Source organism: Meriones unguiculatus, chromosome X (genome assembly GCF_030254825.1).
Source record: "Meriones unguiculatus strain TT.TT164.6M chromosome X, Bangor_MerUng_6.1, whole genome shotgun sequence".
Classification (NCBI taxonomy): domain Eukaryota; kingdom Metazoa; phylum Chordata; class Mammalia; order Rodentia; family Muridae; genus Meriones; species Meriones unguiculatus.
The window spans coordinates 117,750,580-118,038,937 of NC_083369.1; the positions used below are offsets into that span (position 1 = coordinate 117,750,580).

Below are 288,358 nucleotides of genomic sequence, written 5' to 3' on the forward strand. Positions count from 1 at the left end.
ATCATAAAAAAATATCCATTTCATTTAGATTTTCAAATTTTATGGTGTATAGGCTTTTGAAGTAAGGCCTTATGTTTGTTTGGATTTCCTCAGTCTCTGTTGTTTTATCTCCCTTTTCATTTCTGATTTTGTTGATTTGGATAGAGTATCTCTGCCTTTCAGTTATTTTCCCTAAGGGTTTGTCTATCTTGTTGATTTTCTTAAAGAACCAGCTCTCTGTTTTCTTGAGTCTTGAGTTGTTTTATTTGTTTCTATTTTATTGATTTCAGCCCTGAATTTGATTATTTCCAGCTGTCTACTTTTTTTGGGTGTGTCTGCTTCTTTTTCCCCCTAGGGCTTTCAGGTGAGCCATTAAGTTGTTTGAATGAGATGTTTCAAATTTCTGCTTAAAGAACATAGTGCTATGCATTCTCTTCTTAGCACTGCTATCACTGTGTCCCATAAAATGGGTATATTGTGCCTTTATTTTCATTGAATTATAGGAAGCCTTTAATTTTGCCCTTTATTTCTTTCCTGACCTACCTGTCATTGAATAGTGAGTAAGCTTTTGGTATTTCTATTGCTGAAAAGGTCCAGCTTTAATCCATGGTGGTCAGATAGGATACGTGGGATTATTGCAGTCTTCTTGTATGTGTTGAGGCTTGCTTTGTCCCAATATATGTTCTATTTTGGAGAAGGTTGCATGAGGTGCTGAGAAGAAAGTAAATTCTTTTGTGTTTAAGTGAAAGGTTCTGTAGATGTCTGTTAGGTCCATTTGATTCATGAACCTGTGTCAGAGTCAATGTTTCTTTGTTTAACTTATGTTTTGTTAACCTGTTCTTTGTTGAGAGTGGGATATTGAAGTCTCCCACTATTAATATGTGGGATTCTATGTGTGGCTTCAAATTTATTAATGTTTCCTTTCCAAATGTCTGTGCCCTTGTACTTGGGGCATAAATGTTCAGAATTGTGATGTCTTCTTGGTGGAAATTTCCTTTGATGGGTATGAAGTGTCCTTCCACATCTCTTTTGATGAATTTTGGTTGAAAATCTGTTTTATTCAATGTGAGAATGGCTATTCCTGCTTGCTTCATTTGGTCCATTTTGATTGGAAAACTGTCTTCAAGCCCTTTACTCTCAGGTAATGTCTATCTTTGTGACTTAGGTATGTTTCTTGTATGCAACAGATTGTTGGGTCTTGTTTACATAATCATTTTGTTAGTGTGTGCCTTTTTATTGGAGAATTGAGTCCATTGATGTTGAGAGAAGTTCATGACCAGTGACTCTTTGAGGCTTTCATTTTGCTGTTGTTTGTGGTAGTTTGTGTGCTTGGCTACTATCCATTTTGCTGTAGTGAGGTTATTTTTTTCCTTTGTTTTTTTCTGAATGTAGTTAGCTTTCTTGGCTTGTATTTTTATTCTAGTAACTTCTGTAATGCTGTATTGGTGTAAAGAAAAGTTTAAATTTGTTTTTGTCATTGAATATCTTATTTCTTTCATATCTATGAAGAGTAAGAGTTTTTCTTGGTAGAGTAGCCTGGGCTGACATCTGTGTTCTCTTAGGTTCTGCATGATATCTGTCCAGGCCCTTCTCACTTTCTTAGTCTCTGTTGAGAAGTAAGGTGTGATTCTGATTGGTTTTCCATATGATACTTGGTGTTTCCCCTTGTAGCTTTTAGTATTTTTTTCTTTGTTCTGTTTACTTACTGTTTTGATTATTATGTATTGGGAGGATTTTCTTTTCTGGCCTAATTTTTTAAGTATTCTGTAGGACTCTTCTATTCTTATAAGCTCCTCCTTTAAATTTGGGAAATTTTCTTCTCTGCTTTTCTCATAGACAACCAAGTGGCATAGTAAGTTAGCTCAGACATTGATAGGCACAGCTAAGGGAACTACTTAACCTCAGCTCAACATCTTCATTTCTTTTCACCACACCTATGCAGGACTGTTCCTCATGTAGCCCTTATAGGTGGCTGCCCATTTATGGGGTAGGGTGCCCAACATGTACACGTGGAAGAAGCACAAAGTGATGTCACCCCACATCTTCTTCATCTCTGCCAACACTGACAAAGAAATGCCCTGGGCTGCATGATGGTTGGTCTTCTGGGCCTGAATGACATTTCAAGTCCATGATCTTTACTCTTTATGTTCCTTTAGAAATAAGTAGCTGAGAAGTTCTTTGTATATAACATTGGGTGAGTGGTCACAGATCCCAACAGATCATGGAGGTATGCCTCCCAAGTGCAGTCTGAGCTACCATGGGCTACGTCTAAGCAGGGGTTCTAGGTTATTTCCATGCCTGATTCCTGTTTTGAGAATCAGTATCAGAATAGACACCTGTGCCCAGATATATTTGGTCCTTGTGAAGCTCCTGTCCTCTCCAGGTCTTACTAACATCTCCTTCTTTCATATGATTCCCTGCACTCTGTCCAAGGTTTGGTTATGAGTCTCAGCACCTGCTTTGATACCCTGCTAGGTAAAGTCTTTCATATACCTCCCTATTGTAGGCTGCTCTCCTGTTAATTGTTTTCTCCTACTTCAAATGTCCATCACATTTGTCTTTCTAAGTGAGGATTGATCACCAGGACTTCCTTCTTATTTAGATTCTTTAGGTGTACAGATTTTAGTATGTTTATCCTATCTGAAATATTTAGTATCCATAAGTGAGTATATACCATGTGTGTCTTTTCTGTTTCTGGAATACCTTCTTCACGATGATCTTTTCCAGATTCTACCATTTGCCAGCAAATTTCATGATTTCCTTGTTTTTAATTGTTGTGTAGTATTCCGTGGATTTTCCTAGTAAGGGGAACAGGGACTGTCCTTGACATGAACTCAGTGGAGGGCTCATGAACACAGAGGAGGACATTGCAGCCATTCCTGATGAGACCTCATAAATTAGGGTCAGATTGAAGGGTAGGAGGATCTCCCTTAGCAGTGGACTTAGAGAGGGGCAGGGAGGAGATGAGGGATGCAGGGTGGGATTGGGAAGGAAAGAAGGAGGTGGCTAAAGCTGGCATACAAAGTAAATAACCTGTATTTAATATAAAAAATAATAGTTAAAAAAAAGAAAACTGCTTCTGAAGTTGAGTGGTATATACAAAAGTGCTGACTGCTCATGGGAGGGGGCATTCAAATGCTTAATTTCAAACATTTCCTAATTAGGTCTTTTCATGCTTTTTTTTCTTCCCCACAGATTGTGAAAATCAGTTTATGTTAGTCAAGTGTCTCTTCCATCTCTCTCTCTCTCTCTCTATCTATCTATCTATCTATCTATCTATCTATATCTATATCTATATATATATATATATATATGACTTATCCATGTAATTAAGACGTGTATCCATGTAATTAAGTAATTAGAGTCTCACAACAGTTTGATGCAGCCATATTCATTCAGGCCTTTACAGCCATTGAAGCAGGACATTCTCCCCAAGCATGGTTGGATACCATAAAAAGCTAAAATGATACGCTCAGGATGCGAGGATAAGCAATGCACTCAGGGTCAGCCGCTTTGGACCCAGAGAAGAGCATGTCTGATTGCATGCGGGTTGATGCCCCAGGTCCCGCCTCTGAGAAAAAGGTATCAGACGGGTCTGATGCTCTTTGGGTGGATGACACCTAAATGAACATCGGTAGAAAGTCCCAATTTATTTCTAATATCAGAGATCAGACCTCTACTCTTGCCTGATCCTTTTAAAACAAAAACGGGGAACTGTAGAGAGCTGCAGAATGCTATGCCTTAAAGATGGAGCTGGTTTCCGCCTTCCACCTTCTCGATGGTGAGTGCTCTCTGTCACGAACAATTCCACATTTGGCTAAGGCTGAGGATCTGGCTTGCTTCCATGTATGTGGACCTATCTGCATTGCCCACGTGGCACGCCTGGGTTGGTTACCCAGAGGCTATTTAAGCTGTGGGCTGGCTTTCCCCAGGGTCCGAGGATTTTTCAAGGTTCCTGAATAAACTGCATTGAAAAAAAAAAAGTAATAGTTTGGATGCATATGAGAGAAGAAAAATCTGTAACTACTTACAGCATGAAAAATTGCCATTACAGTAAAAATTTTAAACTCTTCATGAGAACTAAAATGAAATGTACAAACTAAAATAATTAAATTATAATGAGCTTAGATGCATTTGATTAAAGTAATATCCCATGAATATTATTTTCAGATATGTTAAATATTAGCACACACAAGATGAATGAAAATAAAAACAATATATCTCTCTAATATAAGAAAAAACAAAAAAAATAATTAAAAAAAGAAAACTGATTCTGAAGTTGAGTGGTATATACAAAAGGGTTTACTGCTCATTGGGGGGGGGCATTCAAATGCTTAATTTCAAACATTTCCTAATTAGGTCTTTTCATGCTTGTTTTCTACCCCACAGATTGTGAAAATCAGTTTATGTTAGTCAAGTGTCTCTTCCATCTCTCTCTCTCTCTCTCTCTCTCTCTCTCTATCTATCTATCTATCTATCTCTTTCTCTCTCTCTATATATATATATATATATGTGTGTGTGTGTGTGTGTGTGTGTGTGTGTGTGTGTGTGTTATCCATGTAATTAAGCCGGCTTGGAATTAATTGGGAGGACTTTGAACAGAACTCTTCAGGCATTGACAAGAATTCCATCTAAACAGAAAAGGACCAGAGAGGGTCAAGGCGGCTCAGTGTAGCCAGCAGTGCAGGTTATGCCGAGGAAGGCCACAGCCTCACAGGCGAAAGTTGCCTGGTGTGATTATTTGGCTAGACAGAAACAACCAATGCTCTCAGTTCAGTGGCAGTTAAACACCTATATACATACCTTGTGTCTAGAATGCCTGACTCTCTGGTTGATTTGAATTTTGGGACAGTCTTGCTTTGTAGGCAAGGCTGTCCTGGAACTCAGGATCCATAGGCCTGTATAGAAGACCCTATCTCCAAACAACAACATAAAGTAAAGGGACTATTCAATGTTATAAACCAAAGAAAAGAACCATACAGAATCAAAGTTGGTATGGTGCAGCTCAAGAGCTGGCCCCAGTTCTCATATTCATTAGAAAGGCTGTCCCTGCCCTTTGCTGGCTGTGGCAACTAAGGATATCTAGCTCTGCCATTTGTCTGCTTGCCATGGCATGGCCACAGGAGAGATGGCCCCCTCACTGCTGTAACAGGTGGGAGAGCTGGCCCCACCCCGGGCCAACTGCAGCAGTCAACAGAGTGGGTCCTGTACCTCCCCTTAGCAGCAAGGTAGAACTGGCCCTGGTGGTGTGGGCAAGAATGAGCTGACCCCAGGGTATGAGAGTGAGAGATTCGGCCTTGTCCCTCAGCTGGGCAAAGCAGGAGAGCTGGCCCTGATAGCAGGACAGCAGGAGTGATGGTAGGCTCTCCAACTCAGCTTCCACCCATGCTGAGATCCAAGGCTGTGACTTGGGCCACTCCAAGATCTACAGCATGTACAATATGATGAAGCACATGAAGGAGCTGGTCCTACAGATCCAAAGCAGTAGTTTCTTCATGACACAGGGCAAATACAGAATATCTGAGAGGAGACCAGGTGAGGATCCTGAATATTGCACATCACAGAGGCAAAAGAAGCCCTGGGTGCCTCGTGAATTGACACTTTTGGTACTTTGAGAGTTCTGCATCTACCACAGGGCTAACCTGTGCAGGCTTTGAGAGCCTTTGAGTCTTTGATTACAGAAATTTACAAGATGGCTTAGTAGGTAAAGGGCTTACTGCCAAGCCCAATAAGTTAGTTTGATTTCTACCACTCACATTGTGGAAGAAGAGAACCAACTTCACAAGTTGTCCTCTGGCATCCATAGGCACACCATGGTAAAGACTTCCACACACAAACTTTTTTCCATACACAGACTTCCTCTAAGTCTATCTCACTCTCAATCAAGGTGACACAGATCTCAACAACAGTTCATGGAGGTGAAGAACATATGAAGTTGGGAAACAAGGCCTATCTTGATATCGTTTACTGTGCAGGGCACAAACCAGAAAAAGTCAGGTACTGTGGGGGATGCAGTGGTAAACATACAGCCATGGGGCTAATTAAATGGCAGTGTGGTGATGCTCCATATCAAGCATTCAGATCTTGGCAATAACTCTGTTCTGATCAACCACTTATATGTGTTCACCACTACACCTAGCTTTAGAGCTCTCTCTCTCTCTCTACCTATCTATCTCTCTATATATGAATATGTGTGTGTGTTTGTGTATGAAAACAGGTGCTCAAGAAGGACAGAGGCTTTTAAACTTTTGGAGCTGGAGTTGCAGGTAATTGTGAGTGATGTGGATTCTGGGAATGAAATTTATGTCTTAGCAGAAGAAGTTAATTCTAATGAGCCATCGCTTTAGCCCTTAGAATTTTTGTTTGTTTGGTTGGTTGCTTTTGAAATCATCCTCAGTTACTAGAACCTTTCATCAGTTACAAATACTTGTTCTAGAGAATGACTGCACAAATCACTCAGACACCATTCTCAGTTAGATATGGGTGGTTTATTAAACACACCCCCCAAGACTAATCATGATGTGAGACACAGAATGAACTCAGTAGACAAACTGTGATATTAATCTCTTCTTGGGGCAGTCTTATTATAGGAAAATCAAGTTCAGAAGACAAGGGGGAGCACTAATACATTATAATTCATTTTGACTAACTAGGCTAAGTATTATCAGCTAGCCTTTAAACTGTTTGTTTTCAAGTGAGGTAAATAAGTTAGTAGTTATCTATGACTCAAGCTATTTTTGTTAACAAGATAAGCAGTTTTAACATATTTAAAACAGTACAACTATGAATAAAAATTCCAGGCAACAATCAGTCCAATTGCAGGTGCACAATAAAGCCTAAAGTGTATCTACAAAGAAACTCATTTGAAAAATACATGTGATCATGAGGTTGGGTTATGTAGCTAATAGGCTTAGAATTCAGTGTGGTCTCTGAACAATAGCTTAGAGGTCAGCTGGTTATAAAGTACATAGGGCATTTCTAGTGATCTGGGGGTGTAAGGACCTTTGTGCCCTCAGCATCGGGTTGCCTGTTAAAGAGTGGAACTCTCCTTCAAGTGGGAGAATTATCCTCAGGCAAGGATTAGCTTCCTAACTGATTATTGAGCCCACTGTGGTCAGTCCTGAAAACATATTCACACAACCAACAAAAAAGAACTTCACAAGATTTTTAAAAGATCTATCTATCTATCTATCTATCTATCTATCTATCTATCTATCTATTCATTTTGTATACAGTATTCTGCCTCCATGTGTCCCTGCAGGCCAGAAGAGGGTACCAGATCTCACTATAGAAAGTTATGAGCCTACGTGTGGTTGTTGTGAATTGAACTCAGGACCTTTCAAAGAACAGCCAGTCCTCTTAATCTCTGAGCCATCTCTACAGTCCCAACAATTTTTCTTAATATTTTTAGCATACTTACTCAAACATACTTAATATGGAAGAAATTGCCTTGGAAGAATAAGGAGTGATAGAGAGAGGAGAAGAAAGGGGGAAAGCAATGTAATATATTCTAATTAAAATGAATAAAAATAAATTTTAAATTAAAAAGGAGCTAGAGAGATAGCTCAGCAGTTAGTAGCGATGGATGTTGCTACTGAAGGCATAGGTTCCATCTCCATTAACCACATGGTAGCTAGCCATTTACTGTCATTCCAATTACAAACATCTCTGCCCTCTGTTGTTACTGCACACAGAAACATGTTGGCATACACCTTTATAGATAAAATAAAAATAAATTTTTAAAATGTTATCTCTACAATAATGGCATAGCCCCGAGACAGGCAGCAACTAGGGCTAGTTAAAATGCACTCCTTTTGGTCCTGTTTGGAAGCAGCTGTGGCCTTCCTCTGAGACAGCCTCATCAGAGGCAAAAACAGCCTCAGCATGATGTTAGAATAGCTCAGCAAAGCTATTCCTCTAAGAACAGTGTCCACAGAGCTAAGAACTGACTTCTTTGGTGTTTTCTAAAATTCTGTTCTCTGTCCTTTGTATATGTGAGAATTGTGGCATTAATGCATTTATTTGTAACATCAAGCATCATGACTGACAGGTAGCATTGGCTTCTTAGAAATCACAGTGTCTTTTACAAATTGTCAGCTATGACCTTATAGTACAAGATGAGCATTCCAGAGGCATTTCTGTCCGTCATTTTTATAATTTACATATGTTTCTGTGTGACATTGTCCTAAGAGTACCCTTAAATATCTCTGCTTTTACAAAGTGACCACTTTCAGAAGAGGATTTTACTTAGCATGCTTAAGAGTAGGCAAACCTATATGTAAAGATATCCAGACTCCCTAAGTAAAATCCCAATGATTCCTTGGTTGAAGAACATCATTTCTTTGGAAATAACTCCCATTTTCTTCTTGCCCACCACAGGGGGAAAATATCTTTCTCAGGTCTTCTGTATTGGCTGTCGTGATGGTTATTCTTGGTAGTCAAATTAGCTACGTCTAGAATTAACTAAAACACTAACAGTTGGGAATTGTGGGGGATTTATCTTGATTATAACTTTTGAAGGGAAAACCCCTTCTTTAATCTAGATCTTTTGAGGTGATAAGATTCACCTTTAATCTAGGTGCCACAGTTTTTTGTTGTTGTTGTTGTTGTTGTTGTTGTTGTTGTTTTAATTCTGGCATATAAAGCCACTTGAAACATCCAGACACATGGATTAAAAAATTACTGGATTGGTTGTATTTAAGAAAAATCCATAAATTCAGGTTTACCAATAAAGACTCAGGAGCCAGACGCTGAATGAAAGTCTACTAGCTCAGAGAGGCAGAGAAAGCACCCAGGTGACCTTTCTACTCAGCCAAAGTCCTGTGGAGGGGGAGTGTTCTGGGTGCCTTGCTGCAGTTTCAGTGCTGTCGCTGAGCAGGTCTGAATGATTCCTTGTGGTGTTCTCTGCATGCTGCTGCTGGGTACTGTGAGGGGAACTCAGGCAAGCTCTGAAGCTGCAACATGGTGAGCCCAGGGTCACTGCCCACAACAGGGAGGAGCATGTGGTTGAACAACAGGAGATGGTATGGTGGGTCATCCCTGGGGCTGGGTAGTAAGGTCCCTTTTAATCCTAGTCAGTCCCTGGATCTGGAAGGCTCTGCATAACTAAACTTTGGGGGCTGGATCTAAGCAAAGCATTTGAAGCAGGAGTTTGTGTGTAGAAACATCCTTGGCAGAAAGCCAAACTCAGAGAACCCTAGTATTTCTACTATCTTCTACAGATTCTACCCTTAGCATTCATTTAACATTTATGTGTAAGACACATTTGGAGTTAATTCTCTGGAGGCTGTGAAAGGAATCTCATGTGTTAGGTAGCACTCCATTATTAAGCTGTGATGTACAAGACTAGACTAGATGACAAAAAGGATTTAGCAATGCTTAGGAAATAGTGACACCAAGTAGAATTTTGCTGAGGGAAGACTGCCTCTAAAACATCCCACAGATAAGTAGTATGCTAACCAGGACTGTTAGAGATTAGAATGCTTAGATACACATTTGGTCACCAGGATTGTCCAGACATTTGGCTCCAAACCAAAAAAAGGGGGACACTGATTTAAAAATATCCACTAGGCACATCCTCATATCAAAGGACAGGCCTCTAACAAGGTGCCCAATGGTCCATTACACCTTCACAACTGACACTAAGGCCTGGTGTGCCATATAGGTGTTGAAGTAACTTTTATTCTCCTGATGTAATTTTCCTTTCACAGGCTTTCTGCCTCCATCTGAGAACCTAGGCCAAGTCCTGGAAACTTCTAGACTCTATCCAATCTAACCCAGGCCTAGAATGTTTTCAGCTTCTGAGACTTACTGATGAATAAGCTCACCCTTTCTGCTCCTATCTGAACTCTTGCTGGCTAGTTCACATCTGCTGTTCTGGCTCAAACTGTTCTCCAAGCTGACTGATTAAATACGTTTTTGTTTTTGTTTTCTCAGTTTCTGACTAAATTGGTCTGCTTAGCCTCATACTAATTCTGGCAATATGTTCTAAGCTTCTGGCTCTTTCTCATTCTCTGGCTTGTTCTGTCTTTACGTGTATCTAGTTTGTTCTCTTTTCAACCTGTCTCTGTAAAACTCTCCCAGTGAAATTGCCTCTGTATTTCACAAACTCAGCTCCACTGCACTGCCTCTCAACTCACTGACTCATCTGAACTGCTTGAACAGAACTGACTAGAACTGTAAGGTCTGCATACCCTTGCCTCCTGAGTGCTAGAATTAAAGGCATATACTACCACGCCTGGATCTAAGGTTTTCTTTACCTGAAACTTGCTTTCTTCCAGGCTGGCCTTGAACTCAGAAATCTGTTTGCCTCTGTTTTCTGGGATTAAAGAGGTGTCTGTATTCTAGTTAGACCACACAGACCTACAAAGTGCTTGGATGTGGTTTCTTGCCATAGCAGCCATGTTTTGAATTAAAATTCCTCTACACAGAGTTTCAGTTTGCTTTTTGAGAAAAGCACAATTTTGCCCTATGGGCAAGTCTAAACTGGTTGACAATGCTTTGAAAAGGAAAAACACTGTTGTGTTGAGAGCTGGCCTGATCAAGAAAGGTCATCACAGCAGAAGTGGGTGATTACTTTAGGCCCACACTATGTCAAGCAAAAGGTGATGAGCGTATGGAAAAGAGCAACTAGAAACTGTCACTAATTGAATGCAGACTCTCCTAGATATCAGTGTTAAATAATACAGGGGGGCTACAAATATCCACATAGCAATCCTAGGCCATAGAGGCCAGAAGGCAAAACTCTGTGATCATGAAGGTAGGCCAACAACTCAGTTGTGCTGCACGAGCATGAAAAGGGATGGTGTTGTTCTCTACCACATCTCTGGTTCACCATCATCTCTGGTGTGAGAGCAGATGAGAAACAAAGTTCAACTAAGGTCAGGTGACTGAGAAAGAAGTACATATATAGATAGTGTACTTACTATACTATACTAACATAGTGAGAGTGGTAGAAACTTTAGGCAGTGGGATGTAGTGGAAGGAAGTGAGGTGACTAGGCACACCAGCTTCCTTAAAGTGTTTTTAACTGACTATGCTTCCCAGCCACCAACAAATAAGAGCGTTTCATTTTAAGACACTCTCAGCATGTATACTGGGTTAGAAACAACTGGACCAAAACTGAATGAAGAATAAAACCTGAGACTTTGAGCAAAAATAAAACTTTCTTTCTTATAAACTCATTATCCCAGGTATTTTGCCACAATAATGGAAGCTAACAAAAAGCTGTAAACCAAGTAAGAGCAAAGACAAAAGATACTTGTTTTGTCCTGAGTTGGATTCCCAGGACTTGCTTGATGGAAGAAGGAAACTTGACACTTTCATATTTTCTTCTGACCACAGTGCGTGAGCCCACATACATGTACACAAACACATACACACTTACAAACAAATAAATAAATAAAAGAAGCTTTTAAAAATTGCTATGGCTGTCAGGCATGGTGGTGTACTCCTTTAATCCCAGTACATGGGAGGGATAGGCAGGTGGATCTCTTTGAGTTGGAGGAAATCCTGATCTACAAAGTGAGTCCAGGACAGCCAAGGCTACACAGAGAAACACTGTCAAAAAAAATTAAACCCCCCAAACCTAAACCTTACATTTATGTATTATGTTTATGTTTATGTGAAAGATATGAGCTATATTAATATAATTACTGAGGAATAAACATAAGTAAAAGAGTAATTATTACCTAAATAATTTGACTATTATCCTAAATCAATTTTTACTACTATTTCAAAGGTACTATATTATCAAATGCATTCTGTCTGAGTTTTCTTATGTGTTAAAAAAAATCTTTGACTAAATCATTTCTGAGTTTTTGTGCTGGGGTTGAACCCAAGGCCATGGGAGTGACAGGCATGTATTCTGCTGTTGTGTTACATCCTTGGCCCTGATGTCTGGTCGACTACTCACTGTTTGCAGTGCACAAAAAAGTCTTCTATTTTATTAAGTGGTATAGTCTGAAACTCAGAACGTTCTTCATCAGGAGAATTGTAGCCAGAAAGGAAGAAAGAAAGACAAAGAAGAAAGAAAAAAGGAAAGGAAAGAAAGAGAGAAGGAAAAAAAATCCCCTTAGCATATTCTATAGCTTATTATGGATGGGATGAAAATCTGGAAAACCAGTTAGTAAGCATCAATATTTTAATAACAGCTGGGCCTGGTGGCTCATACATGTCAATTTCAGTACTTGGGAGGCCGAGACAAAAGGACTACTGACAGTTGTGAGGACAGCATTTAGTCAACTCCAGGAAAGCATGGGCTATACAGAGTGTGATTTTATCTTAAAAGCAAAACCAAAGCAAATAACAAATCCAAGATGGAAAAAACATTGCCCCTCCTCACCTCCAAAGCCATTAGTTTCTCTAGGCAGGATTTGGCATATGGCTTAAATTCTCTTGTGTTTAGGTGATGTTTACATATGCTAGTAATATCCATTGCTGACTACAGGCTCCCTTCATGGAAAGAAATGGATTCAGCTTATTTCTCTAGTACTTGTCAAGCTGCAAAGGTCACACAAGCATTTCTCTTTTTTTAATTTTAATTTTTCTTTTTAGTTACATTTTGTTAACTCTGTGTCCCAGCTGTATCTCGCTCCCTCATTCCCTCCCCAACCCCACACTCCCTCCCTGGTCTCCTCCCTGCCCCTCTCCAAGTCTACTGATAAGGGAGGACCTCCTCCTCTTTCATTTGAGCCTGTTTTATCAGGTATGTTCAGGGCTGGCTGCACAGGCCTCCTCTGTGGGCTAACAGGACTGCTCCTCCCCTGGGGGGGGAGGTCAAAGAGCCTACCCTTGAGATCCTGTTAGAAATAGTCCTTGTTCCCCTTACTTTGGAAAACTACTTGGTTACTGAGCTACCATGGGCCACATCCGAGCAGAAGTTCTAGGTTATATCCATGGACGGTCCTTGTTTGAGTGTCAGTCTCAGAAAAGACCCTGTGCCCGGATAAAACCCTTTGTCTGCCAAGATTAATATTTAACAACTATGTTATCTTTTTATTTGAACTGTGGCAGTTTGCAATTTTGTATTTGAAAAGTTTTCTACACTAAAAAAATATCAAACAGGATGCACATATAGCTTGTCTCTATCCCTTAGAACTTTAAAAAAAAGATTGTATGAAAATATGAGAAGCTAAATTTGGATCCCAAAACCCACACAAAGAAGGGCTAGTTAATACTTATAGTCGGGGGAGCTGGAGACAGATTCCACAGAAGCCAGCTGTATAAGCCTGGTAGTTGGTAGCTCATTTGCAGTGAAAACTAAAAGAACCTGCCTCAAACAAAGAGGAAGGAGAAGACTGGCACCCAAGGCTGTCTTCTGACCTGCACACCAGTGCTTGTACTCATGAACACATGCCACTCCTGTGGTGACTCACATCTCTACTCCCAGTGCTTCACAGGTAAGTAATTTCATGGCTAGTATAAACTACCTGAGACTGTGAATGTCCTGCTTATCTTCTCCATCCAAATTACCTTTGGATATGTCCAAAGGGTATCAAGATTCACTTTTCCTGCAGATATTGTTCTGGTTGGGTTAATCTAGAAGAGATATATGCTTAATATTGGTCAACATAAACCATATGTTCTAGTGAGTCAAGATCAGAAACCCAAAACAAGCAAGTAAATATAGCACTATATATTTGTAAACTAAACTAGCAAACCATCTGAAAAAGATAACCAAAATAACCAGAAAAGTTCAATAAAATGGGAATATTCAGTTATTTTACAGATTACATTTACTTAACATATCATCAAAGAGTATTTATTATTATTATTTAAGCTGTGCATGCTACTCAACAAGGACATATTTTTGAAACAAACAAATCAACTGAGAATCTTCCCTCCCTTACCGAAATACTTTAATAGATGAACAACTATTAGTTTCCTCCTAATAAAATCCAGATTGCATCTAAAGCACCCTGGACATAGAAGAAGACAGGTTCTAGCCATTTCTGCTTCTCCAATTCAAACCACCCTAATTAAGTGCCTATGCAGAGCAAAGAAGATGACATGGGTTCTATGATTTAACTTCATATCACAGGAGTGAAGTGTGAGGTGCAAGAGGGTTAAGACACCAGAGCTTAAGCCTTTATCAGAGTGTTTTAATTTTTCAGTATTCTTTCTTTAGCAAATCTTTCTGAACAACTTAAAACACACACACACACACACACACACACACACATAAAACAAGCTTGGTGTGGTGGTATATGGCATTAACCTGAGCACTCAGGCAGACGCTGTCTGGGAGTTCAAGGACAGCCTGGTCAACATATCCAGTTCTAGGATAGACAGAGCTACATAACAGAGAGACTCTGTGCCAAAAACAGTAACAAAACAAAACAAAATTAAATCCATACAAAACTTATATAGGTTGGAGGGATAGCTCAGAAGTTAAGGGTAGTTGCTGCTCTGGCAGAAGGACATGGGTTTGGTTCCCAGGACTCACATCTAACTCCAATTCCAGGGTATCCCACTGCTACTTCTGGACCCTACAGGCACCAAGCACATGTGTGGTGCACAAAGATGACGTACAAACACTCATAAAGATACAAATTTTTAAATATTTACTGAAGCTAGAGGACTGAGGATATAGCTTCATGGTAGAGAGAACTCTTAAATAGCATATGAAACCCTGACACCATAATACAAAAAGTAAAATGAAACAAAAAGAAAGTGGAGCCACTAGGATGGTCCTATGGGTAAAAGTGCCTACTGTCAAGCCTGAGGACCTGAATTTGGTCCCTGAGACCGACATGGTGGAGGGAGAGAATGGACCTCAAAAAGCTGTCTTCTCACCTACGTACATGGGTCATAGCATGTGTAAGTCTCTCCCCCAGCTCCTGATACAAACGTACAAGAAGGAAGACAAACAAAAAAAATTAAAACTGAAATAACAAAATGCTAAAAAAATGTGGTACTCTACACTTATAGTCCTAGTATGCTAAGGAGAATAATAGGAGAATCAGGAGTTCAATTTCAGGAGGTAATGACCAACATGAAACCCTCATTCATTCATTCGCTTATTTATTTTTACCTTATGTATGAATCCTTGAATATATGTCTTATCTCGTGTCCTTGGAGATCAGAGAAAGGCTTCAGATACCCTGGATCTAGGTTGTAAGCCTTCATATGGGTGATAAGAATCAAACTAGAGTTCTTTAGTTCTTTGTTAAAGCAGAGACACTTTTTGTTTTGTTTTGTTTTTTTAATGCACGTACCACCACTGCCATGAATGGTTACTGGGAGTGCAAGTTAAGCATCTGCCTACTAAAATCAATCCCAGAGAGCCAAGTGCTTTAACCTGGGTAGCTCTGGTATAAGCTAATTGCATTTTCAAGGTGGCCACCTTAATACATGAAAGAAAAAGCTTGCTTGAGGTGTGGTAGAATCTCAGATATTGTCATTTACAGGTTTTATGAAGCACTGTGGTCTAGTAGCAGTGTGAAGCACATGCTTCTTTGAAGCTAAAGAATTTCTGAAAAGACACACATGCATGCAGTGTAAAATTATCAAGGTACCAGATCAAGGCTATCCACTCTCTTTCTGTACCTTTTCCCTCATCTATCTCTTTCTCAGCCCAGACATTATCACTAACATCTGATATACCTTCATAGGAATATGCTGTAGATTATAAAACATATCTGCACATAGATGCATATCACATACAACATACTTAAAAAATTGAACAAAAAAATCTTGATCTTGTTCTGTGTAAGTATATAAGTAACTTAAGGAAGAAAAATAGCCTAGTCCATTAGATTTCACCTCACACTCATCAGAATGGCTAAGATAAAAAGCTTAAGGAAGGATGCATGCTGGAGAGGATATGGAGAAAGTGGAACCCTCCTCCACTGTTGGTGGGAATGTAACCTAGTATAATCACTTTGGAAATCAATCTGGTGCTTCTGCCAAAATTTAGGAATAATGGTACCTCAAGATCCAGCTATACCACTCCTAGGCATATATCCAAAAGATACTCCACCACTCACTATCGACATTTGCTCAACCACGTTTGTAGCAGCTCTATTCGTAATAGCCAGAATCTGGAAACAACCTAGATGTCTCTCATGAAGTAATGGATGCCGAAATTGTGGTACATTTACACAATGGAACAGTACTCAGTAATTCAAACAAGGAAATCATACAATTTGCAGGCTAATGATGGGAACGAGGAAAGATCATCCCGACTGAGATAACCCAGAAGCAGAAAGACAGAAATGTTATATACTCACTTATAAGCGGATATTAACCATATAATATAGGATAAACATACTAAATCTATAGCCCTCAAGAAGCTTAACAACAAGGATGACCCTAGGGAAGATGCTTAATGCACATTCAGAAGGGCAAACAGTATTGATTTGAAAGTAGTAGAAGGAACAAGACAGGAGGTCCACAAGGGACCTCGGATAGACTCTACCTACCTGGATATTGAAGGAGAAACTTAAACTCATAGCCAAATTTTGGGAAGAGTGGCAGAATTATTAAGAAAAAGAGATAGAAAGAAGAGGGAGATAGAAAAACCTGGAGGGGACAGGAACTCCACAAGGAGGAAAACATTGCCAAAATTCCTTGGCTGAGTGGGGACTGTAGAGACCTATACTCCAACTATGGGCCATTCATAGAGAGGACCTAGAACCCCTGTTTAGAGAAAGCCAATCGGCTGCTCAGTATACAAGTGGGTTCCCTAGCAAGGGGTGCAGGGGCTGTCTCTGACATTAACACAGTGGCAGGCTCTCTGATCACATTCCCTTGGTGGGTGGAGCCTTGCCAGGCAACAGAGGAAGATGATGCAGTCAGCCTTGATGAGACCTGATACTCTAGGGTCAGTTAGAATGGGAGAAGTTACTCCCCTATCAGGTGAGTAGGGAAAGGACATAGAAGGAGATGAGGGAAGGTTGGTGGGACTGGGACAAGAGAGGGGGCTGCAGCTGGGATACAAAGTGAATAAATTGTAATAAATAAATAAATAAAATAACTTTGAAAAAATTAGATTCACTCTACTCAGGAATAGTTAATTCCTAAATTTCTTCTTTTTTTTTCCAGTGTTGAGGGATTCTGGAGATATTGAACTCTGGGCTCATGAATGCCAAACCTACATATTTTTTTTTCAATTTGAAACACAACTGACACTGACTATGAAAATTTAATTGAGAAGGACTCCTTCCTCCAACCTAGTACTATAAACCTCACAATATTTTTAATACTTTACATGAAAATTATTCAATTTTAATTGTAAATTTTAATGTGAAAAGGACAGTTTTAAGCTCAGAAACCCAAAAGTCATCTTGAGACTCTTAAGAGTTACTAAGTTCTAAGAAACCATATTTTTACCTGTTTGTCATTTTCTGTGTTTGCAGCCATTTCCTCATATGTGGCAGCCTGAGAATTTATTTTGGTTTCAGTGACCTCTACAGACAAAACAAAACTGCCCATGATGATCATGGTCCCACTGTCCTCTTTACCAAGCACCAAGCCCATCACTTCCAGGTTGCCTCCTGATCTGGCATGCATCACGATTTTCAGTAGAGCCAATGTTGAGATTTTGCACTATTTAAAGTAATGCTGACTATAAAACAAAATCACAGTACAATCAAGGTTCTTACATAATATACAATTTCAAAAGATTTTTTATGAAAATAAATAAATACTGAAGGGATCTGTAGTGATGGAAGAGGACTGTAGAATGGGGGGCTGGGGGGGAATAAAACAGCAACTACAAGCACTGGGAAATAGCTTCACGAGTCATCATCATCTCTGGCCCCCAGGGAAAGTGAAGATTACGAAGTAAACTTTAATATCCTGTTGAAGTGAAGGAATAATATGATCAACTCGATAGGTCTTTTTATCTCCATTAACATGTAATCATCATAGCTTTGATTATGTTCTCAGTTCTAACTTTATGACCTAAATTTATTGATTTATTAATTAAATTGCAACCACAAGCTGAAAGAACAGAGACCATCTTGGAAATCAAAACATAAGTTAAAAATTTGTCTCCTCTGTTTACAGGGAAAAGAGAGAAAGATAATCACTACTATGGCTCATTGCATATGGCTCATCTAGAAGCTTTAAATAAATTACCACATCTATTCTTCATAACATCATCAATAGCTAGATTTACTTTTATCTTACAGGTAGGTAAGTTTAGATACTTCAGTTTCCTAATGCCAGTCAACAGTTTAACTGTTCAGAGGTGATTTTCAGTTTTGTGCTCCTGAGTTCATTACTGTAGTATGATAATGAGGTGAATTTCTCAATGCATTTGTTTATTTCCCTATTTACAGAAAAGGAATGAAAGTACAGTACTGGACTGCCATGATTATTAAACAACATGAAAATCTTTAATCCAGTGCTAGGCCACGGTAAGTACTCAATAAATACTTTGAAAATTGAATAATGCCAATTAAAGCCAGCTTTGCTACCAAAACAAAACACCTGAAAATAGTGAGACAGTTTAGACAGCATCCATTAGGGACTTTTCTTTACTCTCCTTAACACAAGCAGCTCCATGGAAAATCTTTTGACTTGTATTCAGTCCAAAAGATACATGGATTTGTGGGATTTGTGTAGGAGGTCTTTAAGCTCTATTTTAAAATTCCTGACTTCTGTGAATTGTTGTAGTGGTATTTTAGAAAACTAGTACGACTTGGTGTACAGTTTCATGAAAAAAAAAAGTGATTTAAAAAAGTGCTTATGGAGTGCCTTCTTTCCCTTCATTTTTTTTTAAATCACTGGCTTGTAAATCTGATTTCTGAAAACAGCTGTGCTCCTCAGTTTGGAAGTCACTTATAGCTGCAACAAGGTGCATGTAGTCACCAGGTTCAAGGCAGAATTATGAAATTTATGAAAATAATCATGTTGAGAACATGACATCGTAAGTCATCCCTTACACTCCCTGGAGAGACAATTCAGTTAAAGAAAATTTCTAAGAGGGGAATGGAAGCAGGCTCTAGAAAAGGGGTTAGGCTCTGCTGATTCAGAAAATGCAAACTAAAAACATATAAATACATTTTTTCACTAACTTAAAAGTGGATATTAGACTTAGAATATAGGATAAACATACTAAAATCTGTACACCCAAAGAAGCTAAGCAAGAAGGAGGACCCTGGAAAAAATCATTAATAATCACTCAGAAAGGCAAACAAGATAGATGTCAGAAGAGGGAGAGTGTAGGGAACAGGACAGGAGCCTACCACAGGGGACCTCTGAAGGACTCTACCCAGCAGGGTATCAAAGCAGATGCTGAGACTGCTGGCCAAACTTTGGGCAGAGTGCAGAGTGTCTTGTGAAAGAAGGGGGAGATGAAGGACCTCGGTGGTAGGAGGGGACAGAAACTCCACAAAGAGAGCAGCAGAACTGAAGGATCTGGGCAAAAGGGTCTTTTCCAAGACTGATGCTCCAACCTGGGCCCATGCATGGAGATAACCTAGAACTCCTGCAGATATGTAATCCATGGAACCTCATTATTCAAGTGGTTCCCTAGTAATTGGAACAGGGACTGTCTCTGACATGAACTCACCCGGCTCTTCCCTTGAGTGGGGAGCAGCCTTACTATGCCACAGAGGAAGACAATGCAGCCACTCCTGATGAGACCTGATATGCTAGGGTCAGATGGAAGGGGAGGATGCTTTCCACTATCAGTGAACTTGTGGAGGGGAATGGGAGGAGATGAGGGAAGGAGGGTGGGATTAGACGAGGACAAAGTAGGGGCTGCAGCTGGGATACAAAGTGAATAAACTGTAATTAATTAAAAATAAATTAATTAAAAAATTTAAAAAATTAAAAATAACATTGTATAGAGTATATTTTTATCTTTGGGTTACTTCACTCAAGATGATCTTTTATAGTTCCCACCATTTGCCTGAAAATTTCATGATTTCCTTATTTTTAATAGATGTGTAGTATTCCATTGTGCAAATGTACCACAATTTCTGTATCTATTCCTCCATTGAGGGACACCTACGTCATTTCCAGATTGTGGCTATTATGAATAGAGCTTCTAGGAACATTGTTGAGCAAATGTTCTTGTTTTATAGTTGAGTGTATTTTGGATTCAAGCCTTGGAGTGGTATGGATGGATCTTGAGGAAGAGTTATTCCTAGTTGTCTGAGAATGTGCCAGATTGAATTTCCAGAGAGGTTGTACAGGTTTACATTCCCAATGGAAGTGGAGGAGGGTTCCCCTTTCTTCACAGTCTCTCCAGCATGTGTTGTCACTTGAATTTATGGTCTTGGCCATTCTGATGGGTGTAGGTGAAATCTCAGGGTCATTTTGATTTGCATTTCCCTGATGGATAATGAGGCTGAGGATTTCTTTAAGTGTTTCTCTGCCATTCGATATTCCTCTACAGAGAATTCTCTGTTTAGCTTTGAAATCCATTTTTTTAAATTGGATCATTTGATGTGCTGGTGTTTAACTTCTTGTTTTCTAAGTTTCTTTTTTGAATTTTATTATTTTTTAAAATTTTTAAATTTTTTATATTAATCACAGGTTATTTACTTTGTATTCCAGCCGTAGACCCCGTCCTTATTCCCTCCCATTCCCACCCCCCTGCCCTCATCTCCTCCATGCCCTTTTCCAAATCCACTGATAGGGGAGGACCTCCTCCCCTTCCACCTGACCCTAGTTTATCAGGTCTCTTCAGGACTGGCTGCAATGTCCCCTACTGTGACCTAGCAAGGTTGCTGCTCCCTTGCGGGTGTGTGTGTTTGTGTGTGTGTGTGTGAAGAGCTCACCATTGAGTTCATGTCAGAAATAGCCCCTGTTCCCCTTAATATAGAATCCACTTGGATACTGAGCTACCATGAGCTATATCTGAACTGGGGTTCTAGGTTATATCCATACGTGGTTCTTGGTTGGAGAAACAGTCTCATGAAAGACCCCTGTGCCCAAATATATATGGTCCTTGTGGAGTTCCTGTCCTCTCCAGGTCTTACTAACTCCCCCTAATTTCATATGATTCCCTGCACTCTGCCCAAATTTTAGTTATGGGTCTTAATATCTGCTTTGATACACTGCTAGGTAGAGTGTTTCAGAGGCCCTCTGTGGTAGGCTCCTGTCCTGTTACTTGTTGTCTCCTACATCCAAGGTCCATCCCATTTGTCTTTCTAAGTGAGGATTGATCATCTAACCCTTGGTCTTCTTTCTTGTTTATCTTCTTTAGGTGTAAAGATTTCAGTATATTTATCCTATCTTATAGGTCTATATAAGTGAGTATCTACCATGTGTGTCTTTCTGCTTTTGGGATACCTCGCTCAGGATGATCATTTCTAGGAACCAAAATTTGCCTGCAAATTTCATAATTTCTTTGTTTTTAATTGTTGAGTAGGATTGTTTTTAATTGCTGAGTTGAAACCTAAGAATAATAGGAATAGATGAAAAAGAAGACTCCAGGCTCCAAGGACTGGAAAATATTTTTAAGAAAATAATAGAAGAAAAATTTCCCAACTTAAAGAAAGAGATGTCCATAAACATACAAGAAGCCTACAGAACACCAAATAGACTACACCAGAAAAGAAATACTTCCTGTCACATCATAGTCAAAACACTAAACCTACAAAACAAAGGGAGAAAGGCCAAGTGACATATGAAGGTAGACCAATCAGAATCACACCAGACTTCTCATCAGAAACTATGAAAGCCAGAAGGGTCTGGACAGAAATCATGCAGTCTTTAAGGGAACACAGATGTCAACTCAGACTAATATACCCAGCAAAGCTTTCAATCAACTTAGATGGAGAAATCAAAATATTCCATGATAAATCTAAATTGAAGCAATATCTACACAGCTACCCAGCCCTACAGAAGATATTAGAAGGAAAACTCCAATCCAATGAAAACAACTACACTAAAGAAAAAATAGTGTACAGATAATTTCCCAAAAAAAATAAAAGAAAAAAACCCCGCAATGAATCATAGTAAGACCACCAACTCTACAATAATATCGGTCATTAGTCACTATTACCTATCAACATCAATGGACTCAACTCGCCAATAAAAAGACACAGACTAACAGAACAGTTGTGCAAACAGGATCCAGAATTCTGCTGCATCCAAGAAACACACCTATGCAAAAAAGATAAACACTACCTCAGAGTAAAAGGCTGGAAAAATGTTTATCAAGCAAATGGACCCAGAAAACAAGCTGACGGAGCGATCCCAATATCTAATAAAATAGACTTTCAACCAAAATTAATCAAAAAAGATGAGGAGGGGCACTTCCTTCTCATCAGGGAAAATTCCAACAGGAGAACATCACAGTTTTGAACATCTAAGCCCCAAATAAAAGACCACCTACATCTGTAAAAGAAACATTATTAAAGCTGAAATCACACATTGATTGGAAGCCTTAATAGTGGGAGACTTCAACGCTCTGCTCTCACCAAGGGACAGGTCATCTGTTCACAAGTAAAACAGGAAAAAAAGGGCACTTACAGAGGCCCTAAATCAAATGGACCTAATAGATGTCTACAGAACTTTGCACCCAAAACCAAGAGTATACCTTTTCAGCACCTCATGGAACATTCTCCAAAATAGACCATGTAGTTTGTCACAAAGCAAGCTTCAGCAGATACAAGAAGATTGAAATAATCCTTTGTATCATATCTGACCATCATGGTCTAAAGCTGGACCTCACCAACAAGAGAAACAGCAAAAAGCCTGTACATAAATGGAAACTGAACAACTTGCTACTCAATGACAGCTTGGGGGTTGCTGGTGGGGCCATGGTGTCTTGATTTTTGTTGGGTGAGTTCTTACTCCTACCTTTGTACATTTGCTTATATGTGATCTTCACTGTCTTTTCCTTGAGTCTGAACTTCAGACTGGAACTGTCTTTCTCTGGTGTCTGGAATATTCTTCAGGAAGATCAGGGAAGTCCAGTGTTTTGAGAGTGTGTGTTGTTGCTTCAGTTGTACCCTAGAGAGGAAAAGCTGCTGGCACAGATTCGTTATTGCGGGGGAGTAAGTGTGTGTGTGTGTGTGTGTGTGTGTGTGTGTGTGTGTGTGTGTGTGCGTGCGTGCTCCCACGCATGTCTAAGTGTGTCTTGATGGGTTGTGCTAGAGAGTGTAATTTGGATATGGGGGTTGGGAGGAAGCACAGGAGGGGATGTGGATGCTAATGGTGTTAGCAAGCACAGATTGTGGACACAAAGCGCCTGTGCAGGTTTCCTGAATAGCCAGTGGTCTCCAATCTTTGGAAGGCTCTGCAGGCTGGACTATGAGGTCTGTGGCTGACACTGCAGGTTGGACAAGTACTCTGTTGTGGGCTCTGTGTGCCCAGCCCTCTGCTCTGTGCTAGAAGCTGTGAGCACAGCAGGCTGTGCTGTGCTCTCTGATTTGGGAAGCGCTATGTGCTTCCTCTGCCTCCTCCCCCTCAGGCAAGGCTGGTGATCAGAGTTCCTGGGGAAAATGCCAGGGGTTTGAGTGTTCTCAGTCTCAAATCTCAAGGAGGAGGATTTGTGCTTGGAACAGGTAGCACTGTGTTTAGGCAAGCTGTTTGCACTGCGGGGTGCTTCCTCTGCTTCAGCTGCTAGTTGTGGTGCCTCCACTGCTGCCTCCATGTTTGCTGCGGTACCTCCGCTGCTTCCTCTGCTGCACGCTTGGCTACCTCCACTTCTGCTTCCACCCATTATAGGGAAGTGCCTGGGAATCGATTCCCCAGGTGAAGTCCACGGAGATGTTCGCTGACGACCTGTATCCTATTGGACTCAGATCAGGGTTTGTCTCCCTTCTCTCCAGACTCTTCTACCATTGTTTTGTGTTTTACAGCCCCTAGACTCACCAATTCAGAGTTTCAGCTCCTCTGAATATGGTGCATGCTGGTCGCCCCAATCTTGGATTCTCCCGGTGTTTAACTTCTTAAGTTCTTTATATATTCTGGATATTAGCCCTCTGTCAGATAGAGGGTTGGTTAAGATCCTTCCCAATCTGTAGGCTGTTGTTTTGTTCTGATGACAGTGTTCTTTGCTTTACAGAACCTTTTCAGTTTCATGAGGTCCAATTTATTAACTGTTGATCTTAGAGCCTGTGTTGTTGATGTTGTGTTTAAGAGTTGACTCCTATGTCAATGAGTTCAAGGATCTTCCCCACTTGATCTTCTTACAGATTTAGTGTGTCTGGTTTTATGTTGAGGTCTTTGATGCACTGGGACTTTAGTTTTGGGCAGGGTCATAAGTATGGATCTATTTACATTTTTCTACATGTAGATATCTAGTTAAGCCAGAACCATTTGTTGAAGATGCTATCAATATTCCATCGTATGGTTTTGGATTTTTGTCAAAAATCAAATATCCGTAGGTGTGTGGGTTTATTTCTGGGTCTTCTATTTGATTGTGTTGATCCTCCAGACTGTTTCTCTGCCAGTACCATGCAGTTTTTATTACTGTTGTTCTATAGTACAGATTGAGATCAAGGATAGAGATAACTCCAGATGATCTGTTGTTGTACAGGATTTTTTTTTTTAAACAACTCTGGGTTTTTTATTTACCATATGAAATTGAGAATTTTTCTTTCAAGTTCTGTAAAGAATTATGTTGGTATTTTGATGGGAATTACCTTGAATCTGTAGACTACTTTTAGCAGGATGGCCATTTTCATTATGTTTATCCTATCAATCCATGAGCATGGGATATCTTTCCTTTTTCTGATATTTTCTTATGGGCCTCTAATAACTGGAAAAGCACACACTTGAGATCATTCTCCTGTGCTTCTGATGTTATTAAAATATCCATTGATATTTGGGGTTGGTGATGAAGGCACGTTGTCCTGATTTTTTTGGATGTGTTCTTATGCCAATCTTTAGCCATTGCTTATCAGTGGCTTTGGCTGTTTTTTCCTCTAGTCTGTACTTCCAAACTGGGTCTGTTTGTCTCTGGTATCTGGAGTATACTTCAGGAAGATGAGAGAAGTCCACCACTTTGAGAGCAGATGGTGGTGTTTTAGCTGTAGCTAAGGCAGGAAAGATGCAGGTACATACACAAAATCATGGGAGTGTGTGGAAGTGTGCCTTGAAGGACAGTGTGCCTGAGTGTTTAGATGCCTGGAATGGTGGAGCATAAGTGCAGGATTGGGTGCGGGTGCAGTTCATGGGCACAATGTGCCTGCATGGGTGCTCTAAATGCATATAGGCCTGTGGTACTGTCCTCCCATTATTCAGATCTGTCTGGGATCTAGGATTTTTTTGCCTGGACTCCACTAGGAAACCCACAGAACACGGGCTTCAATGTTGAGAACACTGTCCCAATGATGTCTATGTTGCCTACAGTGTGGATGTGGTTGGGAGGGATCTGATATCTGCCTGCTAGCAAACAGGGACCTAGGATCTGGGGCAAAACCAACCAGAATTAACTTAATATGGTTTAAATTTTGGCATACTTTACAGTTTATTTTTTCTTGTATTTCCAGGTATACAACCAAAGCAAATAAAGTTCATATGCCCTCTGGCTTCTTGTAACTTTTTACATACTCTGGCCTTTTATAAATTTTTATATACTTTGACATTTTACAATATTTTATACATGTTTAGGTTATGATTTTTTTCTAGCTCTGATTTTTAGGTTTAAGAAAATATTTTGGGGGGGCCAAGATGGCGGCGCCAGGAGAACACTGTGTCTGAGAAACAGGAAAAAACTCTCCGTGCAGCGACCAGGAGGCTGAACTCTGGGCCCTTAAACTACAACGATCATGTTTCCTAGGTGAGGGGAGGCTCCCACAGCATGGGAATTGGTCGGGTCCACTCTCAGGCCACACAGCTAGAACCCAGAAGAGATCCCAGCTAATGCGGGCTTTGGATCTCCGGGCTGGAGCCGCACGCCTGCGTGTCCTGATCACTTTCCCAGGCTGATTGGTGGGCACAAGGGTGCCAGAGACTGAGAGTTCCAGTTCCAAGAAAACCCTACGGGAAACGAAGGTTGAGAGACTGATCATGGGTTACCCAGTCTTTCCCTGGAAGGTGTCACTGACCATGGGTACCCGCCACCTTCACAGCTGAGCTCCACTGTGCAGAGAGCTGCTACGCGCCCAGCTCAAAATCCCCACTTCCTCTTCGGAGGAGGCAGGGGGCATCCAGCAGAATCTGCCACAGACCACATTGTCTGTACCCCAACCCGAGATCAGGGCTGAGAAAACCCAATCCTTTCGGGCACTCCCGCAAATGCCTCCATAACCCTGCCATGGTGGAGAGGAAGGATAAAGAGGTGCACAGCAGCTTCACAGTGCTGGGACCCCAGTGCTGCCAGAGGCTCCTAGCAAACAAACTTCAGCTCAGGATCTGGGACTGTGGTCATTCAACACATCCTGAGAATCTCCTGCATCCTGCACAATAAGGTCTAGCACCAAGTTCTATCACCGGCAGCCCCCTGACACCTGGCAGAGAAACCCTGGCTCAGGATCGGGACTGAGAAGTCCCAACCCCTTCTGGCAATCCCCTGAGAGCACCGCCATAAGCTTGCCCTGGCGGAGGGGAAGGTCAGAGGGGAAGGACAGAGAGGCAGCCTGCCAGAGGACACAGCACCCCCTCTTCAGCTCACCCAGCGGCCCCTGGCAGAGAAACCCAAGCTCTGAATCTGAGGACACTCAACCCTACCTGGTACTCTCTCGGCGTCAGCAAACATAGGTTCTACCGCCAGGCTGCTTCTGGCAGAGAGATCTAGGCCCGGGATCTTGGATTGAGAACACTCAACCTAACTCTTTCCCACGCTACCCTGGAACCAGTCATCATAATCCTTCCTGGTAGAGGGAAAGGACAGAGAGGCAGCACACAGGAATGGTGGACACCGAGTCGTGTGGCCATAGTGTCACAGAGCTGACTGTTAGCCTACCCGTGCATTTTCTGCAGCAGGACCAAATCAGAGAGTAGAGAGCAAGGGGAACCCCTGTGCATTCCAACTGGTCCTGCAAGAGAGTGAGTGAGCATTCTAGGGAGAGTTTGCCCCAGACCCAGGGCCTCGCCGCAGAAGCAACCAGAGGAGATCCCTGCCACCCACACCCCTAGTGTGGGCATCATAGGGATTCTTGGGATAGCGACCCCAATGTTGCAGCCTCTGCCTTGTGGGTCCACCAGTGTAATCCAGGCAAACAATCCCTGGATCTCAGACAGAAATGCATAATAGTGGCCTACAGGCCACTGCAATAGTCAAAGAATCCGCACATGCACACTGTGCCACATTCCTTACTTAGGCAAAACTGAAACCACAGTGCACACTCCAAAACCACTGAACCTCTCTCATCTTCCTGAAAAAAAAAAAAAAAAAAAAAAAAAAGGTCCAGAAAACAGAAGGAGACAATCATAGCCTGAGCTATAAACCAAGGAACAAACAGTGAGGGTTATAGATAACCAGATGGCTAGAGGCAGACATAAGAACACACCCAACAAAAATCAGGACATAATGACCTCACCAGCAACCCCACAAATCAATGGACACTTCAATTCACTAGATAGACAATAAAAGGACCTCAAAACTATGCTTCTCCAGCTATTAGAGGCCCATAAAGATGAAATGAACAAAGCCCTCAGAAAAATAGCCAAGGAAATCGAGACGAACAAAGAGGAAACAAATAGAACTCTCAGAGAAATGACCATGAGAATTGAGGGAAACAAAGAAGAAATGAACAAAGCTTTCAAAGAAATGTCCACACAAATGAAGGCAAATAAAGAAGAAATAAACAAAGCTCCCATAGAAATACAGGCAATTATAGCCAAAAAAGTAGAGGCACAATTAGTGATACATAGAGAGGAAACGGACAAAAAAATAGAAGCGGTCATTGAAAAGCAGGACTCCACATTCAAACAGATGAAGGAAATTGTACAAGACATGAAAACAGAATTAGAATCAATAAAGAAAACACAAATAGAGAAAAACCAGGAGCTGGAGAACATAGAGAAAAGATCGGGAACTACAAAGGTAAGCATCACCAACAGAATACAAGAGATGGAAGAAAGAATCTCAGGAGACAAAGATACACTTGCAGAAATTGACACGTCTCTCAAAGAAAAAATAAAATCAAAAAAGTTCCAAACACAAAACATCCAAGAAATCAAGGACACCATGAAAAGACAAAATCTAAGAATAATAGGAGTAGAAGAAAAAGAAGACATCAGGCTCAAAGGTCCAGAAAATATTTTCAAGAAAATTATAGAAGAAAACTTTCCCAACTTAAAGAAGGAGATGGCCATAAACATACAAGAGTCCTACAGAATACCAAGTAGACTAGACCAGAAAAGAAATTCTTCACGTCACATCACAGTCAAAACACTGAACCTACAGAACAAAGAAAAAATTATAAAAGCAGCAAGGGAAAAAGCCAAGTAACGTATGAAGGTAGACCTATCATAATCACAGAAGATTTCTCAACAGAAACTATGAAAGCCAGAAGGGCCTGGACAGAAATCATACAGTCCTTAAGGGACCACAGATTCCAACCCAGACTACTATACCCAGCAAAACTTTCAATCAACATAGACGGAGAATTCAAAATATTCCATGACAAAACCAAATTTAAACAATATCTACATAGTACCCCAGTTCTACAGAAGAAGACCATTTATGGATATAACATAGAACCTCTGCTCAGATGTAACCTGTGGTAGCTCAGTAACCAATTGGTTTCCCATAGTGATGGGAACAAGGATTATTTCTAACAGGAACTCAATGACTGGCTCTTTGACCTCTCCACCCCCCCAAGTTATGAGTAGTCCTGTTAGGCCACAGAGGAGGGCTTTGCAGCCAATTCTGAAGATACCTGGTAAAACATGATCAGATGAATTGGGAGGAGCCCCCCACATCAGTGGACTTGGAAAGGGGCAGGGTGTAGATGAGGGAGTGAGGGTGGGATTGGGAGCAAATGAGGGAGCGGGATATGGCTGGGATACAGAGTTAATAAAATGTTACTGATAAGAAAAAAAATAAAATAAAAAAAGAGAACATTTTTACTTTAGACAAGCTTTTTTTTTTCCATCCCAGTCTCTTGCTTTTTTTGTTTTGTTTTGTTTTGTTTTATAGACAACATAAAAATTTCCTTTAAAATCCTTTTCATTTTTTTTTTTTTTACTCACTCATCCCATGGGTTTTTACCATCCTGAAATGATACATTTTAAAAACTCTAGTTTCTTCAATTGCCTCAAACAGTATGGCTTGGTTTAATTTGGTAAAATTAATAAAATAAATAACAAGGCCTTTTTACCTCCCTGAAAGCACTGAGAAACTGTTCCAATTTCCTTGTTAGGTTGCAGAGGGTCATTATTTTTAAATACCTGAAAAATTTTAAAATGTTTTATAGCCTTAAACATTCAAACATTCTTCAAAATCTGCTTTTGCAATATTAAAATGCCCAGAGTGAAGTCATAGAGCATAACCATAGTTTTTAGAAGTCAAAACCAAATTTTATCAGTGTTAAAAATTCAGACAATTCAGTGTCTTTAAAATCAATACCAAATGTATTATTTTGATGTTACAAATTTTGACTGCCAACAAGAAAAGTTCTGGTATACAGACACATGGAGGTGTAGCTCTAATATCTCATACAAACAAAGTTTTAAAACTTTTTTTATGATCTTTGTTTTTAAGACAGGACAGAAATTATGTAAAATCTTATACAAATTTATATTACCTTTGGAGACTTCTTTTTAGTGAGCTCATGCCATTTGTTATTTAGAATGGCTCCAATCCTAAGTTTTAAGTTAACTTTACGTTACAGATTTTAAACATACCCAATAACCATTAACCTATAATCAAGACTTATATAACATTGAAAACTTATACAAACAATATTCTTTGTACTTTTAATCTGTTATTTCAAAGGAGGAGCATCTTGCTACCTGTTGAATCCAATTTCTTATGAGCACAGAGGCTTTGTAGCGGAATTAAACATTAGATTTCTTATGGAGAAACTGAGAAGCCACTGGTGCCCTTTCAAGAGCAGGCTGAACATGCCATAAGTGGCTGGCTGCCAGCTTAACCCAGACTGGAGACTCTCAGCTGCAAAAATGCAGACCGTCAAGGACAGAGTCAGTATTATCAGTATTTGTCAAATGAGTTGCTTTTTTATTTTTATTTATTCAGTTTTTTGACTAAAGAAGCTGTTTTTTTGTTTTGTTTTGTTTTTTTCTGAAAATTTTTGAAACAAGCTAAACCAAGTTAAGGGGTAAACAGATGGCCAACAGATAATGTTTGGTTCATGATTACTACATATTAATCCAGAAGAGTCCAAAATGAGCCAATGACAAACATAACACAAATAACATGTACAAGTAAATACTCCCAGGAGACAAACAAAACATCAGACCAGCATCTCCTGACTTTTATATCTGTGCATGAGAGGCAAAGAGGCTCTATGCAGGTTCAAAAACTAAATGAAAGACATCAGACTCTCACTGGGAGTTTTGAGCACCAGGCCCTCTCAGAACTTGCTGAGAGTCTCATAGAATCTCTCTGGGATCTTGGAGCATCATCCAGCATCCTTTTGTGACTTCTGCGATTGTATGGAAAGAGACTTTACCACACTAGTCAACATTCCTTATATTTAAAATCATTTTTTATTAATTGCATTTATTCATTTTGTATGCCACCTGTATCCCCTTCCCTCATTCCATCCCAATCCCACCATCCCTCCCTCATTTCTTTGCATGCCCTTCCCCAAGTCCACTGATAGGGGTGGTCTTCCTCTCCTTCCTTCTAATCCTAGTCTATCAGGTCTCATCAGGACTGGTTGCATTGTCTTCCTCTGTGGCCTGGTAAGACTGTTTCCTGCTCAGGGAGAGGTAATCAAAGATCCAGCCACTGAGTTCATGTCTGAGACAGTCCCTCTTCCCCTTACTAGGTAACCCACTTGGAGACTGAGCTGCCATAGGATATTTCTCTGGGGCGGTTCTAGGTTATCACCATGCATGGTCCTTGTTTGGAATATCAGTCTCAAAGAAGACCCCATGTGTACAGAAGTTTTGCTTCTGCTGCTCTACTTGTGTACCACCTGGCCTGTCCAGGTCTCTCTATCTCCCCCTTCTTTCATAAGATTCGATGCACTCTGTTGAAAATTTGGCTATGTGTTTCAGCATCTGCTTTGATACCCTGCTGGACAGGGTCTTTTAGTGGCCCTCTGTGGTAAGCTCCTGTCCTGTTCCCTGCTTTCTCCTTCTTCTGACATCCATCCTGTTCACCTTTCTGAGTGACAATAGATCATATTACCCAGGGTACTCCTTCTTGTTTAGCTTCTTCAGGTATACAGATTTTAGTATGCTTATCCTATATTATATGTATAATATCCACTTCTAAGTGAGTATATACAATGTGTGGCTTTCTTCTTCTGGGATACCTCACTCAGGATGATCTTTTCTAGGTCCCACCATTAGCCTGCACATTCCATGATTTCTTTGATTCCAGTTGCTGAATAGTATTCCATTGTGTGAATGTAACACAATTATTGTATCCTTTCCTTAACTGAGGGACATCTGGGTTTTTTTTTTTTTTTTTTCAGATTTGGGCTCTTACAGATAATGCTGATGGGAACATGTTTGAGCATGTCCTTGTGGTGTACTTGGGCATATTTTGGATATGTGCCTAGTAGCTGCATTTTGAGTTAGAACAATCCCCAACTGAGAACACACCAGATTTCTTTCCAAAGAGGTTGTATATGTTTACATTCTCAGCAAGCAACAAAGGAAGGTTCCCCTTTCTCCACATCATCTCCTGTATGTCTTGTCACTTGAGTTGTTTCTCTTAGCCATTCTGATGGGTGTAAGGTGAATCTCAGGGTCATTTTGATATGCAGTTCCCTGATGACTAAGGATGTTGAGCATTTCTTTAAATGTTTCTCTGCAATTTGATATTCCTCTATTGAGAATTCTCTGTTTAGCTCCGTCCCCCATTTTTAAATTGGATTACTTCATTTGTTGCTTTTTAACTTATTGAGTTCTTTATATATTCTGGATATTAACTCTCTCTCAGATACAGAGTTGGTGAAGATCTTTTCCCAGACTGCAGTCTGTCCCTTGGTTCTGATGACAGTGTCTTTTATTTTACAGGAGCTTTTCACTTTCATGAGGACCCAATTATTGATTGGTTTTTATTTTTATTTTTATTTTTATATTAATTACAGTTTTTTCACTTGTATGCCAGCTGTAGCTCCCTCCCTCATTCCCTTCCAATCCCACCATCCCTCATTCATCTCCTCCCATGCCCCTTCCCAAGTACACTGATAGGGGAGATCTTCCTCTCCTTCCATCTGAACCTAGCCTATAAAGTCTCATCATGACTGGCTGCGTTGTCTTCCTCTTTGCCTGGTAAAGCTGTTTCCCAATCAGGGGGAGGTGATAAAACAGCCACCTACTGAGTTCATGTCACAGACAGTCTCTGTTCCCCTATTGCAAAATCCACTTGGATACTGAGCTGCCATGAACTACATCTGTGCAGGGGTTCTAAGTTTTCTCCATGAATGGCCCTTGTTTGGAGTATCAGTCTCAAAAAAGACCCCTGGGCCCTGATTTTTTGGTTGTGTTGATATCATTGTGGAGCTCCTGTCTCTTCCAGGTCTTTCTATGTCTCCTTTTATTCATAATTTTTCTGGCACTCTGCCCAAAGTTGTTTATGAACCTCAGCATCTGCTTTGATACACTGCTGGGTAGAGTCTTTCAGAGGCCTTCTTTATTTGGCTCCTGTCCTGTTTCCTGTTTTCTCCTTCCAATGTCTCTACTATTTACTTGTCTTTCTGAGTGAGGATTAATCACCTTACCCAGAACCTTCTTCTTCCTTAGTTTCTTCAGGTATACAGATTATAGTACGTTTTTCGTATATTGTTTGTCTAATATCCACTTATATATACCAAGTGTGTCTTTCTGCTTCTGGGATTCCTCACTCGGGATAATCTTTTCTCTATCCCAACATTTGCCTGCAAATTTAAAGATTTACTTGTTTTTAATTGCTGAGTAGTAGTCCATTGTGTAAATGTACCATGATATTTCTGTATCCATTTCTCAATTGAGGGACATCTGGGTCATTTTCTGGTTCTTCCTATTACAAATATAGCTGCTTTCAACATGGTTGAACAAATGTCCTTGTTGTGTACTTGAGCATATTTTGGATATATGCCTAGGCCACTTATTGATTGTTGATCTTAGAGCCTGTGCTGTTGGTGTTCTGATCAGGAAGTTGTCTCATGTGTCAATGAGTTCTGGACTCTTCCCATTTCTAATATATTTTTTTGTCTGGTTTTATGTTGAGGTCTTTGATCCACTTGGAATTTAGTTTTGTGCAAGATGATAAAAATGTAAGTACTTGCATTTTTTTTTTTTTACATGTTGACTTCTATTTAGACAAGCACCACTTTTTGAAAATGCTGTCTTTTTGATAATGTAAGGTTTATGATGTTTTGTCAATAATCAAATATCCATAGGTGTTTGTTTTTATTTCCGGGTCATTTATTCTATGCCATTGATCCACCATTCTGTTTTTAGGCCAGTACCATGCAGGTTTTATTACTATTGCTCTGTAGTGCAGCTTGAGATCAGGGATGGATATACCTTCAGATGACCTGCTGTTGTGCTGCATTATTTTCACAATTCTGTTTTTTTATTTCTTCCCTTTGAAGTTGAGACTTGTTCCATCAAGTTGTGAAAATAATTGTGTTGGCATTTTGAGGAGAACTGCAATTAATCTGTAGATTGCTTTTTCTAAGATGGCCATTTTTACCATCTTTATCCTGTCAGCCCATGAGCACGGGAGATCATTTCATCTTTTGATACATTTTTTTTATTTCTTTCTTCAGAGACTCGGAGTTTTTGGTTTTTTTTTCATAAAAGTCTTTGAATTGCTTGGTTAGAGTTACACCAATGTACTTTGTGGTTATTGTGAATGTTGTAGTTTCCCTAATTTCTTTCTCAGCCCATTTGTCCTTTGTATACATGAGGTCTACTGTATTTTTTTTTGAGTTAATTTTGTATCCAGCAACTTTGCTGAATTTGTTTATCAGCTGTAGGAGTTCCCTGGTTGAATTTTTGGAGTCACTCATATATACTATTAAATCATCTGCAGTAGTGGTACTTTGACGTCTTCCTTTCTGATTTTTATTCCCTTGCTCTCCAATAGTTGTCTTAATTCAATTGTTATGTTGAAGAGATGCAGAGAGAGTGGACAGCCTTTCCTTGTCACTGGTTTCATCAAGACTGATTTAAGTTTCTCTACATGTAGTTTGATGTTTGCTATAGGCTTGCTGTATATTGTTTTTACTATGTTTACATATGTGCCTTGTATCCCTGATTTCACCAAGTCTTCGATCATGAATAGGTGTTGGATTTTGTCAAATGATTTGTCAACATCTAAGGAGATGATGCTGTGGTATTTCTCCTTCATTTGTTTATATGATGGATTACATTGATATATTTCCACCCCTGCATGCCTGGGATGAAGCCTACTTGGTCATGGTGGATGAGAACTTTTATATGTTTTTGGATGTGGTTTGCAAGTACTACATTGAGTATTTTGGCAGAAATGTACATAACAGTGATAGGTCTGAAGGTCTCTTTTTTGATTGGTCTTTCTCTGGTTTAGTTATCAAGGTGACTGTGGCTTCATAGAATGAATTTGGTAATGTTCCTTCTGTTTCTATTTTGTGGAATAGTTTGAAGAGAATTAGAGATAGCATTTCTTTGAAGGTCTGGTAGAATTCTTCACTGAATCCATCTGGCCCAGGGCTTTTTTTGAAAGGGAGACTTTTGATGACTGCATCTATTAACTTGTGGGATATAGGACTATGTAATATATGTGTCTGATCTTGATTTAATTTTGTTTAAATTGAATCTATGAAGAAAATTGTCCATTTGACTTAAATTTTCAAATTTTGTTTTGCATAGGCTTCTGTAGTAAAACCTAATATTTGTTTGTATTTCCTCAGTGCCTATTGTTATGTCCCCTTTTCATTTTTTATTTTGCTAATTTGGATAATTTCTCTCTGCCTTTTAATTAGTTTGGCTAAGGGTTTGTCTGTCTTGTTGATTTTCTCAAAGAACCAGCTCTTGGTCTCATTGATTCTTTGAATTGTTTTCTTTACTTCTAATTCATTGATTTCAGCTCTGAGTGTGATTATTTCCAGTTATCTATTCCTCCTCTTGGGTGAGTCTTTTTCTTCTTCTTCTTCTTCTTCTTCTTCTTCTTCTTCTTCTTCTTCTTCTTCTTCTTCTTCTTCTTCTTCTTCTTCTTCCTCTTCTTCTTCTTCTTCTTCTTCTTCTTCTTCTTCTTCTTCTTCTTCTTCTTCTTCTTCTTCTTTTCTTCTTTGGCTTTTAGGTGTGCTTTATGTTGTTTGTAAGAAATGTCTCAAACTTCTTTCTGGAGGCACTTAATGGTATGAAATTTCCTGATAGCACTGCTTTCATTATGTCCCATGAGTTTGGGTAAGTTGTACCTGCATTTTCATTGAATTTTAGGAAATATCTAATTTCTTTTTTCATTTCTTCCCTGACCAAGCTGTCAGTGGGTTGAGAGGTGTTCAATTTCCATATGTATGTAGGCTTTTAAAAAATTTCTGTTGTTGTTGAGGTGTAGTTTTAGGCCATGGTGGTCTGATAGGATACAAGAGATTATTTATATATTCTTGTATCATTGAGGCTTGCTTTGTGCCAAATATATGGCCAATTTTTGAGAAGGTTCTATGAGGTGCTGAAAAGAAGGTCTACGCTTTTGTGCTTGGGTGAAAATTTCAGTAGACAGCTATTATTTCCATTTGATTTAGGACCTCTGTAACTGTTATTATTTCGCTATTTAGCTTCTGTCTAGAACATCTGTGCCTTGGTAGGAGAGGAGAGTTGGACTATCCCACTATTAAGGTGTTGGGATCTATTTGTGATTTAAACTTTAATAATGTTTCATTTACAAATGCAGTTGCTCTTGTATTTGGGTCATATATGTTCAGGACTATGATGACCTCCTGATGGATGTTTCCTTTCATGAGAATGAAATGCCCTTCCTCATGTTTTTTAATTAATTTTGGTTGAAAGGCTATTTTTTTAGATATTATGATAAATTCTACAGCTTATTATCTGGGTCTATTTGCTTGAAAAACATTTTTCCAGCTGTATCCCACTCCCTCATTCCCTCCCAAATCCTCCCTTCTTCCCTCATCTCCTTCCTGCACCTTTCCAAGTCCACTGATTGGGGAAGACCTCCTCCCCTTTCATCTGACCTTGTTTTATCAGGTATCTTCCAGACTGGCTGCAAAGTCCTCCTCTGTGGCCTAGCAAGACTGCTCCTACCTTGGGGGTTGGGGAGGTCAAAAACCCTGCCATTGAGTTCCTGACAGAAATAGTCCCTGTTCCCCTTACTATAGAAATCCAGTGGGTTACTGAGCTACCACAGGTTTCATCTGAGCAGAGGTATTGGTTATATCGATACATGGTCTTTGGTGGAGTGTCCGTCTCAGAAAAGACCCCTGTGCCCAGATATATTTGGTCCTTGTGGAGCTCCTATTCTTTCCATGTCATACAAACTCCCCCTTTTTCCTATGATTTCCTGCACTCTGCTGAAAGTTTGGATATGAATCTTAGTATCTGCTTTGATACACTGCTAGGTAGAGTCTTTCAGAGGCCCTCTGTGGAAGGCTCCTATCCTATTACTTGTTTTCTTCTACCTCCAAGGTCCATCACATTGTCTTTCTGAGTGAGGATTGATAATCTTAACCAGGGTACTCTTTCTTGTTTATCTTCTTTAGGTGTATAGATTTCACTATGTTTATCCTATCTTATAGGTCTGTATAAGTGAGTACATACCATGTGTGTCTTTCTATTTTTGGGATACCTCACTCAGGATGATCCTTTCTAGGTCCCACCATTTGCCTGAAAATTTCATGATTTCCTCATTTTTAATTGCTGAGTAGTATTCCATTGTGTAAAAGTGCCACAATTTCTGTATCCATTCCTCAACTGAGGGACATCTGGGTTGTTTTCAGGTTCTGGTTATTACAAATAAAGCTGCTATAAACATGGTTGAGCAAATGTCTTCATTGTGTACTTAAGCAAATTTTCGATATAGGCCTAGGAGTGGTATAGCTGGATCTTAAGGAAGCACTATTCCTAATTGTCTGAGAAAGTGCCAGATTGACTTCCAAAGTGGTTGTACAAGTTTACATTCCCACCAGCAATGGAGGAGAGTTCCCCTTTCTCCACAACCTCTCCAGCATGTGTTCTCACTTGAGTTTTTGATCTTAGTCCTTCTGATGGGTGTCAGGTGAAATCTCAGGGTTGTTTTGATTTGCATCTCCCTGATGGCTGAGCATGTTTATCATGTCTTTCAGTGTTTCTCTCCAACTCTACAATCCTCTAGAGAAAATTCTCTGTTTAGATGTATACCCCATATTTTAATTGGATTACTTGATTTATTGCTTTTTAACTTCTTTAGTTTTTTATATATGCAGGATATCAGCCCTCTGTCAGATATAGGGTTGGTGAAGATACTTTCACAGTCTGTAGGCTGTCAATTTGTTCTGATGACAGTGTCTTTTGCTTTACAGAAGCTTTTCAGTTTCACGATGTCCCATTTATCGATTGTTGCTCTTAGAGCCTGTGCTTTGGTTGTTCTTTTCAGGAAGTTGTCTCCTGTGCCAATGAGTTCTGGGGTATTCCCTACTTCTTCTTCTAACAGATCTAGTGTGTCAGGTTTTATGTTGAGGTCTTTGATCCACTTGGACTTTAGTTTTGTGCAGGGTGATAGATATGGAGTTATTTTCTTTTTTTCTTTCTCTTTATTTACTTATTCATTTTTTTTTTGCGTGTAGATATGGAGTTATTTTCTTTCTTTCTTTCTTTCTTTCTTTCTTTCTTTCTTTTTTTTTTTTTTTTTTTTTTTTTTTTTTGCATGTAGACATCCAGTTGGCTGAGCACAATTTGTTGAAGATGCTGTCTTTTTTCCATTGAATGGTTTTGGTTTCTTTGTCAAAGATCAAGTATTCATAGGTGTGTGTGGGTTTATTTCTGGGTCTTCTATTCAGTTTCACTGATCTTCTTCTGTTTCTATGCCAATAACATGCAGTTTTTATTACTATTACTCTGTAGTACAGCTTGAGATGGGGGATGAAGATACCTCAAGGTTATCTGTTGTTGTGCAGGATTGATTCTCGTTTTTTTGTTTCTCCATAAGAAGCTGAGAATTTTTCTTTCACAGTCTGTAAAGAACTGAGTTGGTATTTTGATGGAAATTGCGTTGAATGTGTAGATTGCTTTTGGCAGGATGGCCATTTTCACTATGTTAATCCTACCAATCCATGAGCATGGGAGATCTTTCCATCTTATATCTTCTTCAATTTCTTTCTTCAGAAATTTAAAGTTTTTTTCTCTTTTTTTTTCAAACAGGTCTTTCACTTGCTTGGTTAGTCACCCCAAGGTATTTTATGTTATTAGTTGCTATTGTGAAGGGTGTTTTTTCCCTGATTTCTTTCTTGGCCCTTTTGTCTTTGGTATAAAGGAGAGCTTCTTATTATTTTGAGTTGACTTTGTATCCTGCCACTTTGCTGAAGGTGTTTATCAGCTGATGGAGTTCTCTGTTTGAATTTTGGGGGTCGCTCATGCAGACTATCATTATCTTCGAATAGTGACACTTTGACCTCTTCCTTCCTAATTTGTATCCTCTTGATCTCCTTTAGTTGCCTTATTGCTTTAGCTAGGACTTCAAGTAGTATGTTGAAGATATATGGAGAGAGTGAGCAGCCTTGCCTTGTCCCTGATTTCAGTGGGATTGATTTAAGTTTCTCTCCATTGAGTTTGTTGTTGGCTATAGGCTTGGTGTATATTGCCTTTACTATGTTTAGGTATGTGTCTTGTATCTCTGATCTCTCCACGACTTTAAACATGAACGGGTGTGGGACTTTGTCAAATGCTTTTTCGGCATCTAAGGAGATGATCATGTGGTTTTCTCCTTCAGTTTGTTAATGTGGTGGATTACATTGATGTATTTCTGTATGTTGAACCACCCTTGCATGCCTGGGTTGAAGCCTACTTGGTCACGGTAGATGGATGATATCTTTGATGTGTTCTTGGATTCCATTTGGAAGTAATTTATTGAGTATTTCTGCATCAATGTTCATAAGAGAGATAGGTCTGAAGTTCTCTATTTTTGTTGGGTCTTTGTGTGGTTTAGGTATCAGTGTGACTGTGGCTTCATAGAATGAGTGTGGTAATGTTCCTTCTGTTTCTATTTTGTGGAATAGTTTGGAGAGAATTGGAGTTAACACTTCTTTGAATATTGGTAGAATTCTGCACTAAATCCATCTGGCCCAGGCCTTTTTTTGGAAGGGAGAGTGTTGATGACTGCTTCTATTTCCTTCGGGGATATAGGACTATTTAGTCTTTCTCCCTGATCTTGACTTAATTTTGGTAGATGGACTCTATCTAGAAAATTCTCCATTTCTTTTAAATTTTCCAATTTGTGGCATATAGGCTTTTGTAGTAAGATCTAATGATTGCTTGGATTTTTTTCAGTGTCTGTAGTTATGTCCCCCTTTTCATTTCTGATTTTGCTGATTTGGATAGTTTCTCTCTGTCTTTTAGTTAATTTGGCTAAAGGTTTGTCTATCTTGTTGATTTTCTCAAAGAGTCAGCTCTGGCTTTCATTGATTCTTTGAATAGTTTTATTTGTTTCTAATTGATTGATTTCTGCCCTGAGTTTCATTATTTACAGCCGTCTGCTCCTCTTAGGTGCATTTGCTTCTTCTTTTTTTTTTTTTTTTTTTTTTTTTCTAGGACTTTCAGTTGGGCCATTAAGTTGCTTGTATGAGATGTCACAAATTTCTTCTTGAAGGCACTTAGTGCTATGAATTTTCCTCTGAGCACTGCTTTCATTGTGTCCCATAAATTAGGGTATGTTGTACCTTCGTTTTCATTGAATTCTAGGAAGTCTTTATTTCCTTCCTTTATTTCTTCCTTAACCCACCTGTCATTGAGCAGCAAGTTGTTCAGTTTCCATGTGCTTGTAGTCTTTTTCCTAATCCCATTGTTGTTGTGGCACAGCTTTAGTTCATGGTCGTCCAATAGAATACAGGGAATTATTTCAATCTTCTTGTATCTGTTTAGGCTTGCTTTGTGACCAACTATATGTTCTATTTTGGAGAAGGTTCCATGCGATTCTGAAAAGAATGTATACTCTTTTGAGTTTGGGTAGAAAGTTCTGTAGACATCTCCTAGGTCCATTTGATTTAGGACCCCTGTAAGTGCCTTTATTTCTTTATTAGGCTTCTGTCTAGATGATCTGTCCCTTGGTGAAAGTGGAGTGTTGAAGTCTCCCACTATTAAGGCGTTGGGATCCGTGTGCGATTTGAGTTTTAATAATGTTTCCTTTATGAATGTATGTGCTCTTGTATTTGGGGCATAGATGTTCAGAGTTGAGATGTCTGCTTGGTGGATTTTTCTTTTGATGAGAATGTAGTGCCCCTCCACATCTTTTTCGATTAAAGTTTGGTTGAAAATCTATTTTATTAGATATTAAGATAACTACCCAAGCCTGTTTTCTGGGTTCGTTTGCTTGAAAGACATTTTTCCAGCCCTTTACTCTGAGGTAGTGTTCGTCTTTGTTGCAGAGGTGTGTTTCTTGGATGCAGCAGAATGTTGGATCCTGTTTCCACAACCATTCTGTTGGTCTGTATCTTCTTATTCTAAAGTTCAGTAATTGATGTTGATAGAAATTAGTGACCAATGAGTGTTATTTCCTTTATTGTGATTTGGTGGTGTTACAGTGTTTCAATTCTTGTTTTGTTTTAATTCTTTGTTGTGAATTTATCTATATACTGTGCTTTCTTAGGTGTAGTTGTTTTCGCTGCATTGGAGTTTTCCTTCTAGTATTTCTGTAGTGCCTCAGCCCTACAATACCTGTGTAGATATTGTTTAAATATAGTTTGTCATGGAATATTTTGTTTTCTCCATCAATTTTGATTGAAATCTTTTAAGAATATGGTAGTTGGGATTGGCATCTGTAGTCCCTTAGAGTCTGCATGACATCTGCCCAGGCCCTTGTAGCCCACCAAACTTTTTGTTGAGAAATCTTGTGTGATTTTGATAGGTAGTTATATGTTACTTGGCTTCTTTCCCTTGCTGCTTTTAATAGTTTTTCTTTGTTCTGTAGATTTAGTGTTTTGACTATTATGTGACATGAGGAGTTTCTTTTCTGGTCCAGTCTCTTTGGTATTCTGTTGGCCTCTCGTATGTTTATGGACATTTCAGTCTTTAAGTTGGGAGAATTTTCTCCTATTTTTTTTTCTGGAAAATATTTCCTGCACTTTGGAACCCAGAATCTACTTTGTATCTATTCATAATATTCTTAGATTTCGTTCTTTCATCGCATCCTTGATTTCTTGGATAATTTGTGTTTGGGTCTTTTTCAATTTTACTATTTCTTTGAAAGATGTATTAATTTCTGCAATTGTATCTTCAGCGCCTGAGATTATCTATTCCATGTCTCGTAGCCTGTTGGTAATGTTTACCTTTGTGGATCCTGACCGATTTTCTAAGTTCCTCAGCTCCTGGGTTTTCTTTGTTTGTATTTTCTTTATTGATTCTAATTCTGTTTTAGTGTCTTGCACCATTTCTTTCATGTGTTTGAATGTGGATTCCTGTCTTTCTATGATGGCCTCTATTTTGGTGTTGTCGTTGTTCATTTCCTCTCAATATGCCACCCCTTGTGCCTTTACATGTATCTCTATTTTTATGGCTGTATTTGCTTGTATTTCTTTGAGACCTTTATTCATTTCCTCTTTATGTGCCTCTAATAAATGAGTAAGAATAAATTTGAGATAATTTTCCTGTGATTCCAATGAATTAGTGTATATCTTGATATTTGGGGTTGTTGGTGGAGCCATGGTGTCCTGATTTTTATTGGATGTGTTTTTATATGAACCTTTAGCCATCTGCTTATCTTAATTTTGATGTTTATTTCTTGAGTCTACACTTCAAACAGGGTCCAACTGTCTCTGGTGTCTGGGCTATTCTTCAGGAGGATCAGAGAGATCCACTGTTTTGACGGTGTGAGCTGGTGTTTCAGCTGTAGCCAAGGAAGGAAGTTTTCAGGCACATACGTGTAAGTAAGGGGGTATGTGTGGAATTATACTGGAAGGACAGGGTGTTAGAGCATGTAGATGCCTCATAATGTAGAGCTTTACTGTACGAGTGTGTGCTGGCATTATTCATGTGCAATGTACATTCACAGCTGTCCTGAATACCTCCGTGATCTACAGGCCTGTTATACTATACTCCTGGTGTTCAGATATTTCTGTGCTCCAGCAATTGTTTTCCTGGACTCCACTGGTAGACCAACAGAACAGGTGCTTCAATTTTAAGAATGCTCTCCTAAGAATCCCTATGTTGCCCACCGTGAGGGTGTGGATGAAAAGGAACTGATGTCTGGCTGCTACTGTAGAGGGATCTTGGATCTAGGGCTCTGCATGCACTCACTTGGAGGTGCACTCACTAGCTTATAGGCCTAATAAGGAAGGACATGGGTTCCTCCTGTTCTCTTTTCTCAGATATCATCCCTCAGGAGAAAATGAGAGTGTAGGAAATCTGTTAGCTCAGTGGTGTCCACTGTTTGGTCGGTGGGTGGGGATAACAGATCTTGGGGTAGTTGCCTCTATTGTCTCAATCACTGAGCAGAGAGAATCCTGTTTGGAGCAGCAGCCTCTGCCTTCTTAGTCACTTGGCATGGAGGCTCCTGCTTGGCCTAGCTGTCTCCTCCAACCCCTCACAGCTGCAGACCAGAGAGGCTTGTATTACTGTTTCATTCACTGAGCACAGAGGTTCATCCTTGGGGCAACCACTGCCACCCCCAATAAGTATGGATGCCTGTGTTTGAGGCAGCTGCCACTGCATGCTGCCTGGATCCAGATGAGCAGGGATGCCTATTCTTGGGGTAAGGGGAAGTGCAGGGGGGTTGAATGATGGCTACTCTCCTTCTCGCGAGACATCCAAGGGTGATATGGATCCAAATTTTCTAAGCTTATGGGTTTTCTCCTCTTTCCCACGAAGCCTCAATGTTGATGTTCTTGCTTCAGCTGCCTCTCCACTCACCAATTTCAGCATTTTGGTTCCTATGCCCCTCAGACATGGAGAGTGCTTTTTACAGTCATCTTGGCCTCACCAGTCAACTTTCATATCTGCTTTTTGTATTCATCTTTTTCAACACACTCGGCTACATTCATAGTTAAAAGTGTGTGGGTGGGTGTGGGGTTTCCTTACTATGATATTTAGATGCCTCTTCTTACAACTCCTCTAAATCCTCTGGGTCAAGAGGATCATCCATTTATATCAATAGTAATTTATCTGTTAGTTTTGTTTTATAAAGATGTTCTGCCAGCGCAGAAAGTTTCATTTTCTTCTCCATCATTTGTGAAAGTAGCTGCAACTTTTTCTAGATTTGGAACCTTTTCTCTTTCATGTGGAGGGTCCTCTAACTAAGGCCCAAGAAGTAAATGTGTTTACAGGAACCTTTTCATGTCCCAAACCATCAAAATGATCTTGCAACTTAGCCCCCATCTTTTTCCCAGTTGGGTAAATTCACTGTCCCCTCTTTGGGAAACCATGGACACACTTCTTCAATAAATTGCAAAAATTTCAACAACTGTTGCTGACTAACACTTGCTTCTCAGGATTTTAACCTATTTATCAACATTTGCACAAATATTTTTATACTATTCCCCTGTTCCATGTTAAAAATAACAAACAAACAAAAAACAAAAACAAAAAACCTCACTGCTTCTCTTCTCTCTTTCAAACTCTCTTTTAGTATCCAGTGGTGTCGCTTACAATACTCTCCATTCTCAGGCTCCTATATAGGGTGCCAACTATGACCACGCCCTCTTGGTCATGCAACAGGGAATACAAGAGGAGGTGTGGGGAGTAAAAGAGAAAAGTTAGACCAGTGAATCTCAGGACTTCAGAAAGTGAAAGAATCAGACTAACCCTATAACTTATATTTCTTTTAATTGTCATGAAACTTATAATTTTAAATTGTAGGCCCATGTCAAACTAAAGTTTGATATCCCCCAGATGTCTGGGACAGACCTGACCTGGTTCCCCAAATAGACCTTATATATACTACCATGCTGTGAGACCTGTAACCCCCTCTATCCCTACAGTGTTTCCTTTAAAAACCTGAGGCTTTCCTAACTTGGTGCTGACACTAGCCTGATTGCAGAGCTAGCCCCCTGACTTGGTGCTGACTCTAGCCTGATTGTAGAGCTAGCCCCATCATGCAATGGCTTGAATAAACCTCTTGCATTTGCATCAGTTGAGTCTTCTCAGATCCCCTCAACTGTCTCCCCAGAAATTAGGCTCTTGCTGGGCCTAACAAAAGAACTGAGGCAAGTTAGTTTTTCCTCTTCCTTATTAATACACCACAAAATCTTTTACTTGGCAACCTTCGGTTCATAATAATTAATCACTACTTCTAGACAGGAGACAGGCTGTCTGTACAAATAGATACTGATGCCATGGAAACAGGAGTAAGGTCAGGTCTCTATGCACTGTTCTGCTGAGCATAAGAGGATAACCTTACTTTCTTGAGAAAAATTTTTCTAGCAGGGCAAGCTCATCCAGAGTAATAAGATGGAACACAAAAGGCTGAAAGAATCATGGCACATTTCCACAGGAAATCAATTTTCCACTTTCTCAGAAAATTGGGAATAATCCTACCTCAAGATCCAGCTATTACACTGCTAGGCATATACCCAAAATATGCCCCAACATTTAATAAGGATATTTGCTCAACTATGTTCATAGCAGCCTTCTTCATAATAGCCAGAATTTGAAAACCACCCAGATGCCCCTCAATGGAAGAATGGATACAGAAAGTGTGGTATACTTACACAATGAAATACTACTCAGAAATTAAAAACAAAAAAATCATGAATGTTGCAGGCAAATGGTTGGAAATAGAAAAGATCATCCTGAGTGAGGTATCCTAGAAGCAGAAAGACAAATATGATCTATTGTCAGTTATAAGTGTATATTAGGCATATAACATAGGATAAAAATTCTAAAATCTATATATCTTAAGAAGCTAAACAGCAAGGAGGACCTTAGGAAAGATGCTAAATCCTCATTCAAAAAAGCAAACAGGATATACATTTTTGATATCAGGATAATTATTGTCTCAAAAATGAATTGGACTATATTAGGCAAGGTCAACAAAACAAATTAAATGAAGAAAAAAATGACTCTAACAGAGGTCATGAATAAAGTGGACCAGCAGACATCTACAGAACCTTTCACCCAAAGAAAATAATTTACTTTCTTCTCAGCACCTCATGGAACCTTCTCCAAAATAGACCATATAGTTGGTCACAAAGCATGCCTGAACAGATACAAGAAGATTGAAATAATGCCTTGTATCCTATTTGTTCACCCTGGACTAAAGCTTGACCTGAACAGCAACAGAAATAGCAAAAGCTTGCACACATATGGAAATTGAACAACTCTCTACTCAATGACAGCTGCATCAGGGAAGAAATACAGAATTTAAAGACTTCTTAGAATCCAGTGAAAATGAAGGCACATTACCAAACTTATGGAACACAATGACATCAGTGATAAGAGGTAAGTGAATATCACTAAGTGCCTCCTGAAAGAAATTGGAGACATCTCATACAAGCAACTTAACAGTTCACCTGAAAGCCCTAGGGAACAAAAACAGAAGCAGACACACCAAGGGTAGTAGATGGCTGGAAATTATCAAACGTGGGGCTGAAATGAATAAATTAGAGACAGATAAAACAATCCAAAGACTCAATGAAACCAAGAGCTAGGTTTTTGAGAAAATCAACAAGATAGACAAACTCTTAGCCAAGCTAATAAAAAAGGTAAAGAGACACTATCCAAATCAACAAAGTCAGAAATGAAAAGGGGAAATTACAGCAGACACTGAGGAAATCCAAACAATCATTAGGTCTTAATTCAAAACCTATACACCACAAAATTTGAAATCTAAATGAAATTGAATATTTTCTTGATTGATTCGATTTACCAAAGCTGAATCAAGACCAGGTAAATAGATTAAATATTCCTATATACCCTAAGGAAATAGAAATGGTCATCAAAATCTCCCAGCAAATAAAGCCCAGGACCAGATGGTTTCAGTGCAGAATTCTACCAAAACTTCAAAGAAGAGCTAACACCAATACTCTTCAAACTATTTCACAAAATATAAACAAAAGGAACATTACCAAATTCATTCAGTGAAGACATAGTCACCTTGATACCTAAACCTCACAAAGACCCAACAAAAAACTAAAATTTCAGGCCAATCTCCCTTATGAACATTGATGCAAAAATACTCAACAAAATCTTTGCAAACCAAATCCAAGAAGACATCAAAGATATCATCCACTAGGCAAACTTCACCCCGGGGATTGTGAAATATATGGAAATCCACCAATGTAATCTACCATATAAACAAACTGAAAGGAATAAAAGAACACATGATAATCTCCTTAGATGCTAAAAACATATGATAAAATCCAGCACCCATTCATGTTTAATGTCCTGGAGAGATCATAGAAGTCAACATACAGCAAGCCTATAGCCAACACTAAACTAAACAGAGGGAAATTCAAATCAATCCCATGGAAATCAGGAAAAAGGTAAGGCTACCTTCTCTCTCTATATCTCTTCAAAGTAGTTTTGAAGTCCTTGCTGGATCAATAAAGAAAGTTAAGAAGATCAAGGAGATTCCATTTGGAAGGGAAGAAATCAAAGTATCACTATTTGCAGATAATATGATAGTATACATAGTGACCATAAACATTTTATCAGGGAACTGCTAAGCTGATAAAGACATTTAGCAAATTGGCTGGATACTAAATTAACTCAAAAAATTCAGTAGCCCTATTGCATATAAAAGACAAATGGTCTGAGAAAGAAGTTAGGGAACAACACCCTTCACAATAGGGACAAAGAACATAAGAAACCTTGGTGTAACTCTAACAAAGCAAGTCAAAGACTTCTATGAAAAAAAAAACTTCTAGTCTCTGAAGAGAGGAATAAAATATCAGAAGATGGAAATATCTCCATGCTCATGGCTTGGCAGTGCAAACGAAGTGAAAGTGACCATCTTACCAAAATCAATCTATAGATTCTATGAAATTCCTATCAAATTATTAACACAGTTCTTTACAGACCTTGAAAGAGAAATTCTGCACTTCATAAGGAATAAAAAGAAACGCAGAATGTCTAAAACAATCTTCTACAATAAAAAAAATCTTGTGGAGGTATATCCATACCTGATCTCAAGTTGCACTACAGAGCAACAGTAATAAAAACTGCATGGTACTGGCATAGAAACAGGCTGGTGGATCAATGGAATCAAATAAAAGCCCCAGAAAGAAACCCACACATTTATGGATACCCAATTTTTGATAAAGATGTTAAAATCGTACAATGAAAAAATGATATCATCTTAAACAAATCGTGTTAGTCAAACTGGATATCTACATATAGAAAAATGCAAATAGATCCATATTTATCACCCTGCAAAAAACTAAAGTACAAGTGGATCAAAGACCTTAATATAAAACTAGACGAACTAAACCTGTTAGAAGAAAAAGTCGGGAGGAGCCTTGAACTCATTGGTACAAGAGCCAACCTCTTTTACAGAATTTAAACAGCACAGGCTCTAAGACCAAGAATCAATAAATGGGATCTCAGGAATCTGAAAACCTTCTATAATGCAAAGGATACTGTCATCAGAACAAAATGACTGCCACAGCCTAGGAAAGGAGCTTCACCAATCCTATATCTGACAGAATGTCCTGACCCATGGGACTTTAACGGGGTTCCTAAAGTAGGAGAATGGAAGGAATGGGTGGGAAAGGACGAGAAACACAGGAATGAAGGCTAAGTCCGTTTGTCTGATCAAAGCCTTGTTTATTAGAGATTTTTACCCAACTTATATAGGGAGAAGGCAGGAAAGAGGGAAGGTTAATTTACTGTTGGAGGAGATAGGAAGAGGGCTTTCATGGGTTAAATATTGTACCTGCAAGATACCATAATGATGTTTTCTTAAGATATCTTACAGATGCTCTAACAATCTATCACCCATGATTTAGGGTCTTAGATAACTCTTTCACTAAATAGCTTTAGGTCTCCACTAAATGACCTTTGCTCACTACTTGGCTTTGGCTTCAGTAAATACCTTTGTCTCCACTAGATAGCTTTGGCTCGCTAATTGACTTTGGTTTCAGTTGATGCCTTTGCCTCCACTAGATAGCTTATGCTCACTAATTGACTTTTGCTTCAGTAGTTAGCTTTGGCTACTGGCAACAGAATGCTAATAACCAGAATATATAAAGAACACAAGAAGTTAAAAAGCAAGAAACCAACTAATCCAATTATAAAATGGGGTACAGAGCTAAACAGAGAAGTCTCAATAGAGGAATATTGACAGTAGGGAAACACTTAAACAAATGCTCAACATCCTAAATCATCAAGGAAATGAAAATCAAATCGACCATGAGATTGCATTTTATTTTATTTTATTTATTTTTATTTTTTTTTCAATGCAGTTTATTCAGGAACCTTGAACAATCATCTGACCCTGGGGAAAGCCAGCCCACAGCTTAAATAGCCTCTGGGTAGCCAACCCCAGCGTGCCACGTGGGCAATGCAGATAGGTCCACATACATGGAAGCAAGCCAGATCCTCAGCCTTAGCCAAATGTGGAATTGTTCCTGACAAAGTGCACTCACCATCGGGAAGGTGGAAGGCAGAAACCAGCTCCATCTTTAAGGCACAGCATTCCGCAGCTCTCTACAGTTCCCCCTTTTTGTTTTAGACGCATCAGGCAAGAGTAGAGGTGTGATCTCTGATATTAGAAATGAATTGGGACTTTGTACCGATGTCCATTTAGGTGTCATCAACCCAAAGAGCATCAGACCCGTCCGATACCTTTTTCTCAGAGGCGGGACCTGGGGCATCAACCCGCATGCAATCAGACTTGCTCTTCTCTGGGTCCAAAGCAGCTGACCCTGAGTGCAGTGCTTAGCCTGGCATCCTGAGCGTAACATTTTAGCTTTTTATGGTAGCCAACCATGCTTGGGGAGACTGTCTTGCTTCAATGGCTGTAAAGGCCTGAATGGTCATGGCTGCATTACGCTGTTGTGAGACTCTAATCTTGCATATATACCACAGGCAAACCAAGGAGACCAACACCAGAAGGCCTGCTAACGCTCCCATGCCCGCCAATTCCTTCGGATGATTCATGGCTGCAGCAATCCATGATGATAATCCTGTGGCTAGTCCTGTGTCCACTCTGGTAGAATTTACTGTGATAATGGCCACTCTCAGCTGCTCCATCGTAGTATCGAATTCTCCAGTCCAATTACCTAAAATATAGCTCGACAATTGTTTAGACAGATTTGCAGCACAGGAAAAATTCTCATGTTATATGCTAGTGACTCAAAGTCCAGCATATTTTCATTGACACCCAAGTTGAGCAATTTGCCATAGGGTTTCAATGTGCTCCTGCACGAGGTCAATCCTCTGATTGAACACCATCAAGCCTCCTTTTAGTTGAACATTAATTCCTTTTTGTACAACTAAGGCATGAGCTACATTAGCTAAATGATTATTCAGGCTCTGAGCAGTCTGCCCAGTAGGACTCATGGCTAATGCCCCGGTGGTAGCTCCCACAGCCGCCAATGAGATGGCAGTAACAATGGTGGCTGTAGTTCCAAGATCCCTTTTCTGTCTGAAGAGAGTCATAGCGTGAGGGGCATCAACGGGCACAGGCACCCAGCGAGGCATACGAGTAACCAGGGCATACCTAAATTTACTAGCATTCCAGCATTGGGCAAAAAAGCAAGTATCATTACCACAATTACTTGGCTCTATCTGGCTAATAATGAATAAAAATGGGGGATATAAACAAACAGGTGTGGGCTTATAGGAAATATTATGAGAAGCCTTAACCCCCTCGTTGGAACATCCTGCATCAGTTCTAGAACTAGCAGTGGTGGTGTCCGAGGTCTGAGTAGGTTCAGGAGACCATTGCCCCCAGGGGCAAGACATTATCCATGCTAATTGACTAACTCCATGTTTTCCTCCACTTTTGAAAGTCATTTAAGGTTCTTAAATTATTTTTTCCCTTTTTTTAAAAAAAATTTTCATCAATTACACTTTATTCATTCTGCATCCCCCCATTAGCCCCTCCCTCCTCCCCTCCCAATCCCACCCTCCCTCCTCCCTCTGCATGCATGCCACTCCCCAAGTCCCCTGATAGGGGAGGTTCTCCTCTCCTTTCTGATCTTAGTCTATCAGTTCACATCAAAAGTGGCTGCATTGTCCTCTACTATGGCCTGGTAAGGCTGCTCCCCCCAGAGGGAGGTGATCAAAGAGCAGGCCAATCAGATCATGTCAGAGGCAGTCCCTCTTCCCATTACTATGTAACCCAATGGGACTCTGAACTGCCCTGGGCTACATCTGTGCAGGGGTTCTGGGTTATCTCCATGAATAGTCCTTGGTTGGAAATGCAAATCAAATCGACCATGAGATTCCATTTTTAACCCATCAAAATGACTAGAAATAAAACTCCAATGGCAACATATGCTGGAGAGGCTGTGGAGAAATTGGAAAACTCCTCCATTGCTGGTGGGAATGTAACCTTGTACAACCACTTTTGAAAGCAATCTGGTACTTTGTCTGACAGTTAGGAACAGTTACCTCAAGATTCAGCTACAACACTCCTGAGCATATATACAAAATATGCTCAAGTAATCCACATAGAGATTTGCTCAATCATGTTTGTAGCAGATATCTGAAGAGGGGGAAAACAGGAAACAGGACAGGATCCTACTACAGAAGGTTTCTGAAAGAGTCTACCCAGGAGGAGACTCCAAGATGGTGGCGAGCAGAGCACACCATTTTGGAGAGGCAGAAGAGATGAATCTCCAGAATTGGTGAGTGGAGAGTCACTCAAGCTAGAATTTGGACTTTTGGACTTTCTAAAGGACAGGGGCCACCACAGAAGCATGGAGTGCCTGTAGATTTAGATCGGGCACAGACTTCTCCGGGAAGGAAATAGGGATCTTCCCTTGTCCAGGCCTCCTGTGGGGAAACCAGCACACAGCACCAGGTAGCTGAGCACAAAGCTCACATCCAGGAGATCAAGGCAGCAGAGACAGTGCTCCGGGCCCCTTACAGCAGTGGTCTGCTGTAACCACCCTTTGAACACCTGTCCCCTCCTTGGACACACGTCCCAATCAGGGCCCTCCAGATTAACGGAGCATCCCCTCCCCCATCCCTCTGAGGAGATCCCAAGCTAGACTGCAGCAAGAAGTGCAGCTGAGCACACATCCCAAGCGGCCAGAGCGCAATAACCCCAGAAACCTCCTCACAGGAGGAGCACAGGCCCAATCACAGAGCTTCAACCACTGAGCGCTAACCACAAATACTCAGATCCACAATACAATTCTTCCTGGATACCAAAGCAGCAAAGCTCAGTGTCTGGGACCCAAGACAGGTGGAAGCAGGGAGGCAGGGCTCTAGACCCCACTGCCACAGCGGAGAGTAAGAATGACCTGCTGAATGCCACCTCTCAGAGGAGAACACACCCAACCTAGGGCCCTCTCGCCGAACTCTTGACCCACTGAACACACTCCCCACTACCAACACCACCCTGCTCTGCAGGAGTGCACACACCATTGAAACTCCACCCCGCCAGAGCATACGCCCAATACAGTGCTAGCCACAGAGACTCAGACACACAGTACAACCCTTCTCAGGCCCCAAGACTGCTAGTGGCAGCATGGACTACACAGGGCAGCCCAGCCAGTGATTGTATGGGCCATCCAACCCCTCAGTGACAGAAAACCAGCTGAATAGACACCAAAGACCAGCAGACTTGTAAAATCAATACACACGTGCATTCAACAGCGTTTGCGATCCCTTAGCGCCTGCAACAACCTCAGTGCCTGCAAAGCACCCCTCTCACACACTGAAGGCCTCTTCATTCACCAACACAATGTCCCTTAGAAATACCCACAATCACAAGCTCAAACACACACTAAACGAATTTGTCCTTCTGAGCCTGCAAACTGTCCTTCTACAGGTATAGCTGAATAACCAACGCACACACTGAAACCACTAGACCTCACTAGACCTTCATTTTCCTGAAGAATTCTCCAGATACCAGAGAAAAACCAGTCTGACCTACAGAATCCAGGAACAGACAGTGAACACAAGAGATAACCAAATGGCCAGAGATCAGAGAAAGAACACAACCAACCCAAATCAAGATATCATGGCTTCACCAGCAACCTCCAAAATTATTGGACACTCCAACTGAGAAGAAACAGACAAAGAAAATGATTATAAAGCTATGATTATCCAGTTATTTGAGGCACATAAAGAGGAAACTGTTTGAATCTCTATGACTATTAGAGATTCAAACAGTTAAAGTCTAATAGTCATAGAGATTCAAACAGTTAAAGAGAATACAAAAAAAATTCCTTAAAGATTTGGCCTCCATGCACTCTGCCGAAGGTTTGGTTTTGAGTCTTAGTATCTATTTTGGAACATTGCTAGGTAGAGTCTTTCAGATGCTTTCTGCGGTAGACTCCTGTCATACGTTCAATGCATATCCCATTTGTCTTTCTAAATGAGGATAGATCATCATACCCCGTGTCTGCTTTCTTGATTATCTTCTTTATGTGTATAGATTTCATTATGTTTATACTATCTTTTAGGTCTATATAAGCGAGTATATTCCATGTTTGTCTTTCTCCTTCTGGGATACTTCACTCAGAATGATCTTTTCTAGATCCCACCATTTGCCTGCAAATTTCATGATTTCCTCCTTTTTGATTGCTGAGTAGTATTCCATTGTGTAAAAATACCACAATTTCTGTATCCATTCCTCCGTTGATGGACATCTGGGTTATTTCCAGGTTCTGGCTATTACAAATAAAGCTGCTACAAACATGGTTGAGCAAATGTCCTTATTGTGTACTTGAGCAAATTTGGGGTATATGCCTAGCAGTGGTATAGAGTGCAGGGAATCATATGAAAGAAGGGGAATTTGATGTGGAAAGGATAGGAGTTCCACAAGGACCAAATGTATCTGGGCACAGGGTCTTTTCTGAGATGGACACTCAACCAAAGTCCATGAGAGGATAAAACATAGAACCTCTGCTTAAATGTGACCCGTGATAGCTCAGTAATCAATTGGTTGCCCATAGTAAGGGGAACAAGGACTATTTCTAACAGGAACTCAATGACTGGCTCTTTGACCTCCCCATCTCCCAAGTGATGAGTAGTACTGTTAGGCCACAGAGGACGACTTTGCAGCCAGTCTTGAAAATACCTGACAAAAGGGAATCATATGAAAGGGGAGGAGGTCCTCCCCTATTAGTGGACTTGGAACGGGGCCGGGAGGAGATGAGGGAGGGAGGGTGGGATTGGGGAGGGAATGAGGGATACAGCTGGGATACAGAATTAACAAAATGTAACTAATGAGAAAAATAAAATTATGGAAAAAAAAAGATTTGGCCTCCCAAAGAGAAACAAAGAAAAACGAAGTGAACGAAGAAGCTCTTAAAGAAACACATGCAAATATAGCTAAACAATTGGAGGCAGAAGCAGAGGCCCTAAGAGAGGAAACAAACAAAAAAATAGAGACCATCTTAGAGACACAGGAATCCACACTCAAACAGATGAAGGAAATTTTGCAAGACATGAAAACAGAATTAGAATCAATAAAGAAAACACAAACCGAGAAAACCAGAGAACTGAAGAACTTAGAGAAAAGAGAAGGAATCACAAAGTTAAGCATCACTAATAGAATACAAGAGATGGAAGAGAGGATCTCAGGTGCTGAAGATACCCTCACAGAAATTGGTACTTCTCTCAAAGCAAAAATAAAATCAGAAAAATCCCAAACACAAACCATCCAAGAAATCAAAGAGGCCATGAAAAGGCAAAATCTAAGAATAATAGGAATTGAAGAAGAAGAGGAGTCCAGGTTACAAGGTCCAGAAAATATTTTCAAGAAAATCATAGAAGAAAATTTTCCCAACCTAAAGAAAGAGATTTCCACTAGCATACAACAGGCCAACAGAACACCAAATAGACTAGACCAGAGAAGAAACTCCTCACTCCACATCATAGTCAAAACACTTAATCTACAGAACAAAGAAAAGATACTAAAAGCAGCAAGGGAAAAAGGCCAAGTAACATATAAAGGCAAACCTAACAGAATCACCCCGGACTTCTCATCAGAAACTATGAAAGCCAGAAGGGCCTGGGGAGATATCATGCAGGCCCTAAGGGACCACAGATGCCAACCTAGACTACTTTACCCAGCAAAGCTTTCAATCAACATAGATGGAGAAAATGAAATATTCCACGACAAAACTAAATTTAAGCAATATTTGAACAGAAACCCAGCCCTACAAAAGATACTAGAAGGAAAATTCCTATCCAATGAAAACAAATACACCCAAGAAAACATACGTTAAAGATAATTTCGAACAAAAATCAAAAGCAAACAAGCAACGATTCACAGTAAGATCGTCAACTCCACAATAATAGGAAATAACATTCAATGGTCATTATTATCTATCAACATCAATAGACTCAACTATTCAATAAAAAGAGACACACTAACAGAATGGGTGCGGAAACAGAAACCAACATTCTGCTGCATCCAAGAGACACCTACGTAACAAAGATAAACATTACCTCAGAGTAAAAGGCTGGCAAACAGTTTTTCAAGCCAATGGACCCAAAAAACAAGCAGGAGTGGCTATCCTAATATCTAATAAAATAGATTTTCAACCAAAACTAATCAAAAAAGACATAGAGGAGAACTACATTTTCATCAAAGGAAAAATTCACCAAGAAGACATCACAATTCTAAACATCTATGCCCCATATACAAGAGCACTCACATTCATAAATGAAACATTATTAAAGCTTAAACCACACATTGATCACAATACCCTAATAATGGGTGTCTTTAACACCCCACTCTCACCAAGGGAGAGATCAACTAGACAGGAACCAAATAGGGAAATAAAAGCTCTTACAGAGTCCCTAATCAAATGGACCTAATAGATGTCTACAGATCTTTTCACCCAAACTCAAAGGAGTATAACTTCTTTTCAGCAAATCATGGAGCCTTCTCCAAAATAGACCATACAGTTGGTCACAAAGCAAGCGTCAAAAGATATAAAAAGATTGAGATAATCCCTTGTATTCTATCAGATGACCATGAACTAAAGCTGGACATCAACAACAACACAAATAACAAAAAGCCTACATGCACATAGAAACTGAACAACTTACTACTCAATGACAGCTGGGCTAAGGAAGAAATAAATAAAGAAATTAAAGACTTCCTAGAATTCAATGAAAATGAAGTCACAACATACCCAAATTTATGGGACACATTGAAAGCAGTGCTCAGAGGAAAATTTATAACATTAAGCGCCTTCAAGAAGAAATTTGTAACATCATATACAAGTAATTTTATGGCCCAACTGAAAACACTAGAAAAAAAAAGAAGCAGATACATCCAAGAGGAGCAGAAGGCTGGAAATAATCAAACTCGGGCTGAAATCAATCAATTATTCAAAGAATCAATGAAACAAGATAATAAAATCAACAAGATAGACAAACCCTTAGCCAAGCTAACTAAAAAGCAGAGAGAATCTATCCAAATCATCAAAATCAGGAATGAAAAGGGGGACATAACTAAAGACACTGAAGAAATCCAAACAGTCATTAGATCATGCTACAATAGCCTATACGCCACAAAATTTGAAAATTTAAACGAAACGGATACTTTTCTTGATAGATTCCATCTACCAACATTAAGTCAAGAGCAGATAAAAGACTGAATAGCCCTATATCCCCCAAGGAAATTGAAGCAGTCATTAACAGTCTCCCCACCAAAAAAAACCCTGGGCCCGATGATTTCAGTGCAGAATTCTACCAGACCTTCAAAGAAGCACTAATGCCATTTCTCCTCAAACTATTCCACAAAATAGAAACAGAAGGAACATTACCAAACTCATTCTATAAAGCGACAGTCACCTTGATACCCAAACCAAACAAAGACCCAACAAAAAAAGAGAACTCCAGACCTATCTCTCTTATGAATATTTATGCAAAAATACTCAATAAAATACTTGCAAAGCGAATCCAAGAACACATCAAAAATATCATCCAACATGACCAAGCAGGCTTCATTCCAGGCATGCAAAGGGGGTTCAACATAAGGAAATCCATCAATGTAATCCACCACATAAACAAACTGAAGGAGAAAAACCACATGATCATGTCCTTGGTCTCAGAAAAGCATTTGACAAAGTCCAACACCCATTCATGTTTAACGTATTGGAGAGATCAGGGATACAAGGCACATACTTAAACATAGTGAAGGCAATATACAACAAGCCTACAGCCAACATCAAACTCAATGGAGAGAAACTTAAATAAATCCCACTGAAATCAGGAATAAGACAAGGCTGCAAACTCTCTCCATATCTCTTCAACATAGTACTTGAAGTCCTAGCCAGAGCAATAAGACAACTAAAGGAGATCAAGGGGATACAATTTGTAAAGGAAGAGGTCAAAGTGTCACTATTCACAGATGATATGATAGTATACATGAGTGACCCCAAAAATTCAACCAGAGAACTCTTTCAGCTGATAAACACTGTAAGCAATGTGGCAGGATACAAAATCAACTCAAAAAACTCAGAAACTCTCTTGTACACAAAAAAAAAAGGGTTGAGAAAGAAATTAAGGAAACAACACCCTTCACAATAGCCACTAATAACATAACGTACCTTGGGGTGACATTAACCAAACAAATGAAAGACCTGTATGTGAAAACTTCAAGTCTCTGAAGAAAGAAACTGAAGAAGATCTCAGAAGATGGAAATATCTCCCTTGCTCATGGATTGGTAGGATTAACATTGTGAAAATGGCCACCCTGCCAAAAGCAATCTACAGATTCAATGCAATTCCAATCAAAATACTAACTCAATTCTTTTCAGACCTTGAAAAAAAAAGATTCTAAGCTTCATATGGAGAAACAAATAACCTAGAATCTCCAAAACAACCCTGCACAACAACAGATCATCTGGAGGTATCTCCATCCCTGATCTCAAGTTGTACTACAGAGCAATAGTAATAAAAACTGCATGGTATTTTCATAGAAACAGAAAGGAGGATCAATGGAACCGAATAGAAGACCCAGAAATAAACCTATGTACCAATGAATACTCGATTTTTGACAAAGCAGCCCAAACCATTCAATGGAAAAAAGACAGCATTTTCAACAGATGGTGCTGGTGTAATTGGATGTCTACATGCAGAAAAATGAAAATATATCCACATTTATCACCCTGCACAAAACTAAAGTCTAAGTGGATCAAAGAACTCAACATAAAACCAGATATGCTAAATCTGTTAGTAGACAAAGTGGGGAACAGCCTAGAACTCATTGGCACAGGAGACAACTTCCTGAATAGTACTCCAACAGCACAGGATTTAAGAGCAACAATCAATAAATGGGACCTCATGAAACTGAAAAGCTTCTGTAAAGCAAAGGACACTGTCATCAAAATAAAACGACTGCCTACAGATTGGAAAGAATCTTCACCAACCCTTTATCTGACAGAGGGCTAATATCCAGTATATATAAAGAACTAAAGAAGCTGAAAAGCAGCAAACCAAGTAATCCACTTAAAAAATGGGGAACAGAGCTAAACAGAGAATTCTCTGTAGAGGAATATTGAATGGCAGAGAAGCACTTAAAGAAATGCTCAATCTCATTAGCCATTAGGGAAATGCAAATGAAAAGGACCCTGAGATTTCACCTTACACCCATCAGAATGGCCAAGATGAAAAACTCAAATGACAACACATGTTGGAGAGGTTGTGGAGAAAGGGGAACACTCCTCCATTGCTGGTGGGAATGTAAACTGGTACAACCACTTTGGAAGTAAATCTGGTGCTTTCTCAGACAATTAAGAATAGTGGTTCCTCAAGACCTAGCTATACCTCTGCTAGGCATATACCCAAAATTTGCTCAAGTGTACAATAAGGACATTTGCTCAACCATGTTTGTAGCAGCTTTATTTGTAATAGCCAGAACCTGGAAACAACCCAGATGTCCATCAACGGAGGAATGGGTACAGAAATTGTGGTATTTTTACACAATGGAATACTACTCAGCAATCAAAAAGGAGGAAATCATGAAATTTGCAGGCAAATGGTAGGATCTAGAAAAGATCATTCTGAGTGAAGTATCCCAGAAGGAGAAAGACAAACATGGAATATACTCGCTTATATAGGCCTAAAAGATATGATAAACATAATGAAATCTATACACCTAAAGAAGATAATCAAGAAAGCAGACACGGGCTATGATGATCTATCCTCATTTAGAAAGACAAAGGGGATATGCATTGAATGTATGACAGGAGTCTACCCCAGAAATCAACTGAAAGACTCTACCTAGCAGTGTTCCAAAGTAGATACTAAGACTCATAACCAAACCTTCGGCAGAGTGCAGGGAATCATATGAAAGAAGGGGAGTTTGATGTTGAAAGGATAGGCGCTCCACAAGGACCAAACATATCTGGGCACAGGGTCTTTTCTGAGATGGACACTCAACCAAAGACCATGAGAGGATAAAACCTAGTACCTCTGCTCCGATGTGACCCGTGATAGCTCAGTAATCAGTTGGTTTCCTATAGTAAGGGGAACAAGGACTATTTCTAACAGGAACTCAATGACTGGCTCTTTGACCTCCCCATCTCCCAAGTGAGGAGCAGTACTGTTAGGCCACAGAGGAGGACTTTGCAGCCAGTCCTGAAAATACCTGACAAAAGGGAGTCATATGAAATTGGAGGAGGTCTTCCCCCATCAGGGGACTTGGAAAGGGGCAGGGAGGCGATGAGGGAGGGAGGGTGGGATTGGGGACGGAACGAGGGATACAGCTGGGATACAGAATTAACAAAATGTAACTAATGAGAAAAATAAAATTAAAAAAAAAACTATTAAAATAAAAGAGTCTACCCTGCAGGGTGTCAAAGCGGATGGTGAGGGTCATAGCCGAACCTTGGGGAGAGTGCAGGGAATCTTTTGAAAAGACGGGGAGATAGAAAGACCTGCAGGGGACAGGAGCTTCACAAGGAGAGCATCGGAACCAAGCAATACGGGCACAGGGCTATTTTCTGAGACTGATACTCCAACCAAGGTCCATGTATCAAAGTTAACTTGGAAACCTTGCACAGATGTAGCCCATGGCAGTTCAGTGTCCAAGTGTGTTCCCTAGTAATTGGAACAGGACTGTTTCTGACATGAACTCACTGGCTACCTCTTTGATCATCTCCTCTTGAGAGGGGAACAGCCTTTCCAGTCCACAGAGGAAGATAATTCAGACAGTTCTATTGAGACCTGATAGGCTGGGTCAAATGGAAAGGGAGGAGGATCTCCCCTATCAGTAAACTTGGATGAGGTCATGGGAGAAGATGAGGGAGGAAATGTGGTATTGGGAGGGAATGAGTCAGGGGGTTACAGCTGAGGTAAATGTGAATAAACTATAATTGATATAAAAAATAAAAAAATAAAATTAAAAAATGAGTAAAAGAAGAAAATTGAAAAAAAATAAAAACAGTGATACACACACACACACACACACATTATATATAAAGAGTTACACTTTAGTTCCTTAGATCCAATAGAAATGAAAGATAATATAAGGGAAGAATATAAACAGCTCAACACTATACTGAAGGATTGATAATGTCATGTTTGAGATTGCAGTAAACAATGGCACAATTGGTTTTACACATTAAATGAATTCTTTAAAAAGGAAAGAAAATGTACGTAGTTAAAATAAGACCCATAGAAGAAAATTTCCCAACTTAAAGTAAAAGATGTCTGTAAATATACAAGAGGCCTACAGAACACCAAATAGACTAGACCAGAAAAGAAACTCCTTATGTCACATCATAGTTGAAACACTAAATCTAAAGAACAAAGAAAAGATATTAAAGGAAGCAAGGAAAAAGGCCAAGTAACATATGAAGGAAGACCTATCAGAATCACACCAGACTTCTCATGAGAAACTATGAAAGCCAGAAAGGCCTGCACAGATATCATGCAGACTTTAAGGGACCACAGATATCAACCCAGACTACTATACCCAGCAAAGCTTTTAACCTACATAGATGGAGAAAACAAAATACACCATGACAAAACTAAATTTAAGCAATATCTGCTCAGTAACACACCCCTATAGAAGTTACTAGAAGGAAAACTCCAATGCATTGAAAACAAATACACCCAAGAAAACACAGGATATACATAATCTCTCAAGAGAAATTGCAAGAAAACAACCAATGAACAACAGTAATATCACTAACTCCACAGTAAAAGGAACTAACAGCCATTGATCACTATTATCTATCAATATCAATAGACTCAACTCTCCAATAAAAAGGCACAGATTAACAGAATTGTTGTGGAAACAGGATCCAACATTCTGCTGCATCCAAGAAACACAACTATGCAGCAAAGATAAACACTACCTCAGAAAAAGGGCTGGAAAAATGTCTTTCAAGAAAATGGACCCAGAAAACAAAATCGAGTAGCTATCCTAATATCTAATAAAATAGACTTTCAACCAACATTAATCAAAAATGATGAGGAGGGGCACTTCATTCTCATCAAAAGAAAAATCCACTAGGAGAACATCACAATTCTGAACATATGCCTCAAATTCAAGAGCATCTACGTTTGTAAATTAACTATTAGTAAAGCTGAAATTATACATTGATCACAACACCTTAATAGTGGGGGACTTCAACACTCCACTCACAGAAATGGACAGAAAATCCATACAGAAGCTAAACAGGGAAATAAGAGCACTTACAGATTCCCTAAATGAAATGGACTTAATAGACGTCTACAGATCTTTTTACCCAAACTCGAACGATTATACCTTCTTTTAAGCACCTCATGGAACCTTTTCCAAAATAGACCATATAGTTGGTCATAAAGCAAGCCTCAGAAGATAGAAGAAGATTGAAATAATCCCTTGTAATCTGTCTGACCACCATGGACTAAGCTCGACTTCAACAACAACAGAAATAGCAAAAAGCCTACATATAAGCACATGGAAATTGGAAAACTTGCTACTCAACGGCAGGTGAGTTAGGGAGGAAATAAAGGAAGAAATAAAAGACTCCCTAGAATTCAATGAAAATGAAGGCACAACATACCTAAACTTATGCGACACAATGAAAGCAGTACTGAGGGGAAAGTTCATAAGTGCCTTCAAGGAGAAATTTGAAACACTGAATACAAGCAACTTAATAGCTCATCTGAAAGCCCAAGAAAGAAAAGAAGCAGGCACACACAAGAGGAGTAGATGGCTCAAAATACTCAAGCTCAGGGCAGAAATCAATAAATGAAAAACAAATAAAACAATTCAAAGAATCGATAAAACCATGTGCTGGTTCTTCGAGAAAATAAAAAAGATAGACAAATCCTTAGCCAAACTAAATAGAAGCCTCAGAGAAACTGTCCAAATCAGCAAAATCAGAAATGAAAAAAGGGACATAACAATAGACACGAAGGGAATTCAAACAATCAATAGGTCCTACTACAAAAGCCTATACACCACAAAATTTGAAACTCTAAATAAAATGGACAATTTTCTTGATAGATTCCATTTAACAAAATTAAATCAAGAACAGGAAAATCAATTAAACAGTCCTCTATCCCCCAAGGAAAGAGAAGTAGTCATCAAAAGTCTCCTTTAAAAAGAGAAAGCCCAGGGCCAGATGGTTTCAGTGCAAAATTCTACCAGACCTTCAGAAAAGAGCTAATGCTAAATCTCTTCAAACTATTCCACAAAATAGAAACAGAAGGAACATTACCATACTCATTCTATGAAGGCACCTTGATATCTAAAACACACAAATACCTAACCAATAAAGAGAACTTCACACCTATCTCTCTTATGAATATTAAAGCAAAAATACTCAAAAAAATACTTGCAAACTGAATTCAAGAACACATAAAGGATATCATCCATCATTAACAAGTAGGCTTCATCCCAGGCATGCAAGTGTGGTTGAATATATGGAAATACGGAATGGGGCGGAACCAAGATGGCGACTAGCACACACAGTTTCTGAGTGGTGGGATACCTGAACTTCTGAGTTGGTGAATGGAAGGACCCCTAACCCAGGAAAACCACGGTGAGGCTTTCTGAACAACAGGGAACATCGCAGGAAGTGAAACCTTTGGTCTCCAGTCACCCGGGGACTTGTTTGGGGAAGGAGAGAAACGATCCTTTGATCTTGCGGCACTCCCTTCCCCCAGACCTGCTTCCTCCTGGGCACAGCAGCACAGCGGACTCATCTTTCTCAGCGCAGACCTAACTGCCTGGGATATACAGCCACTGAGATGGAGCCCCAAGCACTTTAGTGGCAGACAAAAGGCAGCAGTACGTGTCCTGGAGTCCCAGATTCACTTAGCAGCTGCACCATCCTCCCAGGGCCTGAGTCTGCTAGACGCCAAACTGAACTGGCAGCACTGAACTGGCAGGGCACCACAGCACTCCAGTTTATGACTAACCAGGGCCAAACCAGAGAACAGAGAGCCTGGTTACCCCATCCCTGCTGAAGTGACCACCCTGAAATCTCCAGGTGCAGCAAGACCTCAGAACCTGGCAGTGACAGCAGCACAGAACTGGCAGAGCACATCAAAGAAGCAGGGCCAAACCAGAGAGCAGAGAGCCCCAGATACCACGATCTCTGCCAAAAGACCTGCCTGTAAGTGAGTGCACCCTTGAGAATCTGCAGTTCCCCAGATCCTGGGCCCTTCTAAATCAGAAGCCAAGCATCGAACCCCCCTCCCACCCACATACCCACTTTGGGAAACAGAGGGGCACTAGAGACATCGAAGTTCCTGCCCTGTGGGCCTAATTGAGGAGTCAAGGCAGTTAATGCCAGAAATTGCACTGCGATCATCATTAGCGCCTGCGACATATACAATGCAGAGCCCCTCGCACACACTCAAGGGTTCAACATTAGCCATCACTCTGTCCCTCGAGACACACGTCCACGCACACTTACACACACATGCGCGCGCACACACACACGTGCATCTGCCACTTTTGCGCCTGCATACTTTCCTCCCACAGGTACAGCTAGTCCTCAGCACGCACTGCGAGTGCTCAGCTTCCTGAAGAACTCTCCAGACACCAGAGAGAGACAGCACCAGTCTGATCTGCAGAATCCAAAAAAAAACAGGGAAGGTTTCATATAAACTAATGGCCAGGGGTAGGCGAAAGAACACTTCCAACATAAATCAGGACATGATGACTTCACCAGCAAACCCCAAAATCGATGGATACCCCAATTCAGCAGAAGCACAGGAAAATGATTTTAAAGCCATGCTTGCCCAATTATTTGAGGCTCAAAAGGAGGAAATGAACAAGTCTTTCAAAGAGATGGCCAGTCAATTGGAGGCAAAGAAAGAAGAAATAGACAATATCCTTAAAGAAACACAGGCAAACATAGCCAAATAAATAGATACACAAGTAGAGGAAATATTAGTGGCATATAAAAAGGAAATGAAAAAAGAAATAGAGGCCATCGTAGAGAGACAGGAATCCAAATTCAAACACATGAAAGAAATGGTGCAAGGCATGAAAATAGAATTAGAATCAATAAAGAAAACACAAAATGAGAAAACCCTTGAGCTGGAGAACTTGGAGAAAAGATCAGGAACCACAAAAGTAAGCATCACCAACAGAATACAAGAGATGGAAGAGAGAATCTCTGGAGCTGAAGACACACTTGCAGAAATGGATACTTCTCTCAAAGAAAAAGTAAAATCAGAAAAGTTCTAATCACAAAATATCCAAGAAATCAAAGATGCTATGAAAAGACAAAATCTAAGAATAAAAGGAATTCATGAAAAAGAAGACTCCAGGCTCCAAGGTCCAGAAAATATTTTCAAGAAAATCATAGAAGAAAATTTTCCCAACTTAAAGAAAGAGATGTCCATAAATATACAAGAGGCCTACAGAACTCCAAATAGACTAGACGAGAAAAGAAACACATCACGTCACATCATAGTCAAAACACTACATCTAAAGAACAAAGAAAAGATATTAAAAGCAGCAAGGGATACTTGCTTTTTTTGCCCAATGCTGGAATGCTAGTAAATGTAGGTATGCCCTGGTTACTCACATGCCTCACTGGGTGCCTGTGCCCGTTGATGCCCCTCACGCTATGACTCTCTTCAGACAGAAAAGGGATCTTGGAACTACAGCCACCATTGTTACTACCATCTCATTGGCGGCTATTGGAGCTACCACCGGGGCATTAGCCATGAGTCATACTGGGCCGACTGCTCAGACCCTGAATAATCATTTAGCCAATGTAGCTCATGCCTTAGTTGTACATAAAGGAATTAATGCTCAACTAAAAGGAAGCTTGATGGTGTTCAATCAGAGGATTGACCTCGTGCAGGAGCACATTGATACCCTATGGCAAATCGCTCAACTTGGCTGTCAATGAAAATATGCTGGACTTTGAGTCACTAGCATATAACATGAGAATTTTTCCTGTGCTGCAAATCTGTCTAAACAATTGTCTAGCTATATTTTAGGTAATTGGACTGGAGAATTTGATACTACGATGGAGCAGCTGAGAGTGGCCATTGTCACAGTAAATTCTACCAGAGTGGACACAGGACTAGCCACAGGATTATCATCATGGATTGCTGCAGCCATGAATCATCTGAAGGAATGGGCGGACATGGGAGTGTTAGCAGGCCTTCTGGTGTTGGTCTCCATGGTTTGCCTGTGGTATATATGCAAGATTAGAGTCTCACCACAGTGTGATGCAGCCATGATCATTCAGGCCTTTACAGCCATTGAAGCAGGACATTCTCCCCAAGCATGGTTGGATACCATAAAAAGCTAAAATGTTATGCTCAGGATGCGAGGCTAAGCATTGCACTCAGGGTCAGCTGCTTTGGACCCAGAGAAGAGCATGTCTGATTGCATGCGGGTTGATACCCCAGGTCCCGCCTCTGAGAAAAAGGTATCGGACAGGTCTGATGCTCTTTGGGTGGATGACACCTAAATGAACATCTGTACAAAGTCCCAATTTATTTCTAATATCAGAGATCAGACCTCTACTCTTGCCTGATGCGTCTAAAACAAAAAGGGGGAACTGTAGAGAGCTGCAGAATGCTGTGCCTTAAAGATGGAGCTGGTTTCCACCTTCCACATTCCCGATGGTGAGTGCTCTCTGTCACGAACAATTCCACATTTGGCTAAGGCTGAGGATCTGGCTTGCTTCCATGTATGTGGACCTATCTGCATTGCCCACGTGGCACGCCTGGGTTGGCTACCCAGAGGCTATTTAAGCTGTGGGCTGGCTTTCCCCAGGGTCAGATAATTGTTCAAGGTTCCTGAATAAACTGCATTGAAAAAATAAAAAAGCAGCAAGGGAAAAAGGCCAAGTAACATATGAAGGTAGACCTATCAGAATCACACCGGACTTCTCATCAGAAACTATGAAAGCCAGAAGGGCCTGGGCAAGTATCATGGAGACTCTAAGAGATCACAAATGTCAACCCAGACTACTATACCCTGCAAAGCTTTCAATCAACATAGATGGAGAAAACAAAATATTCCATGACAAAATTAAATTTACACAATATCTACACAGGAAACCATCCCTACAGAAGATACTAGAAGGAAAACTACAATCCAATGAAAACAAATTCACCCAAGAAAACAGGGCATACAGATAATATCCCAACAAAAACGAAAAGAAAACAAGCAATGAATCAGGGTTAGATCATCGACTCCATTACAAAAGGAACTAACATGCATTGGTCACTATTATCTATCAATATCAATGGACTCAACTCACCAATAAAAAGACACAGGCTAACAGAATGGTTGCGGAAACAGGATCCAACATTCTGTTGCATCCAAGAAACACACCTGTGCAACAAAGATAAACACTATCTCAGAGTAAAGGGCTGGAAAACTGTTTTTCAAGCAAATGGTTCCAGAAAACAAGCTGGAGTAGCCATCCTAATATCTAATAAAATAGACTTTCAACCCAAGTTAATCAAAAAAGATAAGGAGGGCCACTATATTTTCATCAAAGGAAAAATCCACCAAGAGGACATCACAATCTTGAATATCTATGCCCCAAATACAAGAGCACCAACATTCGTAAATGAAACATTATTAAAGCTTAAATCATACATTGATCCTAATACCTTAATAGTGGGAGACTTCAACACTCCACTCTCACCAAGGGACAGATCAACTAGACACCAAATAGGGAAATAAAAGCACTTACATAATCCCTAAATCAAATGGACCTAATAGACGTCTACAGATCATTTCACCCAAACTCAAAAGAGTACACCTTCTTTTCAGCACACATGGAACCTTTTCCAAAATAGACCATATAGTGGGTCACAAAGCAAGCCTCCGCAGATACAAAAGGATTGAAATAATCCCTTGTATACTATCTGACCACCATGGACTAAAGCTATACATCAACAACAGAAATAACAAAAAGCTGACACACACATGGAAACTGAACAACTTACTACTCAATGACAACTGGGTTAAGGAAGAAATAAAGAAAGAAATCAAAAACTTCCTAGAATTCAATGAAAATGAAGGCACAACATACCCAAATTTATAGGACACATTGAAAGCAGTGCTCAGAGGAAAATTTATAGCACTAAGTGCCTGCAAGAAGAAATTCGTAACATCACATATAAACAACTCAATGGCCCAACTGAAAACCCTAGAAAAAAAAGAAGCAGATACACCAAGAGGAGCAGACAGCTGGATATAATCAAACTAAGGGCTGAAATCAATCAACTAGAAACAAATAAAACTATCCAAAGAATCAATGAAACAAAAAGCTGGTTCTTTGAGAAAATCAACAAGATAGACAAACCCTTAGCCAAACTAACTAAAAAGCAGAGAGAATCTATCCAGATCAGCAAAATCAGAAATGAAAATGGGGACATAACAACAGACAATGAGGAAATCCAAACAATTATTAGATCATACTACAAAAGCCTATATGCCACAAAATTTGAAAATCTAAATGAAATGGATAATTTTCTTGAAAGATTCCATCTACCAAAACTAAGTCAAGATCAGGTAGAAAGACTGAATAGCCCTATATCTCCCAAGGAAATCAAAGCAGTCATTAAGAGTCTCCCCTTCAAAAAAAGCCCTGGGCCAGATGGCTTCAGCGCATAATTCTACAAGACCTTCAAAGAAGTGCTAACCCCAATTCTCCTCAAGCTATTCCACAAAATAGAAACAGAAGGAACACTACCAAACTCATTCTATGAAGCCACAGTCACCTTAATACCTAAACCACACAAAGACCCAACAAAAAAAGAGAACTTCAGGCCTATCTCTCTTATGAACATTGACGCAAAAATACTCAATAAAATACTTGCAAACCGAATCCAAGAACATATCAAAGATATCATCCCTCATGACCAAGTAGGCTTCATCCCAGGCATGCAAGGGCGGTTCAACATACGGAAATCCATCAGTGCAATCAACTACATAAACAAACTGAAGGAGAAAAACCACATGATCATCTCCTTAGATGCCGAAAAAGTATTTGACAAAGTCCAACACCCATTCATGTTTAAAGTCTTGGAGAGATCAGGGATACAAGGCACATACCTAAACATAGTAAAGGCAATATACAGCAAGCCTATAGCTAACATCTAACTCAATGGAGAGAAACTTAAATCAATCCCACTGAAATCAGGGACAAGACAAGGCTGTCCATTGTCCCCATATCTCTTCAACATAGTACTTGAATTCCTAGCCAGAGCAATAAGACAACTAATGGAGATCAAGGGGATACAAATCTGAAAGGAAGTGGTCAAAGTGTCACTATTTGCAGATGATATGATAGTATACATGAGCAACCTCAAAAATTCAACCAGAGAACTCCTTCAACAAAGTGGCAGAATACAAAATCAACTCAAAAAAATCAGAAGCCCTCCTATATACCAAAGACAAAAAGGCTGAGAAAGAAATTAGGGAAACAACGCCCTTCACAATAGCCACTAATAACATAAAGTACCTTGGTGTGACTCTAACCAAGCAAGTGAAAGACCTGTTTGAGAAAAACTTCAAGTCTCTGAAGAAAGAAATTGAAGAAGATATCAGAAGATGGAAAGATCTCCCGTGCTCATGGATTGGTAGGAATAACATTGTGAAAATGGCCATACTGCCAAAAGCAATCTACAGATTCAATGCAATTCCCATCAAAATACCAACTCAATTCTGTACAGACCTTGAAAAAAAGATTCTCAGCTTTATATGGAGAAACAAAAAACCCAGAATCTCCACAACGATCCTGTGCAACAACAAATCATCTGGAGGTATCTCCATCCCTGAACTCAAGCTGTACTACAGGGCAACAGTAATAAAAACTGCATGGTATTGGCATAGAAACAGAAAGGAAGATCAATGGAACCGCATAGAAGACCCAGAAATAAATCCACACACCTATGAATACTCGATATTTGACAAAGAAGCCAAATCCATTCAATGGAAAAAAGACAGCATCTTCAACAAATGTTGCTGGACCAACTGGATGTCTACATGCAGAAAAATGAAAATCGATCCATATTTATCACCCTACACAAAACTAAAGTCAAAGTGGATCAAGGACCTCAACATAAAACCAGATACCCTAAATCAATTGGAAAAAAAGTGGGGAACAGCCTAGAACTCATTGGCACAGGAGACAACTTCCTGAACAGAAAACCAACAGCACTGGCTCTAAGAGCAACAATCAATAAATGGGACCTCATGAAACGAAAATTTTCTGTAAAGCAAAGGATACCGTCTTCAAAATAAAACGACTGCCTACAGATTGGGAAAGAATCTTCACTAACCCTTTATCTGACAGAGGACTAATATCCAGTATATACAAAGAACTAAAGAAGCTGAAAAGCAGCAAACCAAGTAATCCAATTAAAAAATGGGGAACAGAGCTAAACAGAGAATTCTCGACAGAGGAATATAGAATGGCAGAAAAACACTTAAAGAAATGTTCAACCTCATTAGCCATCAGGGAACTGAAAATCAAAACGACCCTGAGATATCACCTTACACCCATCAGAATGGCCAAGATGAAAAACTCAAGTGATAATACATGCTGGAGAGGTTGTGAATAAAGGGGAACCCTCCTCCACTGCTGGTGGGAATGTAAACTGATAAAACCACTCTGGAAAATTATCTGGCGCTTTCTAAGACAATTAGAAATAGTGCTTCCTAAAGACCCAGCTATACCACTGCTAGGTATATACCCAAAGTTCGTTTAAGTACACAAAAGGGATACTTGCTCAACCATGTTATAACAGCTTTATTTGTAATAGCCAGAACCTGGAAACAACCCAGATGTCCATCAACGGAGGAATGGGTACAGAAATTGTGGTATTTTTACACAATGGAATACTACTCAGCAATCAAAAAGTAGGAAATCATGAAATTTGCAGAAAAATGGTGGGATCTAGAAAAGATCATTCTGAGTGAAATATCCCAGAAGGAGAAAGATAAACATGGGATATACTCACTTATATAGACCTATAAGATTTGATAAACATAGTGAAATCTATACACCTAAAAAAGATAATCAATTGAGCGGACATGGGGTAAGATGATCAATCCTCGTTTAGAAAGACAGATAGGATGTGGATTGAACGTATGACAGGAGTCTACTGAGCACATCTGGAAGACTCTAACTAGCAGTGTTTTCAAAGCAAAGAGTACAGGGAATCATAAGAAAGAAGGGGAGTTAGTCTGATGGGGAAAGGATAGGAGCTCCACAAGGACCAAATATATCTGGGCACAGGGTCTTTTCTGAGACTGATATTCAACCAAGGATCATGTATGGATATAACCTAGAACCTCCACTCAGATGTAGCCTGTGGTAGCTCAGTAACCAATTGGTTTCCCAAAGTGAGGGGAACAAGGACTATTTCTAACAGGAACTCAATGACTGGTTCTTTGGTCTCCCCACCCCCGAAGGGAGGAGCAGTCCTGTTAGGCCACAGAGGAGGGCTTTGCAGCCAGTCCTGAAGATACCTGATAAAACAGGATCAGATGAATGGGGCGGAGGTCCCCCCTATCAGTGGACTTGGAAAGGGGCACAGTGGAGATGAGGGAGGGAGGGAGTGACTGGAAGGGAATGAGGGATCGGGACACGGCTGGGATACAGAGTTAATAAAATGTAACTGATAAAAAAATAATAATAAAATTTAAAAAAAGAATTAGATCAGAGTAAACTGCATGACTCAATGAGTAAGACTGCCTATATTAAAAAAAATAAATAAATTGATATCATTAAAAGTATTTTAACTGGATATCTTAAATGCTCACTTCAGAAAATCTGTTACAATAAAATAAAACTGAAGTGCATATATCATAATCTTTTTGTCATCATTTAGTTATTTATGATTGCTTGATATTTGTCCAGGCACTCATATGCAATCTTTTTTGCTCTGTGTATTTTGCACATTTTCCCAGGTTATGTACTAAGAAATGATTCAGAAGTTTTTACTTTTTGTCAATTTGTGACAAGCTTAGAAATAAATATCTGGGATTTGAGCACATTCCATGAAAGAAGCAGGAGATACTGAGCTTCACTGCTGAAGACACATTTTGAATAGTAACCTCACATAGATCACCAACTGTAAGAAGCACCATAGTGCAGCCTGAAAAGAAATCTACATGAGGATTTGTGTTTTATGTGTATGATGCCTCCAGTGTGTGTCTGCAATGCTGGTATTGTAATGTGATCATTTTTTTGCAAACTTTATTGTACTTCATGAATCTTTGAATTTGTTCAAATGCAATGGAAAATAATCCTTCAAAGAATCTCAAAAAAAAAAGAATATATGGAAATACATCATGTAAATAAACTGAAGGAGATAAACCACATGATCTTCTCCTTAGATTCTAAAAAAGCATTTGACAAAATCTAACACCCATTCAGGTTTAAGTCTTGGAGAGATCAGGGATACAAGTCACATGTCTAAACATCATAAAAGCAATATCCAGCAAGCCTGTAGCTAACATCAAACTCAACTGAGAGAAATTTAAAGCTATCCCAGTGATATCAGGAATAAGGCAAGGCTGCTCACTCTCTCCATTTCTCTTCCACATATTACTTGAAGTCATAGCTAGATCAATAAGAAAACTAAAAGAAATCAAGTGGATACAAATTGGAATGGAAGAGATCAAAATTCACTACTCGCATATGATATGATAGTATATATCAGAGACCCCAAAAATTCAACCAGAGAACTCTTTCAGTTGATAAACACCTTCAGCAATTTGGCCAGATACAAAATTAATTCAAAAATAACCAGAAGCCCTCCTGCATGATATTGGCATAGAAACAGAAGGGTGGATTGATTGAACGGAGTAGAGGACCCAGAAATAAACCCACGTACCTATGGATACTTGATTTTTGACAAAGAAGTCAAAACCATTCAGTGGAAAAAAGGCAGCATCTTCAACAAATTTTGCATTCCAACTGGATGTCTACATGCAGAAAAATGAAAATAGATCCATATTTATTACAATTCACAAAACTAAAGTCCAAGTGGATCAAAGACCTCAACATAAAACCAGAAACACTAAATGGGTTTGAAGGATAAGTGGAAAAGATCCTAGAACTCATTGGTACAGGAGACTATTTCCTGAACAGAACACCATCAGCTCAGGCTCTAAGAGCAACAAACAATAAATTGAACCTAATGGAACTGAAAAGCTTCTGTAAAGCAAAAGACACTGTCCTCAGAAGAAATTGACAGCCTACAGACTGGGAAAGGATCTTCACCAACCCTATATCTGACTGAGGACTGATATCCAGAATATATAAAGAACTAAAGAAGTTAAAACGCAATGAATCAAGTAATCCAATTAAAAAATGGGGTACGGAGCTAAGCAGAGAATTCTCTGTAGAGTAATATAGAATGGAGGAAAAACGCTAAAAGAAATGTTCAACATCCTTAGCCATCAGGGAGATACAAATCAAAATGACCATGAGATTTCACCTTACACCCATCAGAATAGCCAAGATCAAAAATTCAAGTGACAACACAGGCTGGATAGGTCGTGGAAAAGGGGGAGCCCTCCTCCATTGCTGCTGGGAGTGGATAGTTGTACAACCACTTTGGAAATCAATCTGGAATTTTCTCAGACAATTTGGAATAGCACTTCCTCAAGATCCAGCTATACCATTCCTAGGCATACATCCAAAATATGCTCAAGTACACAAGGACATTTGGTCAATCATGTTCGTAGCAGCTTTATTCATAATAGGTAGAATCTGGAAACAACCCAGATGTCCCTCACCTGAGGAATGGATACAGAAATTCTGTTACATTTACACAATGGAATACTACTCAGCAATAAAAATGAGGAAATCATGAAATTTGCAGGCAAATGGTGGGATTTAGAAAAGATCACCCTGAGTGAGGTATCCTAGAAGCAGAAAAACACACATTATATACTCACTTATAAGTGGAAACTAGATCTATAGGATAGGATAAACATATAAAAACCTCTGCAATCTAAAGAAGAAGGAGGACCGATGGTAAGAAGATCAATCCTCTCTTAGAAAGACAAAGGGAAAGGATATTGGAAGTAGGGGACAAGAAACAGGACAGGAGCCTACCACTGAGGGCCTCTGAAAGACTCTACCTAATAGTGTATCAAAGCAGATGCTGAGACTCATAAACAAATTTTGGGCAGAGTGCAGGGACTCATGTGAAAGAAGATGTAGTTTGTAAGACCTGGAGAGTACAGGAGCGCCACAAAGAGAGCAACAGAACCAAAATATCTGGGTTCAGGGGTATTTTCTTAGACTGATCCTCCAACCAAGTACATTCATGGATATAACCTAGAACCCCTGCTCAGATGTAGCTCATAGCAGCTCAGTATTCAAGTAGGTTCCCCAGTAATGGGAACAAGGAATGTCTGTGTAATGAACTCAGAGCCTGGCTCTTTGGCCACTGCCTCTGAGGGGCGGGGAGCCTTGCCAGGCCACAGAGGAGGACACTGGATCCAGTCCTGATGAGTTCTGACAAGCTAGGGTCGATTAGAAGGACAGGTGGACCTCCCCTATCAGATTACTTGGAGCGGGGCATGGGTGGAGATGAGGGAAGGAGGGTGGGATTGGGAGGGAATGAGAGAGGGTGCTACAGCTGAGATATAAAGCAAATAAAATTTAATTATTACAAAAATTAATAAAATAAAAGAAGACCCAATATTATATGGCTAATATTCCCCTATGAGTGTGTATATATCATGCTGTCTTTCTTCATCTGGGTTATGATTTTTTCCTAGTTCTAACCATTTGCCTGCAAATTTCAAAATTTCCTTGTTTTTAATAGCTGAGTAATATTCCCTTTTGTAAATGGATAAACATACTAAAATCTACAGTTCTAAAGAAACTTATCAACGAGGAGGATACTAACAAATATGCTTAATTCTCATTCAGAAGGGAAATCAGGACACCTAAAGTGGTAGAAGAGTGAGAACAGGACAGGCATCTATCAAAGATCTCCTCTGTTGTAGTAAATTTAAAAAGACAATTATTGGGCTATGCGTTATTCATTATTAGTCCTCAGATTATCATAGCAGTATTATTTAACCCACTATCACAAATAAAAAAAAAAACACCTGTTAGATTTTATAGTTGCCTCATTTACCTTGGGCTAGCAGATATTGCAACCTACACTGTCAGAATCCCTTCATCATCCATCTCTCAGCCACCATCCCATGCAATTTTCCTTATCTATCCTATTTTCCATCCATAATCTAATAAATTTTGCTTTTATTCTTCCTCAGGGTCCTTTCATGCCATTATTAGAGTCCTTCTCCAGGCTAATCCATCGTTAAGTCCTCCTTCCTTCTCTCTTCCTATCCATCTCCTTTGCTTGATTCTCTGTCTTCTCAAAGCCCAGGAAACTTACCCACACCTATCCTATTCTGCCTTGCCCAGGTATAGGCCATTTAATTAGCCAAGCAGGTAGGTTTACACAACACATATAGGTGTTCCTAGATCTTGAGTACAAGTAACATGCATCAGACCAACCTCTAATACTCCAATAGAAGACTCCACCCAGGAGAGGATTGAAGCAGATGCAGAGACTCACAGCCAAACTTTGGACAGAGCATAGGTAGTCTTATAGAAGAAAGGGGAAATAAAAGAATATGGAGGGGAAAAGAGCTCCAGGAGGAGACAATCAAAGCAAAAAATAAAATAAAATAAAATAAAAAATAAAAAAACCCGAAAACTAAACTGGGTCCAGGCAAGACTATAGAAACGGATGCATCAACTAAAGACCCTATATAGAAAGGACATAGACCCTCTACTCAGAGGTAGCCGATAGACAGTTCAGTGGTTTCCCAAAAAAGAGGAATAGAGACAGTTTCCAAAATGAACTAGATTGCCTGCTCCTTGATTACTTCACACAGAGGAAAATGGTCCAGCAGACCTGTTAGGACCAGATAGGCTTGGGTCAGACAGTAGGGTAAGAAGACTTCCCCTATCTTTGTACTAAGTAAGAGGGATAGGGGAGGAAAAGGGAGGGAATGTGGGACCAGGAGGAGATGAGGGAGGGGGCTTTGACTAAGATACAAAGTGAACAAATTTTAAATAATGATAATAATAATAATGAAAAAATAAGACTCATCAAGCATTTCCTTACTTAAAATTTTTTGGTATTATACAAAATAATGAGTTTTAGGTGCTGGTGTGATGCCACTGCTTTCAAGATTGAAGAGCAATGATTCCCAGGACCAAAGTAATAGGGGAGAACCTATTCCTGCAAATTGGACACTGACCTTCACTCTCCTGTTGTGCCTGCCTTCACTTTATGCCACTCTAGAATAAATTAATCAAATATAATTAAAATTAATTAATGATATTTATTATGACATTCACACATGCACACATGTATGTATGCATGTTTCATTGTACCTTGATCATATTTACTCCACCATTATTCTTTCATCACACCCTCTGACCTCTCTCCCCTTTCTGTCTCATTATCTATCTATCTATCTATCTATCTATCTATCTATCTATCTATCTATCTGTCTGTCTGTCTGTCTGTCTGTCAACACTTGGTTTTGTGTACAGAGATATGCTGACAATGTTTGGTATTTTATTTTTCTTCCAACTGTAACTCTATTTTGTTCCTTTTGAGTCTTCGTATACATAGTTCCTTTCTAGACAGATAAATAAACAATCGATAGATAATAGATAGGTGTATATACACATATATGTGTGTGTGTGTGTGTGTGTGTGTGTGTGTGTGTGCATAGATAGGTAGATAGACAGACAGATATCTACTTAGATATGCATCATTAGAGATGAAATGTGATTGTTTTCCCTCTGTTTCGCTCATTTTTTATAATGATATCCAGCTTCATTCATGTTCGTGCAAATTACAGAATTTCATCCTTTTATGTTTAAAATTTTAGGTTGTTATGCAAGAGAAGTGAAAGTGTATGTGTACATGAATTGAACATAAATATTCACAGAAGCATTGTTTATTATAGCTGTAGGCTGGGAATACAAATATCCAAATATCCACAAAGGAATGGTGACAAAATAGAATACCATCTGGTGAAAAATAAGAACAACTCACCAATAATGCAATTACATGGTAAACTTCAAAAACATTAGGCTACAATTATAACATAGACACATAAAATTGTATCATCTTATTCCAGAAACTTTGTTTTATCTTTATTTTTAATTTTCTTTATTCTTATTTGTCATTGAGATTTTTTTTTATAACAGGTTTTAAAATTTTATTCAATTTGGGGATTTTTTTTCTTTTTGCTTTTTTTAAAAAAATTTATTTTTCTTATTAGTTACATTTTGTTAACTCTGTGTCCCAGCTGTATCCTGTTCCCTCATTCCCTCCCCAACCAAACACTCCCTCCCTGATCTCCTCCCTGCCCCTTTCCAAGTCCACTGATAGGGGAGGACCTCCTTCCCTTTCATTTGGCCCTGTTTTATCAGGTATCTTCAGGGCTGGCTGCGAAGTCCTCCTCTGTGGCCTAACAGGATTACTCCTCCCCTGGGTGGGGGGGGTCAAAGAGCCTACCCTAATGAAGCTTGGATAATCAACTGTCTATGGGTACATTTGCTCATAAGTTTAGGGGTGAATTAGTTAGCTGCAACACAGCTCAGTTTAGCTCCACGTCTGTCTTCCACCTGCAGGCTTCTTTATTGTTGTTATCATTGTCATTGTTTGTTTGTTTGCTATTTAATCTGAGATAGGGTCTCACTAAGTCACTATACCTGGACTGAAACTTTCTGTGTAAAGCAGGCTGGCCTTTAACTCATAGAGAAACTCATGGCTCAGTCTACCAAGTGCTAAAATTAAAAGCGTGCACAATAATGTTAGGCCAAACACTTTAAGAGTGAATATTTCTCTAGTTATTTTTTTACATGTAGCTTTCCAATTTTACTATAAAGACAGCAATTAAAACCTAGAAAATGAGATGAATCAGGTAATGTAATTCAGTACAGTAAACACATTATTTAGCATATGAATCAATGTACATTACTTACTTAAGTAATCAAGTTATAATGAAAACATTACTTCTGTCTTCCCATTTTTTCTAGATTATAGTCATGAACTGAGAATTGTTTAAGTTTTAAATTTAAAATATTTATTTAGTTTTAAATTCAATAAGCACTAGAATTTAAAGTTCAATTTAAGCCTGCAATTTTATTTTGACCATGGAAAAAGATTCTGGGAATACATTTGCTCCAAGGTCATTACCATTTTATTTTCTCTCCTTAACTAGACTACATAAGAAGTAAAAGAAGAAGGACAAAACGACATGGCATATTTCAGCAGATGAGATGATGCTTAACACAAAAGACACAGTTCTGCCACCCTGTATTTGGGAGACCAAGGCTTCTCTGGTATTGGTTATACCAAAGAGATAGTGATTTCTGCACTATCTAAGGAGAAGCTAAAAAACGATGTGAGTCCAAACCCATTTGAAAAATGTTCCATTGATCCACCATTCAGTTTCTATGCCAGTACCATGCAGTTTTTAAAACTGTTGCTCTAAAGTACAACTTAAGATCAGGGGTGGAGACACCTCCAGAAGATCTTTTATTGTAGAGGACTGTTTTAGCAATTCTGGGTTTCTTGTTATTCCATATGAAGTTGAGAATTTTTCTTTCCAGGTCTGTAAAGAATTGTGTTGGTAATTTGATGGGCATTGCATTGAATCTATAGATTGCTTTTGGTAAGATGGCCATTTTTACTATGTTAATCCTGCCAAGCCATGAGCATGGGAGATCTTTCCATCTTCTCATATCTTCTTCTAGTTCTTTCTTCAGAGATTTGAAATTTTTTTCATACAAGTCTTTGACTTCCTCGGTTAGGGTTACTCCGAGGTACCTTATGTCATTTGTGGCTATTGTGAAGGGTGTTGTTTCCCTAATTTCATTCTCAGCCCTTTTGTCTTTTGTATACAGGAGGGCTACTGATTTTTTTGAGTTAATTTTGTATCGGGCCACTTTGCTGAAGGTGTTTATCAGCTGTAGGAGTTCCCTGGTAGAGTTTTTGGGATCACTCACGTATACTATCATATCATCTGCAAATAGTGATAATTTGACTTCTTCCTCTCCAATTTGTATCCCTTGTTCTCCTTCAACTGTCTTATTGCTCTAGCAAAGACTTCCAGCACTATGTTGAAGAGATATAGAGAGAGTGGGCAGCCTTGTCTTGTCCCTGATTTCAGTGGGATTGCTTTAAGTTTCTCTCCGTTCAGTTTGATGTTGGCTATAGGTTTGCTGTATATCGCCTTTACTATGTTTAGATATGTGCCTTGTATCCCTGATATCTCCAATATTTTAAACATGAATGGATGTTGGATTTTGTCAAAGGCTTTTTCAGCATCTAGGGAGATTATCATGTTTTTTTTTTTTCTTTCAATTTGTTAATATGGTGGATCACATTGATGGATTTCCATATATTGAACCACCCCTGCATACCTGGGATGAAGCCTACTTGGTCATGGTGGATGATATTTTTGATGTGTTTTGTATTCGGTTTGCGAGTATTTTGTTGAGTATTTTTGCATCAATGTTCATAAGGGAGATTGGCCTGAAATTCTCTTTCTTTGTTGAGTCTTTGTGAGGTTTAGTTACCAAGGTGACTGTGGCTTCATAGAATGAGTTTGGTAATGTTCCTTCTGTTTCTATTTTGTGGAATAATTTGAAGAGAATTGGAGTTAACTCTTCTTTGAAGGTCTGGTAGAATTCTGCGCTGAAGCCATCAGGTCCTGGGCTTTTTTTGGATGGGAGACTTTCGATGACTGCTTCTATTTCCTTGGGGGAATAGGATTATTTAATTGATTTAATTTATTTAATTGACCTGGTCCTGATTTAGCTTTGGTAAGTGGAATCGATCAAGAAAATTGTCCATTTCATTTAAATTTTCAAATTTTGTTCCGTATAGACTTTTGAAGTAAGTCCTAATGATTGCTTGGATTTCCTCAGTGTCTGTAGTTATGTCCCCCTTTTCATTTCTGATTTTGTTGATTTGGATGGTTTCTCGCTGCCTTTTAGTTAGCTTGGCTAAGGGTTTGTCTATCTTGTTGATTTTCTCAAAGAACCAGCTCTTAGTTTCATTGATTCTTTGAATTGTTTTATTTGTTTCTAATTGATTGATTTCACTTCTGAGTTTGATTATTTCCAGCCGTCTGCTCCTTCTTGGTGTGTCTGCTTCTTCTTTTTCTAGGGTTTTTAAGTGAGCCATTAAGTTGCTTGAATGCACTGTCTCAAATTTCTTCTTGAAGGCACTTAGTGCTATGAACTTTCCTCTTAGCACTGCTTTCATTGTGTCCCACAATTTTGGGTATGTTGTGTCTTCATTTTCATTGAGTTCTAGAAAGACTTTAATTTCTTTCTTTATTTCTTCCCTGACCCAGCTGTCATTTAGTAACAAGTTGTTCAGTTTCCATGTGTGTGTAGGGTTTTTGTTATTTCTGTTATTGTTGAGGTCCAGCTTTATTCCATGGTGATCAGACAGGATACAAGGGATTATTTCAATCTTCCTGTATTTGTTGAGGCTTGCTTTGTGACCAACTATGTGGTCTATTTTGGAGAAGGTTCCATGAGGTGCTGAGAAGAAGGTAAATTCTTTTGTGTTTGGGTGTAAGGTTCTGTAAATGTCTGTTAGGTCCATTTGATTCATGACCTCTGTTAGAGATATTGTTTCTTTGTTTAATTTCTGTTTTGTTGACCTGTCCTTTGTTGAGAGTGGGGTGTTGAAGTCTCCCACTATTAGTGTGTGGGGATCTATATGTGGTTTAAGTTTTATCAATGTTTCTTTCACAAATGTGGTTGCCCTTGTATTTGGGGCATAGATGTTCAGGATTGTGATGTCTTCTTGGTGGAATTTTCCCTCGATGAGTATGAAGTGTCCTTCCCCAACTCTTTTGATTAATTTTGGTTGAAAGATTATTTTATCAGATATTAGAATGGCTACTCCTGCTTGCTTCTTGCGTCCATTTGCTTGAAAAGCCGTCTTCCAACCCTATACCCTCAGGTAATGTCTATCTTTGTGACTTAGGTGTGTTTCTTGTATACAACAGATTGCTGGGTTTTGTTTACGCATCCATTCTGTTAGTCTGTGCCTTTTTATTGGAGAATTAAGTCCATTGATAATGAGAGAGAGTAATGACTAGTGGCTGTTAGATCCTTTGAATTTGATGTTGGCTGTGGTCATATGGTTGTGTGCTTGGTTGCTTTTTGTTTTACTGTAGTGGGGTTATTTATTTCCTGTGTTTTCTTGAATGTAGCTAGCTTTCTTGGGTTGTATTTTCCCTTCCAGTGTCTTCTGTAATGCTGGATTTGTTTGTAGGTATTGTTGAAATTTGTTTTTGTCATTGAATATCTTGTTTTCTCCGTCTATGAGGACTGAGAGTTTCGCAGGGTACAGTAGCCTGGGCTGACATCTGTGTTCTCTTAGGGTCTGCATGATATCTGTCCAGGCCCTTCTGGCTTTCATAGTCTCTGTTGAAAAGTCAGGTGTGATTCTAATGGGTTTGCCATTATATGTTACTTGGCCTTTTTCTCTTGCAGCTTTTAGTATTTTTTCTTTGTTCTGTATACTTACAGTTCAGTCTCCTGGTCTCTGCACAGAAAGTGCTGCCCTGCTCCTCAGACGTGCTGTTTTCCCCGGCGCCGCCATCTTGGCTCCCCCGACAGTTTTATTTTCTACATAGCATTTACACACTCTTGTACCTATGTCAAGCCGGTTTAAGGATGGTGATAAAACTGTCTCCATGAGTCCTAAATGGTCACACTTAACGGCACATCACTTCAAATTTAATAACTGAAACAATTTCAGATTGTTTTCACTATTTATTCATTATATTTTGATTATTTCAAAACAATTCTATTATCCTGTTAGAAAACATTTGATTACTATGAAAAGCACAACATAATCATTTTAAAATATGTCTCTTATGAATGCAATTTATAGACAGCAATACATGGCAACAGGCAGTTACCTGAGGTGGCATCATACATTCTACATGTAGTCAAGAAAATTTTGTCTGTGTGTCAGAAAGAAAAAGGGCTGAGGTATTTGTAAACCAACTGGGTAACTTGTGTAGCATGAGGAAATGAGTGACATATTGCATTTTTGTTGTTATAAAGAGGTAAACAGATGAATCAAGAGCCCATAACAATCTTGAGTTTATATTTTAATTTATATTTTGATTATTTCAAAACAATTCTATTATCCTGCCAGAAAATATTTGGTTACTATGAAGAGCACAACCATAAGAATTTTAAATGTCAATTTGTCCTGGTCATTAATTTGAAAAAAAGAAAAAAGAAAATTTTCATATACTCTTAAAAACATACATTAAGTACAGATGAGTTGCCAAGGCTACTAGAAGCATAAAATGAAACTTTTTAAGCATTATACTTTTTTTTCCTATGATGTCACCTAGGATCATTAAAAAGATGGGTCTTCAGATTCACTCTTTAATAAAGTTGCACCTGTTAATGTCAGACTCTGCCTGAAAATTCCTTCAGTTTGAAGAGAAGTTTTCAAAGGTTGTATTAGGAGTCCCTAATAGAAATTATTTTCTTTTTTTTTCTTTTTTTTTATTTATTTATTTATTTATTTATTTATTTATTATCAGTTATATTTTATTAACTCTGTATCCCAGCTGTGTCCCGATCCCTCATTCCCTCCCAGTCCCTCCCTCCGTCCCTCATCTCCACCGTGCCCCTTTCCAAGTCCACTGATAGGGGGGACCTCCTCCCCAGTCATCTGATCCTGTTTTATCAGGTATCTTCAGGCTTTGCTGCAATGTCTTCTTCTGTGGCCTAGCAAGGCTGCTCCTCCCTTGGGGAGGGGGCGTCGAAGAGCTCTCTATTGAGTTCACGTCAGGAATAATCCTTGTTCCTCTTACTAGAGAATACATTTGGACACTGAGCTACCATGGGTTATATCCGAGCAGGGGTTCTAGGTTATATCCATACATGGATCTTGTTTGGAGAAACAGTCTCATGAAAGACCCCTGTGCCCTGATATATTTGGTCATTGTGGCATTCTTGTACTCTCCAGGTCTTACTAACTCCCCCTTCTTTCATATGATTTCCTGCAGTCTGTGAAAGCTTTGGTTATGAGTCTTAATATCTGCTTTGATACACTTCTAGGTAAAGTCTTTCAGAGGCCCTGTGCTGTAGGCTCCTGTCCTGTTACTTGTTTTCTCCTACATCCAATGTCCAAACCATTTGTCTTTCTAAGTGATGATTGGGTATGTTACCCCGAGTCCTCTTTCCTGTTTATTTTCTTTAGGTGTATAGATTTCACTATATTTATCATATCTTATAGGTCTATATAAGTGAATATATACCATTTGTGTCTTTCTGCTTTTGGGATACCTCTCTCAGGATGATCGATTCTTGGTCCCACCATTTGCCTGCAAATTTTATGATTTCCTCATTTTCATTTGCTGAGTAGTATTCCATTGTGTAAAAATACCACAATTTCTGTATCCATTCCTCAACTGAGGGACATCTGAGTTGTTTCCAGGTGCTGGCTATTACGAATAAGTATGCCTTATAAACATAGTTGAGCAAATTAGAAAAACCACATGATCATCTCCTTAGAATCCAAAAAAGCATTTGACAAAGTTCAACACCCATTCATGTTTAAAGTCTTGGAGCGATCTCGAATACAAGGCACATACCTAAACATAGTAAAGGCAATATACAGCAAGCCTGTAGCCAACATCAAACTCAATGAGGAGAAACTTAAATCAATCCCACTGAAATCAAGGACAAGAAAAGGCTAACCACTCTCTCCGTATCTACTGAACATAGTACTTGAACTCCTAGTTAAAGCAATAAGACAACTAAAGGAGATCAAGAGGATACAAACTGGAAAGGAAGAGTTCAAAGTGTCAGTATTCGCAGATGATATGACAGTCTACATGAGCAACCCCAGATTATATTTTTATAAAAAGAATAGTAATAATAATTGTTTTCGAACATTTACTCATAATCAAAACAAATATAACTGTAACTGACAGTGAATCAAATCAGGGTCAAACCTGAATAGGGTCATAATAAAAAAGAAATTGTACAACCTTACTCTCTTCAGGTTTAAAACAATACCGTGTTGAGAAGCAATGGAATACTCTTTTATATTCTTGTCCCAAGCTAATTAATAAAAGGTCCTACTGAGACTAGAATAGCATTGTGCTGGTTGGTCCATTTTAAGGTTTTGATCATTTTTCCCAGTCTGTAGGCTGTCATTTTGTTCTAATGACAGTGTCCTTCGTTTTACAGAAGCTTTTCTGCTTCATGAGGTACCATTTATTGATTGAAAGACAAAAGGGCTGAGAAAAAAATGGACAAACTACATCCTTCACAATAGCCACTAAAGGAGGGGAGGAAGGAGGGGTTTATGGGGGATACAACGTGAACAAAGTGTAACTAATAAAAAAACATTGGAATAAAAAGAAACCTAACAAGAGAAGGAGATGCATCTTGATGCTGACACCAATAAATTTCATTATTTCTGCACATAAAAGACCAAGAGAGGATTTATTATCTGATCATAACAGAGAAGCTGAAACTACAGCAGAGGGCTGCCTGCAAGGAGCTCTTGTCCTAGGCTGGGTTATTTATCAACTTTGGTGATAATAGGGAGGGAGTTGGTAAAGTGAATACCTGAAACTCACATGTCCCTTCCTCTCTCCAGTCTTTTGCCAGCCTTCCTATTGGCCAAATTCAACTGGTAGCCAGAGGAAGAGGAATCCTTGAATGCAGTGGTCAGCTTCTTCTTGCCTGGATCTAGTGGAAAAGGTTGAAGGTTTGCAAGGAAATCAGAACAAATCTAGATCATAGAGGCATTACTGAGAAAATAGTTTCTCGGTAACAGCAAAAACTGTCTCTACATCTTTTAAACTGCTTCTTTTCCTAATTATGTTAAGGAGAAGTTACCGACACACACATATGTATATACACACACACACAAATATAACATTACTAATACAATTGCAATTGCATTTTGGTAGATTACATTGTGAGTTATAAAATTGTAATATATTATGAATAATTAATAATACTTAGGTATGTCCACACCTTACCACTCTTATTACCCCTCTTCCCTCCTAAATATTTAAACCTCTGCTATCTGCCAACCCAGGGCCTCATATATGCTAGCCAGAAGCTTTATAACTGAGCTTTATATCATTATCCCTTTTTTGCTAATTATTAATTTTTGAACTTCTGCTTTAGGTTCCTGAGTCATTAACTGTGCTTTTTTAATTTTAATTTTTATTAATAACACTTTATTCACTTTGTATCCCCCATAAGCCCCTCCCTCCACCCCTCCTAATCCCACCTTAGCTCCCTCTTCTCCACACATGCCCCTCCCCTAATCCACTGATAGTGGAGTTAGTTCTCTCTTCTGATCTTAGTCTATCAGTTCTCATAAGGAGTGGCTGAATTGTCTTCCTCTGTGGCCTGGTAAAGCTACTCCCCCCTAAGGGGGAGGTGATCAAAGAGCAGGCTGATCAGATTATGTCAGAGGCAGTCCCTCTTCCCATTACTATGGAACCTACTTGGACACTAAACTGCCATGGGCTACATGTGTGCAGGGGTTTTGGTTATCTTCATGCATGGTACTTGGTTGGAGTATGAGTCTCTGGAAAGACCCCTGTGTTAAAAATTTTGCTTCTATTGCTCTCCTTGTGGAGCTCCTGTCTTCTCCAGTTCTTACTATTTCCCATTTCTTTCATAAAATTCCATGCACTCTGACCAAGAGTTGGCCATAAGTCTTAACATCTGCTTTGATAATCTGCAGGGCAGATCCTTTCAGAGGCCCTCTGTGGCAGGTTCTTAACTTGCTTGCTGTTTTCTTCTTCTGATTTCCATTCTCTTTGCCTTTTGGGATGGAGACGGAGCATTTTAGCCAGAATCCTTCCTCTTGATTAGTTTATTTAAGTGTACAGATTTTAGTAGGTTTATCTTATATTATATGTCTATATATATGAGTGAGTATATACCAAGCATGTCTTTCTGCTTCTGGGATAGCTCACTCAGGATGATCCTTTCCAGGCCCCACCATTTCCCTGCAAATTTCATGATTCCCTTGTTTTTCATTGCTGAGTAATATTCCATTGTGTAAATGTATGACAATTTCTTTATCCATTCCCCAACTGAGGGACATCTGGTTTGTTTCCAGGTTTTGGCTATTACAAATAAAGCTGCTACAAACATGGATGAGCAAATGTCTTTTTGTGTACTTGAGCATCTTTGGCTATAAGCCTAGGAGTGGTATACCTGGATCATGAGGAAGCATTATTCCTAGTTTTCTGAGAAAATGCCATATTGATTTCCAAAGTGGTTGTACATGTTTACATTCCCAACAGCAATGGAGTAGGGTTCCTCTTTCTCCACAACCTCTCCAGCATGTGTTGTCATTTGAGTTTTTGATCTTAGCCATTCTGACAGGTATTAGGTGAAATCTCAGGGTAGTTTTGATTTGCATATCTCTGATGGCTAAGGATATTGAGCATTTGTTTAAGTCTCCTGTCAAAAAAAAAGCCTTCAAAGTATTCCACAAAATAGAAACAGAAGGAACATTACCAGACTCATTCTATGAAGCCAAAATCACCTTGATACTTAAACCACACAAAGACCCAACAAAAAAGAGAACTTCAGACCTATCACTCTAAAGAACACTGATGCAAAATAATCAATAAAATACTAGCAAACCGAACCCTAGAACACATCAAAGATATCATCCACCATGACCTAGTAGTTTTCATCCCAGGCATGCAAGGGTGGTTACTGCATGGAAATCCATCAATGTAATCCACCATATAAACAAACTGAAGGAGAAAAACCACATGAACCTCTCCTTAGATGCCAAAAAAGCATTTGACAAAATCCAACACCCATTCATGTTTAAAGTCTTGGAGAGATTAGGGATAAAAAGCCCATACATAGATATAGTAAAGGCAAAATACAGCAATCTTATAGCCAACATCAAACTCAATGAATAGAAACTCAAACCAATCCCACTGAAATAAGGAACAAGGCAAGGCTGCCCACCCTCTCCATATCTATTCAACATATTACTGGAAGTCCTAGCTAGAGCAATAATACCAGAAATGGAGATCAAGGGGATACAAATAGGAAAGGAAGAGGTCAAAGTTTCACTATTCACAGATGATATGATAGTATATATGAGTGACCCCAAAAATTCAACCAGAGAACACCTTCACCTGATAAACACCTTCAGCAAAGTGGCTGGATACAAAATTAATTGAAAAAATTCAGAAAGCCCTCCTGTTTACCCAAGAAAAAAAGGCCAAGAAAGAAATCATAGAAATGACACCCTTCACAATAGCCAGCAACAACAGAAAGAACTTTGGTGTGACTCTAACCAAGTAAGTGAAAGACCTGTTTGAGAAAAACTTCAAGTCTCTGAAGAAAGAAATTGAAGAAGATATCAGAAGATGGAGAGATCTCCCATGCTCATGAAATGGCAGGGTTAACATCGTGAAAATGGTCATCCTGCAAAAACAATCTACAGATTCAATGCAATTCCCATGAAAACACCAATACAATTATTTATAGACCTTGAGAGAAAAATTCTCAACTTCATATGGAGAAAGAAAAAAAAAAAGCAGGATTAGCAAAACAATCCTGTGCAACAACAGATCTTCTGGAGGCAGCTCCATCCCTGATCTCAAGCTGTACTACAGTGCAATAGTAATAAAAACTGCATGGTATTGGAATAGAAACACAATGGTGGATCAATCGAACCGAATAGAAGGCCCCGAAATAAACCCACACACTTATGTGGACTTGATTTTTGACAAAGAATCCAAAGCATTCAAAGGAAAAAAAGATAGCATCTTCAACAAATGGTGCTGGTCCAACTGGATGTCTACATGCAGAAAAATGAAAATAGATCCATATTTATCACCCTGCACAAAACTCCAAAAGTGCAAGTGGATCAAAGTCCTCAACATAAAACCAGATACTCTAAATCGCTTAGAAGAAAAAGTGGAAAAGAGCCTAGAACTCACTCATTGAATTGCTTTAGTTTTAACCTTTATGCAAGTGGTTCAATTATGAATCTTAAAAACTTGGAAAACATAAGGACTGTAAATGTCCGAGCTATTGAGATAATATTCTCTTTTGTTCCACTTTGTCTTTTCTTTTTTTCTTAATTTTTATTTTTAATATTAATTACAGTTTGTTAACTTTATATCCCTGCTTTATCCCACTTCCTCTTTTCCTCCCAATTCCAACCTCTCTCCCTCGGTAGGGGGTGTGGGAGGTCAAAGAGCCCACCATTGAGTTCATATCAGAAACAGTCCCTGTTCCCCTTATTAGGGTACCCACTTGGATACTGAGGTACCAAGGGCTACATCTGAGCAGAGGTTCTTGGTTGAATCGATACATGGTCCTTGTTTGGAGAAATAGTCTCATAAAAGACCCCCTTGCCCTGATATATTTGGTCCTCGTGAAACTCCTGTCTGCTCCAGCTCACATTAACTCCCCCACCCTTTTTTATGATTCCTTGCACTCTGCCAAAGGTTTGGTTATGAGTCTTAATATCTGCTTTGATAAACTGCTAGGTAGAGTCTTTTAGAGGCCTTCTGTGGTTGGCTCCTGTCCTGTTACTTGTCTGCTCCTACATCCAATGTCCATTTATTTGTCTTTCTAAGTAAGGATTGATCATCATATCCTGGAACCTCTTTCTTCTTTATCTTCTCTAGGTGTATAGATTTCATTGTGTTTATGCTATCTTATAAGTCTATATACGTGAGCATATACCATGTGTCTTTCTGCTTTTGGGATACCTCACTCAGGATAATCTTTTCTAGATCCCACCATTTCCCTGCAAATTTCATGATTTCCTCATTTTTAATTGTTGAGTAGTATTCCATTGTGTAAAAGTACCACAATTACTGTATACATTCCTCAACTGAGGGACATCTGGGTTGTTTCCAGGTTCTGGTTATTATGAATAAAGCTGCTACAAACATGGTTGAGTAAATGTCCTTGTTGTGTACTTGAGAGTCTTTTGGATATATGCCTAGCAGAGGTATAGCTGGATCTTGAGGAAGCGTTATTCCTAATTGTCTGAGAAAGCACCAGGTTAATTTCCAAAGTAGTTGTACAAGTTTACATGCCCACCAGCAACGGAGTAGGGTTCCCCTTTCTCCACAAGTTCTCCAGCATGTGTTGTCACCTGAGTTTTTGATCTTAGCCATTCTGCTGGGTGGAAGTTGAAATCTGAGGGTCATTTTGATTTGCATATCTCTGATGGCTTAGGACATTGAGCATTTCTTTAAGTGTTTCTCTGCCATTCTGTATTCCTCTACAGAGAATTATCTGTTTAGTTCTGTATCCCATTTTTTAATCAGATTGCTTGATTTGCTGCTTTTTAACTTCTTGAGTACTTTATATATACTGGATATCAGCCCTCTGTCAGATATAGGGTCGGTGAAGATCCTTTCCCAGTCTGTAGGCTGTTGTTTTGTTTTGATGAATATGTCCTTTGCTTTACAAAAGATTTTCAGTTTCATGAGGTCCCATTTATTGATTGTTGCTCTTAGAGCCTGTGCTGTTGGTGTTCTGTTCAGGAAGTAATCTCCTGTGCCAATGAGTTCTAGTTTCTTCCCCACTTTTTCTTCTAAGCGATTTAGAGTATCTGGTTTTATGTTGAGGTTTTTGATCCACTTGGACTTTAGTTTTGTGAAGGATGATAAATATTGATCTATTTTCATTTTTCTGCATGTAGACATCCAGTTTTACCAGCACCATTTGTTGTAGATGATGTCTTTTTTCCATTGAATGGTTTTGGGTTCTTTATAAAAAATCAAGTATTCATAGGTGTGTGGGTTTATTTCTGGGTCTTCTATTTGGTTCCATTGATCTTTTTTTCTATTTCTATGCCAATACCATGCAATTTTTATTACTATTGCTCTGTAGTAATGCTTGAGATCAGGGATGGAGATACCTCCAGGTTATCTGTTGTTGTACAAGATCTTTTTGGAAATCCTGTGTTTTTGTTTTACCATATGAAGTTAAAATTTTTCTCTTAAGATCTATGAAAAATTTTGTTGGTTTTTTTTATTGGAATTGCATTTAATACATAGATTGCTTTTGGCAGAATAGCCATTATCACTATGTTAATCGTGCCATTGCATGAGCATGGGAGATCTTTCCATCTTCTGATATCTTCTTCAATTTCTTTCTTCAGAGACTTGAAGTTTTTCTCATACAGGTCTTTCACTTGTTTGGTTAGAGTCTATTCCAAGGTACTTTTTGATATTAGTGGTCATTGTGAAGGGTATTGTTTCCCAAATTTCTTTCTCGGCCCTTTTGTCTTTGGTATACAGGAGGGCTTCTGAGTTTTTTTTTTTTTTTTTTTTTTTGGTATACAGGAGGGCTTCTGAATTTTTGAGTTAATTTTGTATCCTGCTACATTGCTGAAGGTGTTTATCAGGTGAAGGAGTTCTCTGTTTGAATTTTTGGGGTCCCTCATGTATAGTATCATATCATCTGTGAATAGTAAAACTTTGACCTAATCGATTCCAATTTGTATCCCTTGATCTCCTTTAGATGTCTTATTGCTCTAGCTAGGACTTCAAGCACTAAACTGAAGAGATATGGAAAGAGTGGACAGCCTTGCCTTGTTCCTGATTTCAGTGGGATTTCTTTGAGTTTCTCTCCATTGAGTTTGATGTTGGCTATAGGCTTGCTGTATGCTGTCTTTACTATCTTTAGGCATGTGCTTTGTATCCCTGAACTCTCCAAGACATTAAACATGAATGGGTGTTGGGTTTTTTCAAATGCTTTTTCAGTATCGAAGGAGATTATCATGTGGTTTTTCTCCTTCAGTTTGTTTATATGGTGGATTAAATTGATGGATTTCAGTATGTTGAACCACCCTTGCATGACTGGCATGAAACTGACTTGGTCATGGTGAATGATATCTTTTAAGTGTTCATGGATTCTCTTAGCCAGTATTTTATTGAGTACTTTTGAATCAATGTTCATAAAAGAGATAGGTCTGTTTCCAAATAAAGCTATTACAAATAAAACTGCCACAAACATGGTTGAGGAAATTTCCTTATTGTGTACTTGAGCCTCTTTGGGATATATACCTAGGAGTGGTATGGCTGGATCTTGAGGAAGTGCTATTCCTAGTTATCTGAGAAAGTGCATGAATGATTTCCAAAGTGGTTGTAAAAGTTTACATTTCCACCAGCAGTGGAAGAGGGATCCCCTTTCTCCACAACCTCTTCAGCATGTGTTGTCACTTGAGTTTTTCATTTTGGCCATTCTGGTGGGTGTAAGGTGAAATCTCAGGGTCGTTTTCATTTGCATTTCCCTAATGGCTAATGACCTTGAGCATTTCTTTAAGTGTTTCTCTGCCATTCAATATTCCTCTACAGAGAATTCTCTGTTTAGCACTGTTCCCATTTTTTAATTGGATTACTTAGTTTGCTACTTTTCAGGTTCTTTAGTTCTTTATATGTACTGGATATTAGCCCTCTGTCAGATAAAGGGTTGGTGAAGATTCTTTCCCAATCTGTAGGAAGTTGTTTTGTTTTTATGATGGTGTCCTTTCCTTTATAGCAGCTTTTCAGTTTCATGAGGTCCCTTTTATTGATTGTTTCTCTTAGGGCTTATGCTGTTGGTGTTCTGTTCAGGAAGTTGTCTCCTGTACCAATGAGTTCTAGGGTATTCCCCACTTTTTCTTCTAACCAATTTAATGTGTCTCGTTTTATGTTGAGGTCTTTGATCCACTTGGCCTTTAGTTTTGTGCAGGGTCATAATTATGGATCTATTTGCATTTTTCTATATGTAGACATCCAGTTGGACCAGCACCATTTGTTGAAGATGTTATGTTTTTTCCATTATATGGTTTTGGCATATGCCCCTCAACTGAAGAATGGATGCAAAAACTGTGGTACATCTTCACAAAGGAATATTACTCAGCAATGAAAAATAAGGAAATCATGAAATTTGCAGGTAAATTGTGGGACCTGGAAAGGATCATCCTGAGTGAGCTGTCCCAGAAGCAGAAAGACACACACTGTATAAACTCACTCATATAGATATGTACTATAAGATAAACCTACCAAAATCTGTCCATCTAAGTAAACTAATCGAGAGAGGAGCCTGAGTAAAATGCTCAATCCCTATCCTGAAAGGCAAAGAAGAAGGACATCAGAAGAAGAAGAAAACAGAAAACAACCTAGGAACCTGCCACAGAGGGCCTCTGAAAAGCTCTGCCCTGCAGGCTATCAAAGCAGACTCTGAGACTTATAGCCAACTTTTGGGCAGTACTCATTGAATCTTATGTAGTAAGTGGGAAATAGTAAGATCTGGGGAGGACAGGAGCTCCACAAGGAGAGCAAGAGAACCAGAAAATTTGAACATAGGTGTCTTCCCAGAGACTCATACTCCAACCAAGTACCATGCATGGAGATAACCTAGAACCCCTGCACAGATGTAGCCCATGGCAGTTTAGTGTCCACGTGGATTCCATAGTAATGAGAAGAGGGACTGCCTCTAACACAAACTGATTGGCCTGCTCTTTGATCACCTGCCCCTAAAGGGGAAGGAGCCTTACCAGGCCACAGAAGATAACAGTGCAGCCACTTCTGATGAGATCTGATACACTAAGATCTGAAGGAAGGAGAGAAGGAGCTCCACTATCAGTGGACTTGGGGAAGGGCATGCATGAAGAAGGGGAGGGAAAGTGGGATCGAGATGGGAGGAGGGAGAGGCTTATGGGGGGTATAAAGTGTAATTAATAAAAAGGAAGAAAAGAAAAAAATTAACAACAACAACAAAAATAAGTCTGAAGTTCTCTTTTTTTGTTGGGTCTTTGTGTGGTTTAAGTATGAAGGTGACTATGGCTTCATAGAATGAGTTTCAATGAGTATCCTTTTGTTTCTATATTGTAGAATAGTTTGAGCAGTATTGGTGTTAGCACTTCCTTGTAAGTCTGGTAGAATTCTGAGCTGAGACCATCTGGCACAGGGCTTTTTTTTTTTTTTTTTTTTGAGGGGAGACTGTTAATGGCTGCTTCAATTTCAATTTCCTTTGGGGATATAGGGCTACTCAATCTTTCTACATGATCTTGACTCAATGTTGGTAGATGGATTCTATCAAGAAAATTGTCCATTTCATTTAGATTTTCAAATTTTGTGCCATATATCCTTTTATAGTATGACCTAATGATTGTTTGGATTTCATCAGTGTCTGTAGTTATGTCACCATTTTCATTTCTGATTTTGCTGATTTGGATAGATTCTCTCTACCTTTTAGTTAGAGTGGCTAAGGTGCCAAAGATACACTTGCAGAAATGAAATCAGGAATGTGCATTTGCAGAGAAAAATGTGAATGTTTAGGTCAGAATTCCAGCTCATTGTTGGACAGTTATTCCCCCAAGACAAAGTAGCAGTAGTTGGAATATACATTTGCCCCTTCTTTTTAAAATATTACATCTAAATTAGGTGTAAATATGTATGCCTGTATGGGTATGTGAATTTGTGTGTTCAGGTGCCCACAGAGTTCAGAAGAGGTCATCTGGTTTCCTGGAGCTAGAATTGCAGGTGCTTGTGAGCTGCCAATGTGGGTGCTAGGAAAGGAACTCAGGTCCTCTTCTAAGAGCACTCTTTTTTTAATTAAATTTTATTTTTTTTTACATTAATAACATTTTATTAGCTTGGTATCCAAGTTGTAGCCCAATCCTACCTTACCTCCCTTATCTCCTTCCATGCCCCTATCTAAGTCCAATGATAGGGGAGTTCTTCCTCCCCTTCCATCTGACACTAGCTTATCAGGCCTCATCTGGACTGGCTGCGATATCCTCCTCTGTGGTCTAGCAGTGCTGCTTCTTCCTGGGGGTGTCAAAGAGCAAGCCACTGAGTTCATGTCAGAGACAGTCCCTGTTCTCCTTACTAGGGAACCCACTTGGATATTGAGTTGCTACGGGCTACATGAGATCGGGGGAGGGGGGGGAGGGGGCGGAGCCAAGATGGCGACTAGCACACACAGTTTCTGAGCAGTGGGATACCTGATCTTCTGAGTTGGAGAATGGAAGGACCCCCAACCCAGGAAAACCACAGCGAGGCTTTCTGAACACCAGCGAACATCGCAGGAGGTGAAAACTTTGGCCTCTGGTCACCCGGAGACTTGCTTGGGGAGGGAGAGAAAAGATCCTTTGTTCTTGCTGCACTCCCTTCCCCCAGACCTCCTTCCTCCTCGGCACAGCTGCACAGCGGACTCATCTTTCTCAGCGCAGACCTAACTGCCTGGGGTATACAACCGCTGAGACGGAGCCCCAACCACTTTAGCGGCAGACAAAAGCCAGCAGTACGTACCCCGGAGTCCCAGATTCGCGCAGCGGCTGCACCATCCTCCCAGGGCGCGAATCTGCTAGAAACCATACTAGCTCCGCAGGATCGCCATCACTGACTTACGACCCGCCCAATCCCACAGTGACAGAGAATACGCTATATACTCACCGAAACCAGGCAGAAACGTCATACAACCTGGACACACCAGGCACTGGGCCTCCCAAGCTTGGAGAGCACAACGAAGAGATCCCAGGACTTCCCAGAAAGCATTGGGACTAGTAAGCCAGTCTCCAGTTACAGCAGGACGTGGCAGCAGAGCAGTATTGAACTGGCGGGGCACCACAGCCCTCCAGTTTAAGACTAACCAGGGCCAAACCAGAGAACAGAGAGCCTGATTACCCCATCCCTGCTGAAGTGACCACCCTGAAATCTCCAGCTGCAGCAAGACCTCAGAACCTGGCAGTGACAGCAGCACAGAACTGGCGGGACAAATCAAAGAAGCAGGGCCAAACCAGAGAGCAGAGAGCCCCGGATACCACGACCTGCCTGTAAGTGAGTGCACCCTTGAGAATCTGCAGTTCCCCAGATCCTGGGTCCTTCTAAATCAGAAGCCAGGCATCGAACCCCCCTCCCACCCACATACCCACTTTGGGAAACAGAGGGGCACTAGGGACATTGAAGTTCCTGCCCTGTGGGCCTGATTGAGGAGCTAAGACAGTTAATACCAGAAATTGCGCTGCGATCATCATTAGCGCCTGCGACATATACAGTACAGAGCCCCTCCCACACACTCAAGGGTTCAACATTAGCCATCACTCTGTCCCTCGAGAAACTCATCCACGCACACTTACACACACAGACACACGCGCGCGCGCACACACACGCTTGCATTTGCCCCGTTTGCGCCTGCGTACTTTCCTCCCACAGGTACAGCTAGTCCTCAGCACACGCTGAGAGTGCTCAGCTTCCTGAAGAACTCTCCAGACACCAGAGAGAGACAGCACCAGTCTGATCTGCAGAATACAAAAACAAACAGGGAAGGTTTCAGATAAGCCAATGGCCAGAGGTAGGCGAAAGAACACTTCCAACATAAATCAGGACATCATGACTTCAACAGCAAACCCCAAAATTGATGGAAACACCAATTCAGCAGAAGCACAGGAAAATGATTATAAAGCCATGCTTGCCCAATTATTTGAGGCTCATAAGGAGGAAAAGAACAAGTCTTTCAAAGAGATGGCCAGTCAATTGGAGGCAAAGAAAGAAGAAATAGACAATATCCTTAAAGAAACACAGGCAAACATAGCCAAACAAATAGATACACAAGTAGAGGAAAAATTAGTGGCATATAAGAAGGAAATGAAAAAAGAAATAGAGGCCATCGTAGAGAGACAGGAATCCAAATTCAAACACATGAAAGAAATGGTGCAAGGCATGAAAACAGAATTAGAATCAATAAAGAAAACACAAAATGAGAAAACCCTTGAGCTGGAGAACTTGGAGAAAAGATCAGGAACCACAAAAGTAAGCATCACCAACAGAATACAAGAGATGGAAGAGAGAATCTCTGGAGCTGAAGACACACTTGCAGAAATGGATACTTCTCTCAAAGAAAAAGTAAAATCAGAAAAGTTCCAATCACAAAATATCCAAGAAATCAAGGATGCTATGAAAAGACAAAATCTAAGAATAATAGGATTTCACGAAAAAGAAGACTCCAGACTCCAAGGTCCAGAAAATATTTTCAAGAAAATCATAGAAGAAAATTTTCCCAACTTAAAGAAAGAGATGTCCATAAATATACAAGAGGCCTACAGAACTCCAAATAGACTAGACCAGAAAAGAAACACATCACGTCACATCATAGTCAAAACACTAAATCTACAGAACAAAGAAAAGATATTAAAAGCAGCAAGGGAAAAAGGCCAAGTAACATATGAAGGTAGACCTATCAGAATCACACCGGACTTCTCATCAGAAACTATGAAAGCCAGAAGGGCCTGGGCAAGTATCATGGAGACTCTAAGAGATCACAAATGTCAACCCAGACTACTATACCCTGCAAAGCTTTCAATCAACATAGATGGAGAAAACAAAATATTCCATGACAAAACTAAATTTATACAATATCTACACAGCAAACCATCCCTACAGAAGATACTAGAAGGAAAACTACAATCCAATGAAAACAAATTCACCCAAGAAAACAGGGCATACAGATAATATCCCAACAAAAACGAAAAGAAAACAAGCAATGAATCAGGGTTAGATCATCGACTCCATTACAAAAGGAACTAACATGCATTGGTCACTATTATCAATCAATATCAATGGACTCAACTCACCAATAAAAAGACACAGGCTAACAGAATGGATAAGGAAACAGGATCCAACATTCTGTTGCATCCAAGAAACAAACCTATGCAACAAAGACAAACACTACCTCAGAGTAAAGGGCTGGAAAACTGTTTTTCAAGCAAACGGTTCCAGAAAACAAGCTGGAGTAGCCATCCTAATATCTAATAAAATAGACTTTCAACCCAAGTTAATCAAAAAAGATAAGGAGGGCCACTATATTCTCATCAAAGGAAAAATCCACCAATAGGACATCACAATCTTGAATATCTATGCCCCAAATACAAGAGCACCAACATTCGTAAATGAAACATTATTAAAGCTTAAATCATACATTGATCCTAATACCTTAATAGTGGGAGACTTCAACACTCCACTCTCACCAAGGGACAGATCAACTAGACAGACACCAAATAGGGAAATAAAAGCACTCACAGAATCCCTAAATCAAATGGACCTAATAGACGTCTACAGATCATTTCACCCAAACTCAAAAGAGTACACCTTCTTTTCAGCACCCCATGGAACCTTTTCCAAAATAGACCATATAGTGGGCCACAAAGCAAGCCTCAACAGGTACAAAAGGATTGAAATAATCCCTTGTATAATATCTGACCACCATGGACTAAAGCTCGACCTCAACAACAACAGAAACAACAAAAAGCCGACACGCACATGGAAACTAAACAACTTACTACTCAATGACAGCTGGGTTAAGGAAGAAATAAAGAAAGAAATTAAAGACTTCCTAGAATTCAATGAAAAGGAAGGCACAACATACCCAAATTTATGGGACACACTGAAAGCAGTGCTCAGAGGAAAATTTATAGCACTAAGTGCCTGCAAGAAGAAATTCGTAACATCACATACAAACAACTTAATGGCCCAACTGAAAACCCTAGAACAAAAAGAAGCAGATACACCCAAAAGGAGCAGACAGCTGGAAATAATCAAACTAAGGGCTGAAATCAATCAACTAGAAACAAATAAAACTATCCAAAGAATCAATGAAACAAAAAGCTGGTTCTTTGAGAAAATCAACAAGATAGACAAACCCTTAGCCAAACTAACTAAAAAGCAGAGAGAAACTATCCAGATCAGCAAAATCAGAAATGAAAATGGGGACATAACCACAGACACTGAGGAAATCCAAACAATTATCAGGTCATACTACAAAAGCCTATATGCCACAAAATTTGAGAATCTAAATGAAATGGATAATTTTCTTGAAAGATTCCATCTACCAAAACTAAGTCAAGATCAGGTAGAAAGACTGAATAGCCCTATATCTCCCAAGGAAATCGAAGCAGTCATTAACAGTCTCCCCTCCAAAAAAAGCCCTGGACCAGATGGCTTCAGCGCAGAATTCTACAAGACCTTCAAAGAAGTGCTAACTCCAATTCTCCTCAAGCTATTCCACAAAATAGAAACAAAAGGAACACTACCAAACTCATTCTATGAAGCCACAGTCACCTTAATACCTAAACCACACAAAGACCCAACAAAAAAAGAGAACTTTAGGCCTATCTCTCTTATGAACATTGACGCAAAAATACTCAATAAAATACTTGCAAACCGAATCCAAGAACACATCAAAGATATCATCCACCATGACCAAGTAGGCTTCATCCCAGGCATGCAAGGGTGGTTCAACATACGGAAATCCATCAATGTAATCCACTACATAAACAAACTGAAGGAGAAAAACCACATGATCATCTCCTTAGACGCCGAAAAAGCATTTGACAAAGTCCAACATCCATTCATGTTTAAAGTCTTGGAGACATCAGGGATACAAGGCACATACCTAAACATAGTAAAGGCAATATATAGCAAGCCTATAGCTAACATCAAACTCAATGGAGAGAAACTTAAATCAATCCCACTGAAATCAGGGACAAGACAAGGCTGTCCATTGTCCCCATATCTCTTCAACATAGTACTTGAAGTCCTAGCCAGAGCAATAAGACAAATAAAGGAGATCAAGGGGATACAAATCAGAAAGGAAGAGGTCAAAGTGTCACTATTTGCAGATGATATGATAGTATACATGAGCGACCCCAAAAATTCAACCAGAGAACTCCTTCAGCTGATAAACACCTTCAGCAAAGTGGCAGGATACAAAATCAACTCAAAAAAATCAGAAGCCCTCCTATATACCAAAGACAAAAAGGCTGAGAAAGAAATTAGGGAAACAACACCCTTCACAATAGCCACTAATAACATAAAGTACCTTGGTGTGACCCTAACCAAGCAAGTGAAAGACCTGTTTGAGAAAAACTTCAAGTCTCTGAAGAAAGAAATTGAAGAAGATATCAGAAGATGGAAAGATCTCCCGTGCTCATGGATTGGTAGGATTAACATTGTGAAAATGGCCATACTGCCAAAAGCAATCTACAGATTCAATGCAATTCCCATCAAAATACCAACTCAATTCTTTACAGACCTCGAAAAAAAGATTCTCAGCTTCATATGGAGAAACAAAAAACCCAGAATCTCCAAAACGATCCTGTACAACAACAAATCATCTGGAGGTATCTCCATCCCTGATCTCAAGCTGTACTACAGGGCAACAGTAATAAAAACTGCATGGTACTGGCATAGAAACAGAAAGGAGGATCAATGGAACCACATAGAAGACCCAGAAATAAATCCACACACCTACGAATACTCGATATTCGACAAAGAAGCCAATTCCATTCAATGGAAAAAAGACAGTATCTTCAACAAATGTTGCTGGACCAACTGGATGTCTACATGCAGAAAAATGAAAATAGATCCATATTTATCACCCTACACAAAACTAAAGTCAAAGTGGATCAAGGACCTCAACATAAAACCAGATACCCTAAATCAATTGGAAAAAAAAGTGGGAAACAGCCTAGAACTCATTGGCATAGGAGACAACTTCCTGAACAGAACACCAACAGCACAGGCTCTAAGAGCGACAATCAATAAATGGGACCTCATGAAACTGAAAAGTTTCTGTAAAGCAAAGGATACTGTCATCAAAACAAAACGACTGCCTACAGATTGGGAAAGAATCTTCACTAACCCTTTATCTGACAGAGGACTAATATCCAGTATATACAAAGAACTAAAGAAGCTGAAAAGCAGCAATCCAAGTCATCCAATTAAAAAATGGGGAACAGAGCTAAACAGAGAATTCTCGACAGAGGAATATCGAATGGCAGAAAAACACTTAAAGAAATGCTCATCCTCATTAGCCATCAGGGAAATGCAAATCAAAACGACCCTGAGATATCACCTTACACCCATCAGAATGGCCAAGATGAAAAACTCAAGCGATAACACATGCTGGAGAGGTTGTGGAGAAAGGCGAACCCTGCTCCACTGCTGGTGGGAATGTAAACTGGTACAACCACTCTGGAAAGCTATCTGGCACTTTCTAAGACAAATAGGAATAGTGCTTCCTCCAGACCCAGCTATACCACTGCTAGGTATATACCCAAAGTTCGTTTAAGTACACAAAAAGGACACTTGCTCAACCATGTTTATAGCAGCTCTATTTGTAATAGCCAGAACCTGGAAACAACCCAGATGTCCATCAACGGTGGAATGGGTACAGAAATTGTGGTATTTTTATACAATGGAATACTACTCAGCAATCAAAAAGGAGGAAATCATGAAATTTGCAGGCAAATGGTGGGATCTAGAAAAGATCATTCTGAGTGAAATATCCCAGAAGGAGAAAGACAAACATGGGATATACTCACTTATATAGACCTATAAGATATGATAAACACAATGAAATCTATACACCTAAAAAAGATAATCAATTGAGCGGACATGGGGTAAGATGATCAATCCTCGTTTAGAAAGACAGATGGGATATGCATTGAACGTATGACAGGAGTCTACTGAGCGCATCTGAAAGACTCTAACTAGCAGTGTTTTCAAAGCAAAGACTCATGACCAAACCTTTGGCAGAGTACAGGGAATCACAAGAAAGAAGGGGAGTTAGTCTGATGGGGAAAGGATAGGAGCTCCACAAGGACCAAATATATCTGGGCACAGGGTCTTTTCTGAGACTGACATTCAACCAAGGACCATGTATGGATATAACCTAGAACCTCCACTCAGATGTAGCCTGTGGTAGCTCAGTAACCAATTGGTTTCCCAAAGTGAGGGAAACAGGGACTATTTCTAACAGGAACTCGATGACTGGCTCTTTGGTCTCCCCACCCCCGAAGGGAGGAGCAGTCCTGTTAGGCCACAGAGGAGGGCTTTGCAGCCAATCCTGAAGATACCTGATAAAACAGGATCAGATGAATGGGGAGGAGGTCCCCCCCGTCAGCGGACTTGGAAAGGGGCACGGTGGAGATGAGGGAGGGAGGGAGGGAGGGTCTGGGAGGGAATGAGGGATCGGGACACGGCTGGGATACAGAGTTAATAAAATGTAACTGATAAAAAAAAAATAAAATTAAAAAAAAATAAATAAAAAAAATAAAAATATTTTTCTTGGTCAAAAAAAAAAAAAAAAGAGAGATCAGGGGTTCCAGGTTATATCCCTAAATGGACCTTCGTTGGAGTACGAGTCTCAGAAAAGTCCCCTGTGCCCAGATATTTTGGTTCTGTTACTCTCCTTTTGCATCTCCTATCCTATCCAGGTCTTAAAAACTCCCCCTTCTTTCATATGATTCCCTACACTCTGCCCAAACTTTGTGATGAGTCTCATCATCTGCTTTGATACACTGATAGGTAGAGTCTTGAAGAGGTCCTCTGTGGTAGGCATCTTCAACAAAGGGTGCTGTACTAACTAGACGTCTACACGCAGAAAAATGAAAATAGATCCATATTCATCATCCTGCAGGAAACTAAAGTCCAAGTGGATCAAAGACCTCCACATAAAACCAGATACACTAGATAGGTTAGAAGAAAAAGTGGGCAAGAGCCTAGAACTTATTGGCACAGGAGACTACTTCCTGAACAGAAAACAAACAGCGCAGGCTCTAAAAGCAACAATCAATAAATGGGATCTCATGAAACTGAAAAACTGTAAAGCAAAAGACACTGTCGTCAGAACGAAACAACAGCCTACAGATGGGGAAAGGATCTTCACCGACCCTATATCTGACAGAGAGCTGATATCCAGCATATATAAAGAACTAAAGAAGTTAGAAAGCAATGAATCAAGTAACCCAATTAAAAACCTGGGAATGGAGCTAAATAGAGAATTCTCTGTAGAGGAATATAGAATGGCAGAGAAACACTTAAAGAGATGCTCAACATCCTTAGCCATCAGGGAGACACAAATCAAAATGACCCTGAGATTTCACCGTATACCCATCAGAATGGCTGAGATGAATAATTCAAGTGACAACACATTCTGGAGAGGTTGTGGAGAAAGAGGAACAATCCTCCATTGCTGGTGGGAATGTAAACTGGTACAACCACATTGGAAGTTAATCTGGTGCTTTCCTATAGCACTGCTAGGCATATACCCAAAATTTGCTCAAGTACACAACAAGAACATTTGCTCAACCATGTTTGTAGCAGCTTTATTTGTAATAGCCAGAACCTGGAAAGAACCCAGATGTCCCTCAGCAGAAGAATGGGTACAGAAATTGTGGTATTTTTACACAATGGAATACTAATCAGCAATCAAAAATGAGGAAATCATGAAATTGCAGACAAATGGTGGGATCTAGAAAAGATCATTCTGAGTGAGGTACCCCAGAAGGAGAAAGACACACATGGTATATACTCACTCATATATCATAAGATATGATAAACATAATGAAATCTATATACCTAAAGAAGATAAACAAGAAAGAAGACCCGGGGGAAGATGATCAATCCTCACTTAGAAAGACAAATAGGATGTACATTGGACTTAAGAGAAAACAAGTAACAGGACAAGAACCTACTGTAGAGGGTCTCTGAAAGACTCTACCTAGCAGTGTATCAAAGCAGATACTAAGACTCATAACCAAACCTTCGGCAAAGTGCAGGGAATCATAGGAAAAGAAGGGGGAGTTAGTATGATGTGGAAAGGATAAGAGCTCAAGGACCAAATATATCTGGGCACAGGGGACTTTCCTGAGACCGACACTCTGCCAAGGACCATGTATAGATATAACCTAGAACCTCGGCTCAGATGAAGCCCATGGTAGCTCATTAGCCAACTGGTTTCACATAAGAACAGGAACAGGGACTATTTCTGACAGGAACTCAATGTCAGGCTCTTTGACCTCCCCACCCCCCCCCCAAGGGAGGAGCAGTCCTGCTAGGACACATAGCAGGACTTTGCAGCCAGTCTGGAAGATACCTGATAAAACAGGGTCAGATGAAAGGGGAGGAGGTCCTCCCCATCAGTGGACTTGGAAAGGGGCAGGGAGGAGATGAGGGACGGAGGGTTTGGGAGGGAATGAGGGATAGGGATACAGCTGGGATACAGAGTTAATAAAATGTAACTAATAATAAAAAATTAAATTAAATTAAAAATAAAAAAGTACTGAACTCAGAAAAGGAGTGGCTTTGGGCTAAGCAGTTATGCAGACTGGGACCGACTCTTAGGTTTATATAGTACAGTAACAGCTACAGAAAATCTTTCCTGTTCCTTGGCTTATCTAACACTTTATCCCAAATCACACTTAACAGCAGTACCCATGGTAAGCTGTTTTGTGATTGGAGGGGAGTCCACATAGCCTATGCACCTGCTTATCACAAGTGGCCTGTGCTCAGAGGAATCTCTGGTACCTTCTGTTTGGATTAACACAAAGGGTGAAAGTTTTCCAAAGGAGGCCCTAGTTTCCTTCTCAAAACTGCCTTCTCTATGGTAGACCCTTAGAATTTCCTTTGATTTATGAAGGAACTGCTTTAGGACAGTCTCTCATATCATCCCTTCTTCTAAGGGTGAACATGAATTACAGAGCAGTACAATCGCATGATGCTAGTGATATTAGTGAAGTTAATGATATTGGGAAAGATCTTTCCTCACATCATAAGCACTGTAAAAGAGTGGAGCTGTAAGAGGTATGAGGTCCAGGGCCTGGAATCAGCCCTCTGATTCTCTTCTAGAACCAGTTCCCTTCCAGAGCCCAAAATTGTTCCAAGAGTAAGGAAGATAATTTGTGCTATTACGTATACACATTCCTGAAAATTTGTCCACTCTTATTTGCAAGTCACATGAGTGACGCAATGGACTTTCTGATAGTTGTTCTGTCAGGGATTCCTGTAAGCTGTTTGCCATTTCCTTCCTTCAATGTATCCAGTAAAACTGGCAGCATGTCTTTGTGCTTGTAAGCCCTGAGCATCAGTGCACTTATTCCATATTTTCGGGCATAACTCCTAAACTAAGGCTTTTCCTCCTACCCTTGAAAGGAGAAAACAGAGGTCCTAGCAGCTCTCTTACCTCAAAATGTAAGGTGAGCATTGAACTGAGTCAAAGACTGAGATCTATACCTACTACTGCAAGCTTAAAGAAGCTATTTTTAGCAAAGTAATGGCATTGGGTGGGGAATTCCTAAACATTCTTGGACATAAGATACTTTGTAATTCTGGGAACTGGGTCAGATAATAAACTACAGTAGGGTTCCTGTCTCATGGGTGTGTGCCTAATGATTTAGATTTGTTTCTGTAAAGCTCCCTGGGAGCTCAGATGAGGGAGGAATTATCAGGTCACCCATGCGGTTTTCTCTCAACTTGGAGGAAGTCTGTGGGATCCAAATATCACTGCTTGTAAGAAGAATGAGAAGATGGTTGAAGTGAATTTTACAACCAATCAAGTTGGAAATACATACACGGTTCTCATTCAAAGGAACCTGTTGTTGGGTTTTTCTAGAGTGTTGGAGGTACTCTCCCCTTCATTCCCTTCATCACTGCTACATCCCCAATCTCTAGCTATGATATCTTGAAGGAAAATACAATTTTGGATACTTTAAATAGGTTGTCTTTCAAGATATCCCAAAGCTAACTGCTGTCTCAACATGCTAGGCTATCTTTATCACTGTAGCAGAAAAAAGGACCTGTACACATGCTGGGTACAATAAGTCTAGGATCAACTAAAGGCAGAAACTCTAGGCTTCTGAAGGGAGTCCTATTTCACACAGTCTGATGCATCTGAAGTCAGTCAAGAAGACTGACAGGTTTCCTCACTGATAGTCTGGCTACTCACTTGGACCTTATAGCTCTTGACTTTGTTTCACTTATTCACACCAGAATAAACTGACATGGATATCTGTAGCCATTTTGGTGGATGAGGAAAGTGAAGGTGCTGTCACTCAGGTGATTTACAGTGATCTGGGAAGGGAAGGACAGTAGAAAATTAGTTGTTCCAGCCTGGATGCTTTCTGAATGTGAATGTGTGGTGGAATGCTAGGGACTGAACCTAGGACTTCTTGAGTTCTAAGTAAGCATTCAACAACTGATACATACTAACCCTCTGATTCATCTTTTAAACGATGGCAAGTCTTTTACCAATAGTCCTAGTCAAGCGTGCTATCAGGGATACCTTATTAGTCTTTACAGTGGTAAGATCAGGAGGCTGATTCTGCTGCTTTGGTGTCTTTTCTTGCACTAGTGACTGCTAACTTGTCAAAGTGCTTTTGCTTCTATTTTCTACCACAGATCCTCAGAGTAATTCTGAGATAGGACAGCCATTTTATTTCTCCAAAGCCTCAGTTTTAATTTAAAAGAGAATCTTCAAAGGTTTGCTGCTGGAAGGCTGGAGTGCAGGTCAATACCTGAACTCTGGAGAGCAATTGTTTGCCTTCTGGGGGCCTCAGGTGGCCCATGTAGAAACAGGAAGTGAGGCCCTTGTAGGATTCGGAGGGTCACAGAGCAACACAGCCACACACAAGTCATTCTCCATGCCCTCTAACATGAAGAGCTCAGGGTGGCCAAGAAAGCAGACACTGGCAACACTGTAACTGCACGTTTTAGGATGTCATAGACCTTTCTAGTGCCAGGGAACTCACCTACTATTGTCTAGGGGGAATATTTCTATATTGATTAGGATGTAGCCTCCTTTTTAGATAAGGAAAACACCATGTCATTACCATGCAAAAAGTTCAAAGGCATTGTAGATATTTTCGTCTTGGGTCACCAGGTTGGATTTGTGGACTAAAGAACTTTAACCAAGTGAAAAATTGTTGACCATGCCAAGAGGTGAAAACAAGCAAACAGAAAAGAGGGGGGAATTTGTGTTAGAAATGTGGACAATGCAGAATGTCTCCTGGGCACTTTCTGACCTTGCCTTTTCCTTAGTTGACCCTGTATTTACGCACCTGTGGCAATGACTGCATGCAATGTGAAGGAACGTTTGTGTTATGCTCAGAGACAAGTGCTCCCTTCCCTCCCGATAACAGTAAGTACCTGTCATTACCACAGGATGGTCAGAGTGTCAAGACACACAAATCCCCTTTGATAATAACAGGTTATACCATGTCTGTGAGGAGCATTAGGGGGTCCCTGCCAGTGTACTCTGATCTGATGTAACAAACCAATGTCTATGCTACCCCAGAGATCTCATAACTAAGTAAAAAGAAAGGCTTTTCAAACAGAAAATACAGAAAGGGAAAAAAGAACAAAATGGTTGTTGAAAGTATCACAATGCTATGGAATGGGAGTCAAAGTCTGGTATGAGAACAGGGACTCGGTCCATGAGGGAGTATACCTTTCAAGGCATTCCAATTCTATCTGAATCCTATTTGATTAACAAATCAGGAATATTGGCAAGAAAAGATACCTCACTGATACCAGCATGTTCTGAAAAATGTCTCTGGATTTAGAGATATGTCAGTTCTTTTGACTAACAATGGACTGACACTATGTTCTGAAACTAGCCCCAGGGGTGGGACCAAACGATGAGCTTTAGATAACATTAGATCCCTTACAAGCTTTAGATAACTATCCCTATACCTTGACTTTTATGTGGGCACACAGCTTTGTGTGCATTATGTATCTATGTTCATCCCGAGGAACAAAAATTATTCAATCAACAAAAAAGCAGCATTCATATTCTAGTTGCCACGGTGAAAATGCTTTTATGCTTAAGGAATAGAAACCTGAGTTTAGAGAATGGCCCCTAATTCAGTGCCTAAAATCGCTTGCTATCTGGATCTTGCAACCTAGATCCCATGGTGATAGAAGAGAACAAATGCCCTAAAGTTGTCCTCTGACCTCCACACATACACTATGGCACATGTGTGTCTGAATTTATATACATTTTTTGTTATTGTTGTTGTGAGCCTACCTATAATGAATGAACCATCACTCCAGCCCAGAGTAATAAATTTTAAGTAACTTGGATATTGGGAACCCTTAACAGGAGACCCTGAAAGGCCTTTAAGCACTTGGTTTGAAAAGGTTTAAATTTCTGAGAAGTGGAGTAAAAAAATCAATTTACAAAAGAGGGCAAACATAGCTTTGTTTGTTAGGGTGACTGAGCTGTTTCCTGAAGAGAGAAGCATGCTGGGAGGCTGGCTGCCTCTCCTCTTGGCACTGCTGGTGGCTACATGGGTGCTGGCAGTTTGGATCTACCTAACTTGTAGGCAAGGTAAGGATGGTGACTTTGAAAACACATAATGAGATCCTCCCCACCTGCATGTGTGGGAAAAAGACATTGTTGGATGTGGCAGCAGAAACCTGTACTTTAAACCCTTGAGAAAAACAGGTTCAAGAACATCATCAATTACCATTGAAGGCTAGCATGAGCTACACAATGACTTCTTTCAACAAAACCAAAAAGGAGCTCTTAGTGTACCTTGTGAGTTAATCCTATGTCACAGCAGAAGATTAACTTCACAGTTTAAGCTAAGCCACCTGAACTTTCACCTCAAGAATACTTGTGGGGAAAGGATGATGGCACCTACCAGCATGCACCATACAGTCTGAGTGGCACAGGATTCCAAACCCCGAAATTAGTGAGTGAAGGGGCAGGTGAAGCAAGAACATAACATTGAGGCTTCCTGGGTGAGAGGCTACTACCTGGGGGCTGTGACAGTTAAGCTCCAAGTCACCCTTGGACATCTCCAGGGACTGAGAGTGGTAAATATTCAATCAACCTTCACCTCCCCTTGCCCCAAGCATAGACCTCTCAGTGAATGAGACAGCAGAGGCAGGCATCCCAGGTCTGGATCCTCCGTACTCACTGACTGAGACTGCAGAGGTGGCTACCACAAGTATGGGTCTCCCTATGCTGCCTGGAAGCCAAACAGAGGACACCACTGAGCTCACAGATCTCCTACACTCTCATTTGCCCCTGCGGGCCCAAATATGAGAGTAGAGAACAGGGGGAACCCCTGTGACTTCTGATTAGTCCTAGGAGCAAGTGAGTGTTCCTTCAAGTGAGTGCATGCAGATCCAAGGTCCCTCTACACTAACAGCCAGATATCAGATGCCTCCTACCCACATCCTCACAGTTGGCAAAATAGGGTTCCTTGAGACAGTGTTCCCAACATTGAAGCCCCTGTTCTGTGAGTCTACCAGTGGAGTCCAGGCAAACAATTCCTGGAGCCCAGAAAATCAGAATACGAGGTGGACAGTACTAGAGGCCTGTAGGCCATTGATGTATTCATGGCACCTACACATCTACATTGTGCCTGCAAAAAGCACTAGGACCTGTACCCACTCCTACACTTAAGCTCCACATTACAGGCTCTAGCACCCACTCATTAAAGGCACTCTTCCATGCACACTGCCATGCTTGTGCACATGTGCCAGCAACCTTCTACGTTTAGTTACAGTTGAAACACAAAGATCAATGCTCAAACTGGTGGACCTCTCTAAACATCCTAAAGAGTACTCCAGAAACCAGAGACAGATGGGCCCAGTATGAAGTGCAGACACCAGGAACAAATAGCTAAGGTTATGGATAAGAAGATGGTTAGAGGTTGGTTTAAGAACACATCCAACAAAATCAAGGCATCATGGCCACCATTTTATCAGAGGAGAAAGCAGATGGTGGGTGTGCATATACAAATAAGCATGGGACAAAGAACAAAATCACAACTGCAGTGTGGGACCCACAGGTGGAGAGAGTTTTCCATTGCCCTTTACAACTGTAGGCTTTCAGAGAGCACAGGATGACACCATAGGATACAAGCAAATTAGAAAAGATTATTATGCAGTTAGACCCACTCTCGCCAACCACCAAAAGGCTGAAGCTATGCGTATCAGTGCAGGCAAGTACTTGTAATGGGAACAAATCACAAATAAAATGATCAAAAACATTGAGTGCAAAGAAGGGTAACTGCAAAGCAAAAATTATTTGTATGATAGAACACAAGAATCCTCCTGTTTATAATACCCCCATCAGTGTGCCACAGGCCTTCCAGTTCATGATGGAAGGGTAGTGCAAGGGCTTACAAATTGCTACCTAGTGGCCATAGGCCCTGGTTGTCAGCACAATCACTTTTACTGCTTTAAGGAAGTGTTCAGCAAAGAGCTGCATCATGCATCCTTCAAAGGAGATAGTTTTTTTCTCATATAGGTAGTACACAAGCTTTGGTGTGGTTATCGAAGAGAAGAATGCATCCAATAGGGACAAAAATGCCAAGAAGGAATATACAGAACAGTCTGTATGTTCTGGGCTACAAATAGTGGTCACCACAATTATCATGTTGCCCCCAACAGTTGCAATGTAGACAAATGAAAATACAATAAAAACTATTTTCTGGACTTTAGGGTTCTGTGAAAGTCTGAGGAATATAAACTCTGTTAGAAAACTTTGCTTTTGCATAATTTTAAGGAGGATGAAGAAGTAACTGTGTTTATATAATCTGTAATTATTAGAGAAAAATGCTTCAAATAAGTATACATTATCATGAAGAAGTTGGGTAGTAAACAATTTTATCTTCAGTGGGAATTGGATAAAACATGCTTTTCCCAAGACATGTTAATACAATGAACACTAATTGAATTGTGTTTGTGAGTATGTCTTTATGCAGTAATAGAGAGACTAATGTGTAAACAGATAGATGATAGGAATATACATAGGCAGATATATAGATATATAGATTGATTGATAGATAGATAGATAGATAGATTTACTAATAAGTAGAGTTCATAAATTATAGAGAGGATTACAGTATGAGTCAGAAGGGGGAGGGATGTAAGGGAAGGAATTAGGTTTAAAAAAGATATACATGTATAAATTTGTTTTTAACAAAAAAAAATCATTTTCTGTAACCAGTATAAAGAAATCATGTATAATTAAAATGCTGGCTATTTTTACTCCACAAAGCATCCACATGTTTTTTCACAGTGAATTGCTGATTTTTTTTCTCTAGTGGCGTCCTGAAGTGGAATAACAAAAAAGCATTGTGAAACTATTTACATATTACACATGTAGAGAAAACACTTTGTGTTAACCATTTTTCTAATCTGCTTGGAACAAGGTACAGATAAATAGTTTACAATGTCTGATCAGAACTCTTACTTACCAACAGAAAAAAGACAAAATGTACTGTAGAATGCAATTGAAAACCGTCTTCATATTTCAGATTGTCGTGAAGATCCTGAGATTAATTGGAATGTCACATGAGTTAATTTATTCTTAAAAACTATAAAGACCTACAGGAAATGTTTGTCTCTGTTTGTAATGTATATGTTCCATTTGTTGAGATTTCCTTTTAATTCATCAATTTAAATTGTTACCAGAACAGAATATAATGCCTGTTGTCATAGTAAGTGAAAGACAACAAGTTAAGCAGCTGCTTAGAAGTTAGGTAACAAGGAACAATGTCTGTATTATATTATATCTATTTTCTTGGTGAACATTTTAGTAAGAGGTGTTAACTTTAAGCTAACAAAAGATGCTTAACCTGCTATTTTAACACAGACTCTCTGGTTCAAACATACAGGAGCTTTCCTTTGGGATGAACAGAGAAGAAAAGAATTTCATCTTTTTAGACAAGAAGTAAAGAGGAGTGGTGGCCTTTTCACACTCTACGTCCAGATATAAAAGTCAAAACATTTTTATTACTTTGCTGATTTGTGTCTGAGCTTTGTTGACCATGCTAACAGAAGAAATGGTTGAGAATTAAAAGTCAGTGTTCCATTCAGCCTCAGATACAAATTAACAGCAGTCACATAAAGAAGTGTAACTCTAAGTTGAAAAAGATTTAGTGTCTTGAAACATTATAAGTATCAATGATTTATTCATTGTTTCCCATGTTGATACAAGCCAAATTCCTCAAGGTATATGATTTGAAATTCATAAGACTTTTCTGTAAAAATGATGTTTATAAATAGCTTGCCTGCTCAAAGGCGAGGTTTCTGGAAAAACATCAAATGTGAACACTACCTATGCTAAAACGTCCTTAACAATTCTAGTTATAATTCATCCCTTTAAAATCACAGATAGTTTTTCCATAAGAGCACCAGATAAGTATTTCAGCTCTTGAATTCATTTTGTACAGACACATACTCAACCAACTGTTTCTGGTTCCTCTTTTGTGTGGACAATTGAAATACTATTGGTACCTGCCATCTCTTGTCTTGCCTTCTCCCAGAGCCTCTGTGCTTAAAGACCCTGTACCCTGGAGTGATAGAAACATCTTCTGTAGTGTGTGCATGGTTACTTTCTTTCATGCCTGAAGCTACAGGGGTCTGGCTGGGGGGAACTAGGTGACAGAGGTGTAAGTGAACAGTACTTCCTGGTTTCCACAAAGAATTGGCTACTTGCAGAAAACTTTTTCTATGACACTGTGGTTGCCATGACAACAAGGACAAGCCATTCTTTCCTGGTTACAGATGTATTTCTGAAGGATACTCACAGACTGAAGAGGTGAGATCAGTAGACAACCACAGGAAGCATGTAGGTAGGTGCCTTCAGCCAACCTGAGTGACTCTGTGAGCTGACCCTCTGAGTGTGCCCTGGGAGCCTGTGTGCTTGTTCATGGGACAGGAGTTGTTGTCACTACTACTGTTTGAAGTGAAGCCCAAAGGACCCTGCCTTGTCTCTTTGTCCTCAGGTGACAACCCTTTGGTGCCAGCTTTATCATTTCAGGCCATGAAAGCATAGTTCCCCAACACATGTGAATGGATACCTTTTCTCTCTTTGGCGATGATTGTCACTTGTGTGCTTGACAGAATGACTGCATCTATATGGCAGCACCTTAATGCCTAGATAGTTGTGGCGTTTGTTGTCTTAGAGAGAAGCTGGAAGGCATTTAAGGCAGAGGTGTATCTGGGCCTCCCTTTGTGGCTGGGGTGGAGGTTTATGAGTGGGAGGTGGGTGCTGACCTGCAGGCTATTTTTGGAAGATTGTTTATAGGAAGTGGTGATACTCTCCGGGCCTGGATATCTGCCACGGGCCTACAAAAAGATACCTGCCTCTAATACTGGCCACTAATGGCAGTTGTGTATACTGAAGTAAAACACCTGGTGTCATGAATACCCGAGGAGAGAGGAGAGGCCAGACTTTGTTCCCCCAACAGGCATTAGTATGTGTCTGTGTCTGAGACTTTACAGTGCTCTGAATTGGGTTAAGAACCAGCTGGGAATTAGAGAGTGTGCAGCCATGGATTCCCCATAACCCACCAACACATCAGGATCCCTCTGTGTGTCTCTGCTCCTCTGTGTGACCAATATACACTATACCCTTCTTGTACCTTCTCATCAGACTTCCTTTAACCCATGTGTCTGTCTTGCACACAGGAAAGGAAGCTATTGTTCCCATCTGCAGAAAATGTGAATAGACTTCACACACAGCAATTGTGCGCAAGTTCTTGATAAAAGGCCTTTGGTCCCAGGGCTGAAGCATGTACTGAGACAGGGATTTCAGTATTCTACTTCTTCTCTTTGTGCCTCTGGAAAAGAGAGCACTGTTTTTGCCAGAAAGGTAACTATCACAGAAATTTCAGCAAAGCATTGGTTGAAAGTAGTGGTCTGGAGGCAGGTGATGCCTGAAACAGTGGAGGCAGGTGGCAATACCGATAACATTTAAGTAGTCTGTAGGAAGGGCAAGGACTTTCATATGCCCTGGAGCAACAGGCATACAAAGACAGAATACCCAAAGGGGGTGTGGGTGGCGGAGTGTGGACTGATATGAGTGCATGCACATCTCTCTATGTCTGGGTTACAGATGATGCCTGAATAGCATGGTTTGTGGGCTTGAACACACACTTTGTATTCCCAGATATGATTTCTAAGTGAAGTATGTGAGTCTGAGAACGTACTGCCCGAGGGAAGCTGAACATTGTGCAGACCTGTGCAGCGTAAAAAGGGTGCATTTTGTAAGTATAACTCACATATCTGAGGTTTCTAAGGGTACCCTGTGAGGCATGGTGTCTGGATGGTGGTGATGTGGTTGGGCCTGATGGTGCTCATTCATCCTTGCTGGAGGGCCAGTTCAAGGAAGATCCAGAAGAAGACAGCCTAAGGTACCTGAGGGGGTTATAGTTTCCTCTGTGTTCTCAGGAGACACCTGTGTCCCAACGTCTAGGACTCCAAGGGAGCTGCATCAGAGGGAGCCAGCTAACCATGTTAGATGATATAGCCTCATCAGAGGAAGGGTTCCTGTTGGTGATCACTAAAATGAACTCCATACTTCCAACATACGCATTTAGTGCTGCATCATCCAGCAGATGTGGCCTGAGACACACCTAGCCTCCTTTATGTAGATAGCCACTTTATGCATTGTGAGATCAGATTTGAAGTCAGTAATGCTTGGAAGGGAATGCAACAGGAGAGACACTGCACATTTGCATTGTGAATAGGGGGCTACCGTGTACCACCAGTAGTTTATGGATACAGGGTTTCAGAAGGAAAGGACTGAGGAATTGAGGAGAATGTCATTGCTCTCCACCCCCTACTTCTGTAAGGTTAGGAATTCCTAGGATAAGATCTGGGGTCTCTATGCTCGGTATGGCCACACTCACAGAGGAGACCTCTTGTAATGGGAGTTCCCAAGATGATTTGTGTCACAGGAGCCCCCAGTTCACAGTGCTCTGTTTCACTATGGCTCATGGTGCCCTGGTAATGTCAAGAATCAAATTTGCATCCTAGCATGAATAGTGAACATGGGTGGCATGTGGGTCTTTCTTGGTTCTTCCTCTGTGTTGTAGTTCTTCTCAGCAAGCACAGCCTCTTGAGGATCAGACAGATGAGTTTTCCTTCAGGTGACATGCACACTGCTGATAGGAAACTGGCCGGCTCAAGGAAGAAGCAGTCAAGAGCAGATTAGCTACCACCATAAACACACACACACAGAGGGAGAGACAGAGAGAGACAAACAGACAGATGGACAGAGAGGAGAAGAAAGGGTTGAAATTACACTGAGATGGTTAAGGGGAGGACTATGTTGAGAGGGACAGTATGGAGGAACATGAAGAGGAGAGCTGCAATACAGATGAGATTGAATATCACGAGACCTAGGGATGGGCACATGACCATCCATATCATCAAGTAGCTACTTTAATTTCCTGTCTAAGACTTTATGGATTAACATTAGGGCACAGAGGTTGGAGACAGGAGAGGTCAGTGATCTGTAATCTCTTGGATGAATAGTGCTCATCACAGGCAGATATGGGTGTGCAGGGTCTACCATAGGCTTGACATTGCAGCAGGAGGGTGCACAGTTCCAACAGAGACACTTGTCTCCCTGTCATGTCACATAACCCTGTTGCTTGCCATCTGAAATCACTGAGTCTTCCAATTAATTAATAAGCATGTCTGTTTAGTAAAGAAGTAGCTTCTCTTTGGGGATCTCGCCAAGTGTGCCCTGTAGACACTTGATGCCATAGTGAGGTCCACAATGGAAACAGAACTAAGCTGAAAGATTGGTGGTGGGCTGGTGGGGTAGCCAGAAGCTATGAAAGCAGCCATCTTCTCTTACCATGTTATGCGAATCACCATGAAGAGTTCCCCACCTCCTTGCTGCTCAACTTAGAATCACACAAGTATGGAAGGCTCATGCACTAGGTTGTCCATAGGCATCCTGGGGTTGGCAGAGCAGGACTAGCTCCCTAGGAAAGAGAACAATGAGGTTTCCTTGCAAAAGAATCCCAGGGAGCCCTAAGGTACTGACTGGTGGGCAAGAAAATGCACAGCCTTTGTAATGACATCCACCTCTCTGGGATGAAGTTAAACACTCCAGACTTGGGGTGGGGAACAACATTATTACAACTGTTTCCCATCTGCTCTGGACCTTTTGCATATCTTCTCCCACATCTGTATAACAGGCTTTGTGAGCTCCCTTGATTACCCTTGCCTCACCTGACCGCATTGATGAGTCCATGCTGGCTAAAGCCTATTTATTTCCTTCCTAATGCAACTCTGCTTCCTTCTCCCACCATGCAGGGGAAGCCCACATAACCCTGAGGGAAGTCAGCTCCAGCTCCTCCACCAGAATCTGGAAGGAGGCCAGTAGCACAGGCAGGAGAGCCTGGCCAGAGACAACTGCCAGGCAGTCACATTGCCCACCAAAACCAAAGTGCTCACGCTGTAGTGATCAGCACAGCCCCAGAGTACTGTCACCATGAACTCTGCAGAGTATGTGCTGTGTGGCTGGAAGGGTCAGCTGTGGCCTGCAAGGGTGTTGTCCAGACCCAGGACATCAGCCCATAGTAAGAGGAGAGGGGCACCTTTCCTGGAGGTGCAAATCTTGCCTATGGGGGAGAAGACAAGAGTGAGGAGCACCAAAGCAAGGCCACTATCCAAGTCTGAAATTGTGAGCCTTGCCTCCATGGCAGGGAAGGAGTCACAGGGCAATGGCTCACCAAAGCAGACCAGAGCATACAGAAGAGCCCTCAAGGTGGCTCTCGATATCCTGGGGGAGGGAGGCTGTTTGCAAGGTGGAAGGACAGGTGGCCAAAGAACCAGCACAAGAACAAGTCCTCAAAAGGTTCCAAAAGAGCAGGCCAACTCCAAACCACGTCCTCGCTTTCGCCTGCGCGTGCGTCTGTGCTTCCAAAAGCACAACCAGAAAGGCCAAGAGCTCTCCCAGAGGAGTCCTGGAAAGCAGCACCGTCAGGGTCCTGTGTTGCCAGTGGGCTCACAGAAAGTGCCCACAGTGCGAGGTGGAAAAGCCCAGGCACACACCACTGTTGGGCCTCCACACTTTGAGATGAAACAGAATGTCCTAAGAGGCATCAGAGTACGGCCATGTCACACAACACTGGAAGGAAATTCTGGTCGTAATGCATGCATGAAAAAGCTAAACACATCCAAACCCAAGTCTTTGACTGCCTCAGCCTCCAGGCAGAGTGTACGGGCTAAGAAAGAGCAGCAGGCTGCTTCTGGGCCACTGAGGTGCATCTGGTCTTCGCCCAAAGCCCTCAAGCAACAAGCACGTTTTGCTGACCTACACACCAGGGCTACTGGAGGCCAAAGGAAGAATGCCTTCCATGAGAGCAAGGAGGACCACGGCCCGGGCACCCTGAAGCCAGCTGCAAACTCGGCCTCAGCAGCTTGCATGCCTCCAATCCTGAGGCTGCGAAGATCCCTCCGCATTGCTAACAGGAAAAGGAAGATCCACGTGCTGTGTCCACATTGCAGGGTGCCAGAACTGGAACCGTGTGCTCACTCAAAGGTGACGAAGACCAGGTTCAAGAGGAGGCGTTCCACCATTCAAAAAGCACGCCAAGCTGCCAAGGTGGCTTCTGCCCAGCTACAGAATACCATTGAACGAGGAATGCTGGTCTGGTTCAAATTTCAGGACCTTCCATTCTGGCCAGCGGTGGTAAAAAGTGTCAGCCAAAATGACAAGATGGCGAGGGTGTTGTTGATGGAAGCTAACATGCAGTTTGAGCACAAGGGTGTCCGTGCCCCTCTACACAAGTTGAAACATCTGGACTGTGGAGAAAAAATATCACTCATAAGAAGAGCCAGCAGAGTGTACAGCCAGGGCATCAGCTGGTGCCTCACAGTGATCGACCACTACAGAGAGGGCCTGGCCTGTGGCGCCTACCTGGGCTCCTTTATGGGCTATTACACTGCCCAAGTCAGTTACCCGCTAAGGAGGGCCATCCAGGAAGGAGACCTGCACATTGATTTCCCTAAGGTGAGCTATGTGGACCTGGAAGATTGGGAGGAGGAGAATGCCCCAGGTGGGAAAGGCCCCCGCAAGAAAGTTCTGCCTGACCGTATGAGGGCTGCTTGGGACAGAGCCAACCAGAAGCTCGTGGACTTCATAGTGAAGAGAAAGGGGGCCGACCAGCACCTGCGGGAGATTGTGCAGGGCAGAAAACCGTCCAGGTGGGTGGACAATCTTTGGAAATCAAGGGGGGAAGACTTCTGTATTGAGACCTACCTGGAGGATGACGACCAGTTGCATCTTGTGGCCAGGCATTTGCAAGAAATATGCAAGGAAGCAGATGAGGCTCTGCTCTCCCTGACTAGAGGAGATAAAGTGCAGTTTACCATGGACGTTCTTCTTCCAGAAGCAATCATCTGCTCCATCGCTGCCCTCTATGAGCTCAGCTACAAGGAGGCAGAAGAGAAGTACCTGCATGGCCCACCAGTGCACTACCGTGAGAAAGAGCTCTTTGAAAAGAACCTCTTAAAGGCAGCCCGGAAGAGGTCAGCAGTCAGAATTGGGGCTGCCAGGGCCCCTCATGCACCCATTCCTTAGAAGGGTGCTCACTGCTATCAGCCATCACCCCTGCAACTCCCAAGAGAGGAGACAGGAAGGAACTCCAAAAAGGAACATCTGGGAGACTGTGGGGTGTACTTTGGGCACTGGGACAACTGCTCGCTGAGTGTTTCTTTCCCCACCTCGAAATAAATATTTTCTTTCCTGATTGACAGTGCAGATGTCTACATGGGCTCTACAGACAGACAGATTCTGTTAGCTTCAGGCCAGACCAGCCCTCTCTGGCCTGTGCCTAGGTGTGCACAAGTCCTGTGGGTGCACTTCCCTGGAACCTTGCCAGCCCTGAGTGGAGCATTGGCTATCTTGGCATAGCCTTGCCCTCTCTGCAGTTTCCCAACATACCCAGCCAGCACATCAGGTTAATGATGACACCTGTCTCTGACTTCCCCACACTTCCTGTCCTCTTTTCTCTAAGGTGCTATGGATGGAGCCAGCTTAGCTTCCACAATTTTCTTTCTCCATTACCTCCTTCTTCACTCACTCACAATGAAGAAGAGGAACAGATATGTGTATTGAGGCAGTTGGTTAAAGCCAGAGAAAGGAAGTGAATGTACTCCCGGAGTTAGTCTGATTTCAAAGATCATGATGTATTGCGTTTTACAACCTCTCACTCTCTCTCTCCTTCCCTTCCTTTATTCTTCCCTCTCTACTCTCTCTCATCTTTCTGCACCTTCCTCCCTCCATCTCCCTCTTTCCCTCCCTGCCTCCCTCCCTTTCTCTCTGTATGTGTGCACAAACGTGAGGATGTCATAGGTCAAAATCTGGTGTCTCTTCACTTATTTTTTCTGCTTTCTGAGACAGGATCTCTGATGGAACGTGTTGCTCACTGATTGTGCTAGAAGAGGTATCCAGGCAGCTCTTTCCATCCTCCTGTCTCTGTCACCCCAGTGCACAGATTAAACATGCCTGTCCATATACTTTTCTTTTAAATGAGTACTGGATGGTGAACTCATGTTTTCACCCCATGCAGGAAACACTTTATATTCTCAGCCATTCTCCAGTCCCCCAGAGACTACATTCTCTTAATGAGAAAGGTCTGCCAATCTCATGGGCTGACTGTCTGCAGCAGCAGACAATAGTATCTCTGCTTTTCTCACATTTCTGAGATCAAAACTTCTAGACTTCTGGTGTTGGCCAGAAGAGGGAGAGCGGCCTTTCATTCCTTGGAGTCACTGACACCTTGGGTGTACTGATGAGAAGCAAGCTTGCCATACCTCCCAGACTGGCCTGTTTTCCCCTCTTGAATCACAGTCCTTTATGTGTTTTGGAGATACACATGAATCGGTGCCTCTGTGGACCCTGAAGTACAACTTTATAAGCAGCTGTCCCCTTGGTTTCTGCCAAATCCCTGTAAATATGCATTTGTACTCCAGCCTATGTCCCTGGATACATGATACCTTTTCCCTTCCTGTTGCACTGGAGAATGGTGAGCATTAGCCCTTGATACTAATTAGTGCCTTTCCTTTGTGTATCCAGTGGGCTCTTACCTGTGAAAAAGGGCAAGAATGACACAGGTGCTTGTATTCTCGGTAGTGGGGGCACAAAGACAAAAACACTGAGGCTTGCCAACCAGCCAGTATAGGTGCATTGGCAAGCATCTTGTTCTGTGAGAGACCCTGTCAAAAAAAGAACAAAAGAAAAACAAATATACTAATTTGGAGTGTAAATGAGGGAGACACCTGATATCAACTTCTGGCCTTCAAGTTCAGGTGCACACAAAAATTATCATGTACACACACCAAAAATATATGAATGAAGAAGACTTTTTAAATGTAATCATATTTTTCCCTCTGCTATGAGCCATCTCTCTGTAAAAGACACCGACACTGTATAACTCAATCCTCCTTGCTTTTGAAAAGTTTATAAATCATAGTCATCTCCTTTAGTCCTGCTTTTGACTCCATCTAGGATAGGAATGAATAACTCCAATCTGTTAATGGATTTTCCAGGAGAAGCTCAAATCTAAATTCTCTGTGTTCTACATACCCAAGCACCATGCCAGTGCAGGTCTCAGAGGCTTCATGTCAGACATAGTCTCACCTGCATAGTCAGCCTCTACTATGACTTTAACTGACACTGCCCCCTTTTGCATTATGTTCTGACAACAAAACCCTCTGTCCTCACCTTCTACCATTCATGTCCCCTAACAGCACCACCTACCCTGCCTGTAGCATCCTCTTTCAGAGCTAAAACTCTTTTCTTCCTTCTCAACTTTCAAGTGAATTTTGTGCCATTTCTACTACTTACTTTGAGCACTGACATGGAACAAGAGAACACATGATTGCCCTACTGCTACACTAATCTGCCCACATTCCTGTTATCTCCTTGTCTCCTGGTTCTTATCTTTCCTACCAGTAATTCTGTCTTGGTTTCTTGAGACTCTGGGGTCCTCAAAGTTCCCTATTCATTTGGGAATAGATGTGAATTGAGTTTTCCACCTTTTCTTTTGCTTAACTTTTAGATCTGCAATCTCTGACACCCACTCTCATGGTCACATTTTCACTACCTATTATCCACAGCTAATGCTAAAGATCATGATCTCTCTCTCAGTTTGGGTTTTACAGCTGTGAAGAGACACCATGCCCATAGCACTCTGAGAAATATAAACATTTAGTTTGCTTTGGTTTACAGTTTCAGAGTATGTTGTTGGCTATAGGCTTGCTGTATATTGCCTTTACTATGTTTAGGTATGTGCCTTGTATCCCCGATCTCTCCAAGACTTTAAACATGAATGGGTGTTGGACTTTGTCAAATGCTTTATTAACATCTAAGGAGATGATCATGTGGTTTTTCTCCTTCAGTTTGTTAATGTGGTGGATTACATTGATGGAATTCCGTATGTTGAACCATTCTTGCATGCCTGGGAAGAAGCCTACTTGGTCATGGTGGGTGATATCTTTGATGTGTTCTTGAGTTCGGTTTGCAAGGATTTTATTGAGTATATTTGTATCAATGTTCACTGAGTTCAGTTCTTTATCTGTCTGAGGATAGATGAAGCATCGTTGGTCCCAGTAAGGAATATCGCCAAATGAAAAAAAAAAAAAAAAGCTACATCTACTTACAGGCCTCAATGCATTGCTTCTTATATTTTATTACATGATTTAGGTAGCCTCGGTGTTTGAATGAAAGTTGTTACATTTGAGTGAAAGGTATCTATATTATAAACCCTTGCCTGGTACACACAGAAACACACACTTCTGTTGTAAGAGAGACAGCAGATCTAAACAGGACACTATGATTAACATTTTAATGTTAATCATTAAAATCCCATGGAAGCTGTAAGTACTCTAATATAAGTACAACCTTTATCAAAACAGTCTCTATGGGGTGATTTGGAAACCAAAAATTGAGAGCTGATAATACCTATAAACTCTGCTTCTCACACACGTGAAGCTGTATGTAGAGTGTACCTAAAGGCTTAGTAGGCATGACCATCACTGACATCATCACACACCCCAGAGAGGACATAAAGAGGAGGATTCAATACCTTCTATGGGAGTTGTACCTAAACCTCATATTTATGGCCTACATATGAAACAAGCATCAGACAATTTCAAATTGGAGACATTCTAGGTGTTTGACAAGTTCATGCAAACAATGGCCAGAGGAGGCAGAATTTGCAAGAGGGACTAAATACCTGAACCAGTAATCACTGTGCTGTGTCCTTTAGCACACCCTAACCCTAAGCTGTACAAAAAGTAGTTAATTCACCTTAGGCATAATTACGACCTGGTCGTAATTATATATATATATATATATATATATATATATATATATATATAATTATTTTGCCTTGTACTTAGAATAGTTACTTATATCATGTTTAGGCATTATTATGACCTGGTTAATGTTTACATTTGGAAATTAATTATGGCATAAATATGACTGTGTGTCAAGTCAACACAGGTTGCAGTTGTGATGGGTTTTCTTGGTTGTCAACTTTATTACACTAGAATTAACTAAAACCCTAAAATGGATGGATACCCCCAAGAGGATTTTTTTTTCTTGATTTGAAGTTAGAATATCTACACATAATCTAGAATTTGAGGTAGGAAGGCATGTCTTTAACTTGGACCATGATGGAGGAAGATACACCTTAATACAGTGTTTTGAGCAAGAAAACCCCACCTCTAGTCTGGGCCACACCTTCTTCTAGAAGCCTATATAAGGTCGTAGAAGAAGCTTTTTTTTCTTTAGCTGCTTACTATCACTTTTTAAGCAAGCCCATTCCTTCACTACTTCTTTGAGATTCCAACCTAGACTAAAGATAACCTGAGACATCCAGCCTTATGGACTGGCAACTACTTGGTTCAAGAACTTTGTCATCATAGATGGCCATAGTTCAAATGACTGGACCACAACCTCTAAGTCATTAAAAAAAAAAAGAAACTTTCTGTATAGAGAGGATGATTCTTTAGGTTCTGTTATTCAATATGGAACACATTAATATAATTATATGTGTGCGCAAGATAGAGAGGTTCCCACTTAAATGAAGAATGAAAATCCAAATGCCTTGCTTCCGTGGGCCAAGACCTGAAACTCAACCCATATGAAGAGTAGAAGACAGAACTTTTTACCTTTGATTTGACCACACTAATCTTGAGACTCAAAGAGTTACTTCCTACACACTGTCAGTGCCAGAAGTCAGATCTGTTCCACATATCTTCACAAGAATAAAGCAGTCAAGCGGAAGAAACATTTCCTCAATATACTCTGAGATCTGCTATGGTAAAAGAGCAGCATCAACTATCTCTCTCTTCCTAGCCTTGCACATACACACTCTCCAGCAGATGCATGTGGACCCTGATGCAGGCTCCATATTCTCCAGCTAGTTTTAAGGCTCCTCCTAATGTTGCTTACCTCAACCATCTAGAGGGATTCCTTACCTCATCTCTACACTGAGGATAGTTTTATCAATTCAGCATTTCATCAGACCATCAGGCAGGCCTAATCTTCATTGTCATTCTTCCTGAGAGGTAACAAATATGTTCCAATCTGACAATCAGTGATATTGTGGCAGGATCCATAGCCCAGGTTGGCTTCAAACTCACTGTAAAGAATGGCCTTGAATTTCTGATCCTCTCTCCCTTCCCTCCTCAATTATAAGTCTTTAGACAGATAGCACCATGCTTGGTTTGTGCGATCTTGGTGATGGAACCCTGGGGTTCATGCATGCAACTTAGCCCAAACTACTCTACTCTTATTTTATATTTATGAGACAAGGCCTTGCTATGTACCCCTAAATGGCCTGGAACTGACTTAATAGAGAAGGCTGGTTTTGAATTCAAGGTGTTTTTCTCATGCCTTATCTTCTAAATGCTGCATCTTCTAAGCATGCATCACCATGCCTGGTTTTCTTTTTGTTTCATTTTTGTGTATGTGTGTTAGTTTATGCATGTACTGGCAGAAACAAGAAGTCAATGTTGACTGTCTTTTTAATCTCTCTCTCTCTTGAGATGGTATCTCTTACTGAAGCAGGAGCTCATTGATTTGAATGGAACATCTGGCTAGCAAATTCTGAGGATCAATCTGTCTCTACTGACCTAGAGACAGATTTCAAGCAAGCAACACAAAACTGGCTGGAAATCAAAATTGGTCCTCATAAGTATTCCACATCCAAAGTTGTTGTTTGAGACAGGGTCCTCTCAGAGACTCCAGGCTGACCTCAAATTATGGTCTTGAATTCCCTTTCCTCCTGTCTCCACCTCCCAAGTGTTAGGATTACCTCCTTGCACCACTGCAGGCTTATCTTTGATCCAGAAGCCATTAAGTTGTGAGTCTGTAGAACCTGAGATCAGAAGACATTCCTATGCAGCAACCCTCTTTAGTTTGTGCTGCATTATCAGGTTCCGCCTCATTCTCAGTCTCTGACCATGATTTTGCAAGGAGAAAAAGTATGGGTTGAGAGAGACAGAGAGAGAGAGAGAGAGAGAGAGAGAGAACGAATGACCACAACAGTCTGGGAAGATGACTCAGTCTGTAAAGCAGTTACAAGATAACTCAGTCTGTAAAGCAATGAACAAGAATGAGAAACTGACTGACTCTGAGATCCCTTCCAAAAACCTGGGCATGGTAGATGCAGAGACAGTTGGATCCCTAAGGCTCACTGTCCATGGAGTTTAGCATAAATTTGGCGCCAAAAGAGAGGATGCACAACTCCTGATGAACAGTTGTCCTCTGGCCGCCATATGTATTTTCACCTGTGCACACAAACACATATGCTCACACATAACACGTATCTGAAAATGCATGTATGAATACACCTGCACACATACACTAGCATTCTTAAAATTGAACTGAGACTCAATGGGCCAGTTTTGCACATGCTGCTGCAAATTCCTTAAAAGAGATGAGAAGTAGAAAGGTAAAGATTACACAGAGAGAGTGCTCCAGCACTGACTTAGGCCAAGAGTTATAGTGGACTATACCAGGTCTATAGAATCAGTTTCAGTACAGCCAAGGCTAGAGAGAGAAACCCTGTTTCAATAATCTTTTATTTTTTATATTTTATATTATATTAAAAACTATTTATTATAATTTTTTCACTTTGTATCCCAGCTATAGCTCCCTCCCTCATCCCTTCCTAATCCTGTGGTCCCTCCTTTTTCTCCTCTCATTCCCCTTCCCCAATCCAAAGACAGGGGAGGACATCTACCACTTCCATCTGATCCCAGCTTTTCAGGTCTCATCAGGACTGGCTACATTGTCTTCCTCTGTGGCCTGGTAGGGATGCTACCCCGCAGTGGAGATGGTCAAAGAGCCAGCCAATGAGATCATGTCAGAGATATTCCCTGTTGCCAAGGGAACCCACTTGGACACTGAACTGCCATGGGCTGTATCTGAGTGGGGGTTCTAGGTTAACTCCATGCGTGGTCCTTGGTTGGAGTATCCATCTCAGAAAAGACCTCTGTGCCCAGATTTCTTGGTTCAGTTGCTATCCTTGTGGATTTCAAGTCACCTCCAGGGCTTTCTATCTCCCTCTTCATTCATAAGATTCCCTGAGCTCTGCCCAAAGTTTAACTATGAGTCTCAGCATTTGCTTTAATACCCTGCTTGGTAGGGTCTTTCAGAGGTCCTCTCTAAGTAGGCTAGTGTCTTTTTCCTTGATTTCACACTCTTCCAATGTCTATTCCATTTGCCTTTGTGAATAAGGATTGAGCATCTTACACCAGGTCCTCCTTGATTAGCTTCTTTAGATGTGCAGATTTTAGTATGATTATCCTATATTATATGTCTAATACACACTTATAAGTGAGTATATACCATGTGCATCTTACTGCTTCTTGGATACCTCACTCAGGAAGATCACCATTTGCCTGGAAATTTCATGATTTACTTATTTTTATTTGCCAAGTAGTAATCTATTGTGTAAATGTACCAGCATTTTTGTATCCATTCTTCAGTTAAGGGACAGACATCTGGCTATTAGGAATAAAAGTGCTACAAACATGCGTGAGCAAATGTCCTAGTTATATACTTGAGCGACTTATAGATATAGGCCTAGGAGTGGTACAGCTGGATCTGGAGGTAGCACAATTCCTAATTGTCTGAGAAACTGCCAGAATGATTTCCAAACTTGTTTTACAAGTTTACATTCCTGCCAGCAGTGAACGTAGGTTCCTCTTTCTCCACATCATCTCCAGCATGTGTGGTTACTTGAGTTTTTGATCTTCGCCATTCTGGTGGTTGTAAGTTGAAATCTCAGGGTCATTTTGATATGCATTTTCCTGATAACTAAAGATATTGAGCATTTCTTTTAGCGTTTCTCTGCCATTCGATACTCCTCTTGAGAATTCTTTGCTTAGCTCTGTACTATATATTTTTTTTTTTGGATTACTTGATTTGTTGCTTTTTAACTTATTCTGTTTCTTTGCCAGTACCATGCAGTTTTTATTACTAATGCTGTGTAGTACAGCTTGAGATCAGGATGTAGAAACCTCCAGAAGGTCTTTCATTTTATAGGATAGGTTTAGTGATTCTGGATTTCTTGTTGTTCCATATAAAATGGAGAATTTTTCTTTCAAGGTCTGCAAAGAATTGTGTTGGTATTTTGATGGGAATTGCATAGACTCTGTAGATTACTTTTGGCAGGATGGCCATTTTCACTATGTTAATCCTACTCTATTCATCTTCCGGTATCGTATACTATTTCTATCTTCAGAGACTTCAAATTTTGTTTTGTTTTGTTTTGTTTTGTTTTGTTTCATAGAAGCCTTTGACTTGCTTCGTTATAGTTACACCAAGGTACTTTATTTTCTTTGTGGCTATTGTGAAAGGTGATGTTTCCCTAATTTCTTTCTCAGCCCAATTGTCTTTTGTATACAGGAGAGCTATAGATTATTTTTGTGTTAATTTTGTATCCAGCCACTTGCTGAAGTTGTTTATCAGCTATAGAAATTCCTTGGCAGAATTTTTGGAGTCACTTATGTATACTATAATATCATCTGCAAATACAGATAATTTGACTTCTTCCTTCAAGTATGCTTCATGCCAGGCATGCAGGGGTGGTTCAATATACGGAAATCCATCAATGTGATCCACCACATAAACAAAATGAAGGAGAAAAACCACATGATCATCTCTTTAGATGCTGAAAAGGCATTTGACAAAATCCAATATCCATTCATGTTTAAACTATTGGACAGATCAGGTATACAAGGCACATACCTGAACATAGTAAAGGCGATATACAGCAAGCTTATAGCCAACATCAAACTCAATGGAGAGAAACTTAAATCATTCCCACTGAAATCAGGGACAAGGCAAAGCTGTCCAATCTCTCCATATCTCTTCAACATTGTTCTTGAAGTCCTAGCCAGAGCGATAAGACAATTGAAGGAGATCAAGGGAATACAAATTGGAAAGAAGGAAGTAGTCAAAGTATCACTGTTTGCAGATGATATGATAGTATACCTGAGTAAACCCAAAAACTCTACCAGGGAACTCCTACAGCTGATTAACACCGTCATCAAAGTGGCTGGATACAAAATTAACTCAAAAAAAGTCAGTAGCCTTCCTGTATACAAAGGACAAAAGGGCTGAGAAAGAAATTAGGGAAACAACACACTTCACAATAGCCACAAAGGACATAAAGTACCTTGGTGTGAACCTAACCAAGCAAGTCAAAGACTTGTATGAAAAAAAATTTCGAGTCTCTGAAGAAAGAATTAGAAGATGATATCAGAAGATGGAAAGATCTCCCATGTTCATGGTTTGGCAGGATCAATATAGTAAAATTGGCCACCTTACCAAAAGCAATCTACAGATTCAATGCAATTCCCATTAAATTACCAACACAATTCTTTACAGACTTTGAAAGAAAAATTCTCACCTTCATATGGAACAACAAGAAACCCAGAATTGCTAAAACAATTCTCTACAGTAAAACATCTTCAGGAGGTATCTCCATCCCTGATATCAAGCTGTACTATAGAGCAACAATACTAAAAACTGCATGGTATTGGCATAGAAACTGACTCATGGATCAGTGGAATCGAATAGAAGACCCTGACATAAATCCTTTCCAAACTGAATCCCTTTGATCTCTTTTAATTGTCTTATTGCTCTAGCAAGGACTTAAGGAGCTTTGTTGAAGAGATATGGAGAGAGTGAACATCATTGCCTTCTCCCTGATTTCAGTGGGATTGATTTAAATTTCTCTCCTTTTAGTTTGATGTTGGCTATACGTTTGCTATATATTGCCTATAATATGTTTAGGTAAGTACCCGTGTACCTGATCTCTCCATGACTTTAAACAAACGAATGTTGGATTTTATCAAATGCTTTTTCAGCATCTAAGGAGATGATCATGTTTTTTTTTTTCTTTCAGTATGTTTATATGGTGATTAAATGGATGGATTTCTGTATATGGAATCACCCCTGCATACCTTGGAGGTAGCCTACTTGGTTATAGTGGATGATATCTTTAATGTGCTTTGGATTCAGTTTTTGAGTATTTTGTTGACTATTTTTTGCATCAATTTCCATAAGGAAGATTTGCCTGAAATTCTCTTTCTTTGTTTGGTCTGTGAGAGGCTTCGTTATCAAGGTGACTCTGGCTTCATAGATTGAGTTTGATACTGTTCTTCTGTTTCGGTTTTATATAAAAGATTTGAAGAGTATTGGTTGCTAGCTCTTCTTTGCAGGTCCAGTAGAATTCTGCCCTGAAACCTTCTAACACAGTTGTTTTTTTTTTTTTTTTTTTTTTTTTTTTTTTTTTTTTTTTTTATGGGAGACTTTTGATGACAGCATCTATTTCCTTAGGGGATATAGGACTATTTTTTTGGTTTACCTTGACTTGATTCGGCTTTGCTAAGTGGAATTGATCATAAAAAAATATCCATTTCATTTAGATTTTCAAATTTTATGGTGTATAGGCTTTTGAAGTAAGGCCTTATGTTTGTTTGGATTTCCTCAGTCTCTGCTGTTATATCTCCCTTTTCATTTCTGATTTTGTTGATTTGGATAGAGTATCTCTGCCTTTCAGTTATTTTCGCTAAGGGTTTGTCTATCTTGTTGATTTTCTTAAAGAACCAGCTCTCTGTTTTCTTGAGTCTTGAGTTGTTTTATTTGTTTCTATTTTATTGATTTCAGCCCTGAATTTGATTATTTCCAGCTGTCTACTTTTTTTGGGTGTGTCTGCTTCTTTTTCCCCCTAGGGCTTTCAGGTGAGCCATTAAGTTGTTTGAATGAGATGTTTCAAATTTCTGCTTAAAGGAACATAGTGCTATGCATTCTCTTCTTAGCACTGCTTTCACTGTGTCCCATAAAATGGGTATATTGTGCCTTTATTTTCATTGAATTATAGGAAGCCTTTAATTTTGCCCTTTATTTCTTTCCTGACCTACCTGTCATTGAATAGTGAGTAAGCTTTTGGTATTTCTATTGCTGTAAAGGTCCAGCTTTAATCCATGGTGGTCAGATAGGATACGTGGGATTATTGCGGTCTTCTTGTATGTGTTGAGGCTTGCTTTGTCCCAATATATGTTCTATTTTGGAGAAGGTTGCATGAGGTGCTGAGAAGAAAGTAAATTCTTTTGTGTTTAAGTGAAAGGTTCTGTAGATGTCTGTTAGGTCCATTTGATTCATGAACCTGTGTCAGAGTCAATGTTTCTTTGTTTAACTTATGTTTTGTTAACCTGTTCTTTGTTGAGAGTGGGATATTGAAGTCTCCCACTATTAATATGTGGGATTCTATGTGTGGCTTCAAATTTATTAATGTTTCCTTTCCAAATGTCTGTGCCCTTGTACTTGGGGCATAAATGTTCAGAATTGTGATGTCTTCTTGGTGGAATTTTCCTTTGATGGGTATGAAGTGTCCTTCCACATCTCTTTTGATGAATTTTGGTTGAAAATCTGTTTTATTCAATGTGAGAATGGCTATTCCTGCTTGCTTCATTTGGTCCATTTTGATTGGAAAACTGTCTTCAAGCCCTTTACTCTCAGGTAATGTCTATCTTTGTGACTTAGGTATGTTTCTTGTATGCAACAGATTGTTGGGTCTTGTTTACATAATCATTTTGTTAGTGTGTGCCTTTTTATTGGAGAATTGAGTCCATTGATGTTGAGAGAAGTTCATGACCAGTGACTCTTTGAGGCTTTCATTTTGCTGTTGTTTGTGGTAGTTTGTGTGCTTGGCTACTATCCATTTTGCTGTAGTGAGGTTATTTTTTTCCTTTGTTTTTTTCTGAATGTAGTTAGCTTTCTTGGCTTGTATTTTTCTTCTAGTAACTTCTGTAATGCTGTATTGGTGTAAAGAAAAGTTTAAATTTATTTTTGTCATTGAATATCTTTTTTCTTTCATATCTATGAAGAGTAAGAGTTTTTCTTGGTAGAGTAGCCTGGGCTGACATCTGTGTTCTCTTAGGTTCTGCATGATATCTGTCCAGGCCCTTCTCACTTTCTTAGTCTCTGTTGAGAAGTAAGGTTTGATTCTGATGGGATTTCCATATGATACTTGGTGTTTCCCCTTGTAGCTTTTAGTATTTTTTTCTTTGTTCTGTTTACTTACTGTTTTGATTATTATGTATTGGGAGGATTTTCTTTTCTGGCCTAATTTTTTAAGTATTCTGTAGGACTCTTGTATTCTTATAAGCTCCTCCTTTAAATTTGGGAAATTTTCTTCTCTGCTTTTCTCATAGACAACCAAGTGGCATAGTAAGTTAGCTCAGACATTGATAGGCACAGCTAAGGGAACTACCTAACCTCAGCTCAACATCTTCATTTCTTTAAACCACACCTATGCAGGACTGTTCCTCATGTAGCCCTTATAGGTGGCTGCCCATTTATGGGGTAGGGTGCCCAACATGTACACGTGGAAGAAGCACACAGTGATGTCACCCCACATCTTCTTCATCTCTGCCAACACTGACAAAGAAATGCCCTGGGCTGCATGATGGTTGGTCTTCTGGGCCTGAATGACATTTCAAGTCCATGATCTTTACTCTTTATGTTCCTTTAGAAATAAGTAGCTGAGAAGTTCTTTGTGTATAACATTGGGTGAGTGGTCACAGATCCCAACAGATCATGGAGGTATGCCTCCCAAGTGTAGTCTGAGCTACCATGGGCTACGTCTAAGCAGGGGTTCTAGGTTATTTCCATGCCTGATTCCTGTTTTGAGAATCAGTATCAGGATAGACACCTGTGCCCAGATATATTTGGTCCTTGTGGAGCTCCTGTCCTCTCCAGGTCTTACTAATGTCTCCTTCTTTCATATGATTCCCTGCACTCTGTCCAAGGTTTGGTTATGAGTCTCAGCACCTGCTTTGATACCCTGCTAGGTAAAGTCTTTCATATACCTCCCTATTGTAGGCTGCTCTCCTGTTAATTGTTTTCTCCTACTTCAAATGTCCATCACATTTGTCTTTCTAAGTGAGGATTGATCACCAGGACCTCCTTCTTGTTTAGGTTCTTTAGGTGTACAGATTTTAGTATGTTTTTCCTATCTTATATATTTAGTATCCTTAAGTGAGTATATACCATGTGTGTCTTTTCTGTTTCTGGAATACCTTCTTCAGGATGATCTTTTCCAGATTCTACCATTTGCCAGCAAATTTCATGATTTCCTTGTTTTTAATTGTTGTGTAGTATTCCGTGGATTTTCCTAGTAAGGGGAACAGGGACTGTCCTTGACATGAACTCAGTGGAGGGCTCATGAACACAGAGGAGGACATTGCAGCCATTCCTGATGAGACCTCATAAATTAGGGTCAGATTGAAGGGTAGGAGGATCTCCCTTAGCAGTGGACTTAGAGAGGGGCAGGGAGGAGATGAGGGATGCAGGGTGGGAATGGGAAGGAAAGAAGGAGGTGGCTAAAGCTGGCATAGAAAGTAAATAACCTGTATTTAATATAAAAAATAATAGTTAAAAAAAAGAAAACTGCTTCTGAAGTTCAGTGGTATATACAAAAGTGCTGACTGCTCATGGGAGGGGGCATTCAAATGCTTAATTTCAAACATTTCCTAATTAGGTCTATTCATGCTTTTTTTCTTCCCCAGAGATTGTGAAAATCAGTTTATGTTAGTCAAGTGTCTCTTCCATCTCTCTCTCTCTCTCTCTCTCTCTCTCTCTCTCTCTCTCTCTCCCTCTCTCTCTCTCTCTCTCTCATATATATATGACTTATCCATGTAATTAAGACGTGTATCCATGTAATTAAGTAATTAGAGTCTCACAACAGTTTGATGCAGCCATATTCATTCAGGCCTTTACAGCCATTGAAGCAGGACATTCTCCCCAAGCATGGTTGGATACCATAAAAAGCTAAAATGATACGCTCAGGATGCGAGGCTAAGCAATGCACTCAGGGTCAGCCGCTTTGGACCCAGAGACGAGCATGTCTGATTGCATGCGGGTTGATGCCCCAGGTCCCGCCTCTGAGAAAAAGGTATCAGACGGGTCTGATGCTCTTTGGGTGGATGACACCTAAATGAACATCGGTACAAAGTCCCAATTTATTTCTAATATCAGAGATCAGACCTCTACTCTTGCCTGATGCTTTTAAAACAAAAAGGGGGAACTGTAGAGAGCTGCAGAATGCTATGCCTTAAAGATGGAGCTGGTTTCTGCCTTCCACCTTCTCGATGGTGAGTGCTCTCTGTCACGAACAATTCCACATTTGGCTAAGGCTGAGGATCTGGCTTGCTTCCATGTATGTGGACCTATCTGCATTGCCCACGTGGCACGCCTGGGTTGGTTACCCAGAGGCTATTTAAGCTGTGGGCTGGCTTTCCCCAGGGTCCGAGGATTTTTCAAGGTTCCTGAATAAACTGCATTGAAAAAAAAAGTAATAGTTTGGATGCATATGAGAGAAGAAAAATCTGTAACTACTTACAGCATGAAAAATTGCCATTACAGTAAAAATTTTAAACTCTTCATGAGAACTAAAATGAAATGTACAAACTAAAATAATTTAATTATAATGAGCATAGATGCATTTGATTAAAGTAATATCCCATGAATATTATTTTCAGATATGTTAAATATTAGCACACACAAGATGAATGAAAATAAAAACAATATATCTCTCTAATATAAGAAAAAACAAAAAAAATAATTAAAAAAAGAAAACTGATTCTGAAGTTGAGTGGTATATACAAAAGGGTTACTGCTCATTGGGGGGGGCATTCAAATGCTTAATTTCAAACATTTCCTAATTAGGTCTTTTCATGCTTGTTTTCTACCCCACAGATTGTGAAAATCAGTTTATGTTAGTCAAGTGTCTCTTCCATCTCTCTCTCTCTCTCTCTCTCTCTCTCTCTCTCTCTCTCTATCTATCTATCTATCTATCTCTTTCTCTCTCTCTCTCTATATATATATATGTGTGTGTGTGTGTGTGTGTGTGTGTGTGTGTGTGTCTTATCCATGTAATTAAGGCGGCTTGGAATTAATTGGGAGGACTTTGAACAGAACTCTTCAGGCAGTGACAAGAATTTCATCTATACAGAAAAGGACCAGAGAGGGTCAAGGCGGCTCAGTGTAGCCAGCAGTGCAGGTTATGCCGAGGAAGGCCACAGCCTCACAGGCGAAAGTTGCCTGGTGTGATTATTTGGCTAGACAGAAACAACCAATGCTCTCAGTTCAGTGGCAGTTAAACACCTATATACATACCTTGTGTCTAGAATGCCTGACTCTCTGGTTGATTTGAATTTTGGGACAGTCTTGCTTTGTAGGCAAGGCTGGCCTGGAACTCAGGATCCATAGGCCTGTATAGAAGACCCTATCTCCAAACAACAACATAAAGTAAAGGGACTATTCAATGTTATAAACCAAAGAAAAAAACCATACAGAATCAAAGTTGGTATGGTGCAGCTCAAGAGCTGGCCCCAGTTCTCATATTCATTAGAAAGGCTGTCCCTGCCCTTTGCTGGCTGTGGCAACTAAGGATATCTAGCTCTGCCATTTGTCTGCTTGCCATGGCATGGCCACAGGAGAGATGGCCCCCTCACTGCTGTAACAGGTGGGAGAGCTGGCCCCACCCCGGGCCAACTGCAGCAGTCAACAGAGTGGGTCCTGTACCTCCCCTTAGCAGCAAGGTAGAACTGGCCCTGGTGGTGTGGGCAAGAATGAGCTGACCCCAGGGTATGAGAGTGAGAGATTCGGCCTTGTCCCTCAGCTGGGCAAAGCAGGAGAGCTGGCCCTGATGGCAGGACAGCAGGAGTGATGGTAGGCTGTCCAACTCAGCTTCTACCCATGCTGAGATCCAAGGCTGTGACTTGGGCCACTCCAAGATCTACAGCATGTACAATATGATGAAGCACATGAAGGAGCTGGTCCTACAGATCCAAAGCAGTAGTTTCTTCATGACACAGGGCAAATACAGAATATCTGAGAGGAGACCAGGTGAGGATCCTGAATATTGCACATCACAGAGGCAATAGAAGCCCTGGGTGCCTCGTGAATCGACACTTTTGGTACTTTGAGAGTTCTGCATCTACCACAGGGCTAACCTGTGCAGGCTTTGAGAGCCTTTGAGTCTTTGATTACAGAAATTTACAAGATGGCTTAGTAGGTAAAGGGCTTACTGCCAAGCCCAATAAGTTAGTTTGATTTCTACCACTCACATTGTGGAAGAAGAGAACCAACTTCACAAGTTGTCCTCTGGCATCCATAGGCACACCATGGTAAAGACTTCCACAGACAAAGTTTTTTCCATACACAGACATCCTCTAAGTCTATCTCACTCTCACTCAAGGTGACACAGATCTCAACAACAGTTCATGGAGGGGAAGAACATATGAAGTTGGGAAACAAGGCCTATCTTGATATCGTTTACTGTGCAGGGCACAAACCAGAAAAAGTCAGGTACTGTGGGGGATGCAGTGGTAAACACAGCCATGGGGCTAATTAAATGGCAGTGTGGTGATGCTCCATATCAAGCATTCGGATCTTGGCAATAACTCTGTTCTGATCAACCACTTATATGTGTTCACCACTACACCTAGCTTTAGAGCTCTCTCTCTCTCTCTCTACCTATCTATCTCTCTATATATGAATATGTGTGTGTGTTTGTGTATGAAAACAGGTGCTCAAGAAGGACAGAGGCTTTTAAACTTTTGGAGCTGGAGTTGCAGGTAATTGTGAGTGATGTGGATTCTGGGAATGAAATTTATGTCTTAGCAGAAGAAGTTAATTCTAATGAGCCATCGCTTTAGCCCCTAGAATTTTTGTTTGGTTGGTTGGTTGCTTTTGAAATCATCCTCAGTTACTAGAACCTTTCATCAGTTACAAATACTTGTTCTAGAGAATAACTGTACAAATCACTCAGACACCATTCTCAGTTAGATATGGGTGGTTTATTAAACACACCCCCCAAGACTAATCATGATGTGAGACACAGAATGAACTCAGTAGACAAACTGTGATATTAATCTCTTCTTGGGGCAGTCTTATTATAGGAAAATCAAGTTCAGAAGACAAGGGGGAGCACTAATACATTATAATTCATTTTGACTAACTAGGCTAAGTATTATCAGCTAGCCTTTAAACTGTTTGTTTTCAAGTGAGGTAAATAAGTTAGTAGTTATCTATGACTCAAGCTATTTTTGTTAACAAGATAAGCAGTTTTAACATATTTAAAACAGTAAAACTATGAATAAAAATTCCAGGCAACAATCAGTCCAATTGCAGGTGCACAATAAAGCCTAAAGTGTATCTACAAAGAAACTCATTTGAAAAATACATGTGATCATGAGGTTTGGTTATGTAGCTAATAGGCTTAGAATTCAGTGTGGTCTCTGAACAATAGCTTAGAGGTCAGCTGTTTATAAAGTACATAGGGCATTTCTAGTGATCTGGGGGTATAAGGACCTTTGTGCCCTCAGCATCGGGTTGCCTGTTAAAGAGTGGAACTCTCCTTCAAGTGGGAGAATTATCCTCAGGCAAGGATTAGCTTCCTAACTGATTATTGAGCCCTCTGTGGTCAGTCCTGAAAACATATTCACACAACCAACAAAAAAGAACTTCACAAGATTTTTAAAAGATCTATCTATCTATCTATCTATCTATCTATCTATCTATCTATCTATTTATTTTGTATACAGTATTCTGCCTCCATGTGTCCCTGCAGGCCAGAAGAGGGTACCAGATCTCACTATAGAAAGTTATGAGCCTACGTGTGGTTGTTGTGAATTGAACTCAGGACCTTTCAAAGAACAGCCAGTCCTCTTAATCTCTGAGCCATCTCTACAGTCCCAACAATTTTTCTTAATATTTTTAGCATACTTACTCAAACATACTTAATATGGAAGAAATTGCCTTGGAAGAATAAGGAGTGATAGAGAGAGGAGAAGAAAGGGGGAAAGCAATGTAATATATTCTAATTAAAATGAATAAAAATAAATTTTAAATTAAAAAGGAGCTAGAGAGATAGCTCAGCAGTTAGTAGCGATGGATGTTGCTACTGAAGGCATAGGTTCCATCTCCATTAACCACATGGTAGCTAGCCATTTACTGTCATTCCAATTACAAACATCTCTGCCCTCTGTTGTTACTGCACACAGAAACATGTTGGCATACACCTTTATAGATAAAATAAAAATAAATTTTTAAAATGTTATCTCTACAATAATGGCATAGCCCCGAGACAGGCAGCAACTAGGGCTAGTTAAAATGCACTCCTTTTGGTCCTGTTTGGAAGCAGCTGTGGCCTTCCTCTGAGACAGCCTCATCAGAGGCAAAAACAGCCTCAGCATGATGTTAGAATAGCTCAGCAAAGCTATTCCTCTAAGAACAGTGTCCACAGAGCTAAGAACTGACTTCTTTGGTGTTTTCTAAAATTCTGTTCTCTGTCCTTTGTATATGTGAGAATTGTGGCATTAATGCATTTATTTGTAACATCAAGCATCATGACTGACAGGTAGCATTGGCTTCTTAGAAATCACAGTGTCTTTTACAAATTGTCAGCTATGACCTTATAGTACAAGATGAACATTCCAGAGGCATTTCTGTCCGTCATTTTTATAATTTACATATGTTTCTGTGTGACATTGTCCTAAGAGTACCCTTAAATATCTCTGCTTTTACAAAGTGACCACTTTCAGAAGAGGATTTTACTTAGCATGCTTAAGAGTAGGCAAACCTATATGTAAAGATATCCAGACTCCCTAAGTAAAATCCCAATGATTCCTTGGTTGAAGAACATCATTTCTTTGGAAATAACTCCCATTTTCTTCTTGCCCACCACAGGGGGAAAATATCTTTCTCAGGTCTTCTGTATTGGCTGTCGTGATGGTTATTCTTGGTAGTCAAATTAGCTACGTCTAGAATTAACTAAAACACTAACAGTTGGGAATTGTGGGGGATTTATCTTGATTATAACTTTTGAAGGGAAAACCCCTTCTTTAATCTAGATCTTTTGAGGTGATAAGATTCACCTTTAATCTAGGTGCCACAGTTTTTTTTTTTTTTTTTTGTTGTTGTTGTTGTTGTTGTTTTAATTCTGGCATATAAAGCCACTTGAAACATCCAGACACATGGATTAAAAAATTACTGGATTGGTTGTATTTAAGAAAAATCCATAAATTCAGGTTTACCAATAAAGACTCAGGAGCCAGACGCTGAATGAAAGTCTACTAGCTCAGAGAGGCAGAGAAAGCACCCAGGTGACCTTTCTACTCAGCCAAAGTCCTGTGGAGGGGGAGTGTTCTGGGTGCCTTGCTGCAGTTTCAGTGCTGTCGCTGAGCAGGTCTGAATGATTCCTTGTGGTGTTCTCTGCATGCTGCTGCTGGGTACTGTGAGGGGAACTCAGGCAAGCTCTGAAGCTGCAACATGGTGAGCCCAGGGTCACTGCCCACAACAGGGAGGAGCATGTGGTTGAACAACAGGAGATGGTATGGTGGGTCATCCCTGGGGCTGGGTAGTAAGGTCCCTTTTAATCCTAGTCAGTCCCTGGACCTGGAAGGCTCTGCATAAGTAAACTTTGGGGGCTGGATCTAAGCAAAGCATTTGCAGCAGGAGTTTGTGTGTAGAAACATCCTTGGCAGAAAGCCAAACTCAGAGAACCCTAGTATTTCTACTATCTTCTACAGATTCTACCCTTAGCATTCATTTAACATTTATGTGTAAGACACATTTGGAGTTAATTCTCTGGAGGCTATGAAAGGAATCTCATGTGTTAGGTAGCACTCCATTATTAAGCTGTGATGTACAAGACTAGACTAGATGACAAAAAGGATTTAGCAATGCTTAGGAAATAGTGACACCAAGTAGAATTTTGCTGAGGGAAGACTGCCTCTAAAACATCCCACAGATAAGTAGTATGCTAACCAGGACTGTTAGAGATTAGAATGCTTAGATACACATTTGGTCACCAGGATTGTCCAGACATTTGGCTCCAAACCAAAAAAAGGGGGACACTGATTTAAAAATATCCACTAGGCACATCCTCATATCAAAGGACAGGCCTCTAACAAGGTGCCCAATGGTCCATTACACCTTCACAACTGACACTAAGGCCTGGTGTGCCATATAGGTGTTGAAGTAACTTTTATTCTCCTGATGTAATTTTCCTTTCACAGGCTTTCTGCCTCCATCTGAGAACCTAGGCCAAGTCCTGGAAACTTCTAGACTCCATCCAATCTAACCCAGGCCTAGAATGTTTTCAGCTTCTGAGACTTACTGATGAATAAGCTCACCCTTTCTGCTCCTATCTGAACTCTTGCTGGCTAGTTCACATCTGCTGTTCTGGCTCAAACTGTTCTCCAAGCTGACTGATTAAATATGTTTTTGTTTCTTTTTTTCTCAGTTTCTGACTAAATTGGTCTGCTTAGCCTCATACTAATTCTGGCAATATGTTCTAAGCTTCTGGCTCTTTCTCATTCTCTGGCTTGTTCTGTCTTTACGTGTATCTAGTTTGTTCTCTTTTCAACCTGTCTCTGTAAAACTCTCCCAGTGAAATTGCCTCTGTATTTCACAAACTCAGCTCCACTGCACTGCCTCTCAACTCACTGACTCATCTGAACTGCTTGAACAGAACTGACTAGAACTGTAAGGTCTGCATACCCTTGCCTCCTGAGTGCTAGAATTAAAGGCATATACTACCACGCCTGGATCTAAGGTTTTCTTTACCTGAAACTTGCTTTCTTCCAGGCTGGCCTTGAACTCAGAAATCTGTTTGCCTCTGTTTTCTGGGATTAAAGAGGTGTCTGTATTCTAGTTAGACCACACAGACCTACAAAGTGCTTGGATGTGGTTTCTTGCCATAGCAGCCATGTTTTGAATTAAAATTCCTCTACACAGAGTTTCAGTTTGCTTTTTGAGAAAAGCACAATTTTGCCCTATGGGCAAGTCTAAACTGGTTGACAATGCTTTGAAAAGGAAAAACACTGTTGTGTTGAGAGCTGGCCTGATCAAGAAAGGTCATCACAGCAGAAGTGGGTGATTACTTTAGGCCCACACTATGTCAAGCAAAAGGTGATGAGCGTATGGAAAAGAGCAACTAGAAACTGTCACTAATTGAATGCAGACTCTCCTAGATATCAGTGTTAAATAATACAGGGGGGCTACAAATATCCACATAGCAATCATAGGCCATAGAGGCCAGAAGGCAAAACTCTGTGATCATGAAGGTAGGCCAACAACTCAGTTGTGCTGCACGAGCATGAAAAGGGATGGTGTTGTTCTCTACCACATCTCTGGTTCACCATCATCTCTGGTGTGAGAGCAGATGAGAAACAAAGTTCAACTAAGGTCAGGTGACTGAGAAAGAAGTACATATATAGATAGTGTACTTACTATACTATACTAACATAGTGAGAGTGGTAGAAACTTTAGGCAGTGGGATGTAGTGGAAGGAAGTGAGGTGACTAGGCACACCAGCTTCCTTAAAGTGTTTTTAACTGACTATGCTTCCCAGCCACCAACAAATAAGAGCGTTTCATTTTAAGACACTCTCAGCATGTATACTGGGTTAGAAACAACTGGACCAAAACTGAATGAAGAATAAAACCTGAGACTTTGAGCAAAAATAAAACTTTCTTTCTTATAAACTCATTATCCCAGGTATTTTGCCACAATAATGGAAGCTAACAAAAAGCTGTAAACCAAGTAAGAGCAAAGACAAAAGATACTTGTTTTGTCCTGAGTTGGATTCCCAGGACTTGCTTGATGGAAGAAGGAAACTTGACACTTTCATATTTTCTTCTGACCACAGTGCGTGAGCCCACATACATGTACACAAACACATACACACTTACAAACAAATAAATAAATAAAAGAAGCTTTTAAAAATTGCTATGGCTGTCAGGCATGGTGGTGTACTCCTTTAATCCCAGTACATGGGAGGGATAGGCAGGTGGATCTCTTTGAGTTGGAGGAAATCCTGATCTACAAAGTGAGTCCAGGACAGCCAAGGCTACACAGAGAAACACTGTCAAAAAAAATTAAACCCCCCAAACCTAAACCTTACATTTATGTATTATGTTTATGTTTATGTGAAAGATATGAGCTATATTAATATAATTACTGAGGAATAAACATAAGTAAAAGAGTAATTATTACCTAAATAATTTGACTATTATCCTAAATCAATTTTTACTACTATTTCAAAGGTACTATATTATCAAATGCATTCTGTCTGAGTTTTCTTATGTGTTAAAAAAAATCTTTGACTAAATCATTTCTGAGTTTTTGTGCTGGGGTTGAACCCAAGGCCATGGGAGTGACAGGCATGTATTCTGCTGTTGTGTTACATCCTTGGCCCTGATGTCTGGTCGACTACTCACTGTTTGCAGTGCACAAAAAAGTCTTCTATTTTATTAAGTGGTATAGTCTGAAACTCAGAACGTTCTTCATCAGGAGAATTGTAGCCAGAAAGGAAGAAAGAAAGACAAAGAAGAAAGAAAAAAGGAAAGGAAAGAAAGAGAGAAGGAAAAAAAATCCCCTTAGCATATTCTATAGCTTATTATGGATGGGATGAAAATCTGGAAAACCAGTTAGTAAGCATCAATATTTTAATAACAGCTGGGCCTGGTGGCTCATACATGTCAATTTCAGTACTTGGGAGGCCGAGACAAAAGGACTACTGACAGTTGTGAGGACAGCATTTAGTCAACTCCAGGAAAGCATGGGCTATACAGAGTGTGATTTTATCTTAAAAGCAAAACCAAAGCAAATAACAAATCCAAGATGGAAAAAACATTGCCCCTCCTCACCTCCAAAGCCATTAGTTTCTCTAGGCAGGATTTGGCATGTGGCTTAAATTCTCTTGTGTTTAGGTGATGTTTACATATGCTAGTAATATCCATTGCTGACTACAGGCTCCCTTCATGGAAAGAAATGGATTCAGCTTATTTCTCTAGTACTTGTCAAGCTGCAAAGGTCACACAAGCATTTCTCTTTTTTTAATTTTAATTTTTCTTTTTAGTTACATTTTGTTAACTCTGTGTCCCAGCTGTATCTCGCTCCCTCATTCCCTCCCCAACCCCACACTCCCTCCCTGGTCTCCTCCCTGCCCCTCTCCAAGTCTACTGATAAGGGAGGACCTCCTCCCCTTTCATTTGAGCCTGTTTTATCAGGTATGTTCAGGGCTGGCTGCACAGTCCTCCTCTGTGGGCTAACAGGACTGCTCCTCCCCTGGGGGGGAGGTCAAAGAGCCTACCCTTGAGATCCTGTTAGAAATAGTCCTTGTTCCCCTTACTTTGGAAAACTACTTGGTTACTGAGCTACCATGGGCCACATCCGAGCAGAAGAGCTAGGTTATATCCATGGACGGTCCTTGTTTGAGTGTCAGTCTCAGAAAAGACCCTGTGCCCGGATAAAACCCTTTGTCTGCCAAGATTAATATTTAACAACTATGTTATCTTTTTATTTGAACTGTGGCAGTTTGCAATTTTGTATTTGAAAAGTTTTCTACACTAAAAAAATATCAAACAGGATGCACATATAGCTTGTCTCTATCCCTTAGAACTTTAAAAAAAAGATTGTATGAAAATATGAGAAGCTAAATTTGGATCCCAAAACCCACACAAAGAAGGGCTAGTTAATACTTATAGTCGGGGGAGCTGGAGACAGATTCCACAGAAGCCAGCTGTATAAGCCTGGTAGTTGGTAGCTCATTTGCAGTGAAAACTAAAAGAACCTGCCTCAAACAAGGAGGAAGGAGAAGACTGGCACCCAAGGCTGTCTTCTGACCTGCACACCAGTGCTTGTACTCATGAACACATGCCACTCCTGTGGTGACTCACATCTCTACTCCCAGTGCTTCACAGGTAAGTAATTTCATGGCTAGTATAAACTACCTGAGACTGTGAATGTCCTGCTTATCTTCTCCATCCAAATTACCTTTGGATATGTCCAAAGGGTATCAAGATTCACTTTTCCTGCAGATATTGTTCTGGTTGGGTTAATCTAGAAGAGATATATGCTTAATATTGGTCAACATAAACCATATGTTCTAGTGAGTCAAGATCAGAAACCCAAAACAAGCAAGTAAATATAGCACTATATATTGTAAACTAAACTAGCAAACCATCTGAAAAAGATAACCAAAATAACCAGAAAAGTTCAATAAAATGGGAATATTCAGTTATTTTACAGATTACATTTACTTAACATATCATCAAAGAGTATTTATTATTATTATTTAAGCTGTGCATGCTACTCAACAAGGACATATTTTTGAAACAAACAAATCAACTGAGAATCTTCCCTCCCTTACCCAAATACTTTAATAGATGAACAACTATTAGTTTCCTCCTAATAAAATCCAGATTGCATCTAAAGCACCCTGGACATAGAAGAAGACAGGTTCTAGCCATTTCTGCTTCTCCAATTCAAACCACCCTAATTAAGTGCCTATGCAGAGCAAAGAAGATGACATGGGTTCTATGATTTAACTTCATATCACAGGAGTGAAGTGTGAGGTGCAAGAGGGTTAAGACACCAGAGCTTAAGCCTTTATCAGAGTGTTTTAATTTTTCAGTATTCTTTCTTTAGCAAATCTTTCTGAACAACTTAAAACACACACACACACACACACACACACATAAAACAAGCTTGGTGTGGTGGTATATGGCATTAACCTGAGCACTCAGGCAGACGCTGTCTGGGAGTTCAAGGACAGCCTGGTCAACATATCCAGTTCTAGGATAGACAGAGCTACATAACAGAGAGACTCTGTGCCAAAAACAGTAACAAAACAAAACAAAATTAAATCCATACAAAACTTATATAGGTTGGAGGGATAGCTCAGAAGTTAAGGGTAGTTGCTGCTCTGGCAGAAGGACATGGGTTTGGTTCCCAGCACTCACATCTAACTCCAATTCCAGGGTATCCCACTGCTACTTCTGGACCCTACAGGCACCAAGCACATGTGTGGTGCACAAAGATAACGTACAAACACTCATAAAGATACAAATTTTTAAATATTTACTGAAGCTAGAGGACTGAGGATATAGCTTCATGGTAGAGAGAACTCTTAAATAGCATATGAAACCCTGACACCATAATACAAAAAGTAAAATGAAACAAAAAGAAAGTGGAGGCACTAGGATGGTCCTATGGGTAAAAGTGCCTACTGTCAAGCCTGAGGACCTGAATTTGGTCCCTGAGACCGACATGGTGGAGGGAGAGAATAGACCCCAAAAAGCTGTCTTCTCACCTACGTACATGGGTCATAGCATGTGTAAGTCTCTCCCCCAGCTCCTGATACAAACGTACAAGAAGGAAGACAAACAAAAAAATTAAAACTGAAATAACAAAATGCTAAAAAAATGTGGTACTCTACACTTATAGTCCTAGTATGCTAAGGAGAATAATAGGAGAATCAGGAGTTCAATTTCAGGAGGTAATGACCAACCTGAAACACATGAAACCCTCATTCATTCATTCGCTTATTTATTTTTACCTTATGTATGACTCCTTGAATATATGTCTTATCTCGTGTCCTTGGAGGTCAGAGAAAGGCTTCAGATACCCTGGATCTAGGTTGTAAGCCTTCATATGGGTAATAAGAATCAAACTAGAGTTCTTTAGTTCTTTGTTAAAGCAGAGACACTTTTTGTTTTGTTTTGTTTTTTTAATGCACGTACCACCACTGCCATGAATGGTTACTGGGAGTGCAAGTTAAGCATCTGCCTACTGACATCAATCCCAGAGAGCCAAGAGCTTTAACCTGGGTAGCTCTGGTATAAGCTAATTGCATTTTCAAGGTGGCCACCTTAATACATGAAAGAAAAAGCTTGCTTGAGGTGTGGTAGAATCTCAGATATTGTCATTTACAGGTTTTATGAAGCACTGTGGTCTAGTAGCAGTGTGAAGCACATGCTTCTTTGAAGCTAAAGAATTTCTGAAAAGACACACATGCATGCAGTGTAAAATTATCAAGGTACCAGATCAAGGCTATCCACTCTCTTTCTGTACCTTTTCCCTCATCTATCTCTTTCTCAGCCCAGACATTATCACTAACATCTGATATACCTTCACAGGAATATGCTGTAGATTATAAAACATATCTGCACATAGATGCATATCACATACAACATACTTAAAAAATTGAACAAAAAAATCTTGATCTTGTTCTGTGTAAGTATATAAGTAACTTAAGGAAGAAAAATAGCCTATTTGTTAGATTTCACCTCACACTCATCAGAATGGCTAAGATAAAAAGCTTAAGGAAGGATGCATGCTGGAGAGGATATGGAGAAAGTGGAACCCTCCTCCACTGTTGGTGGGAATGTAACCTAGTACAATCACTTTGGAAATCAATCTGGTGCTTCTGCCAAAATTTAGGAATAATGGTACCTCAAGATCCAGCTATACCACTCCTAGGCATATATCCAAAAGATACTCCACCACTCACTAACGACATTTGCTCAACCACGTTTGTAGCAGCTCTATTCGTAATAGCCAGAATCTGGAAACAACCTAGATGTCTCTCATGAAGTAATGGATGCCGAAATTGTGGTACATTTACACAATGGAACAGTACTCAGTAATTCAAACAAGGAAATCATACAACTTGCAGGCTAATGATGGGAACGAGGAAAGATCATCCCGACTGAGATAACCCAGAAGCAGAAAGACACAAATGTTATATACTCACTTATAAGCGGATATTAACCATATAATATAGGATAAACATACTAAATCTATAGCCCTCAAGAAGCTTAACAACAAGGAGGACCCTAGGGAAGATGCTTAATGCACATTCAGAAGGGCAAACAGTATTGATTTGAAAGTAGTAGAAGGAACAAGACAGGAGGTCCACAAGGGACCTCGGATAGACTCTACCTACCTGGATATTGAAGGAGAAACTTAAACTCATAGCCAAATTTTGGGAAGAGTGGCAGAATTATTAAGAAAAAGAGATAGAAAGAAGAGGAAGATAGAAAAACCTGGAGGGGACAGGAACTCCACAAGGAGGAAAACATTGCCAAAATTCCTTGGCTGAGTGGGGACTGTAGAGACCTATACTCCAACTATGGACCATTCATAGAGAGGACCTAGAACCCCTGTTTAGAGAAAGCCAATCGGCTGCTCAGTATACAAGTGGGTTCCCTAGCAAGGGGTGCAGGGGCTGTCTCTGACATTAACACAGTGGCAGGCTCTCTGATCACATTCCCTTGGTGGGTGGAGCCTTGCCAGGCAACAGAGGAAGATGATGCAGTCAGCCTTGATGAGACCTGATACTCTAGGGTCAGTTAGAATGGGAGAAGTTACTCCCCTATCAGGTGAATAGGGAAAGGACATAGAAGGAGATGAGGGAAGGTTGGTGGGACTGGGACAAGAGAGGGGGCTGCAGCTGGGATACAAAGTGAATAAATTGTAATAAATAAATAAATAAATAAAATAACTTTGAAAAAATTAGATTCACTCTACTCAGGAATAGTTAATTCCTAAATTTCTTCTTTTTTTTTTCCAGTGTTGAGGGATTCTGGAGATATTGAACTCTGGGCTCATGAATACCAAACCTACATATTTTTTTTTCAATTTGAAACACAACTGACACTGACTATGAAAATTTAATTGAGAAGGACTCCTTCCTCCAACCTAGTACTATAAACCTCACAAGATTTTTAATACTTTACATGAAAATTATTCAATTTTAATTGTAAATTTTAATGTGAAAAGGACAGGTTTAAGCTCAGAAACCCAAAAGTCATCTTGAGACTCTTAAGAGTTACTAAGTTCTAAGAAACCATATTTTTACCTGTTTGTCATTTTCTGTGTTTGCAGCCATTTCCTCATATGTGGCAGCCTGAGAATTTATTTTGGTTTCAGTGACCTCTACAGACAAAACAAAACTGCCCATGATGATCATGGTCCCACTGTCCACTTTACCAAGCACCAAGCCCATCACTTCCAGGTTGCCTCCTGATCTGGCATGCATCACGATTTTCAGTAGAGCCAATGTTGAGATTTTGCAGTATTTAAAGTAATGCTGACTATAAAACAAAATCACAGTACAATCAAGGTTCTTACATAATGTACAATTTCAAAAGATTTTTTATGAAAATAAATAAATACTGAAGGGATCTGTAGTGATGGAAGAGGACTGTAGAATGGGGGGCTGGGGGGGAATAAAACAGCATCTACAAGCACTGGGAAATAGCTTCACGAGTCATCATCATCTCTGGCCCCCAGGGAAAGTGAAGATTACGAAGTAAACTTTAATATCCTGTTGAAGTGAAGGAATAATATGATCAACTCGATAGGTCTTTTTATCTCCATTAACATGTAATCATCATAGCTTTGATTATGTTCTCAGTTCTAACTTTATGACCTAAATTTATTGATTTATTAATTATATTGCAACCACAAGCTGAAAGAACAGAGACCATCTTGGAAATCAAAACATAAGTTAAAAATTTGGCTCCTCTGTTTACAGGGAAAAGAGAGAAAGATAATCACTACTATGGCTCATTGCATATGGCTCATCTAGAAGCTTTAAATAAATTACCACATCTATTCTTCATAACATCATCAATAGCTAGATTTACTTTTATCTTACAGGTAGGTAAGTTTAGATACTTCAGTTTCCTAATGCCAGTCAACAGTTTAACTGTTCAGAGGTGATTTTCAGTTTTGTGCTCCTGAGTTCATTACTGTAGTATGATAATGAGGTGAATTTCTCAATGCATTTGTTTATTTCCCTATTTACAGAAAAGGAATGAAAGTACAGTACTGGACTGCCATGATTATTAAACGACATGAAAATCTTTAATCCAGTGCTAGGCCACGGTAAGTACTCAATAAATACTTTGAAAATTGAATAATGCCAATTAAAGCCAGCTTTGCTACCAAAACAAAACACCTGAAAATAGTGAGACAGTTTAGACAGCATCCATTAGGGAGTTTTCTTTACTCTCCTTAACACAAGCAGCTCCATGGAAAATCTTTTGACTTGTATTCAGTCCAAAAGATACATGGATTTGTGGGATTTGTGTAGGAGGCCTTTAAGCTCTATTTTAAAATTCCTGACTTCTGTGAATTGTTGTAGTGGTATTTTAGAAAACTAGTACGACTTGGTGTACAGTTTCATGAAAAAAGTGATTTAAAAAAGTGCTTATGGAGTGCCTTCTTTCCGTTCATTTTTTTTTAAATCACTGGCTTGTAAATCTGATTTCTGAAAACAGCTGTGCTCCTCAGTTTGGAAGTCACTTATAGCTGCAACAAGGTGCATGTAGTCACCAGGTTCAAGGCAGAATTATGAAATTTATGAAAATAATCATGTTGAGAACATGACATCATAAGTCATCCCTTACACTCCCTGGAGAGACAATTCAGTTAAAGAAAATTTCTAAGAGGGGAATGGAAGCAGGCTCTAGAAGAGGGGTTAGGCTCTGCTGATTCAGAAAATGCAAACTAAAAACATATAAATACATTTTTTTCACTAACTTAAAAGTGGATATTAGACTTAGAATATAGGATAAACATACTAAAATCTGTACACCCAAAGAAGCTAAGCAAGAAGGAGGACCCTGGAAAAAATCATTAATAATCACTCAGAAAGGCAAACAAGATAGATGTCAGAAGAGGGAGAGTGTAGGGAACAGGACAGGAGCCTACCACAGGGGACCTCTGAAGGACTCTACCCAGCAGGGTATCAAAGCAGATGCTGAGACTGCTGGCCAAACTTTGGGCAGAGTGCAGAGTGTCTTGTGAAAGAAGGGGGAGATGAAGGACCTCGGTGGTAGGAGGGGACAGAAACTCCACAAAGAGAGCAGCAGAACTGAAGGATCTGGGCAAAAGGGTCTTTTCCAAGACTGATGCTCCAACCTGGGCCCATGCATGGAGATAACCTAGAACTCCTGCAGATATGTAATCCATGGAACCTCATTATTCAAGTGGGTTTCCTAGTAATTGGAACAGGGACTATCTCTGACATGAACTCACCCGGCTCTTCCCTTGAGTGGGGAGCAGCCTTACTATGCCACAGAGGAAGACAATGATGAGACCTGATATGCTAGGGTCAGATGGAAGGGGAGGATGCTTTCCACTATCAGTGAACTTGTGGAGGGGAATGGGAGGAGATGAGGGAAGGAGGGTGGGATTAGACGAGGACAAAGTAGGGGCTGCAGCTGGGATACAAAGTGAATAAACTGTAATTAATTAAAAATAAATTAATTAAAAAATTAAAAAAATTAAAAATAACATTGTATAGAGTATATTTTTATCTTTGGGTTACTTCACTCAAGATGATCTTTTATAGTTCCCACCATTTGCCTGAAAATTTCATGATTTCCTTATTTTTAATAGATGTGTAGTATTCCATTGTGCAAATGTACCACAATTTCTGTATCTATTCCTCCATTGAGGGACACCTACGTCATTTCCAGATTGTGGCTATTATGAATAGAGCTTCTAGGATCATTGTTGAGCAAATGTTCTTGTTGTATAGTTGAGTATATTTTGGATACAAGCCTAGGAGTGGTATGGATGGATCTTGAGGAAGAGTTATTCCTAGTTGTCTGAGAATGTGCCAGATTGAATTTCCAGAGAGGTTGTACAGGTTTACATTCCCAATGGAAGTGGAGGAGGGTTCCCCTTTCTTCACAGCCTCTCCAGCATGTGTTGTCACTTGAATTTATGGTCTTGGCCATTCTGATGGGTGTAGGTGAAATCTCAGGGTCATTTTGATTTGCATTTCCCTCATGGATAATGAGGCTGAGGATTTCTTTAAGTGTTTCTCTGCCATTCGATATTCCTCTACAGAGAATTCTCTGTTTAGCTTTGAAATCCATTTTTTTAAATTGGATCATTTGATGTGCTGGTGTTTAACTTCTTGTTTTCTAAGTTTCTTTTTTAAATTTTATTATTTTTTAAAATTTTTAATTTTTTTATATTAATCACAGGTTATTTACTTTGTATTCCAGCCGTAGACCCCGTCCTTGTTCCCTCCCATTCCCACCCCCCCGCCCTCATCTCCTCCATGCCCTTTTCCAAATCCACTGATAGGGGAGGACCTCCTCCCCTTCCATCTGACCCTAGTTTATCAGGTCTCTTCAGGACTGGCTGCAATGTCCCCTACTGTGACCTAGCAAGGTTGCTGCTCCCTTGCGGGTGTGTGTGTGTGTGTGTGTGTGTGTGAAGAGCTCACCATTGAGTTCATGTCAGAAATAGCCCCTGTTCCCCTTAATATAGAATCCACTTGGATACTGAGCTACCATGAGCTATATCTGAACTGGGGTTCTAGGTTATATCCATACGTGGTTCTTGGTTGGAGAAACAGTCTCATGAAAGACCCCTGTGCCCAGATAAATATGGTCCTTGTGGAGCTCCTGTCCTCTCCAGGTCTTACTAACTCCCCCTAATTTCATATGATTCCCTGCACTCTGCCCAAATTTTAGTTATGGGTCTTAATATCTGCTTTGATACACTGCTAGGTAGAGTGTTTCAGAGGCCCTCTGTGGTAGGCTCCTGTCCTGTTACTTGTTGTCTCCTACATCCAAGGTCCATCCCATTTGTCTTTCTAAGTGAGGATTGATCATCTAACCCTTGGTCTTCTTTCTTGTTTATCTTCTTTAGGTGTAAAGATTTCAGTATATTTATCCTATCTTATAGGTCTATATAAGTGAGTATCTACCATGTGTGTCTTTCTGCTTTTGGGATACCTCGCTCAGGATGATCATTTCTAGGAACCAAAATTTGCCTGCAAATTTCATAATTTCTTTGTTTTTAATTGTTGAGTAGGATTGTTTTTAATTGCTGAGTTGAAACCTAAGAATAATAGGAATAGATGAAAAAGAAGACTCCAGGCTCCAAGGACTGGAAAATATTTTTAAGAAAATAATAGAAGAAAAATTTCCCAACTTAAAGAAAGAGATGTCCATAAACATACAAGAAGCCTACAGAACACCAAATAGACTACACCAGAAAAGAAATACTTCGTGTCACATCATAGTCAAAACACTAAACCTATAAAACAAAGGGAGAAAGGCCAAGTGACATATGAAGGTAGACCAATCAGAATCACACCAGACTTCTCATCAGAAACTATGAAAGCCAGAAGGGTCTGGACAGAAATCATGCAGTCTTTAAGGGAACACAGATGTCAACTCAGACTAATATACCCAGCAAAGCTTTCAATCAACTTAGATGGAGAAATCAAAATATTCCATGATAAATCTAAATTGAAGCAATATCTACACAGCTACCCAGCCCTACAGAAGATATTAGAAGGAAAACTCCAATCCAATGAAAACAACTACACCAAAGAAAAAATAGTGTACAGATAATTTCCCAAAAAAATTAAAAGAAAAAAACCCCGCAATGAATCATAGTAAGACTACCAACTCTACAATAATATCGGTCATTGGTCACTATTACCTATCAACATCAATGGACTCAACTCTCCAATAAAAAGACACAGACTAACAGAACAGTTGTGCAAACTGGATCCAGAATTCTGCTGCATCCAAGAAACACACCTATGCAAAAAAGATAAACACTACCTCAGAGTAAAGGGCTGGAAAAATGTTTATCAAGCAAATGGACCCAGAAAACAAGCTGACGGAGCGATCCCAATATCTAATAAAATAGACTTTCAACCAAAATTAATCAAAAAAGATGAGGAGGGGCACTTCCTTCTCATCAGGGAAAATTCCAACAGGAGAACATCACAAGTTTGAACATCTAAGCCCCAAATAAAAGACCACCTACATCTGTAAAAGAAACATTATTAAAGCTGAAATCACACATTGATTGGAAGCCTTAATAGTGGGAGACTTCAACGCTCTGCTCTCACCAAGGGACAGGTCATCTGTTCACAAGTAAAACAGGAAAAAAAGGGCACTTACAGAGGCCCTAAATCAAATGGACCTAATAGATGTCTACAGAACTTTGCACCCAAAACCAAGAGTATACCTTTTCAGCACCTCATGGAACATTCTCCAAAATAGACCATGTAGTTGGTCACAAAGCAAGCTTCAGCAGATACAAGAAGATTGAAATAATCCTTTGTATCATATCTGACCATCATGGTCTAAAGCTGGACCTCACCAACAAGAGAAACAGCAAAAAGCCTGTACATAAATGGAAACTGAACAACTTGCTACTCAATGACAGCTTGGGGGTTGCTGGTGGGGCCATGGTGTCTTGATTTTTGTTGGGTGAGTTCTTACTCCTACCTTTGTCCATTTGCTTATATGTGATCTTCACTGTCTTTTCCTTGAGTCTGAACTTCAGACTGGAACTGTCTTTCTCTGGTGTCTGGAATATTCTTCAGGAAGATCAGGGAAGTCCAGTGTTTTGAGAGTGTGTGTTGTTGCTTCAGTTGTACCCTAGAGAGGAAAAGCTGCTGGCACAGATTCGTTATTGCGGGGGAGTAAGTGTGTGTGTGTGTGTGTGTGTGTGTGTGTGTGTGTGTGTGTGTGCGTGCTCCCACGCATGTCTAAGTGTGTCTTGATGGGTAGTGCTAGAGAGTGTAATTTGGATATGGGGGTTGGGAGGAAGCACAGGAGGGGATGTGGATGCTAATGGTGTTAGCAAGCACAGATTGTGGACACAAAGCGCCTGTGCAGGTTTCCTGAATAGCCAGTGGTCTCCAATCTTTGGAAGGCTCTGCAGGCTGGACTATGAGGTCTGTGGCTGACACTGCAGGTTGGACAAGTACTCTGTTGTGGGCTCTGTGTGCCCAGCCCTCTGCTCTGTGCTAGAAGCTGTGAGCACAGCAGGCTGTGCTGTGCTCTCTGATTTGGGAAGCGCTATGTGCTTCCTCTGCCTCCTCCCCCTCAGGCAAGGCTGTTGATCAGAGTTCCTGGGGAAAATGCCAGGGGTTTGAGTGTTCTCAGTCTCAAATCTCAAGGAGGAGGATTTGTGCTTGGAACAGGTAGCACTGTGTTTAGGCAAGCTGTTTGCACTGCGGGGTGCTTCCTCTGCTTCAGCTGCTAGTTGTGGTGCCTCCACTGCTGCCTCCATGTTTGCTGAGGTACCTCCGCTGCTTCCTCTGCTGCAGGCTTGGCTACCTCCACTTCTGCTTCCACCCATTATAGGGAAGTGCCTGGGAATCGATTCCCCAGGTGAAGTCCACGGAGATGTTCGCTGACGACCTGTATCCTATTGGACTCAGATCAGGGTTTGTCTCCCTTCTCTCCAGACTCTTCTACCATTGTTTTGGGTTTTACAGCCCCTAGACTCACCAATTCAGAGTTTCAGCTCCTCTGAATATGGTGCATGCTGGTCGCCCCAATCTTGGATTCTCCCGGTGTTTAACTTCTTAAGTTCTTTATATATTCTGGATATTAGCCCTCTGTCAGATAGAGGGTTGGTTAAGATCCTTCCCAATCTGTAGGCTGTTGTTTTGTTCTGATGACAGTGTTCTTTGCTTTACAGAACCTTTTCAGTTTCATGAGGTCCAATTTATTAACTGTTGATCTTAGAGCCTGTGTTGTTGATGTTGTGTTTAAGAGTTGACTCCTATGTCAATGAGTTCAAGGATCTTCCCCACTTGATCTTCTTACAGATTTAGTGTGTCTGGTTTTATGTTGAGGTCTTTGATGCACTGGGACTTTAGTTTTGGGCAGGGTCATAAGTATGGATCTATTTACATTTTTCTACATGTAGATATCTAGTTAAGCCAGAACCATTTGTTGAAGATGCTATCAATATTCCATCGTATGGTTTTGGATTTTTGTCAAAAATCAAATATCCGTAGGTGTGTGGGTTTATTTCTGGGTCTTCTATTTGATTGTGTTGATCCTCCAGACTGTTTCTCTGCCAGTACCATGCAGTTTTTATTACTGTGGTTCTATAGTACAGATTGAGATCAAGGATAGAGATAACTCCAGATGATCTGTTGTTGTACAGGATTTTTTTTTTAAACAACTCTGGGTTTTTTATTTACCATATGAAATTGAGAATTTTTCTTTCAAGTTCTGTAAAGAATTATGTTGGTATTTTGATGGGAATTACCTTGAATCTGTAGACTACTTTTAGCAGGATGGCCATTTTCATTATGTTTATCCTATCAATCCATGAGCATGGGATATCTTTCCTTTTTCTGATATTTTCTTATGGGCCTCTAATAACTGGAAAAGCACACACTTGAGATCATTCTCCTGTGCTTCTGATGTTATTAAAATATCCATTGATATTTGGGGTTGGTGATGAAGGCACGTTGTCCTGATTTTTTTGGATGTGTTCTTATGCCAATCTTTAGCCATTGCTTTTCAGTGGCTTTGGCTGTTTTTTCCTCTAGTCTGTACTTCCAAACTGGGTCTGTTTGTCTCTGGTATCTGGAGTATACTTCAGAAAGATGAGAGAAGTCCACCACTTTGAGAGCAGATGTTGGTGTTTTAGCTGTAGCTAAGGCAGGAAAGATGCAGGTACATACACAAAATCATGGGAGTGTGTGGAAGTGTGCCTTGAAGGACAGTGTGCCTGAGTGTTTAGATGCCTGGAATGGTGGAGCATAAGTGCAGGATTGGGTGCGGGTGCAGTTCATGGGCACAATGTGCCTGCATGGGTGCTCTAAATGCATATAGGCCTGTGGTACTGTCCTCCCATTATTCAGATCTGTCTCGGATCTAGGAATTTTTTGCCTGGACTCCACTAGGAAACCCACAGAACACGGGCTTCAATGTTGAGAACACTGTCCCAATGATGTCTATGTTGCCTACAGTGTGGATGTGGTTGGGAGGGATCTGATATCTGCCTGCTAGCAAACAGGGACCTTGGATCTGGGGCAAAACCAACCAGAATTAACTTAATATGGTTTAAATTTTGGCATACTTTACAGTTTATTTTTTCTTGTATTTCCAGGTATACAACCAAAGCAAATAAAGTTCATATGCCCTCTGGCTTCTTGTAACTTTTTACATACTCTGGCCTTTTATAAATTTTTATATACTTTGACATTTTACAATATTTTATACATGTTTAGGTTATGATTTTTTTCTAGCTCTGATTTTTAGGTTTAAGAAAATATTTTGGGGGGGCCAAGATGGCAGCGCCAGGAGAACACTGTGTCTGAGAAACAGGACAAAACTCTCCGTGCAGCGACCAGGAGGCTGAACTCTGGGCCCTTAAACTAAAACGATCATGTTTCCCAGGTGAGGGGAGGCTCCCACAGCATGGGAATTGGTCGGGTCCACTCTCAGGCCACACAGCTAGAACCCAGAAGAGATCCCAGCTAATGCGGGCTTTGGATCTCCGGGCTGGAGCCGCACGCCTGCGTGTCCTGATCACTTTCCCAGGCTGATTGGTGGGCACAAGGGTGCCAGAGACTGAGAGTTCCAGTTCCAAGAAAACCCTACGGGAAACGAAGGTTGAGAGACTGATCATGGGTTACCCAGTCTTTCCCTGGAAGGTCTCACTGACCATGGGTACCCGCCACCTTCACAGCTGAGCTCCGCTGTGCAGAGAGCTGCTACGCGCCCACCTCAAAATCCCTACTTCCTCTTCGGAGGAGGCAGGGGGCATCCAGCAGAATCTGCCACAGACCACATTGTCTGTACCCCAACCCGAGATCAGGGCTGAGAAAACCCAATCCCTTCGGGCACTCCCGCAAATGCCTCCATAACCCTGCCGTGGTGGAGAGGAAGGATAAAGAGGTGCACAGCAGCTTCACAGTGCTGGGACCCCAGTGCTGCCAGAGGCTCCTAGCAAACAAACTTCAGCTCAGGATCTGGGACTGTGGTCATTCAACACATCCTGAGAATCTCCTGCATCCTGCACAATAAGGTCTAGCACCAAGTTCTATCACCGGCAGCCCCCTGACACCTGGCAGAGAAACCCTGGCTCAGGATCGGGACTGAGAAGTCCCAACCCCTTCTGGCAATCCCCTGAGAGCACCGCCATAAGCTTGCCCTGGTGGAGGGGAAGGTCAGAGGGGAAGGACAGAGAGGCAGCCTGCCAGAGGACACAGCACCCCCTCTTCAGCTCACCCAGCGGCCCCTGGCAGAGAAACCCAAGCTCTGAATCTGAGGACACTCAACCCTACCTGGTACTCTCTCGGCGTCAGCAAACATAGGTTCTACCACCAGGCTGCTTCTGGCAGAGAGATCTAGGCCCGGGATCTTGGATTGAGAACACTCAACCTAACTCTTTCCCACGCTACCCTGGAACCAGTCATCATAATCCTTCCTGGTAGAGGGAAAGGACAGAGAGGCAGCACACAGGAATGGTGGACACCGAGTCCTGTGGCCACAGTGTCACAGAGCTGACTGTTAGCCTACCCGCGCATTTTCTGCAGCAGGACCAAATCAGAGAGTAGAGAGCAAGGGGAACCCCTGTGCATTCCAACTGGTCCTGCAAGAGAGTGAGTGAGCATTCTAGGGAGAGTTTGCCCCAGACCCAGGGCCTCGCCGCAGAAGCAACCAGAGGAGATCCTTGCCACCCACACCCCTAGTGTGGGCATCATAGGGATTCTTGGGATAGCGACCCCAACGTTGCAGCCTCTGCCTTGTGGGTCCACCAGTGTAATCCAGGCAAACAATCCCTGGATCTCAGACAGAAATGCATAATAGTGGCCTACAGGCCACTGCAATAGTCAAAGAATCCGCACATGCACACTGTGCCACATTCCTTACTTAGGCAAAACTGAAACCACAGTGCACACTCCAAAACCACTGAACCTCTCTCATCTTCCTGAAAAAAAAAAAAAAGGTCCAGAAAACAGAAAGAGACAATCATAGCCTGAGCTATAAACCAAGGAACAAACAGTGAGGGTTATAGATAACCAGATGGCTAGAGGCAGACATAAGAACACACCCAACAAAAATCAGGACATAATGACCTCACCAGCAACCCCACAAATCAATGGACACTTCAATTCACTAGATAGACGAGAAAAGGACCTCAAAACTATGCTTCTCCAGCTATTAGAGGCCCATAAAGATGAAATGAACAAAGCCCTCAGAAAAATAGCCAAGGAAATCGAGACGAACAAAGAGGAAACAAATAGAACTCTCAGAGAAATGACCATGAGAATTGAGGGAAACAAAGAAGAAATGAACAAAGCTTTCAAAGAAATGTCCACACAAATGAAGGCAAATAAAGAAGAAATAAACAAAGCTCCCATAGAAATACAGGCAATTGTAGCCAAAAAAGTAGAGGCACAATTAGTGATACATAGAGAGGAAACGGACAAAAAAATAGAAGCGGTCATTGAAAAGCAGGACTCCACATTCAAACAGATGAAGGAAATTGTACAAGACATGAAAACAGAATTAGAATCAATAAAGAAAACACAAATAGAGAAAAACCAGGAGCTGGAGAACATAGAGAAAAGATCGGGAACTACAAAGGTAAGCATCACCAACAGAATACAAGAGATGGAAGAAAGAATCTCAGGAGACAAAGATACACTTGCAGAAATTGACACGTCTCTCAAAGAAAAAATAAAATCAAAAAAGTTCCAAACACAAAACATCCAAGAAATCAAGGACACCATGAAAAGACAAAATCTAAGAATAATAGGAGTAGAAGAAAAAGAAGACATCAGGCTCAAAGGTCCAGAAAATATTTTCAAGAAAATTATAGAAGAAAACTTTCCCAACTTAAAGAAGGAGATGGCCATAAACATACAAGAGTCCTACAGAATACCAAGTAGACTAGACCAGAAAAGAAATTCTTCACGTCACATCACAGTCAAAACACTGAACCTACAGAACAAAGAAAAAATTATAAAAGCAGCAAGGGAAAAAGCCAAGTAACATATGAAGGTAGACCTATCATAATCACACCAGATTTCTCAACAGAAACTATGAAAGCCAGAAGGGCCTGGAAAGAAATCATACAGTCCTTAAGGGACCACAGATTCCAACCCAGACTACTATACCCAGCAAAACTTTCAATCAACATAGACGGAGAATTCAAAATATTCCATGACAAAACCAAATTTAAACAATATCTACATAGTACCCCCAATTCTACGGAAGAAGACCATTTATGGATATAACATAGAACCTCTGCTCAGATGTAACCTGTGGTAGCTCAGTACCAATTGGTTTCCCATAGTGATGGGAACAAGGATTATTTCTAACAGGAACTCAATGACTGGCTCTTTGACCTCTCCACCCCCCCAAGTTATGAGTAGACCTGTTAGGCCACAGAGGAGGGCTTTGCAGCCAATTCTGAAGATACCTGGTAAAACAGGATCAGATGAATTGGGAGGAGCCCCCCACATCAGTGGACTTGGAAAGGGGCAGGGTGTAGATGAGGGAGTGAGGGTGGGATTGGGAGCGAATGAGGGAGCAGGATATGGCTGGGATACAGAGTTAATAAAATGTTACTGATAAGAAAAAAAATAAAATAAAAAAAGAGAACATTTTTACTTTAGACAAGCTTTTTTTTTTCCATCCCAGTCTCTTGCTTTTTTTGTTTTGTTTTGTTTTGTTTTATAGACAACATAAAAACTTCCTTTAAAATCCTTTTCATTTTTTTTTTTTTTACTCACTCATTCCATGGGTTTTTACCATCCTGAAATGATACATTTTAAAAACTCTAGTTTCTTCAATTGCCTCAAACAGTATGGCTTGGTTTAATTTGGTAAAATTAATAAAATAAATAACAAGGCCTTTTTACCTCCCTGAAAGCACTGAGAAACTGTTCCAATTTCCTTGTTAGGTTGCAGAGGGTCATTATTTTTAAATACCTGAAAAATTTTAAAATGTTTTATAGCCTTAAACATTCAAACATTCTTCAAAATCTGCTTTTGCAATATTAAAATGCCCAGAGTGAAGTCATAGAGCATAACCATAGTTTTTAGAAGTCAAAACCAAATTTTATCAGTGTTAAAAATTCAGACAATTCAGTGTCTTTAAAATCAATACCAAATGTATTATTTTGATGTTACAAATTTTGACTGCCAACAAGAAAAGTTCTGGTATACAGACACATGGAGGTGTAGCTCTAATATCTCATACAAACAAAGTTTTAAAACTTTTTTTATGATCTTTGTTTTTAAGACAGGACAGAAATTATGTAAAATCTTATACAAATTTATATTACCTTTGGAGACTTCTTTTTAGTGAGCTCATGCCATTTGTTATTTAGAATGGCTCCAATCCTAAGTTTTAAGTTAACTTTACGTTACAGATTTTAAACATACCCAATAACCATTAACCTATAATCAAGACTTATATAACATTGAAAACTTATACAAACAATATTCTTTGTACTTTTAATCTGTTATTTCAAAGGAGGAGCATCTTGCTACCTGTTGAATCCAATTTCTTATGAGCACAGAGGCTTTGTAGCGGAATTAAACATTAGATTTCTTATGGAGAAACTGAGAAGCCACTGGTGCCCTTTCAAGAGCAGGCTGAACATGCCATAAGTGGCTGGCTGCCAGCTTAACCCAGACTGGAGACTCTCAGCTGCAAAAATGCAGACCGTCAAGGACAGAGTCAGTATTATCAGTATTTGTCAAATGAGTTGCTTTTTTATTTTTATTTATTCAGTTTTTTGACTAAAGAAGCTGTTTTTTTGTTTTGTTTTGTTTTTTTCTGAAAATTTTTGAAACAAGCTAAACCAAGTTAAGGGGTAAACAGATGGCCAACAGATAATGTTTGGTTCATGATTACTACATATTAATCCAGAAGAGTCCAAAATGAGCCAATGACAAACATAACACAAATAACATGTACAAGTAAATACTCCCAGGAGACAAACAAAACATCAGACCAGCATCTCCTGACTTTTATATCTGTGCATGAGAGGCAAAGAGGCTCTATGCAGGTTCAAAAACTAAATGAAAGACATCAGACTCTCACTGGGAGTTTTGAGCACCAGGCCCTCTCAGAACTTGCTGAGAGTCTCATAGAATCTCTCTGGGATCTTGGAGCATCATCCAGCATCCTTTTGTGACTTCTGCGATTGTATGGAAAGAGACTTTACCACACTAGTCAACATTCCTTATATTTAAAATCATTTTTTATTAATTGCATTTATTCATTTTGTATGCCACCTGTATCCCCTTCCCTCATTCCATCCCAATCCCACCATCCCTCCCTCATTTCTTTGCATGCCCTTCCCCAAGTCCACTGATAGGGGTGGTCTTCCTCTCCTTCCTTCTAATCCTAGTCTATCAGGTCTCATCAGGACTGGTTGCATTGTCTTCCTCTGTGGCCTGGTAAGACTGTTTCCTGCTCAGGGAGAGGTAATCAAAGATCCAGCCACTGAGTTCATGTCTGAGACAGTCCCTCTTCCCCTTACTAGGTAACCCACTTGGAGACTGAGCTGCCATAGGATATTTCTCTGGGGCGGTTCTAGGTTATCACCATGCATGGTCCTTGTTTGGAATATCAGTCTCAAAGAAGACCCCATGTGTACAGAAGTTTTGCTTCTGCTGCTCTACTTGTGTACCACCTGGCCTGTCCAGGTCTCTCTATCTCCCCCTTCTTTCATAAGATTCGATGCACTCTGTTGAAAATTTGGCTATGTGTTTCAGCATCTGCTTTGATACCCTGCTGGACAGGGTCTTTTAGTGGCCCTCTGTGGTAAGCTCCTGTCCTGTTCCCTGCTTTCTCCTTCTTCTGACATCCATCCTGTTCACCTTTCTGAGTGACAATAGATCATATTACCCAGGGTACTCCTTCTTGTTTAGCTTCTTCAGGTATACAGATTTTAGTATGCGTATCCTATATTATATGTATAATATCCACTTCTAAGTGAGTATATACAATGTGTGGCTTTCTTCTTCTGGGATACCTCACTCAGGATGATCTTTTCTAGGTCCCACCATTAGCCTGCACATTCCATGATTTCTTTGATTCCAGTTGCTGAATAGTATTCCATTGTGTGACTGTAACACAATTATTGTATCCTTTCCTTAACTGAGGGACATCTGGGTTTTTTTTTTTTTTTTTCAGATTTGGGCTCTTACAGATAATGCTGATGGGAACATGTTTGAGCATGTCCTTGTGGTGTACTTGGGCATATTTTGGATATGTGCCTAGTAGCTGCATTTTGAGTTAGAACAATCCCCAACTGAGAACACACCAGATTTCTTTCCAAAGAGGTTGTATATGTTTACATTCTCAGCAAGCAACAAAGGAAGGTTCCCCTTTCTCCACATCATCTCCTGTATGTCTTGTCACTTGAGTTGTTTCTCTTAGCCATTCTGATGGGTGTAAGGTGAATCTCAGGGTCATTTTGATATGCAGTTCCCTGATGACTAAGGATGTTGAGCATTTCTTTAAATGTTTCTCTGCAATTTGATATTCCTCTATTGAGAATTCTCTGTTTAGCTCCGTCCCCCATTTTTAAATTGGATTACTTCATTTGTTGCTTTTTAACTTATTGAGTTCTTTATATATTCTGGATATTAACTCTCTCTCAGATACAGAGTTGGTGAAGATCTTTTCCCAGACTGCAGTCTGTCCCTTGGTTCTGATGACAGTGTCTTTTATTTTACAGGAGCTTTTCACTTTCATGAGGACCCAATTATTGATTGGTTTTTATTTTTATTTTTATTTTTATATTAATTACAGTTTTTTCACTTGTATGCCAGCTGTAGCTCCCTCCCTCATTCCCTTCCAATCCCACCATCCCTCATTCATCTCCTCCCATGCCCCTTCCCAAGTACACTGATAGGGGAGATCTTCCTCTCCTTCCATCTGAACCTAGCCTATAAAGTCTCATCATGACTGGCTGCGTTGTCTTCCTCTTTGCCTGGTAAAGCTGTTTCCCAATCAGGGGGAGGTGATAAAACAGCCACCTACTGAGTTCATGTCACAGACAGTCTCTGTTCCCCTATTGCAAAATCCACTTGGATACTGAGCTGCCATGAACTACATCTGTGCAGGGGTTCTAAGTTTTCTCCATGAATGGCCCTTGTTTGGAGTATCAGTCTCAAAAAAGACCCCTGGGCCCTGATTTTTTGGTTGTGTTGATATCATTGTGGAGCTCCTGTCTCTTCCAGGTCTTTCTATGTCTCCTTTTATTCATAATTTTTCTGGCACTCTGCCCAAAGTTGTTTATGAACCTCAGCATCTGCTTTGATACACTGCTGGGTAGAGTCTTTCAGAGGCCTTCTTTATTTGGCTCCTATCCTGTTTCCTGTTTTCTCCTTCCAATGTCTCTACTATTTACTTGTCTTTCTGAGTGAGGATTAATCACCTTACCCAGAACCTTCTTCTTCCTTAGTTTCTTCAGGTATACAGATTATAGTACGTTTTTCGTATATTGTTTGTCTAATATCCACTTATATATACCAAGTGTGTCTTTCTGCTTCTGGGATTCCTCACTCGGGATAATCTTTTCTCTATCCCAACATTTGCCTGCAAATTTAAAGATTTACTTGTTTTTAATTGCTGAGTAGTAGTCCATTGTGTAAATGTACCATGATATTTCTGTATCCATTTCTCAATTGAGGGACATCTGGGTCATTTTCTGGTTCTTCCTATTACAAATATAGCTGCTTTCAACATGGTTGAACAAATGTCCTTGTTGTGTACTTGAGCATATTTTGGATATATGCCTAGGCCACTTATTGATTGTTGATCTTAGAGCCTGTGCTGTTGGTGTTCTGATCAGGAAGTTGTCTCATGTGTCAATGAGTTCTGGACTCTTCCCATTTCTAATATATTTTTTTGTCTGGTTTTATGTTGAGGTCTTTGATCCACTTGGAATTTAGTTTTGTGCAAGATGATAAAAATGTAAGTACTTGCATTTTTTTTTTTTTACATGTTGACTTCTATTTAGACAAGCACCACTTTTTGAAAATGCTGTCTTTTTGATAATGTAAGGTTTATGATGTTTTGTCAATAATCAAATATCCATAGGTGTTTGTTTTTATTTCCGGGTCATTTATTCTATGCCATTGATCCACCATTCTGTTTTTAGGCCAGTACCATGCAGGTTTTATTACTATTGCTCTGTAGTGCAGCTTGAGATCAGGGATGGATATACCTTCAGATGACCTGCTGTTGTGCTGCATTATTTTCACAATTCTGTTTTTTTATTTCTTCCCTTTGAAGTTGAGACTTGTTCCATCAAGTTGTGAAAATAATTGTGTTGGCATTTTGAGGAGAATTGCAATTAATCTGTAGATTGCTTTTTCTAAGATGGCCATTTTTACCATCTTTATCCTGTCAGCCCATGAGCACGGGAGATCATTTCATCTTTTGATACATTTTTTTTATTTCTTTCTTCAGAGACTCGGAGTTTTTGGTTTTTTTTTTCATAAAAGTCTTTGAATTGCTTGGTTAGAGTTACACCAATGTACTTTGTGGTTATTGTGAATGTTGTAGTTTCCCTAATTTCTTTCTCAGCCCATTTGTCCTTTGTATACATGAGGTCTACTGTATTTTTTTTTGAGTTAATTTTGTATCCAGCAACTTTGCTGAATTTGTTTATCAGCTGTAGGAGTTCCCTGGTTGAATTTTTGGAGTCACTCATATATACTATTAAATCATCTGCAGTAGTGGTACTTTGACGTCTTCCTTTCTGATTTTTATTCCCTTGCTCTCCAATAGTTGTCTTAATTCAATTGTTATGTTGAAGAGATGCAGAGAGAGTGGACAGCCTTTCCTTGTCACTGGTTTCATCAAGACTGATTTAAGTTTCTCTACATGTAGTTTGATGTTTGCTATAGGCTTGCTGTATATTGTTTTTACTATGTTTACATATGTGCCTTGTATCCCTGATTTCACCAAGTCTTCGATCATGAATAGGTGTTGGATTTTGTCAAATGATTTGTCAACATCTAAGGAGATGATGCTGTGGTATTTCTCCTTCATTTGTTTATATGATGGATTACATTGATATATTTCCACCCCTGCATGCCTGGGATGAAGCCTACTTGGTCATGGTGGATGAGAACTTTTATATGTTTTTGGATGTGGTTTGCAAGTACTACATTGAGTATTTTGGCAGAAATGTACATAACAGTGATAGGTCTGAAGGTCTCTTTTTTGATTGGTCTTTCTCTGGTTTAGTTATCAAGGTGACTGTGGCTTCATAGAATGAATTTGGTAATGTTCCTTCTGTTTCTATTTTGTGGAATAGTTTGAAGAGAATTAGAGATAGCATTTCTTTGAAGGTCTGGTAGAATTCTTCACTGAATCCATCTGGCCCAGGGCTTTTTTTGAAAGGGAGACTTTTGATGACTGCATCTATTAACTTGTGGGATATAGGACTATGTAATATATATGTCTGATCTTGATTTAATTTTGTTTAAATTGAATCTATGAAGAAAATTGTCCATTTGACTTAAATTTTCAAATTTTGTTTTGCATAGGCTTCTGTAGTAAAACCTAATATTTGTTTGTATTTCCTCAGTGCCTATTGTTATGTCCCCTTTTCATTTTTTATTTTGCTAATTTGGATAATTTCTCTCTGCCTTTTAATTAGTTTGGCTAAGGGTTTGTCTGTCTTGTTGATTTTCTCAAAGAACCAGCTCTTGGTCTCATTGATTCTTTGAATTGTTTTCTTTACTTCTAATTCATTGATTTCAGCTCTGAGTGTGATTATTTCCAGTTATCTATTCCTCCTCTTGGGTGAGTCTTTTTCTTCTTCTTCTTCTTCTTCTTCTTCTTCTTCTTCTTCTTCTTCTTCTTCTTCTTCTTCTTCTTCTTCTTCTTCTTCTTCTTCTTCTTCTTCCTCTTCTTCTTCTTCCTCTTCTTCTTCTTCTTCTTCTTCTTCTTCTTCTTCTTCTTCTTCTTTTCTTCTTTGGCTTTTAGGTGTGCTTTATGTTGTTTGTAAGAAATGTCTCAAACTTCTTTCTGGAGGCACTTAATGGTATGAAATTTCCTGATAGCACTGCTTTCATTATGTCCCATGAGTTTGGGTAAGTTGTACCTGCATTTTCATTGAATTTTAGGAAATATCTAATTTCTTTTTTCATTTCTTCCCTGACCAAGCTGTCAGTGGGTTGAGAGGTGTTCAATTTCCATATGTATGTAGGCTTTTAAAAAATTTCTGTTGTTGTTGAGGTGTAGTTTTAGGCCATGGTGGTCTGATAGGATACAAGAGATTATTTATATATTCTTGTATCATTGAGGCTTGCTTTGTGCCAAATATATGGCCAATTTTTGAGAAGGTTCTATGAGGTGCTGAAAAGAAGGTCTACGCTTTTGTGCTTGGGTGAAAATTTCAGTAGACAGCTATTATTTCCATTTGATTTAGGACCTCTGTAACTGTTATTATTTCGCTATTTAGCTTCTGTCTAGAACATCTGTGCCTTGGTAGGAGAGGAGAGTTGGACTATCCCACTATTAAGGTGTTGGGATCTATTTGTGATTTAAACTTTAATAATGTTTCATTTACAAATGCAGTTGCTCTTGTATTTGGGTCATATATGTTCAGGACTATGATGACCTCCTGATGGATGTTTCCTTTCATGAGAATGAAATGCCCTTCCTCATGTTTTTTAATTAATTTTGGTTGAAAGGCTATTTTTTTAGATATTATGATAAATTCTACAGCTTATTATCTGGGTCTATTTGCTTGAAAAACATTTTTCCAGCTGTATCCCACTCCCTCATTCCCTCCCAAATCCTCCCTTCTTCCCTCATCTCCTTCCTGCACCTTTCCAAGTCCACTGATTGGGGAAGACCTCCTCCCCTTTCATCTGACCTTGTTTTATCAGGTATCTTCCAGACTGGCTGCAAAGTCCTCCTCTGTGGCCTAGCAAGACTGCTCCTACCTTGGGGGTTGGGGAGGTCAAAAACCCTGCCATTGAGTTCCTGACAGAAATAGTCCCTGTTCCCCTTACTATAGAAATCCAGTGGGTTACTGAGCTACCACAGGTTTCATCTGAGCAGAGGTATTGGTTATATCGATACATGGTCTTTGGTGGAGTGTCCGTCTCAGAAAAGACCCCTGTGCCCAGATATATTTGGTCCTTGTGGAGCTCCTATTCTTTCCATGTCATACAAACTCCCCCTTTTTCCTATGATTTCCTGCACTCTGCTGAAAGTTTGGATATGAATCTTAGTATCTGCTTTGATACACTGCTAGGTAGAGTCTTTCAGAGGCCCTCTGTGGAAGGCTCCTATCCTATTACTTGTTTTCTTCTACCTCCAAGGTCCATCACATTGTCTTTCTGAGTGAGGATTGATAATCTTAACCAGGGTACTCTTTCTTGTTTATCTTCTTTAGGTGTATAGATTTCACTATGTTTATCCTATCTTATAGGTCTGTATAAGTGAGTACATACCATGTGTGTCTTTCTATTTTTGGGATACCTCACTCAGGATGATCCTTTCTAGGTCCCACCATTTGCCTGAAAATTTCATGATTTCCTCATTTTTAATTGCTGAGTAGTATTCCATTGTGTAAAAGTGCCACAATTTCTGTATCCATTCCTCAACTGAGGGACATCTGGGTTGTTTTCAGGTTCTGGTTATTACAAATAAAGCTGCTATAAACATGGTTGAGCAAATGTCTTCATTGTGTACTTAAGCAAATTTTCGATATAGGCCTAGGAGTGGTATAGCTGGATCTTAAGGAAGCACTATTCCTAATTGTCTGAGAAAGTGCCAGATTGACTTCCAAAGTGGTTGTACAAGTTTACATTCCCACCAGCAATGGAGGAGAGTTCCCCTTTCTCCACAACCTCTCCAGCATGTGTTCTCACTTGAGTTTTTGATCTTAGTCCTTCTGATGGGTGTCAGGTGAAATCTCAGGGTTGTTTTGATTTGCATCTCCCTGATGGCTGAGCATGTTTATCATGTCTTTCAGTGTTTCTCTCCAACTCTACAATCCTCTAGAGAAAATTCTCTGTTTAGATGTATACCCCATATTTTAATTGGATTACTTGATTTATTGCTTTTTAACTTCTTTAGTTTTTTATATATGCAGGATATCAGCCCTCTGTCAGATATAGGGTTGGTGAAGATACTTTCACAGTCTGTAGGCTGTCAATTTGTTCTGATGACAGTGTCTTTTGCTTTACAGAAGCTTTTCAGTTTCACGATGTCCCATTTATCGATTGTTGCTCTTAGAGCCTGTGCTTTGGTTGTTCTTTTCAGGAAGTTGTCTCCTGTGCCAATGAGTTCTGGGGTATTCCCTACTTCTTCTTCTAACAGATCTAGTGTGTCAGGTTTTATGTTGAGGTCTTTGATCCACTTGGACTTTAGTTTTGTGCAGGGTGATAGATATGGAGTTATTTTCTTTTTTTCTTTCTCTTTATTTACTTATTCATTTTTTTTTTGCGTGTAGATATGGAGTTATTTTCTTTCTTTCTTTCTTTCTTTCTTTCTTTCTTTTTTTTTTTTTTTTTTTTTTTTTTTTTTGCATGTAGACATCCAGTTGGCTGAGCACAATTTGTTGAAGATGCTGTCTTTTTTCCATTGAATGGTTTTGGTTTCTTTGTCAAAGATCAAGTATTCATAGGTGTGTGTGGGTTTATTTCTGGGTCTTCTATTCAGTTTCACTGATCTTCTTCTGTTTCTATGCCAATAACATGCAGTTTTTATTACTATTGCTCTGTAGTACAGCTTGAGATGGGGGATGAAGATACCTCAAGGTTATCTGTTGTTGTGCAGGATTGATTCTCGTTTTTTTGTTTCTCCATAAGAAGCTGAGAATTTTTCTTTCACAGTCTGTAAAGAACTGAGTTGGTATTTTGATGGAAATTGCGTTGAATGTGTAGATTGCTTTTGGCAGGATGGCCATTTTCACTATGTTAATCCTACCAATCCATGAGCATGGGAGATCTTTCCATCTTATATCTTCTTCAATTTCTTTCTTCAGAAATTTAAAGTTTTTTTCTCTTTTTTTTTCAAACAGGTCTTTCACTTGCTTGGTTAGTCACCCCAAGGTATTTTATGTTATTAGTTGCTATTGTGAAGGGTGTTTTTTCCCTGATTTCTTTCTTGGCCCTTTTGTCTTTGGTATAAAGGAGAGCTTCTTATTATTTTGAGTTGACTTTGTATCCTGCCACTTTGCTGAAGGTGTTTATCAGCTGATGGAGTTCTCTGTTTGAATTTTGGGGGTCGCTCATGCAGACTATCATTATCTTCGAATAGTGACACTTTGACCTCTTCCTTCCTAATTTGTATCCTCTTGATCTCCTTTAGTTGCCTTATTGCTTTAGCTAGGACTTCAAGTAGTATGTTGAAGATATATGGAGAGAGTGAGCAGCCTTGCCTTGTCCCTGATTTCAGTGGGATTGATTTAAGTTTCTCTCCATTGAGTTTGTTGTTGGCTATAGGCTTGGTGTATATTGCCTTTACTATGTTTAGGTATGTGTCTTGTATCTCTGATCTCTCCACGACTTTAAACATGAACGGGTGTGGGACTTTGTCAAATGCTTTTTCGGCATCTAAGGAGATGATCATGTGGTTTTCTCCTTCAGTTTGTTAATGTGGTGGATTACATTGATGGATTTCTGTATGTTGAACCACCCTTGCATGCCTGGGTTGAAGCCTACTTGGTCACGGTAGATGGATGATATCTTTGATGTGTTCTTGGATTCCATTTGGAAGTAATTTATTGAGTATTTCTGCATCAATGTTCATAAGAGAGATAGGTCTGAAGTTCTCTATTTTTGTTGGGTCTTTGTGTGGTTTAGGTATCAGTGTGACTGTGGCTTCATAGAATGAGTGTGGTAATGTTCCTTCTGTTTCTATTTTGTGGAATAGTTTGGAGAGAATTGGAGTTAACACTTCTTTGAATATTGGTAGAATTCTGCACTAAATCCATCTGGCCCAGGCCTTTTTTTGGAAGGGAGAGTGTTGATGACTGCTTCTATTTCCTTCGGGGATATAGGACTATTTAGTCTTTCTCCCTGATCTTGACTTAATTTTGGTAGATGGACTCTATCTAGAAAATTCTCCATTTCTTTTAAATTTTCCAATTTGTGGCATATAGGCTTTTGTAGTAAGATCTAATGATTGCTTGGATTTTTTTCAGTGTCTGTAGTTATGTCCCCCTTTTCATTTCTGATTTTGCTGATTTGGATAGTTTCTCTCTGTCTTTTAGTTAATTTGGCTAAAGGTTTGTCTATCTTGTTGATTTTCTCAAAGAGTCAGCTCTGGCTTTCATTGATTCTTTGAATAGTTTTATTTGTTTCTAATTGATTGATTTCTGCCCTGAGTTTCATTATTTACAGCCGTCTGCTCCTCTTAGGTGCATTTGCTTCTTCTTTTTTTTTTTTTTTTTTTTTTTCTAGGACTTTCAGTTGGGCCATTAAGTTGCTTGTATGAGATGTCACAAATTTCTTCTTGAAGGCACTTAGTGCTATGAATTTTCCTCTGAGCACTGCTTTCATTGTGTCCCATAAATTAGGGTATGTTGTACCTTCGTTTTCATTGAATTCTAGGAAGTCTTTATTTCCTTCCTTTATTTCTTCCTTAACCCACCTGTCATTGAGCAGCAAGTTGTTCAGTTTCCATGTGCTTGTAGTCTTTTTCCTAATCCCATTGTTGTTGTGGCACAGCTTTAGTTCATGGTCGTCCAATAGAATACAGGGAATTATTTCAATCTTCTTGTATCTGTTTAGGCTTGCTTTGTGACCAACTATATGTTCTATTTTGGAGAAGGTTCCATGCGATTCTGAAAAGAATGTATACTCTTTTGAGTTTGGGTAGAAAGTTCTGTAGACATCTCCTAGGTCCATTTGATTTAGGACCCCTGTAAGTGCCTTTATTTCTTTATTAGGCTTCTGTCTAGATGATCTGTCCCTTGGTGAAAGTGGAGTGTTGAAGTCTCCCACTATTAAGGCGTTGGGATCCGTGTGCGATTTGAGTTTTAATAATGTTTCCTTTATGAATGTATGTGCTCTTGTATTTGGGGCATAGATGTTCAGAGTTGAGATGTCTGCTTGGTGGATTTTTCTTTTGATGAGAATGTAGTGCCCCTCCACATCTTTTTCGATTAAAGTTTGGTTGAAAATCTATTTTATTAGATATTAAGATAACTACCCAAGCCTGTTTTCTGGGTTCGTTTGCTTGAAAGACATTTTTCCAGCCCTTTACTCTGAGGTAGTGTTCGTCTTTGTTGCAGAGGTGTGTTTCTTGGATGCAGCAGAATGTTGGATCCTGTTTCCACAACCATTCTGTTGGTCTGTATCTTCTTATTCTAAAGTTCAGTAATTGATGTTGATAGAAATTAGTGACCAATGAGTGTTATTTCCTTTATTGTGATTTGGTGGTGTTACAGTGTTTCAATTCTTGTTTTGTTTTAATTCTTTGTTGTGAATTTATCTATATACTGTGCTTTCTTAGGTGTAGTTGTTTTCGCTGCATTGGAGTTTTCCTTCTAGTATTTCTGTAGTGCCTCAGCCCTACAATACCTGTGTAGATATTGTTTAAATATAGTTTGTCATGGAATATTTTGTTTTCTCCATCAATTTTGATTGAAATCTTTTAAGAATATGGTAGTTGGGATTGGCATCTGTAGTCCCTTAGAGTCTGCATGACATCTGCCCAGGCCCTTGTAGCCCACCAAACTTTTTGTTGAGAAATCTTGTGTGATTTTGATAGGTAGTTATATGTTACTTGGCTTCTTTCCCTTGCTGCTTTTAATAGTTTTTCTTTGTTCTGTAGATTTAGTGTTTTGACTATTATGTGACATGAGGAGTTTCTTTTCTGGTCCAGTCTCTTTGGTATTCTGTTGGCCTCTCGTATGTTTATGGACATTTCAGTCTTTAAGTTGGGAGAATTTTCTCCTATTTTTTTTTCTGGAAAATATTTCCTGCACTTTGGAACCCAGAATCTACTTTGTATCTATTCATAATATTCTTAGATTTCGTTCTTTCATCGCATCCTTGATTTCTTGGATAATTTGTGTTTGGGTCTTTTTCAATTTTACTATTTCTTTGAAAGATGTATTAATTTCTGCAATTGTATCTTCAGCGCCTGAGATTATCTATTCCATGTCTCGTAGCCTGTTGGTAATGTTTACCTTTGTGGATCCTGACCGATTTTCTAAGTTCCTCAGCTCCTGGGTTTTCTTTGTTTGTATTTTCTTTATTGATTCTAATTCTGTTTTAGTGTCTTGCACCATTTCTTTCATGTGTTTGAATGTGGATTCCTGTCTTTCTATGATGGCCTCTATTTTGGTGTTGTCGTTGTTCATTTCCTCTCAATATGCCACCCCTTGTGCCTTTACATGTATCTCTATTTTTATGGCTGTATTTGCTTGTATTTCTTTGAGACCTTTATTCATTTCCTCTTTATGTGCCTCTAATAAATGAGTAAGAATAAATTTGAGATAATTTTCCTGTGATTCCAATGAATTAGTGTATATCTTGATATTTGGGGTTGTTGGTGGAGCCATGGTGTCCTGATTTTTATTGGATGTGTTTTTATATGAACCTTTAGCCATCTGCTTATCTTAATTTTGATGTTTATTTCTTGAGTCTACACTTCAAACAGGGTCCAACTGTCTCTGGTGTCTGGGCTATTCTTCAGGAGGATCAGAGAGATCCACTGTTTTGACGTTGTGAGCTGGTGTTTCAGCTGTAGCCAAGGAAGGAAGTTTTCAGGCACATACGTGTAAGTAAGGGGGTATGTGTGGAATTATACTGGAAGGACAGGGTGTTAGAGCATGTAGATGCCTCATAATGTAGAGCTTTACTGTACGAGTGTGTGCTGGCATTATTCATGTGCAATGTACATTCACAGCTGTCCTGAATACCTCCGTGATCTACAGGCCTGTTATACTATACTCCTGGTGTTCAGATATTTCTGTGCTCCAGGAATTGTTTTCCTGGACTCCACTGGTAGACCAACAGAACAGGTGCTTCAATTTTAAGAATGCTCTCCTAAGAATCCCTATGTTGCCCACCGTGAGGGTGTGGATGAAAAGGAACTGATGTCTGGCTGCTACTGTAGAGGGATCTTGGATCTAGGGCTCTGCATGCACTCACTTGGAGGTGCACTCACTAGCTTATAGGCCTAATAAGGAAGGACATGGGTTCCTCCTGTTCTCTTTTCTCAGATATCATCCCTCAGGAGAAAATGAGAGTGTAGGAAATCTGTTAGCTCAGTGGTGTCCACTGTTTGGTCGGTGGGTGGGGATAACAGATCTTGGGGTAGTTGCCTCTATTGTCTCAATCACTGAGCAGAGAGAATCCTGTTTGGAGCAGCAGCCTCTGCCTTCTTAGTCACTTAGCATGGAGGCTCCTGCTTGGCCTAGCTGTCTCCTCCAACCCCTCACAGCTGCAGACCAGAGAGGCTTGTATTACTGTTTCATTCACTGAGCACAGAGGTTCATCCTTGGGGCAACCACTGCCACCCCCAATAAGTATGGATGCCTGTGTTTGAGGCAGCTGCCACTGCATGCTGCCTGGATCCAGATGAGCAGGGATGCCTATTCTTGGGGTAAGGGGAAGTGCAGGGGGGTTGAATGATGGCTACTCTCCTTCTCGCGAGACATCCATGGGTGATATGGATCCAAATTTTCTAAGCTTATGTGTTTTCTCCTCTTTCCCACGAAGCCTCAATGTTGATGTTCTTGCTTCAGCTGCCTCTCCACTCACCAATTTCAGCATTTTGGTTCCTATGCCCCTCGGACATGGAGAGTGCTTTTTACAGTCATCTTGGCCTCACCAGTCATCTTTCATATCTGCTTTTTGTATTCATCTTTTTCAACACACTCGGCTACATTCATAGTTAAAAGTGTGTGGGTGGGTGTGGGGTTTCCTTACTATGATATTTAGATGCCTCTTCTTACAACTCCTCTAAATCCTCTGGGTCAAGAGGATCATCCAGTTATATCAATAGTAATTTATCTGTTAGTTTTGTTTTATAAAGATGTTCTGCCAGCGCAGAAAGTTTCATTTTCTTCTCCATCATTTGTGAAAGTAGCTGCAACTTTTTCTAGATTTGGAACGTTTTCTCTTTCATGTGGAGGGTCCTCTAACTAAGGCCCATGAAGTAAATGTGTTTACAGGAACCTTTTCATGTCCCAAACCATCAAAATGATCTTGCAACTTAGCCCCCATCTTTTTCCCAGTTGGGTAAATTCACTGTCCCCTCTTTGGGAAACCATGGACACACTTCTTCAATAAATTGCAAAAATTTCAACAACTGTTGCTGACTAACACTTGCTTCTCAGGATTTTAACCTATTTATCAACATTTGCACAAATATTTTTATACTATTCCCCTGTTCCATGTTAAAAATAACAAACAAACAAAAAACAAAAACAAAAAACCTCACTGCTTCTCTTCTCTCTTTCAAACTCTCTTTTAGTATCCAGTGGTGTCGCTTACAATACTCTCCATTCTCAGGCTCCTATATAGGGTGCCAACTATGACCACGCCCTCTTGGTCATGCAACAGGGAATACAAGAGGAGGTGTGGGTAGTAAAAGAGAAAAGTTAGACCAGTGAATCTCAGGACTTCAGAAAGTGAAAGAATCAGACTAACCCTATAACTTATATTTCTTTTAATTGTCATGAAACTTATAATTTTAAATTGTAGGCCCATGTCAAACTAAAGTTTGATATCCCCCAGATGTCTGGGACAGACCTGACCTGGTTCCCCAAATAGACCTTATATATACTACCATGCTGTGAGACCTGTAACCCCCTCTATCCCTACAGTGTTTCCTTTAAAAACCTGAGGCTTTCCTAACTTGGTGCTGACACTAGCCTGATTGCAGAGCTAGCCCCCTGACTTGGTGCTGACTCTAGCCTGATTGTAGAGCTAGCCACATCATGCAATGGCTTGAATAAACCTCTTGCATTTGCATCAGTTGAGTCTTCTCAGATCCCCTCAACTGTCTCCCCAGAAATTAGGCTCTTGCTGGGCCTAACAAAAGAACTGAGGCAAGTTAGTTTTTCCTCTTCCTTATTAATACACCACAAAATCTTTTACTTGGCAACCTTCGGTTCATAATAATTAATCACTACTTCTAGACAGGAGACAGGCTGTCTGTACAAATAGATACTGATGCCATGGAAACAGGAGTAAGGTCAGGTCTCTATGCACTGTTCTGCTGAGCATAAGAGGATAACCTTACTTTCTTGAGAAAAATTTTTCTAGCAGGGCAAGCTCATCCAGAGTAATAAGATGGAACACAAAAGGCTGAAAGAATCATGGCACATTTCCACAGGAAATCAATCTTCCACTTTCTCAGAAAATTGGGAATAATCCTACCTCAAGATCCAGCTATTACACTGCTAGGCATATACCCAAAATATGCCCCAACATTTAATAAGGATATTTGCTCAACTATGTTCATAGCAGCCTTCTTCATAATAGCCAGAATTTGAAAACCACCCAGATGCCCCTCAATGGAAGAATGGATACAGAAAGTGTGGTATACTTACACAATGAAATACTACTCAGAAATTAAAAACAAAAAAATCATGAATGTTGCAGGCAAATGGTTGGAAATAGAAAAGATCATCCTGAGTGAGGTATCCTAGAAGCAGAAAGACAAATATGATCTATTGTCAGTTATAAGTTTATATTAGGCATATAACATAGGATAAAAATTCTAAAATCTATATATCTTAAGAAGCTAAACAGCAAGGAGGACCTTAGGAAAGATGCTAAATCCTCATTCAAAAAAGCAAACAGGATATACATTTTTGATATCAGGATAATTATTGTCTCAAAAATGAATTGGACTATATTAGGCAAGGTCAACAAAACAAATTAAATGAAGAAAAAAATGACTCTAACAGAGGTCATGAATAAAGTGGACCAGCAGACATCTACAGAACCTTTCACCCAAAGAAAATAATTTACTTTCTTCTCAGCACCTCATGGAACCTTCTCCAAAATAGACCATATAGTTGGTCACAAAGCATGCCTGAACAGATACAAGAAGATTGAAATAATGCCTTGTATCCTATTTGTTCACCCTGGACTAAAGCTTGACCTGAACAGCAACAGAAATAGCAAAAGCTTGCACACATATGGAAATTGAACAACTCTCTACTCAATGACAGCTGCATCAGGGAAGAAATACAGAATTTAAAGACTTCTTAGAATCCAGTGAAAATGAAGGCACATTACCAAACTTATGGAACACAATGACATCAGTGATAAGAGGTAAGTGAATATCACTAAGTGCCTCCTGAAAGAAATTGGAGACATCTCATACAAGCAACTTAACAGTTCACCTGAAAGCCCTAGGGAACAAAAACAGAAGCAGACACACCAAGGGTAGTAGATGGCTGGAAATTATCAAACGTGGGGCTGAAATGAATAAATTAGAGACAGATAAAACAATCCAAAGACTCAATGAAACCAAGAGCTAGGTTTTTGAGAAAATCAACAAGATAGACAAACTCTTAGCCAAGCTAATAAAAAAGGTAAAGAGACACTATCCAAATCAACAAAGTCAGAAATGAAAAGGGGAAATTACAGCAGACACTGAGGAAATCCAAACAATCATTAGGTCTTAATTCAAAACCTATACACCACAAAATTTGAAATCTAAATGAAATTGGATATTTTCTTGATTGATTCGATTTACCAAAGCTGAATCAAGACCAGGTAAACAGATTAAATATTCCTATATACCCTAAGGAAATAGAAATGGTCATCAAAATCTCCCAGCAAATAAAGCCCAGGACCAGATGGTTTCAGTGCAGAATTCTACCAAAACTTCAAAGAAGAGCTAACACCAATACTCTTCAAACTATTTCACAAAATATAAACAAAAGGAACATTACCAAATTCATTCAATGAAGACATAGTCACCGTGATACCTAAACCTCACAAAGACCCAACAAAAAAACTAAAATTTCAGGCCAATCTCCCTTATGAACATTGATGCAAAAATACTCAACAAAATCTTTGCAAACCAAATCCAAGAAGACATCAAAGATATCATCCACTAGGCAAACTTCACCCCGGGGATTGTGAAATATATGGAAATCCACCAATGTAATCTACCATATAAACAAACTGAAAGGAATAAAAGAACACATGATAATCTCCTTAGATGCTAAAAACATATGATAAAATCCAGCACCCATTCATGTTTAATGTCCTGGAGAGATCATAGAAGTCAACATACAGCAAGCCTATAGCCAACACTAAACTAAACAGAGGGAAATTCAAATCAATCCCATGGAAATCAGGAAAAAGGTAAGGCTACCTTCTCTCTCTATATCTCTTCAAAGTAGTTTTGAAGTCCTTGCTGGATCAATAAAGAAAGTTAAGAAGATCAAGGAGATTCCATTTGGAAGGGAAGAAATCAAAGTATCACTATTTGCAGATAATATGATAGTATACATAGTGACCATAAACATTTTATCAGGGAACTGCTAAGCTGATAAAGACATTTAGCAAATTGGCTGGATACTAAATTAACTCAAAAAATTCAGTAGCCCTATTGCATATAAAAGACAAATGGTCTGAGAAAGAAGTTAGGGAACAACACCCTTCACAATAGGGACAAAGAACATAAGAAACCTTGGTGTAACTCTAACAAAGCAAGTCAAAGACTTGTATAAAAAAAGAAAAAAAAAACCTTCTAGTCTCTGAAGAGAGGAATAAAATATCAGAAGATGGAAATATCTCCATGCTCATGGCTTGGCAGTGCAAACGAAGTGAAAGTGACCATCTTACCAAAATCAATCTATAGATTCTATGAAATTCCTATCAAATTATTAACACTGTTCTTTACAGACCTTGAAAGAGAAATTCTGCACTTCATAAGGAATAAAAAGAAACGCAGAATGTCTAAAACAATCTTCTACAATAAAAAAAATCTTGTGGAGGTATATCCATACCTGATCTCAAGTTGCACTACAGAGCAACAGTAATAAAAACTGCATGGTACTGGCATAGAAACAGGCTGGTGGATCAATGGAATCAAATAAAAGCCCCAGAAAGAAACCCACACATTTATGGATACCCAATTTTTGATAAAGATGTTAAAATCGTACAATGAAAAAATGATATCATCTTAAACAAATCGTGTTAGTCAAACTGGATATCTACATATAGAAAAATGCAAATAGATCCATATTTATCACCCTGCAAAAAACTAAAGTACAAGTGGATCAAAGACCTTAATATAAAACTAGACGAACTAAACCTGTTAGAAGAAAAAGTCGGGAGGAGCCTTGAACTCATTGGTACAAGAGCCAACCTCTTTTACAGAATTTAAACAGCACAGGCTCTAAGACCAAGAATCAATAAATGGGACCTCAGGAATCTGAAAACCTTCTATAATGCAAAGGATACTGTCATCAGAACAAAATGACTGCCACAGCCTAGGAAAGGAGCTTCACCAATCCTATATCTGACAGAATGTCCTGACCCATGGGACTTTAACGGGGTTCCTAAAGTAGGAGAATGGAAGGAATGGGTGGGAAAGGACGAGAAACACAGGAATGAAGGCTAAGTCCGTTTGTCTGATCAAAGCCTTGTTTATTAGAGATTTTTACCCAACTTATATAGGGAGAAGGCAGGAAAGAGGGAAGGTTAATTTACTGTTGGAGGAGATAGGAAGAGGGCTTTCATGGGTTAAATATTGTACCTGCAAGATACCATAATGATGTTTTCTTAAGATATCTTACAGATGCTCTAACAATCTATCACCCATGATTTAGGGTCTTAGATAACTCTTTCACTAAATAGCTTTAGGTCTCCACTAAATGACCTTTGCTCACTACTTGGCTTTGGCTTCAGTAAATACCTTTGTCTCCACTAGATAGCTTTGGCTCGCTAATTGACTTTGGTTTCAGTTGATGCCTTTGCCTCCACTAGATAGCTTTGGCTCACTAATTGACTTTTGCTTCAGTAGTTAGCTTTGGCTACTGGCAACAGAATGCTAATAACCAGAATATATAAAGAACACAAGAAGTTAAAAAGCAAGAAACCAACTAATCCAATTATAAAATGGGGTACAGAGCTAAACAGAGAAGTCTCAATAGAGGAATATTGACAGTAGGGAAACACTTAAACAAATGCTCAACATCCTAAATCATCAAGGAAATGAAAATCAAATCGACCATGAGATTCCATTTTATTTTATTTTATTTATTTTTATTTTTTTTCAATGCAGTTTATTCAGGAACCTTGAACAATCATCTGACCCTGGGGAAAGCCAGCCCACAGCTTAAATAGCCTCTGGGTAGCCAACCCAGGCGTGCCACGTGGGCAATGCAGATAGGTCCACACACATGGAAGCAAGCCCGATCCTCAGCCTTAGCCAAATGTGGAATTGTTCGTGACAGAGAGCACTCACCATCAGGAAGGTGGAAGGCAGAAACCAGCTCCATCTTTAAGGCACAGCATTCCGCAGCTCTCTACAGTTCCCCCTTTTTGTTTTAGACGCATCAGGCAAGAGTAGAGGTGTGATCTCTGATATTAGAAATGAATTGGGACTTTGTACCGATGTCCATTTAGGTGTCATCAACCCAAAGAGCATCAGACCCGTCCGATACCTTTTTCTCAGAGGCGGGACCTGGGGCATCAACCCGCATGCAATCAGACTTGCTCTTCTCTGGGTCCAAAGCAGCTGACCCTGAGTGCAGTGCTTAGCCTGGCATCCTGAGCGTAACATTTTAGCTTTTTATGGTAGCCAACCATGCTTGGGGAGACTGTCTTGCTTCAATGGCTGTAAAGGCCTGAATGGTCATGGCTGCATTACGCTGTTGTGAGACTCTAATCTTGCATATATACCACAGGCAAACCAAGGAGACCAACACCAGAAGGCCTGCTAACGCTCCCATGCCCGCCAATTCCTTCGGATGATTCATGGCTGCAGCAATCCATGATGATAATCCTGTGGCTAGTCCTGTGTCCACTCTGGTAGAATTTACTGTGATAATGGCCACTCTCAGCTGCTCCATCGTAGTATCGAATTCTCCAGTCCAATTACCTAAAATATAGCTCGACAATTGTTTAGACAGATTTGCAGCACAGGAAAAATTCTCATGTTATATGCTAGTGACTCAAAGTCCAGCATATTTTCATTGACACCCAAGTTGAGCAATTTGCCATAGGGTTTCAATGTGCTCCTGCACGAGGTCAATCCTCTGATTGAACACCATCAAGCCTCCTTTTAGTTGAACATTAATTCCTTTTTGTACAACTAAGGCATGAGCTACATTAGCTAAATGATTATTCAGGCTCTGAGCAGTCTGCCCAGTATGACTCATGGCTAATGCCCCAGTGGTAGCTCCCACAGCCGCCAATGAGATGGCAGTAACAATGGTGGCTGTAGTTCCAAGATCCCTTTTCTGTCTGAAGAGAGTCATAGCGTGAGGGGCATCAACGGGCACAGGCACCCAGCGAGGCATACGAGTAACCAGGGCATACCTAAATTTACTAGCATTCCAGCATTGGGCAAAAAAGCAAGTATCATTACCACAATTACTTGGCTCTATCTGGCTAATAATGAATAAAAATGGGGGATATAAACAAACAGGTGTGGGCTTATAGGAAATATTATGAGAAACCTTAACCCCCTCGTTGGAACATCCTGCATCAGTTCTAGAACTAGCAGTGGTGGTGTCCGAGGTCTGAGTAGGTTCAGGAGACCATTGCCCCCAGGGGCAAGACATTATCCATGCTAATTGACTAACTCCATGTTTTCCTCCACTTTTGAAAGTCATTTAAGGTTCTTAAATTATTTTTTCCCTTTTTTTTAAAAAAATTTTCATCAATTACACTTTATTCATTCTGCATCCCCCCATTAGCCCCTCCCTCCTCCCCTCCCAATCCCACCCTCCCTCCTCCCTCTGCATGCATGCCACTCCCCAAGTCCCCTGATAGGGGAGGTTCTCCTCTCCTTTCTGATCTTAGTCTATCAGTTCACATCAAAAGTGGCTGCATTGTCCTCTACTATGGCCTGGTAAGGCTGCTCCCCCCAGAGGGAGGTGATCAAAGAGCAGGCCAATCAGATCATGTCAGAGGCAGTCCCTCTTCCCATTACTATGTAACCCAATGGGACTCTGAACTGCCCTGGGCTACATCTGTGCAGGGGTTCTGGGTTATCTCCATGAATAGTCCTTGGTTGGAAATGCAAATCAAATCGACCATGAGATTCCATTTTTAACCCATCAAAATGACTAGAAATAAAACTCCAATGGCAACATATGCTGGAGAGGCTGTGGAGAAATTGGAAAACTCCTCCATTGCTGGTGGGAATGTAACCTTGTACAACCACTTTTGAAAGCAATCTGGTACTTTGTCTGACAGTTAGAAACAGTTACCTCAAGATTCAGCTACAACACTCCTGAGCATATATACAAAATATGCTCAAGTAATCCACATAGAGATTTGCTCAATCATGTTTGTAGCAGATATCTGAAGAGGGGGAAAACAGGAAACAGGACAGGATCCTACTACAGAAGGTTTCTGAAAGAGTCTACCCAGGAGGAGACTCCAAGATGGTGGCGAGCAGAGCACACCATTTTGGAGAGGCAGAAGAGATGAATCTCCAGAATTGGTGAGTGGAGAGTCACTCAAGCTAGAATTTGGACTTTTGGACTTTCTAAAGGACAGGGGCCACCACAGAAGCATGGAGTGCCTGTAGATTTAGATCGGGCACAGACTTCTCCGGGAAGGAAATAGGGATCTTCCCTTGTCCAGGCCTCCTGTGGGGAAACCAGCACACAGCACCAGGTAGCTGAGCACAAAGCTCACATCCAGGAGATCAAGGCAGCAGAGACAGTGCTCCGGGCCCCTTACAGCAGTGGTCTGCTGTAACCACCCTTTGAACACCTGTCCCCTCCTTGGACACACGTCCCAATCAGGGCCCTCCAGATTAACGGAGCATCCCCTCCCCCATCCCTCTGAGGAGATCCCAAGCTAGACTGCAGCAAGAAGTGCAGCTGAGCACACATCCCAAGCGGCCAGAGCGCAATAACCCCAGAAACCTCCTCACAGGAGGAGCACAGGCCCAATCACAGAGCTTCAACCACTGAGCGCTAACCACAAATACTCAGATCCACAATACAATTCTTCCTGGATACCAAAGCAGCAAAGCTCAGTGTCTGGGACCCAAGACAGGTGGAAGCAGGGAGGCAGGGCTCTAGACCCCACTGCCACAGCGGAGAGTAAGAATGACCTGCTGAATGCCACCTCTCAGAGGAGAACACACCCAACCTAGGGCCCTCTCGCCGAACTCTTGACCCACTGAACACACTCCCCACTACCAACACCACCCTGCTCTGCAGGAGTGCACACACCATTGAAACTCCACCCCGCCAGAGCATACGCCCAATACAGTGCTAGCCACAGAGACTCAGACACACAGTACAACCCTTCTCAGGCCCCAAGACTGCTAGTGGCAGCATGGACTACACAGGGCAGCCCAGCCAGTGATTGTATGGGCCATCCAACCCCTCAGTGACAGAAAACCAGCTGAATAGACACCAAAGACCAGCAGACTTGTAAAATCAATACACACGTGCATTCAACAGCGTTTGCGATCCCTTAGCGCCTGCAACAACCTCAGTGCCTGCAAAGCACCCCTCTCACACACTGAAGGCCTCTTCATTCACCAACACAATGTCCCTTAGAAATACCCACAATCACAAGCTCAAACACACACTAAACGAATTTGTCCTTCTGAGCCTGCAAACTGTCCTTCTACAGGTATAGCTGAATAACCAACGCACACACTGAAACCACTAGACCTCACTAGACCTTCATTTTCCTGAAGAATTCTCCAGATACCAGAGAAAAACCAGTCTGACCTACAGAATCCAGGAACAGACAGTGAACACAAGAGATAACCAAATGGCCAGAGATCAGAGAAAGAACACAACCAACCCAAATCAAGATATCATGGCTTCACCAGCAACCTCCAAAATTATTGGACACTCCAACTGAGAAGAAACAGACAAAGAAAATGATTATAAAGCTATGATTATCCAGTTATTTGAGGCACATAAAGAGGAAACTGTTTGAATCTCTATGACTATTAGAGATTCAAACAGTTAAAGTCTAATAGTCATAGAGATTCAAACAGTTAAAGAGAATACAAAAAAAATTCCTTAAAGATTTGGCCTCCATGCACTCTGCCGAAGGTTTGGTTTTGAGTCTTAGTATCTATTTTGGAACATTGCTAGGTAGAGTCTTTCAGATGCTTTCTGCGGTAGACTCCTGTCATACGTTCAATGCATATCCCATTTGTCTTTCTAAATGAGGATAGATCATTATACCCCGTGTCTGCTTTCTTGATTATCTTCTTTATGTGTATAGATTTCATTATGTTTATACTATCTTTTAGGTCTATATAAGCGAGTATATTCCATGTTTGTCTTTCTCCTTCTGGGATACTTCACTCAGAATGATCTTTTCTAGATCCCACCATTTGCCTGCAAATTTCATGATTTCCTCCTTTTTGATTGCTGAGTAGTATTCCATTGTGTAAAAATACCACAATTTCTGTATCCATTCCTCCGTTGATGGACATCTGGGTTATTTCCAGGTTCTGGCTATTACAAATAAAGCTGCTACAAACATGGTTGAGCAAATGTCCTTATTGTGTACTTGAGCAAATTTGGGGTATATGCCTAGCAGTGGTATAGAGTGCAGGGAATCATATGAAAGAAGGGGAATTTGATGTGGAAAGGATAGGAGTTCCACAAGGACCAAATGTATCTGGGCACAGGGTCTTTTCTGAGATGGACACTCAACCAAAGTCCATGAGAGGATAAAACATAGAACCTCTGCTTAAATGTGACCCGTGATAGCTCAGTAATCAATTGGTTGCCCATAGTAAGGGGAACAAGGACTATTTCTAACAGGAACTCAATGACTGGCTCTTTGACCTCCCCATCTCCCAAGTGATGAGTAGTACTGTTAGGCCACAGAGGACGACTTTGCAGCCAGTCTTGAAAATACCTGACAAAAGGGAATCATATGAAAGGGGAGGAGGTCCTCCCCTATTAGTGGACTTGGAACGGGGCCGGGAGGAGATGAGGGAGGGAGGGTGGGATTGGGGAGGGAATGAGGGATACAGCTGGGATACAGAATTAACAAAATGTAACTAATGAGAAAAATAAAATTATGGAAAAAAAAAGATTTGGCCTCCCAAAGAGAAACAAAGAAAAACGAAGTGAACGAAGAAGCTCTTAAAGAAACACATGCAAATATAGCTAAACAATTGGAGGCAGAAGCAGAGGCCCTAAGAGAGGAAACAAACAAAAAAATAGAGACCATCTTAGAGACACAGGAATCCACACTCAAACAGATGAAGGAAATTTTGCAAGACATGAAAACAGAATTAGAATCAATAAAGAAAACACAAACCGAGAAAACCAGAGAACTGAAGAACTTAGAGAAAAGAGAAGGAATCACAAAGTTAAGCATCACTAATAGAATACAAGAGATGGAAGAGAGGATCTCAGGTGCTGAAGATACCCTCACAGAAATTGGTACTTCTCTCAAAGCAAAAATAAAATCAGAAAAATCCCAAACACAAACCATCCAAGAAATCAAAGAGGCCATGAAAAGGCAAAATCTAAGAATAATAGGAATTGAAGAAGAAGAGGAGTCCAGGTTACAAGGTCCAGAAAATATTTTCAAGAAAATCATAGAAGAAAATTTTCCCAACCTAAAGAAAGAGATTTCCACTAGCATACAACAGGCCAACAGAACACCAAATAGACTAGACCAGAGAAGAAACTCCTCACTCCACATCATAGTCAAAACACTTAATCTACAGAACAAAGAAAAGATACTAAAAGCAGCAAGGGAAAAAGGCCAAGTAACATATAAAGGCAAACCTAACAGAATCACCCCGGACTTCTCATCAGAAACTATGAAAGCCAGAAGGGCCTGGGGAGATATCATGCAGGCCCTAAGGGACCACAGATGCCAACCTAGACTACTTTACCCAGCAAAGCTTTCAATCAACATAGATGGAGAAAATGAAATATTCCACGACAAAACTAAATTTAAGCAATATTTGAACAGAAACCCAGCCCTACAAAAGATACTAGAAGGAAAATTCCTATCCAATGAAAACAAATTCCTATCCAAGAAAACATACGTTAAAGATAATTTCGAACAAAAATCAAAAGCAAACAAGCAACGATTCACAGTAAGATCGTCAACTCCACAATAATAGGAAATAACATTCAATGGTCATTATTATCTATCAACATCAATAGACTCAACTATTCAATAAAAAGAGACACACTAACAGAATGGGTGCGGAAACAGAAACCAACATTCTGCTGCATCCAAGAAACACCTACGTAACAAAGATAAACATTACCTCAGAGTAAAAGGCTGGCAAACAGTTTTTCAAGCCAATGGACCCAAAAAACAAGCAGGAGTGGCTATCCTAATATCTAATAAAATAGATTTTCAACCAAAACTAATCAAAAAAGATATAGAGGGGCACTACATTTTCATCAAAGGAAAAATTCACCAAGAAGACATCACAATTCTAAACATCTATTCCCCATATACAAGAGCACCCACATTCATAAATGAAACATTAAAGCTTAAACCACACATTGATCACAATACCCTAATAATGGGTGTCTTTAACACCCCACTCTCACCAAGGGAGAGATCAACTAGACAGGAACCAAATAGGGAAATAAAAGCTCTTACAGAGTCCCTAATCAAATGGACCTAATAGATGTCTACAGATCTTTTCACCCAAACTCAAAGGAGTATAACTTCTTTTCAGCAAATCATGGAGCCTTCTCCAAAATAGACCATACAGTTGGTCACAAAGCAAGCCTCAAAAGTTATAAAAAGATTGAGATAATCCCTTGTATTCTATCAGATGACCATGAACTAAAGCTGGACATCAACAACAACACAAATAACAAAAAGCCTACATGCACATAGAAACTGGAAAACTTACTATTCAATGACAGCTGGGCTAAGGAAGAAATAAATAAAGAAATTAAAGACTTCCTAGAATTCAATGAAAATGAAGTCACAACATACCCAAATTTATGGGACACATTGAAAGCAGTGCTCAGAGGAAAATTTATAACATTAAGCGCCTTCAAGAAGAAATTTGTAACATCACATACAAGTAATTTTATGGCCCAACTGAAAACACTAGAAAAAAAAAGAAGCAGATACATCCAAGAGGAGCAGAAGGCTGGAAATAATCAAACTCGGGCTGAAATCAATCAATTAGAAACAAATAAATCTATTCAAAGAATCAATGAAACAAGATAATAAAATCAACAAGATAGACAAACCCTTAGCCAAGCTAACTAAAAAGCAGAGAGAATCTATCCAAATCATCAAAATCAGAAATGAAAAGGGGGACATAACTAAAGACACTGAAGAAATCCAAACAGTCATTAGATCATGCTACAATAGCCTATACGCCACAAAATTTGAAAATTTAAATGAAACGGATAATTTTCTTGATAGATTCCATCTACCAACATTAAGTCAAGAGCAGATAAAAGACTGAATAGCCCTATATCCCCCAAGGAAATTGAAGCAGTCATTAACAGTCTCCCCACCAAAAAAAACCCTGGGCCCGATGATTTCAGTGCAGAATTCTACCAGACCTTCAAAGAAGCACTAATGCCATTTCTCCTCAAACTATTCCACAAAATAGAAACAGAAGGAACATTACCAAACTCATTCTATAAAGCGACAGTCACCTTGATACCCAAACCAAACAAAGACCCAACAAAAAAAGAGAACTCCAGACCTATCTCTCTTATGAATATTTATGCAAAAATACTCAATAAAATACTTGCAAAGCGAATCCAAGAACACATCAAAGATATCATCCAATATGACCAAGCAGGCTACATTCCAGGCATGCAAAGGGGGTTCAACATAAGGAAATCCATCAATGTAATCCACCACATAAACAAACTGAAGGAGAAAAACCACATGATCATGTCCTTGGTCTCAGAAAAGCATTTGACAAAGTCCAACACCCATTCATGTTTAACGTATTGGAGAGATCAGGGATACAAGGCACATACTTAAACATAGTGAAGGCAATATACAACAAGCCTACAGCCAACATCAAACTCAATGGAGAGAAACTTAAATAAATCCCACTGAAACCAGGAATAAGACAAGGCTGCAAACTCTCTCCATATCTCTTCAACATAGTACTTGAAGTCCTAGCCAGAGCAATAAGACAACTAAAGGAGATCAAGGGGATACAATTTGTAAAGGAAGAGGTCAAAGTGTCACTATTCACAGATGATATGATAGTATACATGAGTGACCCCAAAAATTCAACCAGAGAACTCTTTCAGCTGATAAACACTGTAAGCAATGTGGCAGGATACAAAATCAACTCAAAAAACTCAGAAACTCTCTTGTACACAAAAGAAAAAAGGGTTGAGAAAGAAATTAAGGAAACAACACCCTTCACAATAGCCACTAATAACATAACGTACCTTGGGGTGACATTAACCAAACAAGTGAAAGACCTGTATGTGAAAACTTCAAGTCTCTGAAGAAAGAAACTGAAGAAGATCTCAGAAGATGGAAATATCTCCCTTGCTCATGGATTGGTAGGATTAACATTGTGAAAATGGCCACCCTGCCAAAAGCAATCTACAGATTCAATGCAATTCCAATCAAAATACTAACTCAATTCTTTTCAGACCTTGAAAAAAAAAGATTCTAAGCTTCATATGGAGAAACAAATAACCTAGAATCTCCAAAACAACCCTGCACAACAACAGATCATCTGGAGGTATCTCCATCCCTGATCTCAAGTTGTACTACAGAGCAATAGTAATAAAAACTGCATGGTATTTTCATAGAAACAGAAAGGAGGATCAATGGAACCGAATAGAAGACCCAGAAATAAACCTATGTACCAATGAATACTCGATTTTTGACAAAGCAGCCCAAACCATTCAATGGAAAAAAGACAGCATTTTCAACAGATGGTGCTGGTGTAATTGGATGTCTACATGCAGAAAAATGAAAATATATCCACATTTATCACCCTGCACAAAACTAAAGTCTAAGTGGATCAAAGAACTCAACATAAAACCAGATATGCTAAATCTGTTAGTAGACAAAGTGGGGAACAGCCTAGAACTCATTGGCACAGGAGACAACTTCCTGAATAGAACTCCAACAGCACAGGATTTAAGAGCAACAATCAATAAATGGGACCTCATGAAACTGAAAAGCTTCTGTAAAGCAAAGGACACTGTCATCAAAATAAAACGACTGCCTACAGATTGGAAAGAATCTTCACCAACCCTTTATCTGACAGAGGGCTAATATCCAGTATATATAAAGAACTAAAGAAGCTGAAAAGCAGCAAACCAAGTAATCCACTTAAAAAATGGGGAACAGAGCTAAACAGAGAATTCTCTGTAGAGGAATATTGAATGGCAGAGAAGCACTTAAAGAAATGCTCAATCTCATTAGCCATTAGGGAAATGCAAATGAAAAGGACCCTGAGATTTCACCTTACACCCATCAGAATGGCCAAGATGAAAAACTCAAATGACAACACATGTTGGAGAGGTTGTGGAGAAAGGGGAACACTCCTCCATTGCTGGTGGGAATGTAAACTGGTACAACCACTTTGGAAGTAAATCTGGTGCTTTCTCAGACAATTAAGAATAGTGGTTCCTCAAGACCTAGCTATACCTCTGCTAGGCATATACCCAAAATTTGCTCAAGTGTACAATAAGGACATTTGCTCAACCATGTTTGTAGCAGCTTTATTTGTAATAGCCAGAACCTGGAAACAACCCAGATGTCCATCAACGGAGGAATGGGTACAGAAATTGTGGTATTTTTACACAATGGAATACTACTCAGCAATCAAAAAGGAGGAAATCATGAAATTTGCAGGCAAATGGTAGGATCTAGAAAAGATCATTCTGAGTGAAGTATCCCAGAAGGAGAAAGGCAAACATGGAATATACTCGCTTATATAGGCCTAAAAGATATGATAAACATAATGAAATCTATACACCTAAAGAAGATAATCAAGAAAGCAGACACGGGGTATGATGATCTATCCTCATTTAGAAAGACAAAGGGGATATGCATTGAATGTATGACAGGAGTCTACCCCAGAAATCAACTTAAAGACTCTACCTAGCAGTGTTCCAAAGTAGATACTAAGACTCATAACCAAACCTTCGGCAGAGTGCAGGGAATCATATGAAAGAAGGGGAGTTTGATGTTGAAAGGATAGGCGCTCCACAAGGACCAAACATATCTGGGCACAGGGTCTTTTCTGAGATGGACACTCAACCAAAGACCATGAGAGGATAAAACCTAGAACCTCTGCTCAGATGTGACCCGTGATAGCTCAGTAATCAGTTGGTTTCCTATAGTAAGGGGAACAAGGACTATTTCTAACAGGAACTCAATGACTGGCTCTTTGACCTCCCCACCTCCCAAGTGAGGAGCAGTACTGTTAGGCCACAGAGGAGGACTTTGCAGCCAGTCCTGAAAATACCTGACAAAAGGGAGTCATATGAAATTGGAGGAGGTCTTCCCCCATCAGGGGACTTGGAAAGGGGCAGGGAGGCGATGAGGGAGGGAGGGTGGGATTGGGGACGGAACGAGGGATACAGCTGGGATACAGAATTAACAAAATGTAACTAATGAGAAAAATAAAATTAAAAAAAAACTATTAAAATAAAAGAGTCTACCCTGCAGGGTGTCAAAGCAGATGGTGAGGGTCATAGCCGAACCTTGGGCAGAGTGCAGGGAATCTTTTGAAAAGACGGGGAGATAGAAAGACCTGCAGGGGACAGGAGCTTCACAAGGAGAGCATGGGAACCAAGCAATACGGGCACAGGGCTATTTTCTGAGACTGATACTCCAACCAAGGTCCATGTATCAAAGTTAACTTGGAAACCTTGCACAGATGTAGCCCATGGCAGTTCAGTGTCCAAGTGTGTTCCCTATTAATTGGAATAGGACTGTTTCTGATATGAACTCAGTGGCTAACTCTTTGATCATCTCCTCCTGAGAGGGGAGCAGCCTTTCCATTCCACAGAGGAAGACAATACAGACAGTTCTATTGAGACCTGATAGGCTAGGGTCAAATGGAAAGGGAGGAGGATCTCCCCTATCAGTAAACTTGGATGAGAGCATGGGAGAAGATGAGGGAGGAAATGTGGTATTTGGAGGGATTGAGTCACGGGGTTACAGCTGAGTTAAATGTGAATAAACTATAATTGATATAAAAAATAAAAAAATAAAATTAAAAAATGAGTAAAAGAAGAAAATTGAAAAAAAATAAAAACAGTGATACACACACACACACACACATTATACATAAAGAGTTACACTTTAGTTCCTTAGATCCAATAGAAATGAAAGATAATATAAGGGAAGAATATAAACAGCTCAACACTATACTGAAGGATTGATAATGTCATGTTTGAGATTGCAGTAAACAATGGCACAATTAGTTTTACACATTAAATGAATTCTTTAAAAAGGAAAGAAAATGTACGTAGTTAAAATAAGACCCATAGAAGAAAATTTCCCAACTTAAAGTAAAAGATGTCTGTAAATATACAAGAGGCCTACAGAACACCAAATAGACTAGACCAGAAAAGAAACTCCTTATGTCACATCATAGTTGAAACACTAAATCTAAAGAACAAAGAAAAGATATTAAAGGAAGCAAGGAAAAAGGCCAAGTAACATATGAAGGAAGACCTATCAGAATCACACCAGACTTCTCATGAGAAACTATGAAAGCCAGAAAGGCCTGCGCAGATATCATGCAGACTTTAAGGGACCACAGATATCAACCCAGACTACTATACCCAGCAAAGCTTTTAACCTACATAGATGGAGAAAACAAAATACACCATGACAAAACTAAATTTAAGCAATATCTGCTCAGCAACCCACCCCTACAGAAGTTACTAGAAGGAAAACTCCAATGCATTGAAAACAAATACACCCAAGAAAAGACAGGATATACATAATCTCTCAAGAGAAATTGCAAGAAAACAACCAATGAACAACAGTAATATCACTAACTCCACAGTAAAAGGAACTAACAGCCATTGATCACTATTATCTATCAATATCAATAGACTCAACTCTCCAATAAAAAGGCACAGATTAACAGAATTGTTGTGGAAACAGGATCCAACATTCTGCTGCATCCAAGAAACACAACTATGCAGCAAAGATAAACACTACCTCAGAAAAAGGGCTGGAAAAATGTCTTTCAAGAAAATGGACCCAGAAAACAAAATCGAGTAGCTATCCTAATATCTAATAAAATAGACTTTCAACCAACATTAATCAAAAATGATGAGGAGGGGCACTTCATTCTCATCAAAAGAAAAATCCACTAGGAGAACATCACAATTCTGAACATATGCCTCAAATTCAAGAGCATCTACGTTTGTAAATTAACTATTAGTAAAGCTGAAATTATACATTGATCACAACACCTTAATAGTGGGGGACTTCAACACTCCACTCACAGAAATGGACAGAAAATCCATACAGAAGCTAAACAGGGAAATAAGAGCACTTACAGATTCCCTAAATGAAATGGACTTAATAGACGTCTACAGATCTTTTTACCCAAACTCGAACGATTATACCTTCTTTTAAGCACCTCATGGAACCTTTTCCAAAATAGACCATATAGTTGGTCATAAAGCAAGCCTCAGAAGATAGAAGAAGATTGAAATAATCCCTTGTAATCTGTCTGACCACCATGGACTAAGCTCGACTTCAACAACAACAGAAATAGCAAAAAGCCTACATATAAGCACATGGAAATTGGAAAACTTGCTACTCAACGGCAGGTGAGTTAGGGAGGAAATAAAGGAAGAAATAAAAGACTCCCTAGAATTCAATGAAAATGAAGGCACAACATACCTAAACTTATGCGACACAATGAAAGCAGTACTGAGGGGAAAGTTCATAAGTGCCTTCAAGGAGAAATTTGAAACACTGAATACAAGCAACTTAATAGCTCATCTGAAAGCCCAAGAAAGAAAAGAAGCAGGCACACACAAGAGGAGTAGATGGCTCAAAATACTCAAGCTCAGGGCAGAAATCAATAAATGAAAAACAAATAAAACAATTCAAAGAATCGATAAAACCATGTGCTGGTTCTTCGAGAAAATAAAAAAGATAGACAAATCCTTAGCCAAACTAAATAGAAGCCTCAGAGAAACTGTCCAAATCAGCAAAATCAGAAATGAAAAAAGGGACATAACAATAGACACGAAGGGAATTCAAACAATCAATAGGTCCTACTACAAAAGCCTATACACCACAAAATTTGAAACTCTAAATAAAATGGACAATTTTCTTGATAGATTCCATTTAACAAAATTAAATCAAGAACAGGAAAATCAATTAAACAGTCCTCTATCCCCCAAGGAAAGAGAAGTAGTCATCAAAAGTCTCCTTTAAAAAGAGAAAGCCCAGGGCCAGATGGTTTCAGTGCAAAATTCTACCAGACCTTCAGAAAAGAGCTAATGCTAAATCTCTTCAAACTATTCCACAAAATAGAAACAGAAGGAACATTACCATACTCATTCTATGAAGGCACCTTGATATCTAAAACACACAAATACCTAACCAATAAAGAGAACTTCACACCTATCTCTCTTATGAATATTAAAGCAAAAATACTCAATAAAATACTTGCAAACTGAATTCAAGAACACATAAAGGATATCATCCATGATTAACAAGTAGGCTTCATCCCAGGCATGCAAGTGTGGTTGAATATATGGAAATACGGAACGGGGCGGAACCAAGATGGCGACTAGCACACACAGTTTCTGAGTGGTGGGATACCTGAACTTCTGAGTTGGTGAATGGAAGGACCCCTAACCCAGGAAAACCACGGTGAGGCTTTCTGAACAACAGGGAACATCGCAGGAAGTGAAACCTTTGGTCTCCAGTCACCCGGGGACTTGTTTGGGGAAGGAGAGAAACGATCCTTTGATCTTGCGGCACTCCCTTCCCCCAGACCTGCTTCCTCCTGGGCACAGCAGCAGAGCGGACTCATCTTTCTCAGCGCAGACCTAACTGCCTGGGATATACAGCCACTGAGATGGAGCCCCAAGCACTTTAGTGGCAGACAAAAGGCAGCAGTACGTGTCCTGGAGTCCCAGAGTCGCTTAGCAGCTGCACCATCCTCCCAGGGCCTGAGTCTGCTAGACGCCAAACTGAACTGGCAGCACTGAACTGGCAGGGCACCACAGCACTCCAGTTTATGACTAACCAGGGCCAAACCAGAGAACAGAGAGCCTGGTTACCCCATCCCTGCTGAAGTGACCACCCTGAAATCTCCAGGTGCAGCAAGACCTCAGAACCTGGCAGTGACAGCAGCACAGAACTGGCAGAGCACATCAAAGAAGCAGGGCCAAACCAGAGAGCAGAGAGCCCCAGATACCACGATCTCTGCCAAAAGACCTGCCTGTAAGTGAGTGCACCCTTGAGAATCTGCAGTTCCCCAGATCCTGGGCCCTTCTAAATCAGAAGCCAAGCATTGAACCCCCCTCCCACCCACATACCCACTTTGGGAAACAGAGGGGCACTAGAGACATCGAAGTTCCTGCCCTGTGGGCCTAATTGAGGAGTCAAGGCAGTTAATGCCAGAAATTGCACTGCGATCATCATTAGCGCCTGCGACATATACAGTGCAGAGCCCCTCGCACACACTCAAGGGTTCAACATTAAACATCACTCTGTCCCTCGAGACACACGTCCACGCACACTTACACACACATGCGCGCGCACACACACACATGCATCTGCCACTTTTGCGCCTGCATACTTTCCTCCCACAGGTACAGCTAGTCCTCAGCACGCACTGCGAGTGCTCAGCTTCCTGAAGAACTCTCCAGACACCAGAGAGAGACAGCACCAGTCTGATCTGCAGAATCCAAAAAAAAACAGGGAAGGTTTCAGATAAGCTAATGGCCAGGGGTAGGCGAAAGAACACTTCCAACATAAATCAGGACATCATGACTTCACCAGCAAACCCCAAAATCGATGGATACCCCAATTCAGCAGAAGCACAGGAAAATGATTTTAAAGCCATGCTTGCCCAATTATTTGAGGCTCAAAAGGAGGAAATGAACAAGTCTTTCAAAGAGATGGCCAGTCAATTGGAGGCAAAGAAAGAAGAAATAGACAATATCCTTAAAGAAACACAGGCAAACATAGCCAAACAAATAGATACACAAGTAGAGGAAATATTAGTGGCATATAAAAAGGAAATGAAAAAAGAAATAGAGGCCATCGTAGAGAGACAGGAATCCAAATTCAAACACATGAAAGAAATGGTGCAAGGCATGAAAACAGAATTAGAATCAATAAAGAAAACACAAAATGAGAAAACCCTTGAGCTGGAGAACTTGGAGAAAAGATCAGGAACCACAAAAGTAAGCATCACCAACAGAATACAAGAGATGGAAGAGAGAATCTCTGGAGCTGAAGACACACTTGCAGAAATGGATACTTCTCTCAAAGAAAAAGTAAAATCAGAAAAGTTCTAATCACAAAATATCCAAGAAATCAAAGATGCTATGAAAAGACAAAATCTAAGAATAAAAGGAATTCATGAAAAAGAAGACTCCAGGCTCCAAGGTCCAGAAAATATTTTCAAGAAAATCATAGAAGAAAATTTTCCCAACTTAAAGAAAGAGATGTCCATAAATATACAAGAGGCCTACAGAACTCCAAATAGACTAGACGAGAAAAGAAACACATCACGTCACATCATAGTCAAAACACTACATCTAAAGAACAAAGAAAAGATATTAAAAGCAGCAAGGGATACTTGCTTTTTTTGCCCAATGCTGGAATGCTAGTAAATGTAGGTATGCCCTGGTTACTCACATGCCTCACTGGGTGCCTGTGCCCGTTGATGCCCCTCACGCTATGACTTTCTTCAGACAGAAAAGGGATCTTGGAACTACAGCCACCATTGTTACTACCATCTCATTGGCGGCTGTTGGAGCTACCACCGGGGCATTAGCCATGAGTCATACTGGGCCGACTGCTCAGACCCTGAATAATCATTTAGCCAATGTAGCTCATGCCTTAGTTGTACATAAAGGAATTAATGCTCAACTAAAAGGAAGCTTCATGGTGTTCAATCAGAGGATTGACCTCGTGCAGGAGCACATTGATACCCTATGGCAAATCGCTCAACTTGGCTGTCAATGAAAATATGCTGGACTTTGAGTCACTAGCATATAACATGAGAATTTTTCCTGTGCTGCAAATCTGTCTAAACAATTGTCTAGCTATATTTTAGGTAATTGGACTGGAGAATTTGATACTACGATGGAGCAGCTGAGAGTGGCCATTGTCACAGTAAATTCTACCAGAGTGGACACAGGACTAGCCACAGGATTATCATCATGGATTGCTGCAGCCATGAATCATCTGAAGGAATGGGCGGACATGGGAGTGTTAGCAGGCCTTCTGGTGTTGGTCTCCATGGTTTGCCTGTGGTATATATGCAAGATTAGAGTCTCACAACAGTGTGATGCAGCCATGATCATTCAGGCCTTTACAGCCATTGAAGCAGGACATTCTCCCCAAGCATGGTTGGATACCATAAAAAGCTAAAATGTTATGCTCAGGATGCGAGGCTAACCATTGCACTCAGGGTCAGCTGCTTTGGACCCAGAGAAGAGCATGTCTGATTGCATGCGGGTTGATACCCCAGGTCCCGCCTCTGAGAAAAAGGTATTGGACAGGTCTGATGCTCTTTGGGTGGATGACACCTAAATGAACATCGGTACAAAGTCCAAATTTATTTCTAATATCAGAGATCAGACCTCTACTCTTGCCTGATGCGTCTAAAACAAAAAGGGGGAACAGTAGAGAGCTGCGGAATGCTGTGCCTTAAAGATGGAGCTGGTTTCCACCTTCCACATTCCCGATGGTGAGTGCTCTCTGTCACGAACAATTCCACATTTGGCTAAGGCTGAGGATCTGGCTTGCTTCCATGTATGTGGACCTATCTGCATTGCCCACGTGGCACGCCTGGGTTGGCTACCCAGAGGCTATTTAAGCTGTGGGCTGGCTTTCCCCAGGGTCAGATAATTGTTCAAGGTTCCTGAATAAACTGCATTGAAAAAAAAAAAAGCAGCAAGGGAAAAAGGCCAAGTAACATATGAAGGTAGACCTATCAGAATCACACCGGACTTCTCATCAGAAACTATGAAAGCCAGAAGGGCCTGGGCAAGTATCATGGAGACTCTAAGAGATCACAAATGTCAACCCAGACTACTATACCCTGCAAAGCTTTCAATCAACATAGATGGAGAAAACAAAATATTCCATGACAAAATTAAATTTACACAATATCTACACAGGAAACCATCCCTACAGAAGATACTAGAAGGAAAACTCCAATCCAATGAAAACAAATTCACCCAAGAAAACAGGGCATACAGATAATATCCCAACAAAAATGAAAAGAAAACAAGCAATGAAACAGGGTTAGATCATCGACTCCATTACAAAAGGAACTAACATGCATTGGTCACTATTATCTATCAATATCAATGGACTCAACTCACCAATAAAAAGACACAGGCTAACAGAATGGTTGCGGAAACAGGATCCAACATTCTGTTGCATCCAAGAAACACACCTGTGCAACAAAGATAAACACTATCTCAGAGTAAAGGGCTGGAAAACTGTTTTTCAAGCAAATGGTTCCAGAAAACAAGCTGGAGTAGCCATCCTAATATCTAATAAAATAGACTTTCAACCCAAGTTAATCAAAAAAGATAAGGAGGGCCACTATATTTTCATCAAAGGAAAAATCCACCAAGAGGACATCACAATCTTGAATATCTATGCCCCAAATACAAGAGCACCAACATTCGTAAATGAAACATTATTAAAGCTTAAATCATACATTGATCCTAATACCTTAATAGTGGGAGACTTCAACACTCCACTCTCACCAAGGGACAGATCAACTAGACAGACACCAAATAGGGAAATAAAAGCACTTACATAATCCCTAAATCAAATGGACCTAATAGACGTCTACAGATCATTTCACCCAAACTCAAAAGAGTACACCTTCTTTTCAGCACCACATGGAACCTTTTCCAAAATAGACCATATAGTGGGTCACAAAGCAAGCCTCCGCAGATACAAAAGGATTGAAATAATCCCTTGTATACTATCTGACCACCATGGACTAAAGCTATACATCAACAACAGAAATAACAAAAAGCTGACACACACATGGAAACTGAACAACATACTACTCAATGACAACTGGGTTAAGGAAGAAATAAAGAAAGAAATCAAAAACTTCCTAGAATTCAATGAAAATGAAGGCACAACATACCCAAATTTATGGGACACATTGAAAGCAGTGCTCAGAGGAAAATTTATAGCACTAAGTGCCTGCAAGAAGAAATTCGTAACATCACATATAAACAACTCAATGGCCCAACTGAAAACCCTAGAAAAAAAAGAAGCAGATACACCAAGAGGAGCAGACAGCTGGATATAATCAAACTAAGGGCTGAAATCAATCAACTAGAAACAAATAAAACTATCCAAAGAATCAATGAAACAAAAAGCTGGTTCTTTGAGAAAATCAACAAGATAGACAAACCCTTAGCCAAACTAACTAAAAAGCAGAGAGAATCTATCCAGATCAGCAAAATCAGAAATGAAAATGGGGACATAACCACAGACACTGAGGAAATCCAAACAATTATTAGATCATACTACAAAAGCCTATATGCCACAAAATTTGAAAATCTAAATGAAATGGATAATTTTCTTGAAAGATTCCATCTACCAAAACTAAGTCAAGATCAGGTAGAAAGACTGAATAGCCCTATATCTCCCAAGGAAATCAAAGCAGTCATTAAGAGTCTCCCCTTCAAAAAGAGCCCTGGGCCAGATGGCTTCAGCGCATAATTCTACAAGACCTTCAAAGAAGTGCTAACCCCAATTCTCCTCAAGCTATTCCACAAAATAGAAACAGAAGGAACACTACCAAACTCATTCTATGAAGCCACAGTCACCTTAATACCTAAACCACACAAAGACCCAACAAAAAAAGAGAACTTCAGGCCTATCTCTTTTATGAACATTGACGCAAAAATACTCAATAAAATACTTGCAAACCGAATCCAAGAACATATCAAAGATATCATCCCTCATGACCAAGTAGGCTTCATCCCAGGCATGCAAGGGCGGTTCAACATACGGAAATCCATCAGTGCAATCAACTACATAAACAAACTGAAGGAGAAAAACCACATGATCATCTCCTTAGATGCCGAAAAAGTATTTGACAAAGTCCAACACCCATTCATGTTTAAAGTCTTGGAGAGATCAGGGATACAAGGCACATACCTAAAGATAGTAAAGGCAATATACAGCAAGCCTATAGCTAACATCAAACTCAATGGAGAGAAACTTAAATCAATCCCACTGAAATCAGGGACAAGACAAGGCTGTCCATTGTCCCCATATCTCTTCAACATAGTACTTGAAATCCTAGCCAGAGCAATAAGACAACTAATGGAGATCAAGGGGATACAAATCTGAAAGGAAGTGGTCAAAGTGTCACTATTTGCAGATGATATGATAGTATACATGAGCAACCTCAAAAATTCAACCAGAGAACTCCTTCAACAAAGTGGCAGAATACAAAATCAACTCAAAAAAATCAGAAGCCCTCCTATATACAAAAGACAAAAAGGCTGAGAAAGAAATTAGGGAAACAACGCCCTTCACAATAGCCACTAATAACATAAAGTACCTTGGTGTGACTCTAACCAAGCAAGTGAAAGACCTGTTTGAGAAAAACTTCAAGTCTCTGAAGAAAGAAATTGAAGAAGATATCAGAAGATGGAAAGATCTCCCGTGCTCATGGATTGGTAGGAATAACATTGTGAAAATGGCCATACTGCCAAAAGCAATCTACAGATTCAATGCAATTCCCATCAAAATACTAACTCAATTCTGTACAGACCTTGAAAAAAAGATTCTCAGCTTTATATGGAGAAACAAAAAACCCAGAATCTCCACAACGATCCTGTGCAACAACAAATCATCTGGAGGTATCTCCATCCCTGAACTCAAGCTGTACTACAGGGCAACAGTAATAAAAACTGCATGGTATTGGCATAGAAACAGAAAGGAAGATCAATGGAACCGCATAGAAGACCCAGAAATAAATCCACACACCTATGAATACTCGATATTTGACAAAGAAGCCAAATCCATTCAATGGAAAAAAGACAGCATCTTCAACAAATGTTGCTGGACCAACTGGATGTCTACATGCAGAAAAATGAAAATCGATCCATATTTATCACCCTACACAAAACTAAAGTCAAAGTGGATCAAGAACCTCAACATAAAACCAGATACCCTAAATCAATTGGAAAAAAAGTGGGGAACAGCCTAGAACTCATTGGCACAGGAGACAACTTCCTGAACAGAAAACCAACAGCACTGGCTCTAAGAGCAACAATCAATAAATGGGACCTCATGAAACGAAAATTTTCTGTAAAGCAAAGGATACCGTCATCAAAATAAAACGACTGCCTACAGATTGGGAAAGAATCTTCACTAACCCTTTATCTGACAGAGGACTAATATCCAGTATATACAAAGAACTAAAGAAGCTGAAAAGCAGCAAACCAAGTAATCCAATTAAAAAATGGGGAACAGAGCTAAACAGAGAATTCTCGACAGAGGAATATCGAATGGCAGAAAAACACTTAAAGAAATGTTCAACCTCATTAGCCATCAGGGAACTGAAAATCAAAACGACCCTGAGATATCACCTTACACCCATCAGAATGGCCAAGATGAAAAACTCAAGTCATAATACATGCTGGAGAGGTTGTGAATAAAGGGGAACCCTCCTCCACTGCTGGTGGGAATGTAAACTGATAAAACCACTCTGGAAAATTATCTGGCACTTTCTAAGACAATTAGAAATAGTGCTTCCTAAAGACCCAGCTATACCACTGCTAGGTATATACCCAAAGTTCGTTTAAGTACACAAAAGGGATACTTGCTCAACCATGTTATAACAGCTTTATTTGTAATAGCCAGAACCTGGAAACAACCCAGATGTCCATCAACGGAGGAATGGGTACAGAAATTGTGGTATTTTTACACAATGGAATACTACTCAGCAATCAAAAAGTAGGAAATCATGAAATTTGCAGAAAAATGGTGGGATCTAGAAAAGATCATTCTGAGTGAAATATCCCAGAAGGAGAAAGACAAACATGGGATATACTCACTTATATAGACCTATAAGATTTGATAAACATAGTGAAATCTATACACCTAAAAAAGATAATCAATTGAGCGGACATGGGGTAAGATGATCAATCCTCGTTTAGAAAGACAGATGGGATGTGGATTGAACGTATGACAGGAGTCTACTGAGCACATCTGAAAGACTCTAACTAGCAGTGTTTTCAAAGCAAAGAGTACAGGGAATCATAAGAAAGAAGGGGAGTTAGTCTGATGGGGAAAGGATAGGAGCTCCACAAGGACCAAATATATCTGGGCACAGGGTCTTTTCTGAGACTGATATTCAACCAAGGATCATGTATGGATATAACCTAGAACCTCCACTCAGATGTAGCCTGTGGTAGCTCAGTAACCAATTGGTTTCCCAAAGTGAGGGGAACAAGGACTATTTCTAACAGGAACTCAATGACTGGTTCTTTGGTCTCCCCACCCCCGAAGGGAGGAGCAGTCCTGTTAGGCCACAGAGGAGGGCTTTGCAGCCAGTCCTGAAGATACCTGATAAAACAGGATCAGATGAATGGGGAGGAGGTCCCCCCTATCAATGGACTTGGAAAGGGGCACAGTGGAGATGAGGGAGGGAGGGAGTGACTGGGAGGGAATGAGGGATCGGGACAGGGCTGGGATACAGAGTTAATAAAATGTAACTGATAAAAAAATAATAATAAAATTTAAAAAAATAATTAGATCAGAGTAAACTGCATGACTCAATGAGTAAGACTGCCTATATTAAAAAAAATAAATAAATTGATATCATTAAAAGTATTTTAACTGGATATCTTAAATGCTCACTTCAGAAAATCTGTTACAATAAAATAAAACTGAAGTGCATATATCATAATCTTTTTGTCATCATTTAGTTATTTATGATTGCTTGATATTTGTCCAGGCACTCATATGCAATCTTTTTTGCTCTGTGTATTTTGCACATTTTCCCAGGTTATGTACTAAGAAATGATTCAGATGTTTTTACTTTTTGTCAATTTGTGACAAGCTTAGAAATAAATATCTGGGATTTGAGCACATTCCATGAAAGAAGCAGGAGATACTGAGCTTCACTGCTGAAGACACATTTTGAATAGTAACCTCACATAGATCACCAACTGTAAGAAGCACCATAGTGCAGCCTGAAAAGAAATCTACATGAGGATTTGTGTTTTATGTGTATGATGCCTCCAGTGTGTGTCTGCAATGCTGGTATTGTAATGTGATCATTTTTTTGCAAACTTTATTGTACTTCATGAATCTTTGAATTTGTTCAAATGCAATGGAAAATAATCCTTCAAAGAATCTCAAAAAAAAAAGAATATATGGAAATACATCATGTAAATAAACTGAAGGAGATAAACCACATGATCTTCTCCTTAGATTCTAAAAAAGCATTTGACAAAATCTAACACCCATTCAGGTTTAAGTCTTGGAGAGATCAGGGATACAAGTCACATATCTAAACATCATAAAAGCAATATCCAGCAAGCCTGTAGCTAACATCAAACTCAACTGAGAGAAATTTAAAGCTATCCCAGTGATATCAGGAATAAGGCAAGGCTGCTCACTCTCTCCATTTCTCTTCCACATATTACTTGAAGTCATAGCTAGATCAATAAGAAAACTAAAAGAAATCAAGTGGATACAAATTGGAATGGAAGAGATCAAAATTCACTACTCGCATATGATATGATAGTATATATCAGAGACCCCAAAAATTCAACCAGAGAACTCTTTCAGTTGATAAACACCTTCAGCAATTTGGCCAGATACAAAATTAATTCAAAAATGACCAGAAGCCCTCCTGCATGATATTGGCATAGAAACAGAAGGGTGGATTGATTGAACGGAGTAGAGGACCCAGAAATAAACCCACGTACCTATGGATACTTGATTTTTGACAAAGAAGTCAAAACCATTCAGTGGAAAAAAGGCAGCATCTTCAACAAATTTTGCATTCCAACTGGATGTCTACATGCAGAAAAATGAAAATAGATCCATATTTATTACAATTCACAAAACTAAAGTCCAAGTGGATCAAAGACCTCAACATAAAACCAGAAACACTAAATGGGTTTGAAGGATAAGTGGAAAAGATCCTAGAACTCATTGGTACAGGAGACTACTTCCTGAACAGAACGCCATCAGCTCAGGCTCTAAGAGCAACAAACAATAAATTGAACCTAATGGAACTGAAAAGCTTCTGTAAAGCAAAAGACACTGTCCTCAGAAGAAATTGACAGCCTACAGACTGGGAAAGGATCTTCACCAACCCTATATCTGACTGAGGACTGATATCCAGAATATATAAAGAACTAAAGAAGTTAAAACGCAATGAATCAAGTAATCCAATTAAAAAATGGGGTACGGAGCTAAGCAGAGAATTCTCTGTAGAGTAATATAGAATGGAGGAAAAACGCTAAAAGAAATGCTCAACATCCTTAGCCATCAGGGAGATACAAATCAAAATGACCATGAGATTTCACCTTACACCCATCAGAATAGCCAAGATCAAAAATTCAAGTGACAACACAGGCTGGATAGGTCGTGGAAAAAGGGGAGCCCTCCTCCATTGCTGCTGGGAGTGGATAGTTGTACAACCACTTTGGAAATCAATCTGGAATTTTCTCAGACAATTTGGAATAGCACTTCCTCAAGATCCAGCTATACCATTCCTAGGCATACATCCAAAATATGCTCAAGTACACAAGGACATTTGGTCAATCATGTTCGTAGCAGCTTTATTCATAATAGGTAGAATCTGGAAACAACCCAGATGTCCCTCACCTGAGGAATGGATACAGAAATTCTGTTACATTTACACAATGGAATACTACTCAGCAATAAAAATGAGGAAATCATGAAATTTGCAGGCAAATGGTGGGATTTAGAAAAGATCACCCTGAGTGAGGTATCCTAGAAGCAGAAAAACACACATTATATACTCACTTATAAGTGGAAACTAGATCTATAGGATAGGATAAACATATAAAAACCTCTGCAATCTAAAGAAGAAGGAGGACCGATGGTAAGAAGATCAATCCTCTCTTAGAAAGACAAAGGGAAAGGATATTGGAAGTAGGGGAAAACAAGAAACAGGACAGGAGCCTACCACTGAGGGCCTCTGAAAGACTCTACCTAATAGTGTATCAAAGCAGATGCTGAGACTCATAAACAAATGTTGGGCAGAGTGCAGGGACTCATGTGAAAGAAGATGTAGTTTGTAAGACCTGGAGAGTACAGGAGCGCCACAAAGAGAGCAACAGAACCAAAATATCTGGGTTCAGGGGTATTTTCTTAGACTGATCCTCCAACCAAGTACATTCATGGATATAACCTAGAACCCCTGCTCAGATGTAGCTCATAGCAGCTCAGTATTCAAGTAGGTTCCCCAGTAATGGGAACAAGGAATGTCTGTGTAATGAACTCAGAGCCTGGCTCTTTGACCACTGCCCCTGAGGGGTGGGGAGCCTTGCCAGGCCACAGAGGAGGACACTGGATCCAGTCCTGATGAGTTCTGACAAGCTAGGGTCGATTAGAAGGACAGGTGGACCTCCCCTATCAGTTTACTTGGAGCGGGGCATGGGTGGAGATGAGGGAAGGAGGGTGGGATTGGGAGGGAATGAGAGAGGGTGCTACAGCTGAGATATAAAGCAAATAAAATTTAATTATTACAAAAATTAATAAAATAAAAGAAGACCCAATATTATATGGCTAATATTCCCCTATGAGTGTGTATATATCATGCTGTCTTTCTTCATCTGGGTTATGATTTTTTCCTAGTTCTAACCATTTGCCTGCAAATTTCAAAATTTCCTTGTTTTTAATAGCTGAGTAATATTCCCTTTTGTAAATGGATAAACATACTAAAATCTACAGTTCTAAAGAAACTTATCAACGAGGAGGATACTAACAAATATGCTTAATTCTCATTCAGAAGGGAAATCAGGACACCTAAAGTGGTAGAAGAGTGAGAACAGGACAGGCATCTATCAAAGATCTCCTCTGTTGTAGTAAATTTAAAAAGACAATTATTGGGCTATGCGTTATTCATTATTAGTCCTCAGATTATCATAGCAGTATTATTTAACCCACTATCACAAATAAAAAAAAAACACCTGTTAGATTTTATAGTTGCCTCATTTACCTTGGGCTAGCAGATATTGCAACCTACACTGTCAGAATCCCTTCATCATCCATCTCTCAGCCACCATCCCATGCAATTTTCCTTATCTATCCTATTTTCCATCCATAATCTAATAAATTTTGCTTTTATTCTTCCTCAGGGTCCTTTCATGCCATTATTAGAGTCCTTCTCCAGGCTAATCCATCGTTAAGTCCTCCTTCCTTCTCTCTTCCTATCCATCTCCTTTGCTTGATTCTCTGTCTTCTCAAAGCCCAGGAAACTTACCCACACCTATCCTATTCTGCCTTGCCCAGGTATAGGCCATTTAATTAGCCAAGCAGGTAGGTTTACACAACACATATAGGTGTTCCTAGATCTTGAGTACAAGTAACATGCATCAGACCAACCTCTAATACTCCAATAGAAGACTCCACCCAGGAGAGGATTGAAGCAGATGCAGAGACTCACAGTCCAAACTTTGGACAGAGCATAGGTAGTCTTATAGAAGAAAGGGGAAATAAAAGAATATGGAGGGGAAAAGAGCTCCAGGAGGAGACAATCAAAGCAAAAAAAATAAAATAAAATAAAAAAACCCGAAAACTAAACTGGGTCCAGGCAAGACTATAGAAACGGATGCATCAACTAAAGACCCTATATAGAAAGGACATAGACCCTCTACTCAGAGGTAGCCGATAGACAGTTCAGTGGTTTCCCAAAAAAGGGGAATAGAGACAGTTTCCAAAATGAACTAGATTGCCTGCTCCTTGATTACTTCACACAGAGGAAAATGGTCCAGCAGACCTGTTAGGACCAGATAGGCTTGGGTCAGACAGTAGGGTAAGAAGACTTCCCCTATCTTTGTACTAAGTAAGAGGGATAGGGGAGGAAAAGGGAGGGAATGTGGGACCAGGAGGAGATGAGGGAGGGGGCTTTGACTAAGATACAAAGTGAACAAATTTTAAATAATGATAATAATAATAATGAAAAAATAAGACTCATCAAGCATTTCCTTACTTAAAATTTTTTGGTATTATACAAAATAATGAGTTTTAGGTGCTGGTGTGATGCCACTGCTTTCAAGATTGAAGAGCAATGATTCCCAGGACCAAAGTAATAGGGGAGAACCTATTCCTGCAAATTGGACACTGACCTTCACTCTCCTGTTGTGCCTGCCTTCACTTTATGCCACTCTAGAATAAATTAATCAAATATAATTAAAATTAATTAATGATATTTATTATGACATTCACACATGCACACATGTATGTATGCATGTTTCATTGTACCTTGATCATATTTACTCCACCATTATTCTTTCATCACACCCTCTGACCTCTCTCCCCTTTCTGTCTCATTATCTATCTATCTATCTGTCTGTCTGTCTGTCTGTCTGTCTGTCTGTCAACACTTGGTTTTGTGTACAGAGATATGCTGACAATGTTTGGTATTTTATTTTTCTTCCAACTGTAACTCTATTTTGTTCCTTTTGAGTCTTCGTATACATAGTTCCTTTCTAGACAGATAAATAAACAATCGATAGATAATAGATAGGTGTATATACACATATATGTGTGTGTGTGTGTGTGTGTGCATAGATAGGTAGATAGACAGACAGATATCTACTTAGATATGCATCATTAGAGATAAAATGTGATTGTTTTCCCTCTGTTTCGCTCATTTTTTATAATGATATCCAGCTTCATTCATGTTCGTGCAAATTATAGAATTTCATCCTTTTATGTTTAAAATTTTAGGTTGTTATGCAAGAGAAGTGAAAGTGTATGTGTACATGAATTGAACATAAATATTCACAGAAGCATTGTTTATTATAGCTGTAGGCTGGGAATACAAATATCCAAATATCCACAAAGGAATGGTGACAAAATAGAATACCATCTGGTGAAAAATAAGAACAACTCACCAATAATGCAATTACATGGTAAACTTCAAAAACATTAGGCTACAATTATAACATAGACACATAAAATTGTATCATCTTATTCCAGAAACTTTGTTTTATCTTTATTTTTAATTTTCTTTATTCTTATTTTGTCATTGAGATTTTTTTTTATAACAGGTTTTAAAATTTTATTCAATTTGGGGATTTTTTTTTCTTTTTGCTTTTTTTAAAAAAATTTATTTTTCTTATTAGTTACATTTTCTTAACTCTGTGTCCCAGCTGTATCCTGTTCCCACATTCCCTCCCCAACCAAACACTCCCTCCCTGATCTCCTCCCTGCCCCTTTCCAAGTCCACTGATAGGGGAGGACCTCCTTCCCTTTCATTTGGCCCTGTTTTATCAGGTATCTTCAGGGCTGGCTGCAAAGTCCTCCTCTGTGGCCTAACAGGATTACTCCTCCCCTGGGTGGGGGGGTCAAAGAGCCTACCCTAATGAAGCTTGGATAATCAACTGTCTATGGGTACATTTGCTCATAAGTTTAGGGGTGAATTAGTTAGCTGCAACACAGCTCAGTTTAGCTCCACGTCTGTCTTCCACCTGCAGGCTTCTTTATTGTTGTTATCATTGTCATTGTTTGTTTGTTTGCTATTTAATCTGAGATAGGGTCTCACTAAGTCACTATACCTGGACTGAAACTTTCTGTGTAAAGCAGGCTGGCCTTTAACTCATAGAGAAACTCATGGCTCAGTCTACCAAGTGCTAAAATTAAAAGCGTGCACAATAATGTTAGTCCAAACACTTTAAGAGTGAATATTTCTCTAGTTATTTTTTTACATGTAGCTTTCCAATTTTACTATAAAGACAGCAATTAAAACCTAGAAAATGAGATGAATCAGGTAATGTAATTCAGTACAGTAAACACATTATTTAGCATATGAATCAATGTACATTACTTACTTAAGTAATCAAGTTATAATGAAAACATTACTTCTGTTTTCCCATTTTTTTTCTAGATTATAGTCATGAACTGAGAATTGTTTAAGTTTTAAATTTAAAATATTTATTTAGTTTTAAATTCAATAAGCACTAGAATTTAAAGTTCATTTTAAGCCTGCAATTTTATTTTGACCATGGAAAAAGATTCTGGGAATACATTTGCTCCAAGGTCATTACCATTTTATTTTCTCTCCTTAACTAGACTACATAAGAAGTAAAAGAAGAAGGACAAAACGACATGGCATATTTCAGCAGATGAGATGATGCTTAACACAAAAGACACAGTTCTGCCACCCTGTATTTGGGAGACCAAGGCTTCTCTGGTATTGGTTATACCAAAGAGATAGTGATTTCTGCACTATCTAAGGAGAAGCTAAAAAACGATGTGAGTCCAAACCCATTTGAAAAATGTTCCATTGATCCACCATTCAGTTTCTATGCCAGTACCATGCAGTTTTTAAAACTGTTGCTCTAAAGTACAACTTAAGATCAGGGGTGGAGATACCTCCAGAAGATCTTTTATTGTAGAGGACTGTTTTAGCAATTCTGGGTTTCTTGTTATTCCATATGAAGTTGAGAATTTTTCTTTCCAGGTCTGTAAAGAATTGTGTTGGTAATTTGATGGGCATTGCATTGAATCTATAGATTGCTTTTGGTAAGATGGCCATTTTTACTATGTTAATCCTGCCAAGCCATGAGCATGGGAGATCTTTCCATCTTCTCATATCTTCTTCTAGTTCTTTCTTCAGAGATTTGAAATTTTTTTCATACAAGTCTTTGACTTCCTCGGTTAGGGTTACTCCGAGGTACCTTATGTCATTTGTGGCTATTGTGAAGGGTGTTGTTTCCCTAATTTCATTCTCAGCCCTTTTGTCTTTTGTATACAGGAGGGCTACTGATTTTTTTGAGTTAATTTTGTATCGGGCCACTTTGCTGAAGGTGTTTATCAGCTGTAGGAGTTCCCTGGTAGAGTTTTTGGGATCACTCACGTATACTATCATATCATCTGCAAATAGTGATAATTTGACTTCTTCCTCTCCAATTTGTATCCCTTGTTCTCCTTCAACTGTCTTATTGCTCTAGCAAAGACTTCCAGCACTATGTTGAAGAGATATAGAGAGAGTGGGCAGCCTTGTCTTGTCCCTGATTTCAGTGGGATTGCTTTAAGTTTCTCTCCGTTCAGTTTGATGTTGGCTATAGGTTTGCTGTATATCGCCTTTACTATGTTTAGATATGTGCCTTGTATCCCTGATATCTCCAATATTTTAAACATGAATGGATGTTGGATTTTGTCAAAGGCTTTTTCAGCATCTAGGGAGATTATCATGTGGTTTTTTTTTTCTTTCAATTTGTTAATATGGTGGATCACATTGATGGATTTCCATATATTGAACCACCCCTGCATACCTGGGATGAAGCCTACTTGGTCATGGTGGATGATATTTTTGATGTGTTTTGTATTCGGTTTGCGAGTATTTTGTTGAGTATTTTTGCATCAATGTTCATAAGGGAGATTGGCCTGAAATTCTCTTTCTTTGTTGAGTCTTTGTGAGGTTTAGTTACCAAGGTGACTGTGGCTTCATAGAATGAGTTTGGTAATGTTCCTTCTGTTTCTATTTTGTGGAATAATTTGAAGAGAATTGGAGTTAACTCTTCTTTGAAGGTCTGGTAGAATTCTGCGCTGAAGCCATCAGGTCCTGGGCTTTTTTTGGATGGGAGACTTTCGATGACTGCTTCTATTTCCTTGGGGGAATAGGATTATTTAATTGATTTACCTGGTCCTGATTTAGCTTTGGTAAGTGGAATCGATCAAGAAAATTGTCCATTTCATTTAAATTTTCAAATTTTGTTCCGTATAGACTTTTGAAGTAAGTCCTAATGATTGCTTGGATTTCCTCAGTGTCTGTAGTTATGTCCCCCTTTTCATTTCTGATTTTGTTGATTTGGATGGTTTCTCGCTGCCTTTTAGTTAGCTTGGCTAAGGGTTTGTCTATCTTGTTGATTTTCTCAAAGAACCAGCTCTTAGTTTCATTGATTCTTTGAATTGTTTTATTTGTTTCTAATTGATTGATTTCACTTCTGAGTTTGATTATTTCCAGCCGTCTGCTCCTTCTTGGTGTGTCTGCTTCTTCTTTTTCTAGGGTTTTTAAGTGAGCCATTAAGTTGCTTGAATGCGCTGTCTCAAATTTCTTCTTGAAGGCACTTAGTGCTATGAACTTTCCTCTTAGCACTGCTTTCATTGTGTCCCACAATTTTGGGTATGTTGTGTCTTCATTTTCATTGAGTTCTAGAAAGACTTTAATTTCTTTCTTTATTTCTTCCCTGACCCAGCTGTCATTTAGTAACAAGTTGTTCAGTTTCCATGTGTGTGTAGGGTTTTTGTTATTTCTGTTATTGTTGAGGTCCAGCTTTATTCCATGGTGATCAGACAGGATACAAGGGATTATTTCAATCTTCCTGTATTTGTTGAGGCTTGCTTTGTGACCAACTATGTGGTCTATTTTGGAGAAGGTTCCATGAGGTGCTGAGAAGAAGGTAAATTCTTTTGTGTTTGGGTGTAAGGTTCTGTAAATGTCTGTTAGGTCCATTTGATTCATGACCTCTGTTAGAGATATTGTTTCTTTGTTTAATTTCTGTTTTGTTGACCTGTCCTTTGTTGAGAGTGGGGTGTTGAAGTCTCCCACTATTAGTGTGTGGGGATCTATATGTGGTTTAAGTTTTATCAATGTTTCTTTCACAAATGTGGTTGCCCTTGTATTTGGGGCATAGATGTTCAGGATTGTGATGTCTTCTTGGTGGAATTTTCCCTCGATGAGTATGAAGTGTCCTTCCCCAACTCTTTTGATTAATTTTGGTTGAAAGATTATTTTATCAGATATTAGAATGGCTACTCCTGCTTGCTTCTTGCGTCCATTTGCTTGAAAAGCCGTCTTCCAACCCTATACCCTCAGGTAATGTCTATCTTTGTGACTTAGGTGTGTTTCTTGTATACAACAGATTGCTGGGTTTTGTTTACGCATCCATTCTGTTAGTCTGTGTCTTTTTATTGGAGAATTAAGTCCATTGATAATGAGAGAGAGTAATGACTAGTGGCTGTTAGATCCTTTGAATTTGATGTTGGCTGTGGTCATATGGTTGTGTGCTTGGTTGCTTTTTGTTTTACTGTAGTGGGGTTATTTATTTCCTGTGTTTTCTTGAATGTAGCTAGCTTTCTTGGGTTGTATTTTCCCTTCCAGTGTCTTCTGTAATGCTGGATTTGTTTGTAGGTATTGTTGAAATTTGTTTTTGTCATTGAATATCTTGTTTTCTCCGTCTATGAGGACTGAGAGTTTCGCAGGGTACAGTAGCCTGGGCTGACATCTGTGTTCTCTTAGGGTCTGCATGATATCTGTCCAGGCCCTTCTGGCTTTCATAGTCTCTGTTGAAAAGTCAGGTGTGATTCTAATGGGTTTGCCATTATATGTTACTTGGCCTTTTTCTCTTGCAGCTTTTAGTATTTTTTCTTTGTTCTGTATACTTACAGTTCAGTCTCCTGGTCTCTGCACAGAAAGTGCTGCCCTGCTCCTCAGACGTGCTGTTTTCCCGGCGCCGCCATCTTGGCTCCCCCGACAGTTTTATTTTCTACATAGCATTTACACACTCTTGTACCTATGTCAAGCCGGTTTAAGGATGGTGATAAAACTGTCTCCATGAGTCCTAAATGGTCACACTTAACAGCACATCACTTCAAATTTAATAACTGAAACAATTTCAGATTGTTTTCACTATTTATTCATTATATTTTGATTATTTCAAAACAATTCTATTATCCTGTTAGAAAACATTTGATTACTATGAAAAGCACAACATAATCATTTTAAAATATGTCTCTTATGAATGCAATTTATAGACAGCAATACATGGCAACAGGCAGTTACCTGAGGTGACATCATACATTCTACATGTAGTCAAGAAAATTTTGTCTGTGTGTCAGAAAGAAAAAGGGCTGAGGTATTTGTAAACCAACTGGGTAACTTGTGTAGCATGAGGAAATGAGTGACATATTGCATTTTTGTTGTTATAAAGAGGTAAACAGATGAATCAAGAGCCCATAACAATCTTGAGTTTATATTTTAATTTATATTTTGATTATTTCAAAACAATTCTATTATCCTGCCAGAAAATATTTGGTTACTATGAAGAGCACAACCATAAGAATTTTAAATGTCAATTTGTCCTGGTCATTAATTTGAAAAAAAGAAAAAAGAAAATTTTCATATACTCTTAAAAACATACATTAAGTACAGATGAGTTGCCAAGGCTACTAGAAGCATAAAATGAAACTTTTTAAGCATTATACTTTTTTTTTCCTATGATGTCCCCTGGGATCATTAAAAAGATGGGTCTTCAGATTCACTCTTTAATAAAGTTGCACCTGTTAATGTCAGACTCTGCCTGAAAATTCCTTCAGATTGAAGAGAAGTTTTCAAAGGTTGTATTAGGAGTCCCTAATAGAAATTATTTTCTTTTTTTTTTCTTTTTATTTATTTATTTATTTATTTATTTATTTATTATCAGTTATATTTTATTAACTCTGTATCCCAGCTGTGTCCCGATCCCTCATTCCCTCCCAGTACCTCCCTCCCTCCCTCATCTCCACCGTGCCCCTTTCCAAGTCCACTGATAGGGGGGACCTCCTCCCCATTCATCTGATCCTGTTTTATCAGGTATCTTCAGGACTGGCTGCAAAGCCCTCCTCTGTGGCCTAACAGGACTGCTGATCCCTTCTGGGGTGGGGAGACCAAAGAGCCAGTCATTGAGTTCCTGTTAGAAATAGTCCCTGTTCCCCTCACTTTGGGAAACCAATTGGTTACTGAGCTACCACAGGCTACATCTGAGTGGAGGTTCTAGGTTTCCTAGAAATTATTTTCAATGTATATCATAATTTAAAAATCAGTAATTTACAGACAATCACAGATGAAGAGGTATATGCCAGTTATTTCTCAATGGTATTATTTATCTAGCTTATAAACTATATTCAGGTAGTGCTCATTTTGATGCATTCTTCAAATCAGTCCTAAGCACGGAAACCTTAGAGTGTGAGCTTCTTCTCTGCGTGTGTGCAGCAGCAAAGGTATGGAGCTCCCCCAGAAATGCATGGCACACTGTGGCCAATATCTTCTTCCAACATGGTCCCTTGGTCTCCAAGGCTGAGGCAGTGCTTTAATTGTTTGGATCAATTGATGCCAAAACCATTTGTACACCATCAGACATTGATGTTTATCAATGCCCCAATGATGACTTCTTGTAGCCAATTGATTTTGACTAGAAGATTCACAATTGGGCTACTGAAAATGACTCCTGCAAACAGGGCTCAATTCCCTAAATATAATAAAATATTCTCTAAGCTCATTATTTTCTCAGTCTTTGATGATGTTTCTGTCTTCATTCTCCTGTCTGGTCAAGTTCTGTCATTAATTCACTTTACCTCTTTCCTTACTGTTCATAAATCATTGCCAAATCTATTTTTTTACAATTACAGCTTCCTGAGATGACTCTTTTCCCCTCCTATCTTTCAGAATGTACCACATCTCCACCTCATTCAAAATCTATGTCTATATAAGTGAGTATATACCATGTGTGTCTTTCTGCTTTTGGGATACCTCTCTCAGGATGATCTATTCTTGGTCCCACAATTTGCCTGCAAATTTTATGATTTCCTCTCATTTTTATTTGCTGAGTAGTATTCCATTGTGTAAAAATACCACAATTTCTGTATCCATTCCTCAACTGAGGTACATCTGAGTTGTTTCCAGGTGCTGGCTATTACCAATAAGTATGTCTTATAAACATAGTTGAGCAAATTAGAAAAACCACATGATCATCTCCTTAGAATCCAAAAAAGCATTTGACAAAGTTCAACACCCATTCATGTTTAAAGTCTTGGAGCGATCTCGAATACAAGGCACATACCTAAACATAGTAAAGGCAATATACAGCAAGCCTATAGCCAACATCAAACTCAATGAGGAGAAACTTAAATCAATCCCACTGAAATCAAGGACAAGAAAAGGCTAACCACTCTCTCTGTATCTACTGAACATAGTACTTGAACTCCTAGTTAAAGCAATAAGACAACTAAAGGAGATCAAGAGGATACAAACTGGAAAGGAAGAGTTCAAAGTGTCAGTATTCGCAGATGATATGACAGTCTACATGAGCAACCCCAGATTATATTTTTATAAAAAGAATAGTAATAATAATTGTTTTCGAACATTTACTCATAATCAAAACAAATATAACTGTAACTGACAGTGAATCAAATCAGGGTCAAACCTGAATAGGGTCATAATAAAAAAGAAATTGTACAACCTTACTCTCTTCAGGTTTAAAACAATACCGTGTTGAGAAGCAATGGAATACTCTTTTATATTCTTGTCCCAAGCTAATTAATAAAAGGTCCTACTGAGACTAGAATAGCATTGTGCTGGTTGGTCCATTTTAAGGTTTTGATCATTTTTCCCAGTCTGTAGGCTGTCATTTTGTTCTAATGACAGTGTCCTTCGTTTTACAGAAGCTTTTCTGCTTCATGAGGTACCATTTATTGATTGAAAGACAAAAGGGCTGAGAAAAAAAATGGACAAACTACATCCTTCACAATAGCCACTAAAGGAGGGGAGGAAGGAGGGGTTTATGGGGGATACAACGTGAACAAAGTGTAACTAATAAAAAAACATTGGAATAAAAAGAAACCTAACAAGAGAAGGAGATGCATCTTGATGGTGACACCAATAAATTTCATTATTTCTGCACATAAAAGACCAAGAGAGGATTTATTATCTGATCATAACAGAGAAGCTGAAACTACAGCAGAGGGCTGCCTGCAAGGAGCTCTTGTCCTAGGCTGGGTTATTTATCAACTTTGGTGATAATAGGGAGGGAGTTGGTGAAGTGAATACCTGAAACTCACATGTCCCTTCCTCTCTCCAGTCTTTTGCCAGCCTTCCTATTGGCCAAATTCAACTGGTAGCCAGAGGAAGAGGAATCCTTGAATGCAGTGGTCAGCTTCTTCTTGCCTGGATCTAGTGGAAAAGGTTGAAGGTTTGCAAGGAAATCAGAACAAATCTAGATCATAGAGGCATTACTGAGAAAATAGTTTCTCGGTAACAGCAAAAACTGTCTCCACATCTTTTAAACTGCTTCTTTTCCTAATTATGTTAAGGAGAAGTTACCGACACACACATATGTATATATACACACACACAAATATAACATTACTAATACAATTGCAATTGCATTTTGGTAGATTACATTGTGAGTTATAAAATTGTAATATATTATGAATAATTAATAATACTTAGGTATGTCCACACCTTACCACTCTTATTACCCCTCTTCCCTCCTAAATATTTAAACCTCTGCTATCTGCCAACCCAGGGCCTCATACATGCTAGCCAGAAGCTTTATAACTGAGCTTTATATCATTATCCCTTTTTTGCTAATTATTAATTTTTGAACTTCTGCTTTAGGTTCCTGAGTCATTAACTGTGCTTTTTTAATTTTAATTTTTATTAATAACACTTTATTCACTTTGTATCCCCCCATAATCCCCTCCCTCCACCCCTCCTAATCCCACCTTAGCTCCCTCTTCTCCACACATGCCCCTCCCCTAATCCACTGATAGTGGAGTTAGTTCTCTCTTCTGATCTTAGTCTATCAGTTCTCATAAGGAGTGGCTGAATTGTCTTCCTCTGTGGCCTGGTAAAGCTACTCCCCCCTAAGGGGGAGGTGATCAAAGAGCAGGCTGATCAGATTATGTCAGAGGCAGTCCCTCTTCCCATTACTATGGAGCCTACTTGGACACTAAACTGCCATGGGCTACATGTGTGCAGGGGTTTTGGTTATCTTCATGCATGTTACTTGGTTGGAGTATGAGTCTCTGGAAAGACCCCTGTGTTAAAAATTTTGCTTCTATTGCTCTCCTTGTGGAGCTCCTGTCTTCTCCAGTTCTTACTATTTCCCATTTCTTTCATAAAATTCCATGCACTCTGACCAAAAGTTGGCCATAAGTCTTAACATCTGCTTTGATAATCTGCAGGGCAGATCCTTTCAGAGGCCCTCTGTGGCAGGTTCTTAACTTGCTTGCTGTTTTCTTCTTCTGATTTCCATTCTCTTTGCCTTTTGGGATGGAGACGGAGCATTTTAGCCAGAATCCTTCCTCTTGATTAGTTTATTTAAGTGTACAGATTTTAGTAGGTTTATCTTATATTATATGTCTATATATATGAGTGAGTATATACCAAGCATGTCTTTCTGCTTCTGGGATAGCTCACTCAGGATGATCCTTTCCAGGCCCCACCATTTCCCTGCAAATTTCATGATTCCCTTGTTTTTCATTGCTGAGTAATATTCCATTGTGTAAATGTATGACAATTTCTTTATCCATTCCCCAACTGAGGGACATCTGGGTTGTTTCCAGGTTTTGGCTATTACAAATAAAGCTGCTACAAACATGGATGAGCAAATGTCTTTTTGTGTACTTGAGCATCTTTGGCTATAAGCCTAGGAGTGGTATACCTGGATCATGAGGAAGCATTATTCCTAGTTTTCTGAGAAAATGCCATATTGATTTCCAAAGTGGTTGTACATGTTTACATTCCCAACAGCAATGGAGTAGGGTTCCTCTTTCTCCACAACCTCTCCAGCATGTGTTGTCATTTGAGTTTTTGATCTTAGCCATTCTGACAGGTATTAGGTGAAATCTCAGGGTAGTTTTGATTTGCATATCTCTGATGGCTATGGATATTGAGCATTTGTTTAAGTCTCCTGTCAAAAAAAAAAAGTCTTCAAAGTATTCCACAAAATAGAAACAGAAGGAACATTACCAAACTCATTCTATGAAGCCAAAATCACCTTGATACTTAAACCACACAAAGACCCAACAAAAAAGAGAACTTCAGACCTATCACTCTAAAGAACACTGATGCAAAAATAATCAATAAAATACTAGCAAACCGAACCCTAGAACACATCAAAGATATCATCCACCATGACCTAGTAGTTTTCATCCCAGGCATGCAAGGGTGGTTACTGCATGGAAATCCATCAATGTAATCCACCATATAAACAAACTGAAGGAGAAAAACCACATGAACCTCTCCTTAGATGCCAAAAAAGCATTTGACAAAATCCAAAACCCATTCATGTTTAAAGTCTTGGAGAGATTAGGGATAAAAAGCCCATACATAGATATAGTAAAGGCAAAATACAGCAATCTTATAGCCAACATCAAACTCAATGAATAGAAACTCAAACCAATCCCACTGAAATAAGGAACAAGGCAAGGCTGCCCACCCTCTCCATATCTATTCAACATATTACTGGAAGTCCTAGCTAGAGCAATAATACCAGAAATGGAGATCAAGGGGATACAAATAGGAAAGGAAGAGGTCAAAGTTTCACTATTCACAGATGATATGATAGTATATATGAGTGACCCCAAAAATTCAACCAGAGAACACCTTCACCTGATAAACAATTCAGCAAAGTGGCTGGATACAAAATTAATTGAAAAAATTCAGAAAGCCCTCCTGTATACCCAAGAAAAAAAGGCCAAGAAAGAAATCATAGAAATGACACCCTTCACAATAGCCAGCAACAACAGAAAGAACTTTGGTGTGACTCTAACCAAGTAAGTGAAAGACCTGTTTGAGAAAAACTTCAAGTCTCTGAAGAAAGAAATTGAAGAAGATATCAGAAGATGGAGAGATCTCCCATGCTCATGAAATGGCAGGGTTAACATCGTGAAAATGGTCATCCTGCAAAAACAATCTACAGATTCAATGCAATTCCCATGAAAACACCAATACAATTATTTATAGACCTTGAGAGAAAAATTCTCAACTTCATATGGAGAAAGAAAAAAAAAGCAGGATTAGCAAAACAATCCTGTGCAACAACAGATCTTCTGGAGGCAGCTCCATCCCTGATCTCAAGCTGTACTACAGTGCAATAGTAATAAAAACTGCATGGTATTGGAATAGAAACACAATGGTGGATCAATCGAACCGAATAGAAGGCCCCGAAATAAACCCACACACTTATGTGGACTTGATTTTTGACAAAGAATCCAAAGCATTCAAAGGAAAAAAAGATAGCATCTTCAACAAATGGTGCTGGTCCAACTGGATGTCTACATGCAGAAAAATGAAAATAGATCCATATTTATCACCCTGCACAAAACTCCAAAAGTGCAAGTGGATCAAAGTCCTCAACATAAAACCAGATACTCTAAATCGCTTAGAAGAAAAAGTGGAAAAGAGCCTAGAACTCACTCATTGAATTGCTTTAGTTTTAACCTTTATGCAAGTGGTTCAATTATGAATCTTAAAAACTTGGAAAACATAAGGACTGTAAATGTCCGAGCTATTGAGATAATATTCTCTTTTGTTCCACTTTGTCTTTTCTTTTTTTCTTAATTTTTATTTTTAATATTAATTACAGTTTGTTAACTTTATATCCCTGCTTTATCCCACTTCCTCTTTTCCTCCCAATTCCAACCTCTCTCCCTCGGTAGGGGGTGTGGGAGGTCAAAGAGCCCACCATTGAGTTCATGTCAGAAACAGTCCCTGTTCCCCTTATTAGGGTACCCACTTGGATACTGAGGTACCAAGGGCTACATCTGAGCAGAGGTTCTTGGTTGAATCGATACATGGTCCTTGTTTGGAGAAATAGTCTCATAAAAGACCCCCTTGCGCTGATATATTTGGTCCTCGTGAAACTCCTGTCTGCTCCAGCTCACATTAACTCCCCCACCCTTTTTTATGATTCCTTGCACTCTGCCAAAGGTTTGGTTATGAGTCTTAATATCTGCTTTGATAAACTGCTAGGTAGAGTCTTTTAGAGGCCTTCTGTGGTTGGCTCCTGTCCTGTTACTTGTCTGCTCATACATCCAATGTCCATTTATTTGTCTTTCTAAGTAAGGATTGATCATCATATCCTGGAACCTCTTTCTTCTTTATCTTCTCTAGGTGTATAGATTTCATTGTGTTTATGCTATCTTATAAGTCTATATACGTGAGCATATACCATGTGTCTTTCTGCTTTTGGGATACCTCACTCAGGATAATCTTTTCTAGATCCCACCATTTCCCTGCAAATTTCATGATTTCCTCATTTTTAATTGTTGAGTAGTATTCCATTGTGTAAAAGTACCACAATTACTGTATACATTCCTCAACTGAGGGACATCTGGGTTGTTTCCAGGTTCTGGTTATTATGAATAAAGCTGCTACAAACATGGTTGAGTAAATGTCCTTGTTGTGTACTTGAGAGTCTTTTGGATATATGCCTAGCAGAGGTATAGCTGGATCTTGAGGAAGCGTTATTCCTAATTGTCTGAGAAAGCACCAGGTTAATTTCCAAAGTAGTTGTACAAGTTTACATGCCCACCAGCAACGGAGTAGGGTTCCCCTTTCTCCACAAGTTCTCCAGCATGTGTTGTCACCTGAGTTTTTGATCTTAGCCATTCTGCTGGGTGGAAGTTGAAATCTGAGGGTCATTTTGATTTGCATATCTCTGATGGCTTAGGACATTGAGCATTTCTTTAAGTGTTTCTCTGCCATTCTGTATTCCTCTACAGAGAATTATCTGTTTAGTTCTGTATCCCATTTTTTAATCAGATTGCTTGATTTGCTGCTTTTTAACTTCTTGAGTACTTTATATATACTGGATATCAGCCCTCTGTCAGATATAGGGTCGGTGAAGATCCTTTCCCAGTCTGTAGGCTGTTGTTTTGTTTTGATGAATATGTCCTTTGCTTTACAAAAGATTTTCAGTTTCATGAGGTCCCATTTATTGATTGTTGCTCTTAGAGCCTGTGCTGTTGGTGTTCTGTTCAGGAAGTAATCTCCTGTGCCAATGAGTTCTAGTTTCTTCCCCACTTTTTCTTCTAAGCGATTTAGAGTATCTGGTTTTATGTTGAGGTTTTTGATCCACTTGGACTTTAGTTTTGTGAAGGATGATAAATATTGATCTATTTTCATTTTTCTGCATGTAGACATCCAGTTTTACCAGCACCATTTGTTGTAGATGATGTCTTTTTTCCATTGAATGGTTTTGGGTTCTTTATAAAAAATCAAGTATTCATAGGTGTGTGGGTTTATTTCTGGGTCTTCTATTTGGTTCCATTGATCTTTTTTTCTATTTCTATGCCAATACCATGCAATTTTTATTACTATTGCTCTGTAGTAATGCTTGAGATCAGGGATGGAGATACCTCCAGGTTATCTGTTGTTGTACAAGATCTTTTTGAAATCCTGTGTTTTTGTTTTACCATATGAAGTTAAAATTTTTCTCTTAAGATCTATGAAGAATTTTGTTGGTTTTTTTTTATTGGAATTGCATTTAATACATAGATTGCTTTTGGCAGAATAGCCATTATCACTATGTTAATCGTGCCATTGCATGAGCATGGGAGATCTTTCCATCTTCTGATATCTTCTTCAATTTCTTTCTTCAGAGACTTGAAGTTTTTCTCATACAGGTCTTTCACTTGTTTGGTTAGAGTCTATTCCAAGGTACTTTTTGATATTAGTGGTCATTGTGAAGGGTATTGTTTCCCAAATTTCTTTCTCGGCCCTTTTGTCTTTGGTATACAGGAGGGCTTCTGAGTTTTTTTTTTTTTTTTTTTTTTTTTGTTTTTTTTTTTTTTTTTTTTTTTTTTTTGGTATACAAGAGGACTTCTGAATTTTTGAGTTAATTTTGTATCCTGCTACATTGCTGAAGGTGTTTATCAGGTGAAGGAGTTCTCTGTTTGAATTTTTGGGGTCCCTCATGTATAGTATCATATCATCTGTGAATAGTGAAACTTTGACCTAATCGATTCCAATTTGTATCCCTTGATCTCCTTTAGATGTCTTATTGCTCTAGCTAGGACTTCAAGCACTAAACTGAAGAGATATGGAAAGAGTGGACAGCCTTGCCTTGTTCCTGATTTCAGTGGGATTTCTTTGAGTTTCTCTCCATTGAGTTTGATGTTGGCTATAGGCTTGCTGTATGCTGTCTTTACTATCTTTAGGCATGTGCTTTGTATCCCTGAACTCTCCAAGACATTAAACATGAATGGGTGTTGGGTTTTTTCAAATGCTTTTTCAGTATCGAAGGAGATTATCATGTGGTTTTTCTCCTTCAGTTTGTTTATATGGTGGATTAAATTGATGGATTTCAGTATGTTGAACCACCCTTGCATGACTGGCATGAAACTGACTTGGTCATGGTGAATGATATCTTTTAAGTGTTCATGGATTCTCTTAGCCAGTATTTTATTGAGTACTTTTGAATCAATGTTCATAAAAGAGATAGGTCTGTTTCCAAATAAAGCTATTACAAATAAAACTGCCACAAACATGGTTGAGGAAATTTCCTTATTGTGTACTTGAGCCTCTTTGGGATATATACCTAGGAGTGGTATGGCTGGATCTTGAGGAAGTGCTATTCCTAGTTATCTGAGAAAGTGCATGAATGATTTCCAAAGTGGTTGTAAAAGTTTACATTTCCACCAGCAGTGGAAGAGGGATCCCCTTTCTCCACAACCTCTTCAGCATGTGTTGTCACTTGAGTTTTTCATTTTGGCCATTCTGGTGGGTGTAAGGTGAAATCTCAGGGTCGTTTTCATTTGCATTTCCCTAATGGCTAATGACCTTGAACATTTCTTTAAGTGTTTCTCTGCCATTCAATATTCCTCTACAGAGAATTCTCTGTTTAGCACTGTTCCCATTTTTTAATTGGATTACTTAGTTTGCTACTTTTCAGGTTCTTTAGTTCTTTATATGTACTGGATATTAGCCCTCTGTCAGATAAAGGGTTGGTGAAGATTCTTTCCCAATCTGTAGGAAGTTGTTTTGTTTTTATGATGGTGTCCTTTCCTTTATAGCAACTTTTCAGTTTCATGAGGTCCCTTTTATTGATTGTTTCTCTTAGGGCTTATGCTGTTGGTGTTCTGTTCAGTAAGTTGTCTCCTGTACCAATGAGTTCTAGGGTCTTCCCCACTTTTTCTTCTAACCAATTTAATGTGTCTCGTTTTATGTTGAGGTCTTTGATCCACTTGGCCTTTAGTTTTGTGCAGGGTCATAATTATGGATCTATTTGCATTTTTCTATATGTAGACATCCAGTTGGACCAGCACCATTTGTTGAAGATGTTATGTTTTTTCCATTATATGGTTTTGGCATATGCCCCTCAACTGAAGAATGGATGCAAAAACTGTGGTACATCTTCACAAAGGAATATTACTCAGCAATGAAAAATAAGGAAATCATGAAATTTGCAGGTAAATTGTGGGACCTGGAAAGGATCATCCTGAGTGAGCTGTCCCAGAAGCAGAAAGACACACACTGTATAAACTCACTCATATAGATATGTACTATAAGATAAACCTACCAAAATCTGTCCATCTAAGTAAACTAATCGAGAGAGAAGCCTGAGTAAAATGCTCAATCCCTATCCTGAAAGGCAAAGAAGAAGGACATCAGAAGAAGAAGAAAACAGAAAACAACCTAGGAACCTGCCACAGAGGGCCTCTGAAAAGCTCTGCCCTGCAGGCTATCAAAGCAGACTCTGAGACTTATAGCCAACTTTTGGGCAGTACTCATTGAATCTTATGTAGTAAGTGGGAAATAGTAAGATCTGGGGAGGACAGGAGCTCCACAAGGAGAGCAAGAGAACCAGAAAATTTGAACATAGGTGTCTTCCCAGAGACTCATACTCCAACCAAGTACCATGCATGGAGATAACCTAGAACCCCTGCACAGATGTAGCCCATGGCAGTTTAGTGTCCACGTGGATTCCATAGTAATGAGAAGAGGGACTGCCTCTAACACAAACTGATTGGCCTGCTCTTTGATCACCTGCCCCTAAAGGGGAAGGAGCCTTACCAGGCCACAGAAGATAACAGTGCAGCCACTTCTGATGAGATCTGATACACTAAGATCTGAAGGAAGGAGAGAAGGAGCTCCACTATCAGTGGACTTGGGGAAGGGCATGCATGAAGAAGGGGAGGGAAAATGGGATCGAGATGGGAGGAGGGAGAGGCTTATGGGGGGTATAAAGTGTAATTAATAAAAAGGAAGAAAAGAAAAAAATTAACAACAACAACAAAAATAAGTCTGAAGTTCTCTTTTTTTGTTGGGTCTTTGTGTGGTTTAGGTATGAAGGTGACTATGGCTTCATAGAATGAGTTTCTATGAGTATCCTTTTGTTTCTATATTGTAGAATAGTTTGAGCAATATTGGTGTTAGCACTTCCTTGTAAGTCTGGTAGAATTCTGAGCTGAGTCCATCCGGCACAGGGCTTTTTTTTTTTTTTTTTTTTTTTTTTTTTTTGAGGGGAGACTGTTAATGGCTGCTTCAATTTCAATTTCTTTTGGGGATATAGGGCTACTCAATCTTTCTACATGATCTTGACTCAATGTTGGTAGATGGATTCTATCAAGAAAATTGTCCATTTCATTTAGATTTTCAAATTTTGTGCCATATATCCTTTTATAGTATGACCTAATGATTGTTTGGATTTCATCAGTGTCTGTAGTTATGTCACCATTTTCATTTCTGATTTTGCTGATTTGGATAGATTCTCTCTACCTTTTAGTTAGAGTGGCTAAGGTGCCAAAGATACACTTGCAGAAATGAAATCAGGAATGTGCATTTGCAGAGAAAAATGTGAATGTTTAGGTCAGAATTCCAGCTCATTGTTGGACAGTTATTCCCCCAAGACAAAGTAGCAGTAGTTGGAATATACATTTGCCCCTTCCTTTTAAAATATTACATCTAAATTAGGTGTAAATATGTATGCCTGTATGGGTATGTGAATTTGTGTGTTCAGGTGCCCACAGAGTTCAGAAGAGGTCATCTGGTTTCCTGGAGCTAGAATTGCAGGTGCTTGTGAGCTGCCAATGTGGGTGCTAGGAAAGGAACTCAGGTCCTCTTCTAAGAGCACTCTTTTTTTAATTAAATTTTCTTTTTTTACATTAATAACATTTTATTAGCTTTGTATCCAAGTTGTAGCCCAATCCTACCTTACCTCCCTTACCTCCTTCCATGCCCCTATCTAAGTCCAATGATAGGGGAGTTCTTCCTCCCCTTGCATCTGACACTAGCTTATCAGGCCTCATCTGGACTGGCTGCGATATCCTCCTCTGTGGTCTAGCAGTGCTGCTTCTTCCTGGGGGTGTCAAAGAGCAAGCCACTGAGTTCATGTCAGAGACAGTCCCTGTTCTCCTTACTAGGGAACCCACTTGGATATTGAGTTGCCACGGACTACATAAGATCAGGGGTTCCAGGTTATATCCATAAATGGACCTTCGTTGGAGTACGAGTCTCAGAAAAGTCCCCTGTGCCCAGATATTTTGGTTCTGTTACTCTCCTTTTGCATCTCCTATCCTATCCAGGTCTTAAAAACTCCCCCTTCTTTCATATGATTCCCTACACTCAGCCCAAACTTTGTGATGAGTCTCATCATCTGCTTTGATACACTGATAGGTAGAGTCTTGAAGAGGTCCTCTGTGGTAGGCATCTTCAACAAAGGGTGCTGTACTAACTAGACGTCTACACGCAGAAAAATGAAAATAGATCCATATTCATCATCCTGCAGGAAACTAAAGTCCAAGTGGATCAAAGACCTCCACATAAAACCAGATACACTAGATAGGTTAGAAGAAAAAGTGGGGAAGAGCCTAGAAATTATTGGCACAGGAGATTACTTCCTGAACAGAAAACAAACAGCGCAGGCTCTAAAAGCAACAATCAATAAATGGGACCTCATGAAACTGAAAAACTGTAAAGCAAAAGACACTGTCGTCAGAACGAAACAACAGCCTACAGACGGGGAAAGGATCTTCACCGACCCTATATCTGACAGAGAGCTGATATCCAGCATATATAAAGAACTAAAGAAGTTAGAAAGCAATGAATCAAGTAACCCAATTAAAAACCAGGGAATGGAGCTAAATAGAGAATTCTCTGTATAGGAATATAGAATGGCAGAGAAACACTTAAAGAGATGCTCAACATCCTTAGCCATCAGGGAGACACAAATCAAAATGACCCTGAGATTTCACCGTATACCCATCAGAATGGCTGAGATGAATAACTCAAGTGGCAACACATTCTGGAGAGGTTGTGGAGAAAGGGGAACACTCCTCCATTGCTGGTGGGAATGTAAACTGGTACAACCACTTTGCAAGTTAATCTGGTGCTTTCCTATAGCACTGCTAGGCATATACCCAAAATTTGCTCAAGTACACAACAAGAACATTTGCTCAACCATGTTTGTAGCAGCTTTATTTGTAATAGCCAGAACCTGGAAAGAACCCAGATGTCCCTCAGCAGAGGAATGGGTACAGAAATTGTGGTATTTTTACACAATGGAATACTAATCAGCAATCAAAATGAGGAAATCATGAAATTGCAGACAAATGGTGGGATCTAGAAAAGAACATTCTGAGTGAGGTACCCCAGAAGGAGAAAGACACACATGGTATATACTCACTCATATATCATAAGATATGATAAACATAATGAAATCTATATACCTAAAGAAGATAAACAAGAAAGAAGACCCGGGGGAAGATGATCAATCCTCACTTAGAAAGACAAATAGGATGTACATTGGACTTAAGAGAAAACAAGAAACTGGACAAGAGCCTACTGCAGAGGGTCTCTGAAAGACTCTACCTAGCAGTGTATCAAAGCAGATACTAAGACTCATAACCAAACTTTCGGCAAAGTGCAGGGAATCACAGGAAAAGAAGGGGGAGTTAGTATGATGTGGAAAGGATAAGAGCTCAAGGACAAAATATATCTGGGCACAGGGGTCTTTCCTGAGACTGACACTCCAACAAGGACCATGTATGGATATAACCTAGAACCTCGGCTCAGATGAAGCCCATGGTAGCTCAGTAGCCAACTGGTTTCACATAAGAAAAGGAACAGGGACTATTTTTGAGAGGAACTCAATGTCAGGCTCTTTGACCTCCCCACCTCCCCCTCCCAAGGGAGGAGCAGTCCTGCTAGGACACATAGCAGGACTTTGCAGCCAGTCTGGAAGATACCTGATAAAACAGGGTCAGATGAAAGGGGAGGAGGTCCTCCCCATCAGTGGACTTGGAAAGGGGCAGGGAGGAGATGAGGGACGGAGGGTTTGGGAGGGAATGAGGGATAGGGATACAGCTGGGATACAGAGTTAATAAAATGTAACTAATAATAAAAAATTAAATTAAATTAAAAATAAAAAAAGAACTGAACTCAGAAAAGGAGTGGCTTTGGGCTAAGCAGTTATGCAGACTGGGACCGACTCTTAGGTTTATATAGTACAGTAACAGCTACAGAAAATCTTACCTGTTCCTTGGCTTATCTAACACTTTATCCCAAATCCCACTTAACAGCAGTACCCATGGTAAGCTGTTTTGTGATTGGAGGGGAGTCCACATAGCCTATGCACCTGCTTATCACAAGTGGCCTGTGCTCAGAGGAATCTCTGGTACCTTCTGTTTGGATTAACACAAAGGGTGAAAGTTTTCCAAAGGAGGCCCTAGTTTCCTTCTCAAAACTGCCTTCTCTATGGTAGACCCTTAGAATTTCCTTTGATTTATGAAGGAACTGCTTTAGGAAAGTCTCTCATATCATCCCTTCTTCTAAGGGTGAACATGAATTACAGAGCAGTACAATCGCATGATGCTAGTGATGTTAGTGAAGTTAATGATATTGGGAAAGATCTTTCCTCACATCATAAGCACTGTAAAAGAGTGGAGCTGTAAGAGGTATGAGGTCCAGGGCCTGGAATCAGCCCTCTGATTCTCTTCTAGAACCAGTTCCCTTCCAGAGCCCAAAATTGTTCCAAGAGTAAGGAAGATAATTTGTGCTATTACGTATACACATTCCTGAAAATTTGTCCACTCTTATTTGCAAGTCACATGAGTGTCACAATGGACTTTCTGATAGTTGTTCTGTCAGGGATTCCTGTAAGCTGTTTGCCATTTCCTTCCTTCAATGTATCCAGTAAAACTGGCAGCATGTCTTTGTGCTTGTAAGCCCTGAGCATCAGTGCACTTATTCCATATTTTCGGGCATAACTCTTAAACTAAGGTTTTTCCTCCTACCCTTGAAAGGAGAAAACAGAGGTCCTAGCAGCTCTCTTACCTCAAAATGTAAGGTGAGCATTGAACTGAGTCAAAGACTGAGATCTATACCTACTACTGCAAGCTTAAAGAAGCTATTTTTAGCAAAGTAATGGCATTGGGTGGGGAATTCCTAAACATTCTTTGTAATTCTGGGAACTGGGTCAGATAATAAACTACAGTAGGGTTCCTGTCTCATGGGTGTGTGCCTAATGATTTAGATTTGTTTCTGTAAAGCTCCCTGGGAGCTCAGATGAGGGAGGAATTATCAGGTCACCCATGCGGTTTTCTCTCAACTTGGAGGAAGTCTGTGGGATCCAAATATCACTGCTTGTAAGAAGAATGAGAAGATGGTTGAAGTGAATTTTACAACCAATCAAGTTGGAAATACATACACGGTTCTCATTCAAAGGAACCTGTTGTTGGGTTTTTCTAGAGTGTTGGAGGTACTCTCCCCTTCATTCCCTTCATCACTGCTACATCCCCAATCTCTAGCTATGATATCTTGAAGGAAAATACAATTTTGGATACTTTAAATAGGTTGTCTTTCAAGATATCCCAAAGCTAACTGCTGTCTCAACATGCTAGGCTATCTTTATCACTGTAGCAGAAAAAAGGACCTGTACACATGCTGGGTACAATAAGTCTAGGATCAACTAAAGGCAGAAACTCTAGGCTTCTGAAGGGAGTCCTATTTCACACAGTCTGATGCATCTGAAGTCAGTCAAGAAGACTGACAGGTTTCCTCACTGATAGTCTGGCTACTCACTTGGACCTTATAGCTCTTGACTTTGTTTCACTTATTCACACCAGAATAAACTGACATGGATATCTGTAGCCATTTTGGTGGATGAGGAAAGTGAAGGTGCTGTCACTCAGGTGATTTACAGTGATCTGGGAAGGGAAGGACAGTAGAAAATTAGTTGTTCCAGCCTGGATGCTTTCTGAATGTGAATGTGTGGTGGAATGCTAGGGACTGAACCTAGGACTTCTTGAGTTCTAAGTAAGCATTCAACAACTGATACATACTAACCCTCTGATTCATCTTTTAAACGATGGCAAGTCTTTTACCAATAGTCCTAGTCAAGCGTGCTATCAGGGACACCTTATTAGTCTTTACAGTGGTAAGATCAGGAGGCTGATTCTGCTGCTTTGGTGTCTTTTCTTGCACTAGTGACTGCTCACTTGTCAAAGTGCTTTTGCTTCTATTTTCTACCACAGATCCTCAGAGTAATTCTGAGATAGGACAGCCATTTTATTTCTCCAAAGCCTCAGTTTTAATTTAAAAGAGAATCTTCAAAGGTTTGCTGCTGGAAGGCTGGAGTGCAGGTCAATGCCTGAACTCTGGAGAGCAATTGTTTGCCTTCTGGGGGCCTCAGGTGGCCCATGTAGAAACAGGAAGTGAGGCCCTTGTAGGATTGGGAGGGTCACAGAGCAACACAGCCACACACAAGTCATTCTCCATGCCCTCTAACATGAAGAGCTCAGGGTGGCCAAGAAAGCAGACACTGGCAACACTGTAACTGCACGTTTTAGGATGTCATAGACCTTTCTAGTGCCAGGGAACTCACCTACTATTGTCTAGGGGGAATATTTCTATATTTATTAGGATGTAGCCTCCTTTTTAGATAAGGAAAATACCATGTCATTACCATGCAAAAAGTTCAAGGGCATTGTAGATATTTTCGTCTTGGGTTACCAGGTTGGATTTGTGGACTAAAGAACTTTAACCAAGTGAAAAATTGTTGACCATGCCAAGAGGTGAAAACAAACAAACAGAAAAGAGGGGGGAATTTGTGTTAGAAACGTGGACAATGCAGAACATCTCCTGGGCACTTTCTGACCTTGCCTTTTCCTTAGTTGACCCTGTATTTACGCACCTGTGGCAATGACTGCATGCAACGTGAAGGAACGTTTGTGTTATGCTCAGAGACAAGTGCTCCCTTCCCTCCCGATAACAGTAAATACCTGTCATTACCACAGGATGGTCAGACTGTCAAGACACACAAATCCCCTTTGATAATAACAGGTTATACCATGTCTGTGAAGAGCATTAGGGGGTCCCTGCCAGTGTACTCTGATCTGATGTAACAAACCAATGTCTATGCTACCCCAGGGATCTCATAACTAAGTAAAAAGAAAGGCTTTTCAAACAGAAAATACAGAAGGGGAAAAAGAACAAAATGGTTGTTGAAAGTATCACAATGCTATGGAATGGGAGTCAAAGGCTGGTATGAGAACAGGGACACGGTCCATGAGGGAGTATACATTTCAAGGCATTCCAATTCTATCTGAATCCTATTTGATTAACAAATAAGGAATATTGGCAAGAAAAGATACCTCACTGATACCAGCATGTTCTTGAAAAATGTCTCTGGATTTAGAGATATGTCAGTTCTTTTGACTAACAATGGACTGACACTATGATCTGAAACTAGCCCCAGGGGTGGGACCAAATGATGAGCTTTAGATACCTTTAGATCCCTTACAAGCTTTACATAACTATCCCTATACCTTGACTTTTATGTGGGCACACAGCTATGTGTGCATTATGTATCTATGTTCATCCTGAGGAACAAAAATTATTCAATCAACAAAAAAAGCAGCATTCATATTCTAGTTGCCACGGTGAAAATGCTTTTATGCTTAAGGAATAGAAACCTGAGTTTAGAGAATGGCCCCTAATTCAGTGCCTAAAATCGCTTGCTATCTGGATCTTGCAAACTAAATCCCATGGTGATAGAAGAGAACAAATGCCCTAAAGTTGTCCTCTGACCTCCACACATACACTATGGCACATGTGTGTCTGAATTTATATACATTTTTTGTTATTGTTGTTGTGAGCCTACCTATAATGAATGAACCATCACTCCAGCCCAGAGTAATAAATTTTAAGTAACTTGGATATTGGGAACCCTTAACAGGAGACCCTGAAAGGCCTTTAAGCACTTGGTTTGAAAAGGTTTAAATTTCTGAGAAGCGGAGTAAAAAAATCAATTTACAAAAGAGGGCAAACATAGCTTTGTTTGTTAGGGTGACTGAGCTGTTTCCTGAAGAGAGAAGCATGCTGGGAGGCTGGCTGCCTCTCCTCTTGGCACTGCTGGTGGCTACATGGGTGCTGGCAGTTTGGATCTACCTAACTTGTAGGCAAGGTAAGGATGGTGACTCTGAAAACACATAATGAGATCCTCCCCACCTGCATGTGTGGGAAAAAGACATTGTTGGATGTGGCAGCAGAAACCTGTACTTTAAACCCTTGAGAAAAACAGGTTCAAGAACATCATCAATTACCATTGAAGGCTAGCATGAGCTACACAATGACTTCTTTCAACAAAACCAAAAAGGAGCTCTTAGTGTACCTTGTGAGTTAATCCTATGTCACAGCAGAAGATTAACTTCACAGTTTAAGCTAAGCCACCTGAACTTTCACCTCAAGAATACTTGTGGGGAAAGGAAGATGGCAGCTACCAGCATGCACCATACAGTCTGAGTGGCACAGGATTCCAAACCCCGAAATTAGTGAGTGAAGGGGCAGGTGAAGCAAGAACATAACATTGAGGCTTCCTGGGTGAGAGGCTACTACCTGGGGGCTGTGACAGTTAAGCTCCAAGTCACCCCTGGACATCTCCAGGGACTGAGAGTGGTAAATATTCAATCAACCTTCACCTCCCCTTGCCCCAAGCATAGACCTCTCAGTGAATGAGACAGCAGAGGCAGGCATCCCAGGTCTGGATCCTCCGTACTCACTGACTGAGACTGCAGAGGTGGCTACCACAAGTATGGGTCTCCCTATGCTGCCTGGAAGCCAAACAGAGGACACCACTGAGCTCACAGATCTCCTACACTCTCATTTGCCCCTGCGGGCCCAAATATGAGAGTAGAGAACAGGGGGAACCCCTGTGACTTCTGATTAGTCCTAGGAGCAAGTGAGTGTTCCTTCAAGTGAGTGCATGCAGATCCAAGGTCCCTCTACACTAACAGCCAGATATCAGATGCCTCCTACCCACATCCTCACAGTTGGCAAAATAGGGTTCCTTGAGACAGTGTTCCCAACATTGAAGCCCCTGTTCTGTGACTCTACCAGGGGAGTCCAGGCAAACAATTCCTGGAGCCCAGAAAATCAGAATACCAGGTGGACAGTACTAGAGGCCTGTAGGCCATTGATGTATTCATGGCACCTACACATCTACATTGTGCCTGCAAAAAGCACTAGGACCTGTACCCACTCCTACACTTAAGCTCCACATTACAGGCTCTAGCACCCTCTCGTTAAAGGCACTCTTCCATGCACACTGCCATGCTTGTGCACATGTGCCAGCAACCTTCTACGTTTAGTTACAGTTGAAACACAAAGATCAATGCTCAAACTGGTGGACCTCTCTAAACATCCTAAAGAGTACTCCAGAAACCAGAGACAGATGGGCCCAGTATGAAGTGCAGACACCAGGAACAAATAGCTAAGGTTATGGATAAGAAGATGGTTAGAGGTTGGTTTAAGAACACATCCAACAAAATCAAGGCATCATGGCCACCATTTTATCAGAGGAGAAAGCAGATGGTAGGTGTGCATATAAAAATAAGCATGGGACAAAGAACAAAATCACAACTGCAGTGTGGGACCCACAGGTGGAGAGAGTTTTCCATTGCCCTTTACAACTGTAGGCTTTCAGAGAGCACAGGATGACACCATAGGATACAAGCAAATTAGAAAAGATTATTATGCAGTTAGACCCACTCTCGCCAACCACCAAAAGGCTGAAGCTATGTGTATCAGTGCAGGCAAGTTCTTGTAATGGGAACAAATCACAAATGAAATGATCAAAAACATTGAGTGCAAAGAAGGGTAACTGCAAAGCAAAAATTATTTGTATGATAGAACACAAGAATCCTCCTGTTTATAGTACCCCCATCAGTGTGCCACAGGCCTTCCAGTTCATGATGGAAGGGTAGTGCAAGGGCTTACAAATTGCTACCTAGTGGCCATAGGCCCTGGTTGTCAGTACAATCACTTTTACTGCTTTAAGGAAGTGTTCAGCAAAGAGCTGCATCATGCATCCTTCAAAGGAGATAGTTTTCTTCTCATATAGGCAGTACACAAGCTTTGGTGTGGTTATCGAAGAGAAGAATGCATCCAATAGGGACAAAAATGCCAAGAAGGAATATACAGAACAGTCTGTATGTTCTGGGCTACAGATAGTGGTCACCACAATTATCATGTTGCCCCCAACAGTTGCAATGTAGACAAATGAAAATACAATAAAAACTATTTTCTGGACTTTAGGGTTCTGTGAAAGTCTGAGGAATATAAACTCTGTTAGAAAACTCTGCTTTTGCATAATTTTAAGGAAGATGAAGCAGTAACTGTGTTTATATAATCTGTAATTATTAGAGAAAAATGCTTCAAATAAGTATACATTATCATCAAGAAGTTGGGTAGTAAACAATTTTATCTTCAGTGGGAATTGGATAAAACATGCTTTTCCCAAGACATGTTAATACAATGAACACTAATTGAATTGTGTTTGTGAGTATGTCTTTATGCAGTAATAGAGAGACTAATGTGTAAACAGATAGATGATAGGAATATACATAGGCAGATATATAGATATATAGATTGATTGATAGATAGATAGATAGATAGATAGATAGATAGATAGATAGATAGATAGATAGATTTACTAATAAGTAGAGTTCATAAATTATAGAGAGGATTACAGTATGAGTCAGAAGGGGGAGGGATGTAAGGGAAGGAATTAGGTTTAAAAAAGATATACATGTATAAATTTGTTTTTAACAAAAAAAAATCATTTTCTGTAACCAGTATAAAGAAATCATGTATAATTAAAATGCTGGCTATTTTTACTCCACAAAGCATCCACATGTGTTTTCACAGTGAATTGCTGATTTTTTTTCTCTAGTGGCATCCTGAAGTGGAATAACAAAAAAGCATTGTGAAACTATTTACATATTACACATGTAGAGAAAACACTTTGTGTTAACCATTTTTCTAATCTGCTTGGAACAAGGTACAGATAAATAGTTTACACTGTCTGATCAGAACTCTTACTTACCAACAGAAAAAAGACAAAATGTACTGTAGAATGCAATTGAAAATCGTCTTCATATTTCAGATTGTTGTGAAGATCCTGAGATTAATTGGAATGTCACATGAGTTAATTTATTCTTAAAAATTATAAAGACCTACAGGAAATGTTTGTCTCTGTTTGTAATGTATATGTTCCATTTGTTGAGATTTCCTTTTAATTCATCAATTTAAATTGTTACCAGAACAGAATATAATGCCTGTTGTCATAGTAAGTGAAAGACAACAAGTTAAGCAGCTGCTTAGAAGTTAGGTAACAAGGAACAATGTCTGTATTATATTATATCTATTTTCTTGGTGAACATTTTAGTAAGAGGTGTTAACTTTAAGCTAACAAAAGATGCTTAACCTGCTATTATAACACAGACTCTCTGGTTCAAACATACAGGAGCTTTCCTTTGGGATGAACAGAGAAGAAAAGAATTTCATCTTTTTAGACAAGAAGTAAAGAGGAGTGGTGGCCTTTTCACACTCTACGTCCAGATATAAAAGTCAAAACATTTTTATTACTTTGCTGATTTGTGTCTGAGCTTTGTTGACCATGCTAACAGAAGAAATGGTTGAGAATTAAAAGTCAGTGTTCCAATCAGCCTCAGGTACAAATTAACAGCAGTCACATAAAGAAGTGTAACTCTAAGTTGAAAAAGATTTAGTGTCTTGAAACATTATAAGTATCAATGATTTATTCATTGTTTCCCATGTTGATACAAGCCAAATTCCTCAAGGTATATGATTTGAAATTCATAAGACTTTTCTGTAAAAATGATGTTTATAAATAGCTTGCCTGCTCAAAGGCGAGGTTTCTGGAAAAACATCAAATGTGAACACTACCTATGCTAAAACGTCTTTAACAATTCTAGTTATAATTCATCCCTTTAAAATCACAGATAGTTTTTCCATAAGAGCACCAGATAAGTATTTCAGCTCTTGAATTCATTTTGTACAGACACATACTCAACCAACTGTTTCTGGTTCCTCTTTTGTGTGGACAATTGAAATACTATTGGTACCTGCCATCTCTTGTCTTGCCTTCTCCCAGAGCCTCTGTGCTTAAAGACCCTGTACCCTGGAGTGATAGAGACATCTTCTGTAGTGTGTGCATGGTTACTTTCTTTCATGCCTGAAGCTACAGGGGTCTGGCTGGGGGGAACTAGGTGACAGAGGTGTAAGTGAACAGTACTTCCTGGTTTCCACAAAGAATTGGCTACTTGCAGAAAACTTTTTCTATGACACTGTGGTTGCCATGACAACGAGGACAAGCCATTCTTTCCTGGTTACAGATGTATTTCTGAAGGATACTCACAGACTGAAGAGGTGAGATCAGTAGACAACCACAGGAAGCATGTAGGTAGGTGCCTTCAGCCAACCTGAGTGACTCTGTGAGCTGACCCTCTGAGTGTGCCCTGGGAGCCTGTGTGCTTGTTCATGGGACAGGAGTTGTTGTCACTACTACTGTTTGAAGTGAAGCCCAAAGGACCCTGCCTTGTCTCTTTGTCCTCAGGTGACAACCCTTTGGTGCCAGCTTTATCATTTCAGGCCATGAAAGCATAGTTCCCCAACACATGTGAATGGATACCTTTTCTCTCTTTGGCGATGATTGTCACTTGTGTGCTTGACAGAATGACTGCATCTGTGTGGCAGCACCTTAATGCCTAGATAGTTGTGGCGTTTGTTGTCTTAGAGAGAAGCTGGAAGGCATTTAAGGCAGAGGTGTATCTGGGCCTCCCTTTGTGGCTGGGGTGGAGGCTTATGAGTGGGAGGTGGGTGCTGACCTGCAGGCTTTTTTTGGAAGATTGTTTATAGGAAGTAGTGATACTCTCCAGGCCTGGATATCTGCCACGGGCCTACAAAAAGATACCTGCCTCTAATACTGGCCACTAATGGCAGTTGTGTATACTGAAGTAAAACACCTGGTGTCATGAATACCCGAGGAGAGAGGAGAGGCCAGACTTTGTTCCCCCAACAGGCATTAGTATGTGTCTGTGTCTGAGACTTTACAGTGCTCTGAGTTGGGTTAAGAACCAGCTGGGAATTAGAGACTGTGCAGCCATGGATTCCCCTTAACCCACCAACACATCAGGATCCCTCTGTGTGTCTCTGCTCCTCTGTGTGACCAATATACACTATACCCTTCTTGCAACCTCTCATCAGACTTCCTTTAACCCATGTGTCTGTCTTGCACACAGGAAAGGAAGCTATTGTTCCCATCTGCAGAAAATGTGAATAGACTTCACACACAGCAATTGTGCGCAAGTTCTTCATAAAAGGCCTTTGGTCCCAGCGCTGAAGCATGTACTGAGATAGGGATTTCAGTATTCTACCTCTTCTCTTTTCCAGTGCCTCTGGAAAAGAGAGCACTGTTTTTGCCAGAAAGGTAACTATCACAGAAATTTCAGCAAAGCATTGGTTGAAAGTAGTGGTCTGGAGGCAGGTGATGGCTGAAACAGTGGAGGCAGGTGGCAATACTGATAACATTTAAGCAGTCTGAAGGAAGGGCAAGGACTTTCATATGCCCTGGAGCAACAGGCATACAAAGACAGAATACACAAAGGGGGTGTGGGTGGCGGAGTGTGGACTGATATGAGTGCATGCACATCTCTCTATGTCTGGGTTACAGATGATGCCTGAATAGCATGGTTTGTGGGCTTGAACACACACTTTGTATTCCCAGATATGATTTCTAAGTGAAGTATGTGATCTGAGAACGTACTGCCCGAGGGAAGCTGAACATTGTGCAGACCTGTGCAGCGTAAAAAGGGTGCATTTTGTAAGTATAACTCACATATCTGAGGTTTCTAAGGGTACCCTGTGAGGCATGGTGTCTGGATGGTGGTGATGTGGTTGGGCCTGATGGTGCTCATTCATCCTTGCAGGAGGGCCAGTTCAAGGAAGATCCAGAAGAAGACAGCCTAAGGTACCTGGGGGGGGTTATAGTTTCCTCTGTGTTCTCAGGAGACACCTGTGTCCCAACGTCTAGGACTCCAAGGGAGCTGCATCAGAGGGAGCCAGCTAACCATGTTAGATGACACAGCCTCATCAGAGGAAGGGTTCCTGTTGGTGATCACTAAAATGAACTCCATACTTCCAACATACGCATTTAGTGCTGCATCATCCAGCAGATGTGGCCTGAGACACACCTAGCCTCCTTTATATAGATAGCCACTTTATGCATTGTGAGATCAGATTTAAAGTCAGTAATGCTTGGAAGGGAATGCAACAGGAGAGACACTGCACATTTGCATTGTGAATAGGGGGCTAGCGTGTACCACCAGTAGTTTATGGATACAGGGGTTCAGAAGGAAAGGACTGAGGAATTGAGGAGAATGTCATTGCTCTCCACCCCCTACTTCTGTAAGGTTAGGAATTCCTAGGATAAGATCTAGGGTCCCTATGCTCGGTATGGCCACACTCACAGAGGGGACCTGTTGTAATGGGAGTTCTCAAGATGATTTGTGTCACAGGAGCCCCCAGTTCATAGCGCTCTGCTTCACTATGGCTCATGGTGCCCTGGTAATGTCAAGAATCAAATTTGCATCCTAGCATGAATAGTGAACATGGGTGGCATGTGGGTCTTTCTTAGTTCTTCCTCTGTGTTGTAGTTCTTCTCAGCAAGCACAGCCTTTTGAGGATCAGACAGATGTGTTTTCCCTCAGGTGACATGCACACTGCTGATAGGAAACTGGCTGGCTCAAGGAAGAAGCAGTCAAGAGCAGATTAGCTACCACCATAAACACACACACACAGAGGGAGAGACAGAGAGAGACAAACAGACAGATGGACAGAGAGGAGAAGAAAGGGTTGAAATTACACTTAGATGGTTAAGGTGAGGACTATGTTGAGAGGGACAGTATGGAGGAACATGAAGAGGAGAGCTGCAATACAGATGAGATTGAATATCACGAGACCTAGGGATGGGCACATGACCATCCATATCATCAAGTAGCTACTTTAATTTCCTGTCTAAGACTTTATGGATTAACATTAGGGCACAGAGGTTGGAGACAGGAGAGGTCAGTGGTCTGTAATCTCTTGGATGAATAGTGCTCATCACAGGCAGATATGGGTGTGCAGGGTCTACCATAGGCTTGACATTGCAGCAGGAGGGTGCACAGTTCCAACAGAGACACTTGTCTCCCTGTTATGTCACATAACCCTGTTGCTTGCCATCTGAAATCACTGAGTCTTCCAATTAATTAATAAGCATGTCTGTTTAGTAAAGAAGTAGCTTCTCTTTGGGGATCTCGCCAAGTGTGCCCTGTAGACACTTGATGCCATAGTGAGGTCCACAATGGAAACAGAACTAAGCTGAAAGATTGGTGGTGGGCTGGTGGGGTAGCCAGAAGCTATGAAAGCAGCCATCTTCTCTTACCATGTTATGCGAATCACCATGAAGAGTTCCCCACCTCCTTGCTGCTGCTCAACTTAGAATCACACAAGTATGGAAGGCTCATGCACTAGGTTGTCCATAGGCATCCTGGGGTTGGCAGAGCAGGACTAGCTCCCTAGGAAAGAGAACAATGAGGTTTCCTTGGCAAAAGAATCCCAGGGAGCCCTAAGGTACTGACTGGTGGGCAAGAAAATGCACAGCCTTTGTAATGACATCCACCTCTCTGGGACGAAGTTAAACACTCCAGACTTGGGGTGGGGAACAACATTATTACAACTGTTTCCCATCTGCTCTGGACCTTTTGCATATCTTCTCCCACATCTGTATAACAGGCTTTGTGAGCTCCCTTGATTACCCTTGCCTCACCTGACCACATTGATGTGTCCATGCTGGCTAAAGCCTATTTATTTCCTTCCTAATGCAACTCTGCTTCCTTCTCCCACCATGCAGGGGAAGCCCACATAACCCTGAGGGAAGTCAGCTCCAGCTCCTCCACCAGAATCTGGAAGGAGGCCAGTAGCACAGGCAGGAGAGCCTGGCCAGAGACAACTGCCAGGCAGTCACATTGCCCACCAAAACCAAAGTGCTCACGCTGTAGTGATCAGCACAGCCCCAGAGTACTGTCACCATGAACTCTGCAGAGTATGTGCTGTGTGGCTGGAAGGGTCAGCTGTGGCCTGCCAGGGTGTTGTCCAGACCCAGGACATCAGCCCATTGTAAGAGGAGAGGGGCACCTTTCCTGGAGGTGCAAATCTTGCCTATGGGGGAGAAGACAAGAGTGAGGAGCACCAAAGCAAGGCCACTATCCAAGTCTGAAATTGTGAGCCTTGCCTCCATGGCAGGGAAGGAGTCACAGGGCAATGGCTCACCAAAGCAGACCAGAGCATACAGAAGAGCCCTCAAGGTGGCTCTCGATATCCTGGGGGAGGGAGGCTGTTTGCAAGGTGGAAGGACAGGTGGCCAAAGAACCAGCACAAGAACAACTCCTCAAAAGGTTCCAAAAGAGCAGGCCAACTCCAAACCACGTCCTCGCTTTCGCCTGCGCGTGTGTCTGTGCTTCCAAAAGCACAACCAGAAAGGCCAAGAGCTCTCCCAGAGGAGTCCTGGAAAGCAGCACCGTCAGGTTCCTGTGTTGCCAGTGGGCTCACAGAAAGTGCCCACAGTGCGAGGTGGAAAAGCCCAGGCACACACCACTGTTGGGCCTCCACACTTTGAGATGAAACAGAATGTCCTAAGAGGCATCAGAGTACGGCCATGTCACACAACACTGGAAGGAAATTCTGGTCGTAATGCATGCATGAAAAAGCTAAACACATCCAAACCCAAGTCTTTGACTGCCTCAGCCTCCAGGCAGAGTGTACGGGCTAAGAAAGAGCAGCAGGCTGCTTCTGGGCCACTGAGGTGCATCTGGTCCTCGCCCAAAGCCCTCAAGCAACAAGCACGTTTTGCTGACCTACACACCAGGGCTACTGGAGGCCAAAGGAAGAATGCCTTCCATGAGAGCAAGGAGGAACACGGCCCGGGCACCCTGAAGCCAGCTGCAAACTCGGCCTCAGCAGCTTGCATGCCTCCAATCCTGAGGCTGCGAAGATCCCTCCGCATTGCTAACAGGAAAAGGAAGATCCACGTGCTGTGTCCACATTGCAGGGTGCCAGAATTGGAACCGTGTGCTCACTCAAAGGTGACGAAGACCAGGTTCAAGAGGAGGCGTTCCACCATTCAAAAAGCACGCCAAGCTGCCAAGGTGGCTTCTGCCCAGCTACAGAATACCATTGAACGAGGAATGCTGGTCTGGTTCAAATTTCAGGACCTTCCATTCTGGCCAGCGGTGGTAAAAAGTGTCAGCCAAAATGACAAGATGGCGAGGGTGTTGTTGATGGAAGCTAACATGCAGTTTGAGCACAAGGGTGTCCGTGCCCCTCTACACAAGTTGAAACATCTGGACTGTGGAGAAAAAATATCACTCATAAGAAGAGCCAGCAGAGTGTACAGCCAGGGCATCAGCTGGTGCCTCACAGTGATCGACCACTACAGAGAGGGCCTGGCCTGTGGCGCCTACCTGGGCTCCTTTATGGGCTATTACACTGCCCAAGTCAGTTACCCGCTAAGGAGGGCCATCCAGGAAGGAGACCTGCACATTGATTTCCCTAAGGTGAGCTATGTGGACCTGGAAGATTGGGAGGAGGAGAATGCCCCAGGTGGGAAAGGCCCCCGCAAGAAAGTTCTGCCTGACCGTATGAGGGCTGCTTGGGACAGAGCCAACCAGAAGCTCGTGGACTTCATAGTGAAGAGAAAGGGGGCCGACCAGCACCTGCGGGAGATTGTGCAGGACAGAAAACCGTCCAGGTGGGTGGACAATCTTTGGAAATCAAGGGGGGAAGACTTCTGTATTGAGACCTACCTGGAGGATGACGACCAGTTGCATCTTGTGGCCAGGCATTTGCAAGAAATATGCAAGGAAGCAGATGAGGCTCTGCTCTCCCTGACTAGAGGAGATAAAGTGCAGTTTACCATGGATGTTCTTCTTCCAGAAGCAATCATCTGCTCCATCGCTGCCCTCTATGAGCTCAGCTACAAGGAGGCAGAAGAGAAGTACCTGCATGGCCCACCAGTGCACTACCGTGAGAAAGAGCTCTTTGAAAAGAACCTCTTAAAGGCAGCCCGGAAGAGGTCAGCAGCCAGAATTGGGGCTGCCAGGGCCCCTCATGCACCCATTCCTTAGAAGGGTGCTCACTGCTATCAGCCATCACCCCTGCAACTCCCAAGAGAGGAGAGAGGAAGCAACTCCAAAGAGGAACATCTGGGAGACTGTGGGGTGTACTTTGGGCACTGGGACAACTGCTCGCTGCGTGTTTCTTTCCCCACCTCGAAATAAATATTTTCTTTCCTGATTGACAGTGCAGATGTCTACATGGGCTCTACAGACAGACAGATTCTGTTAGCTTCAGGCCAGACCAGCCCTCTCTGGCCTGTGCCTAGGTGTGCACAAGTCCTGTGGGTGCACTTCCCTGGAACCTTGCCAGCCCTGAGTGGAGCATTGGCTATCTTGGCATAGCCTTGCCCTCTCTGCAGTTTCCCAACATACCCAGCCAGCACATCAGGTTAATGATGACACCTGTCTCTGACTTCCCCACACTTCCTGTCCTCTTTTCTCTAAGGTGCTATGGATGGAGCCAGCTTAGCTTCCACAATTTTCTTTCTCCATTACCTCCTTCTTCACTCACTCACAATGAAGAAGAGGAACAGATATGTGTATTGAGGCAGTTGGTTAAAGCCAGAGAAAGGAAGTGAATGTACTCCCGGAGTTAGTCTGATTTCAAAGATCATGATGTATTGCGTTTTACAACCTCTCACTCTCTCTCTCCTTCCCTTCCTTTATTCTTCCCTCTCTACTCTCTCTCATCTTTCTGCACCTTCCTCCCTCCTTCTCTTTCCCTCCCTGCCTCCCTCCCTCTCTCTCTGTATGTGTGCACAAACGTGAGGATGTCATAGGTCAAAATCTGGTGTCTCTTCACTTATTTTTTCTGCTTTTTGAGACAGGATCTCTGATGGAATGTGTTGCTCACTGATTGTGCTAGAAGAGGTATCCAGGCAGCTCTTTCCATCCTCCTGTCTTTGTCACCCCAGTGCACAGATTAAACATGCCTGTCCATATACTTTTCTTTTAAATGTGTACTGGATGGTAAACTCATGTTTTCACCCCATGCAGGAAACACTTTATATTCTCAGCCATTCTCCAGTCCCCCAGAGACTACATTCTCTTAATGAGAAAGGTCTGCCAATCTCATGGGCTGACTGTCTGCAGCAGCAGACAATAGTATCTCTGCTTTTCTCACATTTCTGAGATCAAAACTTCTAGACTTCTGGTGTTGGCCAGAAGAGGGAGAGCGGCCTTTCATTCCTTGGAGTCACTGACACCTTGGGTGTACTGATGAGAAGCAAGATTGCCATACCTCCCAGACTGGCCTGTTTTCCCCTCTTGAATCACAGTCCTTTATGTGTTTTGGAGATACACATGAATCGGTGCCTCTGTGGACCCTGAAGTACAACTTTATAAGCAGCTGTCCCCTTGGTTTCTGCCAAATCCCTGTAAATATGCATTTGTACTCCAGCCTATGTCCCTGGATACATGATACTTTTTCCCTTCCTGTTGCACTGGAGAATGGTGAGCATTAGCCCTTGATACTAATTAGTGCCTTTCCTTTGTGTATCCAGTGGGCTCTTACCTGTGAAAAAGGGCAAGAATGACACAGGTGCTTGTATTCTCAGTAGTGGGGGCACAAAGACAAAAACACTGAGGCTTGCCAACCAGCCAGTATAGGTGCATTGGCAAGCCTCTTGTTCTGTGAGAGACCCTGTCAAAAAAAGAACAAAAGAAAAACAAATATACTAAGTTGGAGTGTAAATGAGGGAGACACCTGATATCAACTTCTGGCCTTCAAGTTCAGGTGCACACAAAAATTATCATGTACACACACCAAAAATATATGAATGAAGAAGACTTTTTAAATGTAATCATATTTTTCCCTCTGCTATGAGCCATCTCTCTGTAAAAGACACCGACACTGTATAACTCAATCCTCCTTGCTTTTGAAAAGTTTATAAATCATAGTCATCTCCTTCAGTCCTGCTTTTGACTCCATCTAGGATAGGAATTAATAACTCCAATCTGTTAATGGATTTTCCAGGAGAAGCTCAAATCTAAGTTCTTTCTGTTCTACAAACCCAAGCACTATGCCAGTGCAGGTCTCAGAGGCTTCATGTCAGACATAGTCTCACCTGCATAGTCAGCCTCTACTATGACTTTAACTGACACTGCCCCCTTTTGCATTATGTTCTGACAACAAAACCCTCTGTCCTCACCTTCTACCATTCATGTCCCTAACAGCACCACCTACCCTGCCTGTAGGTAGCATCCTCTTTCAGAGCTAAAAGTCTTTTCTTCCTTCTCAACTTTCAAGTGAATTTTGTGCCATTTCTACTACTCACTTTGTGCACTGACATGGAACAAGAGAACACATGATTGCCCTATTGCTACACTAATCTGCCCACATTCCTGTTATCTCCTTATCTCCTGGTTCTTATCTTTCCTACCAGTAGTTCTGTCTTGGTTTCTTGAGACTCTGGGGTCCTCAAAGTTCCCTATTCATTTGGGAAAAGATGTGAATTGAGTTTTCCACCTTTTCTTTTGCTTAACTTTTAGATCTGCAATCTCTGACACCCACTCTCATGGTCACATTTTCACTACCTATTATCCACAGCTAATGCTAAAGATCATGATCTCTCTCTCAGTTTGGGTTTTACAGCTGTGAAGAGACACCATGCCCATAGCACTCTGAGAAATATAAACATTTAGTTTGCTTTGGTTTACAGTTTCAGAGTATGTTGTTGGCTATAGGCTTGCTGTATATTGCCTTTACTATGTTTAGGTATGTGCCTTGTATCCCCGATCTCTCCAAGACTTTAAACATGAATGGGTGTTGGACTTTGTCAAATGCTTTATTAACATCTAAGGAGATGATCATGTGGTTTTTCTCCTTCAGTTTGTTAATGTGGTGGATTACATTGATGGAATTCCGTATGTTAAACCATCCTTGCATGCCTGGGAAGAAGCCTACTTGGTCATGGTGGATGATATCTTTGATGTGTTCTTGGGTTCGGTTTGCAAGGATTTTATTGAGTATATTTGTATCAATGTTCACTGAGTTCAGTTCCTTATCTGTCTGAGGATAGATGAAGCATCATTGGTCCCAGTAAGGAATATCGCCAAAAAAAAAAAAAAAAAAGCTACATCTACTAACAGGCCTCAATGCATTGCTTCTTATATTTTATTACATGATTTAGGTAGCCTGGGTGTTTGAATGAAAGTTGTTACATTTGAGTGAAAGGTATCTATATTATAAACCCTTGCCTGGTACACACAGAAACACACACTTCTGTTGTAAGAGAGACAGCAGATCTAAACAGGACACTATGATTAACATTTTAATGTTAATCATTAAAATCCCATGGAAGCTGTAAGTACTATAATATAAGTACAACCTTTATCAAAACAGTCTCTATGGAGTGATTTGGAAACCAAAAACTGAGAGCTGATAATACATATAAACTCTGCTTCTCACACACGTGAAGCTGTATGTAGAGTGTACCTAAAGGCTTAGTAGGCATGACCATCACTGACATCATCACACACCCCAGAGAGGACATAAAGATGAGGATTCAATACCTTCTGTGGGAGTTGTACCTAAACCTCATATTTATGGCCTACATATGAAACAAGCATCAGACAAATTCAAATTGGAGACATTCTAGGTGTTTGACAAGTTCATGCAAACAATGGCCAGAGAAGGCAGAAATTGCAAGAGGGACTAAATACCTGAACCAGTAACCACTGTGCTGTGTCCCTTAGCACACCCTAACCCTAAGCTGTACAAAAAGTAGTTAATTCACGTTAGGCATAATTACGACCTGGTCGTAATTATATATATATATATATATATATATATATATACATAATTATTTTGCCTTGTACTTAGAATAGTTACTTATATCATGTTTAGGCATTATTATGACCTGGTTAATGTTTACATTTGGAAATTAATTATGGCATAAATATGACTGTGTGTCAAGTCAACACAGGTTGCAGTTGTGGTGGGTTTTCTTGGTTGTCAACTTTATTACACTAGAATTAACTAAAACCCTAAAATGGATGGATACCCCCAAGAGGATTTTTTTTTATTTGAAGTTAGAAGATCTACACATAATCTAGAATTTGAGGTAGGAAGGCATGTCTTTAACCTGGACCATGATGGAGGAAGATACACCTTAATACAGTGTTTTGAGCAAGAAATCCCCACCTCTAGTCTGGGCCACACCTTCTTCTAGAAGCCTATATAATGGCATAGAAGAAGCTTTTTTTCTTTAGCTGCTTACTATCTCTTTTTAAGCAAGCCGATTCCTTCACTACTTCTTTGAGATTCCAACCTAGACTAAAGATGACCTGAGACATCCAGCCTTATGGACTGAGCAACTACTTGGTTCAAGAACTTTGTCATCATAGATGGCCATAGTTCAAATGACTGGACCACAACCTCTAAGTCATTAAAAAAAAAAAAAGAAACTTTCTGTATAGAGAGGATGATTCTTTAGGTTCTGTTATTCAATATGGAGCACATTAATATAATTATATGTGTGTGCAAGATAGACAGGTTCCCACTTAAATGAAGAATGAAAATCCAAATGCCTTGCTTCCGTGGGCCAAGACCTGAAACTCAACCCATATGAAGAGTAGAAGACAGAACTTTTTACCTTTGATTTGACCACCCTAATCTTGAGACTCAAAGAGTTACTTCCTACACACTGTCAGTGCCAGAAGTCAGATCTGTTCTACATATCTTCACAAGAACAAAGCAGTCAAGAGGAAGAAACATTTCCTCAATATACTCTGAGATCTGCTATGGTAAAAGAGCAGCATCAACTATCTCTCTCTTCCTAGCCTTGCACATACACACTCTCCAGCAGATGCATGTGGACCCTGATGCAGGCTCCATATTCTCCAGCTAGTTTTAAGGCTCCTCCTAATGTTGCTTACCTCAACCATCTAGAGGGATTCCTTACCTCATCTCTACACTGAGGATAGTTTTATCAATTCAGCATTTCATCAGACCATCAGGCAGGCCTAATCTTCATTGTCATTCTTCCTGAGAGGTAACAAATATGTTCCAATCTGACAATCAGTGATATTGTGGCAGGATCCATAGCCCAGGTTGGCTTCAAACTCACTGTAAAGAATGGCCTTGAATTTCTGATCCTCTCTCCCTTCCCTCCTCAGTTATAAGTCTTTAGACAGATAGCACCATGCTTGGTTTGTGCGATCTTGGTGATGGAACCCTGGGGTTCATGCATGCAACTTAGCCCAAACTACTCTGCTCTTATTTTATATTTATGAGACAAGGCCTTGCTATGTACCCCTAAATGGCCTGGAACTCACTTAATAGAGAAGGCTGGTTTTGAATTCAAGGTGTTCTTCTCATGCCTTATCTTCTAAGTGCTGCATCTTCTAAGCATGCATCACCATGCCTGGTTTTCTTTTTGTTTCATTTTTGTGTATGTGTGTTAGTGTATGCATGTACTGGCAGAAACAAGAAGTCAATGTTGACTGTCTTTTTAATCACTCTCTCTCTTGAGATGGTATCTCTTACTGAACCAGGAGCTCATTGATTTGAATGGAACATCTGGCTAGCAAATTCTGAGGATCAATCTGTCTCTACTGACCTAGAGACAGATTTCAAGCAAGCAACACAAAACTGGCTGGAAATCAAAATTGGTCCTCATAAGTATTCCACATCCAAAGTTGTTGTTTGAGACAGGGTCTCAGAGACTTCAGGCTGACCTCAAATTATGGTCTTGAATTCCCTTTCCTCCTGTCTCCACCTCCCAAGTGTTAGGATTACCTCCTTGCACCACTGCAGGCTTATCTTTGATCCAGAAGCCATTAAGTTGTGAGTCTGTAGAACCTGAGATCAGAAGACATTCCTATGCAGCAACCCTCTTTAGTTTGTGCTACATTATCAGGTTCCGCCTCATTCTCAGTCTCTGACCATGATTTTGCAAGGAGAAAAAGTATGGGTTGAGAGAGAGAGAGAGAGAGAGAGAACGAATGACCACAACAGTCTGGGAAGGTGACTCAGTCTGTAAAGCAGTTACAAGATAACTCATTCTGTAAAGCAATGAACAAGAATGAGAAACTGACTTTGACTCTGAGATCCCTTCCAAAAACCTGGGCATGGTAGATGCAGAGACAGTTGGATCCCTAAGGCTCACTGTCCATGGAGTTTAGCATAAATTTGGCGCCAAAAGAGAGGATGCACAACTCCTGATGAACAGTTGTCCTCTGGCCGCCATATGTATTTTCACCTGTGCACACAAACACATATGCTCACACATCACACGTATCTGAAAATGCATGTATGAATACACCTGCATACATACACTAGCATTCTTAAAATTGAACTGAGACTCAATGGGCCAGTTTTACACATGCTGCTGCAAATTCCTTAAAAGAGATGAGAAGTAGAAAGGTAAAGATTACACAGAGAGAGTGCTCCAGCACTGACTTAGGCCAAGAGTTATAGTGGACTATACCAGGTCTATAGAATCAGTTTCAGTACAGCCAAGGCTAGAGAGAGAAACCCTGTTTCAATAATCTTTTATTTTTTATATTTTATATTATATTAAAAACTATTTATTATAATTTATTCACTTTGTATCCCAGCTATAGCTCCCTCCCTCATCCCCTCCTAATCCTGTGGTCCCTCCTTTTTCTCCTCTTTCCCCTTCCCCAATCCAAAGACAAGGGAGGACATCTACCACTTCCATCTGAACTCAGCTTTTCAGGTCTCATCAGGACTGGCTACATTGTCTTCCTCTGTGGCCTGGTAGGGATGCTACCCCTCAGTGGAGATGGTCAAAGAGCCAGCCAATGAGATCATGTCAGAGATATTCCCTGTTGCCAAGGGAACCCACTTGGACACTGAACTGCCATGGGCTGTATCTGAGTGGGGGTTCTAGGTTAACTCCATGCGTGGTCCTTGGTTGGAGTATCCATCTCAGAAAAGACCTCTGTGCCCAGATTTCTTGGTTCAGTTGCTATCCTTGTGGATTTCAAGTCACCTACAGGTCTTTCTATCTCCCTCTTCATTCATAAGATTCCCTGCGCTAGGCCCAAAGTTTAACTATGAGTCTCAGCATTTGCTTTAATACCCTGCTTGGTAGGGTCTTTCAGAGGTCCTCTCTAAGTAGGCTAGTGTCTTTTTCCTTGATTTCACACTCTTCCAATGTCTATTCCATTTGCCTTTGTGAATAAGGATTGAGTATCTTACACCGGGTCCTCCTTGATTAGCTTCTTTAGATGTGCAGATTTTAGTATGATTATCCTATATTATATGTCTAATACACACTTATAAGTGAGTATATACCATGTGCATCTTACTGCTTCTTGGATACCTCACTCAGGAAGATCACCATTTGCCTGGAAATTTCATGATTTACTTATTTTTATTTGCCAAGTAGTAATCTATTGTGTAAATGTAGCAGCATTTTTGTATCCTTTCTTCAGTTAAGGGACAGACACCTGGCTATTAGGAATAAAAGTGCTACAAACATGCTTGAGCAAATGTCCTAGTTATATACTTGAGTGACTTATAGGTATAGGCCTAGGAGTGGTACAGCTGGATCTGGAGGTAGCACAATTCCTAATTGTCTGAGAAACTGCCAGAATGTTTTCCAAACTTGTTTTACAAGTTTACATTCCTGCCAGCAGTGAACGTAGGTTCCTCTTTCTCCACATCATCTCCAGCATGTGTGGTTACTTGAGTTTTTGATCTTCTCCATTCTGGTGGGTGTAAGTTGAAATCTCAGGGTCATTTTGATATGCATTTTCCTGATAACTAAAGATATTGAGCATTTCTTTTAGCGTTTCTCTGCCATTCGATACTCCTCTTGAGAATTCTTTGCTTAGCTCTGTACTATATTTTTTTATTTGGATTACTTGATTTGTTGCTTTTTAACTTATTCTGTTTCTTTGCCAGTACCATCCAGTTTTTATTACTAATGCTGTGTAGTACAGCTTGAGATCAGAATGTAGAAACCTCCAGAAGGTCTTTCATTTTATAGGATAGGTTTAGTGATTCTGGATTTCTTGTTGTTCCATATAAAATGGAGAATTTTTCTTTCAAGGTCTGTAAAGAATTGTGTTGGTATTTTGATGGGAATTGCATAGACTCTGTAGATTACTTTTGGCAGGATGGCCATTTTCACTATGTTAATCTTGCTCTATTCATCTTCCAGTTTCGTATACTATTTCTATCTTCAGAGACTTCAAGGTTTGTTTTGTTCTGTTTTGTTTAGTTTTGTTTTGTTTTGTTTTGTTTCATACAAGCCTTTGACTTGCTTGGTTATAGTTAAACCAAGGTACTTTATGTTCTTTGTGGCTATTGTGAAAGGTGATGTTTCCCTAATTTCTTTCTCAGCCCAATTGTCTTTTGTATACAGGAGAGCTATAGATTATTTTTGTGTTAATTTTGTATCCAGCCACTTGCTGAAGTTGTTTATCAGCTATAGGAATTCCTTGGCAGAATTTTTGGAGTCACTTATGTATACTATAATATCATCTGCAAATACAGCTAATTTGACTTCTTCCTACAAGTATGCTTGATGCCAGGCATACAGGGGTGGTTCAATATATGGAAATCCATCAATGTGATCCACCACATAAACAAAATGAAGGAGAAAAACCACATGATCATCTCTTTAGATTCTGAAAAGGCATTTGACAAAATCCAACATCCATTCATGTTTAAACTATTGGACAGATCAGGTATACAAGGCACATACCTGAACATAGTAAGGGCAATATACAGCAAGCTTATAGCCAACATCAAACTCAATGGAGAGAAAATTAAATCATTCCCACTGAAATCAGGGACAAGGCAAAGCTGTCCAATCTCTCCATATCTCTTCAACATTGTTCTTGAAGTCCTAGCCAGAGCGATAAGACAATTGAAGGAGATCAAGGGAATACAAATTGGAAAGGAAGAAGTCAAAGTATCACTGTTTGCAGATGATATGATAGTATACCTGAGTAACCCCAAAAACTCTACCAGGGAACTCCTACAGCTGATTAACACCTTCATCAAAGTGGCTGGATACAAAATTAACTCAAAAAAAAATCAGTATACTTCCTGTATACAAAGGACAAAAGGGCTGAGAAAGAAATTAGGGAACCAACACACTTCACAATAGCCACAAAGGACATAAAGTACCTTGGTGTGAACCTAACCAAGCAAGTCAAAGACTTGTATGAAAAAAAATTTCCAGTCTCTGAAGAAAGAATTAGAAGAAGATATCAGAAGATGGAAAGATCTCCCATGTTCATGGTTTGGCAGGATCAATATAGTAAAATTGGCCATCTTACCAAAAGCAATCTACAGATTCAATGCAATTCCCATCAAATTACCAACACAATTCTTTACAGACTTTGAAAGAAAAATTCTCACCTTCATATGGAACAACAAGAAACCCAGAACTGCTAAAACAATTCTCTACAGTAAAACATCTTCAGGAGGTATCTCCATCCTTGATCTCAAGCTATACTACAGAGCAACAATACTAAAAACTGCATGGTACTGGCATAGAAACTGACTCATGGATCAGTGGAATCGAATAGAAGACCCTGACATAAATCCTTTCCAAACTGAATCCCTTTGATCTCTTTTAATTGTCTTATTGCTCTAGCAAGGACTTAAGGAGCTTCGTTGAAGAGATATGTCCCTGATTTCAGTGGGATTGATTTAAATTTCTCTCCTTTTAGTTGATGTTGGCTATACGTTTGCTATATATTGCCTTTAATATGTTTAGGTAAGTACCCGTGTACCTGATCTCTCCATGACTTTAAACAAACGAATGTTGGATTTTATCAAATGCTTTTTCAGCATCTAAGGAGATGATCATGTTTTTTATTCTTTCAGTATGTTTATATGGTGATTAAATGGATGGATTTCTGTATATGGAATCACCCCTGCATACCTTGGAGGTAGCCTACTTGGTTATAGTGGATGATATCTTTAATGTGTTCTTGCATTCAGTTTTTGAGTATTTTGTTGACTATTTTTTGCATCAATTTTCATAAGGAAGATTGGCCTGAAATTCTCTTTCTTTGTTTGGTCTGTGAGAGGCTTCGTTATCAAGGTGACTCTGGCTTCATAGATTGAGTTTGATACTGTTCTTCTGTTTCGGTTTTATATAAAAGATTTGAAGAGTATTGGTAGCTAGCTCTTCTTTGCAGGTCCAGTAGAATTCTGCCCTGAAACGTTCTAACACTGGTTTTTTGTTTTTTGTTTTTTTTAATGGGAGACTTTTGATGACAGCTTCTATTTCCTTAGGGGATATAGGACTATTTATTTGGTTTACCTGGACTTGATTCGACTTTGTTAAGTGGAATTGATCATAAAACAATATCCATTTCATTTAGATTTTCAAATTTTATGGTGTATAGGCTTTTGAAGTAAGGCCTTATGTTTGTTTGGATTTCCTCAGTCTCTGCTGTTATATCTCCCTTTTCATTTCTGATTTTGTTGATTTGGATAGAGTATCTCTGCCTTTCAGTTATTTTTGCTAAGGGTTTGTCTATCTTGTTGATTTTCTTAAAGAACCAGCTCTCTGTTTTCTTGAGTCTTGAGTTGTTTTATTTGTTTCTATTTTATTGATTTCAGCCCTGAATTTGATTATTTCCAGCTGTCTACTTTTTTTGGGTGTGTCTGCTTCTTTTTCCCCCTAGGGCTTTCAGGTGAGCCATTAAGTTGTTTGAATGAGATGTTTCAAATTTCTGCTTAAAGGAACATAGTGCTATGCATTCTCTTCTTAGCACTGCTTTCACTGTGTCCCATAGAATGGGTATATTGTGCCTTTATTTTCATTGAATTATAGGAAGCCTTTAATTTTGCTCTTTGTTTCTTTCCTGACCTACCTGTCATTGAATAGTGAGTAAGCTTTTGGTATTTCTATTGCTGTAAAGGTCCAGCTTTAATCCATGGTGGTCAGATAGGATACGTGGGATTATTGCAGTCTTCTTGTATCTGTTGAGGCTTGCTTTGTCCAATATATGTTCTATTTTGGAGAAGGTTGCATGAGGTGCTGAGAAGAAAGTAAATTCTTTTGTGTTTAAGTGAAAGGTTCTGTAGATGTCTGTTAGGTCCATTTGATTCATGAACCTGTGTCAGAGTCAATGTTTCTTTGTTTAACTTATGTTTTGTTAACCTGTTCTTTGTTGAGAGTGGGATATTGAAGTCTCCCACTATTAATATGTGGGATTCTATGTGTGGCTTCAAATTTATTAATGTTTCCTTTCCAAATGTCTGTGCCCTTGTACTTGGGGCATAAATATTCAGAATTGTGATGTCTTCTTGGTGGAATTTTCCTTTGATGGGTATGAAGTGTCCTTCCACATCTCTTTTGATGAATTTTGGTTGAAAATCTGTTTTATTCAATGTGAGAATGGCTATTCCTGCTTGCTTCATTTGGTCCATTTTGATTGGAAAACTGTCTTCAAGCCCTTTACTCTCAGGTAATGTCTATCTTTGTGACTTAGGTATGTTTCTTGTATGCAACAGATTGTTGGGTCTTGTTTACATAATCATTTTGTTAGTGTGTGCCTTTTTATTGAGTCCATTGATGTTGAGAGAGGTTCATGACCAGTGGCTCTTTGAGGCTATCATTGCTGTTGGTTGTGGTAGTTTGTGTGCTTGGCTACTATCCATTTTGCTGTAGTGAGGTTATTTTTTTCCTTTGTTTTTTTCTGAATGTAGTTAGCTTTCTTGGCTTGTATTTTTCTTCTAGTAACTTCTGTAATGCTGTATTGGTGTAAAGAAAAGTTTAAATTGGTTTTTGTCATTGAATATCTTTTTTTTCATATCTATGAAGAATAAGAGTTTTTCTTGGTAGAGTAGCCTGGGCTGAAATCTGTGTTCTCTTAGGTTCTGCATGATATCTGTCCAGGCCCTTCTCACTTTCTTAGTCTCTGTTGAGAAGTAAGGTGTGATTCTGATGGGTTTTCCATATGATACTTGGCGTTTCCCCTTGTAGCTTTTAGTATTTTTTTCTTTGTTCTGTTTACTTACTGTTTTGATTATTATGTATTGGGAGGATTTTCTTTTCTGGCCTAATTTTTTAAGTATTCTGTAGGACTCTTCTATTCTTATAAGCTCCTCCTTTAAATTTGGGAAATTTTCTTCTCTGCTTCTCACATAGACAACCAAGTGGCATAGTAAGTTAGCTCAGACATTGATAGGCACAGCTAAGGGAACTACCTAACCTCAGCTCAACATCTTCATTTCTTTTCACCACACCTATGCAGGACTGTTCCTCATGTAGCCCTTATAGGTGGCTGCCCATTTATGTGGTAGGGTGCCCAACATGTATAAGTGTAAGAAGCACACAGTGATGTCACCCCACATCTTCTTCATCTCTGCCAACACTGACAAAGAAATGCCCTGGGCTGCATGATGGTTGGTCTTCTGGGCCTGAATGACATTTCAAGTCCATGATCTTTACTCTTTATGTTCCTTTAGAAATAAGTAGCTGAGAAGTTCTTTGTGTATAACATTGGGTGAGTGGTCACAGATCCCAACAGATCATGGAGGTATGCCTCCCAAGTGCAGTCTGAACTACCATGGGCTATGTCTAAGCAGGGGTTCTAGGTTATTTCCATGCCTGATTCCTGTTTTGAGAATCAGTATCAGAATAGACACCTGTGCCCAGATATATTTGATCCTTGTGGAGCTCCTGTCCTCTCCAGGTCTTACTAACGTCTCCTTCTTTCATATGATTCCCTGCACTCTGTCCAAGGTTTGGTTATGAGTCTCAGCACCTGCTTTGATACCCTGCTAGGTAAAGTCTTTCATATGCCTCCCTATTGTAGGCTGCTCTCCTGTTAATTGTTTTCTCCTACTTCAAATGTCCATCACATTTGTCTTTCTAAGTGAGGATTGATCACCAGGACCTCCTTCTTGTTTAGGTTCTTTAGGTGTACAGATTTTAGTATGTTTTTCCTATCTTATATATTTAGTATCCATAAGTGAGTATATACCATGTGTGGCTTTTCTGTTTCTGGAATACCTTCTTCAGGATGATCTTTTCCAGATTCTACCATTTGCCAGCAAATTTCATGATTTCCTTGTTTTTAATTGTTGTGTAGTATTCCATGGATTTTCCTAGTAAGGGGAACAGGGACTGTCCTTGACATGAACTCAATGGAGGGCTCATGAACACAGAGGAGGACATTGCAGCCATTCCTGATGAGACCTCATAAATTAGGGTCAGATGGAAGGGTACGAGGATCTCCCTTAGCAGTGGACTTAGAGAGGGGCAGGGAGGAGATGAGGGAGGGAGGGTGGGATTGGGAAGGAATGAAGGAGGGGGCTAAAGCTGGCATACAAAGTAAATAACCTGTATTTAATATAAAAAATAATAATTAAAAAAAGAAAACTGCTTCTGAAGTTGAGTGGTATATACAAAAGGATTTACTGCTCATGGGGGGGCATTCAAATGCTTAATTTCAAACATTTCCTAATTAGGTCTTTTCATGCTTTTTTTCTTCCCCACAGATTGTGAAAATCAGTTTATGTTAGTCAAGTGTCTCTTCCATCTCTCTCTCTCTCTCTCTCTAGGTGTGTGTGTGTGTGTGTGTGTGTGTGTGTGTGTGTGTGTGTGTTATCCATGTAATTAAGCCGGCTTGGAATTAATTGGGAGGACTTTGAACAGAACTCTTCAGGCAGTGACAAGAATTCCATCTAAACAGAAAAGGACCAGAGAGGGTCAAGGCAGCTCAGTGTAGCCAGCAGTGCAGGTTATGCCGAGGAAGGCCACAGCCTCACAGGCGAAAGTTGCCTGGTGTGATTATTTGGCTAGACAGAAACAACCAATGCTCTCAGTTCAGTGGCAGTTAAACACCTATATACATACCTTGTGTCTAGAATGCCTGACTCTCTGGTTGATTTGAATTTTGGGACAGTCTTGCTTTGTAGGCAAGGCTGGCCTGGAACTCAGGATCCATAGGCCTGTATAGAAGACCCTATCTCCAAACAACAACATAAAGTAAAGGGACTATTCAATGTTATAAACCAAAGAAAAGAACCATACAGAATCAAAGTTGGTATGGTGCAGCTCAAGAGCTGGCCCCAGTTCTCATATTCATTAGAAAGGCTGTCTGTGCCCTTTGCTGGCTGTGACAACTAAGGATATCTAGCTCTGCCATTTGTCTGCTTGCCATGGCATCGCCACAGGAGAGATGGCCCCCTCACTGCTGTAACAGGTGGGAGAGCTGGCCCCACCCCGGGCCAACTGCAGCAGTCAACAGAGTGGGTCCTGTACCTCCCCTTAGCAGCAAGGTAGAACTGGCCCTGGTGGTGTGGGCAAGAATGAGCTGACCCCAGGGTATGAGAGTGAGAGATTCGGCCTTGTCCCTCAGCTGGGCAAAGCAGGAGAGCTGGCCCTGATGGCAGGACAGCAGGAGTGATGGTAGGCTGTCCAACTCAGCTTCTACCCATGCTGAGATCCAAGGCTGTGACTTGGGCCACTCCAAGATCTACATCATGTACAATATGATGAAGCACATGAAGGAGCTGGTCCTACAGATCCAAAGCTGTAGTTTCTTCATGACACAGGGCAAATACAGAATATCTGAGAGGAGACCAGGTGAGGATCCTGAATATTGCACATCACAGAGGCAATAGAAGCCCAGGGTGCCTCGTGAATCGACACTTTTGGTACTTTGAGAGTTCTGCATCTACCACAGGGCTAACCTGTGCAGGCTTTGAGAGCCTTTGAGTCTTTGATTACAGAAATTTACAAGATGGCTTAGTAGGTAGAGGGCTTACTGCCAAGCCCAATAATTTAGTTTGATTTCTACCACTCACATTGTGGAAGAAGAGAACCAACTTCACAAGTTGTCCTCTGGCATCCATAGGCACACCATGGTAAAGACTTCCACAGACAAAGTTTTTTTCCATACACAGACATCCTCTAAGTCTATCTCACTCTCACTCAAGGTGACACAGATCTCAACAACAGTTCATGGAGGGGAAGAACATATGAAGTTGGGAAACAAGGCCTATCTTGATATCGTTTACTGTACAGGGCACAATCCAGAAAAAGTCAGGTACTGTGGGGGATGCAGTGGTAAACATACAGCCATGGGGCTAATTAAATGGCAGTGTGGTGATGCTCCATATCAAGCATTCGGATCTTGGCAATAACTCTGTTCTGATCAACCACTTATATGTGTTCACCACTACACCTAGCTTTAGAGCTCTCTCTCTCTCTCTCTCTCTCTCTCTCTCTCTCTCTCTCTCTCTACCTATCTATCTCTCCCTATATGAATATGTGTGTGTGTTTGTGTATGAAAACAGGTGCTCAAGAAGGACAGAGGCTTTTAAACTTTTGGATCTGGAGTTGCAGGTAATTGTGAGTGATGTGGATTCTGGGAATGAAATTTATGTCTTAGCAGAAGAAGTTAATTCTAATGAGCCATCGCTTTAGCCCCTAGAATTTTTGTTTGGTTGGTTGGTTGCTTTTGAAATCATCCTCAGTTACTAGAACCTTTCATCAGTTACAAATACTTGTTCTAGAGAATAACTGCACAAATCACTCAGACACCATTCTCAGTTAGATATGGGTGGTTTATTAAACACACACCCCAAGACTAATCATAATGTGAGACACAGAATGAACTCAGTAGACAAACTGTGATATCAATCTCTTCTTGGGGCAGTCTTATTATAGGAAAATCAAGTTCAGAAGACAAGGGGGAGCACTAATACATTATAATTCATTTTGACTAACTAGGCTAAGTATTATCAGCTAGCCTTTAAACTGTCTTCAAGTGAGGTAAGTAAGTTAGTAGTTATCTATGACTCAAGCTATTTTTGTTAACAAGATAAGCAGTTTTAACATATTTAAAACAGTACAATTATGAATAAAAATTCCAGGCAACAATCAGTCCAATTGCAGGTGCACAATAAAGCCTAAAGTGTATCTACAAAGAAACTCATTTGAAAAGTACATGTGACCATGAGGTTGGGTTATGTAGCTAATAGGCTTAGAATTCAGTGTGGTCTCTGAACAATAGCTTAGAGGTCAGCTGGTTATAAAGTACATAGGGCATTTCTTCTAAGGAGCGGTAACAGTCTAGGGAAGAAAGAGTCTGGGATAATCATTCTGGAAATTTGGTGTAAAATCTGCCTTTCAAGCAAGAGGTTGCTGAGGTCTGCCTCCACAGATAGCTAAGAGGTTACCAGGACATTAGCAAAATCCATGTCCAGCCTTTTGGTTTGAATGCAGATATTTTATCTCTTTGATTGAGTAGAGTCCCCTGTGTGCTTAATATTCATGTTTTGCCTAGTGATCTGGGGGTGTAAGGACCTTTGTGCCCTCAGCACTGGGTTGCCTGTTAAAGAGTGGAACTCTCCTGAAAGTGGGAGAATTATCCTCAGGCAAGGATTAGCTTCCTAACTGATTATTGAGCCCACTGTGGTCAGTCCTGAAAACATATTCACACACCAACAAAAAAGAACTTCACAAGATTTTTAAAAGATCTATCTATCTATCTATCTATCTATCTATCTATCTATCTATTTTATATACAGTATTCTGCCTCATAGTACAAGATGAACATTCCAGAGGAATTTCTGTCCATCATTTTTATAATTTACATATGTTTCTGTGTGACATTGTCCTAAGAATACCCTTAAATATCTCTGCTTTTACAAAATGACCACTTTCAGAAGAGGATTTTACTTAGCATGCTTAAGAGTAGGCAAACCTATATGTAAAGATATTCAGACGCCCTAAGTAAAATCCCAATGTTTCCTTGGTTGAAGAACATCATTTCTTTGGAAATAACTCCCATTTTCTTCTTGCCCACCACAGGGGGAAAATATCTTTCTCAGGTCTTCTGTATTGGCTGTCGTGATGGTTATTCTTGGTAGTCAAATTAGCTACCTCTAGAATTAACTAAAACACTAACAGTTGGGAATTGTGGGGGATTTATCTTGATTATAACTTTTGAAGGGAAAACCCCTTCTTTAATCTAGATCTTTTGAGGTGATAAGATTCACCTTTAATCTAGGTGCCACAGTTTTGTTGTTGTTGTTGTTGTTGTTGTGTTTTTTTTTTAATTCTGGCACATAAAGCCACTTGAAACATCCAGACACATGGATTAAAACATTACTGGATTGGTTGTATTTAAGAAAAATCCCATAAATTCAATTTTACCAATAAAGACTCAGGAGCCAGACGCTGAATGAAAGCCTACTAGCTCAGAGAGGCAGAGAAAGCACCCAGGTGACCTTTCTACTCAGCCAAAGTCCTGTGGAGGGGGAGTGTTCTGGGTGCCTTGCTGCAGTTTCAGTGCTGTCGCTGAGCAGGTCTGAATGATTCCTTGTGGTGTTCTCTGCATGCTGCTGCTGGGTACTGTGAGGGGAACTCAGGCAAGCTCTGAAGCTGCAACATGGTGAGCCCAGGGTCACTGCCCACAACAGGGAGGAGCATGTGGTTGAACAACAGGAGATGGTATGGTAGGTCATCCCCTGGGCTGGGTAGTAAGGTCCCTTGTCCCTTTTAATCCTAGTCAGTCCCTGTACCTGGAAGGCTCTGCATAACTAAACTTTGGGGGCTGGATCTAAGCAAAGCATTTGCAGCAGGAGTTAGTGTGTAGAAACATCCTTGGCAGAAAGCCAAACTCAGAGAACCCTAGTATTTCTACTATCTTCTACAGATTCTACGCTTAGCATTCTTTTAACATTTATGTGTAAGACACATTTGGAGTTAATTCTCTGGAGGCTGTGAAAGGAATCTCATGTGTTAGGTAGCACTCCATTATTAAGCTGTGATGTACAAGACTAGACTAGATGACAAAAAGGATTTAGCAATGCTTAGGCAATTGTGACACCAAGTAGAATTTTCCTGAGGGAAGACTGCCTCTAAAACATCCCACAGATAAGTAGTATGCTAACCAGGACTGTTAGAGATTAGAATGCTTAGATACACATTTGGTCACCAGGATTGTCCAGACATTTGGCTCCAAACCAAAAAAAGGGGGACACTGATTTAAAAATATCCACTAGGCACATCCTCATATCAAAGTACAGGCCTCTAACAAGGTGCCCAATGGTCCATTACACCTTCACAACTGACACTAAGGCCTGGTGTGCCATACAGGTGTTGAAGTAACTTTTATTCTACTGATGTAATTTTCCTTTCACAGGCTTTCTGCTTCCATCTGAGAACCTAGGCCAAGTCCTGGAAACTTCTAGACTCCATCCAATCTAACCCAGGCCTAGAATGTTTTCAGCTTCTGAGACTTACTGATGAATTATCTCACCCTTTTTGCTCCTATCTGAACTCTTGCTGGCTAGTTCACGTCTGCTGTTCTGGCTCAAACTGTTCTCCAAGCTGACTGATTAAATACGTTTTTTTTGTTGTTGTTGTTGTTGTTTTTCTCAGTTTCTGACTAAATTGGTCTGCTTAGCCTCATACTAATTCTGGCAATGTGTTCTAAGCTTCTGGCTCTTTCTCATTCTCTGGCTTGTTCTGTCTTTACATGTGTCTAGTTTGTTCTCTTTTCAACCTGTCTCTGTAAAATTCTCCCAGTGAAACTGCCTCTGTATTTCACAAACTCAGCTCCACTGCACTGCCTCTCAACTCACTGACTCATCTGAACTGCTTGAACAGAACTGACTAGAACTGTAAGGTCTGCATACCCTTGCCTCCTGAGTGCTAGAAATAAAGGCATATACTACCACGCCTGGATCTAAAGTTTTCTTTACCTGAAACTTGCTCTATTCCAAGCTGGCCTTGAACTCAGAAATCTGTTTGCCTCTGTTTTCTGGGATTAAAGAGGTGTCTGTATTCTAGTTAGACCACACAGACCTACAAAGTGTTTGGATATGGTTTCTTGCCATAGCAGCCATGTTCTGAATTAAAATTCCTCTACATAGAGTTTCAGTTTGCTTTTTGAGAAAAGCACAATTTTGCCCTATGGGCAAGTCTAAACTGGTTGACACTGCTTTGAAAAGGAAAAACACTGTTGTGTTGAGAGCTGGCCTGATCAAGAAAGGTCATCACAGCAGAAGTGGGTGATTACTTTAGGCCCACACTATGTCAAGCAAAAGGTGATGAGCGTATGGAAAAGAGCAACTAGAAACTGTCACTAATTGAATGCAGACTCTCCTAGATATCAGTGTTAAATAATACAGGGGGGCTACAAATATACACATAGCAATCATAGGCCATAGAGGCCAGAAGGCAAAACTCTGTGATCATGAAGGTAGGCCAACAACTCAGTTGTGCTGCACGAGCATGAAAAGGGATGGTGTTGTGCTCCACCACAAAGTTCACCATCATCTCTGGTGTGAGAGCAGATGAGAAACAAAGGTCAACTAAGGTCAGGTGACTGAGAAAGAAGTACATATATAGATAGTGTACTTACTATACTATACTAACATAGTGAGAGTGGTGGAAACTTTAGGCAGTGGGATGTAGTGGAAGGAAGTGAGGTGACTAGGCGCACCAGCTTCCTTAAAGTGTTTTTAACTGACTATGCTTACCAGCCACCAACAAATAAGAGCGTTTCATTTTAAGACACTCTCAGCATGTATACTGGGTTAGAAACAACTGGACCAAAACTGAATGAAGAATAAAACCTGACACTTTGAGCAAAAATAAAACTTTCTTTCTTATAAACTCATTATCCCAGGTATTTTGCCACAATAATGGAAGCTAACAAAAAGCTGTAAACCAAGTAAGAGCAAAGACAAAAGATACTTGTTTTGTCCTGAGTTGGATTCCCAGGACTTGCTTGATGGAAGAAGGAAACTTGACACTTTCATATTTTCTCCTGACCACAGTGCGTGAGCCCACATACATGTACACAAACACATACACACTTACAAACAAATAAATAAAAGAAGCTTTTAAAAATTGCTATGGCTGTCAGGCATGGTGATGTACTCCTTCAATCCCAGTACATGGGAGGGATAGGCAGGTGGATCTCTTTGAGTTGGAGGAAATCCTGATCTACAAAGTGAGTCCAGGACAGCCAAGGCTACACAGAGAAACACTGTCAAAAAAAATTAAACCCCCCAAACCTAAACCTTACATTTATGTATTGTGTGTGTATGAGTACCATGTGGATGAATATACTATATGGAAGTCAGAGTACAACAGGCAGGAATTAATTCTTTCTCTTGTATGGTCCTGGGGATTGATCTTAGGTTGTTGGATGCTCCAGGGTGGAAATCAGGTTAGCACATGAACAATGATCTTAGGTTTTCAGCCTTGGCATCAAGGACCTTTATTCACTGAACCACCTTGCCATCCCAAAATTGTGTATTTGAAGGTCAGCAAACATGTTACTGTAGACCTGTAGTATTTGTCTCCACTGTTAATTTTTTGTGGACACAGTATCCTGTGCAATAAAAAATGTTTATGTTTATGTGAAAGATATGAGCTATATTAATATAATTACTGAGGAATAAACATAAGTAAAAGAATAATTATTACCTAAATAATTTGACTATTATCCTAAATCAATTTTTACTACTATTTCAAAGGTACTATATATTATCAAATGCATTCTGTCTGAGTTTTCTTATGTGTTAAAAAAATCTTTGACTAAATCATTTCTGAGTTTTTGGTGCTGGGGTTGAACCCAAGGCCATGAGAGTGACAGGCATGTATTCTGCTGTTGTGTTACATCCTTGGCCCTGATGTCTGGTCGACTACTCACTATTTGCAGTGCACAAAAAAGTCTTCTATTTTATTAAGTGGTATAGTCTGATACTCAGAACGTTCTTCATCAGGAGATTTGTAGCCAGAAAGAAGAAAGAAAGACAAAGAAGAAAGAAAGAAGGAAAGGAAAGAAGGAAAGAAAGAAAGAAAGAAGGAAAGAAAGAGAGAAGGAAAGAAAATCCCCTTAGCATATTCTATAGCTTATTATGGATGGGATGAAAATCTGGAAAACCAGTTAGTAAGCATCAATATTTTAATAACAGCTGGGCCTGGTGGCTCATACATGTCAATTTCAGTACTTGGGAGGCCGAGACAAAAGGACTACTGACAGTTGTGAGGACAGCATTTAGTCAACTCCAGGAAAGCATGGGCTATACAGAGTGTGATTTTATCTTAAAAGCAAAACCAAAGCAAATAACAAATCCAAGATGGAAAAAACATTGCCCCTCCTCACCGCCAAAGCCATTAGTTTCTCTAGGCAGGATTTGGCATATGGCTTAAATTCTCTTGTGTTTAGGTGATGTTTACATATGCTAGTAATATCCATTGCTGACTACAGGCTCCCTTCATGGAAAGAGATGGATTCAGCTTATTTCTCTAGTACTTGTCAAGCTGCAAAGGTCACACAAGCATTTCTCTTTTTTTTTAATTTTAATTTTTCTTTTTAGTAACATTTTGTTAACTCTGTGTCCCAGCTGTATCTCGCTCCCTCATTCCCTCCCCAACCCCACACTCCCTCCCTGGTCTCCTCCCTGCCCCTTTCCAAGTCTACTGATAAGGGAGGACCTCCTCCCCTTTCATTTGAGCCTGTTTTATCAGGTATGTTCAGGGCTGGCTGCACAGTCCTCCTCTGTGGTCTAACAGGACTGCTCCTCCCCTGGGGGCGGGGGGGGAAGGTCAAAGAGCCTACCCTTGAGATCCTGTTAGAAATAGTCCTTGTTACCCTTACTTTGGAAAACTACTTGGTTACTGAGCTACCATGGGCCACATCCGAGCAGAAGTTCTAGGTTATATCCATGGACGGTCCTTGTTTGAGTGTCAGTCTCAGAAAAGACCCTGTACCCGGATAAAACCCTTTGTCTGCCAAGATTAATATATAACAACTATGTTATCTTTTTATTTGAACTGTGGCAGTTTGCAATTTTGTATTTGAAAAGTTTTCTACACTAAAAAAATATCAACAAGAATGCATATATAGCTTGTCTCTATCCCTTAGAACTTTAAAAAAAAAGATTGTATAAAAATATGAGAAGCTAAATTTGGATCCCAAAACCCACACAAAGAAGGGCTAGTTAATACTTATAGTCGGGGGAGCTGGAGACAGATTCCACAGAAGCCAGCTGTTTAAGCCTGGTAGCTGGTAGCTCATTTGCAGTGAAAACTAAAAGAACCTGCCTCAAACAAGGAGGAAAGAGAGGACTGGCAGCCAAGGCTGTCTTCTGACCTGCACACCAGTGCTTGTACTCATGAACACATACCACTCCTGTAGTGACTCACATTTCTACTCCCAGTGCTTCACAGGTAAGTAATTTCATGGCTAGTATAAACTACCTGAGACTGAATGTCCTGCTTATCTTCTCCATCCACCTTTGGATATGTCCAAACTGTATCAAGATTCACTTTTCCTGCAGATATTGTTCTGGTTGGGTTAATCTAGAAGAGATATATGCTTAATGTTGGTCAATATAAACCATATGTTCTAGTGAGTCAAGATCAGAAACCCAAAACAAGCAAGTAAATATAGCACTATATGTTTGTAAACTAAACTAGCAAACCATCTGAAAAAGATAACCAAAATAACCAGAAAAGTTCAATAAAATGGGAATATTCAGTTATTTTACAGATTACATTTAGTTACCATATCATCAAAGAGTATTTATTATTATTATTTAAGCTGTGCATGCTACTCAACAAGGACATATTTTTGAAACAAACAAATCAACTGAGAATCTTCCCTCCCTTACCCAAATACTTTAATAGATGAACAACTATTAGTTTCCTCCTAATAAAATACAGATTGCATCTAAAGCACCCTGGACATAGAAGAAGACAGGTTCTAACCATTTCTGCTTCTCCAATTCAGTCCACCCTGATTAAATGCCTATGCAGAGCAAAGAAGATGACATGGGTTCTATGATTTAACTTCTTATCACAGGAGTGAAGTGTGAGGTGCAAGAGGGTTAAGACACCAGAGCTTAAGCCTTTATCACAGTGTTTTAATTTTTCAGTATTCTTTCTTTAGCAAATCTTTCTGAACAACTTAAAACACACACACACACACACACACACACACACATAAAACAAGCTTGGTGTGGTGGTATATGGCATTAACCTGAGCACTCAGGCAGAGGCTGTCTGGGAGTTCAAGGACAGCCTGGTCAACATATCCAGTTCTAGGATAGACAGAGCTACATAACAGAGAGACTCTGTGCCAAAAACAGTAACAAAACAAAACAAAATTAAACCCATACAAAACTTATATAGGTTGGAGGGATAGCTCAGAAGTTAAGGGTAGTTGCTGCTCTGGCAGAAGGACATGGGTTTGGTTCCCAGCACTCACATCTAACTCCAATTCCAGGGTATCCCACTGCTACTTCTAGACCCTACAGGCACCAAGCACATGTGTGGTGCACAAAGATAACGTACAAACACTCATAAAGATACAAATTTTTAAATATTTACTGAAGCTAGAGGACTGAGGATATAGCTTCATGGTAGAGAGAACTCTTAAATAGCATATGAAACCCTGACACCATAAAAACAAAAGGTAAAATGAAACAAAAAAAGTGGAGCCACTAGGATGGTCCTATGGGTAAAAGTGCCTACTGTCAAGCCTAAGGACCTGAATTTGGTCCCTGAGACCGACATGGTGGAGGGAGAGAATGGACCCCAACAAGCTGTCTTCTCACCTACGTACATGGGTCATAGCATGTGTATGTCTCTCCCCCAGCTCCTGACACAAAAGTACAAGAAGGAAGACAAACAACAAAAATTAAAACTGAAATAAAATAATGCTAAAAAAATGTGGTACTCTACACTTATAGTCCTAGTATGCTAAGCACATAATAGGAGAATCAGGAGTTCAATTTCAGGAGGTAATGACCAACCTGAAACACATGAGACCCTCATTCATTCATTCGCTTATTTATTTTTACCTTATGTATGACTCCTTGAATATATGTCTTATCTCGTGTCCTTGGAGGTCAGAGAAAGGCTTCAGATACCCTGGATCTAGGTTGTAAGCCTTCATATGGGTGATAAGAATCAAACTAGAGTTCTTTAGTTCTTTGCTAAAGCAGAGACACTTTTTGTTTTGTTTTGTTTTTTTAATGCACGTACCACCACTGCCATGAATGGTTACTGGGAGTGCAAGTTAAGCATCTGCCTACTAACATCAATCCCAGAGAGCCAAGAGCTTTACCCTGGGTAGCTCTGGTATAAGCTAATTGCATTTTCAAGGTGGCCACCTTAATACATGAAAGAAAAAGCTTGCTTGAGGTGTGGTAGAATCTCAGATATTGTCATTTACAGGTTTTATGAAGCACTGTGGTCTAGTAGCAGTGTGAAGCACATGCTTCTTTGAAGCTAAAGAATTTCTGAAAAGACACACATGCATGCAGTGTAAAATTATCAAGGTACCAGATCAAGGCTATCCACTCTCTTTCTGTACCTTTTTCCTCATCTATCTCTTTCTCAGCCCAGACATTTTCACTAACATCTGATATACCTTCACAGGAATATGCTGTAGATTATAAAACATATCTGCACATAGATGCATATCACATACAACATACTTAAAAAATTGAACAAAAAATCTTGATCTTGTTCTGTGTAAGTATATAAGTAACTTAAGGAAGAAAAATAGCCTAGTCCATTAGATTTCACCTCACACTCATCAGAATGGCTAAGATAAAAAGCTTAAGGAATGATGCATGCTGGAGAGGATATGGAGAAAGTGGAACCCTCCTCCACTGTTGGTGGGAATGTAACCTAGTACAATCACTTTGGAAATCAATCTGGTGCTTCTGCCAAAATTTAGGAATAATGGTACCTCAAGATCCAGCTATACCACTCCTAGGCATATATCCAAAAGATACCCCACCACTCACTAACGACATTTGCTCAACCACGTTTGTAGCAGCTCTATTCGTAATAGCCAGAATCTGGAAACAACCTAGATGTCTCTCATGAAGTAATGGATGCCGAAATTGTGGTACATTTACACAATGGAACAGTACTCAGTAATTCAAACAAGGAAATCATACAATTTGCAGGCTAATGATGGGAACGAGGAAAGATCATCCCGACTGATATAACCCAGAAGCAGAAAGACACAAATGTTATATACTCACTTATAAGTGGATATTAACCATATAATATAGGATAAACATACTAAATCTATAGCCCTCAAGAAGCTTAACAACAAGGAGGACCCTAGGGAAGATGCTTAATGCACATTCAGAAGGGCAAACAGTATTGATTTGAAAGTAGTAGAAGGAACAAGACAGGAGGTCCACAAGGGACCTCGGATAGACTCTACCTACCTGGATATTGAAGGAGAAACTTAAACTCATAGCCAAATTTTGGGAAGAGTGGCAGAATTATTAAGAAAAAGAGATAGAAAGAAGAGGGAGATAGAAAGACCTGGAGGGGACAGGAACTCCACAAGGAGGAAAACATTGCCAAACTTCCTTGGCTGAGTGGGGACTGTAGAGACCTATACTCCAACTATGGACCATTCATAGAGAGGACCTAGAACCCCTGTTTAGAGAAAGCCAATCGGCTGCTCAGTATACAAATGGGTTCCCTAGCAAGGGGTGCAGGGGCTGTCTCTGACATTAACACAGTGGCAGGCTCTCTGATCACATTCCCTTGGTGGGTGGAGCCTTGCCAGGCAACAGAGGAAGATGATGCAGTCAGCCTTGATGAGACCTGATACTCTAGGGTCAGTTAGAATGGGAGAAGTTACTCCCCTATCAGGTGAATAGGGAAAGGACATAGAAGGAGATGAGGGAAGGTTGGTGGGACTGGGACAAGAGAGGGGGCTGCAGCTGGGATACAAAGTGAATAAATTGTAATAAATAAATAAATAAATAAAATTACTTTGAAAAAATTAGATTCACTCTTCTCAGGAATAGTTAATTCCTAAATTTCTTCTTTTTTTTTTTTCAGTGTTGAGGGATTCTGGAGATATTGAACTCTGGGCTCATGAATGCCAAGCCTACATATTTTTTTTTTCAATTTTAAACACAACTGACACTGACTATGAAAATTTAATTGAGAAGGACTCCTTCCTCCAACCTAGTACTATAAACCTCACAAGATTTTTAATACTTTACATGAAAATTATTCAATTTTAATTGTAAATTTTAATGTGAAAAGGACAGTTTTAAGCTCAGAAACCCAAAAGTCATCTTGAGACTCTTAAGAGTTACTAAGTTCTAAGAAACCATATTTTTACCTGTTTGTCATTTTCTGTGTTTGCAGCCATTTCCTCATATGTGGCAGCCTGAGAATTTATTTTGGTTTCAGTGACCTCTACAGACAAAACAAAACTGCCCATGATGATCATGGTCCCACTGTCCTCTTTACCAAGCACCAAGCCCATCACTTCCAGGTTGCCTCCTGATCTGGCACGCATCACGATTTTCAGTAGAGCCAATGTTGAGATTTTGCAGTATTTAAAGTAATGCTGACTATAAAACAAAATCACAGTACAATCAAGGTTCTTACATAATATACAATTTCAAAAGATTTTTTATGAAAATAAATAAATACTGAAGGGATCTGTAGTGATGGAAGAGGACTGTAGAATGGGGGGCTGGGGGGGAATAAAACAGCAACTACAAGCACTGGGAAATAGCTTCACGAGTCATCATCATCTCTGGCCCCCAGGGAAAGTGAAGATTACGAAGTAAACTTTAATATCCTATTGAAGTGAAGGAATAATATGATCAACTCGATAGGCCTTTTTATCTCCATTAACATGTAATCATCATAGCTTTGATTATGTTCTCAGTTCTAACTTTATGACCTAAATTTATTGATTTATTAATTAAATTGTAACCACAAGCTGAAAGAACAGAGACCATCTTGGAAATCAAAACATAAGTTAAAAATTTGGCTCCTCTGATATTAGAAATAAATTGGGACTTTGTACCGATGTTCATTTAGGTGTCATCCACCCAAAGAGCATCAGACCCGTCCGATACCTTTTTCTCAGAGGCGGGACCTGGGGCATTAACAGGCATGCAATCAGACATGCTCTTCTCTGGGTCCAAAGCAGCTGACCCTGAGTGCAGTGCTTAGCCTCGCATCCTGAGCGTATCATTTTAGCTTTTTATGGTATCCAACCATGCTTGGGGAGAATGTCCTGCTTCAATGGCTGTAAAGGCCTGAATGATCATGGCTGCATCACACTGTTGTGAGACTCTAATCTTGCATATATACCACAGGCAAACCAAGGAGACCAACACCAGAAGGCCTGCTAACACTCCCATGCCCGCCCATTCCTTCAGATGATTCATGAATGAACATCTGTACAAAGTCCCAATTTATTTCTAATATCAGAGATCAGACCTCTACTCTTGCCTGATGCGTCTAAAACAAAAAGGGGGAACTGTAGAGAGCTGCGGAATGCTATGCCTTAAAGATGGAGCTGGTTTCCGCCTTCCACCATCCCGATGGTGAGTGCTCTCTGTCACGAACAACTCCACATTTGGCTAAGGCCGAGGATCTGGCTTGCTTCCATGTAGGTGGACCTATCTGCATTGCCCCCGTGGCACGCCTGGGTTGGCTACCCAGAGGCTATTTAAGCTGTGGGCTGGCTTACCCCGGGGTCCGAGGATTGTTCAATGTTCCTGAATAAACTGCATTGAAAAAAAAAATTGGCTCCTCTGTTTACAGGGAAAAGAGAGAAAGATAATCATTACTATTGCTCATTGCATATGGCTCATCTAGAAGCTTTAAATAAATTACCTCATCTAATCTTCATAACATCATCAATAGCTAGATTTACTTTTATCTTACAGGTAGGTAAGTTTAGATACTTCAGTTTCCTAATGCCAGTCAACAGTTTAACTGTTCAGAGGTGATTTTCAGTTTGGTGCTCCTGAGTTCATTACTGTAGTATGATAATGAGGTGAATTTCTGAATGCATTTGTTTATTTCCCTATTTACAGAAAAGGAATGAAAGTACAGTACTGGACTGCCATGATTATTAAACGACATGAAAATCTTTAATCCAGTGCTAGGCCACGGTAAGTACTCAATAAATACTTTGAAAATTGAATAATGCCAATTAAAGCCAGCTTTGCTACCAAAACAAAACACCTGAAAATAGTGAGACAGTTTAGACAGCATCCTTTGGTGAGTTTTCTTTACTCTCCTTAACACAAGCAGCTCCATGAAAAATCTTTTGACTTGTATTCAGTCCCAAAGGTACATGGATTTGTGTAGGAGCTAAATAGCCTTTAAGCTCTATTTTAAAATTCCTGACTTCTGTGAATTGTTGTAGTGGTATTTTGAAAACTAGTACGACTTGGTGTACAGTTTCATGAAAAAAGTGATTTTAAAAAAGTGCTTATGGAGTGCCTTCTTTCCCTTCATTTTTTTTTTTAAATCACTGGCTTGTAAATTTGATTTCTGAAAACAGCTGTGCTCCTCAGTTTGGAAGTCACTTATAGCTGCAACAAGGTGCATGTAGTCACCAGGTTCAAGGCAGAATTATGAAATTTATGAAAATAATCATGTTGAGAACAGGACATCATAAGTCATCCCTTACACTCCCTGGAGAGACAATTCAGTTAAAGAAACTTTCTAAGAGGGGAATGGAAGCAGGCTCTAGAAGAGGGGTTAGGCTCTTCTGATTCAGAAAATGCAAACTAAAAACATATAAATACATTTTTTCACTAACTTAAAAGTGGATATTAGACTTAGAATATAGGATAAACATACTAAAATCTGTACACCCAAAGAAGCTAAGCAAGAAGGAGGACCCTGGAAAAAATCATTAATAATCATTCAGAAAGGCAAACAAGATGGACTTCAGAAGAGGGAGAGTGTAGGGAACAGGACAGGAGCCTACCACAGGGGACCTCTGAAGGACTCTACCCAGCAGGGTATCAAAGCAGATGCTGAGACTGCTGGCCAAACTTTGGGCAGAGTGCAGAGTGTCTTGTGAAAGAAGGGGGAGATGAAGGACCTCGGTGGTAGGAGGGGACAGAAACTCCACAACGAGAGCAGCAGAACTGAAGGATCTGGGCAAAAGGGTATTTTCCAAGACTGATGCTCCAACCTGGGCCCATGCATGGAGATAACCTAGAACTCCTGCAGATATGTAATCCATGGAACCTCATTATTCAAGTGGGTTTCCTAGTAATTGGAACAGGGACTGTCTCTGACATGAAGTCACCCGGCTCTTCCCTTGAGTGGGGAGCAGCCTTACTATGCCACAGAGGAAGACAATGCAGCCACTCCTGATGAGACCTGATATGCTAGGGTCAGATGGAAGGGGAGGATGTTTTCCACTATCAGTGAACTTGTGGAAGGGAATGGGAGGAGATGAGGGAAGGAGGGTGGGATTAGACGAGGACAAAGTAGGGGCTGCAGCTGGGATACAAAGTGAATAAACTGTAATTAATTAAAAAAATAATTAATTAAAAAATTAAAAATAACATTGTATAGAGTATATTTTTTTCTTTGAGTTACTTCACTCAAGATGGTCTTTTATAGTTCCCACCATTTGCCTGAAAATTTCATGATTTCCTTGTTTTTAATAGATGTGTAGTATTTCATTGTGCAAATGTACCACAATTTCTGTATCTATTCCTCCATTGAGGGACACCTATGTCATTTCCAGATTGTGGCTATTATGAATAGAGCTTCTAGGAACATTGTTGAGCAAATGTTCTTGTTGTATAGTTGAGTGTATTTTGGATACACGCCTAGGAGTGGTATGGATGGATCTTGAGGAAGAGTTATTCCTAGTTGTCTGAGAATGTGCCAGATTGAATTTCCAGAGAGGTTGTACAGGTTTACATTCCCAATGGAAGTGGAGGAGGGTTCCCCTTTCTTCACAGCCTCTTCAGCATGTGTTATCACTTGAATTTATGGTCTTGGCCATTCTGATGGGTGTAGGTGAAATCTCAGGGTCATTTTGATTTGCATTTCCCTGATGGATAATGAGGCTGAGGATTTCTTTAAGTGTTTCTCTGCCATTTGATATTCCTCTACAGAGAATTCTGTGTTTAGCTTTGAAATCCATTTTCTTTAAAATTGGATCACTTGATTTGCTGGTGTTTAACTTCTTGTTTTCTAAGTTTCTTTTTTAAATTTTATTATTTTTTAAATTTTTTTTTTTAAATTTTTTTTTTCAATGCAGTTTATTCAGCAACCGTGAACAATCCTCGGACCCTGGGGAAAGCCAGCCCACAGCTTAAATAGCCTCTGGGTAGTCAAACCAGGCGTGCCACGTGGGCAATGCAGATAGGTCCACATACATGGAAGCAAGCCAGATCCTCAGCCATAGCCAAATGTGGAATTGTTCGTGACAGAGAGCACTCACCATCGGGAAGGTGGAAGGCGGAAACCAGCTCCATCTTTAAAGCATAGCATTCCGCAGCTCTCTACAGTTCCCCCTTTTTGTTTTAGATGCATCAGGCAAGAGTAGAGGTCTGATAATAATCACAGGTTATTTACTTTGTATTCCATCCGTAGACCCCGTCCTTATTCCCTCCCATTCCCACCCCCCCCTCCCTCATCTCCTCCATGCCCTTTTCCAAATCCACTGATAGGGGAGGACCTCCTCCCCTTCCATCTGACCCTAGTTTATCAGGTCTCTTCAGGACTGGCTGAAATGTCCCCTACTGTGACCTAGCAAGGTTGCTGCTCCCTTGCGGGTGTGTGTGTGTGTGTGTGTGTGTGTGTGTGTGTGTGTGTGAAGAGCTCACCATTGAGTTCATGTCAGAAATAGCCCCTGTTCCCCTTAATATAGAATCCATTTGGATACTGAGCTACCATGATCTATATCCGAACAGTGGTTCTAGGTTATATCCATACGTGGTTCTTGGTTGGAGAAACAGTCTCATGAAAGACGCCTGTGCCCAGATATATTTGGTCCTTGTGGAGCTCCTGTCCTCTCCAGGTCTTACTAACTCCCCCTAATTTCATATGATTCCCTGCACTCTTCCCAAATTTTAGTTATGAGTCTTAATATCTGCTTTGATACACTGCTAGGTAGAGTGTTTCAGAGGCCCTCTGTGGTAGGCTCCTGTCCTGTTACTTGTTGTCTCCTACATCCAAGGTCCATCCCATTTGTCTTTCTAAGTGAGGATTGATCATCTAACCCTTGGTCTTCTTTCTTGTTTATCTTCTTTAGGTGTAAAGATTTCAGTATATTTATCCTATCTTATAGGTCTATATAAGTGAGTATATACCATGTGTGTCTTTCTGCTTTTGGGATACCTCGCTCAGGATGATCGTTTCTAGGTCCCAAAATTTGTCTGCAAATTTCATAATTTCCTTGTTTTTAATTGTTGAGTAGGATTGTTTTTAATTGCTGAGATGAAACCTAAGAATAATAGGAATAGATGAAAAAGAAGACTCCAGGCTCCAAGGAATGGAAAATATTTTTAAGAAAATAATAGAAGAAAAATTTCCCAACTTAAAGAAAGAGATGTCCATAAACATACAAGAAGCCTACAGAACACCAAATAGACTACACCAGAAAAGAAATACTTCATGTCACATCATAGTCAAAACACTAAACCTACAAAACAAAGGGAGAAAGGCCAAGTGACATATGAAGGTAGACCAATCAGAATCACACCAGACTTCTCATCAGAAACTATGAAAACCAGAAGGGTCTGGACAGCAATCATGCAGTCTTTAAGGGAACACAGATGTCAACTCAGACTAATATACCCAGCAAAGCTTTCAATCAACTTAGATGGAGAAATCAAAATATTCCATGATAAAACTAAATTGAAGCAATATCTACACAGCTACCCAGCCCTACAGAAGATATTAGAAGGAAAACTCCAATCCAATGAAAACAACTACACTAAAGAAAAAATAGTGTACAGATAATTTCCCAAAAAAAATAAAAGAAAAAAAACCCACAATGAATCATAATAAGACCACCAACTCTACAATAAAAGGAACTATCGGTCATTGGTCACTATTATCTATCAACATCAATGGACTCAACTCTCCAATAAAAAGACACAGACTAACAGAACAGTTGTGCAAACAGGATCCAGAATTCTGCTGCATCCAAGAAACACATCTATGCAAAAAAGATAAACACTACCTCAGAGTAAAGGGCTGGAAAAATGTTTATCAAGCAAATGGACCCAGAAAACAAGCTGAGGGAGCGATCCCAATATCTAATAAAATAGACTTTCAACCAAAATTAATCAAAAAAGATGAGGAGGGGCACTTCCTTCTCATCAGGGAAAATTCCAACAGGAGAACATCACAATTTTGAACATCTAAGCCCCAAATAAAAGACCACCTACATCTGTAAAAGAAACATTATTAAAGCTGAAATCACACATTGATTGGAAGCCTTAATAGTGGGAGACTTCAACGCTCCGCTCTCACCAAGGGACAGGTCATCAGTTCATAAGTAAAACAGGAAAAAAGGGCACTTACAGAGGCCCTAAATCAAATGGGCCTAATAGATGTCTACAGAACTTTGCACCCAAAACCAAGAGTATACCTTTTCAGCACCTCATGGAACATTCTCCAATATAGACCATGTAGTTGGTCACAAAGCAAGCTTCAGCAGATACAAGAAGATTGAAATAATCCTTTGTATCCTATCTGACCATCATGGTCTACAGCTGGACCTCACCAACAAAAGAAACAGCAAAAAGCCTGCACATACATGGAAACTGAACAACTTGCTACTCAATGACAGCTTGGGGGTTGCTGGTGGGGCCATGGTGTCTTGATTTTTGTTGGGTGAGTTCTTACTCCTACCTTTGTCCATTTGCTTATATGTGATCTTCACTGCCTTTTCCTTGAGTCTGAACTTCAGACTGGAACTGTCTCTCTCTGTTGTCTGGAATATTCTTCAGGAAGATCAGGGAAGTCCAGTGTTTTGAGAGTGTGTGTTGTTGCTTCAGTTGTATCTGAGGGAGGAAAAGCTGCTGGCACAGATTCGTTATTGCGGGGGAGAAAGTGTGTGTGTGTGTGTGTGTGTGTGTGTGTGTGTGTGTGTGTGTGCTCCCACGCATGTCTAAGTGTGTCTTGATGGGTAGTGCTAGAGAGTGTAATTGGGATATGGGGGTTGGGAGGAAGCACAGGAGGGGATGTGGATGCTAATTGTGTTAGCAAGCACAGATTGTGGACACAAAGCTCCTGTGCAGGTTTCCTGAATAGCCAGTGGTCTCCAATCTTTGGAAGGCTCTGCAGGCTGGACTCTGAGGTCTGTGGCTGACACTGCAGGTTGGACAACTACTCTGTTGTGGGCTCTGTGTGCCCAGCCCTCTGCTCTGTGCTAGAAGCTGTGAGCACAGCAGGCTGGGCTGTCCTCTCTGATTTGGGAAGTGCTATGTGCTTCCTCTGCCTTCTCCCCCTCAGGCAAGACTGGTGATCAGAGTTCCTGGGGAAAATGCCAGGGATTTGAGTGTTCTCAGTCTCAAATCTGAGAACACTCACAGGACACAGCACCCCGTCTTCAGCTCACCCAGCGGCCCCTGGCAGAGAAACCCAAGCTCTGGATCTGAGGACACTCAACCCTACCTGGTACTCTCTCGGCATCAGCATACATAGGTTCTACCGCCAGGCTGCTTCTGGCAGAGAGATCTGGGCCCGGGATCTGGGACTGAGAACACTCAACCTAACTCTTTCCCACGCTACCCTGGAACCAGTCATCATAATCCTTCCTGGTAGAGGGAAAGGACAGAGAGGCAGCACACAGGAATGGTGGACACCGAGTCCTGTGGCCACAGTGTCACAGAGCTGACTGTTAGCCTACCCGCGCATTTTCTGCAGCAGGACCAAATCAGAGAGTAGAGAGCAAGGGGAACCCCTGTGCATTCCAACTGGTCCTGCAAGAGAGTGAGTGAGCATTCTAGGGAGAGTTTGCCCCAGACCCAGGGCCTCTCCACAGAAGCAACCAGACGAGATCCCTGCCAGCCTCACCCCTAGTGTGGGCATCATAGGGATTCTTGGGATAGTGACCCCAACGTTGCAGCCTCTGCCTTGTGGGTCCACCAGTGTAATCCAGGCAAATAATCCCTGGATCTCAGACAGAAATGCATAATAGTGGCCTACAGGCCACTGCAATAGTCAAAGAATCCGTGCATGCACACTGTGCCACATTCCTTACTTAGGCAAAACTGAAACCACAGTGCACACTCCAAAACCACTGAACCTCTCTCATCTTCCTGAAAAACAAACAGTCCAAAAAACAGAAAAAGACGATCATAGCCTGAGCTATAAACCGAGGAACAAACAATGAGGGTTATAAATAACCATATGGCTAGAGGCAGACATAAGAACACACCCAACAAAAATCAGGATATAATGACCTCACCAGCAACCCCACAAATCAATGGACACTTCAATTCACTAGATAGACAAGAAAAGGACCTCAAAACTATGCTTCTCCAGCTATTAGAGGCCCATAAAGATGAAATGAACAAAGCCCTCAGAAAAATAGCCAAAGAAATCGAGACGAACAAAGAGGACACAAATAGAACTCTCAGAGAAATGACCATGAGAATTGAGGGAAACAAAGAAGAAATGAACAAAGCTTTCAAAGAAATGTCCACACAAATGAAGGCAAATAAAGAAGAAATAAACAAAGCTCCCATAGAAATACAGGCAATTATCGCCAAAAAAGTAGAGGCACAATTAGTGATACATAGAGAGGAAACAGACAAAAAAATACAAGCTGTCATTGAAAAGCAGGACTCCACATTCAAACAGATGAAGGAAATTGTACAAGACATGAAAACAGAATTAGAATAAATAAAGAAAACACAAATAGAGAAAAACCAGGAGCTGGAGAACATAGAGAAAAGATCGGGAACTACAAAGGTAAGCATCACCAACAGAATACAAGAGATGGAAGAAAGAATCTCAGGAGACGAAGATACACTTGCAGAAATTGACACATCTCTCAAAGAAAAAATAAAATCAAAAAAGTTCCAAACACAAAACATCCAAGAAATCAAGGACACCATGAAAAGACAAAATCTAAGAATAATAGGAGTAGAAGAAAAAGAAGACATCAGGTTCAAAGGTCCAGAAAATATTTTCAAGAAAATTATAGAAGAAAACTTTCCCAACTTAAAGAAGGAGATGGCCATAAACATACAAGAGTCCTACAGAATACCAAGTAGACTAGACCAGAAAAGAAATTCTTCACGTCACATCACAGTCAAAACACTGAACCTACAGAACAAAGAAAAAATTATAAAAGCAGCAAGGGAAAAAGCCAAGTAACATATGAAGGTAGAGCTATCATAATCACACCAGATTTCTCAACAGAAACTATGAAAGCCAGAAGGGCCTGGACAGAAATCATACAGTCCTTAAGGGACCACAGATTCCAACCCAGACTACTATACCCAGCAAAACTTTCAATCAACATAGACGGAGAATTCAAAATATTCCATGACAAAACCAAATTTAAACAATATCTACATAGTACCCCAATTCTACGGAAGAAGACCATTTATGGATATAACATAGAACCTCTGCTCAGATGTAACCTGTGGTAGCTCAGTAACCAATTGGTTTCCCATAGTGAGGGGAACAAGGACTATTTCTAACAGGAACTTAATGACTGGCTCTTTGACCTCTCCACCCCCCCCAAGAGAGGAGCAGTCCTGTTAGGCCACAGAGGAGGGCTTTGCAGCCAGTTCTGAAGATACCTGGTAAAACAGGATCAGATGAATGGGGAGGAGCCCCCCCCATCAGTGGACTTGGGAAGGGGCAGGGTGTAGATGAGGGAGTGAGGGTGGGATTGGGAGCGAATGAGGGAGCGGGATATGGCTGGGATACAGAGTTAATAAAATGTAACTGATAAGAAAAAAAATAAAATTAAAAAAAAAAGAGAACATTTTTACTTTAGACAAGCTTTTTTTTTCCATCCCAGTCTCTTGCTTTTTTTGTTTTGTTTTATAGACAACATAAAAACTTCCTTTAAAATCCTTTTCATTTTTTTTTTACTCACTCATTCCATGGGTTTTTACCATCCTGAAATGATACATTTTAAAAACTCTAGTTTCTTCAATTGCCTCAAACGGTATGGCTTGGTTTAATTTGGTAAAATTAATAAAATAAATAACAAGGCCTTTTTACCTCCCTGAAAGCACTGAGAAACTGTTCCAATTTCCTTGTTAGGTTGCAGAGGATCATTATTTTTAAATACCTGAAAAATTTTAAAATGTTTTATAGCCTTAAACATTAAAACATTCTTCAAAATCTGCTTTTGCAATATTAAAATGCCCAGAGTGAAGTCATAGAGCATAACCATAGTTTTTAGAAGTCAAAACCAAATTTTATCAGTGTTAAAAATTCAGACAAATCAGTGTCTTTAAAATCAATACCAAATGTATTATTTTGATGTTACAAATTTTAACTGCCAACAAGAAAAGTTCTGGTATACAGACACATGGAGGTGTAGCTCTAATATCTCATACAAACAAAGTTTTAAACCTTTTTTTTATGATCCTAGTTTTTAAGACAGGACAGAAATTATGTAAAATCTTATACAAATTTATATTACCTTTGGAGACATTTTTAGTGAGCTCATGCCATTTGTTATTTAGAATGGCTCCAATCCTAAGTTTGTTTGTTTTTTAATAAATCTGCCTTTATTTGTCACTTTGTCTTTTTTCCTTGAACCTTTTTTTTTTTTTCAATGCAGTTTATTCAGAGACCTTGAACAATCCTCGGACCCTGGGGAAAGCCAGCCCACAGCTTAAATAGCCTCTGGGTAGCCAACCCAGGCGTGCCACGTGGGCAATGCAGATAGGTCCACATACATGGAAGCAAGCCAGATCCTCAGCCTTAGCCAAATGTGGAATTGTTTGTGACAGAGAGCACTCACCATCGGGAAGGTGGAAGGCGGACTTTACGTTACAGATTTTAAACATACCCAATAACCATTAACCTATAACCAAGACTTATATAACATTGCAAACTTATACAAACAATACTCTTTGTACTTTTAAGCTGTTATTTCAAAGGAGGAGCATCTTGCTACCTGTTGAATCCAATTTCTTATGAGCACAGAGGCTTTGTAGCAGAATTAAACATTAGATTTCTTATGGAGAAACGGAGAAGCCACTGGTGCCCTTTCAAGAGCAGGCTGAACATGCCATAACTGGCTGGCTGCCAGGTTAACCCAGGCAGAAGACTCAGCTGCAAAAATGCAGACCTTCAAGGACAGAGCCAGTATTATCAGTCTTTGTCAAATGAGCTGCTTTTTTATTTTTATTTATTCATTTTTTTGACTAGAGAAGCTGTTTTTTTTTTTTTTTTTTTTCCGAAAATTTTTGAAACAAGCTAAACCAAGTTAAGGGGTAAACAGATGGCCAACAGATAATGTTTGGTTCATGATTACTACATATTAATCCAGAAGAGTCCAAAATGAGCCAATGACAAACATAACTCAAATGACATGTACAAGTAAATACTCCCAGGAGACAAACAAAACATCAAACCAGCATCTCTTGACTTTTATATCTGTGCATGAGAGGCAAAGAGGCTCTATGCAGGTTCAAAAACTAAATGAAAGACATCAGACTCTCACTGGGAGTTTGGAGCACCAGGCCCTCTCAGAACTTGCTGAGAGTCTCATAGAATCTCTCTGGGATCTTGGAGCATCATCCAGCATCCTTTTGTGACTTCTGCGATTGTATGGAAAGAGACTTTACCACACTAGTCAACATTCCTTATATTTAAAATCATTTTTTATTAATTGCATTTATTCATTTTGTATGCCACCTGTATCCCCTTCCCTCATTCCATCCCAATCCCACCATCCCTCCCTCATTTCTTTGCATTCCCTTCCCCAAGTCCACTGATAGGGGTGGTCTTCCCCTCCTTCTTTCTAATCCTAGTCTATCAGGTCTCATCAGGACTGATCCTTTCTAGGTCCCACCATTTGCCTGAAAATTTCATGATTTCCTCATTTTTAATTGCTGAGTAGTATTCCATTGTGTAAAAGTGCCACAATTTCTGTATCCATTCCTCAACTGAGGGACATCTGGGTTGTTTTCAGGTTCTGGTTATTACAAATAAAGCTGCTATAAACATGGTTGAGCAAATGTCTTCATTGTGTACTTAAGCAAATTTTTGATATAGGCCTAGGAGTGGTATAGCTGGATCTTAAGGAAGCACTATTCCTAATTGTCTGAGAAAGTGCCAGATTGACTTCCAAAGTGGTTGTACAAGTTTACATTCCCACCAGCAATGGAGGAGAGTTCCCCTTTCTCCACAACCTCTCCAGCATGTGTTGTCACTTGAGTTTTTGATCTTAGTCCTTCTGATGGGTATCAGGTGAAATCTCAGGGTTGTTTTGATTTGCATCTCCCTGATGGCTGAGCATGTTTATCATGTCTTTCAGTGTTTCTCTCCCACTCTACAATCCTCTAGAGAAAATTCTCTGTTTAGATGTATATCCCATATTTTAATTGGACTACTTGATTTATTGCTTTTTAACTTCTTTAGTTTTTTATATATGCAGGATATCAGCCCTCTGTCAGATATAGGGTTGGTGAAGATACTTTCACAGTCTGTAGGCTGTCAATTTGTTCTGATGACAGTGTCTTTTGCTTTACAGAAGCTTTTCAGTTTCATGATGTCCCATTTATCGATTGTTGCTCTTAGAGCCTGTGCTTTGGTTGTTCTTTTCAGGAAGTTGTCTCCTGTGCCAATGAGTTCTGGGGTATTCCCTACTTCTTCTTCTAACAGATCTAGTGTGTCAGGTTTTATGTTGAGGTCTTTGATCCACTTGGACTTTAGTTTTGTGCAGGGTGATAGATATGGAGTTATTTTCTTTTTTTCTTTCTCTTTATTTACTTATTCATTTTTTTTGCGTGTAGATATGGAGTTATTTTCTTTCTTTCTTTCTTTCTTTCTTTCTTTCTTTCTTTCTTTCTTTCTTTCTTTCTTTTTTTTTTTTTGCATGTAGACATCCAGTTGGCTGAGCACAATTTGTTGAAGATGCTGTCTTTTTTCCATTGAATGGTTTTGGTTTCTTTGTCAAAAATCAAGTATTCATAGGTGTGTGTGGGTTTATTTCTGGGTCTTCTATTCAGTTTCACTGATCTTCTTCTGTTTCTATGCCAATAACATGCAGTTTTTATTACTATTGCTCTGTAGTACAGCTTGAGATGGGGGATGAATATACCTCAAGGTTATCTGTTGTTGTGCAGGATTGATTCTCAGTTTTTTGTTTCTCCATATGAAGCTGAGAATTTTTCTTGCACGGTCTGTAAAGAACTGAGTTGGTATTTTGATGGAAATTGCGTTGAATGTGTAGATTGCTTTTGGCAGGATGGCCATTTTCACTATGTTAATCCTACCAATCCATGAGCATGGGAGATCTTTCCATCTTATATCTTCTTCAATTTCTTTCTTCAGAAATTTAAAGTTTTTTTTTCTTTTTTTTTTTGACACAGGTCTTTCACTTGCTTGGTTAGAGTCACCCCAAGGTATTTTATGTTATTAGTGGCTATTGTGAAGTGTGTTGTTTCCCTGATTTCTCTCTTGGCCCTTTTGTCTTTGGTATAAAGGAGAGCTTCTTATTTTTTTGAGTTGACTTTGTATCCTGCCACTTTGCTGAAGGTGTTTATCAGCTGATGGAGTTCTCTGTTTGAATTTTGGGGGTCGCTCATGCAGACTATCATTATCTGCGAATAGTGACACTTTGACCTCTTCCTTTCTAATTTATATCCTCTTGATCTCCTTTAGTTGCCTTATTGCTTTAGCTAGGACTTCAAGTAGTATGTTGAAGATATATGGAGAGAGTGAGCAGCCTTGCCTTGTCCCTGATTTCAGTGGGATTGATTTAAGTTTCTCTCCATTGAGTTTGTTGTTGGCTATAGGCTTGGTGTATATTGCCTTTACTATGTTTAGGTATGTGCCTTGTATCTCTGATCTCTCCACGATTTTAAACATGAATGGGTGTCAGACTTTGTCAAATGCTTTTTCGGCATCTAAGGAGATGATCATGTGGTTTTCTCTTTCAGTTTGTTAATGTGGTGGATTACATTGATGGATTTCTGTATGTTGAACCACCCTTGCATGCCTGGGTTGAAGCCTACTTGGTCATGGTGGGTGATATCTTTGATGTGTTCTTGGATTCCATTTGGAAGTAATTTATTGAGTATTTCTGCATCAATGTTCATAAGAGAGATAAGTCTGAAGTTCTCTATTTTTGTTGGGTCTTTGTGTGGTTTAGGTATCAGTGTGACTGTGGCTTCATAGAATGAGTGTGGTAATGTTCTTTCTATTTCTATTTTGTGGAATAGTTTGGAGAGAATTGGAGTTAACACTTCTTTGAATATTGGTAGAATTCTGCACTAAATCCATCTGGCCCAGGGCTTTTTTTGAAAGTGAGAGTTTTGATGACTGCTGCTACTTCCTTCGGGGATATAGGACTATTTAGTCTTTCTCCCTGATCTTGACTTAATTTTGGTAGATGGACTCTATCTAGAAAATTCTCCATTTCTTTTAAATTTTCAAATTTGTGGCATATAGGCTTTTGTAGTAAGATCTAATGATTGCTTGGATTTTTTTCAGTGTCTGTAGTTATGTCCCCCTTTTCATTTCTGATTTTGCTGATTTGGATAGTTTCTCTCTGTCTTTTAGTTAATTTGGCTAAAGGTTTGTTTATCTTGTTGATTTTCTCAAAGAATCAGCTCTGGCTTTCATTGATTCTTTGAATAGTTTTATTTGTTTCTAATTGATTGATTTCTGCCCTGAGCTGCTCGTCTTAGGTGCATTTGCTTCTTTTTTTTTTTTCTAGGACTTTCAGTTGGGCCATTAATTACCTGGTATGAGACGTCACAAATTTCTTCTTGAAAGTACTTAGTGCTATGAATTTTCCTCTGAGCACTGCTTTCATTGTGTCCCATAAATTAGGGTATGTTGTACCTTCGTTTTCATTGAATTCTAGGAAGTCTTTATTTCCTTTCTTTATTTCTTCCCTAACCCACCTCTCATTGAGCAGCAAGTTGTTCAGTTTCCATGTGCTTGTAGGCTTTTTTCTAATCCTATTTTTGTTGAGGTACAGCTTTAGTTCATGGTGGTCAGATAGAATACAGGGAATTATTTCAATCTTCTTGTATCTGTTTAGGCTTGCTTTGTGACCAACTATATGTTCTATTTTGGAGAACGTTCCATGCGGTTCTGAAAAGAATGTATACTCTTTTGAGTTTGGGTGGAAAGTTCTATAGACATCTCTTAGGTCCATTTGATTTAGAACCCATGTAAGTGCCTTTCTTTATTAGGCTTTTGTCTAGATGATCTGTCCCTTGGTGAAAGTGGGGTGTTGAAGTCTCCCACTATTAAGGCGTTGGGATCCGTGTGTGATTTGAGTTTTAATAATGTTTCCTTTATGAATGTATGCGCTCTTGTATTTGGGGCATAGATGTTCAGAGTTGTGATGTCTGCTTGGTGGATTTTTCTTTTGATGAGAATCCTGTTTGGGGCAGCAGCCTCTGCTTTCTTAGTCACTTAGCATGGAGGCTCCTGCTTGGCCTAGCTGTCTCCTCAAACCCCTCCACATCTTTTTCGATCAATGTTTGGTTGAAAATCTACTTTATTAGATATTAAGATAACTACTCCAGCCTGTTTTCTGGGTTCATTTGCTTGAAAGACATTTTTCCAGCCCTTTACTCTGAGGTAGTGTTTGTCTTTGTTGCAGAGGTGTGTTTCTTGGATGCAGCAGAATGTTGTATCCTGTTTCCACAACCATTCTGTTGGTCTGTGACTTTTTATTCTAAAGTTCAGTAATTGATGTTGATAGAAACTAGTGACCAATGAGTGTTATTTTCTTTTATTGTAATTTGGTTGTGTTACAGTGTTTCAATTCTTGTTTTATTTTAATTCTTTGTTGTGAATTTATCTATATCCTGTTCTTTCTTAGGTGTAGTTGTTTTCGCTGCATTGGAGTTTTCCTTCTAGTATCTTCCGTAGTGCCTCAGGCCTACAATACCTGTGTAGATATTATTTAAATATAGTTTTGTCATGGAATATTTTGTTTTCTCCATCAATTTTGATTAAAATCTTTGCTGAGTATGGTAGTTGGGATTGGCATCTGTGGTCCCTTAGAGTCTGCATGACATCTGCCCAGGCCCTTGTGGCCCACCATACTTTTTGTTGAGAAATCTTGTGTGATTTTGATAGGTAGTTATATGTTATTTGGCTTCTTTCCCTTGCTGCTTTTAATAGTTTTTCTTTGTTCTGTAGATTTAGTGTTTTGACTATTATGTGACATGAGGAGTTTCTTTTCTGGTCTAGTCTCTTTGGTATTCTGTTGGCCTCTCGTATGTTTATGGACATTTCAGTCTTTAAGTTGGGAGAATTTTCTCCTATTTTTTTCTGGAAAATATTTCCTGCACATTGGAACCCAGAATCTACTTTGTATCTATTCATAATATTCTTAGATTTCGTTCTTTCATCGCATCCTTGATTTCTTGGATAATTTGTGTTTGGGTCTTTTTCAATTTTACTATTTCTTTGAAAGATGTATTAATTTCTGCAATTGTATCTTCAGCGCCTGAGATTATCTATTCCATGTCTCGTAGCCTGTTGGTAATGTTTACCTTTGTGGATCCTGACCGATTTTCTAAGTTCCTCAGCTCCTGGGTTTTCTTTGTTTGTATTTTCTTTATTGATTCTAATTCTGTTTTAGTGTCTTGCACCATTTCTTTCATGTGTTTGAATGTGGATTCCTGTCTTTCTATGATGGCCTCTATTTTGGTGTTGTCGTTGTTCATTTCCTCTCAATATGCCACCCCTTGTGCCTTTACATGTATCTCTATTTGTATGGCTGTATTTGCTTGTATTTCTTTGAGACCTTTATTCATTTCCTCTTTATGTGCCTCTAATAAATGAGTAAGAATAAATTTGAGATAATTTTCCTGTGATTCCAATGAATTAGTATATATCTTGATATTTGGGGTTGTTGGTGGAGCCATGGTGTCTTGATTTTTATTGGATGTGTTTTTATATGGACCTTTAGCCATCTGCTTATCTTAATTTTGATGTTTATTTCTTGAGGCTACACTTCAAACAGGGTCCAACTGTCTCTGGTGTCTGGGCTATTCTTCAGGAGGATCACAGAGATCCACTGTTTTGATGGTGTGAGCTGGTGTTTCAGCTGTAGCCAAGGAAGGAAGTTTTCAGGCACATACGTGTAAGTAAGGGGGTATGTGTGGAAGTGTACTGGAAGGACAGGGTGTTAGAGCATGTAGATGCCTCATAATGTAGAGCTTTACTGTACGAGTGTGTGCTGGCATTATTCATGTGCAATGTACATTCACAGCAGTCTTGAATACCTCAGTGTTCTACAGGCCTGTTATACTATACTCCTGGTGTTCAGATATTTCTGTGCTCCAGGAATTGTTTTCCTGGACTCCACTGGTAGACCAACAGAACAGGTGCTTCAATTTTGAGAATGCTCTCCTAAGAATCCCTATGTTGCCCACCGTGAGGGTGTGGATGAAAGGGAAGTGATGTCTGGCTGCTACTGTAGAGGGATCTTGGATCTAGGGCTCTGCATGTACTCTCTTGGAGGTGCACTCACTATCTTATAGGTCTAATCAGGAAGGACATGGGTTCCTCCTGTTCTCTTTTCTCAGATATCATCCCTCAGGAGAAAATGAGAGTGTAGGAAATCTGTTAGCTCAGTGGTGTCCACTGTTTGGTCGGTGGGTGGGGATACCAGATCTTGGGGTAGTTGCCTCTATTGTCTCAGTCACTGAGCAGAGAGAATCCTGTTTGGGGAAGCAGCCTCTGCTTTCTTAGTCACTTAACATGGAGGCTTCTGCTTGGCCTAGCTGTCTCCTCCAACTCCTCACAGCTGCAGAACAGAGAGGCTTGTATTACTGTTTCATTCACTGAGCACAGAGGTTCATCCTAGGGGCAACCACTGCCACCCCCGCCTGTGTTTGAGGCAGCTGCCACTGCATCCTGCCTGGATCCAGATGAGCAGGGATGCCCATTCTTGGGGTAAGGGGAAGTGCAGGGGGGTTAAATGATGGCTACTCTCCTTCTCGGGAGACATCCATGGGTGATATAGATCCAAAATTTCCCAGCTTATGGGTTTTCTCCTCTTTCCCACGAAGCCTCAATGTTGATGTTCTTGTTTCAGCTGCCTCTCCACTCACCAATTTCAGCATTTTGGTTCCTGTGCCCCTCAGACATGGAGAGTGCTTTTTACAGTCATCTTGGCCTCACCAGTCAACTTTCATATCTCCTTTTTGTATTTATCTTTTTCAACACACTCGGCCACATTCATAGTTAAAAGTGTGTGGGTGGGTGGGGGGTTTCCTTACTATGATATTCAGATGCCTCTTCTTCCAACTCCTCTGAATCCTCTGGGTCAAGAGGATCATCCATTTATATCAATAGTAATTTATCTGTTAGTTTTGTTTTATAAAGATGTTCTGCCAGCTCAGAAAGTTTCATTTTCTTCTCCATCATTTGTGAAAGTTGCTGCAACTTTTTCTACATTTGGAACCTTCTCTCTTTCATGTGGAGGGTCTTCTAACTAAGGCCCAAGAAGTAAATGTGTTTACAGGAACCTTTTCATGTACCAAACCATCAAAATGATCTTGCAACTTAGCCCCCATCTTTTCCCCAGTTGGGTAAATTCACTCTCCCCTCTTTGGGAAACCATGGACACACTTCTTCAATAAATTGCAAAAATTTCAACAACTGTTGCTGACTAACACTTGCTTCTCAGGATTTTAACATATTTATCAACATTTGCACAAATATTTTTATACTATTCCCCTGTTCCACGTTAAAACAAAAACAAAAACAAAAAAACCTCACTGCTTCTCTTCTCTATTTCAAACTCTCTTTTAGTATCCAGTGGTGTCGCTTACAGTACTCTCCATTCTCAGGCTCCTATATAGGGTGCCAACTATGACCAAGCCCTCTTGGTCATGCAACAGGGAATACAATAGGAGGTGTGGGGAGTAAAAGAGAAAAGTTAGACCAGTGAATCTCAGGACTTCAGAAAGTGAAAGAATCAGACTAACCCTATAACTTATATTTCTTTTAATTGTCATGAAACTTATAATTTTAAATTGTAGGCCCATGTCAAACTAAAGTCTATCAGTACTTTTCCAGAGAACAGGAGAATGTAACAGCCCTCCTGATCCTAGCCATTTGCACTGATGGAGATAAGGAAATGAACAAAGAAAGACCTCCACCCGGTTGCAAAAGAAGATAACGTCATCTAGCAGCCGATCCAGATGGTCCTAACTCCCCTCCCAAATAATCCCTGATTTTTTGACCAAAGGCATGTACCCCTGCTTTTCGGAGAGACCACAGGATGAGCAAATTACTTTTCTCACGTTTAACAATGGCCTAGTCTGACCACAGGATGTAATAATCCTTTTCCCACATTTAACAGTAGCTGAATCTGCACGTATCAGGAAAGATCTGATATTTCCCAGATGTCTGGGACAGACCTGACCTGGTTCCCCAAATAGACCTTATATATACTACCATGCTGTGACACCTGTAACCCCCTCTATCCCTACAGTGTTTCCTTTAAAAACCTGAGGTTTCCTAACTTGGTGCTGACACTAGCCTGATTGCAGAGCTAGCCCCCTGACTTGGTGCTGACTCTAGCCTGATTGTAGAGCTAGCCCCATCATGCAATGGCTTGAATAAACCTCTTGCATTTGCATCAGTTGAGTCTTCTCAGATCCCCTCAACTGTCTCCCCAGAAATTAGGCTCTTGCTGGGCCTAACAAAAGAACTGAGGCAAGTTAGTTTTTCCTCTTCCTTATTCATACACCACAAAATCTCTTACTTGGCAACCTTCGGTTGATAATAATTAATCACTACGTCTAGACAGGAGACAGGCTGTCTGTAAGAATAGATACTGATGCAATGGAAACAGGAGTAAGGTCAGGTCTCTATGCACTGTTCTGCTGAGCATAAGAGGATAACTTTACTTTCTTCAAAAAAAATTTTCTAGCAGGGCAAGCTCATCCAGAGTAATAAAATGCAACACAAAAGGCTGAAAGAATCATGGCCCTCCACAGGAAATCAATCTTCCACTTTCTCAGAAAATTGGGAATAATCCTACCCCAAGATCCAGCTATTACACTGCTAGGCATATACCCAAAATATGCCCCAACATTTAATAAAGATATTTGCTCAACTATGTTCATAGCAGCTTTCTTCATAATAGCCAGAATCTGAAAACAACCCAGATGCCCCTCAATGGAAGAATGGATACAGAAAGTGTGGTATACTTAAACAATGAAATATTACTCAGAAATTAAAAACAAAGAAATCATGAAAGTTGCAGGCAAATGGTTGGAAATAGAAAAGATCATCCTGAGTGAGGTATCCTAGAAGCAGAAAGACAAATATGATATATTGTCAGTTATAAGTGTATATTAGGCATATAACATAGGATAAAAATTCTAAAATCTATATATCTTAAGAAACTAAACAGCAAGGAGGACCTTAGGAAATATGCTAAATCCTCATTCAAAGGCAAACAGGATACACATTTTTTATATCAGGATAATTATTGTCTCCAAAGTGAATTGGACTATATTAGGCAAGGTCAAAAAAACAAATTAAATGAAGAAAAAATGACTCTAACAGAGGTCATGAATCAAATGGACCAGCAGACATCTACAGAACCTTTCACCCAAAGAAAATAATTTACTTTCTTCTCAGCACCTCATGGAACCTTCTCCAAAATAGACCATATAGTTGGTCACAAAGCATGCCTGAACAGATACAAGAAGATTGAAATAATGCCTTGTATCCTATTTGTTCACCATGGACTAAAGCTTAACCTTAACAGCAACAGAAATAGCAAAAGCTTGCACACATATGGAAATTGAACAACTCTCTACTCAATGACAGCTGCATCAGGGAAGAAATACAGAATTTAAAGACTTCCTAGAATCCAGTGAAAATGAAGGCACATTACCAAACTTATGGAACACAATGACATCAGTGATAAGAGGTAAGTGAATATCACTAAGTGCCTCGTGAAAGAAATTGGAGACATCTCATACAAGCAACTTAACAGTTCACCTGAAAGCCCTAGGGAACAAAAATAGAAGCAGACACACCAAGGGTAGTAGATGGCTGGAAATTATCAAATGTGGGGCTGAAATCAATAAATTAGAAACAGATAAAACAATCCAAAGACTCAATGAAACCAAGAGCTAGGTTTTTGAGAAAATCAACAAGATAGACAAACTCTTAGCCAAGCTAATAAAAAAAGGTAAAGAGACACTATCCAAATCAGAAATGAAAAGGGGAAATTACAGCAGACACTGAGGAAATCCAAACAATCATTAGGTCTTAATTCAAAACCTATACACCACAAAATTTGTAATCTAAATGAAATTGAAAATTTTTCTTGATTGATTCGATTTACCAAAGCTGAATCAAGACCAGGTAAATAAATTAAATAATCCTATATACCCTAAGGAAATAGAAATGGTCATCAAAATCTCCCAGCAAAAAAAAGCCCAGGACCAGATGGTTTCAGTGCAGAATTCTACCAAAACTTCAAAGAAGAGCTAACACCAATACTCTTCAAACTATTTCACAAAATATAAACAAAAGGAACATTACCAAATGCATTCAATGAAGACATAGTCACCTTGATACCTAAACCTCACAAAGACCCAACAAAAAACGAAAATTTCAGGCCAATCTCCCTTATGAACATTGATGAAAAAATACTCAACAAAATCTTTGCAAACCAAATCCAAGAAGACATCAAAGATATCATCCACTAGGAACAAGTAAACTTCATCCCAGGGATTGTGAAATATATGGAAATCCACCAATGTAATCCACCATATAGACAAACTGAAAGGAATAAAAGAACACATGATAATCTCCTTAGATGCTAAAAAACATATGATAAAATCCAGCACCTATTCATGTTTAAAGTCCTGGAGAGATCATAGAAGTCAACATACAGCAAGCCTATAGCCAACACTAAACTAAACAGAGGGAAATTCAAATCAATCCCATGGAAATCAGGAAAAAGGTAAGGCTACCTTCTCTCTATATATCTCTTCAAAGTAGTTTTGAAGTCCTTGCTGGATCAATAAGGAAAGTTAAGAAGATCAAGGAGATTCCATTTGGAAGGGAAGAAATCAAAGTATCACTATTTGCAGATGGTATGATAGTATACATAGTGACCATAAACATTCTATCAGGGAAATGCTACAGCTGATAAAGACCTTTAGCAAAGTGGCTGGATACTAAATTAACTCAAAGAATTCAGTAGCCCTATTGCATATAAAAGACAAATGGTCTGAGAAAGAAGTTAGGGAACAACACTCTTCACAATAGGGACAAAGAAGATAAGAAACCTTGGTGTAACTCTAACAAAGCAAGTCAAAGACTTGTATAAAAAAAGAAAAAAAAAACCTTCTAGTCTCTGAAGAGAGGAATAAAATATCAGAAGATGGAAATATCTCCATGCTCATGGCTTGGCAGTGTAAACGAAGTGAAAGTGACCATCTTACCAAAATCAATCTATAGATTCTATGAAATTCCTATCAAATTATTAACACAGTTCTTTACAGACCATGAAAGAGAAATTCTGTACTTCATAAGGAATAAAAAGAAACCCAGAATGGCTAAAACAATCTTTTACAATAAAAAAAAAATCTTGTGGAGGTATATCCATACCTGATCTCAAGTTGCACTACAGAGCAACAGTAATAAAATCTGCATGCTACTGGCATAGAAACAGGCTGCTGGATCAATGGAATCAAATAAAAGCCCCAGAAAGAAACCCACACACTTATGGATACCTGATTTTTGTTAAAGATGTTAAAATCGTACAATGAAAAAATGATATCATCTTCAACAAATCATGTTAGTCAAACTGGATATCTACATATAGAAAAATGCAAATAGATCCATATTTATCACCTTGCAAAAAACTAAAGTACAAGTGGATCAAAGACCTTAATATAAAACTAGACGAACTAAACCTGTTAGAAGAAAAAGATGGGAGGAGCCTTGAACTCATTGGTACAAGAGCCAACCTCCTTTACAGAATTTAAACAGCACAGGCTCTAAGACCAAGAATCAATAAATGGGACCTCAGGAATCTGAAAACCTTCTATAATGCAAAGGATACTGTCATCAGAACAAAATGACAGCCTACAGCCTAGGAAAGGAGCTTCACCAATCCTATATCTGACAGAATGTCCTGACCCATGGGACTTTAACGGGGTTCCTAAAGTAGGAGAATGGAAGGAATGGGGGGGAAGGGACGAGAGACGCAGGAATGAAGGCTAAGTCTGTTTGTCTGATCAAAGCCTTGTTTCTTAGAGATTTTACCCAACTTATATAGGGGGAAGGCAGGAAAAGAGGGAAGGTTAATTTACTGTTGCAGGAGATAGGAAGAGGGCTTTCATGGGTTAAATATTGTACCTGCAAGATACCATAATGATGTTTCCTTAAGATATCTTACAGATGCTCTAACAATCTATCACCCATGATTTAGGGTCTTAGATAACTCTCTCACTATATAGCTTTAGGTCTCCACTAAATGACCTTTGTTCACTACTTGGCTTTGGCCTCAGTAAATACCTCTGTCTCCACTAGATAGCTTTTGCTCACTAATTGACTTTGGTTTCAGTTGATACCTTTGTATCCACTAGATAGCTTTGGCTCACTAATTGACTTTTGCTTCAGTAGATAGCTTTGGCTACTGGCAACAGAATGCTAATAACCAGAATATATAAAGAACACAAGAAGTTAAAAAGCAAGAAGTCAAGTATTCCAATTATAAAATGGGGTACAGAGCTAAACAGAGAAGTCTCAATAGAGGAATATTGAAGGTAGGGAAACACTTAAACAAATGCTCAACATCCTAAATCATCAAGGAAATGCAAGTCAAATCAACCATGAGATTCCATTTTAAACCCATCAAAATGACTAGACTTAAAAACTCCAATGGCAACATATGCTCGAGAGGCTGTGGAGAAATTGGAAAACTCCTCCATTGCTGGTGGGAATGTAACCTTGTACAACCACTTTTGAAATCAATCTGGTGCTTTGTCTGACAGTTAGGAACAGTTACCTCAAGATTCAGCTACAACACTCCTGAGCATATATACAAAATATGCTCAAGTAATCCACATAGAGATTTGCTCAATCATGTTTGTAGCAGATATCTGAAGAGGGGGAAAACAGGAAACAGGACAGGATCCTACTACAGAAAGTTTCTGAAAGAGTCTACCCAGGAGGAGACTCCAAGATGGCGGCGAGCAGAGCGCACCATTTTGGAGAGGCAGAAGACATGAATCTCCAGAATTGGTGAGTGGAGTGTCAATCAAAGCTAAAATTTGGAAGTTTGGGCTTCTAAAGGAGAGGGGCCACCACAGAAGCATGGAGTGCTTGTAGATTTAGATCAGGCACGGACTTCTCAATGTAGGAAATAGGGTGCTTCCCTTTTCCGAGCCTCCTGTGGGGAAACCAGCACACAGCACCAGGCAGCAGAGTGCAAAGCTCACATCCAGAAGATCAAGGCAGCAGAGACAGTGCTCTGGGCCCCTTACAGCAGCGGTTTGTTGTAACCACCCTTTGAACACCTGTCCCCTCCTTGCACACATGTCCCACTCAGGGCCCTCCAGAACCAAGGAGCGTCCCCTCCCCCATCCCTCTGACGAGATCCCAATATAGACCACAGCAGGAAGTACAGCTGAGCACACGTCCCAAGCGACAAGAGCGCAATGACCCCCAGAAACCTCCTCACAGGAGGAGCACAGGGCCAATAACAGAGCTTCAACCACTGAGTTGAACCACAAAGACTCAGATCCACAATACAATTCTTCCTGGATACCAAAGCAGCAAATATCAGTGTCTGGGACCCAAGACAGGTGGAGGCAGGGAGGCAGGGCTCCAGACCCCAATGCTGCAGCAGAGAGTAGTAATGACCTGCTGAATGCCACCACTCAGAGGAGAACACACCCAACCTAGGGCCCTCTCACCGAACTCTTGACCCACGGAACACACTCTACACTACCAACACCACCAGGCTCTGCAGGAGTGTACACACCGCCGAAACTGCACCCTGCTAGAGCTTACGCCCAATACAGTGATAGCCACAGAGACTCAGATCCACAGTACAACCCTTCCCAGGCCCCAAGTCTGCAAGTGGCAGCACGGACTACACAGGGCTGTCCAGCCACTGATTGTACAGGCCATCCAACCCCTCAGTGGCAGAAAACCAGCTGAATAGACACAAAAGACCAGCAGACTTGTAAAATCAATATGCGCACGCATTCTTCAAAAGCTCTTGCTATCCCTTAGCGCCTGCAACAACTTCAGTGCCTGCAGGGCACACTTCTCACACACTGAAGGCCTCTTCATTCACCAACACAATGTCCCTTAGGACACACCCACAAGCATATGCTCAAACACACTCTACCCTGCATTTGTCATTCTGTGCCTGCGAACTTTCCTTCTACAGGTATAGCTGAAAAACCAACGCACACACTGAAACCACTAGACCTCACCCATTTTCCTGAGGAATTCTCCAGATACCAGAGAAAAACCAGTCTGATCTGCAGAATCCAGGAACAGACAGTGAACACTATGGACAACCAAATAGCCAGAGGTCAGCGAAAGAACACAACCAACGCAAATCAAGATATCATGGCTTCCCCGGCAACCTCCAAAATTATTGGACACTCCAACTCAGCAGAAACACAAGAAAATGATTTTAAAGCTATGATTATCCAGTTATTTGAGGCACATAAAGAGGAAACCAAGAAATCTCTCAGAGAAATAGTCATAGAGATTCAAACAGTTAAAGAGCATACAAAAAATCACTTAAAGATTTGGCCTCCCAAATAGAAACAAAGAAAAACGAAGTGAACGAAGAAGCTCTTAAAGAAACCCATGCAAATATAGCCAAACAATTGGAGGCAGAAGCAGAGGCACTAAGAGAGGAAACAAACAAAAAAATAGAGACCATCTTGGAGACACAGGAATCCACACTAAAACAGATGAAGGAAATGTTGCAAGACATGAAAACAGAATTAGAATCAATAAAGAAAACACAAACCAAGAAAACCCTGGAACTGAAGAACTTAGAGAAAAGAGAAGGAATCACAAAGGTAAGCATCACTAATAGGATACAAGAGATGGAAGAGAGGATCTCAGGTGCTGAAGATACACTCACAGAAATTGGTACTTCTCTCAAAGCAAAAATAAAATCAGAAAAATCCCAAACACAAACCATCCAAGAAATCAAAGACGCCATGAAAAGGCAAAATATAAGAATAATAGGAATTGAAGAAGAAGAGGAGTCCAGGCTACGAGGTCCAGAAAATATTTTCAAGAAAATCATAGAAGAAAATGTTCCCAACCTAAAGAAAGAGATGTCCACAAACATACAAGAGGCCTACAGAACACCAAATAGACTAGACCAGAGAAGCAACTCCTCACGCCACATCATAGTCAAAACACTTAGTCTACAGAACAAAGAAAAGATACTAAAAGCAGCAAGGGAAAAAGGCCAAGTAACATATAAAGGCAAACCTTTCAGAATCACCCTGGACTTCTTATCAGAAACTATGAAAGCCAGAAGGGCCTGGGGAGATATCCTGCAAGCCCTAAGGGACCTCAGATGCCAACCTAGACTACTTTACTCAGCAAAGCTTTCAATCAACATAGATGGAGAAAATAAAATATTCCATCACAAAACTAAATTTAAGCAGTATTTGAACAGCAACCCAGCCCTACAGAATATACTAGAAGGAAAATTCCAATCCAATGAAAACAAATACACCCAAGCAAACATAGGTTAAAGATAATTTCCAACAAAAATCACAAGCAAACAAGCAACAATTCACAGTAACATCGCCAACTCCACAGTAATAGGAAATAACATTCAATGGTCATTATTATCTATCAACTTCAATGGACTCAACTCTCCAATGAAAAGACACAGACTAACAGAATGGGTGCAGAAACAGGAACCAACATTCTGCTGCATCCAAGAAACACACCTACGCAACAAAGATAAACATTACCTCAGAGTAAAAGGCTGGAAAAGAGTTTTTCAAGCAAATGGACCCAAAAAACAAGCAGGAGTGGCTATCCTAATATCTAATAACATAGATTTTCAACCAAAACTAATCAAAGAAGACAAAGATGGGCACTACATTCTCATCAAAGGAAAAATTCACCACGAAGACATCACAATTCTAAACATCTATTCCCCAAATAAAAGATCACCTACATTCTTAAATGAAACA

The 288,358-nt window shown here is 40.0% G+C and overlaps 2 protein-coding genes and 2 pseudogenes across 2 annotated transcripts; 2 read left to right on the forward strand and 2 right to left on the reverse strand.

Moving 5' to 3' along the window:
* Positions 1-11,889: 11,889 nt before the first annotated feature.
* On the reverse strand, positions 11,890-113,549 carry LOC132649938 (COP9 signalosome complex subunit 5-like; annotated as a pseudogene).
* A 240-nt stretch (positions 113,550-113,789) lies between these two features.
* Positions 113,790-115,883, forward strand: LOC132649939 (PWWP domain-containing DNA repair factor 4-like). The gene has a single exon (XM_060374709.1). It carries the CDS (start codon positions 113,790-113,792, stop codon positions 115,881-115,883), a length of 2,094 nt encoding a protein of 697 aa, XP_060230692.1.
* A 22,234-nt stretch (positions 115,884-138,117) lies between these two features.
* On the reverse strand, positions 138,118-232,914 carry LOC132649940 (COP9 signalosome complex subunit 5-like; annotated as a pseudogene).
* A 240-nt stretch (positions 232,915-233,154) lies between these two features.
* Positions 233,155-235,248, forward strand: LOC132649941 (PWWP domain-containing DNA repair factor 4-like). Its single transcript, XM_060374710.1, has one exon. The coding sequence runs from the start codon at positions 233,155-233,157 to the stop codon at positions 235,246-235,248; it is 2,094 nt and encodes a 697-aa protein (XP_060230693.1).
* The last annotated feature ends 53,110 nt before the right edge of the window (positions 235,249-288,358 follow it).

What these genes read in the sequence shown, in the direction of transcription:
- LOC132649939 (XM_060374709.1), top strand. Translation starts at nt 113,790, where the DNA reads ATGAACTCTGCAGAGTATGTGCTGTGTGGCTGGAAGGGTCAGCTGTGG.
- LOC132649941 (XM_060374710.1), top strand. Translation starts at nt 233,155, where the DNA reads ATGAACTCTGCAGAGTATGTGCTGTGTGGCTGGAAGGGTCAGCTGTGG.